Below are 275,068 nucleotides of genomic sequence, written 5' to 3'. Positions count from 1 at the left end.
GGTTGTGCCATTCATTATTTTCACATTTCAGAAGCTCAGATAAAACGGATGACTTTTGTGTGGCGCAATCTCCAGAATCCACGCCTTGGCCGGGGGGGGGAGGTGTTGAAGTGATGGGGTGGAGGTTTACGCCAGCGCTGCGCCTCTTGTAATCAAGCGAAGATTCCGTGGCCAACGTTCGCCAATGTTTTCCGGTGTCACAAGGTGCACACAAAAAAAAAAAGGAACCCTCACACCAGCGAACTGTCCCGACGTGTTTTGCCTCTTGTCGTGCTTAATTTAAAATTTTCCTCACCCGAATCCGAGCCCACGCCTCGCGGATGGAGGAGGCCGGGATTTTTGCCTCCTATCATTAGTAATTCCATGTAAAAGTTCAACATCAACATTCACCAGCCCGGCAGTTTCAGGCAGCCATTCGAACTACAAAAGCGACAGGAGGATGCCTTTTGCCTTTGTGTGCCACACCGCCCCGTCCTCCGTTATCCCCGATCCCGGATAATGAGAATCTTTTGCCTATGAACCTTTAATTCCCACCGTGCCGCATACACGACCACGGCACGAAGGACTTCTGCTCTTCTGTCTCAACATGGAGTGTGTGTGTAGTGTGTTTTGCATACATTTCAGGCGTAAAAGAGAGTGAAATCCTCCCGGGACTCGCTTGATGGATTGTGTGAATATGAATGTTTCACGTTCAAATTTCGTTCGTTTCCGAAGGGCACACACCACATATGCTTTCTACCCTGCGCGCCACACCTTCCTCCAACTCTAAGTAGCTCCTTGAACTTTGACTTTGTTGAAACATTAGTTTGTCAGAAGTTCTAGCTTGGGAGGGGAGGGCAGAAGCTAGCGGATCTATATGATTCGCATAAAATCATACACAACGATGGGAGTTTCGAGGGGAGTGTCAGGAGTGTCTATTGGGATGTGTCATAATGTGCCCCCCCCCTTGTACGTGTTCATGTCAAGAGGGGTTGTTTCTCTGGTGTGCCTGGCTTTATTCATAGCGAATGTTGTTGATCTGTAGCCATCACTTAATTAGCCAGCTCGGGTACACTCAATCTTTCTCATTAAATAACGTGTAGGAAAGCACCTGAATCTACAGTAGTTTTGACTTAGCTCTTCCGTTACTGGAAGAGCACTTGCTTTAGTTGGTTCGAGCGCAAAAGCGTACTTTTATGAATAAAATGTAGCGGAATTGCAGTATCCATCTTTTATAGTTTACAGTAATGAAGTCTGCTCTCTGAAACGTCCGTCAAGAGGTCACTTAAGGCAACCGCTGCAGATATTCTGAGAGTTTCATTCAACACTCAACCGGGTCAAAAAGTGCTCCATCACATGACACCATTTCCATCAAAGCTGATTGGCCCGGTTGATGGACCGACTCGGGAGCTCCAGGGGATATACAATAGTCCCTCGTGGTCGTAGTCGTTCTAGAGCCTGAAGTCTAGGCGCTAGGTAGCTGCTGCGAACTATACCATTAATCACATCAATCATTCGGCATCTATCAGGTGTCGATGTCGCAACGCCGGAGTCACTGGAGTTACGAGAAAGTCTGGAAGCTGGCTACGCCGTATCGTGGAGCTGCTTTAGTGAGCAAGAGTTTGCCACATCAAACCACAAAACCATCAACCGATCTCGAACCGTATTTCGGTGGATACAATAAACGATTACGTTGCGTTTTATTTTTGTAGCACTTCCACTTAGACGGCTAGCTCTAATACCCTTTCACGTTACGTTGCCCATTGACTAGCTGTACGAAGGGTACGTGTTTTTTTTGAGCTCTCAAACCACAACAATACAGAGATGTGAGGTGCTTCCGTCGAGAGCCGGTGAATGTAAGCCAGCAGCGTGTGGGAGTGTCGGTCGTGTCGCCTCTGAGTTAAAGCATGATTTATAAGCATCCCCGGGATTCCGAAGACTTTCCGCGTGGGTGCAACTATCCCACCGTCCTAAGCCATAGACGAAGAACCTGCTGCAAAATGCTCCGAGCTCGTGTGCGAGATAACGTTCGACGTGTGACGGGGGAAGTTTTGCGAAAGGTTACCTTCGGTCCAGTAGAACTTCAGGATAGCTCCTTTGCCAACCGGGCTCCTTTCACAGGACCCTCTTTGTGACCTCGTAGACAAACGGAATGCCTCGGGGTGGAGCTTGGTGCCATTTGATATCAGCCATGAGCTCTGGGAAACGTGCATGGGTGTCATGGGATCGTAAGCGACCCAACGGGAGGATGTGTGTCTCGGGTGCTTACAAGAAGGGACTAAAGTTTTTAGAGAGCAACATACCTACCACCTGCGGCTCTTTAGCTCCACCTGAGACACACTTTGAAGATAATTTGTTTACCCATTCAAGGAAACTTAAATTGGATGTTGACGACTACAGTTTCCCGGATGAAATTAATCCTATTCATTATCGCTGTACGATTTCTAATCTTTTTCAATAAGATTTCGGTCCCTCAATTTAGCAACAACCATGAAATGCCAAACTAAATCATGTGGTTGCGAATTCGCATACACACACACACACACGTGTGTTACAAACAACTTCCGACTCTTGTTGTCGGCAATCTTCCAAGACATCTAAATCCTTCCTCCAAACACATGATCACTTCCCGGCTACTGAATGATTGATGAAATTTACTTGTACTTCTCTCACACACACACACACAAACAGCCTCCATCCAACCGACGTGGAGGGATGAAGTTAAGCTTCTTTAGAACGTTGTCACCGGAAGCGAGAAGCGACCAAAACCGTGCTATAGGAAGTGGTCGATAAGGATCTCTTCACCTTTGGTGGGGGTTAAGCCTTTTTCGTAGGCACACCACCATGTTCGCTTGCTCCAGGTCGAGGTAGACAACCATCGAAAAAGCGCCCGAATCCCATGTGCCCCTCCTCCCCCCATCCCGAATGAGATTGATAATCACGCAAAGCTTTCGGAAATTGAGAAATCTATTATTCATCGCCGGAAACGGGCTCGCAATGAGTCCCCCGTGAGCCTACGGCGAAAGGCACGGCGCGACACACATGTTGTTGTTGAGTATAAGACCATGTTGGGGGCCGGCTTTTTGCCCGGACCGGTTCCAGTCCCTTTCATCTGCGCTCATCTCACCGGGGAGAGTCTCACTATTGCTCCCGACAAGTGTTGGGATTGTTTTATTCTTCTTCCTCTTGATCTTGGGCGGGCGCAACACGAGCGCAAACATGGGTTGACAAACATTTGCCTGCAAAGAGGATGTTTTCGTTTCGCTGTGTCAACAGAAAGCGGAATCCAATATCGGCTAATAAATTATTTGCCAATTTCGATGCGACCAAACTCTCAGATACGGCGGGGCATTTGCAAACGCGCTTCGTTTTTTTTTTATTTTTATTATCCTGTCTCCCTTTTGCTATCGACATCTTGTTTGGCACACAACATTTCCAAGAACTGTTTTCCCAATATTAACAGATCAAATTTGTTCGTGACCCTTATCTCTGCCGAGACACGCCGGGCAGTGGAAGCAACCTTCCCAATTCCCAATTCTTTCACTTTCTTTTCGCAGAAGGATCCCTTCCAGGATCGATCGGACAAACGTACCGAGCAAAGAAAACAACTCCTCTGTGTCTCTAAAATTAGCTCTTTTCGTGGCGTTCCCATCAACGGTTGGCTTTTCGACGGCTTGCCGTGATTTTTACTTCATAACGACCAATCTCTCGAATTTGATGCGCTTCATTACGTAAAATCAATAAAAATCATCATTAGGTCGTCGCTTGGAGGGAAAAAAAGTAAAACAACTAGAAGCTTTCTCTCTCTCTACACTAAAGTTCTTCACCTTCTAATATCGATTAAGGCTGGCGCGGCAAAAGGGTAATTTGTTGACACGCTTCCAAGTTGGGCCAGAGAAGCCAAAGAAATCGTTAGTGGTAAACCTTTTTTAATTCATTCTTCCCCACGCTTTGATTGCGTTTTATTGTTCGAATCAGTTGGTTTTCTGGAAGCAAACCAATCGAAAGGGGTAAGATCTTTAAAAATGGGATGCTAGCTTTCAGGTAAAATTCGTGGAACATTATTTCCTGAGAATTGGGCCATTTCTATACGTTTCTCAGTCGATTTGACCACTCAAATCATTCCCGATTTGTTGAATTTGGTCAATGCAGATTAAACAATAATTGTTTATACTATATTTCGTGTGTTTTAACTCGTTTAGTAATTCAGCATTACTTCAAATTATGGTTCCTTAAAGCTCCCGCAATCGGTTTAATAGCCAGCCGCTGTAAGTACTGTTGGTTACGTGTTTGTTTTTTCCCGAAACGCCCACAAATTACGAGCCAAACTCAAAACAAACAAACCGCAAGACGGTGAACGCAAAACCTAGCGTCTCATCGTCTTATTTTCTTCTATTTTCCCTCATCACGTGACTAGGTTTTGTACTGCGGATACACTTTTAACGACTAAATTAACCGCACTTTTCCTTCGTCCTTGGGAGCCAGCTCTTGCAAGGAAAACGAGTTTCCACCTTCCGTTTATGCTTCGCGTTACGAGCCAAAATAGGGCGGATTTGACGAAGGCCAATGCACGGGACAGGGTGCGGTAGGTAGACCGGGGTGGTTTTGGGTCGTAATTTAAACCGGACGATTGTGACAGTTTGTTCGTGAGCCGGTTACTCGGTCGCCGACACGTCACGTCTATTATTTTTACTTTTATCACAATTATGTATGCTAATGGGGACACTGCAGAGAAGGGGATTTTTTGTTTATGGGCGAATCAGGCGGTGATTATTTGAGCCCCCATCCCCCCTCCCATTTTATTTTCCCTTTAACACAACCGTAAAGGCGTTCCGTGAACTTTATTGCAATGGATGCAAGTAAATTGCGGTGTTTATGAAAGATTTAATCTAAATTTGTTGGTTTCATCGGAAAAAACGAGGTAGTTATACTTACCACGAATTAGGACTTCACCCGACCAACCTCAATAGTTTGGTTGTAAGAAACGTGTTACTTCTCTAAACCTCGAAAAAATGCATAAGCCGGTGTTTGAAAATATAAAAACTCTTCAAGCCATATAAAAACAAAGGAAACTGGGTGCATTTCGGGCTCGAAACACACCCGCCCTTTTTCGTTGCGTAGGTCACATTTTTCACGACACACACCGAAACACGTAAACTCACACAAGTGGCAGCCAGCGACTCGGCGCGTCTGCCTTACACAGCTCATTCAACACTGACCAGCCGCCCATCGGAGGCAACATGTTTTGGCGTCCCCAGGATCGCACGAAAGGGAGGCCCCCTTCGACGACCGGCGCATAACAACGATGTCTCAACGCATAAAAACACAAACACAAACATACAACGTTGCCGAGAGCATATCTCTCGGACGTTCGGGAGCAAAAGTCGAATGGCAAAAATAGTCGCCTGATATGCTTCCCCAGTCGAGCTCCAGCTTTATGGGAAACTGAACTCTCGGAGAGCTTGTTCTAAACACGAACAGCTGCTCGTGCTATAAAATAGCAGCCTCTCGAGAGAGCGATAGAGAGTACGTCCTTCCGCAGGACTCGAAGTTGTTGCAAGGGCTCCCGCATTTGTTTTGATTCCGAGCGTCACAAACTCCATGTCGTTGGGCACTTGAATATTTATGTCAGTCACGCAGTGGCTCTAAACCATCCGGGCAACTTAATGAACGGTTCTGCAAGGAGAAAGTTACGTCGTCGGCAATAATATTGTAGGCAAAATTATTATTTCCAGGTACTTGCAGTCATTTGAAGAAAGTCTCGTTTGAGGACATTCATGCTAGGTTGCTAATCAGATTCATTTGTTTTCGTACAATATTCTGTCGTATGCTAAAGGTGCGACTTATAGTTGAACAAACGGAATGGGGAGATGGAACCTCTTTGGTCAAAAGACCTAAAGACTCAATAGAAGATGAAAATGAATATATCTACAGCATTCTATTATTCCTCACAAGACAAAACATTCTCACCGAAAAAATGGTTAGTTTTGGAGACGGGTAGTCCCCACTATCACTCGTTAAGTGGATGGATCATTCTCTTAAGGTCCATAACGGAAACCGGCGAACTGTGAGGAAGCTTTAATATAGAAATATGGCTGAATTATACACCATTTACGCATCGCTTAATGTGCTTCTTGATTGGCTAGTCGTTTGATTTTATTGACAGTTAAAAGCGTCAGCATGGGAGTGTTATTTTAACATTAATCCCATCTAACTTAGATTCAAAACGAAATTTCCGATACTTCGTTTGCTTCCACTCACAGCAGAGATCGTTGATTAATTAGACAAAATTAAGATATCACGAGTTTCAATTCGTAAAAGCTACTTGAATATGGATTTGAATAAACGCTCCGAGCCATGATGGAGCATAACGAAAACACATGTCTGGCGTCTTCCCGTCCGGTGACCTCGAGCTCATTCGATACCGATTGGAAATGGAAACGAGGAAGTGTTCTGCCACAAACAGAGATTTCCTTTCACCAATGCTGCTCTACCCGTTGAGGGCCGATGATCATCGAAATCAACATCATTTACATACTCGGCCAGACAGTTCCGTAAGCAAAACATTCGGAATCCCCGCAGGTCTTGCAATCCCACCAGCATGTCCAAAAATACATCCGAAAACAGGCAATCATTGTGGGAAAGACACATACCGAAAACTGCGGCCAAGCAGTGACAACAGCCGAACTGCGGTATCGGAGGCCACACTGCAATCTGCACCCAAATTTACGAGATAATCTCCAGTGTGCCAGCGCCAGAGCGAGCGTGGTTTGGTGGGGATTTGCAGGAAAATTCCAAATTGTTTCCCTCGCGCACGTTTCCTGAACGATTTCCCTCCCCCGATATCTGCGTACGTGGCTCAGGGCAGGATAGTCCTATTATACGCCCGAGATGAGATATGGCCGATTTGGAGGGGATTTTCGTAAAGACCGGCGGCCGAAACGTTAACTGGTCCTGGTCCGGCAGGATGCAGGATTTATTACCTGCGGGGATGCAGGCTGATCCATCCCCGGATCGGAGGAAGAGGGTACCTATTTGTCTGGCGCTATATCGAAACGAGTCAGTTACAATAGGATGCAATTCGCAATCGACTGCACTGTTGTTGTTTGCGTATTGATAAACGATTTTCCCAAGGCAGAAACCGTTCCAAACACACGAACACAACGGCAAAAACCCCGTTTTCGCTTTCCATAGTAGAGAAAACCCGACCAACCGGCAGCCCCAAATACCGAAAAAAGGAACTCCTCGGGAGCCGGCGTATTGTAAATCGCACGATTATGACAATTTATGAATCGCCTACCCCGTACACAGAGAAAAAAACTACCCTCCAATTTCGTAGCTCAACGTCAACCAGCAAATGGTGAAAGTAATTTTCTTTATACGCCCCAAGCTATTAGTTTATGATTATTATTGGCGTTTGGTTGCGGGGGATTTTGGTGATTATTTCCGTACTCGTACACCACTTTCCAATGTTCAATGAAGTTTCAACCGCACGACACATACTGGTTCCGAACTGGTTGTGGACGCAAATAAAAAGGGCTTTTCTAACACGCAAATTACTTTTTCGGTATAAAAACAATCAGTTTTCAGTGCCAGATTTATTTAATCTTATACAACTTAAACTTGAGAACCATAACTTATCCAATTGATCGTGAAATAGTAGTTGTTTTGGTTCAGTGTACAATTTAAAAATCCACCAACTAAATCTTTTGAAAGCATTAGAACTTAAATGATGTTAATCTAATGTATGTCTATGCCTAGAAATCCTGGGTTCTAATCTCGCTTCCAGCAACGTCCCAATAATTTCGAACTACTTACCAGAGATTACAGTGTTACTCTCCTTGAAGACAACCATATATTTGTACACAAATATAGAAGACGACGCTAAGTATGTCAGACGGCCAAATTTTAGTTTGAATAAACCTCATTTCAACATGGAAGCGATCACTTCGAATCATGTCATCGTCCTCGTGAAGAGCGGCGTAATGAAGAGTTCCTACCTCAACGATCGTTTTTGCGAAAACAAAAATCTAATCAACTTTCGCTCATCACTTAACAACATTCCCCTTTTTTCCTCTTGCCACACCATTTTCCTTCCCGTGAACATTGTTCCCAGTAATGCGTGCACATGTTGCTTTCATCTTTTGCTCTTTTTCCCTCTCTCAGGCAACCCAACGTGTTGCATCATCCTCCGTCCAAGCAGCCCGCGCTCGGTAAGTTATTCATTTATGATATTTACAACACCATGTACAAAAACCGGGGAGGTAAATTCGTCTGTCACATTTTGCTAATGAAACAAGCGCGTTTTTCGGGCGAACCCCGGTAATCATCTTTAAACAGCATCCTGTCCCCCGGAATCGGGCGATGTGTTTTGCGCAACATCACAGTAGCTCCTCTGTCATCCTACCGAGCAGTAATCAATCATGGGAAAGCAACGATGCTCCTCGAGGCATCTGGCTTTCATGGTGCCGTTGTCGTACCGAACGGCGTAACTCGTCTTCCGCTGAGCGGGAAAAAACCCCATCCTTCTAAGCACTTCGAAGAACATCCCCGAGTTCCTCCAGCAAGCCGACGACGCCTCGTTCTATGACGATCGTTCCGGCGGCGGAAGGAGGCGCACTAAAAGTGTGTCGGCCCGGGCCGTGCAGTTTAGTCGAGTTTTGAAGTTTACAGTATCGTTTTATGACTTTTATAAGCCAAAAACCGGGTGGGAAGGTTGGCCCCCGCAAGGCTTCTTGATGCTTCTTCAGTTGGAATACAATTTTAATGCAATCTCCGAGAGCCTCCAAGGGGTTTGCGTGCCTTCAATCATCGGCAGTTGCTTTGGAGTGCGTTATGGAAGCGAACCCATCCGAATGGGGCTGACGTTGGGAAAATATGGTCGCAAACTTAGTCAACGAACGTGCTGAACGAGGTTACGATACGTTAAGTGCAAATTTTGTCAGCCTTGGGTAATCATCTTACAGGTATACGCAGCGCTGTAAGTAGCTCGTCTCGGAAGTGAATATAAACTAAGATGTGCTTCTTGCCAGCATCATGCACGTATGACGCTGTTCTAGCAATGTTATTCCAAATTGATATCGATTTCTAAGATGTCACCTTACGTCGGATGAAGGAATAATTGCGTTGACATATCGTTCGTTTCCTTCCCGTAGTTCCTCCGAACGATTCTATAGTTCAAAGCAAGCACGGGGATGAGAATGTCCAACTGCCAACCCGTGTGCCATTTGTATTCCTTCCGATGCTTGATGAAAGGTCCCCATCCCTGGAAGGTGCTCAATCGCGAATGATTCATCCAAATGCTCGTCATCTTCGTCGACTCTGGTCCGTTGGTCGTTTGAGCGACATTTAATTGACCGTTCGTATCAGGGCCAGAACCTGCTGTAAGCTCTGACAGATTGCAATCAGGTCGAAGCTAATGAAGGGATTGTGTTTGTAAGTTCCCCGGCGTCGGGTGGTATGGGTTGGATGACGTGGCGGAGATCATTTCCCTGAAAGACGTTGCAGCAGATGACCGATGCGGGCATTGAATCATGACAAGCGGAGCGCACTTTACGATTCAGTGATATTTCTCTTAAATATTTACTAAACATACCTTCCTCAATCAGTTCTTTACTTTTATCTGAAGTTCCGATTGATATTTGTTTTCTATATCATTTAATTTGTTAAAGTTTCCAACATTCAATCGAATTGGTTCACTCCATCTTGAAAGCCACGATACATGGGCAGCAAACAAGGGAAATATTTAATTGGCCATTCGAAAAGATATGTCCTACAATTTAAAACCCACATCCCAACATTGTTACGGTGGCAGTAACTTACTTACCGCATAGGACTGGAAGGGCTTTGAAAAGGAAAGACAAGCCACCCAGAAAGGTGAACACAAATAGAGTTGAGTCCGTGCAGCCAAACGAACGCTCATGTCGCCAAAGTACGTGGACTGCATAAGGTAATAGGGAACGACGTCGGAACTCCAGCTCGTATCACATGCTGCTGGTAGACGAAAGCATAAATATGCAGCTGCACGGAACGCACCGAAGAAGCAAGGGAAGGCTCGGGCGAACGGTAAAAAGTAATGCAAAGTTCAAACAATTCAGAAACGGGCCTCCACCCGCCGGCCAGGTGATGATTAAATTGTGCTGCTATTTTAATTGCTAATAGAACATGTATGGGCATTTGCCGCACACGGTGAATGATTAATTGGATCGTGTTTGAATTGGAAACAACGGACGCGGGCACTGCCTATTTCTTGCAGTTCTACTACTCGTTCACTTGCCGTTTCAGTTCTTTTTTGTTTTTTGTTTTGTATTTCATTTAATTTATTCACCTGGGTCGATAATTTGGTTCGCGAACGTGCATGACTAGTTCGGTTTACCAGTACCATTACCGATCCAACGGGTTGTATGCTGTTTGAACAACCTTCTCCTAATGGTTATTGAATTTTATCTGCAACAAAACTACTCGTTAAAGTCATTTGTCCATTGTTGGATGCGTGAATTCCTTTCGGGTCGATTAAACACCCACATTCTTTGCCCTACATTTATTTGCTCACTTTTGTCAGTAGAACCAGTTGGGGAATATCTTAAGGACCGTAAGGACATCGTTTTGCTTTTAAATTGGCCCAAGGAAAAAAAGGGGAAAAAACCTTCAAGAAAAGTTTGATTACTTCGGTAACGTACCGTTCAGTTGCAAAGCTTCATTTGCAAAAACACAGTCCACGTATCCGGTTGCGCCTTTTACCCCGAAATCAAAATGTGCTCCATAAAATGGAAATGCACAGTTCCGGCATCCACTTTTACCCCCTTTTTGCATGCTACATCGTGGAACTTTTTCCGTAATGAAACTTGTAACAGTCGCTAAAGAAAACTCCAAGCGGCACGAGCACAAGCTTGGTGTCTTCTTATGTGTTCTATTTGGAAGGAAAAAGAAAATAATTGCATCTGCTGCATCGTACGAAGTCCATGTAACACTGGAAGCTGTATTACTTTTTTTTCGTACTTTACATTCCATTTTCCAGAGGAAGTGCTTCACTTCCATTACCTCTCGGCAGTGAAACTGGATCCTGTTACAGTCCTGTATATTAAAAAAGGAGGTAATTTTGTGAGTAATGGTTGCAATTGTGTTTTGCAACAATGTTATTTACTCACAATTAAGTTTTTGAATTTTAAAAATAAAGCACTGTTCTATCATAGTTCTTTTTGAACTAATAACAATGTTACCACTTTAAGCATTATATTTTCAATTTATAGACTTTATATCGTGCTGAATTCGGTTCATAATGTATTACCTTAGGGTTTTTTTTTTCTTTTTTTCATGTATTTTGCCTCATGTGATGATGGTGATCGATTTAATATTTCACAAAACAACCCAAAAAGGCAAAACCCCCTGGCAAAACCGATCCGTTCCAAGGGATTTAAGTGATAGGTAGGAGTAAATCATAACCACACCAATACGCATTATCAAAGCTCCTCCCGAACAATTTCCCAGAGTATCGTGTGTGTGTGTGTATAAGTTCGAAAAGGATCCAATGGCATGCGAGTGCAAATTGCCTGGGCCAAGGGTTATGAAACGCTTTCGTTGTCCATTTCTGCTGGCCTTCCCGTAGCCTGGATGTCTAAAATTGTCTATTTCCCTCGTTGACCTCGATCCTTTCGTTGGCGCCCCGGAAAAATGGCTCATTCAACGTATCCTTTCTTTTTTTTTTCGGCAAATGTTGGGAGAGAAAAGAAAGTAGAAATGTACTGTTCTACCTCCCGGGACAAACGATCGGGGCGGACAACGATGATGAGAACGGGTGCCATCGGCTTCTTCTCGATCCCTTCCACTTCCGACGCCCGCCTTTCCCAACCACAGAGCTGCGTTGTTGACTTCTGAACTGGGCGGGAAAACAAACCAAGGCGACGTAACCCTTGTCATTCCGGAACTGTGCTGTCTTCGGAACGATTCTCGAACTCCCGGAGGTGCTTTTGCCCAGGGTGAGCTTGATGGATAGAAGAAAACATTTTACCCATCTCTCGACGACTGATACTTGCAAGGTGGTTGGTGTGGGGTGAAGAGGGGCGTCCGGGTTCGGGTTATCATTTTCCGAACGATAAAATCCATCTGGATCCATCCTGGAGGCGCTTTTCCGGCTATCGATGGCTTCCGGCTAACAAATCAAGTCACTCTTAGGTACGTCCTAAGCCGCTGGAGTCTCACCCTTCCAAAGCCACATTTGTTGCTGGTGTATAGAGAAAAGGTTGAGTAATATGGTAAAATGATAACCATAAGCCACACGAAAAGGTGAAAAAGAAGGGGAGGGGAAAAGGGACTCAATGCAAAACGATGACGATGCTGGATAGCATCTGGGATACCCCTGCATAATGCAATGCACTCCTTTTCAGGACATGGTTTTTCAATTTGATTACAAAACAGTTCCAGGTCAACGTGACAGGTTCCTGGCCTAATGTGTAGGAGAACCAAGTCCCAAGAACAGAATTCATACTATTTTTATCGTCTGCACAAAGTTGTTCTACCATATTCCTTCCATCCAGGAACCATTTGGTATTTATTTATCACAAGGACAACAACCGAAATCCGATCATTTGCAACTCCCACCGGGGGAATGGAAATATTCCGGAATTGTCCGAAATATTTTCCATCAAAACATACTGAGCTTCTGACAGCACATCACACGCAAAGACCGATGCCAGTTTGATGCCCTCCTGAAATATGCAATAAATTAAACGCACGTCCATAAATCTTTCACCCATCATTATTGACTCAAGAGGGAAAGGAAACGCCGGTGGCCACAATTTCACACGCAACGCAACCGGGAAGGGGAAATGGATGTAACGCTTTGCGCACGGTGATTTTCATTGAATAAATAAATTAATATTCAATATGATATCGCATTGCGAAATCTGTAAACACCGTGCCAGCGAAGGGGTGCGACGGTGCGAGGATTTCAGTATTTTGTTTTCGACTGGGTTCTGCTCTTCATTAGCACCAACCCACTCGAGAAACCCGATCCTGTTCCGACCTTTTATCATCAGGTTGAACTGACTGGCGGTGGGGAAACTCAAGTCCTGCCGTCAGCTGACGTTATGTTTGTTTATTTGCCTCGACGCGCAAACGGCTGATGGTGTGTGTGTGTGTGGTGTAAAAATGAATGAAAAATGAATGATTAATTGATTCCCGTCTCGTCCAGCTTCGGTTCCTCGGCCTCGTCCGTAGGCGCCTGTGGTACCACCAGGGAGCGTCGGGACACTTCCAGTATGGCCAAAACCGTTAAAATATTCATGCAAATATTTGCAACCGGGTCACCTGGATCGCTCCGGTTCCCTGGTTTGCTTACCGGGGATTTCTGTGTCCGTGTCACACCCCCAAAAACGCCTGCAGGTGACAGACGATAATTTGCCACCGGAGCAAAAGTTTGTAATTGTAGGAACCGAAACATGGCACCGAAAAACCCGTTGCCGGCCTAGAGGCGTACGGTACAACAAGGGAAAGCCCGGACCGATGTAATATGGCGTACATTATGTGTCGTACGTGCACTAAAACGGGAGGGGGGGGGTTGACCCCAGTTGGGGATGCTGTGCTTCATCCGGTACTGGATGTGTTTTCGGCCAGAAGCTGACGGTATGCAGGAGCTAAATTTTTATCCCCGGGAGCCGACGAGATTCATGGGAAAAGTTTCGCAAAAGTTGAAATCCTCGGTGCATCTGTCAAGAGCGAGAAATGCACCATATTAATTATGCTTACACGTTCGTCCTGTAACGCAGATAAATAAATTTTAAAACAACATAAATAGAGCAAAGTAAAGATAAAATGCCATTAAGAGGAATAAAGGCAGTAAAGGTTTTCAAAGTGAAATTTTTAATTTCTATTAAAACAGATAAGTCAAAGCAAGTTTAAACTTGCACTAAGCTTGTTAGTGGCTAGTTATTTCAAACAACTATATAGAAAGTAAATAGAGAAATATTTAACGTTTACTAATCATCCCATAATGTTTAAAAACACTTCCCTGTTTAGTTCTTTTAACAGCAACAGACCAAATAACTCGAGCAAACAACAAGCACCATCAAGAGAATGTCAAATTAATGTCCTGTAGCGAGTGCTTATGTGTGTTATGACGTGTCAAGGGCGTCCATTAATCAGTGCCAGTGCTCGCCACTCTTAGACGGTGGCTCGAAGAGTTTATTTAGTAGACAACCCTGTTGCCCTGGGGACATATCCAACGAAGTGACAATTATGAAGTGCAATCGTTTAACCGCATTTATCGTTCCGGGCAAGACACTCGGAGGGTTATTGAAAGTTGAGTGATTATAGCCAAAACCAAAAACTTTTTCAGCATTTTTATGATCGCATTAAGATAGGAGAAGATAATGAACAGTCTTTGGAAGTTATTTTTTGGATAATCGTGTGTTCGCCTTTGGAAAGTTGCCCTATATTTTCTTTCGGTAGAAGTTAACTTCCCTCGAGGTAACATCAACTTAATTACGTAAAAATAATAACCACACAATTGGCACTTTCCGATCAAATGAAGCAGATATTGCTAATGAACCATTAAGTATTTTGTATTGCAGTGGCTTGTTCTTGGTGCGATGTAATTATAATTTGCGCACACCAGTTCGAAAGTTCGAACAAATTACCTTCATGCTTGCATGCGTTTTAATTTCTCGTGGAAGGGAAATGAACTAACAGAAAGCCAACAAACACCCTGCGCTAAATCACATTGTCCACCCTCCGAATGTACCACGATTATATCTGGCACAAAAATAAGTGAGTGAAATGAAGCACAATTTTCCATTTTGCAGTTTTCCGAACACCGCCATGCCCTTCATTGCACTCCCCCTTCCGTCCACAATCAACAATCGAATGAAACCACTCGGTCAATTCGTTTTGACTCCATTTGCCACATCCATTTAAAAATGAGTTGTACCAAGGCGAAAAAGGATAAAATGGAAAAAAAGTGAACATTCAAAATAAAAACACGTTAAAAGCCAACCTTCACATTTCACACACTCTCCCCACAAACATGTTTTCCCCGTGTGTCACCCGACCGATGTGTGGAAACCCATCGAGGCATAATTGTTACCGAATGCAACAATAAAAACTGCGCACACGTTGTTGATCAGCTGGAAAGAGAGAGGAAAAATTGAATGCAAAAACCCGGCGTACTTAACGGTATGGCGATTAAAAATCAATGCATCGTTTGGTGCTGCTTTACGATGGATTTTCCATGTTAAATTTTCCCATTTCCCACCCGCCTCGTGCTCGTGCTCTTCTCATTTGTGACATTCAATTTCCCACCCCCATCGAACAATAAGGATGAAAAATGCCGACCGGCTAATTAACGTTATTAAAATCACACCGGCGTAAACCCCCCTTCGCGGTGTACAATTTATTGAATTGAAAATATGTCGGCAAATGTGCCGGGAGAGCTTACGCGACCATAACGAATCATATGCTCCGGTGGGCACTTTTTTCACTCCCGCCTTTTGTTCCTATCCCCTTTTCCCAGCCTATCGTTTCAAAGCCAGTGATAATCCACTGTGTATATAAAAATTCGCAAACAATAACACAAAACGACAATCCTCACTGATTCGTCAATTTCGAAAGAAACATCATCCTACTGAGAATGCTTGTGAGGCTACGAAGAAAGACAAATTCCCAGAATATCTTGTTTTATTATGACCCTGTGTAGTATCGACTTTGTAGTTTGAGAGCCAGAGCAAAAATGTACAATTCGAACCTGGAACTCCAACTCCTTCTAACGATTTTTCCCAGGAACATCTTTTACAACAAGCTTTTTCTCGTGAACTCGGGTTTCATTACCGCAATTTGTCCTTTTCTGCGATGAATCTGTCGTAGAAAAAAAAACGCTGCTACGCGACGTCTCGCTGGAAGATGGTTTCAAACATAGATAATGCTGTCGTGTCGAGATTTTTTTTTAAATAATAGTAATTTGTTTGCTTCTTCTACTACCACCCGAAGATAGCCTGTTGACTCCCGGTGCGATTCCTTTCGAGAAGCAGTGCTAAACCTCGGAATAACCTCCTTCTCAGTGGCGCAAAAAAAAGGAAGCGGAAGCCATTACCGCGAGCATAAAACCAGCAATAATATCTTCCCTCGTTAAAGGGCGTCTTGTAGGTTCACTGCGGTTTATGACTGCGGTAACGAATGAGTGTAGTTAGTTGCGAACATTTTTACAGCACACGACAAATAGTAAAAAGTTTGCTTCTTTTATTTCTCCGTTTCGTTTTTTCGGAGAATAGTGGTTCGGGCGCGTTCGCCGGCACTCGGTTGGTTTTGCAGTTGGTTTGGCGAATGGAGCGATGCTGAATGGGACATCATTTTTAAAGAATGGTGTGCAGGCAGAGAGTGTTATCCAAGTGGCATCTAAAACTGAAATGAGATTCTTTGTTACCCTTCCGCGATGCAATTCCACCGCACCGAGCTTCATTCTGCATGGGAACTGCATTCACAACATAAAAAGTTAAAATCATGTTTTTCCAATATCAAGAAAATGATGTTTATTGTAAGTCTACAATCAATATTTAGGCCTCGTTATTGCAAAAAGGCTCATCCGCAGGTAGAAAAAAATTCAATTTCTGATTCATGACAAACTCATTTGGAGTATGTGCAACATGAAAACCAAGACCCCCAAAAAAGCGAAACAACAAGTTTTCCAAGAAATCACTGCATAAATGGATGAAGAAACAACTTTATTAAGGTTTATCTTCGAGAAAATTCTTGCTTCAGCAATCTGTTTGCACAATTTGGAGATCAATTTAAGCCATTCATAGAGGAACTTTACCGTTGAAATGTGTTATTCATTAATAGGGTGACACATCTCTTTCATAATGAAGGAATAACACCTGAATCTGAAGGAAAAACAAAGTTAGGACTGTAGTCAAAATTAATTTCTGAACTTTCCTTCCAAACTATGATGATGATACATTTCAATGTTTGCCTGTTTGCTTTGGCAACTGTCTTCAAATTGTGGATTATTTTCAAGAAAACAAATTAAGAAGATTTTAAAATACTCAACGAAAAGAATTATACCGTATTTGACGACTTAAGCATTTGAATTATTTAACTCAAAATATAACATAATGAATCAGATAATAACAACGCGTGTAACTTTTTAATCCAGATTGAATGCCTGAATGCTCCATGTCATCGTTAAAAGAGAATCTTCATCATAAATTATCGAGCGGTTTTGGATCTCGTTGATGTATTCCTTTTTATTACATCTCTTCTACAATGTTGTTGCCTGTTTGCAACGAGGGATCTATTGTTTGCAGCTAAATATATCCCTCAGTATTCTGTGTATTGCCAGTAACAAAAGGCCGATGTGTTTTCGCGGGAAAACCCATGCTAATAAGATTGGAAAAGGCTTTTATTCTGAGAACGTGTAAACACGGTTCAATACCGTATGGTAGGATTTGTTGTCAATTATAAACATGTCTCTCCAACATAAGGCCATCAAAGAAAATGTTTCTTAAAGTAACTTGTTGTTCAATTCGAACTCATGATTAATTGCGGAGGGGTAAATACAATTTAAAGTAAAGTTGTAAACAACCTGTTGTTTGCCCTTAGAAGCGAGTTCTTAACGCCATTATTTTACATTTTCGGGATTAAGTCTAACACTTTTCCGCTGAAATGACTTTAGCGCGTGGTTTTCTTTGGAAATATATTTCTAAGCACAAAACCAACCGCGTTTGGCATATCACGAGTAGAGAGATTAAATTTCCCCAATACCAAATTGTGTCGGTGTTGGACGATAAGCCTCTAAACTGACCACCAACCATTGACCTGTGTGGTTTCTTCGTGGGATTTTCCAACACCCATTCTTTCCTTGCCACTGAAAGACTTTTCCTAGCCCCACCACACGATGGATCCCCGGGAAAAATGAGAACAATAAGGCCGGCTCCTTGCAATAAGCCCTTCCAATAAGTCACCTCGTACGTGGACGCCCAAATCCGATTAGTTCCGTGCGCTCGCCGGCGATGGAAGGGCCGAAGGTGATGATTATTGCTTCTTACAGTTGTCTGCAGTTGTGTTTGGCTTTCGTGACCGGCAGCAAATCATTCCCGCGCGCAGCCATTTCTGATATCAAATTAGAGGCCCTAATGCTTGTTCGACCACTTGCGTTCAACGTTCCAACTGCTAGCTTCTAGCCGGCCTATGCCGCTGGAAAGTAGATGAAAACGAAGGAAAAACGTCAGAACTAATCGATAAAAGCGGCCTCCGTTGGGTACGTTGACGATTGTGCGCTGACTTTTATTTCCTTCTTCTGGCAAAAGTTTCGCCTAAACATGCGAACGGACGTCAGTGGCAGTTTCAAGCTGTTTCTGGTTGGCGAAAAACAATGTAATAAATCCATTCGGAATTGGTTGTATGTGCAAGCCTGCCCCCGAAGAAATATCACCCAGAGGAACGAGGAAAACATTGTATGTCACTCGTTAAAGCTAGCCTCGCCCCACACCGAGTGTACACTTCTCTTCGTGTAATTAAAACTCCACCAACTGGCCCACCAATCATTTTCGAATCACTCGTTTACTACCAATTTGCCGTAATTAAGCTGGTTCGCTCGAGGAAGCCGTTTCCTTTTGCGAAACGACCGTAGTTTTGAAGCTCCCTCGCGGGGGGACTCGCCTTTACTCCGGACCGTGAAGCATCACGAAGGGAAAGGACCCGTTGAGAGGTCGAATCGAAACGAAGCAAGACATGGTCAGGGTCACGCGAACACAAATCGGCTTCTGCAGGTCGTGCACGGTCGAACACGGAAAGGTGGATCGATTCGAACTGCGACAAGTTGTTTACAAGCTTGCGGTTCGTGATGAATCGAAATTCGTCATTCGCTATACGAAGCAAGAACTTGTGCTGCCAAAAAAATTTTGTTTGTAAAGCCAAAAACAGCGCACGTGTGGGTAATTTTCGGAAATCCTATGTTCTTCGAGAAATTTCGAACATTATCTTCTAGATGTTCTATTTCGGGCTACTTTTAGTATGTTCCTTGTGTTTCTCAATGTTTCTGCGCGAGCTGTTTCCATTGAGGTGAACCTTTTTGGAGAGGCTCCATTCACAAGCTCATTGTATTTGTTGCAGTTCTCTACACGCCAATAAACAACCAACGTGAAGTAGGATGAGGGAACAGGGCCTCGGATAGAATCAATTTTACAAAATAACTTGTTTGCTTTAATAATACAGTATCTGTAACACATTCCGTGGAACGGTTCGGGCTTATCGATAGTTACAAAGAAATACGAAATACGGAACTGAACACGCCAGCAGCATCCATCCCGAAAGAATACGAAAGCTTCCCGGAAAAGATTATCTGGTACGGACAGGCCTGGCCTAAAAAAATCTTGCGTAGATCCTACATCCTTCGCCTTGGGAAGAATCTAGCTCCAGGACGGCTTAAATTCCCTGCAAAGCATATTCGTATGTTTTCTCCTTCCAGTACCGAACTGGAAATCATTCCCAGAAGTATGCACTCTCCAGGCGTGTGTAACTATTGAAACATTGTTTCGAGGCGAAACACACTCCCGACATTGTATGAAAAACGATCCCAGATTCCATTTGTTTGCCTTAGTGATGGGTAGATACGACAAAAAATCGGAACCGCTTCCGAATGACTCCACCAATATCGGAAGCGGCTCCGTAAGGTAGGTGCAATACTCCGAGCTCGGAACCGTCTGGAGCCATCCGGAACCGTCGGAGCCGTCAGCCGGAACCGTCCGGAATTGACCGGAGCCGGAGGCGTCCAGAGCCGTCCGGAGCCGTCCGGAATCGTCCGGAACCGTACAGAACCGACCGGCTCTGATTCCGGCTTAGTAAAACCCACGATTTCGTCCGGAACGTGCGGAGCCGTCTGGAATGTGCGGAGCCGTCCGGAATCGTCCGGAACCGTCCGGAGCCGCTAGTCGGCACCCGGAACCGTCCGGAACCGACCGAAGCCGGAGGCGTCCAGAGCCGTCCGGAATCGTCCTGAACCGTCCGGAACCGACCGGCTCTGATTCCGGCTTAGTAAAACCCACGATTCCGTCCGGAATCGTCCGGAGCCGTTCGGAGCCGTCCGGAGCCGTCCGGAACCGTCCGGAACCGACCGGAGCCGTCCGGTGCCGTCCGGAGATGTTCGGAGCCGTCCGTAGCCGGCTCCAGCTGCCGACTAGCGGCTCCAGACGGTTCCGGACGGTCCCAGACGAAATCGTCGGTTTTATTAAGCCGGAATCGGAGCCGGTTTAAAGATGCTCGGAAGCGGTTCCGGGCGGTGGGTGCGGTTCCGAGAACCCATCACTAGTTTGCCTGTCCTGTCAGAGGCAAACGTTTGTCTTTGATTTTCCTCCCCGTTTCACTTGCATTTGGAACCAGAAATGAACAAAAAACCACAAAATTCTACCTACTATTCTAATCTACTTTCATTTTTATAAAAAGGTGCATGCCGATAAATTGAAAAACGTTCCTTTGCGAGCATTTCTCCTTATTGACAAAACATCGACAAACATTACGCTGTTGATATAAATTTCATTTTTATGTCGCTTTGATTTACGCACAATAATCAATTCGTTCGCGAACGGGTAATTTGGAAGGGTCAAAAACAGAAAACCGCACCGTTTAGAATGCAGTAAAATGGCGTATGAATATTGCATCCAATTTGATTGGCTTTAAACTCAAAATCGTGCATCCCATCCCGTGTCGCGATCATAGATTTGCATTCCGAACGCGGGAAACAAACCTCAATCATTTAGGCCGATTTATTGCATTTGAAACGCCGGCACTATACGTGTTCGAGAGTTGGCTGCTTTGGCGCATAAAAATCACATTCGCCAATCGAAATAAATTAAATTTTATTGACCACAATTTAGCATTCAATGAGCCGGAACAGATTTGTGCTTCCTCCTCCCTCTTCTCCCCAGCTTCCACCGAAATTCGTAATTCAACCCACGCTAAACATCATAAAACATAAAACACCGAAGAAAAGGGGGAAACGGGGGTGTTGGTGCGAAACTGAACATGAAAACAAAAACTCCCGAAAGGACATCCATCCATCAACCGGGTACCGACGAGACCATCAAATTGAATCCTGATTGCGTCAGCAGGTGGCCAACGCGGAATGCATAAGAACCCATTCGATTCGATTTTTGGTGTGCCCGCACACGTACACGTACGACGCACAAAGTCGGGGAACATTTTCTCTTCGATCTGCATAATCGTGTTTAAAATTCTTCATCAAACGTATTGCCTTTTCCGCCCCGCGAAAGCCACACATTCTTCGAGTTCCATTCCTCCGTCGAGGCGTCGAGGAACATGAATCAAATAAAATCACCACACCCATTATGTTTATGGCCCCCGTCAGTCAGTCAGTCGGTCGATGTCGGCGATACACATACAGTCGTCTCGGAGCTATCAAAACCAGATTTATGTCGCCATTATGATTTCCACATTCCTTGGCGCTACTGGGAGAAGGCGAGAAGCGGAGAAAGATTAAAGCTGCAAAGGAGCGTGGAAAGAAACTGAACAACTCCAAGACAGTTGCGCCAGACGAATAAAATATGAAAAGCGGCAGAAGGCAAAGCAGATGGTGGAAAAACGAATAAAGTAAGATGAAACATTGATCCAGCGGGATGAAATTAGGCACCCATTCTCGGTCCTGGTGTTAACCGTAAGCCTTCCAAAGCACTAATGATTCGAATTTATTGCCGGATTGTTGCTTAAAGACACTTGAAAATCGCGTCGCGTGCGCCCCGCGTTCGTTCGCAATCATTTTCCAACTCCCCTGGGGAATGAATTTTCACAAACGAGCGAACCGAAAACCAAACGTCCTGAGACTGGGCGTTTCGACATTTCCTCGCCACACACCTATACGAGCTTGTCGCAATTCGTCCGCTTTACATTTTCTCCCTCCCCCCCGGGGCGGCGTTTGTGCCGTCTTTTTCCTAACGCTTGGCCGCCGTTGACTGCATTTCCGCTTTTGAAGATGGAGGCCTCCGACGTGGTTTTGCAAACGCATCTCAAGACAATGGAAATTTATGTGCAGCCTCGTGCAGGGCATATGTAAATAGTGTTGGGTAGGGCCCGCTTTACATATCCGTACCGGGTTTCCCACTCGTTTGTTCGGCTGCCCCTTCCCGGAAAATCCTTTCGCAAAGCTTCGAAGAACGAGCCGGGAAGGGTGGAACGTTTGCCCTTTTCCCGAAGAGAAAATCCGTAAATTTTGTGTCACACAAAAAGGGCTTTACGAAATCTAATCATCCCGGGGAGGACCTCGGGCGGGCGGGCGGGCGGGCAGGCCGGGCAAAGAAAGGAGTATTCACCCCGTGCACGAGTAAATCGCCCGGAAAACTGGTTTTAGCTAAGTAAATCCAGCATGGGCTTGGCACGCCGAAGGAAAACGTACCACGTTCCCCCATCGTATCATCGTTTCTCAACCTCAAGATACTTCCGTGTTTAGGTTCTTCGCAACCTCCGTCCAGGACGTGGGTTTTCCCAAAGGGAGTGTCATAAGAATGTCATCGAAACGGTGGGAGCCCAGAAAATCTGGAGGAATTGTTGGATTTTTCATAAGCACACAGGAATGCTAATAGCGACGAATTTCGATGCTAATTTTCCGGGAAACACGATTGATGGTAATCGAGTTGGGATAAACGGCATTATTCGAAATGTTTATCCGATAAACGATGTTGATACCAGAAAAGGAGTAATTTATTGCAATTAGTAGAACTATTTCGTCTCCCAAAACGTTTTAGTTAAGCAGAAAAAAGGTTGATAATTGTTGTGATAAATTCCATTCAAACATTACCCATAGACATGTTTCCGTCGTCCGCTAAATATGATTGAATCGTTTTTTCTCCTAAACAGTTTAATTTTGGTTGAACCCATAGCACGGAAGAACAATCTGTTATGTTCACAGCCTTGCGCTGGAACTGAGCAGCATGTTGCATCATGTTCCACAAGCCCAACGTATGATCGATTAAGTCGAAACTACCGATTTATGCGAACAGCAAAAAGAAACTCTCTGATGTTCATTACTCCGAACGAAACACGATTCACCCATCATCGGTCATCTTCACTCACCTTTGCTGCGGAATGGGGCAAATGAGGGAAAATAAGGCTTGGAATTATGTTTCGATTTTTTTTGCATCCCTTTCAAGCTACTTTCCTTTTATTTCCTTCGCATCCCGCGGTCAAAAACAGACCAGACAATTAAAAAAGAATTAGGAAATCCCCCAAAGGACATACCGTACCGCGTATGTTCGTTTGGTTTGCTTGTTTACTTTGCGATTTTCGGTTTTTGGACGATGTGGAAATGTGGTTGGGAATACCGTTTAGCCCCCTGTCAGCGGCATGACCAACGAGATCTTATCAATCAAGCGAACGGTTCTCGTGGGCCGAGCACTGCTGACATGCCGGGGAATTATGACGAAAAACGTCGTGTGGGGTCCTGGTTTGGAGATGTTCATTCATTCATTCCATGCTTACCATCGAACGTCGAATGATGGATTACGATTCCTCGACTTTCGGTTTGCGAAAGCGTTGGGTGAGGTTTTGGCGGATCTTTATTTTTCGGCAGGTAAACGAACTAATTACCTCATAAAGATGTAAGTAGCCTCTCGTCAGGTGTATTTTTCATCGTCTTCAGCATGTATTTTCAACATTATAAACCTGTGTCAATGTTTACAAAAACCTTACAGATGAATGTTTCTTCATTAAAATGTTTGCTCAATGTTGCAAGTTTGATACTTAAAATACTTACAAAAAATACCGACATTCAAATGGTGAAACACCATTTCGTTATTCTTACAATTTCAAGATTTAAATCTATTTCAATTGGGAGAAAATCTAATCTCGGATGATGCCAAATACCTAGAAAATGGAACGCGATGAAAAGCATAATTGGATTTCCATTATTTTGCCAATCTACTCGATACCGTTCAAATGCACCTGATTGGGTTGGAAGCAATGTTGTGCCAGTGACCTACGAAATAAAATGAAAATCTCTATGCATAATTTAAGTACAGCGTAGGTTTCGTTCCATTCAACGAACGAGAACTTCAACGAAAGCTTAATGCTCGCCTGGGTCATTGTTCCGCATGTCCTTTCCTAAGAAGTTATTCTTATGCCTCATGGCAATCCCCGTTGAAACATTAAAAATATCTCATGATCCAAAATTATTTGCTTCCGAAGTATAATGAAATAAGGCGAGAGCCTTCCGCGAAGTCAGGTAGTACTTCCAATATTTCTTTCCGTTGAAAGAATCTCGGTTTGGCTTCCGACCGCCCTTCTTTGATGCAGTTTGGACTATTGTTGTGCTGTAAGCAAGGACACACGTTTCAAGGGAGAATTTTCCATAACATCGTGTACGTTCTATTGTGTAATTTTCTTCCCCTAAAACACTCCGGACATAACTGAGTCCTTTATTTAGTAAACGTCTTAAGGGAAGAAAACCACCGCATGAACTTGTGTTTGACGGTCCGGTAACGATGATCCGATGATTTCGGCCACCGCCGCTAGTCCTTCATTGTGGCAAACGATGCAACTGACATCGCAATCTCCATCTCCCGTCGGAAAGCTCGCGAAGCTCGACGTCTCAAAACCAGTGCACTTCCGGCCATAGACTAACAAAACCAGATTTTCGTTCCCTCCGATGGTTGTTACTCAGGATGCACTTACACACACATACCCACCTACGTGTGAATCTAGTGATCCGAATGCAATGTTTCCCCGGAGGCATTACAACAGCACGACGGAAAAGCGCCACGACCGCAGCGCTTGAAGAAAGCTGTGCTTTGTTATTTGTTCGGCACGGAGGTTCCTTGGCTTCCGGGAGGACGTTCGTACTCGGCAGGGCTGCGAAAAGATGGTTTCCGCGGAAGTAGTTTCAAGGAGGTGGTGCTGCACGAGGGAAGCGCAACGTCCATGTAGCCGCCAGGGAGGGAAGCGTGCAGCCGCAAAGGCTTGCTGAGATTGAGCAAATGTTGGTTCGGGCGGGGAGAAAGCAGAAGCGCATAGATTTGCACCGAGAACCAGACCGAGCTTAGCATTCCCTTCGGAGCTTACTTTGGGGCACCGGATGTTGAATCCACAGTCTCCGCCCATGATGGAGAAGCAATTTTCAGTGAACATGGAGCAGAGTTTGAGCAAAGTATTCCATCGCCGTCGGTGAACCAGCTTTGAAGTTCTGTTCCAATGTTTTCCACTTGACTTTCCTGGTCTTTTTTTTTTCATTTTTGACCGTTAGTATTTTGATCAAATTTCCTTAAAATTAATCCTGTACTACAATTGGCAGGGAAAAATTTCCAATAACTTTCCCCAGTAACTCTGTTGCTCTCTGAACCAGACACACACACAGGGTCTACCATGGCTTAGCATTATGTTCCTCGATTGCTCCACTCATTGCCGATCGCTTATGATTTACAAACTTTCCCTTGCATCCTTGCGCAAAGTGGGTAAAAGCAAAGTTCACCTTCCCGGGCATTTATTCCATCGGGAAAAAATACACCGATCCAAGCAAAAAAGGAGGGAACTGGGGGAAAAACCAACGCTGCAATGATAGAAAGCCACTCGAAACAAGTGAAACAATTGCAGCAGTTTAAACAAGCTCTTTTCCAGCCCATTCCCGTTGTGATTTGAGCCGGGAAGGAAATCGGAAAAGCGGCGAGGGTTGAGATAAAAAAAAAGCAGTGCTCCCAGCGATAGTTCCCATGAAAGCGCCACTCCGGGAGGAGAAAAAAAAATCGTTCTACTAGACACTGGGCCGTGCAAAACTTTTCCAATTTTCACCGTTCTGCGTTTCGAACGGTTGCTTCTTTCATTCGCCAGCCAACCGTCAAGTGTGTACAAAGGAAGCGAGGAAAAAGGACTCCCTCGGGTAGGTCCATTCACTTCCTTCCTTCCTTTCTTTTGTAGCGAAATTTTCTATCGCCCTTTAAACTGTTCACTTAAACTGCTAACCTCTCCCCCCTTCCAGTTCCGTGCGGTTTGGAGCTCCCGATACTCGGAAGGTCTCCGCTGGCAGTTTGCGAAACCTTCTCTTCCTTACTAGCGGGCGGTATAATCGGGTGGGTGGAAAAGAAAATTTTCCCTACACTCCACGTCTAAATAGTGTTACATTATTTCCACCTCGGTGCGACACACGTTGCAATGATGGGGAAAATTTTAAATTAATCTCATCTTTTCCATTCCCGAAAAAGCAAATATTCATTTTGTGCGCCATCAGCAGTTGCGGTGATATTTAAAATAAGTTTTTCTGTGGTGTGGGGTATTGTAAACGGCCAACATCACGAAATTCAAGTAAATCTCATATAAAATAATATGAGAAATATTATAATAGCATAGAAAGGATACATTCGTAAAATACTCAAACAAATGAAACGGTATGTTAAAAAACTATAATGTCTTAGCTAAAGAGTAAAAACAAAGCAATTAACGTAAACTAGTTGATAATAATCATAAGAGAACAAAATAAATTGTTTACCGTTAAAATTCCCTTTTCAAGACATTAAAGCACATGTTGCAAATCTTTGAAAACGTATTTCATTCATATTCTCTTGTGCTTTCGTCATCCAACAAGTTCCCTCCACGAACCATCTGACGCACGGTAGCCGAAAAGACTAAACATACTTCAAAAGCAACCTACAATATCAACCTAATTTTCGTCCCATTCATTCCCCCTTAACGTCCTCTCCCTTCCCCTTAGCATAAGGGAGCGGGATCCGCTTTCGGATGGTCTGCCTGACAGTAAATGGAGCTCACACACACACACACACACACCCACCCACCCAAAAGTTGAATTGGGCCTCCCTGAAAGTATGACCTTAAATTTCATTTTCCCAACCGAACCGAAGGTGAAACTTTAAGACATTTCAATGTGCCAAGAACGCGTTTCCCATTCATCTTCTACGGGCTGCGGGTGTGATGTTGTTTCGCCGCAAGAAAAAGCGCCCGTGGGAATGGGTTCGGAGCAAATTAATTTTTCAAAAGTATTCGCCTCATTAAACTTGAGCTTGCGGTCGCTTGGAACACGCCAAGTTCTCCGGTAGCCAGTCCGGGATCCTCAAGGACAACTTTCTGCCGCGCGAACCGGGTAGAGAACGGTTGCTGAAATTCCTGTGCAAGTTATGCCGAGGAAAAGAAAAACTAAAGATGCAAACGGGCCGAAAGGAACATGAAATGGAAAACGATCTAAATAGGAGAAACTACAGCAGTTCAGTCATTGCACCACCTGTCTCCAGCTTATCAGTAACAGTCGGAACCAGCAAGCGACATTCTTATACCTGACATTTAAGCTTTTCAAAGTTTGTTTCATCTGAACTGAGATTCAAATATAATTTTCCAGCCATCTCTAAAAGAAGTCACTTCATGGACTGAAAATAAATTAACAAATTTCAACAGACATAAAATCTGCTCATGAAAAACATGCAAAAGAAGGCCTGTCCGGCTTCCAATGCAGTAAAGCACAAACAGTTTTCGCATTCCAATAAACCTATCTAAAAATAAACTGACCGGAATCGGTTTGATTTGCTCGTTCGGCTGGAAAAATATTTACATCATTCAAACAAAAACAACACACAACGTTTGGTGCCTCCGAAAAGACGGAAACTCCTACACTGGCGTTTTCCAGTCTTGATAAAAAAGCACACACTACTAGACAACGAAGTGGCGTGAGTATTTTCGGTACGTGTAGAGAGCTGAGCTGTTGGGCGAAATTGATTAAAATCGTCCTGCCAGTGTCTGTTAAGCGGAGCAGCGTCTCTGTTGTATCCCGGATGCTGGAGCATCTCCAATCCGGCCATGGACTACCATCCGGTGCATCGTAAGTCGACCAACACAAACATTTTGTTCGCACATACGCCAGCCAGCCGGGGGCTTACACGAGCTACCAGGCTAAAATTGGGATCCCAAGGCGAAGCTTGTGTCATTCTCCACTGACGAAGGCGTCATTCCGGCGAGTAACGGCGAGTTTCATGTACGGAGATTATTATTGGATCTGCCGAGAATGGCACGTGCGATTATGGCTTTGATTGCTTCCGGGTTGCAACATATTGTTTTGGCATCACCCGTTGTATCCCATTACATGTTGTATTAAGCAACACTCGGTGCATTCGCCGCACGCATTTGAGAGGGATATTCAAATTATTCCATCGGTTGCACGGAATACTGATTGGGCTTCCCAAAATTGCCGAACAGAAGCTGATACGCACTGATATTGAAAACCATAAATTATTCTACGTCCAACGGTGGTTTTAAAACAGTGGTAGTTTAAACTTGTGACACTTTGAATGAATGAAGACAGGACGCTTAATCACTGTGCGTTTGTTGCTGTTTTTCTAGAATTAACGCCAACCCTCGTTATCTCCAACAACATGCTCTCAGCTCTTGTTATACCGGCACGTGTTGGTGTGTTTGCTATGCGCCGGCCTTTCGTACGACAACAGAACGCCAATTACACATTCATTGGTTCATTCTAAACCCATCGCCATTTTCGACGACACCATCGAGGCGACGTTTGTGTTGCTCTATTGCATTAACATAATTATGATAAATGAAAATGTTATTACTTACAATCCACCGGCTCCCCAAAGTTTCCACACCTCGGCCACTTCGGCCTCAAAGTTTCCACACCTTCCGCAGCCTAGCTTACGTCGCGTTCTCTCGATTCTAAAAACCCATAGCTAAGCTTGTCCATTCTCGGCAACTTCCTCCCACTCCCGCTCCTTGGCAATGCCAAGATGCGGATTTAATGTGGCTTTATCTTAATAGAATGAAATCCTTCTCCGGCGACAACCAAACGGCCATTGTAGGAGAGCTTTCCCTCGGTGCTGCCGAGTTCGGTTGGTTTGCTTCACCTTCGCCATTTCGTTTGCCTCATCGGTGGAAAAGAAAAGACCGCCCATTTTGGAATCAAAAAAAAAAAAGTGTAAAATACCAAGCCAAACACAGAACCGGGCGGACGAAGAAGCGGTGGACGAATTTCCCCGAAGGTTCCACTCCATTGTGGAAAATAAGTAAAGCAAAGAAAAACATAAACTTTCATTTCACTTTTTTCGCCCGGAGGTTCGTAGCAAAGTTGTAGCCCGAGTTGTCAGCACCTTCTCCCGAGGTCCGTTGTCGAAGGATTTTTGTTAAAGGGAACCGGTGGTGGTGAGTTCACGCAAAAAGGACTATGGTTTCCGTGGGGTTGAAGGAATTTTAAAGCGCTGGGATTTTTACCTTGAACATACTTGTACGTCATTCTGGATGAAGGAAGAAGGTTGGAATTTGAGAGTCGATTATGATTTATTTTACTGGCAAAAATATAAAATCATTACATTTGAAAAGTGAAATCAAGGAACGGTTTTTAATCAAACTAAAGCGTGATGAAATATAAATTTACACTCTCTTTTAACAAAATAAACCACCACTTTTTATTTGACACGTTAAAATCGACCTTCCACAAAAGTATCACAATCTTTAAAATCGCAATAAACGAAACAAGCACAGAAAGTAACCGTTTACTTTTTTTATTTCTTCAAAACAACTTTCGGTAAGCCTTTCTCCGAAGGTTCCAAGCGGAAAAACGAAAAAAAAAGAAGATAATCACCTCGGCCGCGCCATCATGTGGCTTAAATTATGAGCCCGCTGATAATTATATTAAGATAAGCGCGGCTGCGAAACACTTTGTGGTGAGCTTTTACTCACGGAAAGCCACCATCACCACGACCAAAGACCACGACGGTGTGGTCGAAAATGGTCCAAAAGTTGAAAAATTACCTGCCAGCCCGAGTGATCACATTTCTCATCCGCTAATCTACCGTTCGGCAAATAAATAAATTCTGGCAAACACCGCCGGCACCGAATTTCAACTCTTTCACGAAGAAATTCGTGCAAAAGATCAACTATTGGTTTTCATGGAGTGCTGTTTATCACACTGTTTATCTGTGTTGCGCGAAGTTTGAAAGTAAATAAGGCCTGAGGAATGTTGTTCATTCAAGTGGTTTAGTCTAGAAGTATCCATGGAACTGAATAAAATAATAAGTAATTAAATTTACTTTCCTCGTTGTTCTTGTTGTGGTATTTATGCAAAATACCAGTTCCTTATTATCGCTGCATTATAAATATACTTTCATTCACTTAGCAAAAACAACCTAGAAGAAGAGTGCACAAAGTGATGGTTCAGTAAATAATCCATAAGGTGGATGGCAAACAAAACACAAAACTTACTGCCAACTCCCTTTTTTATCCCGAGCTTGAAACAGACAGGATACCAACATAAATTCTTAACACGTTCTCATATCCACCATTTCCCTGTTCCGACGGGTTTCAACGGGGCCAGGAAAGTATGCTTTCAGTGAAGGAAATTGTCGCCTGACGTAGCTTATTGCATTCCTGCTTCGCGGCCGACGGAAAGAAATCGACAAAAAAAAAACAGCTGACAACTGGGAACTGGCGTACGAATGTTTTTTGCAAAACCGACCCTAAGTGGGTCGAGGCGGAAGACTTGCGGCGATGGTATGCATTTTTGCAGCCACCGAGCAATGATTATTGTAAGGACGAAACCTCCGGGATGCCCGAGTAAATCGTACGGAAACGAAACAAGCTGCGAACAAGATACTTATGGGCAGGAGAAAAGCAACTGGAATTAAACATACACGTTGCGTTCTTTACAACGTCTTTATTGGAAATATCGGATGGAACATTTTTCTTAGATTTTATTCATTTGTCAAACTATTTGTTCGAAAGTGCGATAAGAAAATGTGTCTATTGATATGACCACAACTGTTTGTTGTTCTAACACAGCAGCAGTACAGCTGACGTGCCTGGAATGCATCTCTCCATGACAAACATAGGAATGTTTCGCGCGAGAAAATTGAATATACATGAATACTGCACGATGCTCTTTGCTCCCGCATGAGCAATTAACATTCAAATTGAAAGCAAAGCCCGACGATTCCCTTTTGTGTATGGTTTTCTTCTATCGATCTAGTTCTTGCACTCGTGCTAATGGTGGCAGAAATCACTGCTTGCATTTTAGTCAAAATATATGATTTTTCTTTATTTGGATACAAACATCCTTCAGTTTTTTCACAATTGCGAATTGGGCATGCGATTTGAATATACGCGCAGAGCAGATCGTTGTTTAATAATTCAAACTATCGTTCCAACTATCTCGGCATTGTTAATTAAAACATAAAATACCCGAACAATGTTTTTCGGCAATGCAACATTTTGCATGCGCGCAAATAAAATGTGAAGATAAATAAATGAAGTAAGCACCAGACAAATGATACCGTTTCCAAAGCGCAAATAAAACCGTCCTAGCACACAACACAACCGATACTAAACAAATTCATGAACAAAACTGGGAATGCAAAAACAAAAAAGGAAATTTCCTCCCGTTGTACATGACGATTGTTTCCTTTGGATCATAAATAAAATTAAAATAAGGCAAGAGGAAAAATACAACCAACGCACGTAAAATAGAGCACGCGGGACTGCAAATAAATAAACATGGTTCATTTATTGCCTTGGGAACAAATAAATATCTCATCACATTTCGTTCGGATCGCGCACGCCATGCACTCAAACATGTATGCATCAACATGATCATTGCGATTGCTTGGCGCTGCGGGGAAAAGTGGGTGCTCTCAAAACAAAACAGAAAAACATAAAAAAGGATAACTTCATAAAGAGTATGCTTGTTTGTAGCGCTCGTACATAATGTGATTCATGAAAATCATGCATTTCGGCAAATAAAGAAAGGGTTTTATTCTTCATTTTCCTGTTTTTTTGGGAACGAATATAAAGGCAAACGTTTTTGCAATATGTGTATTAGATATTAATCAACGAGATTACAAAAAGAAAAATATGTAGTTTTTAAAGATTAAATCTAAAACAGTGTTACCATCTCGAATTCGATCATTTCAGAAGTGAACATTAATTCCCAGTTATTTGCAGCTAGCCACTTTTGCTTGCCATCTAACAAACTACGATAGTGAGCTATTTTTAATGAAATCTGCTCTACAAAGGCTTTGCCTTTAGCAACCGTGATTTTTTCCACACTCCCATCATCCCGACACACACGTTCGACCCTCGGCTCGATGGTGTCGTTAAACGATGGCCCCTGTCGGTGGTTGGAAAACCCCGTCACTTGCAGTGTGCACCCGGGAGAACGCAAGCAGGACCCGAAGCTAACACAGTTTTGCTCGTTAACGCCCCGCCGATGATGCCCGGTCGTTGCAGTTTTCCTTTCCGGAAGCGCAAGGATGTGAGTTGAACCCGTTACAACGTTTGTGTGCACTTACGTTGTCGTACAACGTGTTGCCTGTTTCCTTAAATCGAATTACAACTTTCACCACGCCCCATTTCGAGGAGTGGAGGTGCTTCGTTCATAGCTACTTGTTGTTAAAGTGATGTCTGGTTTTCTTTTTTCACTTCATCAGGTTAAAGTCTGAGACAAACAAACAAACGAGAAACGAATCTGAGAGCTAGTTTTAAAATGGTTAGCTACGGGAAGGGTAATCTACCGACTTGATATTTTTGTCTGTTCCTTACCTTTGTCTACTCACCACAGAGATTTAGAACATCACTTCACCGATTGCTATTTCCGAAACATTGTTTTACTTCTCGCAACCAATGGTCTTTCTTTCAATCTTGCAAAGCTAACTCTTGTGCAAGAAAACGTGCTAACATCACATGCAAGCCAACAAAAAAGAACATTCGCAACGTGATTCTTCTGCTATTTCGAACAAACTTTAACTTTACTAAACCAAATTTTACCAAACTAAGCAATCCTTGACTCACTTGTATTTCTTTTTCATTGTTTATTACAACTCTCCAAACATCCCAATCAATCAGATGGGCCAAAAAGTAGCCTGAGGAGCGAGAACGCACCGGACCACCAGCATCGACACGATTCCGCGAAGATAAATGATGTTTCCGAGCCCCCTTCCCCACCTTCCCAACCACCCAGCAGCCAGGACATGCAATTAAAATATCGACCAACATCGTCGAGCGAGCGAGCGCACGGCACGAGGCGGCATTCCGGTAGGAAAATAAACAACACATAAAATTTTATGGATTTTTGATGAAATTAATTAAATTTCAATTAGTTACTTGATCCTTTGCCGTAGGGTGCCACCGTGGTGGAGGAAGGAAGGCTGGAAGGAAGTTGCAGTCGAGTTGGATTGCAGTGTTTGTGCGTGGCAATGTTCTTGGAAAAGTTCTTTTCTTCGGAGGAAAGTTTGCGGGACCGGAGATGTTCAGCCTGCCAACCTCCTCCGATTGGCAAAGCGAGCGTTTTCCTCCGGGCAAGAGGAGGAGGAGGAGGAGGTGGAGAAGATAAAAGCACGGCCGAGTGGAAACCACTCGCGTTTGCCAAATGGCACTCCGAAGGGCCATCGTAAACTGGCTGAGGTAAAATGAAACGAGGCGAAAATATGTGTTTGAGCAACAGCGTCGTGTTCGGCGTCATTAAAAGGCGAAGCTTTCCAACCCCCCCGCCCCATTGGAGGTGTTTCCGTGTGGTCGCACACGTTTTCGGAAAAGCCCGTATGCCAAACCCGGAAGCAGATCTTTCGCTGCATTCGAAACAGAAAACCCCCGCAAGAACGGAGGGGGGACGTTAGCATCACTTCGCGCAAGAAAGAATTCAAAGTTTGCTCACTTCAAATCGCAGTGATGCCGAAGCGACTACGACTTCTTCTTCGATAACTTCTATCCTCACTCCAACCAAAAGGGGGAGGAAGCAAAGGCATTCGTAGACGACACAAGATGACACGGGGCGAAACAGAAGCCAGCTAAAGCCGTTTCCCGCAGATCGGACGGATTATTTCACGTCGAGTGCAGCAGCAGCAGCGAGTCGAGCGAGCAGACAGAATTTTTCATCACAGAAAACTATTTCGGCTTGCAAAATTAATGGCGCATCAGGACGCCGCAGCGCCTCCAGGAGTCACCGCTTCAGGGCTTGCCCACAACGCCACGGGACCGGCGCTCTTCGCAATTTGCCCGTCCCGTCCGACCGATTTAAAGTCACAGTTGGTGCACTTTGTTTGCATCTTTAGCGAAACACTAAAATGCAAATTTGTCACTCGGCCGAGGCTGGTTCCTCGATGCGATGGACACCTTCCAAGCAGACACGGGATATGGCAATTTCTGGAACGAAATTAGTGTGACTTGTAGCGCAAAATATGAATAAGGAATCACCGACTGGGAAGAAGGGCTCTTTAATCGGGGTTCTTGTTTGTTTTGTACTCTGAACTTTTATCCATCACACTTTGAGTGAGCTCTCAGTTGGCGAAACGTGGCATTGAATGGCACAACTTTTCATATGAGACTGCTTTATATTTTTACTCCGGACCCTCCCTGAAATTAAAGCACAGAATTAAGTAGGAAAGGATCTCGCTTTCTACAGAAACCATCCTCGTTTGCATTGCGCCGTTTTGTATGAAACATTATGCACCACGCAGCGTACCCTCCTCCATTTCCATTCGCTCAATCAAGCGCTTTCTAATTGCACAGTTGTATGCTAATATTCCCAGCATCATTCACCGAACGACCATCTGGAGCATCCTACTTTTCTCGGTGTGCATACACTTTTTGCCAGCAAAAACCGGAAACAAATACAAACTGAGCAAATGGATTCCCGAGAAAGGATTGAGTGGTTCTTCCCGTGTACTGTTAACTTTTTCCATGTAAACGGTGCCATTGGAAATAATTTGCATCATTTGACGTTGGTTGTTCAACAGACTGTTTCAATTCGAGTCGAAACTAAAGTGTGGAATTCCGTTTACGAACCCGTTACATCGCCACTGAAAGCACGAGCATAAATAAAACATTATTGAATTACATCCAGCAACCTGCGATTTCCACAATTCATAAACGCTCGACCCGAAAAAAAGGTGCCGCAATTGGAACCGTTTTAAAATAATTGTAATCCGCGTCGCATTAAAAAAAATCCCATGAAACTAATTCGAAAGTTATTGCGTTCGCACTTCGCACATCGTCTTGTTAAGCCAGATTCCATTCGGCGCTCAGCGTTTCGGTTCGCGTCGTCCCGCGAGTCCTCCTCGGGCTCCTCCGGTGGAATCATTAAATCCAATTAATAAACCAACTTTACCATCGTTACCCTGCTGTCCCTCGGTCCCCCGCAAATCCTCGATCCGAGGGAACGGGACTGACTATTCATTGTTAATATCGCTGCAGGTCCTTCGGGGGGATGCGGCTTGCTTGGCGCCCGCCCCGGGCCTCGGTCCCGGATCCCGGACAACCTGTTTCCGTGGGACGATAAAAATTAATTTAATTATCATTTCATTGCTCCGTGCCTCGCTCCGGAACCTTCCACCCGGTACGCGGACGCAAACTCGTTTCGAAAAGATATTAATACGCTACAAGATCTCGTTCGATGAGGCCACGGCTGCGATGCCATTTTCCCGATCGTTACACTTAATTAAGAGGCTTACCGTGGAGCAAGAACTGCGAGTGCCGTTGCTTTGGGGTTCTGGGGAACTGCAACGGACGTCATCTGCCAACTGGCGTTGGACCGGAAACGCAAACAAGATGAGGCGATCCTTGACACTGAACATGTATTCTTTATTGCTAGTTACTATTTAATCATAGGTACGATCGATTAAGACATCAAGGAAAATCAAGCCTCAAAGGAACATAGCTCATTAATAATTAAAATTAAACAGATACTCAACAATTTAAGTTTAATTATGGTTCATATTTTACGTTTAACTACAGATGAAAGACGAGAAAGTTAATAAGGAAACTCTTTTTAATAACAAGAAAATTTATCCATATCAGAGATAAACGCTTCCTCCTACTAAATCCCAAAGAGGGATGCGCCGATGCTAAAGTGTGATAATTACACAGCTAGTGTTTTAAATATCAACCACAGATCAACCACCCTCGGAGCCGACGCCACGATACGATCAAACGAACCCGTACCACAACATCTGCAAACTGATTTCACAAATTTGGAACGTCCCTCTTTTGCACATAACATGCCCGCGGTTCGCCGCAGGAAAAGAGGTTTAATAACAGGTTTTCCTGACCAGTCCCGGATGCACTGCGATGCACATACACACCGAATCTGCGAACATGATGGATTATGCAAATCGGTTATGTCATATCGAGATCGCCTACCATCACGATCCGCATTCGGTCCTCCTCTGTGCGAGATTCTTTCCGTTCCCTATCGCGAACAAGATTCATCTGAAAGCTGCTTTCCCAAAAGAATCTTCATCCGGATCGACCGAGAAAAAAAAGGATCGAAAAATGCATGTCAAAAACCAGAACCCTCGAGCCAATCTCGGGAACGAAATTTTGCTGCTGTACACAAGTCACTATCGCGATGTCATATCTTAGGCGGCAAGTGGCCGGGAGAGCCTTTTGAAGGGATCTCAGGACCCGGCTCGGGTTTGCCGTCAGCCATTCCGTTGGCACCGGCACCGAAATGGCACAAAACCGTGCCACGCCTCGTTTCTCGCTCTGCGGAGAGGATGTTGAAAAACCGAGTCGGATTTGTGTTGCTTCATTCTTTGGTGGAATCCGCATGCGATATTAAAGTTTGCGCTGTCGCTGATGATTTGCTTGTTTTCTCCCAAACTTCACGCCTTTGTAATTCACTTGAACACTTGCCAAAAATATCATAAAAGTACTCGGACATCGTTCGGTTCCTAAAGACTGTTTGCTGTACCGAAGTGAAGCTCAACGCAATGGAGCTCGAGATCTCGCCAACTGGCCTCCGTTGGATAGACATCTGTAAAGTTATCCTGCGCTGTAAAAACTCGAGGGCGCGAAGTGACAGAAACATACGTTCCAAACTCTAACTCACACCTTGCCCTACGCCAAGGCAACGGAATGCAAAAGGAACGCCTTTTCCGGAATATAAAATTAAGTTTTTGGTTGCTTAATATCGCTTACGATGAAGAGATGCGAGGCACTTTTTGGGCGAACCGAACCGACTCTCATCCTTCCGTTTTCCCCCCACCATCCGCCGGTTATTTTTGCTCCCCATTTAGCCTACAAATTCCAGCCCAGTTCTTCCAGCCCAGAACAGTTGCTCAACATGTCGTTTTCACTTGTCCTGCTTCTTGCGAACTTTCCGCCCCGCGAGCTGATGCTGCTCGTGACACTTGCTAATTTCTTTTGCGTTTCACTTTCTACCTGCACGCGGGAAAGCGTCCCGGTCGTGGGGAAAATAAAAATTACTTCTCAGAACGAACGAACAACAAAAGAGCACCATTTTACATTGCAATGCCCGGGCGCATAAGGGAAGCACGCTGTACACGTTCGTGTACCGATAAATAACTCAGCACGAAGGCGAACATGTTCAAGTTTCAATTTCAGCATTGTTTTTTTCCAAACAGTTTTGCTTCCCCTTTGAGAGGATGTCTCAGGACGACGGGGATTGTACACTTGCTTGCTGGAGATAAATTTATTTATAATCCTCTAATGGAGTTTGACGAACTTTTCGTGTAACGTAATTTCGTTCCTCCCATTTAAAATTGCTCCATTAAAATTGTTTTTGTATTACTTTTTACGTGTTTTCTTTTACTTATTTTTATTCATTTTGGTCAATTGATTCATTTCAATAATGTATCCTTTTTTAAAAAAAAACCCAGATAAATGAAGAATAATCGATAACGATCCAACCCGAGAGGATAAACACTGCATAATCAGTGCAAATGGACGATGACGATGGCTTGTGCAATTTCCTTCCCATCCATTATGCTTCACCGAATTATCATAATCCACAAACTGATGAACTGCGCTTCCCACTATCGATACGTTACGTGGTAGATTTGGTTTTTTCCTCTCGTAAATTCTTCGTTCATTCTGAACGAGCTGAGGTCAGCTTCGGGACAGCTAAAACTCAATTAGCCTAATTGAAAATGCTCCCCAACCTGGGGAGCACACCATCAATGGATTCCATTTTTTTTTTCGGGAAAACTACCCATCAACCGGAGGAACCTCGCCTGGAATATGGGAAAATGGATAGAAAAGTGCCTTTTTTGCGAGAAAAATTCGAGACGCGGAAAAAGTTTCCGGCATGAATAATAATAACAACCAGGCGGGGTGAAAAAACGCCATCGCTGCATCGACGATGCACTCTAGGCTGAGCCTGCGAAGTGTGTTAGCGTATTCAATTTGACCATCTCGGTGGCCCTCTTTTCCTTCCCCTCTCCCTTCCCGATGACAAGCGGGAAATTTGTGATTGAAATTATGAAAAATTCACCAAACGCGCGCACACCTCCGGCAGACTTTCGGGCGGAACACGCCTTTCCATTGCGACATCATCTGGTCGGCCACTCGGCCAGGGCAGAATGTGTTTGTCTTGCTAGTCTAATAATAAATGCTAACAACGGCACGTAATCATTCTTTTTGGCGCGATAACGATCGACCATTCCTCGTCCGGCTGCTGCCGGAAGGGACACAACTCTCGAGGAAAAGCGCTGGCCTTGCCTTGCCCGAGCTTTTAAACGCTGCTGTGAAGGTGCATTCCTGTCTTTTAGCATGTCCTCCCACTTTGTATGCAGATGGCAAAGTGGAAGTGGAAAAATAACACTCACTTATGAAGAATGCAACCACTGCGCCGGGAAAAACCATTCGCCTGAGGTCGCCGTGGTCGGTCGCTTGGCTGGCGGTGTGCAACCGGAAGTGATATGCTCTCGCGGGCTGTTGGGGATCGGGGAGGATTTTTCCCGGGAAACTCTTTCTTTTCCCCCCCCCCCCCCTCCCCCCCCCCATATTGCTCCAGGAAGAGACCGACAAACCGAAACACATCCGCACAAGCGGCAAAAGGCAAAGTGAAAATTTTCTATTCCGAGTACTCAGAGCAAACTGTCTTTCCCCCTTCGGAAAACGGGGATCCCTCCACCCTTTCACCCCAAAACCTAAGCTTCATCCCGGTTCCGGAACCGGCGGTGACCAGAATAGATGATGAGGCGTTCTTTTTCTTTGGTTGGCGGAAAGCTGGCGGGAAAACTCGTGGTCTTTGCTCTCTGTCAAAGTTGCACCGTGCATCGAGCATCATCCTGCATGCGCCCGGGTTTTTGGAGAAAGAGCAACATTCGCGCTCGATTTTGTACACTTTGATGTGGTGGCGAATCTCGGCATGGCGTCAGCAAGTTCGTTTATTATTTATTTATTCCCCTGCCTGGAGCATTTCTGCGGCACAAAAAAGACACGTTAGACAATCGCCACCATTCCGGATGTCGACAAAAGGATTATGTTTAAAAATATCCTACCAACTTTAGTTGTGAAAATTTTAACTCCATCGGGGTTTAACGTAAAGTGCATTTAAAATCCTGTCTGATTTTAATTTCTAAACCACCATTGAACAAACAACCATACTTGATTGTCCACCATGACACACAATGTGACGTTTTCGAAACAATGCGTTCCGTTCCTAAGGTCCTCCCGTCATATCGGAAATAATCTTGTTACGTTGGCCGGACGCAACATTCCTACGCTAACACCAACGGTTCCGTGTACATCGGTGAAGGTTGGATGTCCTATTGGATGTTCCCTGTTAGGACACACCTCGATGCACGCGATTGAAGAAGAAGTAACCAACGCACGCCAACGGGGATTATCTGATCGTTTCGGTAAATATTGCACACTTGCCACAAAGTCGTCCATCCGTCGCTCTCTGTCCCCTCAGGGGAAAGGAAGAGGGGGGGAGGGGAGAGTTTTGTTCGCCCTCCGGAAACCGAAACTATCCGTTTAAGTTAGCGAAAGGCCTGTGGAACGTCAACAATCGAGCTCGGATGCAGCTGTAACTGATTCTAAGTTCGTACGGAGTTGAACCAGGGAGTTCGGGGGGGTTACAAAAACCACGAGTCACGAAATCAGCAGCAAGGGTCGACGGAGTACCGGCGATTTCTTCCGCACTCCGGATGCCCGCCTAACATGGTCCACGGCCAACGGGTAACATTGGAGGGAAAGCCTTCTGGGAAAGGTTTCAAAAGTACGGCTCTAGCATTGACCACCAACGCATTGTGCGTTAGTTACGTGTATTCACCGGTCAAAGCAGTCCAGAATTGTCCAGAATTCGTATCCTCAGCAACCAATGACGTTAAAATGGTTCAGAATTTAAATTGAAATGAAGTTTTTAATAAGTAGATGTGCCGCATCAGCAAAACCAAGTTTGAAAAGATTGAGATATCCCATAGTGAACCCAGCATGGACCTGGTTGGACGCTCCAGAATGCGTCAGGCGTTCCGCAAACAGTGGTCATCGACAATCGTGTCCTACGAGTTATCCGTCGCCTCCGTCGTCGCAACTGACAGATGTGTGCTTTTGAGCCCCTTCACGGGCTTGAGGGGGAAATCGGTAGGAACGCGGTGATTGATGGAACCGTGCCCTGGCGCACCACTGTTCGATTCGCTACACGCACACGTGCCGAGGCTTCTATCCCGACCCGTGAAACATCGAACAACTGAGCACCGACTCTCTCGGGACTGACTCGTTGGACGGAACTGCTGAGGGCTCGCGCGTGCTAACAAATGATGCCTACGTGGCAACGGAGCAACAGTGTCGACTGGAAATTGTCCAATTTTACACGAACAACCCTCCCGCCAGCTCCGGCGTCGTCCTGGATCAGCTTCCTGTACGCTTTCACAAGAGGCGCTTACACAAGAGGCGTGGTACTTTTATCATGGCACCACAACATGGCACAGTACAACATCATGAGGTCTGGAAGGTCCCCCGGACTGGGGCCTCGGCTCGGACAACAACAGGCCTATAAAACCCGCAAACACCAACTACTAAACCAATCAACCAGACTGGACCATCGAACCCCTTCCCTCTCCTTACTTGAACCTACCCTTGCGTCGGCACGAGAAGCAATGGTCGACGGATTTGATTTAATTTTTAATTTGCACCTTGACCAAGGCTCTGATTGTTTTTCCCGCCAGATCGATTCCGTTGACGCCTGGGAAAAACGCTGGGGGTTCTGGTTCATCGGGTGTGAGTGTGTGTGTGTGTGGGTATGTGTCGGTTTCGATGCGCTGCATTTTGCAAGTGGAAACATAACACCTTCCGGTTCCTGGATGATTCCGTTCGAGTGCACAGCAAAGATAAGCTCTGGGCTGGAAATTGTGGTTGTGTAGGAAATGTACCACCATTGGATTGTATCAGTGATGTGGTTTGATGCACTGGAAACACTTCACTTTTCCGGCACCCTAGCGAGGGAAGCAAGGATTAATGGTTTTTGAAGCTGCCAAGCGTAGTGCCTGTCACACTAACACTCTTTCGATGAGGTTGACCTGACAGGTTAAGAATTGATGACGAACCCGTCTGAACCCGTCCGGGATGCGTCTTACATTCAGACTGGATACTCTATATTAAACACTAAAACCAAATGCTTCAAAGTCTTCTACTAAAACGAAACCCTTCTGAGTGAAAATTATCTTCCCTTTTCCTCACAATAGATAAATCCAAAAGCGAGTGAAATTGTGCGTGTAATCGACGTGTTTATCGTTTGCTCAATGGAGGTGTGGGAAAACGTTGCATACCTCAGATGCTGTGAAAATGGTAATGTAAAATTAAATCATCACTTCACGCCCCTTGGCTCGTACGCATTTCTTTTCAAAAGCATTTCCAAGGCGGTGGCAAATGAATGAAAATTCTCTCAATAACGTTTCCATTCAGTTGATTTTCCGCCAAATGGAATACAAAACGAAAATGAAAGCACTCCAGTTGGGGTAAGTAGATCACGAAAATAGAAACAGATGTCGTCGTCAAGCGGATTAGTACAGAGCATATATTCTTAATGTTAAAACCATAGGAACATGAGCAAAGGAAGTATTGGATAAGTTACATATCTTTGGAATTATTTATCTCCGAATTTTGGAATGCTTATCATCGCATCTATGAAGTGAATAAGAAATCAGAGGCTTACTTTGAATTTATTTAAAAAATATTGAAATTTAAAGTTTAAAAAATGTTGAAGTAAAACATTAAAGCTCGATAAAATATTCGCTTGATGTCAATAAGCATATGTCTCATACCGTAGTTCTAGCCCTGTTACATTATGCAATGCTCCTCTTTCCTTTACATAGATTGTGATTAACCTAAACCTCGCAAGCCAACGCAATTGTGCGCTATAAAATGCTACCGCTTCAAGCCATCGCAGAGGAAAAATGTGATATGTCGTTAAGCTCCACTGGGTGTCTTCCAAACGGTGCCACAAACGCCGACGTTTTGCGCGCGGCAAACCGAGAAACGATCATCAATTCGATAGCATTAATGCAACAAGACCGAGCATGCCGAAGTCGTAAAAAATATTATTTATTTCCACACAAAAGGGCGCCCAGTAGGCCGCGTGACGGGGAAACTTGAAAACCGCGTGCGTGAGTGTGACTTTGCCCTCCTCCAGAGCGAAACACGGAAAGGACGAGCCAAAGTGCTGCCGAACGCATATCCTGCGCTCAACAGTGGGCGTAAAAGAAACCCTCGCGATATGCGAAGGAAACAAGGGCTCGCTTGTAAAAAAAATGGCTCCTCGACTTCCATCCGTCGAGCGGAAGCAACAAATCAGCGAAATGAATCACCCTCTTCACTTCGCATTTCATCAAACTCCCTCGCCTTAACCTCTATATAGGATCCCGATGAAGCATGGGACGAACGACAGCGTGTGTGAGCCACTAGTGCTCTTCCGCCCACTTCCTGCCTCGCCAAATGTAACAAGTTCCTACTGGAACGATCCTTCCGGGGAATTGAGGACCTCCGCGGGAAAAAAAGGCCCCCCCGTAAGCGTGCCACAATAAATAAAACTTTTTACATTTATGGCAATTGATTAGTCAAACCCGCGCGCGCAGGAAGGATGTATGGTCGTTAAATTGTCCTCAATTAATGTTAAACAACGCATTACCGGGAGGCCTGAAAATGGGCCGTAAACACAACTTAAACTGGTTTTATTGGTGGTGGATTTTGCCTTGTTTTTTAATGCAATTATCACTCGGGAACGAGATTGATTTATGTACCGCAATCCACATGCAGTTGTTAAACCCACAGCGTGAACACATCAAAATAAATAATTCGTTTATCTACCAAGAACGATGATTTGATGTTATTCAGTAAAAACGATGGAAGAAAACATGCTTCAGCTAATTTTAAATCCTCGCGATATGTTTTATGTTTCAACATAACAAGTCATATCACGTCTTTGATGTAAAGCTCTATCGGACAAAAACTTCAAATGAATACTTCACCCGCAAATAACAGTCTAAATCCCTGAACTAATTATAGAATGCGTAACGAAACGGCGAAAGCAAAGCTGCGTACAACGAAAATCATTCCTTTTATGCTTTTTTTTTGTGCCATTGGAAAATGGGGAAAAAATGAGAAAGCTGGCAGGCATGCGAGCCTTCCACGAACTAGACGCATCGAACCGGAACCGGAAACTTTCCGAGGCCCCAGTGACCCCGAATGCCCCCGGAGACGGCAAAGGATACGTCGCGCTGGGATTGATCGCCTGGCCGGGAAACCCTTTTTCGCGTGGCTTTTCGTCAATTTTTTCCAACACTCAAGCGCACGTTATTTGATGAAAGAACCCGGAGAGACGGCTTTCGCACAGTGTTTTGGTCATTTTTTTTCCATGCGAGAGAAAGACGAACCGGTCGAAAGGTGGACCCACTTTTCGCGGGTGTTTTAAAATGCATCGCGTGGCTTACGTTAGGTCATTATTAACTTATCACTTTGTCCTCCAGCGTTGCCATGGGCGTACCCCTAATTAACTTCAGGAGGCCTACGAAGAGAATCCAGTTTTTTTTTTTCTTCTAAAAAGAAACAAGCTTCCCTTTGCGAGTAATTAGGGCTCATTTTAGAACCACGTTTGCAACGTATTATTAAACGATCTTCAAACTTTTTGTTTATGTGTTGCAGGAAAAACAACAGGAAAGCTGATGGAATGGGTAGAAGATCGTTAAAACGTGCGTTTTAAAACGTCTAGTTGAATGATACAGTGATTGGACTACTCCCTCAAAAATATACAATTGGCAGAAAGTACTCTAACAAACATTTCCATCGTTCGATTTGTATAATGAGATTTCAAAAATCGAAATCGTCAGCATTTTGTTGTCCAACTTTCCAAACTTAAAGCACATAATGCGCAGAAACCTTTCACCAAACATCTCATTTATTCGACCCCCCCCCCCCCCTCCCCTCTCCCCTTCCTGGTACCCATAAAACCAGTCGTACTCCATCCGGTATCAGCATAGTTTCCGGTCAACAACCGTTTCCAAAGCCTTATCTTACGACAATTTCCCAGGCAATCAGTTTTAATCATCATAATAATCGTCACCCGAGCCCCCGCGCTTCCCACGCACCGAACGGCCGATTGCAAATTTGGAAATCATTTTCCGTGGAAAGCCCCCGGAGGGGGGGGGTGTTTGTGATAAATTTCAATAACGAAAATCAACTTTAAAACCATTTTCACAGATTGTTAGTTATGTCCCCACTCTTTTTGGCTCGCTCCCCCATTTCCGAAACCGGTGTCCTCGGGTGTCGTTTTTCCAGATTTATCCGTGCTCCATTGTTTCTCCTTGGGCGACGGACCTGCTCAGAACTGCTCCTGGTAGAACGGAGCGATAACGGCAGAGGGGCTGCCGTGGTAAAGGGGGCGCCTATTTCCGGGCGTCTCTGGTGGGCGTCGAATTTGCCGCAAAATAACTTTTCATTGCCTTATAATTTAGTCGTTTTTCCTGGCGAGATCGTTGTCGAAAGTATATTAAAAGCGTATTGCTTTTCTTTCGTCCCCTTCGGAAACAAGCGGCGATATTGTTATGGTTGCGCTAAGAGCGAAGCCGAGGGCTAGAATTATCTGCCGTTTTGGGAGTACATAAATTGATGTGTGGTTGGAAAACCAACCGAAAATGATTGTTCAAGAAACCACATCACGAAGGAACCGCCCAGAATTCATTATCCAACTCAAATTCACCTTCTTCAAATGTGCGAAATCTTTAACTGTAAAGTAATAAACTTCAGCTGTGCCAGAGAATGGTTTGAAAGCAGTTGAATTCGATCGAACGTTCCCGAAATCGGTGAAGATTCACGAACCGGTCACGGAGCGACATAATAGTCAAAGCAAATTCCGCTTCAAGTTATCCATTTCCCATTACCAAACCCATCAAACATCGTTTCGCAGGACGTGTTCGTCTCGCTATCAGACATCATGTTGCATGAGGCAAAAAGGCCATGTTCTAGAGCTACCCAGAAACACACCCGGAACACACACCGCCGAACGGAACATGACCCTCGATGCAAACCTCCCGAGACATTATGGTGTCTGCCGTGCCGTGCGCAATTCGAATGTCGTAAAATTTTACAACGTATGCTCCCGTGAGGTTTCGATGATAACCTGATTATGACGGGATCCAGACCTATGTCGCCATCGTCCTGATCCCCGAGACGGTTCGCTTCGGGTGAGAAGGCTAGAAGGGGAAAAAAATCCCCTAACACGATACTTAACCTATTAGAGCCAACGGGAGCCATAAAGACGTGCTGCTGGTGCATCGACGCCTAAGGTTAAACTGCATTTTGCCCGCCATGGGACTAGGCGTGACGTGGAAAAAAGGGAAACTTTTATGGACCCAGCTATTCAAAGTAGATAACGGTAGTCCGAAAGGCGAACTTTAGAGAGCCCTTAGGGTGCGGCTTGCGTGCCGCAATCCAGCCAGAACCGGCTTGCAAATACGATAACTACATGACGATATCCCGATACTACCACTCTCTGCTCGATGTATCTTCTGTTCCTGACGATCCAGAAGTGGTACACTTAAAAAATCGCCTTTACGAGCAAAAATGTAACACGGCTACTGGAGGTACATCTATTGATTTTTGGCAAAGGCGCGCGGAACTCGCAAAACTCTAAGACCATCGGCAAGTGGAGGCACCTACAAGCTCCCAAAAAGATGGAAAGTTGGAAGGAAGAAGTGATCCAATGAAGTTTAAAACTGCGACCGCCCCAGCAATCCGTGCTCGGTAGACTTTTTTAACGTGCCACGTGAATTGTCTGGGCGTGTAGTAAAAAACTTCGGCTGGTTTTTTGGCCGACTCCAAACGGTCCGCCAGTAGCAGCATTCCCGTCACGTAACGGTGATCGATTTTTATTGACCCAGGTATTATTTTACAAGCTTCTCTTTCTCCCGAGATTCGGGCCTAGCGAATAAAACAACATAAACGAAGGAAACATTTTGGGTGTGGAAAGATGCTTTTTATTACCCTTTAAATGTCAGTACTTAATGGCTGCTCGGTGATGGTGTTGTCGTTGTTTCTAAGCCCCGCTTCCCCACCCCCCTTCGAAATGTCACGCATGCCCGCAAAACACGGGGCCCAGATCTAGATTGTTTGAGTTATGGGAAAAGTTTGCCACCGAATAATGGATTTCGAATCAGGTTGTGCAACAGGTAGCTGGCAACCTTACCTCAGACGTTACCGGGCGTTGGCAAAGTTTTCCATAGATATCTTGAAAGATTTCTGATGAGGATTCGTTCTCGGAAAATGTTCCTCATCTTCTGATTGGGTCTACTGCTAAGTAACTTTTTGACAGATAGTGCCTGCATCTTCATCTGGGTGTAACCAATTGGAGGGGTTTTATCTGACAGACTCCTACGTTACCGAACTTGATGCACAAGAGTTAGCGTTACCCTTGACGACCGAACTGCCGCAAATAATATCAAACGATGTGTGAAACATTCAGAAAAATAGCGATTAAAACTTACCCTAAGCTAAACACTCAACCGACAGGCAGTTTCTCTGAGTAACTCCACTAAACTCCAGCTGAACACTAGAAATAGAACTTCCCACGCGAGTGTGCTTCACCAGAACCGTTGGCGGGTAGGGTCCTTTCCGTAGGATATCTTTTGTAGCCGGCTCAAGTTACCCAGTCCCAGCACGGTGCTGCGTCAAACTCCAACGAAGAATTCACCGAACAATGTTGCGAGACATTCTCACCTGCGATGGGAAGGAATTAGCCGGTTGGAATCGCACGCCCAGTTTAGCATGCAAAGTCCATCCGCCAGGCGGCGTTTGATCATGGTCAACAACAACAACAACAAACCGTGTACGAGACACAAACTGCCCGCGGCATGCCAGAAGACCCGACGCCAGGAAGAACTTTGTGCTCGACGTGGCGACCGGCCGGGAATGTTTGGAATCAAGGGTTGTGCCGTAAGAAGCCGATACGTACACCTCAAGCCGTAGAGGGGGAGATGTTGCCCAAGGGGGGTTGGTTCGAGACTACTTGTGAGACGATAACCATTGTTGGGCTAAGTTTCTGTAGTTTATCTTCCGAAACGAGACTCCACTTGAACAGGAAGCCTACCACCGACACCTTCCTTGCTGGCTAATTGGATGTGGCTTGGCTTTGTTGAGGTAAATATCTCCTTTCTCTCTTTCTCTCTATCTTTGTTTTCTTCTGTTACTTTACAGACTGCTAAGACCAAAAGGTAGTAGGCTTCCCTATGTACTACAGCGTTTGAAAGTTACGAGTGTTCCAATGGTAAATAGACACGTGGCACGCAAAAAAGTTTACGTCCTTTACGCTTTATCTTTATGATGCTAATTTATTGTAACGCAAAATGTGTTGTTAGACCTACTCTTCGAGAAGTTCTTTTTAATTTTCATGTTTTCCTGAAAACACTTTCAACGCCAACGGTACACTTATAATTGCACTCGCGGCGGAGGAGCTTATCAAAACTATGAATCGGCCAACTAACTCGCTTTTCCATCCAACAGGCTGCTCCTACTCCCCTCCCTAGGGTTTCGTAATTCCAGCGAAGTAATCAATCTTCTGAAAGCTTACGGCTTAACTGAATTTACTCGACCACAGTAACGAGCTGTGCATTTTGCGAAACCCTTTTGGTTCCCAAGTTGCCAACAATGGAGCCAAGCTTTGAGCCAGAAAAAGTGCCATTTTTCTGCATGTAATTTAGTTATTGCTTGCGCCTTAAAAAGTGCTTGCACCGGTTCCAACCCCAAGCATATTAAAACATTTCGTCCTTGCCAGCCCGGTCGGCTGTTACATTAGCTGGCTTTGGGAGAGCGAAAAACGCTCTGCGAGGGAAAATGATCATAAAAATTCATCCTATCGGGTACCGTAGACCGTCGTAGTTCGGGTGTTTGGGTCATTCGGCAACACTTTCGGTCCGACGAAACGTGGCAAAAATGGTCCATGATTTATTGCGCCAGATGTCCGCGAATACTTGCATCCCCTCTCCACCGAAAGAGGGCTATCCAGACTATCAGCTGGCGAGTCATGAATTATGTGCCCGTCCCTAGGCAGACACGAGGGACGAAATACTTTTTACCGACTTCATGTAATCCTGACCTAGCCGAACGTAGCTGCGGAAAAACGATCGATCCTTTCGCCCCGAGCAGAAAGGATCGTTTAGCCTAATTTAAAACATACTTGCTACTTATTATCTCCACATGCGCATCCGCGCGATTCCTGAAAGGTCAACAAGTGCCGCGTATCGCGCCCGAGTCGGAAGTGCATTGCGTTAGGTCATTATAATTATTGCCACTCCAACCCGAAGGGTCCTCGAGAACCAACGGAGTCCTTTAAGCACCGGAGTCCGGATCGATATTTAACGACCAAACCGACCGGGCGTAATGGCACTAATTTATTAGAATCCGCCTGACCGCAGCGCTGGATCCTCGCCGCTGGAGCAAAAAGGATTAGATTGCATTTGCCCGGAACATCCCGGGACCCAAGGTGTAGGGAGTTGGGGGTACAGTGAGGGGTCGTGGTGTAAGCAAACATTTGCCGCATTCATGCACACGGATGATTGATTTTTATTGGCCATGTTTCGTGTTTGCTTCACGCAAATACCACCCTAAGCATCGGTCGCGGTGCAACAAATTGGAGGCACACATATGCCGATGCAGTTTAAGGTTCAGTGGAAATTCCACGCCAGAACGATCGCTGATGGAATGCATTGGCCGTGCTGCGGCTAGGCAGGGAGGTAGTAAATAATACATTTAAAGCAGCGACCTTTGGCAGGAATATCGACTTGTTGATTTTCATGAAATTAATTTCACTGATGCACTAGGTATTATACTTTTTTTGGGTATTGAATATGCGAAGATTAAAGCAAAATGTAAATGCTAGCCACTTTCCTTCACTATGCTCAGTGTTTTAAACAATAGATTACTTTGTAATAACTCACTTCAATTAAAATCAAACATACTATAATATTATCAAACAAAATCAGATTCTGGAAACCCTTAAAACACGATAGAAGATCAAAACAATTGCTTCGAAAAACTGGTGAAAACAAAAGATGGACTAATGAAACATTTCACGTTGCCATGGTATTTTGAGTCTAGAGTTTGGTTTGTTGTTGTTGTTGAGCCTTAGGCAGCGCTCTGTGAACAGTCCAACAAACACGACAAACACGACATTGTTCGAAGGGTGCTCTGCGACTTGTCGTGAAGAACTGTCACTCTCCCAGCAGCAAGGTAGCAGAATAAACAAGGTATATACTGTTTCTCCGTGGGATACAGCCCTGCACGACAAAATCAAACTGTTTTGTTCTGTGTCGTGTTTGTCTGACATGTTCGATGCAGGTTGACAGAGCACCTCCATATGATTGCATGGATTTGATCGTTTTTTTTTTGTCGTGTTTGTCGTGTTTGTCTTGTTCGATAGCTCACAGAGCGCTGCCTTACAAGTATTAGACAATTAGCTAATATGGTTTGATACTTCACTTCAGTGCAACTCAAAACCACTAGAATGTAATCAAATTCAATAATGAACAACTATAACAAAACGAATAATCAATAAGCAATACATTAGATGCTCTCGTTATTTCCAGACGAATGCTATCTTGTGGGTTGGTGTTTGGAGCTGTCTAGCAAATGATTTAAAGTTCCTCTGATGAAACATTTCATTAGTGGTTTGAGGTTCAAAAGGTGGTTTAATAGTTAGCTTAAAGTGAATGTCGCTTTCGTTCAAAAGGGCCTCAAGAGTAAGTTTTTTACAGCTAGTAAATGTCCAATTTCATTCCGCTCAGAACAAGGATAGGAGAATTGTCATTGCAATGTAGAAAAGGACGATTCCCCCGTGGTTTGGGACCTTTGGAGAAATGACTTTAATTTGAGGTTTTAGTCACCAACCTTGCTCGGTTTTTGTTCCGCCACTACCATCACAACCGCAAATGGCCTGTGAACCTGTAAATGTGTCCCTAGCATGCGACATTATGCGATTTCTTTCACCATATTGTTCGCCGACTACACTTTCCTTCACTTTTTTTTGTCCTTCCTTCTTTCACTTTATCACCACAATTGAAACTATCACACTCTCGAGCGAGCCTTCGGAAGTAACTTTTCCAAAGCCTCAACGCCCCACCGTTCAAGTGCACTCCTTCTGCCCACCAACCCTCCTTCTCAGTATGGAAAAACGTGCCGGTTTTCTTGATTCTGCCGTTTTTTGCTTCGCCCAACACAAACCGTACGAGCGTACGAGGAATGAGAAATTGTGCGAGACTAAATGATTTATGTGCGGGTGACCGGATAAGACCCGTCCCGCAAAAGGAAGTGGCCGGACTAACAAGCGTGCCCCCCGCCAAAGGCGGCCCAAAGAATGTGCGGGGCATAATGAATCCTTTACGGGCGACGAGCCACGGAAGAAAAGAAAAGCGTACCGGCAGAAAGAAAGCCCCCTGCTTGATTTGAAGGTCCTTGACGAGACACAAAGGTCAAGAAAAGAAGGCAAAAGGAAAGCAAACCTAACGACTCGCTCCTGGTCCGGGGCCCGACACTTGGGCACGCGAGAAAACCTCGGCAACTTTCCCGCACCACCACGGAAGTCGGTGCGTGACCGCGAAAATGATCGCACATTAAGCTACGACCTACGACCGACGCCGGCGGGAGGCCCGATGCGTGGCGAAAGATTGTAGTTAATGTAGCTACGAACGGCTGCATATTTAACGGTACGGTCCGTTAAGCTCTGGACGGGAGAAAATGTACACCTTTTGGGGAGCCGGCGCTATCAATCTCCGCTAAGTATCAGTGGGTTTCCTTTTTTCTCTTGATTTGGAAAACACATTTTAATTGAAGTTCTGCTTTTTTCCGTTCCAGCTTTCGGTAAGGACACAAAAGCCAAAAGAAAAATCACGTCAAACGGACCTTCAAACAGGACAGCGCAATGAAAATGGCCCCTTTTTCAAAAACCGAGGCTGCCATTAAATGAAGCTAAATGAAGACGGATGAAATAATTTACCCTTTCCAAACGGTGGTTTAGAGCTGCGACGTAAATGGGCGAGTTGAAACAAATTCCATTAGCGCAAAATCTGGCACACAATGAAAGTGTGAATTAAACGATTTAAGGAGCGCCGAACGTGAACATCGTTACAACCACTTTTACGGGGGACGCACGTGGTTGCGAAAGGATGGATCGTGTCACTCCGGAAGATGCCGTCACTTCAGAGCGTTACACTCATTTGCATTAATCGTAACCACGACAACCGCAGACAAATACTTCCATCGCACGCCGCAGGAAATTCAATTATTGCCTATCCATAAAGCGTGCGCTTGCTCGCTTTTCCCGCGTTTCCAGCATCTCACAAAAGTGCACCTATTACCTTATGGAAAAGCGTCGTTAGGGTCTCGTTAATGTCGTTAGATTTATATTATTCCAGCCTTGAAGGTGCTCGAAGTCGCAACCCCCCGGCCGGAAGCTGTAAATATTTGGATTTTTCTCTTCCACCTAGAAATTGTAATTTACTGTAAGTTACGGTGCGACGGGTACCAATCGCCAACCGCACGGTGGGTCGCTCATTTACATTCATCACCATGATTTATCAAGGACTCGGAAACGGCCGCGTCGATAGTGTAGTGTCCGGACCGAACGCGATAATGAACTTATCCACGGTTGCAGAGAACCGAAAATTGTGTCTCTCAAATCGCGCAAATTGGCGAGGGATTGGCGAAAAGAGGCCGGAAGGGGGGATGGAGAGGTGTGGCAATTGTTTTGTGCTTCCCATTTTCCCACCTCGTCTGCTCGTGAAGAAGCTGCCTGGATGGACGTGGAGTTTTTCGTAGGCGTTGCCTAATTATACCTAGCACTGAGATGAATGTAGCAAAACGAATTAATTGCAATTTGTATTCATCATTCGATTCGCGCCGGCGAACATCTAACTACTCGTCGGTCCTATCCGGTGGATTTGAGCATCCTCCAACAAGAGTATTTCCCTGAACAAGATTTTAAAGCACAAGGGCTTCCGTATTCAACAGAGAGCGTTGAAAATCTTCATAGGATGGTGCTAATCTGATAAGACGATAACACCGGATACCCGGAGTGTCAAATCGTTCCGCAATGTCTTATCAAAGTTCTGAATCCGGTCATCAGCAGCAACATTTTCTCGAGCCCTTGGAACAAATTTGAAAAGCTGTTAAGCTGCCCATATTTCTTGCCAATCGAAAAACAAAAAGATGATGATCCAGGCTAAACTATTCCAGTCGAGTCGAAACTTCCACTTGCCACTTTATGGCCCTTGACATGACATACCCGCTATCTTGCCAGTGCTGATGTGTCGCTGGCTTGTTGTGAACCGCTCACATAATGCCCAAAAACTGTGCGGAAATAAGCTGAGGGTGGATAAATGTCGACCAAATATCGAACGCCTCGAACGTCTACGTCCGTTTTCATTCCACAAATACTTTCCTCATAGCACGAAAGGGAGACGGGACAGAGAGTGGGTGGAAAGTGTGATGGAAGTTTGAAAGTGTTTTAATTGTCAGCTAAGTCCGTATCATCCCTTCCCGGATAGCCTCAAAATCAGCTTTCACCCGAGATCCGAGCCGGTAATTCCGGGAGGGTCTTATAATCGGTGGGATCGCTCGGTTGGTAGGGACGACCGGAGTATAAAAAGGGACAAATAGGTTGATAGTCCGAAAACTACAACCACTTCAACTTACAGACCTTCCCTACCCTTCCACATCAGGCTTCCCTCTCGCTGGCCCAAGCATCCGAAGCACAGATTGTTCAAGCCTTCCGAAATTCAATTTTCCGATCGAACAACGATGATAAGGATAAACTTTTGCCCGTCGTTCAGCGTGTGTCTTTCGGGAAAAAAAACTTTCTATTACTGCCCACAACCTCTCCGACCTCGCTCTTCGATGGCCGCCTATCTAGACAATGGTGTCTAATATGATGGTGGCCCTCTCCCCCGCCAGACCTCAAACCGGGACCGGGAAAAGTTTTCATCCGGCAAACACGTGACGATGTGTGGCCGTGTGTGGAAGTTGGGAAAACACCCTACGCCCAACACGTTCGCACGATGCGCACCATGAACGCCAAGGAATGCCAGCCGAAATGTGTGTTGTGCTGTGGAATAAAAATTAAATTTTAGGCCCGCTTTTATTCGCACCATCAAACTCGAGTCAGAAAGGGCTCTGATTAACCTCTCCGTGGAAGATTTATTCTTTGGTTGGGACGCTGAAAGTTCTGCCATCACCTCCTGCACGTTTCCTCATCAGTGAGATCAATGACCATTCTGTAGCAATAGAATCCCTCCGACCTGAGAAGGACCACGAAAATCCACATTTAATGTGTTTCTGGGAAGAATCTGTTGACAAACATAGCTTGTTTTGGCGAGCTTTTTGATAATCCTCCAACGCCAACTGCAGATGGAATTCTTCGGAAAAGAGCGCAAATGAATCGTAATCTTCCCAGGAAGGCTCCTTGCGATTTCAAAACCTGACTTTTTTAAATTGTGGCAATCGCATCTTTGTCCTATGGATTGTTTATTTGTTTATTCGATTTCCCCTTATGGGTGTCCACGTTTTATACTAAAAAGTATCATCATAAAGATGGTCCCAACAACACGCATAGCAATCCAATTTAGTTTTGCATCCGCTATCCACAAAACGCAAACAAACATCTCGTTCCTGAGGGCCGAGCATGAGATCAGATTGAAATTTAAAAACGCAAAGCTCATGCCGTTCGATTTGAGACACACACAAAAAAATCCGAACAAAAATCCTTCGAAATTCAAATCTAATCCTAGGCCAATCGCCTCGTAATGGCATGCGAAAGACTACCTCTACCGAGGGCCCATGGATATACGAAACTATATTTCTACACAGAACAACGGAGCTAGATTTCATTTGCATTTTTTAGCCCTCCGCAACTATCATTTGGCAAAACAAGCATGGTCCATTTTCTTATCACTTCCAATGGAAAACATATCTTTGCTGAAAAGGGCACTGATATAAAGAAATAGATGAAGGAGGTTTTTTTTTCAAATGGTCGCTGTAATGTTGGATCTCGCAAAATATGCTGAAATAGCAAGTTGATTGGGACACCAAAATATCCAAAAAGAAGATTTTAAATTTACAATTTAAATTAAAGATATGCTGTTTTAGCTTAGTTGGAAAAGCTTTTAATTTTGCCTGGATGTGTTCTACGCGATGACAGACGGTATGAAACTCTTTTCAATCCGAGCTAAAACAATGGCCAGACTTTTGGTGGACCGAAGAAAGATCTTAATGCTACAACATATGCTCTAAACGCTTGCCAAGAAATGAATAACAAAGGGTACTTCTACTGGCAACTGCGCTAAGCATTATCATAATTTGGCTAGCCGAAAGGATGATGACAAAGCTTGACGTGAGTTTGTTTTTCCTAATGCAATCCCAACGTTGCACTAGAAGACATTCGTAGGGAAAATCTCATCGAAGAAGCTTTGTGGTTTAGAACAGATTAAGTATAACTTGTTTCATCTTTTTCCGTCACATGATCAGATCTTTCCTTTATCCGATAACCTTTGCAAAGTATACACCCCCACTTTTCCATATCTCCAGTATAATTGATTCCGTTTTTGTTTCAATTTCGCCTTCAATTATGAATGCGATTAGATTATTCTATGGATCATACCGAGCAGGTTTCATGGAAAAACTTAAAAAGAAAAACCAAACGGTCGAATCCGGCACCGACAAATAGCATATGATTCCGCCAATATTTGCACACAGGGTTACTGAATAGAGGATTTTCAATTTTGCAATGCGCGTTTTGTGTGGCTGTCAGCAAGTTAAGCGAGCTCTACGAAACGAAAACTTCCAATTCCCGTATAGTTGCACCCAATTGCAATCCTGCAATCACTGCAAATGCAGGATGAAGTGAAAATTCTATGCAAACAAAAAAAAATGCATCCATTTAATCCCCAACACAGTTTCTATGACTTATGGCCGTACTGATTGGACCTCTCGGCATTTCCCTTGAATGGGACGGAGTTGCAATCTGTGCATAGTTTTAAAACAATGGAAGAACATTTATATGATTCTATGTTGTAAATAAAATTAGTTTTATTCAAAGAATTCGTTACGGAACACCACTTCAATATTGTTCAAAAACTATTTTCAAAATCAACCTTTTTCCATTTTATTCAGTCTGTAGTTTTATCGAAACCCATCCTTTTCTAGTGCATCACCTTTTACTTCATGTTGACCTTCAACATTCCCTGCCGTTTGAACTGAAGCGTTCCGCTTCTTTTGACAGTGTTCATCTTCACCTGGATTGACTTCGCGTTTCAAACGCATTGCCAATAAATCTCGCTTTCCAGCAGCCATATCGGCATCCTCCTTTAATTGTTGCTCCCCTTTGCCGTCCGCTGGCACCTCGACGGGCAAAGGTGGTAGTGGTTTTTCTACCTTTTCTTGATGTTGAACTTTGGTCTCGGGAAGAGAAGCCGTTGGTTTGTTCATTTCTTTAGCACCTTCTTCGGCCTTGGTGTCTATTTTCAAAGTATCTACGAGATCGTGTGATGCTTGTTTGTTGACGGAATCTGTCTTATCCTGATCGTTCGCAGGGTTTCCTCCCATAATCTGTGCTTTGTTTTCTAGCCTGTTCGGGTCAGCTATATCTTTATTCTGTTCGATGGGCAATTCACCACCTCCAGCACCCTCCAAACCACGATCCACATCGTTTGATAGGATCGCCGGTTGGTCGTGATACACCGTTGAGTTGGTATCATTGTTCGAATCTGCTAGCTTTGGAACAGTTTTATTACCTCCTGTCTTGAGCAGCTTTACGATCGGATCATCTAGGACAACCTTTGGGTCTTTAATTGTTTTAACCTCTCCCACAGGCGGTAGTTGCTGCTTCTCTTCTTTTGTTGCGGCTGGCTCTTCTTCGCGGGAAGGTTTTGCGGCGCTCTGTTCGGCTATTTTCTCAGCAATTTCATCCAGCTTCTTCAGTACCAGCTGTTCCGTTTCCTTATTTTTCTTTACCAGCTCTTCCTTGATGTTTTCCACCTCGGCCTCTAGCACCTTTTTCGCGTTCTTAAGCTCCTTGATTTCCTTAGCTATGTTTTCCTTCTCTTCGACGGCGATTTCGTGTTCCTCCTTCAGTATCGCTTCATTATTGATGGCCACCCGAGGTTCCTCGTGTGCTTCCTTAACGATTTTAGTATCCGCGTTTGACGCTTCCGATACCACATCAACGCGTGGAACGTTAGGGAGAACTTTCTCCACCACAACTGGCTTACCCACTGGCGGTTCAGGCGTGGGGACATCTATCTTTGGCATGACTTTTTCTGTGATCGCCTCTACTGGCAACACGGGAGGTGCCGGCGGTGGTGGCTTGAAATCTTCAACAGCTTTCAGCACTTGTTCCTCTGGATTGACCGCTTTCTTATCGAAATCGGTCGGTGCAATCGTTGCTTCATACTTTCGCTCTGGCGCACGATCGATCGCTTGTAGGTTAGCGTACGTTCCCAGCACCATAATAATGAAACCAAACGCTATCATTACCTGGGCCAGTTGCCTTTCGGTGATGTTAGTTTTACAAACCGTCATGTAGCAGGCGGCCGGAATGATTATACAGATGGCCACTCCGATCGTCGAACCAACCAAACCGATGACCACTTCAATCGACGGAATCAGTAGACCGAATATGAGTGCAACCACAACGATTGCGATCGTAAGTGGGCGGAACTTGGACTCGGGTATGTACATGTGCGCATCGGATGCCCTTTTGTACAGTAACGAGTACAAACTGACGCGGCAAGGAAATATCGCCAGTGGAAAACTGAACGCTACCGAGAGAACGAACCCCATCTTGATGATGTCGCTGGCGAAAGACGGCGAAAAGTCGACCAGAATGTTGCCCGAAAACCGATGCCCGTTGAAGGCGACATAACCGAAGAAACCTATTGCGACGTAGATCACCGTACAAATGTTTGTCGATTGTCTGATGACGCGGCTCATTTTATCGAGCGATGTCGTTGGCATTGTGGCGTACACCTCGAAGATTTGCCTAAAAAAGATATCGGAATTACAGTTTGAAATGGATTATCATATTACTATCAGTACTCACATCTGACAGGAAAGTGCCATCGTGAATATCGGCAAACATTGCAGAATGCCACTCCATTTCCAGAGGTCTAGTCGCTCGAACCAGCCGCTCTGTTCAAACTTTACGCTCGATTCCGAAATTACCTTCAGCACCAGACAAAGATAGAACCCAAGCGACGCAGTACACACTGAAGCTAGGCTGTCCACATTGCGTAACATTCCGAGAGGAATGATGCAGACAATTGTCACGACAATCATCACCCATGTCCGGAGCGTGCTGCTCTCGTTCATCGCCAGGATCTTGGCCGTAATCGGTGGTCCAAGGTCACCGACCACCACAAAGTAAGCGATGCATGTTCCCAACAGGTAGCCAACGACACATAGCTCTACCAGTAGCTTTCCACCGGACCCGAACGCATGAAACGCTAACAGGAAAAGCACATTTCAAGCAATCTTGGACGTTTGCAGATAAGATTAGCTTTTGCTGGGACTTACCGATTTGTTCAAAGTTTTTCCTCCTAGAAATTATGGCCGATTTCACCATGTAGCTGCATACCAACCGTGTAACATAGCTGCTAAGCAGTAGAAGCACCACCGAAAGTACAATCCCACACTGAAAAGAAGCATTTCAAAATGAAATTCTACTGTGCCTTAAAAATTCACCTAGTGTACCTTTTGGAAGCAAAACGGCATGGACAGGATACCCACGCCGATTATGCTGTTTGTTAATGTCACCGTTTGCACAGAGTTCGTTTCCATTACATTCTCCGTAAACTATTTCGTATCATTCTGGGGAGGAAACCTGAGTTGTTTATTATATTATTGCAATATACACAATGCACTGTTTCAGTGCGTACGCGGCATTTTAATGGATCCAACGTTGTTTTGATTATTCCAGAAACGTCAACATTATTTTACCAAGATCGCTACAGCTGCCGTAGCTGGATTCCGCACAAGGTGACTAGGGGCACCTGGAACAGTTCAAAACCTAAATCGGTGAATTATATCATAATTACTTTTATCAGAAGGAAAACAAAGCTTTCTATTCATAGGAAATAATTGGTTAATGTTTAAAGCAGTGAAAGCCTTTTTTTCTTTGCTGTATGTTTGCTAGTGTCCCCAAACATTTGTTCTAATCGCGATCCGAAGTACTAAAGTAGTACTAGAATTCCAATTGGATTTCTGCAATCGTAACGGTTTTGCTCGTTCGCCATTCAATGACGCCATTCAGTGCGGGAGTGTCTTTGGCGAACAACGCTAGGAATTGAAAGTGTTCTTGGTTAAATTAACTGCAAACAAAATGCGCATCGTTGGTGTAAGTATATGCTTATTCAATCAATTAGTATAACAATAGTAAAAACAATGAAGAATACTTATTCTATGTTGTAGATTACTCTTACCCCAAGCAACAATATGGGGCCTACAACCATACTGCTGCGTCCCCCGGTAACTGTGCTGAAATCTACTTACTGGCACATTCTCCCGTGGTTCTTTAGCCAAAGCTTGCCACAAAGCGATGGACCCACTCCGGGAAGCCCCCTGGCAGTACGGATCCAAACGCATACCGATCCGATTCAACACTTACGGAGCCGGAAGCACCCCGCGTTCGATGGCAAAGGTTTAACCCTCGAACGACGCCACCAGGAACCGGATATGATCATAGTCGATCATAAGATCGAGCTCACGATAACCGATTTCCAAATGCACTGCCCCGGATTCTACGGAACAGTGAAACAACTTAACCTAAACTTACTGTTGTCGGAGCGCCACTTTAGTGCAAACATTGCTGATCCGGAAAAGCTTTGGCGTATCATGTACGAGTGCTTTTGTTGTGAATCTTTCAACGATCGGCAAGTGAATGATGATAATTTGAAGAGAACGTTGTTCAAACAATTCTTTTCAACTCGTGCCTATGAGTGTCGCCACAAACTGAAAGAGTTGGAAGAACAGCTGGTTTCTACGTGCACCCGGAAGGTTTTGGAAGGAATCATCGAATCTATGGTTCATGATGTTCGTCGCATGCAGGTTAAGCGCTATGAGGAGAATATAAAATGTTACAGGCAACAGCTTCGAATGGTAGACACTGCAAAACGGGATCAAATTGCCATCAAAACGACAATCGAGTCGGAAATCGATTTTGAATCGAGTGAAGAATGTGCACAGCTGACCATTAGCGATTCGAAAAATGATCTCGAAAGCATGTTGCATATTTCTGAAATCGAGTTGAACGAATCAAACCATATGCTAGAGCAATGCCAACAGTATGAAGCATTTCTAAAAAATCTCCTGACTGCGATTCATACTATCGAAGGATTAGTTAACAAGCTTACCTCAGCTCCTAATTGTGCATTCGACCTGGAGAAGGCACGGTGTGCTATCGAAAACAACAGATCGTTGCAAGTGCTGACTACCGTACCCGATATGGAAAGTAGAACACGCTACATAAGGTAATAATGTAATTTGTCGCGTAGTTGTTTAATGTTGAAATAATGTAATCGTCTTGTTTGTTATTTTTCGTTTTAAGTGATCTTAAACAACAGCATCAAGCTTTATCGTCCCGTGTTCCTACGGCGCATCGTGAAATCGAAGTTAGAAAGGAAGAAATGGCTTTGAAAATTTCTCAAATGCAACAGATGAGAGATCATATTAGTACATATGAAGGCAGTACTTCCACAACTAACCGCGGATTGAACTTGGAACGAATACTGTGCCAACTAGAGAAAAGCATAAACCGCATTTCTAATCAAACAATAGAAATAGTCAAGTTCGAGAAACAAATTCTGGATAAAGAGAAACTCGCCTGGTCGGAGTACATGCACATATCATCGATACCTTACGATGAGCTTGTTTCTATTGCAGCAGCTAAGTGTGCTTTAGAAAAACTGCGACCCGAAGTACAGGATGATTTCGAAGGATTTATATTTGAGCGTGCATTGGAGGTAAATGGTCCGATGGCATGGATAGAAGGCTTCTCATGTATAGCCATCTTTAAATCTATTGATGCGGCGAAAAGTGTGCAACAAGTTATGCTGCGAGAGCACAATGTCGATTTCTTCCGTTATAATGTCCTGGAACGAGTAACACGTTCGGTAATATTGCACAAGCTTGGCGAAGGTGTGCCGAGCCAAAGAACAGGATTAATACAAGGGAACGCAAACATGAGCTACGAAGAGCTCGCTTCAAAAGTGAACGTAGTTGTGAACCATCTTCAGCGCCATTTTCAATTGAAGTGCAATTTAAAATTAGTGCGTGAATCGAACAAACGACACGAATTGGATTTGAAGAACCTGCTTGATGACCTGCATCGTTTGCTGATCGAAAAAGAAGTCAACGTTCTTAGGTAAGTATGCTTAGTTAGTAAGAACTATGAGTTACTCAAAAAGATATGCTTCCTACTGCATTTAAAACATCCCGCAATTAAGTAAGTAGGATACCAAAAAGAATAGTTCTCCCCGACGGGGAATCGAACCCCGGTCTCCCGCGTGACAGGCGGGGATACTGACCACTATACTATCGAGGACTTGCATGTTCCGGGCATTTCCTCTGTAATTGAACACAACGAACTAAAGCTAGGTGACGAAAAGCATCAAATTATAAATTAGTGAATATTTTAGCTTGATGCTGAACAAATTATAACTTAAATTGTGGAAGATATCTAGTGAACATAGGTTTAAAGTTGTGTCACACTTAATAAAATCCCTTAATGAGGCGGGTTAGCAAGTCCTCGATAGTATAGTGGTCAGTATCCCCGCCTGTCACGCGGGAGACCGGGGTTCGATTCCCCGTCGGGGAGAAACAGTTTTTTTCGAAATTTTCTTGGATAAGAAACGATCAGTTTTGTTTACAAACCAGTCATATTCTAATCATGTAATACTGTCAAATCGTGTTAGACAAACAAGCTTTCCGTGATATGCATTGATAAAAGAACCTTGTTTTTTTTTAAATTTTACTGTTTCACATTCTTTTATGCTGGGTTGTTTTTAAATTCTTTTGTGAACCTAAAGCAAATGAGATGGTTAACACTCATCAGATGTTGCTTTGGTTTTGTGTGTTGCAATGTGATGTAGATACATTCAATTTAAAAGTGCCTGTAACGATCGGGTTGAACAAGTCCTCGATAGTATAGTGGTCAGTATCCCCGCCTGTCACGCGGGAGACCGGGGTTCGATTCCCCGTCGGGGAGAAAATACTTTTTTATTTTTCTATCTTTTTCTTTTTAGTGTATTGCTAAATGGTCAATACCAAGACCTACCGAAGCTGATAAAAAACATGTACGATGCTACGAACAAACACCAACAACTAAAAGCTCGGGAGGAATCTCTAAAAAACTTTATTGAGGAGTTGGAAACTGACAATACCCCATGGGAACATCTAACGCAAGAGCTGCAATTGTCAGATAAACTTGAAAACGCAATCAAACAACAACAAGTAACACGGAAAAGATACTTCGACGATTTAAAGAAACTAACCGACAGGTGCGATGCCTTTCAAATGGATCTTGATCGTAATGCTGAGCTTCGCTGGATGAATACTTCATCATCCGGCATATACGAGAAGCTCGTCGCACATTGGACCACATGCGCTGATACCCTTCAACGCAGCATTCGAAAGATTCAGACGAGCGAATCGGTTTCGATGAAGTCCATCGAAATGGAACAAAGATTAGATGCTAGCGAGAAGGTTATCCGATCGCTGAGCATTAAAGAAAACAATCTCAGTGAAAAGTTAAAAGCATCCCAGCAAGCACTTGCAGAGTTCCTTGAGGAATATCCACCGAGACCAATGCAGACACGCTTCACTGGTTCAACACAGGCGTCTCACGTCAGCAGCGTTCTTTTGGCCAAAATATCACAAACTCAAAAAAAATTGCAACCCATACCACCGGCGCACAAACCGGAGGAAATTGTGCGCTTGAAGAACAAAATCAAGATTCTAAAGGCGCTGGATAAGCTGCAGTCGTCGTTCAGGGAACTTTACTTGAACAACATTTTACTTCTGTCCATCGATAAAGTGAACATGAGGAAACTGCAGCAACTGTGTAAGCTGGTGGCGACCGCTTCCGATGATTTGACCGAGCTTGGAGGAACCGTGAAGGTATTCTTCAACTATATTTACAATGAAAATGAGACCAGCGAATATGACAGAAGGATGTCACTACGTCAGGTAAGCCAATTTTCTTTCTATCAATTTTGTACATTCTATCATTTTCGGTAAGTTGTTGAATTAGATCAGATCGATCTTTATTCATCTCTTATCAGTTCTTTATTATCAGTTTGACTATCTGTCCTTGTTCTAATTGTGTTAAATTATGTGCTTTACTGAACTCTCTGAACAACTGCCGGAATGGAAAGAACGACGGCAATGGTTGGTTGCGGTAAATGCAACGACTATTTTGTTCCGAACTTCTGCTAAACCATATCTTGCTTACAAACTAAAAAGCACACGGAAGCTCTTCCATGGGAAGAAAGAGCGGTTGTGCGGGAGGGGGACCACCGAATAGGTGAAGAGGATGGAAATCAGTCCGTTTTTACAGCTCGTCCTTCTCGTCCAAATCGACGTCGGACAGATCGTACTCTTCCTCCTCGGGTAGCTGTCCGTCCTTGCCGTCCCATGCTTCGACGCTGTGAATCTTTGGCAGCTCGGCACCCTTCACCGGAGCCGTGTGACCCCGACCGAACGAGAGATCCCGCAGGAACTCGTTGATGCCGTCCTCCGAGAAGGAACCGCGCAGCAGCGAGTACTTCATCTTCTTCAAGTTGACGACCGCCATGGCCGGATAACCGAAGCCACCGATATCGAGCGTGGACTCGAGCTCCAGCTGGGCGCCTCCCTCCGTCCACAGCCAGCCCCACTGCTTTTTCTTGTACTTATCTCCCATCGTGGTCAGGATACGCAGATACCGATTGCGACACTCGGCATTGCAGTCGAGAATGTGTGGCAGTACGGACACGACGCAAAGTGGTTTGTTTTCGCACGTATCTCGTGCCACCTTCTCCGAGGTGAGCTGAACGACTTCCGGTGTCGGTATGTTGTCGCTGTACTTCTCCAGCGCCCAGTTGACAATGTCCGACGAGGTACGACCACCATCATAGTCTTCGGCCGAGTTACGATCCTTCGGTCCGCCCGGGAAGTACTTGATCGTCGGATAGCCCTGCACGCCGAACTGGGACGCCTTAACCTGGTGTACGGTTGCATCGAGTGCGCCCAACTTCACCTTGCCCTTGAGCTCCTTGGCCGCCTTGGCCCAGTGCGGTGCAAGGTTTTTGCAGTGGCCACACCATGGCGCGAAGAACTCCACCAGCCACGTGTCCTCGCTCTGAAGCACCAGCTTGTCGAAGTTGGCATCGGTCAGCTCGATTACTTCGTCCGACGAACCGTTGCTGCCACTGTCGCTTCCGCCGCTGCTACTGCTGCCGCTTCCACCACCGCCGAGAATGTTCTTGATCTTCTTCTTTGCCTCACTCAGTGCCGCCTCAGCAATGTCCTTCGCCGTGCGCTGTCCATTGTAGTCGACCGGCGAGCGTTTGTTGGCACCGAAAATCTTCAGCGTCGGATAACCACGTACTCCGTGCTGGCCGCAGAGACTCTGCTCCTCCTCGCAGTTGATTCCGCCGACCTTAATCACTCCCTTCAAAGCCGTGGCGGCCTTGCGATATTCGGGCACCAGATTGCGACAGTGTCCGCAGAACGGGGCGTAGAACTCGACCACCCAAACTTCGTCACTCTTCAATACGGTCTTATCGAAGTTTGCCGCCGTCAATGCCACGACATCATCCGACGACGAATAGAGTGCCAGGGAACCGCTGACACAGAGCAGAAAAATGCCTGCAACCGCTCGGAGAATCATTTTTGCACCGATTTATTGGCCTCACTGATCACCACGTCGGCGATTGCTTCAAGCTGTCCGTTAAACTGGCCTGCTGTGACTAAATAGTAGCGAGCTAATGCACCGATCTTTTCTCTGGGTAGAATGGAGTATTATTGCTCCTACCATAAACAACAAACGCCGCGAGGAAACCGCTACTTCTGATTTGGTCGTCGCTGATTGGTCTGAAACATTTTCATGCCCGATTGACACATCATTCCTCGAGTCTCGAGCTGATGAAATACCAAAATATCTTTATTTGGGAATCTTGGAACATCTCCGTTTTGTGCACCTTGGCAAACATGGTCAAGCAAACATTCAAACGTACACCAAAAATTAACGTAGTTGCATGATTTTGCATTTAGTTCAAGTTCTTTTATTTGAATTTGGCAGAGTATAACGGCGTACTTTTTATTCTAACTTAACTTATTATAAATTCACAAGACTAACTTCTCATAATTTCTGTTTAAGTTTTTGTTTGCAAGGATTGTTCCATCTCGCGCATCGCTGCCCAGAAAATATCGTTCGCCGTATTCTCTCCGTCGTATTCTACGGGAGAATATTTATCACCGCCAAATATCAGCACAGTCGGATAGTGGTCTATGCGGACAGTCTGTTCACACAACTTCCGCTCCGCCTGACTCTCCTCGCAGTTGATCACACCGACGTTAATGACCCCTTTAAGGGCGGTGGCAACCCGTTGATATTCAGGCGCAAGGTCCCGGCTGTGTCTGCACCACGTAGCGTAAAATTGAACCACCCATACCTTATCGCTGTCCAGCACTGAAGTCTCAAAGTTGGCCGCAGTTAACTTGGCAACATCATCGGATGGCGAGTAAAATGCAGATGAACTTTTCAAGACAACGAACCAAACTCCAATAATTGCCCAAAACATCATCACTGCGATATTTTCGATGGCGAAATCAAATGCAGCAAAGGAGATAAATCTTCCAGCTACCGGATACTAGTAATTGAAATTCTTATGGCCGATCGCTTTTATACCATCTTCCAAAGAAGGTGAAAGAGAAATGGTATTTACCGAAGCGCGATCAAATATTGCGTTTATTTGCTTAGAATACACATTGACCACTGTATGGATGTTTTCGCGAAGAAATCTGGATTTGGTGTTGATGGATATTCTTGAATCAACCAATTTTTTTGACGCAAGAAGAAGATGTTCTTGGAAGGTTGGTTAACACGTGCATGCATTGAAATTGTCATTCATTTTTACTTACGTAACTTTGTGTTAATTGATTAGGTTAACATAGATTTCTTGAATGGGATTTTCCATAGAAGTATGAAAAGTTTTTTAATCTTGTCCTTTAATCATTTCTTCGACAGACAACATCATTTGAATTCAGCAAAATTACCGCAGTCAACTTTACCATCCTGGACAGTAATGGGATTGAGCTAGACACAGTCGACGAGGACCAGCGGCAGCTAGCTTTCCTCCTGATATTTATAAGCTTCTTGTACGTTGACGGCTGCAAACTTTTCGTAATAGATAGCTCATTTCAGGTATGTTTCGAATACCCAAATATAAAGCAATGGTTGTGGCTTCATTTTGACGACTTGACTATTTCCATTTACAGGACATCTTTACCAATGGACTACAAAGCATGATACACTTGTTCAAAACCCACTTCCCGAATATGCAGTTCGTCATACTAGCAAACAACGCGTAGTGAGTACAACGTTTGTGAATTTCTATTTCTTACTCTGTTTTATTCGCGTTCCCCTCTGTTTATCATTTATTTCTTATAACTAAATATGTTAATCGCAGAATTTTAATCCTAGAACAAAGAAGAATTGTTGTACTCCCAGAACAAACTTTTAATAAAACTACACATCGCGCTTCTTGCGATAGAGCGAAGGTTTGTCGAACACTTGTTTCATGCCGCCGGCCCGTTCCGTGAGGAACATGGTACTGTTCGGCGTGTCGGCTACCCACGGTGAGTCGAACTTGGTCGTGTCCTGATCGACCAGATGCGTGTACTTGGTGCGTCCGCATCGACCAAAGTTTTTCACCTGCATCACCTTCGGCAGGATCGTCTTGTCGAAGTGGTCCTCGAGCGTCGGTGCCGAGAAGTCCTGCTTGTAGACGGAGTCCTCCTGGTCTAGGTAGAACGCACCACGATGGTAGTACTTCTGCAGGAACTTGTACTTGCCCTTCACGTTTTTGTTGGTTACAAGCTTCGGATTGTTGCGCAGCTCCTGACGCCGTTCTTCTTCCGTAAGATTTCGCAGGCGTTCGATTTCTTGTTTCTCTTTTTCCAATCTGCAAGAAGAAAGGTAAAAAAGATGCATTGAATAAAAGTTCCCAGCGCTCCCGAATCAAATACTCACTGTTCCTTTTCCTCACGATCGCGTTTGATGCGTTTCAATTCTCGTAACTTCCATGCTTCGTATTCCACCTCATCGTTCTCGTCGTCCGTGTTGACGTCGTTGAGCGACGGTTCGTTTTCAACCTTGGTCTTCTCGAGATCCTTCTTGATACTGTCCTCCACCAAACGAAGCGTCTGCTTTCGACGCTCCTTGGCCATCTTTTTGGACTCATACTCTAGCTGTTTCTGTCGGTTTGCTTCGCGTTCTTTTTCGATGATAGTGGTGCGGTCCTTCTTTCGAACAAATAGTGGCTTCAGGCGGGGTTCGTTCTCCTCATCGCTTTCAGTTTCCTCCTCGTACTCCGAGCTTTCCGATTCCTCCGAGTCCGACAGTCCTTCTTCTTCCTGTTTCTGCAGCAGTTCCTCCTCTTCGCGCTGCTTCTGTTGAAGCATCTTCGCCTTGAGCATATTACGTCTGCGTTCAATCTCCGTATCACTGAGCTCGGCCTCGGATTCCGACTCGGAGCCCAACGAAATGCGTCTCCGCCGGGAGGTGACGTTGGCGCTATCTGCGCCCAGATCCCCATCGCTATCCATCCTACGCCCATCGTCGCTCCTACGGCTCTCGCCTTCGCTTTCGGACTCGACGAGTTCCGGTTCATGTATAACGCGATGGCGTTCACGGCGCTCGTATTCCAGATCTTCTTGATTCTCTACGCGAACTGCCTGCAAACGGCGAATACGCGGATCGTCTACATCCTCCGGAAGTTCGTTGTCATCGCTGTAAAGAGATGCGTGATGTATAAAAACTAATCGCACTACCAACAACGTCATCTACTCACGACTCCTCCCGTTGCTGCTGTTCTTCGTTGGCCCGGCGGTTCTCCATGAAATCATCATCTTCCGATTCTTCATCACTGCTTGCATACTGTGCATACTCTGGACGCTTACCGGATACGTATCGGTGCACCTTTACTTTCTGCATAGAAATTTCACCTGAAAGCAGAACCAGAATGATTGCATGATGCTTCGTAGATTTTCACGGGAATATAGTTCGATGCCCAATTACCTTTAGTGTTTTTAACTGGAATTGCACCAGCGGTACTTTGAATACCGTATTGCGTTGTTGGAGGACTCATTTTGATGTTTTTCAAGAAAATACGAGCACTAAAATGAGGGAAAACTGCGCTAGTTTCACTTTTCGATCGCTTTTCGCGACGGACTCGCTTCACAACATAAACAAACACCAAACTGTCAATCGGATGTTGAAATTTGCGCCAAGGTTACTTTAACGAAGGGTAAAACTTCATCTGAGGTAAATCTATCCGAGCTGTGTGGTATTCGCAAACGAAAGATGAAATTAAAATTCGATTTAATTTGTAAGTCACATTTATTTCTATTCAGTTTTATGCGTTACGATTTAGTTCGACGTGCAAATAGTATTCATTCAATGAAATTTTGTTTTCGTTCACACATCATCGCTGTCTTTTGCACTAAAATAAAATGGTTTTCCAAACCACTCCTCGTGCTCTTCAATGAACTCGGCAAAGATGTCCAAAAACTTCAGCAATAGTTTGAGCTTCTCGTCCGACATTGTGGTGGCGGAAAGAAATTCCGGTAGCTTCACTATCAACCGAGCCAGATGAATCGCCCCGTAAATCATCGACGGTTCGGCCGGGGCGTTCGAAGGCAAGATACGCCACCGGAACACTTCATCCAACACTTCTTTGGCTTCCCGCGATATGGTAACATTCTGTGGCAAAACGGTGCGCAGAATGTTCAAGCTGGACCCGAACGGCGACAGATTACCGCCGGATTCCGGGGCCACCGACTGTTGGCTCTGCCCGGACTGGGAACCCTGCTGCTGTAGGGCAGCGAAATCGAGCACGAACTCGTTCTCTTCGTTCTTGTGTGATCGCAATCGTCGCCGGCGACGCTCTTCGGCGGAGGCGGCTACGGACGATTGTTCCGAATGTTCACCGACCACTGGAAGATCCGTCGGTGGCGACTCCAGACGGACAGCCAACATATCCAGCGATAGATTCTGCGACGCAATGTAGGTAAACTGCGATAAATTTTCTTCGGCGAGAACAATTTCCGCCTGGGCCTTCTCCTGAGGGTACAGCAGGTAATCCTTCAGCGTGAAGTCGAAATACACACGCAGCCCATCTGCCACCTCCTTGCAAAGTTCCACGTTCGTACGAATTTGTTCGTAGTCCCGCAGCTTTTGCTCACTTCGCAATGCGGAGCTGTTCCGTCGGCGAGACTTCATTTGTTCCTGATGACCACACTCGAACAGCTGGCGGATTGTATAGTATCGCACAAAATCTTCCAAGATTGTCACGACCGGCAACTTGGCCGGTAGCTCTACCCACATATTCTCCACAAAAATTAAATGTTGGTCCAAATCCAGGTGCTTGCGGAACTTGGTGCCAGCTTGCAGATACACTTTTTCCTCTTCCTGTGTACTTTCTACGGAGCTGCTGTAATACTCGTCCATATCTGGAAACAAACATTGAGCGATTGTTAACTGAATACCGGGACGGGTAAAGAAGCTTCCCCTTACCGTCCATATTATAGTCATTGTCATCCCTTCCGAAGCCTCCGTTGCTACAGGAGCTGCCTTCTTCCGACGATCCATGATGCGTTTTTGCGTTCGTGAGGCTTTCGATACGATCGGTTAAACTTTTGGCTCGTTGTTTTTTCCTTTCCTTTCGATACAGGTACGCACCCCTAAATGATAAATTTTGGGTTTAAAACGCTAATGTCGTTTAACTCCTACCCCTGGCTGGTCAATCACTCACTGATATAGTTGCGACTTTTCCGCCAAATCTTTTTGCAGCTGCCGATTTTCTTCGGTATCCTTTAGAATGAAATCTTCACTGACCTTCCGGTCCCAGGAGGAATTCCAGCCCTGGAAGTGAATCAGATACTCCACGATGCGGCGTCCGCGCTTATCTTTACCCTCCGAAACCTCCAGCACCTGCAAAACCATAAAACTCAGCTTGTTTACTTCACTTCATCGAGATTGTGGACGAATCCTAATGTTCTGCGCCTGCGAAACTACCTTCGAATCGTAGAGAACTTTTGCTTTGGTTGGATCCGGTTCGTAGCACAACACCTTTTCACCATCGCAAAATTTGTACTTTGTATTGTGACCGCGTGTTGACACCATGCTCTGTGAATCAATTTTGAGGCCGTTGTAAGTGAAACACTCCAGCTAAGATGAGCAATGAAATGCTTTAACACAGTCGTTGATATTTAATTTCCAAAGCTGAACAGGGAAATTCTATACTGCGTACGCCGTGCAGTGAGTTTTGTCGGTAAACAAACGGCGGCCTTGATCGGCGAGCTGTCAAAACACTGCTGTCCATTTGTTTTGCCGAAGCCGGTAGTGCAGTTCCAGGTCGGTAGTGCATCAGAGCGGATGTTAGCAGTGCATAAGTTTCCTGAAAGGGTTAGCGGAAAAGTAAGGTTACGGCACGACCGCGTGGTGACGCCGAGCTGGAGCTCAGGTCAGACAAATCCTAGCTGCCGCACATCTCGTGCCGTTTGAGACAATCAAGCGGACCACGAGTTCTTGTGTCCTGACAACGGAAGGAATTATCCCTCCCGTGGACGGCGGGTGGACATATGGCTATTATAGCCGGTCCTAAAGGACGAGCCCCTTCATAGGAGTTCGGACAGAGTTGGTACGCCTCTGATTACGTGTAAGGGAACAAATTGTTCGACTTAGCGTAGGAGGATATACCCCGACTCGCATATCGAAAGAAGAAGAAGAAGCCGGTAGTGGACTATGGGCACATTCTTCTGTAAGTCTGGCCATTTATATTATTTTTCATTTGAGTAAAAACTAATCAACGATCATTTAAAAATTGAATTCGGAAAATGTCTTTTTTTTTCATAAAAATTCCATGTGTTTCAACCACACCACCACACTTACCTAGTTTTTCTTTCCATGCTGGTTCCAAAACAACCCCATCCAAATATTGTACAAAATGTTTTTCGCTTTTTATTTTCTCCACAATCATACCTATTCGAGTAATAACATCGAGCTTTATGAACAATCAAGAAAATGAAAATTTTTACGAATTAATACGAAAAGTACTGGGCTGTTAAAGACATTGCTAGGGCAGGAAAAAAACACTCACAACAACTTGTTCAAGCTCATGCTAGTTTCTCTCCCTGGTAAACGTTTCTTGCTGTTGTGCCGTATTGTCTTCTTGTCCTACGTAATTCTTTTACGCGAAGAATAGAATTAGTAAATGGGTTAGTAGATCTTATGCTGCAGGTTTTATGTTTTTTTTTTATTTGTTTTGTAAATATTGTTGTCGTTTATCGCTCGTTTTGTCTTTATTTCCGACACTCACTTTTTTCCGTATTCCCAATTTGTTGGCTTTATTTGAAGCAATCTGGATGCTTCGTGATTGCAAATGCGTATTCAAAAGTGTAAATCCAGCAGCTGGCTTAAGTAATTTTTTACAATAATAATGAAATTTTGATTATAATTTTTGAAATTTCCTCACCAAAACTATTCGATAATTATAGAAAATACCTGATGACCAAAAAGGCAAAGATAGAAATGGTTCAAAATGAAAGCAGCTTTTTAACTGTTCTTTTCCATGTTGTTTTACAGTACACACCGCCATGTTGTTCGTGTAAATTTGTTCGATTTACAAATTTGATTCCTGCAAACGACTTTTCGTGTTAATTATCAGAGGATACATCGTTCGATGGTTGGGTAACCATCGATTAATTATACGCGGGTGAAGGCCAGTGTTACGAATTGTGGCCATTGTTTTTTTTTTAACTTTCACTATACGTCCACTATTCTACGCTACCCTAGCTACTTATCTAACGGTCTATCAATTTTCGAATTCTATCAACGACGTTCGATCGCGCGGGCGGATCACATTCTTTGTGCCATCCGCGGGTCTGTAGTCTATTGTCATTCCATCCAGCATCATCGATGCCCACACACACGTCTGCGGGGGGGAAGAAGGGATGTTTTACGAAGAAAAATGGCTGCTGGGTAACATGCTGAACATTAAACATGGCTTTAGCGAGCTCTAACCATCGGGAGGCGCTCGTTGTAACATTGCAGTTCGTAATATAGTGTAAATAAATAACACGCCATCTTATAACATGCATAACACACACACACGCAAACATACAACCACACACATCTACACATACAAAAAGGCCTACTTCTAGTCGAAAAACGTAACATGTTCGCAAATATATACGTACGTTCCGCAGTAAACACTAGGATAATACTTGTTCTCCTCATCCCCGAACACACCAACCATTTCCGTTCGTTCCATGCACTAAAAATTCTTTTTCTATAACTGTTCATCATACCTACTGCCCCTGGCCTGGCACGTCAACCCATCGGAACCGTAGTTGGTGTAAAACATAATCGAAAAATACTAATTCAACGCCCGTTTCGACTTATTCGCTAGAAAGGGATTCCTTCTTCGTCCGCGTATCTACAGTATAAGCGTATCGTAAATATGTCAAAGGAGGGTTTCGAAGAAGGAAGAAGGGAAGGGGTCCATTAGAAATCCTGGCAAATTGGACTAAGAGTAGATACAGGTAAAACACGCTAGAAAATAGAAGAAAAGAAATTGCGAGCAGTTTGCAAACGCAATCAAAGCTGGACGGCATGTTTCAGAGTGGGAGTAGTTGGGAGTACCATGGAAAGGATAATGGGGAAAAACGGTTCTACTGTTCCATCGGGGTGCTTCCCGAGGTGCTCATTTACTTTCCCTTCACTTTGGTGGCACTGGAGGTAGTCGGTCGCATGAAGCCTCCGGTACGGCGAGCCGCTGCTACTGCTGCGGCTGCCGCCGACGACGCGGCCGATGACTGCTGCCCGACGAGCGCTGACGAGCGTGCCGAAACCGGCGTAGGACTAGCGCCTCCACCAGTGCCCGATCCAGCCAGACTTCCACTGCTGGTGGACTTGCTGCCCGAAGGGAGCCTTCCGCTGGATGGCGCAAGTGAGTGATGATTTTCCTTAAAGCTAGCACTGGCCCCGAGGGATGATTTTGTGGGTGGCTTCCGGGCGACGGCCGTCGGACCGATGCTGGATCCACTCGAGCTGCTACGGCTTGCCGGTGCCCCTCGGTGTCCGATATTGCTCGCCGTGGCCGTGCCCAGGGGACGCTTGGAGGGCGAACTGTTCGCCGAGAGGGTGGTCGTGTGAAGCGCGGACCCAGAGTTAGAGAGCGGTGAAGATTTGGCAGGGGTGCGTAGGGGAGGAGGAACCTTGCGGACGGTATTGGTTGAGACGGCACTGCTCAGCGACGAACGGGACGAGCGAAGGCTCGTACGGGAATTGCTTCGCTCCACGTCCTGCGATAGGCCCGGAGCTGCAAGACGATGGTTTCCAAGCGATCCCAATGAACCTCCCTCGCCGGAAGGGGCCGTACGCCTCATGGACGTCGTCCGACGAGGCAAGAGATTCTTACTACCGGGACTGGAGGTGGTAACCGAGGTGGCCGGTGAGGAAGGTGCCGCCCGAAGCGACCGACTTCGCTCAAGGCTGCTGGCCGGCTGTTGCCCATTTTTCACCATCAACAGACTGGCCATACTCGGGCTGGATCGATGGCCACCGGAAGTTGCGAGCTTGTTGCGCTGAAGACTTCCTCCCGTCGGTACAACGTCCACACTCGTTGCAAGTGACTTTCCACTCGCTGACGTCACTGTAGGCCGTTTACTCTTCGTGTCCGATCCGTAGTCATTGCACGAAGACACACTATCCTTACCCTGGGACGGAGTGTCCGATACAAGGCTTTGCGTTTCCTCGAAACCTTCGTCGTTGAGTTCGTGCGTTGGTGGAGCACCCTTGGCGTTTAGCAGACCATGCTCCTTGGTCGGACTCCATGTTCGTTCCGGTGTAGGAGACTTTAGGCTGCGAATGGCCTCACGCACGTCTTCCTGACTGATGCGGCTTATGGTACGTCCCACTTTGCTTGCTCGGTTCAACACCGCTTCGGCGTGCGTTCTTGGTGAGTCTCGGCCGTGGGTAGCCGAAGGGCTCGATGTCACTGTCGTCGGTGAAGGCGTCGAGGTGGACGAAGATTTCAGTTTATCCTGCCACCGTTTCAACCGTTGTTCCTGTTCCTTGGCACTATCCTTGGTAGTACCGATAGTGGTCGCTCTGGTTCCAGAAACCTGCCCAGTTCTGGTAGTGGTTCCCGAGGGAACCAACAGAGGACTTTGGGCAGCACTGTCCGGGAGTGACTCGGGGGACGGTGAAGCCGTCGTTGTGGTAGCCGTTGTGGTTGTTTCGTTGCCACTACCCGCACCAGCACCCAGGTCAATGGGTCGCTTGAAACGACGCGTTCGACGTGCCGAGGAGAACCGATCGAACTGGCCATCTCCAAGCACCTCGGCACCGAGGGTTTCCGTCGCCGAAGAACCCTTCCCGGAGTCACCGGCCAGCACCAGCGAGTCCTTGGAATCACCGACAGAAGATTCCCCACCGCGGCTGCTCTGATGATGAAGCCGACGGCAAGACGAACCTCCGCTGGATGCGGTAGCGCCACCACCGTTACTCGCTCCGACGTTGACATTCCGCCTGATCGAGGGAGGCGTTTCGATGTTGTCGGAATCGATCTCAATCTTATTGTTTGTCGACTCGTCGTACACGTGATGTGCTCGGCGAGCTCTACGGGGAGGTGGTGCCACGGCCGACGAGGGTGGTGACGTACTGCTACCCGCGTCTCCTGCCCCGACGATCATCTCCGATCCACCCGACGTGGTGCTGGCCGTGCTGGACGATATCGTGGACGGTGTTGCCACGGTATTGCCCTCATTCGGAGGTCGAATGTATATCGATTGCTTTTCGTTGCCGAGCTGCCGGATGTAGATCGATTGCTTGTTGCTTTCATCCACTCCACCGGTGACGTCGTTCGTCGTTTTACCACCGGTTGGCGATGTCGCGGTGCTGTCGGGTAGCGGAGGATTATCCGAACCGCGTCGGATATAGATTTGCAGACGATCCGACGGCGGTCGCTCGCCGAGCGCTTGGATAATGTTCTTTCGCTTGTCCTCCTCCAGGATCGACTGGAGATTGGAGCTGGGATTAGCGCCCTCACGTGATCGTTGCCGGCGATACCGCTGGCCAGCCGCCAACGCGGCCGAGTCTTCACTTTCCGTACTGCTCACGGTGTTGAGCAGAGATTTGCGCCACGTCGACTTATCCGCATCGGAAGAGACCGCACCTGAGGAAAGGTAGAGTTTGCGTTAAAAGAAAACCCAAAGTGCCTCGCGCTATATAAAATGCCCTACCTGTCAAGGCCTCTATCGTGCCAACGACATCCGTCTGCTCGACCGACGTTGCCGGGCGCCAGTTCGGATAGACTCGTTTGTACGTCATCTGCCCACCGAACAGCTGCTGATCCGGGGGCGACGGTGATCCACCACCGCCGTCCGCCGTTGCCACCTGCTGCGAACCGGGCGTGATGATTTTCGGTACATTGGCCGGCTCGGGAGAGGTCACCGTCGGGGGTTTCTCCTCCGGCAGTGGGTCCAGCTTGCTGCCCCGATCGCTCTCGTTGTCCGTTTCGTACGATCGACGGTTGGCGGTGACGCGCTTCAGCTTCTTCTTGTAGTCATCGTTCTGCCGCTCGTCCTGCTCGTTCGCCTGCAGCCAGGACTCGATCTTCTGCCGCCATTCCCTGGAAATTCTGGATCGGTAAGAGAGAGAGCCGCGACCGTGCACGCAACAACCGGCCGGAGAGAGGGTTGCGGTGCAGCAAACGGGCATGGTGTAAAGCGTCATTTGCGTACGTAAGCGAATGATGGTGATGATGCCGATATCGGGTGAGGTGGTCATGAGGCTTAACATTTAAAAGATTGTGCTCCGAAAGGGGTGATAAGAAGGATAAGAATTTCATATCGTCGACAATGTTTGAAATGGAATGTTAAAAGGATAGCGGACAAAAGCAGCAGGCACCACAATAGGAAAGAATAGAGAGGGAGTGAGATAGAGTCGTACCTCGGTTTGTGTTCTTCCACCGCGAGCGGCTTCGATTCGGTCAGTGGTGACGGTGAGCTGGGTCGTTCGCGGTCCGCACCGAACTGGACGTTCAGCAGATCCGGACGCTTCTTGCTGCCACTGCCCGAGCGGGCCCGACGTGCCCAGGATCGATCGAGACTACCATAGGCTGCCGACTTCCGCTCCCGGTTGCTACTCTCGTGCCCGGATGAGCGCAAGAAGTCCATGAGATTACCTTCGTCCTCCTCCGACAGCACGCGACTACGGCGCCTCCGGAGGCTGCCGTTGGGCGTAATATCCGGGGAGGCACATTCATCGCGCATCAACAGTGCGTCGCCATTGCTGTTGAACGATCCGAGCCGTCGGCGGGACATGGCCGGACTGTAACGTAGATCGTACTGTGACGCATCCAGCAGTAGACTTCCTTCCGAATCGGACACTGGTGTTCCGGGTTGGTTAGCTGGAGCGGATGGATAAAAACACACACATATACACAATTAATTACTCTCCTCAGATCAGGTAAAGATCCTCTTACATTGCCTCCTGCGAAGAGTTTCTTCTCGCTGCTTTCGACGTATTAATGCTTGCTCTTCCTGCACCCGTCGCTTCTCGTTGTCCTTGACGGCGTGCTGGAACTTCTCGCTAAAGTTGTGGAATATCTTGAAGCACTCCTCCATCTTGAACGTGCCCACGTCCTCGCAGAAGAACTCCGAGAGCTGAATCCTCATCGCTTCCAACTGCTTCAACGCACGCTGCATCATCACGACATCCTGTTCTGCCGCCTAAAGGACATACAAGAAATGCAAATAAGATAATCTACGGCTAGCTTATTCATCGAGGGTTAACTTACACTGAGGAACTCTTCCATCTGGAACTTGATATCCTCTTCCGTTTTTGGAAGTTCGATTTGTTTCTTAATTTTCTTTATTCGATTATCGATAGCGGTTATCTCGTTACTAATCTGCTCCACAGTCGTCCTGCGCATGGGTAAAGGCAAGGGGTCAGATCCGGTCTATCAAACATCCCCCCCAATCGTGTCTACTTACTTGGTTGCATTCTCCAGCATAGTCAGTTGACACGGGAACTCCAGCAGGGCTGTGTTCTTTTTCTCCGCCTGCAGAGCCACAAAGTGGATCAGGTTCATACCCGGTTTGTTTGCTCGGATATCGGTAAGCTTCTGCAGTGAGGACAGTTTCACACCGGCCGCATTCCCAGCGTACCCTCCCGAGTTGAGGAAGTTCCCTGCCACAACCACCATGTACAGGACTTCCTGAAGGGCTTTATTGTTCATCAGATCTACGAAAGAGGAATTATTTTAATGTCGAATAGGTCGAAGTTAAGGTGAGGAGTAGCTTACCTTCACCAGCGAACAGCATGGCGTTAATGTTAGGCTCCAAGTACATCAGGTTTGCCTTAAATTCTTCCTTCAGTAACATACTTTCGATTCTTAGTTTATAGCTAAAATCAAAACAAAATAGGGTAACAGTTAAATTGTGTACTATTCTGACAGACCAGAAATATGTGGGCACTTACTTAGGCACTTGTACCAGCTGGAGGAGAAACTTTTCCGCATTTCCCAATCGGTTATTGTCGCCATCGAACGCCCGAAGCATCTCCAGCTCGTCCACCTCCGGTAGGAGCTTCAGCAGACCACGCAACTTCTCCGCCCCAATGTCTTCGTGTTCCCCGTTTCGGATCAGCTGAATGATGTCCTCGTTCGACGTCCGGAATTGCTTGAGGAAGATGTTAACGTTCAAGCTGCGCTTCCCATCCAGCAGCGTAATCTCGTTCTCCTTGCGTGACTTGCGCGAGTCGGGAGTGTCCGTTCCGTTGCTACCATCGGCGGAAGTCGACCGGTTGCCCAACTTCGGCGAACCCTGCGTTTGGGTCTGCAGGCAGAACAAGCCTTCCATCTCGTCCCAGTTCAGGTCGGCCATCGGACTGTCCTGATGCGAGTCGGCCACGATGGACCAGATGTTCTGCTTGCCAAGCACCTTCTGGGGTGGAATCTTGTTCCAGTTGATGGTCTTCATTTTCGCACGCGGTACTGGCGTCTCCTGTTGCGGTAGTGGTTTGATGATCTCAACCGGTTCGTCGGGAGTCTTCGAGCGGGCCAACGAACCTCCGCCGGCTGCCTTAACCGAGAGCAGGTTTGGACCGCCAGGGGGGGCCGGCGGTGCCGGCGGAGGTGGACCACCGGCCATGGGAGGCGGAGGAGGTGGTGGCACCCGACCACCTCCCGCAAGCGGTGGCGGTGGTGGTGGCGGCGGAGCTCCAGCGCCGGGTGGTGGTGGTGGCGGAGGCGCCCCCGACAGTGGTGGGGGTGGTGGTGGCGGGGAGAAGGTGGTGCTCGGTGAGGGCTGCAGCGAGCTGCCGATCGAGGGACGTCGTGCCGGACCGCCGCTCAGGTCCCCTCGACAGTGTGGGCAGGTGAAGAACTTCTGTACGCTCGGAGCCCGCAGAAGCCGTGCGGACGCTTCCTTGTCCTCTAGCAATGTAGCACGATGCACAAGCGTTTCGGCCGTGTCCCAGACGATGTCACTGATTTGCTCCTTCGGGTCGATCTGAAGCAGGTGCTGGAGGATGCTTAGAAATGGCGTTGCTTGCGGTGTGCCGGCAACCTGTGCAAACAAACAACAAAATGGACCCATTCAGAAAAGAGAATCACTTCTTAGAACACGCTAAGAAAAGATTGTTTTATTCAGGCAGTATTTGGATTCTATAGTTCCACCATCAATAGTTGACCTTGCTTTCCTTTTGGTGCAAGAAAAGAAGAATCCCATGAGCAAATGGTGCCTACACTAAAGCTAAAGGCGTATACATCTCCAGCGCCTACTAATGAATGTAAAGCCCTGCATGTTAATCTTACTGCAATCTCAGTCGCCGCAGCAGTGCGTTTCAGTTGCATTCAACCTTCCCAGGGAAGGGAAACAGCAGTCGAAAGGGATGTGTTGCACGTTGTTGGCTTATGTAAAATTCATCAAAATCTTCTTTAACTTTTGCTACCGTGCATGATTTCGGGAACCTACCTGTGCTAGAATGGCGTTGAAGACATCAAGATGCGAATTTAGATCGATCCCATCGGGAACCTGGAGGCTCTGGGCTACATCGCATTCCTGCTGCTCGTCGAACACTTCGATCTGGGAGGCGATGTCCGGAACGTTGCTGGCGGTGCGCCTAACCGGAGAGAGTTGTAACAGTAAGTTAGTTAACCATACATCGCTATGGTGTCAAGAGGATTAAAAGTTTTGTTTTCTGTTTCCGAAGGCAACCAAAAAAAGTCCACTCTAGGAAGCGGGATTCCGATGTTCGAAACGAAATACGAAATGGAAGGCCACGGCGGCACGGAGCCACCGTGCGTCCACAGTGGGGTAGGGAAGGAACACATCTACATTTACCACAAATCACGCAATTTTAGTTCTCAACTGTTCGCCAGCCGTATACCGAGGGTGGAGAGCTTCCGACGGCACAGCTCACTTAGCTCCTGTACGATGTTCATAGTGTTATTTTTAGGTTTTTCGTTTTACGCGAACGATGTTTAGTAGGCTCTGGAATGGTTCTAGTTCAATGTACGAAACCGGATACTTTTTACAGATTTTAAAGCGTTGAGCATTAAAGGTCCGCGGGAAGGAGCAACGTAAGTTTTATCACCGAACACGTATTGAGCTACCAAACTGTCATCATAGGTACGATGTCCTTTCGCTTCCCTTACTAAGCACACTGTAATCCTGCCACTTTCCTTCCCTTGTAGTTGCAGATTCGATTTCTTTTTTCGGATTGCGATGGACCAAAATAGTCTACGAGTAGAAAACGACCGAAGGGGATGAGAAAAAGGATGCAGGTCGGACGGAACACGCTTTCGATTATTGGTCCTGGATGGGTTTGCAGCAAGGAATTTCGGGGTCACGTACGGTGGACGGTGGATGTAGTGCTGATTGCCACACACTGTGGTGCCGCAGTCCTTACGGTGACGCTAGGAGCAAACTACTACTACACGCTAGGGCCACCCGACTGGTGCTGCACACCGACGAACCACAATACTATTGTGGATTGGGAGAGTCGCACCGAGGGAGACCGAAGCATTCCAGGACTCTGGGAAGCGGAAACGCCGCAGCATTCTACAGCACTGTATGCGATGCTTTAATGGGCAGTGGATCTCTTTCTGCCCAACGGAAGGGTTCCGTACATTGTACCGAACTATTCGTGGCCGGACGTTGTCGGTGGAGTAATTTTTCATGTACGCGATATTGCATGTCGTAGGTAATTTATACACACGAAATGTATATTTACTGCCGTTTGTTATACTTTTAGGAGGTTACTTCAAACGCATATCCGCGTTTGGGACCAAAATGCGACAGGCGATTAAAACTACGGCATTATTTTTCACACGCGAAAAACATCTGATTACCGATGCGAGCATAAGCGATTGGTGTTTGGTTGAAGTGAGATAAATGCGTACTGCATCGAACATGCCGGTCGCGATGGAAGTCGCGGTAAACGCGATGGAGCACTCGGAGAAAGCCTTAAACCGTGGCTCTCGGCTAGATGATGGCTCTATGTATAACCGCCACAACACACGCGTTCGCTCGAGCACGTGTTGCCGGCGCATGCGGAATCAGCATGGCTCCATCGGCCACATTTCTCTGCTCTGCTGAAATCCCCCCTTTTTTGCTCATACTGCAGATGGAGACTCTCCCAACGTGCTTTGCAAATCATGCTCTTTCTCTTCCTTCGAATTTGTTTGAACGACCTTCACGAGAGGAATCTTCATCGCATCTTGAAAGTCTCGCGATTCAATTTGACAGTTCACGTGTTCGCGTATCTCCAACCAGCTCCAACCTTCCACAAACACCGGCACTTCAGCTTTACCGGCACCCTTTTGATGAGAATCAGTCTGAGGTGGGTGGTTTTTATCACCCCCTTTGGGCCAGTAATGATTCACTGCATATTGACCAACGGTCGATTGTGTCAGTTTGATTTGAACCCCACGTGGCCTAGGGACGTTTGCAACACGCGTTTTACAAGAAAGCATCAATTCTTTGTCGTCTCGTTTTTATTTCTCTTTACACTCTTCAAATCAAATTTCTTCCAACAGTCAAACCACGCCACGCGAAGATGGTGGGCCATTTTGTTGAAGTGTGTTGTGACGATAATTGATCGACCCTACCACCACTATTTGTTTGCATCTTCTTTTACTCCACAACAAACCTTGACCTCCCTCCCTCTCCGCCAAGTTGTGAACTCCTTCCTTTTCTTTTTGATGTCAAGATCGTTCCCTCCATCCAAAGGGGGAAGCTCCAAGTTTCCGCGCCCTTTCGGGGACAAGAAGGCAAGGGAAGGATGAAGCAGAGAGTATTGTTTACAGATTCGAATTCGATAAAAAAGAAATCAATGCAACGCTTCGCTCCTCCACCATCTTATCAGAGCTCGCGCTTTTACAAACGTGACGGGCCAATGGACGGGATTCATATGGCGTCGTTTGGCCTGACCATGATGATGGCAGTTGAGTACCACTGTGTGGTGCCAGAATCCACCGCGAGGTTGTCGGTGTACGGTGATTAGGGGCTTTTATTATTTTTGGGAGGTCTTCTTATCTATCGTACATGCTCCCCGAACGGCGTAGATATGGTGAACAACGGCGCCATCTCGTAGGCCATGTTGAGGTAAGAGCAAAACACAAAAAAAACCAACTGCAGGTTCATACGTCAAGGTAAAAATGAGCACACGACGTTTGTTACATTTGATTGATTATCTCGGTCACCTCGAAAGGACATCAAATGCGCGGAATGTCGTACAAAAATTAAATGCTTTCCATTGGTCTCACTTAACTGCAATGCAAATAGGAGCAAAACCCCAACGTCTATTTGTCACGAATTCACTTCAAAGCTGTAATCACTTTTGCTCGGTGCGTCACTGATTCATTTCCCGTTAGAAAAGTAAAACAATTAATCACTCACGCACCTTCTTATCAAGGACGCTCCGCGGAAGTCCGAACGTGCAACTCCTACACAGAGCGCGGTACTATGTGTTTGTACACTCTACACTTATTGTTGTAAATTGTGATAAAGTCATTCAACGTATTTGACATCACTCCGGGGATCCGCACTTTTCGAGTTCGATTGCTAAATGCACCTTGTTTATCGTCTTCCAAACGGATCTAGTTGTAAATCGGAGGTGGGTGGTTTTAGGACTCACTTTACTACTTCTTCGCCGCAGGACCAAAATATAGGGGACAATAAACCACCCACCGTCCAATTCCGAGCAGGAAGGAACCCCCCATCACAAAGACCCATCGCGGTGTGTCTCCCTAGGCAGCTGGCGATAGCCGTAGCGTTCGCATTGGGGGTTTATAGCTGTCAATATAATCCGATTATCTCGTTGATCTACCTTTACGGTGCTCTCGAACCCGATCGGCTTTCGGCGGCCGTTCGTTTTGTGTATCGAAAAACAATTGGCTCACGTCCGCGACGCGCAGTTTCCGTCGGAGATTGTCAGCACATCAAACGAATATTGGTTCTTATCGTGCTCGGAACGAGGTAGTAAATTGAGGTTCTGCAAAGTGCTTTTGTTCAAACCGCGACACACAACACATTACACTCCCGGTTCCTTTTGGCTTCTGAACTATCGGGCACCGTCGCACGTACGCATTTCGGTTCGAACATCATCATCATCTTCATCGGAGAGCGACGTCCATTTCCATAATCCTTGATGCATCTCGCGATCGCGAAGGGCAATACTCACCTTAAATTATTTAATACTGGTATGAGGTTTAATCCTGCGAGAAAAAATGGTGGCAAAAAAGAATACGTTAGCTCATTCACGTACACAAGTTATATGACAGGCACGAAGTAAATAAAGATTTCCAAGTGTCCTCAATCGATCCGGTGGATTAAGATAGCCCGCGGTACTGCTTGAGATCAGGCGTGTTGAATTGAGTTGCTCAAGAGCTCTATTTCCACTGAATCTTGAATGCATTGCTCCTCCTCGGCTTACCTTCAACTAATTCCTCGTCCTCTAGTTCCTCTTCCAGGGACGAAAGTTCTTGTTTATCTCCATAGTACACAGCGCTGACATCTGGCGTGGTGGCAGTGGTGCAAAAGTCCACCGGTGTACCAAACGATATGGACGCTGCCTGCTGAGGCAGCTGCTGTTGCAACATCACGGCCATCATTTAACCAGGCGCGCAAAACATAACGCGTCCACGTCAAACCCCGTCAAACGATGTGGACACACTGGGGTCCCTCAACTACCAGGCCAACTGATGTTTCACGGCAAAACGAATCTTATCTAATTATTCCCTGGAGTTGATTAAAGTACGATAAGAAGAATTGACTACATCGTGTGTTGATGTGTCCCCACGACTCGCTCCCAAGAGCTCCCAGCAAGTAGCATAGCGAACTATCCTAAATGGTTTCCAACCGTGTTCTCAAGTGCGTTGTCCCGGTTAGGGAACGAACGCGAAGGATTATACCATTACGGCATTTTTTCTGCATTATCAGTGACACACCTTGCCGGTTGCGGTGGGGGAGGATTAACCTGCTTTATTCGCATTCGCAATGTTTTCATCCGATCGGGAAAGGTAGTAAAAGACCGCACCTAGCCTCTCGCATCGAAACTCATCATCGATTTTGTAGATAGTGTGTGCACCTTACCATATCTGCGTTATCAGTTCTATCAGGCTCTTGCGGGCACACCGTTTCTGTATGCGCGGAGTACGTCTGTCTCGCCCTGTTCCATTCGGTGACGACAATACGTCCTCGGCAAGGTCGTACCTACCGAGTAGGTACTATCCCGCTCACGAGACACTTTACCCAACGCGGTCCGACTTTTGGACTCTGCGGAGGCTACCCGGAGTTGGGGAACATTGTCTCGCTAATGATTCTTATCTGGTTGGGCCGATAAAAACGGCCAGTCTGTTTACCCAAAATAATGGACAAAACTGTTCGCAATCAGCGGTTTCTTCTAACCGGTGATTCATTAAGATATCCGGCAAGCGGTCTATTCGATCCGACCTCAAGTTGATGTCCGTAAAAGCTAAACCGTCCATGTGCCATTGGCCCGTAGATTTATATCAATAAGATCTGTAAATGATCGCCTGGACGGGGTTTCCGCGGTCATGCATTACCAACTGTCCAAACAACGTTTACGCCGATCGGGGTGCCTAACAACTCAAATGGACCTGAAATGGGCTGTTCGGCTGCAATAGATCAGTTTGGGTCCCTGGTCCGGTCGAAATCGATATCGGTAGATCGGTTGATTTTTATACGCCAAGGGTAGGAGGATAATCGGCCGGTATATGGAGTTGTCAGACATTCCAAGAATTCGTAGCACCGTTTTTGGAGGCAAGTTCGTGTAACATGTTAATTACACTGCAACCTGGTTTCGCAAGATTTCCAACGAAACGGGTCCACGGTGGCAAATGCTCGGTAATTCCACGTATATTGGAAGGATTTAATCGTGTGCTACCTGCCTGTCCAGACCGGAGTTGGCTAGCATTCCCCGATCGTCGGGCGTTCGGTGAGCCAGTATAATCCTTAAGTGACAAGCACAAATTTATCTTACTCCATTATTTGCCACCTTAACCTGCCACGGATCGCTCGGTTGGGCTTCAGTTGGGTCGGTGGCTTTTTGACAATTCGTAGAACCCTCGAATGGAGCGCCCTGGCGGTGGCATACACGACGATGCATAAGTCATGTATCAGTGTCAAGCCATGCCAATTGGTCTGGCTGTTTTATTGTAAGCCTGTAGAGTAACTGACGATCGCCGCACCAGTTTGTTTTGGGAACCGGTACCACGTTCTAACAAAAGTTCCAAATGCAGGAGAGCAAGCTCATAGGCCTCGGCGAGAGAACCAGTCCGGTGGTTGTGTTAACAACCTCCAGCGTCCTGATAGAAACCGATCTCCAGGCCTCCTCCGTCCAACTGCTATCGCTTGTCTGTCCACCTGCCATCGATACGGTGGATATCGGGGTGTACGCGCGCCGCTGCTACGTGGCTATGGGATTAGGATCAATTTATCACAATTCTCGACTGGGGCAAAATTTTAGTCCGACACGATAGCGATGTTTACGAGCCCTCCGTTGCCGAGGAATTTAAAAGCCGCTAACGTGCTCAGGTGCCATTCTACTTGTGTTTAGCGTCGTTTGCCTTTCGAAGCCGGCACATGATTTATACGACGATAGGGTGTATGGGGACGGAATATATTACGTTTGCAATGAGTCGATTTAAAGAGAGTTTCTTTTTTTTAATTTACCAACTAATCTAAGGAGTTGTCTCAAAAAGCTATTCTTTTAAGGACTTTAGAATCATATATAGTGGGTTCTATATTTATTGAAATGTTTCCCAGTTGGAAATCAAGATTGAACTTGTTTGCAAGCTGGCGTTTTCCTCTTTACATATACTGATGCACAGCTTGCTTGATTTATAATATTTTACATAGCCTACTTATTGCGATATTGTTATGTGCACTACACCTACGTTGTTTTTCAATAAAACATATTATACTTGGCTAGTATTCAATGGATTGATAGCGATCGATACACGATCACAATTCATTTTACAATCAACTCAAACTAGGCCCGGCAATGCAAATTATGAAGTTGATGCACGTATCAGAGCCCATCATGCCCCCCATCTCCTATCAATGTACTCTTCTTATACTTCGGCACGTACATTTTATAAAAAAAGACCGTTTTCGCCAAAGGAATGGTTGTGTGTTATGTAAAACAAAATACTTCACACGAAATAACTTTTCACATGTCCTTTATCCAGATTCTTCCACTTAGGAGTAATAAATCATATTCTTTCCAAAAACGTGCGCAACCTTCCTAAACGGATTTGGTATGATGCGAAAAAAGATGATCACCGATGTGCCGACCGAACGCCATTCTTCCACATATACCCATGGGACGTGTTTGGCATGCGGAGGTTCGCACGCCGAAGGGATCTCCCCGAAAATTGGCGGTTCTGTTACTTTTTTTTCCTGGCCATAAATCTTCTTCATCGGCCAGTGTGTGTGTGTGTGCGTGTGTGATATACTCACCGATAAACTCGTTGCGCATTCGTATCCGATCCTTGAGCGAACCGGCCGAAATGATGACGCAGTTGACGAACGCCAGCAGCGCTATTTGGTACTCGACCGTGGTCGCCTTGTCCAGCTCGGACACGACCAGGTGCAGTCGATATCGTTCGTTTTTGATGGTCTGCACAAAACAAAAAGGGACAAACAACAATGGATTAAGTAAGAGGATAATTCGACGCAAGTGACATTTTGCAAACGTTAACTTTTTGGCGGGAGGTTAAGGAAGGTTAAGAGGTTTTTAATGCGCTTACCTTGTAGTGCTCGAGGGTTTCGATGGCACGCTTGTACCCGTTGGCACTGAAGGCGCAGAGCGTCGACAGGAGCTCGAAGATTTGCTTCTTAACCGTGACATTGTTGGTGTCGAGCGCCAGCCCCAGCTTGTTCACGTAGTCGTTGTTCTCGATGATGTACTCGAGACCGATTCGGGCGTCCATCTTGGCGTCCAGTGGCAGCTATACTCGCGGCGCTCTCGGGATTCTGCGAATGAGTAACGATTGCCCGCCCACGTGGAGCGGGCAGAAGACAGAGGGTGGCGTTAATTATTTTCTAGTTCAATCACGCTTCCCTCTCGGGCTGGTGTTTGGTAGGTTGCTGCCGTCATGACAACACGCATCGGATCGAAGTGCGAGTTGGTGGGCCAATAAATTAGGACCCAGTTAGGGCTCGAAGGGCAACGAAATAGAACCAACACACAGCGGATGACCGCACACGATAGCGTGTCGCGTTCTATCGACATTGCGTGATCTTGCGAGCCCACGCTCACACAAACGGCAGCAACACAAAACGGCGGCAGGGCAGCATAAATAGCCTCAAGTGTGCCGACGACGCCGGCCACGGATGACAAGCGAAGCTGATCACACTAGGGCGAGTCGTAAGTCAATGGACCATGCATAAATCATCGTAAAACATTGTCCTGTTGTCGTTGGGCCCTTTATGAGGTTCTCTTTCTTCTATCTCTCTTTTTGTCCCATGTCTAAGAAGGAATTCCTCCCCGATGTTTATGTTTTTTCAACATCTATAAGAATTTTATATCTGTTTAAAGAATTTATATAGGAAATTGTAAGTTATACAAAATTTAAAATTTATTTCGCCACAAACACAATCTCTTGTTTGTCTTACACACGCATTACCCATCCCAGGTGTACCGTTTTGTATAGCAATTATGGTATTACGCTAATCTCCAACCATTACCATGCAGCTTCGTTGCTTCAGAAATTGTCACGTAGCCAAGAGCGAACGTGCTAGAGAAATACGATATTATCAACCGATAAACCTCCGGCCCAAGCTTTCTTTATCTGCTTTTTTAAGTCTTCTAAATCTGTCACAATCCCTTAATCGGTACAGGAAGGATTTTTACTGTACTTTCTTGCACAAGAGAATCGATTCACTGCGGCTTTTGTAGGATTTGTACACACCTACCAGTTATAGGGAGACGAATCTTTCATTTTGCTTTCCTTCATCAATGAAATAAAACAGCTTGCGAAATAGCAGCGTAAACACATTCCAATAACGACCTCCGAGGGTAGATTCTTTCCATATCGACATGAGAAAAGCGCGATAACAAACACATCCGACGTCCGCGTTGTAACAAAACCATCAACGACGGCCACACGCCGGAATGATCTGTGATTGTATCCAATTAGTGAAGTGTAATGGCCCAAAGTCTTGCCCGCAGACTGCCAGACGTCAGCGCCATCGAGGGTGGCGTACCCCACTCTCTTTGGGAGAGGTAACGTAAGGAGAACGATCGCGTTTGGAGCTGTCTCCCTATTGCGCTCCGTGGTGTGTCAACATTCCGTCACTGGACACCGGATGTTGCCGGCAGCGGCGGCGGTTCTCGCTAACAAGTGTCAAAAGATGGTAGATCGAATCCAATTTCACTCGCAACTTCGGGTAAGACCCGGAGTTGTTTCAGCCACCACCAGCATCGCAACAACAAAACCGTCTAGACTGTTGCCCGCTCTGGTTTGCTTCTTCATAATTAAATTGACACCAGGAAGTTGGTTGCCTAAGTAGAGCCAGATGGTGGTCGGTGCCAGTGACGATGTGATGCTTGATTGTCTTGACTGGATCCCCACGACGTCACGGGAGGGAATCACCATGACAATGTGTCACTTGATTGCCATCGGCTGCTGGGATCTTCAAAGATCAAACCATAGGGGGACTTCTCCAAATTGAATCAGACCATTCAAATTCGAATACCCCCAGCAAATATATTTCAATTTCATTTGTTTTTTATGCAGAAAACGCGTAAAACAAAGGCACTTTGATAATCTTAAAAATGCATTACCATTAAATCGAGATCAATGAAGTCTGAACAACTGAACCATACAGACTTCTTCACATGGAATGTCCACCTCTCCCCGAAGCTGTAACAAAAGACATTACGACCATCGCTGTTATGACACAATGCCTAATCGGAGAACCACCCCCCGCCTCAACATGGAAGCTAATTGTTCTCTTCTCCTCCCAGTGTAAGTTAAAGGTCGCACATCTTCTAGCGGTCCGCTGCTTGCTTGGTGGGTTGGTAAGGTTGATCTTCAAGCTTGCGTACACCTACATGCATGTGGACACCAACGGTGCGCACAAAAAGAATATCTGCCAACAATGTGAACATGCTACAGATGGATTAGCCCTAGGCGCCCTCCTCAACGTGTGCATTTTCCGCCGTCTTTTAAGTTGAGTCAAGTTCCACGCTGACGGCGTACGAGGGGGCATCCTCTGCGCTGACGCGTAGGTGTCAAAGCGAATCGTTTAACAAAATAAACACATTACTCACTCTCCACCTTTTTTCTTTCGTAGCTGCATTGGACGAACGCTTCGGGGGCAACCTAACGAGAACCACCAGCATGAGGTGAGGAGTTTTCTATGGCTCCCAGCACTCTACTTCCCGCGGGTACCTGGTGGCGGAAACTGCCAGACCGTGGACGATCGTATGCATCTGTTTACCATCGCCTTTCGTCACTGATGTATGCAAAAACCAATGCATATTCTGTGGCACACACAAACACGATGCACGAGTTCTCGGACCGACGCGAGTCCGATCGACGGATCGACTTCAAGCCGCTCCGCTCCGAATTGCACAATCGGATCGGCCTCTCAGGTTCAGGTCGTAGGCGGGTCCCACAATCGAGCGTCGAAAGCGCTTGAACAAGAATAATAAGAATGGTACCCTTGCGGCAGCAGCTGGATGCAATAAACGGAGTCATCGCACGTGGCAGCACATCGTTTGCGCGCATTCAAGACGAAACAACTACAAACGCGCAGGGAAAAACCTGGAGGAGGACACACGACCGCAAGCGATTAATACAATTTCATGGTTAAATTTCGTAACATCGCGAGCTAGGGCAAGCGGCAACGGCTACCATTTAAAAGAAAAAAAAAAGCATGTCCTCCTTCTTCTTAGAAGTGGGCTGACGCTAAGCTTCGCGAGAATGGAGATCATGACTTGGGGAAACGAGATTCAAATTTATTCATTATCTCCGTGGCCCATCAACCGACGCTCGGGACTTGCTTCACTTCGTCTGGAATAATGGATTCGCCGCCCGGACGGACGGCCCAGAATGGCGAAAACCTGATACAACACTGATAGGGGCAACCCCTCGGCAATCGATACCTGTCGTCGCCTTTGTTGCGGCCATCTCCGGCTCAATCCCTTGAGAACCGTTTCGAGCCGTTCTTTTCAAATCGAATCCGGCCGAGTCCGGACCCGAAACCGTAGGACGTGATTGATTTATTCCCATCGATCGATCGCGGCATGGCATCGATTGTCGTCGCTACTTTGTTCGTCGGTGCCGTAGGAACTAAAAGGAAGTTGGCTAGCTTTCGCTAGGGAAGCGAAACATGTGTCTGTCCTGTCTAGGGGGGACCCATTTCTAAGTCCCTCGCGAAAAAGGCAATTCCTGATCGTCAACCTGAAGCACGTTTCCGACAACACAATGTACAGGTTTCCCGAAACGGAATCCCTTTGACAGTGGATTTAAAGACACAAACGCACCGTGATTCTGTTAGACCGCGTTCGATTGGAACTGGAATTAGAAATGTTAAAACAAGTTTGCTTTTTGATGAGAATGTAGGAAAAGGTATACGAACACGCAAACACACATGCAAGAATCAACTCTCTTACATCATCTTCACCGTTTCACGCAGAGCTATCACTAACCTCAACCTTGAGCGATCACCATCCACGCTTCCAGGCAACCTTGAATGAAGGCGAAGATCACCGAACAACTCCTTCACGTTACGTGATGCCAAAGGTGAAAGGTGTAATTTCACGGCGTTGTGTACCGTAAACCCTATTCGGGACCCAAGGCTCCCCTTACCCAAACCCTGCCACGAAGGAGATAATAACGAACGGCGGAGGGGTTGAGTCATAAACGCCAAACGTTTGTCAAATCACTCCCATTACCTTTTGTGCTGTTTGTGCGGCTAGCAGCGGCAGCAGGTCTCCCTTTACGACGACAGGTCGTAAAAGGCTGATCCGGCCAGTGCACGCGGGCCGGAGCTAATAGGTGCGGTTTAATTGGTAGGTTACCGCTATGGCGCAGTCCCAGGTCCTACCACCTTCGCTATCCGCACGTTCCGCGGTAGGGTTTCCATTGTACCCAACCTGCCTTCCTGCCTTCCCTCTGTTCGGGAAGATGAGCGTTTCTAGCTCGTAGCCATCAATGAACCGGTGGACCCCGGTGCCTGCCATCGTTTAGCACCGCTTAGTGGTAAGGTGGTATTGCTAAAGCTCGAAAACGAAACCCTCGAGGACGGCGTGGGCCACCAGGGGCTTGGGGAGCTGGAGCTCCATCCACCAAGAACTAAGATTTGTCGCGAGAGATCGCTTGCGTTGCATGCTCCCGAAGCGCGTAATTCAACTGACAGTCAAGGTCAAGACGTTCCGGGGGGACGCCATTGTCAACGGAACGGTGCCGAGTTTCGCGGAACGCCGTGTGGTGCGTGGATGGAAGGGAAGTTGGACACCGCACACACCGCAGGAGCTGCGAGGCAAAATCATGTCACTTCGATTACGGTAATAAATTCGTGATCATTTCATTAATGAAAAGTTCCGTGATGCCGTGCGGTTGGGGGCGGGAAGGAGCGGTGTTCAACACGCGTGCGGACTTAACTATGTTTTCGACATCTTCCGCTACCCCCTCTCGTCCCGGACGACGGGTCTTGGAAGGAAGAACGTGTAGCCGCAAAACCACCGGAAGATGGGACGGCTGTCCGATCGATCGAAACCGACCGGCCCGTTTTGCGGTCGATCGGCGATTTCCGATGGACTTGGTAATTCAACACCGGACTGCCACCTGCAGAGCATGTGCCGCGCGGTCGGCTTTGCCCCCGGGGATGCTGGGGCTGAGAGTAATGGTCGCCCGGCGAGTTCCGTAGTCGACTGCCGCGTGGGCCGATGTTGCCGAGAGAGGGTCGTAGGTGCTGCACAATTGCCATTGTTTGTATTTCCTGCCCTCACGGTTGATCGCTTTATCGGTGCCATTTGTCACACCGGGGTAGATAATTTGTCGATTTCGAATCGCAATAAGCTCACCATAATGCGCCATAATCCGATCGCGCCCTTATAAGGCGTAAACGGAGCGTCACGAGCCACAGTCAGGACAATGCCGGGGGGCTACAGAGGAAGGCGAGTACGAAAAATTACACCAATCTTTCTTCCCACCATACAATATAAGTAGGTAATATCGAACTTCCTGAGCTTCGTAATATTGCTTCACTTTCTACGGTTGGGTGCAAGAATGTTTCCTTCGAAATGGAACTTCTTGAACGATCGCGCACACGAGGTACATATTTCCAGTCAATCATCCGACACCGCGTATTGGACGTCGACGATACTCCAAGGTTCGATGTAATTCGATACATTTTACTTCAATTTCTTTCCATTAACGCAGTGTGAGGAAAGTCGCCGCCCGTCCCCCGGGTTGTGGAAGGCTAACCTCGAAGGAGGTTCTCGGGGATCGCGATGGAATTATGAGCCCCTACGCAGACCGATGTCATCGAGGTGGTGGACCTCCCGTGGAAGTGCTGATGGACAACTTGGGTGGACTGTGCCAATGGTCGGATTAAAATGGACGACTCATGCACTCTTTGTGCACTCTTCTACTACTTTAAATCAATTGATCCATAAAGTTAAAGATTAATAACATAACATTAAAGTCAAAGGGAGTAGCTGATTGATGCATTTTTCGCTTGCGCCGTGGATAGAAGATCGTACGATGGTTCACCCAAAAATATCTGTTGGATATAAGGATTTCAACTCAACGTTGTGTAATGCCATTCTACACCATCTAAAATGAACCTTAATACTTCAGGTCTGAGGGCTGTTCACAAGCAATACATATCCTATGGTGGACCACCCAGTGATTACTTTCAGTGCACCGGCCATTGGACAAGCAACTTATCAGGCTTTACCAGAAACAAGATGGACTTGTTACAGGTCCCTGGGACCTAACGCAACGAGCGCTTGTTTTCCGCCGGAGACTACCATTACACGGCCAAAGTCTCCAATGATAACGGGGTTGTCGGCTTTTTTATTTTATTTGCATCTCGTTTGATGCATGCCGCCAGGCCAACCAGCCGCGCTAACCCTTGGCTGGTGCATAATTTGACCCAATGACCACCCTCCCCACCCGTACCTTCTGTTATAGTAGACATAGGAATAAGTAATTCACGATTACTATGGCAACGATAATACTATATATAAGCAGTGCATCTGCTAATAAAGATCATTCGGTTAAGGAACCATTCTGCAATAGGTTATGGGCCCAGAAGAGTAAAAGCAAAAGTCGAAAATGAGTACTGGAAGTTCCGTTGAACAAAACGCTACGGAGGGAAGAGGAGCAGGATTGCCGACGGCTGGCGTAGGACGGCTCAACGGAATCAATCTTCCCATGGTAGAAAGGTTACGTGGACGTGAAAATTACTCAACATGGGCGTTTGCAATGCGGATGATCTTGATCCGCGAAGGAACTTGGAGTGCCGTGGAACCTGATGAAGGCGAAGTAGTGGACAAAGAGACAAAATTGCGTGCATTGGCAACAATCTGTCTGAGTCTGGAGAGTTACAACTACAGTCTGGTTCAGGACGCAACGGATGCAGCTTCAGCATGGAAGAAATTGGCCGCAGCATTTCAAGACACCGGATTGACCAGGAAGATCGGCTTGCTTCGGAAGTTGACGAACATAAGGTTAACCTCTAGCATGAGCGTAGAAGAGTATGTTAACGAGCTGATGTCGACTAGCCACAAGCTTGCTGCGATCGGATTTCAAGTAGACGATTCCTGGATGGTAGCATTGCTTTTAATGGGATTACCGGATCATTACGAACCAATGATCATGGGGCTGGAAGCATCAGGAGCGAAACTTACGTCGGATGCGGTAAAGGCAAAAATTCTGCAGGACGTGAAGTGTGATAGGAATCTTGATGGCAGCATGAATAACGAAGCATTGTACATAAGAAGAGAGTATAAACCAAAGGCGCAGTATAAGAAAAGGAGCGAAAAGACGTGCTATAATTGTAAAAAACCTGGACATTTTGCAGCCAAGTGTCCAATGTCTGGAGAAAAAGGAAAATCAAGTTCACTATGGAGTTCGTTTGCTAGTGGCGATGCAAACAGTGAATCTTGGTATTTTGATTCCGGAGCAACTTGTCACATGGCAAAACCGAATCAACATTTTAGTGATGAGACAACGTTGCAGCAAGCGATATGGACAGCGAATAATGGCAGCATGATGGCTATAGCACGAGGTACAGTAAAATTAGAAGAGAATAACGCTAACGTATATGAAGTTCTGAAGGTACCTAATTTGGTTACGAATCTATTGTCTGTGAGTGCAATATGTAAAAAAGGGCACACTGTGATTTTTACAGCAGACAAATGTAAAGTTATAGATACAAATGGAGAAGTTATTGTATCTGGGAAACAGGAAAAAGGGCTTTATAGATTGCTACAACCGAAACAGACCGGAACACCGCATGCTACAGGACAAAGCAAAGAAACTCAGCCAGTTTTGAGACGAAGTAGTCGCCAGCGTAATTGTCCAAATAGATACAATGAGTTTGTAAGTTACAACACCATTTCAAACCATCCACCGGAAGAAGATATTCCGCAGAGTTACGATGAAGCTATGAGGAGACCTGATCGTGAAAAATGGATCGAGGCAATGAAGCAGGAGATGGTATCCCTGAATGAGAACCAGACGTGGATGATCACCGATTTACCAAAGGGTCGAAAAACCATTCGAAACAAGTGGGTTTTCTCCATCAAGCGAGGATCTGATGGAAATGTGGACCGGTACAAGGCGAGACTAGTTGTTAAAGGATGTTCGCAGAAACCGGGAATCGACTATGAAGAAGTGTATGCTCCTGTAGTGCGATATTCAACTGTCCGATACCTGATGGCACTTGCTACGAAGTTTGATATGGATGTGGACCAGATGGATGTGGTTACCGCATTTTTGCATGGAGAACTAGGTGATGAGCAAATTTTCATGGAGCAACCCGAGGGGTTTGCAATTCCAAATGGAAAAGTATGTAAACTGAAGAAAGCGTTATACGGTTTGAAGCAATCGAGCCGGGTATGGAATGCAAAGTTGAATGAAGTACTGCTAGAATTTGGCCTACAACGATCGAAAGTTGATACTTGTTTATATTGGAAGATGAATGAAGATAAAATGCTGTTCGTAACAATATATGTTGACGATCTGTTAATTTTCACGAATGATAATCCTTTGAAGAAAAGACTAAAACAATTTCTAATGCAGAAATTCAAAATGAAGGATTTAGGCACAGCATCACATTGTCTTGGCATTCGAATCAAGAGAGATCGAAGTGCAGGAATATTATCACTAGATCAACAGTTATATATCGAAGAGATTGTTAGGCGATTTAGAATGGTCGACGCAAAACCTGCAACAACTCCCATGAATCCTGATCTTAAATTGGAAAAGTCAATGTCACCAAAGAATGACGCTGAAGTTGAGGAAATGAGAAGTGTACCGTTTAAAGAAGCAATTGGATGTTTATCCTTTGTAGCGCAAATAACTCGACCTGATATTGCCTTTGCTGTGAATACTGTTAGCCAATTTTCTTCAAATCCCGGAAGACAACATTGGGAGGCTGTGAAGAATATAATAAGATATCTGAAAGGTACAGCGAGCAGGAAATTGCAGTACAGAAAGGATGAAAGCGGAGAATTGGCAGGATATACCGATGCTGATTGGGGAGGAGATCCTGACAGTCGCAGATCAATGAGTGGATACGTGTTTATGTTGCAAGGTGCAGCAATAGCATGGGGCGTAAAGAAGCAACCAACAGTAGCTCTTTCATCTTGCGAAGCAGAATACATGGCTCTCTCTCGAAGCATTCAAGAGGCAATATGGTGGAAAAACCTTTGTTCGGAATTCAGCGATGTAGGAACAGTTCTGATTTATTGCGACAATCAGTCTGCAATCATCATCGCTAAAAACGGATCGTATAACCCTCGGACGAAGCATATAAGCATACGCTACCATTTTGTGAATGAAAGCTTAGAAAATCAAGTGGTGAAACTCGAATATGTATCGAGTAAATTACAACTGGCCGATGGATTCACTAAGCCTTTGCAACGGATGAACCAGGCTAGGTTTTGTAATAGTATAGGAATCGTGAATTAGGGAGGAGTGTTATAGTAGACATAGGAATAAGTAATTCACGATTACTATGGCAACGATAATACTATATATAAGCAGTGCATCTGCTAATAAAGATCATTCGGTTAAGGAACCATTCTGCAATACCTTCCACCACTCTATGAAATGTGGTGAAAAGTTTTCCAATGGAATACCGTACCGGCAACGAAATCCCCTCGCTTGTACTGACCTATAGCCCATTGAAATCGGTAGAACAAGCTGACCCGTGTCTCCTCGACAAGCCCTCCCATGCCGGCCGACTCGTGATTAAAATCAAGTGCGTAATACCGGTGCAATCTAAATGTAGGATAAGTGGTTCTATTAACGCGTAACAAGCGTACTTACGGAAGTTTGCTCCTTGGGCACTTTACCATTCACTCTGCCTCTGTCTCTCTCTCTCTCTCTCTCTCTCTCTCTCTCTCTCTCTCTCTCTTCGTATCCCCCCGTATCGAGGTTGTACAACCCGGTAAGCCGGTAGGCACGATTACAACGCGCGAAACGCTTTAATCAACTGTTTGGCTTTCAATTAGCTGCGTAGTACAAACAACAACAAAATAGTCATGGGTTTTTTTTTCCCTCTTACCACTTCGTCCGCTTTCTTGGAAGGAGGATCTGTTCAGTGAGTGCAACTGTTTAAATACACTTACGCAAACGGTACGCAACGAACGAGTAGTCGCCGGTGAGGAATCGATGCGAACCCGTCCCGTTGAGTGGCATTGCATATTTAGGCCAACATGCAGAAATCGGAGGCTAATGAGGGTCCCGAGAAGTAGTAGTACCACACTACTTCATCGGTTACTTTGTATATCCACAACATATAAATATCTACGTATACGTTGTACGTCCATCAAAACATTCTTTAAATTCTTATCAACAACCACTCCTACAGCGCCAAATGCTTGATTAATTTCAACCCAATCTTGCGCCCTAAAAGCATAACTGGATTCTTGATCGTACATTCCGATTACACCGAATTCCATCTCACGTGACTTGCGTTCGCTTCTGCAGGCAAAAGATCACTAAATGAATAGATCGTGTCGGTTGGCATGCAAATTCTGACAACTGATTCCCTCACTTTCAGCCATCGACGACACACGAGCGATCGAATCCAAAACATTGCGATGCAGACCCACTTAGTCGATCTAAGCCGGAGTGAGTTGGTGATTTGTCTTGCTGATACTCCGAAAAAAAGTGAATCACAACCGTGTGTTGGAGTGGTGTCGGGGCGTTGGAATTTTTGCTCGAAGCGCCACATTCTATCTACCGAAGTGCAAAGGTATGGGAACGTGTCCCAACGCTACACGCATAGATGGCAAGGTTGTACTCTCCCAGTCGGTACTGGTCCTCCGGTGGTTCGGGCAACAGCAGCAATTACAGTTCGATTAACTGCATGGGACATTCCACTTCGCCCCGATAGGACGAGGGTAGTAGCAGGTAAAGGGCGTAGTTCAGGCTGGTATGCCTCGAGGCGAGGGGTATTTTTCCAACAACTTTGCCAACGAACACGTAAGCGTACGAAAGGCTCAGATATTCACAGAACAAATAATAGTTGGCCAGTTATCCGAACCTCGTGAACTATTGCACTGTAAATGGCATGTAAGAATTCTCCCCACAGATAACAGGGGGTGGGAAAAGGAATGCACCAAAAAGGTACGCCCCAAGTCACAAAGCACCTTTCAGGAAAGATGATTTATCGATGGTAACCAAACCAAAATGTTCGTGGCCCTAAGTCCTCTATCCTCTTAGAAAATAAACCGGGTCACACAGCATCTGAAACCGGCAAACGGTGGCATTTGGACCATGTGGGTATGCAAATCCCTTTTGTATCTACACACAACTTCCAGTGGCTAGCCACCGTTACGAAAGATGCGTTCCATGCAGGACCGCGAATGCTTGCACCCGGGGTCTGTCACATAAGCACGTTTTGCGATTGTTTTACGTTGCCCAAGGGGGATCGCTCTGAACACACTCTTCTGTGGCTGTTGTGCGCTATGCTTCCGGCAGGCGGTATTGTAGAAGTCGGTCAAACAAACAAACACCCTTTCCTGGGGCACGAGATGCAAATCGATCACTTTCACCGGTCACGCCAGTTGTGCGCATTCTGTGGTACCCTCAAGAAAGGAGGAGAAGCGAGCCATAGGCTCGGTTGGAGAGACCCTCATTAAAGGTGAGACTTTGAGCTGCTCAAGTGTTGAGGTTACGTGCGCAACCTCCTCCCCCCGCTTGGAGTGTTCAAGAGTGTGACGTTCGTGGCACAATAGTAGATCGGGTCGAGAATTTGACAACTACTGATTATTTGCGCACAGCTCGAAGCATCATTAACCGTTTGTTTGAATGTGGTGCATAATGCATAACGTGTGGCCTAATCATGTAGATCGAATGGAACCGAGGACGAGATGGACGCGAGTGCATTGTTAAATCGAATGCTGTGCGCATACCGAATGGCTCAAGTGAACGTGACATAATAACGTGCAGTTAAGCAAACCATTAGGAGTTGGCAGGAGTTGGAATGTTTAGTGTGTGTTTCGAAAATCAGGTAGGCCAACGGGGCCTTACGAGTGGAATGTAGTACTCTAGACATAAGTAAGACAGAGGACATTGTTGTCTATCAGCAATGCATTCCCGTTGTGCGTTCGATATCATTCCACTAATTGCTATATCTCATCTCCGATTGCTGGACGCATCGCTCGAAGATCACTTACGCCTCATAATACTCTCGTCTCAACCTCCCCCATCTCGGTTCACTTTCGTACGCCTGCGCCAGACCGTGCCTTGCCATCATCAGGGACATCGGGGCATCGTGATTCCTGAACCACACCGACTCGTTGGAAGCAGACGAGCAACGAATGCCTCCCGCGCAATAATAAACTTATAATGGAAGAAAAAAAAACCTACTGACACACACACACACACATACAGTCACACTCTGGAATGGCTTCTGATGACCTTCATCTGCATCGCTCAATCGCTGCAGTAAATGGCTGTAATGTTGTAATCTGAACCGCCTTCAGATTCAGCGCCCCCTCCACGAGCACGGGGGTTGACGCTTTCTGGCCTCGACGGTCGGTCTTAGGCTGAACGACAGCCAGGCGCCGCCGTGGATCGGCCGCTTCCAATGGGATGAGGGGGTGATCAAAAAGTAAGCTATACCACCTTCCATCGGATCGCGATAAATAATCCCCTGACGACACCATTCAAATGGTCATCAGCGCGCATTAACCTATAAACATGAAGATGAAAAAACAGGCGACCAGCATAACTTCAACACACAACTACTACCCAGCCAAATGTCACCGGCGACACCGATAGCGAGGAGAAAGGAGGTGACATGAAGCATCTCTATAATCCACCCTAGACCTCCTCCTCCACGCCTAGAGGTGTGAAAAGTCTTCTGCCGCTGGTTCGGTGCGAACGAAAGGAAAAGTGTCCATGTCCGCAGTGGGAATGATGGTCATCTCCGATCAAACGAGCTTCTCCGTCGGTGTCGACGATGGTGGCTCAACCACAAGATATGTGGAATAGATTAACGATTAAGATAAGTGGTAGCGCGCGAGTTAAGCATCAGGCTGCGTCAGGCCCGAACCGTTGGCGCGCCCTCGTCTTGGACACGGCTCGAGGGCCACTAACCACATTGGATGCCCGGAGGGACCGAACATGACTCCCCGAACCTACCGAATGGGAGCATGCGCCGCAGTGTGGTGGTGGTCATCGCATCACCCCGAGAGGACTCCTAACAACGCCCACGAGAATGACGCGACGAACATTTCAATTCCGCCCCGAGGAAGAGACGGAATGTCGCCATCAGTCGGCGTGCGAGCCTCACCAAGGTTTTGGGCCTAGTTCTAACGAACCTAACGCTGGCGTTCACGTTAATTGAATTGATCAGCACCATTCATATCTTCTATCGCTTGTCTTTGACTTGTCGGCCTACGGTTTGCCCAAAATGTTTGAATCTTTTGTTTTGGACAAGGTTTAGCTGAGATATGCACAGTTCAACAACTTTGGTAAATGATTCTGAAACTCCCCTCTTGTAGAGCAAATATTGCTGAATATATATTTGGCAACGATTAGGTAACACCTGTCCAATTATTGAAAATAAATATTTGATCTATCTCGCGTCAAAAGATTGACACATACTCCATCTTCGACTGTATAATTAAGCTGATGGCCCTTATTTGGATATCCGCCGGGCCGGAGGCATGAAGTTCTTTGACAGTTCCTGACACTGTTTCGTGGCGGTTTTGGGCGGCCAGTCGTAGGATCTAAATTTTTCGCAACTCTAGCGAACCCGCTGTGTGTTCGCTTAATTTGGTATGAGGAAACGCATGGCTACACAGCCTCCTAGATCACTGAGTGAGTGAGTCGTGCAAACCAGGGGAGAGTTCATTGGCGGTCGACGAATCAGTAGCGTCCGGTACGGGTGCCTGTTGGCTATTGCGACTCCAAAAAACTCGAGCCCCTCGGTTCCAGGCTGTCTCTCAGCGGCTCGGAACCCCGGCCCCGTCACGAAGCCGATGTGGGCAGCGATACTGGTTCGCGGGATTTCACCTGTCAAACTTGCGAGGCCACGCAACGTAGCCATCTACAAATTGGTAGCGGCAGCGTAGAAGGCGTCGCCATGCGACGGGGAGTCTCCCACAACCTCCAGCACTCGCCGGGCCCAGCGTGCCTGGTGGCCAGGCCGGCCTTCCACCGCACGTTCGCATACAGCACGACCTTTTCAAGATTTCGCACTCGGATAGAGGCCGCGCTCGATTAATCGAACAATTGTTGTCGTGCCCGTGTCGTTTATTTGCCCGTAGTTGATTGTCTTCGGGTGCGACTCCTTTCGCATCGTTATGCAAAAGCCCTACGGCCAATATCTCGCCCCCTTCCTTGGCGTGTGAAGCGACCCCATTTTCGCGCTCGCTAATGTGCACCCGGTTCAGATGGTCGATCGATGCGGATAGATCACTTCCCGTTTGGATGATGGCTAGCAAACGTCCACGGCACGCGTAAACTCCAGCAACAATGCAACACACGCGTTGTTGGAGAAAGTTTGGTCGAGTGGCCACGTGTGTGTGTGGGCTGGGTCGCAGACTTTGTCCCAATCCGCACTTTTCAAAACCCTGGTGACAAACGTAAAACAAAGTCCTCAAAGGTAGCAGCACCACATTCCACCGGTGTTGTTTCATTCGGAGCGCGCTCGCCTTTTCGATTGCACACGGGCGTCGACGTCCTTCAGAAGGAGGGAGGTTCGCTGCCGCCTGCATAGCTTGATTTATTTGCCAGTGCGTAGGTTTTTGGAGGAAGAAAAACTTTATGTTACGCTTCGCGACACAACGCCCCAACCGAAACCGGCCAACGGGAAGAAACTTGCAGTCTCTAACCCCGGATTTGGGATGCCTCCGTGTCCGTGGCATGCATTTGTTTTTTAGTTTGAGATGATTATTACATCGATAAGCAAATGGAAAAGCGAAACTCAAATACCACACATGTTGGGACCGCCTTTCGCGGAGGTATCGTCGCCCGTGGCGGTTTGTACAAGCTAAGATACCAAAGAATATTCCCGTGTCTTGAGGAAACAAGAGAGAGAGAGAAACTTTCGATTTTGACCAATAAATGTGTTCTCAATCGAACAGAAAGCTGTAAAACCGAAGTGATACATAAATTAGTGACTGTTCCACATAGGTGTTTCCATTAGGACAATATTTTTTAACAGTTTTATTGTTAATTTATTGGTTTGCAATCTAGAGAAGCATATTGATTTCGTTCTTTTTGTGTCTTGTGGTTGTGTTCATCGATTTTTTAAATTTGATGTAAGGTTTTAGTCACTCGTTTACCATTTTAATATTTCTTTTGTGTAATATATTTTTTTTTCAATTTTATTTAAAAATTCATTTGAACACACTCATTGATGTGGCAGTTAACCACACTTGGAACGTCGAAAGGGTTATCGAAATTGCATAATAAACCTTAAACTGTTCTCTTACGAAATACTTCGGTTATCAACTGTGCGTGATTCATGTATTGTACATCTTTCAACGCTCCCCTTTGTCATGCATAAAAGTGGTGTTCGTCGATACTTGGAACTGGTACTGCAGCCAGTCATTCCGCGACGAGGCCCCATTCCACGAGTTAAAAAATGACGTCACTAAAACATGCAAACATCCTGCCGCGAATCGGCGATGCCTTTCTAAGGGCGGTTTCATAGTTCCCCCGAACACCTTGTCGGCATTGCGAGGAATCTCCCGACCGTAAACCACGCCAAAACCTTCCGTGATGGATGACCAAATCGAGCACATGGTGGCGCCGGATCGTGAATCATCGACGACGTTTAACGCTGGTGACTTGCGAAAGCCGTCACTTGGCCATCTTTACGAAAATGTGTGTGTGTGTTTCTGTGCATAGGGACATAAAACACCTCCAAAGAGGCGATAAAGCACGAAGGCGGAGTGCAATAGCACTTATCAATGCCGTCGCACGCCTAAAGTAAACTATCCAGAAGCTTAAGAAGGCCACCTCCACCTCCAAACTGGCATCGACAGCCATTGGGACGGCGCTAGGAGCAATCGCTACTACTTTGCATACAAACGGGTCTCTGGAGCGCCCCCAAACTCGCGAAACCGTTGGCTCAAAGTCAATGGGGGGGCCGCACTTGAACCGTTCAAACTCCAAAACGCGAAACTACGTGACACCGCGCAAGGCCGTTCATTAGCACCACTCACGCATATGTACACGGCAATACGTATTGGCAGAAAAATTCAACAGAATCGTAGGGTGAGATCCTCCTCCACAATCCGTAAATGCGTGCGATGCGCTTCAAGAAGGTCTTTCTCTCACTTCTCTCCACGAGAAGTGCTTCCAGCTTGGGCTCATTAATATCCGCTTTGGGGCGAGCGGTGGTGCCCGAGACCCTGTCATACCAGCGATTGCCATATTTGTGGAAATGCCATGCGCGCGTCACTCCACACTCGACCGCTTGTTAGTCGGAATGAAAGACCAACTCCACAACCTCACTTAACCGAGGCCTCATCGGAGTTTCCGCGTGAACTCCACACCACCGAACGGAGACGGAGTAGAAAGCAGCAATGGCGACCAGCTGTTTGCCAGCTTTGCGATCTTGACCGTGCCCAAGACCTTGACCTACCCGGGGCGCCTCGGTGAAGCGAAGAGTCTTGCGAATATAGACTATCACCCCGTGCATTGTTGTCTTCTAAGCAAATCGGGTTTGGGGATCTACTGGAAAGTAGGTTTCTAGACCAAGCCAAAGTCTGAGCTAAGAACCTGAGGTCTGGTGAGGCTCGATCGAAGTTCTCATGGCTCCATACTTCCTGCTCGTCGTGACAAGCCTGCACGCTTCGTCAGTACCCAAAAACCGCCCGCTCAATGTCGACTATCCGGAGGGTTCATTACGCTTATTAATAATACGCCGTGCTGGCCTAATCCGGATTTCATTTGGGAGGCTGCAATATGGATGGAGAGCGCAACGAGTAGCAATTAGACTTTACCGGATTGCCTGCTACCGACAGGAGCCTGGGAAGGAGAAGATCCCTTTTAAGGAGCCAGCTTATGACTTCGGCCTTGCGAGTAGTCATCGGTCACCTCGCTTGTTACTCCCTACCTTGTCCCTCGGCTATGAAGGGGCTTTGTGCTGTTTTATGATGATAATCTTTCATGCGATGGTTTGTTCTGTCTTCTCAAAAGTTTCCGATATAACCTTTTTGTGAGTCAACTGTGAGCCGGCGACCCCCACGAGAAGCCGGCAAAGACCATAACCAAGCTTTGGCGCTGATATGGAGCCCGCGATATAGGCCGTGACTCTTACCGCGCGATGTTCTCCACGACTGACATATAGCGAGCCGAGACAAAAATCGACGTGCTCGATCTCAACGTCCCTGCTGTGTGGACGTGTTTAGTGGGCACAGCACAACCCTCCGCCCCCTCCTCTCGGTCGGTCACAACCTGTTCGCAACGTTCGGCCTTTACGCGCAAAACAACATCGCCGATCGACAACAAAAAAAAACAAAACCCCCGTCGATCAGTTTCGCGCGAAAGTTCCAGTGTGCGTGTATGTGTTGCTCCACGTGGGATCGATTTTCGCGCACTTTCACCAGGAGTGGGCCGGTTCCGGCGATGGGAAGCGGTTGTTCACCACGCCGATGTTGGGTGGCACCGAAATCCGGACGGCTTTGGACTTCCGGTAGCCATTTTATCGAGCGAGATTGAAACAGGTGCATCGACGACCCTGCCACAGATAGCATATGCCGATTCTCAGCTGTTCGCAGCCCGCAGTCTTCACCTCCACCCCTCACAGGCCTCACCTTCTTTGTGGTATGGAAAAGGCTTGCGTTGTCGGATGTGTTTGTCTGTAGCTATTTTCAGTGATGTTGAGATAGAAACTGAGTAGACTTGGACGCGTGTGTGCGAGAATCAAAGTAGGCGTTTCGGATGGTTGTGGAGCACAAATCGGCAAACGATCGCAGGAGCCAGATAACCATGGCATTGGAAAACGACACATGTTAGTATGCGTGTACACGTAGGGATGTTTGCTTCACCTTCATCCCTGCACGCGTTCCTAGAAGACGCAACAACTTCATTTCTGCGATCGGGGATTAGCCCGGGTGGCGTTCGAACTGGCAACTGACCAAGTGTGAATATCTCGCATTTTTTAATTCCAGCATGCCACCCTCAAGTTCACCGACACACATACACACACACACATACACCGTTGTGCCATACTTGGGCAGCCTGAAACACAAAACGGTCAGTCAGTCACGGCCTTGCCGCAATTTGTTCGTCAGATGATGACAGATAAATGACCCGCGCGGGAAATGGTGACGGAAGTCGTCGCAATCCGATGGGGGGATTCCAATGCAATGCGCACTCCACTCCGCCCGCCCGCCAACCGTCGGCGCCACCCTCAATGTTCCTAATGATGTGTGATGTCCGCAAGCGTTCGATGATCGATCGGAAGTTGGCAATAGGGGTGGGTCAGGGAACATTTAAATGAAGCGGTTTACTTTAGCGGTATGAAACGGTGAGTCAAAGCTATTTGCTGGCATTCCATTGCTATACATGGTATGGTTTAATACGTCGCATAGTTAATGGGTTACATCCCGCACTTTAGCGAGCGAGCTTCCTGTGTAAAATCGATTATTTTTTTCAAAGACTTTTACAAAGACACAGATTAGTTATTCGTATAATCTTACCGGGTTTTACTCTTATCTTTTGCACATAATTCGTTTTCAAAAAATTATAGAGTGTTGTCAACAGCATCCGTGCATATATCGTGTTGCAACGAGCACTCACTCATGGCATCCGTTATCGAATCGACAGCGTTATCCTTCCCTTGACATTCCACAGACCACCTTCATCACTCCAAGTAACGCCGGTGGAAGGTTGGAGGATTTCAAGAATTAACGAATATAAAAATCGACTGTCATGATGCCTTAAAAAGAATCCTATCGTGCCGGAACCAACGAGCGCCCGGATCGTTAGCGCCTTCGCCGGGGGTTTCGCTAATTGGAAACGGATAAATTATTGCCCATCGTTCAAGCGACAAAACATAACCCTCTGGTTCGGGTGGGCCTCACGGTGGCGAAGAAAATGGCAAGAAACTTGACCCTTGGGCCCCGCGAAGAATGTTCCCCGCATTCCGCAACACCACGTGCAATATTAATAAACATATTTCAATGTGCAGCAGAATTAAATTATCAAGGATGCTACTGCAGGAGAGGATGTGGGGAGGGGGGAGGGGGAAATCGGATATTCATCTCTTCACACTGCATAATTTATGAGCATCCCTGCCGACCCCTCCCGCCCGGTCTGTCGACGACGGGTACGGGTTTGGTTGTATCATATTTCATAAGACGGCAGAAGGACGAATCCTGTCCTGTCGCGCGGAATTCGCACCAGCTGTGATGAAGATTGGCGCGCCGTCATCTTCGTCCGGTGGTGGCTGTCATTGCCATTTTTGCCGCCCCCCATTGCTCACTCCAACCGGTGCCAATGACGGTGGCCATCGCATGATCGCATTGGAGTTCACGCTCCGAAGCACGTATGCGGGAAGATCTCAAGATTTTCCCCAGGAGAAATTGCTGCCGAGTTTGTGCCAGCTCATAAATCGACACATGATCTTTGCGTGGGCTTTCGACATGCAGTTCGGGGTCGAATTCTTCGATGCTGTCGGTTGCAGTTTGCTGCTGAAAAGCAGGGGACCATTCCTTCCAAGCAGATTTATTCGGAAAAGGAAAAGCATGGTGTGGTATGAATTAATTGTTTGCAAAGAGTATCTCCCAATTATTACGTAAATTTTTCATCTCTTTTTGGGTATCTCAACCAAATTAATTGAAGGATTCTTCGATAAAGATTACATTTGTCGTCGTAAAAGAAGGTAAATCCCTCTGCCATTACTCAACCGATAAGCGATCGGCACTCTTTAGACCTCATCATGTCCTTCCCCAAATGAAGTTTTTCGTTTTGTATATTGTTACTGTTGGCGTTCTCCCCCCTTCGGCTTAATGCTTGTTTTGTATGTTGATTTTTTCCTGCTGATTCACCTTTTGGCCACAGATACACACATACACACACACACACATTACAAATCCAGTTGGTCCAGTGACCGCGAAATGTTTGGAAGAGCGGAAAAACAGGAAACAACAATCAGCGGCCTCATGTGAGGAAGGGAGGGAGAAGGGTAAAGGTAATGGAGCCCTCTCCCTTTTTTTCCCCCCCGTCCATGGCCCTGGTTGTGCTTGTGGGTACAAGGATTCGTGCCTCGTCCGTTGTCATCGGTCGAGGCGCTCCAAGCGCTAAAAATCTTGAATTTTCCCTAAAAGGAATGATTTTTTCTCGTCCTCCTCGGCGCCACCACCACCACCGCGGTGTGTTCGTGTTCGGCGCGAACTTGGACTTGGTGGAACGTGGTGTTGTCCTTCCTCGTGTCTCTCTCCTCGACGGGAAAAAAAAAACAGGCTGACCGGAGCGTGAGTGCGCGTGCGCGCGCGCGCAGTGTTTGCGATTAACGCCGGAAGACGCAGGGATCGCTCCTTCGCGGGAGCTTTTCTTCTGTTTTTAGCCCGGTTGAAGGTTGAAGACACGGTGCGCCCGGCAGCACCGGGTCAGCGTTGTTTATTTGTCGCCGGGCCGGATTTATGATTCGTACGTACACGGCGAATCTAGAAGCATGAGAGAGTGGCTGATCGTCGTTATTATCGACACCGCACGACGATGATGATTAGTTACTCCGGTAAGCCGTGGCCGGGGTGACCGAATTTGGGCTAGCCGTGTTGTGAAACCAAACGATCGTAAACTGACCTCATGGTACCCGACCGGAAACAGAGAGAAAGAGAGGGAGGCACATATGAGCTACCGGCGGTCGGCGGCTTATGATTTAGCCAAGGTCGGTTTGTGATGGAATTACGGAAGAGTTCCACGACGCATTACGGGTACGTCGATATGGTCAACGCAGAAGATGATGATAGGCTTCATACACAGATAAGCCACAAACTGCCCAATGTAGAACCATTTTAGGAATGCGGTTGCTTTTGGGACATCCACTTTTGTGGCAATCGGACATGTAATTTAACCAACGTAATAGATGTAAACAACTCCATAAAAAGCAAGAAACAACAATTTCCGGAACCTTAATCAACAAACAGATTATTAAAATGTATGTCTTACCGGATAATAAAGTAAAAAAGATTTGATATCTAAATCCGTCAAGTACATCTTCCCTGTAAGATTACAATACGACAGATTAAGATAGTACCGCCCTCCCCACACATCTCTCCCACATCATCTTGTGATCTACGCAAACACACAATTAATAGCCCAGCTTCTTAACCTATCGATCGTAACGACTGCCAATTGGTTCCGATCGGGATAATGATACAGTAATGGACCCAGCGAGCCATTACCCTTAACCGGCGCACCAAAAGGGAGGCACGGAAACCTTCAACCACTTCGATCTTCGCTCCCTTTATGTATGCATTCGGTGGTGGGGGGAGGGGGAGGGTAAAAAGACGGGGCGTGAAATCGTGAGTGGAAAAAGAACAACAATTATGGTTCCATTCAATTGTATGCTCGCGTGTCCCGTGTTTCCCATCCCTCGGTGTCGTTTCGTGGGCGCCTCCCAAGCGCGTTTGTGCATCACTGACATTCAATGCACCGGTGAACATACACACACACATGCACCTGTCGTTCAAGTGCACTTCTTGCGATGGCGCTTCGATTCCAATTTGAAAGGAAGGTACACCTAAAATTCCTCTTAAATTGATTCGTGAATCTGAGGAACGAAAAATATTAGGAGCGGTCGAAATCATTAAAGAACTTGTCATTTAAATTAATTTGATAATGACTTTTATAAAAAGATTAGCAAAACTTAAATAAAATAAAACGAAGATAGATTTTTATGAAGCCAAATAAAATGAAACTTTCCATAAAGTTCAAAGCTTATATAACTTAAGTAATTTTGACGTATCGAATGCATTTAATGCCGTGACAAAATTGTGAACGATACCGCATCTTGCATTGGCCAATCTCTCACTTCGCCTCGCCCCTGTCTTCGGTGCAGTTCGCGTGAAGATAGCCACACCATTGTCCATTGCATCACAGGCGCAACTGCACCACCGACCGCTTGGAAGGTCCACCGGCGCTTTGACAAAATTGCATTGCGTTCGATCGCGATGCAAAAGCTAAAATCGTGCATAACTTATTCGAATGTCGCTTTTCGATCGAGCAAAATGCCGCCTTCGAGTCGAATGCTTGGGAAGCGAAAACAATAAAACAACCAAAAACAAACAAGTAAACCCCGAAAGAGACAATCGGTTCGGGGCAGAGCGTATGTAAATGTCTTAATTTATTCGGGTCGCGTAATTTATGCACATGTGTGCACACGCGTTATTGTAGCGCCTCCTTGGCCTGGCGCCACACACAGGCGAGCAGAATTCCTCCATCGGGACGAAGGAGTGCAGCATAACCTTTTCCGTTTTGCCTCCTCGACAGAGCCCACAGTGCACCGCTCCGGCATCCGGGGGGTGGTTGGTGGTGGCAACTCCTCCGAAAAGGCGTGACCGATTTGCTCTCTGCACCAGGTCCCTGGGGCGGCCCGGAGACGGAAAGGTCAGCCCGCGAAGGACGCACCGAAATGATGAATGAGTTTTATTGGGTGTGAAAAGGTTTTGTTTTTCCGCTGTGGTTTAGTGAGATGCAGAAGCGAAAAACCACGCAGATGAAGTCCGGGATTGAGAAATGTTTCCCACATTAATTCCCGGATAGACAGTGGAGTCATTAATTTCAATTGCTTCACACCTTACATGAAGGATGATTTAATGCATTAAAGCGTCGTAAGCATATTGTGCCAAGAGAACACCCAAAAGAAGTTCAACGAATTCATGATTTAATTGCTCTAAATCTCTAGAGTTGACGCATGCCTCAAGGAGATCCACCTATCAACCTATCCAACCCATATACATCTCTTCTCTTTTGTTTTGTTATTTTCCGTATCATGTTAAGCCTAAACGAACAAGTTAGCGAAACATCAAACAAATTAATTAGGTTGTGAGAATGTGCGTAACTTCCCCCCCACGCAGCAGCCCATGGCGGCATCGCCTACTCCATCCTCCGTTGCGCTACAAATTCATTCATCCATTTTATTCGGGGTCTTCGTGACCCCAAGCAAACCATTAAGGCCGGTACGACCCGAATGTCGACTAATCAACGCATCGACTGGCAGTCTAGTGACCAACGAGGGGGGGGGGAAGAAAGACGCGGTGTCCTGGGTTACCAACCCACCGATCCGGTTAACCTCACTTTTCCTCACGGCCTACTCACGATAACGCAGTAGTGGATTAATATACTTTTTTGCGTCTTGCATTGGAACTATGAATGAAGAGTTTTTCGCAAAACCGGAACGGGTTCGAAAATGAAGACGATGGCGGCGACGGAGAACCAGCATATGTATACGTGGCAGTGTGCGGGTTCGCCAAATAAGTGTCCGCAATTTCGATTAACGAAGAAAAAAAAAAGGAAGGTCTTTAAAGCCCTCTCATCGTGGTAATATTGAATGAAGCTGGAGCAGATCGGCGACGGGCGGCAACGCCTGCTACACCTAGAAACTAACGCCTCTAACGTGCTGAAGGAAACACAGAAATAAGTGGAAGAAACATAACCTCCTCGCTGCTGCTGGTGCGTATCGCATGGTGCGTTGGCGTACTCGTTGGAACCGAACCCGGGCCGCCAGCGACCCGGGCTACCAACTTACTGCCAACTCATGCGTCCATTCGGACCACGGAATGACATCATTTATGGGTCTGGTCTGGCGTGAGACTGGTTTCGGCCGGAAATGGCATAGGGGTGAAATGGGTATAGTCCCCGCTTTCGCACTCTCACTCCATCTGGGAGTTCGTTAAGAACTGATTGAGCTGCTTGGGTACGTGTTTTCGAGGTCCAAGAGTCCAAGAGGACCTACTACCGCATTTTTTTTACCGACTCTCAACACGTATGAAGTTTGACACTCGCCGCTATGACAACCTGTAGCGTTGAACTAGTGTCCTATATGGACATCGGAATGGGTGGCACTTAGCACGCCTGTACACTGCCCAACTACAACTACAACTCCTTCTTTCTTCGCTACTTTCCGAATTTTGATTTGCCGTAATCGAGTGAAATCCATGGGGCAAAAACCGATGTCGCCACTTGATTTGGTTTGGGTTTGAAAATTGGCAATACCGTCGACACCATCGATTGCGCAACACGATCGGCCAACGCTCGACCAACATGGTCCCCCCCGCCGTAGCGGGTTGGACACGTAACGAGGCCATGGTTTATGCAAACCATCCATCATCGAGCCGCCCGGGAGCGGAGATGACTTGAGTTCGTCAAACTCGGGCGCGGAGCGTTTAATTAACGAAGCCGGCAAACGCCTCCAACATCGACCGGATTGAACAAATCTGGTGACACTTGTCCTAGAATGGTAGCCGAAGGAAATTTGCTTTCCAAATAATGGACAACGCCGATGAAATCCTTGGATATCTTATGTACAGACACATTTCTCTTCACCGACAGCTTTATTTGGTCGTTATGGAAGACTTGTTTCTTCTTTGTTGATATATTCTGAGCGTGGTTTTTGTCTGTCGACGATTGTGTTTTACGAATCCAGAAGAATATACGAAGAAAATAGGGTGTTAATTACCGACAACACAACCCTCCAAATCCAATCCCATGGTATCGATTTCAATCGCACCGCACGGAAACCTGATCCTCGCTTTTTTTCGAAGATCTGAAAGATCTCTTCAATATCTCCTGAGGCCTGCTGAGATGCTTTCGTTAGAATACACCGCTTACCGTTTTGCTTAGCATTGAGGTTGCGCACCTGCTGACCAAAAGGCCTCATAAATTAATTCTTTGCCCGCGTACCGTAAGTCCACATGAAAGCTTGTCATTACCGGCTTCCCTCGGTCCAAAGGTGCGGCGGTGAGCATGTTGTCGACGGCGGGCCGATTGGGTGCAAATCGTCGAAATTAGCAGGTTCACGCTATAGCTCACGGTGCGCCTTATGCAAATATGTACGCAGCAAATGAGGCTTTCGCTTTAGGCGACGAAAAAAACAACACCCGCACGCCAATCTCACGCGCAACAAACAAATCATTTGGGAAAAAACGGAAAACTCACGCGTGTGTCCCCGTCTTGGAGTTTAAGCCCCGGGGGGGATCCCCGTTGTACAACGACGCCTCAGTAAGTGCGGTTTAATAAATCAGGTTTCACTCCGTACGCAAACGTGCAAATTATCGATCTACAGCCGGCAGCACTTTGGAACCGATTTGCTTGAATCAAAGATGACTAGATTCATGGCAACCTCCAGTTCCAAGTACCATAAAGTGCAAGTGATCGCAATCGGTCATACACCACCATCGATTTTCCGCCTGGTACTCTATACTTCGCACGAAACTCAACTCGGAAGATGGAGCTGCGAGGCGCGGGCCGAATGCAGAGTCAGTATTCGAACCGAAGGTAAAAACCGAAGGTGGATGTTTGCCCTTGTCCTCCATGATGATCACACATAAATACACATCACAGGCAGAAGGGGAGCGATCCAGCGGGAGGATCGGGGTAGCGGCCGGTAAACGATCCTGTATGCCAGACGGAGATGGGAGCCTGAGAGCTCGTGCGAGCAGGCGAGATAAACCATACGAGAAAGCAACACCGCGCAGCTCGAGCTGATCGACAAGAAGGGCACACGGTCGGGGCTTCGGACTCGGACTCGATCAACTCGAGCTAAGTCCTTTTAAGGAAAGCAAACGACCGTGGCGCCAACGCCGGATCGAACCGGACCGCATGAGGGTGACCAGTGATCCGGGCTGCATAGTTCCGGTCGGCTTGCCGGAGCCAGCTTGGGCAGACAATTTTTCGACAAAGTCAATACGGCATCAGTCGGCGCCCCTGCTTGCACGCCATTACAGGTTTGAGCCGAGCCGTTTCGGAACGGTTTTGTTCTTGTCTTTTTGTTCCCGTCTACCGGTTGTAATTCTCCACTCGACAAATGTCTGTAATGAGGTGGTGGTAAGGTGATCCCCGTGGCCACCGCACTCTTCAGTTTTGGAGTGGAGGATCCTCCGGCCGTCAAGGGGAACAAATGCGCCAAATTTATCAGAATTTTGAAGGTAAACATGCTAATGGACATTGTCTTGAGCGGAATGTCGGCGCCGTTCAGGTTTGCGGGCGACGACTTGCCTTGCAAATTCCTGGCATCTATTCACAGTCTAAAAATTCCATCCGAGGTGTGGCATCCGCCTTCGTTCACCTCAAGAGTGTTCTAAAGTTCGTTAGCCAGCCTTTTGTCGGTCTCTTCCGGGACCTTCATACAGCGCCATCGAAGAATCTCGACTCGTACCAAAATAAACCAATCAATAGACCATGTGTGTGGGTGTGTGTGTTTGTGTTTGTTGTGAGTACTCATCAATTAACTTCACAAGCCACTTCATCGGGAGTAGTACAGAGAACATGTGGTCCATTTAGTTGGGTTAACACCATTTCCCTGCCCATCCTTCACGCAGCGATAAGAATGTGTTCCAGTAAATTCTTCCGCCTTCCAGTGGCGTTACGTAAGCGAGTTTGGCCAATCTTGCTAGCGCTCGCGAAACAAACCAGAACCTAATGGGCAGTTCGTCTGGACATTGTCTCAACTGAAATCGACAACTGGCCATTTCGCCATTTCGAACCCGTTGTGGTACACACACACAGTGCGTTGAAGGTAATCTTCTGCTGCGGAAGAACTCCCGCTGCCAAGCCGTAGTGTACACGCTTGGACGATTAATCAGCCAATTTCTCACAAGGCCACACTGCGTCGGTGATGCACTCGCACTTCGTGAGCTGGTAAAGGACGTTTTCTGCAGGGGAATCTTTTCGGCGAGAACTGGCAAAGGACTTCTCCAATTAAGGCCAGTGGGATTGGATTGGAATGGCATACTTTCGAAGTAATAAACTATGGCCTGTTGACCTAAACTTTTGTACACAGAAACAATTCAACCAACCAAATTTTTAAATACCAATTAAATATCTGCAACAAACCCACGATTAAGTGTACGCTTTCGAAGTTGGACGAGCTGAACATTTTAAAGAACGACATCCACATCATTTAAAACCTCATCAGCAAAATCGATACGACAAAGTTCGTGAAGGGTACACCAAGAAATAATTGCCAATCGATCCAGCTTAAGTGCTTCTAGGAGCATCATGTTTTTATGCCAAGCACCAGCACCTTTACCCACTGTTCGAATATGCACGCTAACTGTTACTTAATAGCCACCCGGCGTAACGATTTGCGATTTATTTATTGGCGTAAATTTATCCTCCTCAGTCGAATGGGTCGGGTTTTTTTTGCCAAGTGGCTGAAAATTGACCCCGATGAGTCGGGCAAGAAACTGGCCGACCAAGGAGGCAGGAGACGTTGTGTGCACTCGTTTAATCCTATTTATGAGCAATTTGCTGAGCACTTTTTCACCCCCGTGCCCGAGGGGTTTGAAGGAGATGAGTGTTGCACGTCGGCCATGCGATGATTTATGGAATCCCTTTCCTTTGCGATCGGTAAACGATTCGAAAGCGGTTCGAATAGACGCCGAGCAGATGACGCTAGGGAAACCCCTAGAAGGGGCCCAGTTTTTTGCCTTACTTGATGAATGACGGAAATAGGAGTCATATTCTGCCAGCGAGCTCTTTGCCCAGCGTTTTGTGATCTTATCGAACGTTCTGGCCTCATGTGGTGACGCTGGTAGAACCTGTCTCCGTTCTGTCGCAAAATAACCCGCTATGGTAAGTCTACCATGAATTACCATTAATCAATTAGGTTAAGTACGTAAGGAATTATGAGTTCCATTTGGTTCTACGTTTTACAACCAATTTAGTTCTTATCCAAGGATCAGAGCCAGAGCCAGGAGAAACAGATCCAATGCCCGAGTTTCTGCACAGGAGCCAAACCAGCGATGATGATGCTGATGATGATAATGGCACTTGCGTTCGTGATCGTAATCGGCAAAAGAAATCACAACAGCAGCGAAATACGAGCAAAAAAGTGTCGATGAAGTGTGGCCTCTGGGGGGACTTTGAGGGCGCAAGATTATCGGACCCTGGAAATGGCGGCAATTTGCACCAGCGCTACACTTGACACGACGATTGACACGAAAATGATCCAAAGGGCAACCGGAGGGTGCACAGCAATCACTCGCTCCCAGAAACCGTGATGAAGGATCGTCCGGTTTTTGTTATTGTTGCCGGTGTTGTTATTACTGTTATTATCACTATCAATGAGCATAAGCTTTTTGCACGGCGAACAAAGGGGAGGTATCATAAAATGTCATTTTTATACGTTCACGGTTGTTTTTACGAGTGAAGGTATCCGATTCCTGCCCGTTTTTTTAACCATTTATACGCACAGGAAATCCGCACTCGATCGACGACAAGCTGACAAGCAAAAGCCTGACGGAAAAGGGTTCCGGTGGCGAATTAATGACAGCCTTTTGATTCCGAGTGGAAAGGCATTTTTCGTTTGTTGCTGGGCTACCTTTGTTGTTGCTAGTGAAGGCTTTTTTAATGTGAAAAAAACGATATATTACAGTCTGCTTGAACAAATTTCAAAGTACTTAACAGAACTGATCACACATTTACGGATTCAAGAAGAGTACGGCTTTTGAGAACATCCGATACTAAACTGGTTATACTAAACCCTCAACGTGAACGTAAAATGGCATCCTCAACCTTCAGTCGCTCGATGTAATCAGCAAAGCACCCGAGAGGAAGCAGGTCCCCTCATTACATAATGGCCATATATCCTCAACCCCTTGTCAGAAGCTTCTACGGCCGCGAAGGCCTGACTCATGCGAACCGAGCGCGAGACAAGAATAGTAGTAATATGCACATGCGGCGCGACCTTTGGGGCTAGTGCCAAATTTGGGCATGGTTTTTTCGTTCTCGTCTTGAGACGAGCGAACACCCGCGAATGAGTTTTACTACATCGTAGAGAAAAGTTACAAGGAGGCGCACCGTAACTCTCGTTGCGTTGGTAATATTTTATGTCATGGCTTATAAGGGATATACGCGCCGAGGAGAAGGCGCCGTGCTGGGAGTTTCTACCTCTCGAGACCCTAAGGGACGAGGGAGGGGGAGTGTTGGGAGGGGGGATGCTGGAAATACTAGCCTGTGAGGGTCTCTCCCTCACCCCGTGCCACACACTTGCACTTTTCTTACTGATTCTCCCCACGCTTCCGAAAGGAGGTTATAATTATCTTGGGCCACTTTATCGTGGCGGCTCCTGGCGAAGGCTACGGCCGTTTTGCTGACTCGCTGGCGCCATCCAGGTGGAGTCTCCCATCCGACCCTCCGCAGTGGGGCCCCCCTCCACCACATGGTTGGTAATGTTTTTGCATTTCAAGACATACATCAAGCGCCATCTGTAAGCTCTGGCCGAATGCGCTAAACATATGCGCACACAGTGAGCGTTAAATAACCGGCTCCACACGGCGGCGGCGGCCACCCTCCAAAACGACCTGAAATGGCCCTCCCGAGAACCAAAAAAAATGAAGAAATCCACTGTCAAAACAAACAAACAAAACGCGGAAGGTAATCGACTCGAGGTGGTAGCTGCCGATCGAGGGTCGAGGATGAGGCGGATGGCGACCCAACCGCAATGTTGAAGGAGGTAGAAGTTCGAGGTTATGGTGAAATTTTTCGCGACATCGTAGCCAACGGGGACCAAAAAAAAAACAGTAGAAATAGCGACGCTCCAGCAGACACTTACTGGCGCTATATGCAGCCGACCTTGAAGGTCGACCGGCGGCGGGACGCGTAATCAGTCGCGCGACATTGGCAAGGGATCGGCGGGATCCGGCGCGTGAAAGGTTGACAATCACGAATTCGATGTATGTAAATTGGGCTCCCCTTCCATGCGGTTACGGGGATGGCGTTGTCGATGGTGTAGTTGAGCAACAAAAAAAATCGAAAGAAGACAAAATTACTCAAAGCACAATGGATTGCTGCAGCTTTGGCGAGAGGGTACGTTTATCAGTCCTCGACCGAGAATTCGGTCCAACGGCTAAATCCCAAACGGTGCTGGATCACCTTGAGTAGCAGCGAATATTGCAAAGATCGGTGGAGAACTCCTCTACATAGCCATTGACCCACATAGGGAAACAATTATGATCGTTTAAGAAGATGGTTACGTTCCTCCGGAATAGCTTCTATATCATCTTCTTTGGAATAATCATGAGTGTCGGTAGAGGTCTCAGATTTGTGGACATTCTAGACTCAACGATCTCTACGAAAATCTTCGGAAAACCCTCACCTACACACTCATTCTAGCAATCTATCGAACCGATCTAACGATTTGCATAAACCCCTCCGGAAATATCCCGAATATCAGCCGAAAGGCGATAGAATCTACATTTTCGGGTCGTGCCATTATCTAGTCATCAAAATTTAAATTTATCACTTCTATAAACCGGTAAAAATCCCCCTGGACGCCGTTTTTCTTTGCTTTTGAACCGGTCGTAAAATCAACCAAATCATTGAACACACATTTGCAGCCATTAAACCAACCAACGTAAACGCTCGCCTTTCGAGGAGAGGCTGCCGATCGTTACCAATCGGTTGTTCGGTAAAAACTAGCGTTAAAAATTGATTTCGCGACGTTCATTTGGTTGCTCGTAATTTGATTTTAAATCGTTTATCCCGCCCCACACTAAAGTGGAAGTCCACTTTTCGATGGGAATTCACGTTTGATGACTCACAGAATGATGCCACCTCCGCGCTCTCTGAGGCTCGAATCGAAAAATCTCCGATCGTAATGGCAGATTTCGACAAATCGGCAACTTTTTATTCGTCTCCTTCGAAGTGCTCAAATCACTTGGACAGGAACTCGGTGTTGCAAAATAACGTGCTCTTCTACATAGAACCGGAACAATCAGCCATGGGATCGGCCGCGGAGGTTTCAGTCTCCATGTCAAAAACCGACGGGAAGACAGGATCCCCATGGGCTAGGTATTTCGTTGAAACCGGCGATGACGACTATGACAAAGATGTATTGGAAGTGTGTGTGTGTGTGAGTGTCCGAATATGGTTGGAGAATGAACAAAAAAAATCCACCCAAAACCACTTCTCCGAACGACCCACGCGACTAACGCGTCCAAGTAGTCGTTGTGTCGAGAAAGTCGTCAAAATTTAAACCTAACGAACGTTGGTTGGCAAAAGAACTAAAAGTTGGAAACAAAAAGCGCATGGTCGCAACATTCTCTCCCAAATGATGATGCCAACGCTTGCGGTGTGGTTTCTTCGGAGGGGAGATTAACGATATTTCGTTAAGCTTGAATGTTCGAACGGCTCTTGCTTCTTCGGCTCGCAGATCCTTTCGACACAGGCTTCGGAAGGTGCAAGCAATGAATCACCGGAACTGCCGAAAATTCCTCTCCTACCTCAAGTGACACTCGGTCGAGCGTTCGCAAAGGTGTCTAAACGAGCTGCCAAGAACTCGAAATATTCCTCACGGAAAAGAAACTAAAAAGACACACACTGAACGTGCGGGATGCGTTGGCGATGGATCGACCAGAACCGACCATTGTTGTCGCACCGTCGCAAAATCCGGACGGGTGGGCGAAGATGGAAGATTTTCATTCACTGTCCGGTTCTTTTATGTCTTGCGCCGCGCACCTTTCCGCTCGCATTGGCAAGTTGCTTAATCTGCTGCCGGGTTTGCTGTTGGCAAGTTCGCAACCCAAAATGACAGGTTTCTCAACGACGCTCCACCGTTGCACAAGGAAAGGGGTCGTTGAATCGTGGCAACATTATGATCGATTCCGCCCGATCGATGGCCACCAGTCGTTGGGTTTAAACAAGACGTTGGCCGCCCTGCGAGCCGGCAGAATAGCGGAACACTTAATATGGCCGCTTCGTTCGGGCCGCGGTCGTGTAATACCAGCATGCTAATGGCAAAACGGCACCGCAATGCAACGATTGTGCCAAAGATTATCGTCATTAAGTGTAGGTTTTGCGAAAGCCGCCGACCAGGAGGAATGGGTGGAATGGGTTGCCTCGGGAGTGAATTCAGAACCCTGAGAATGTTCTCCGAGCCCGTAGGGCTTAACTGTGTGTTACATTGTAGCAAAAGAGCTGCTAAAAAATATGACAAAACGTATTCTAACGTGTTGTCAAAACTGCGTTAAAAACATGTTCACTTAACACTCAGAGCGACACGTGCTAAATCAAATGTCAATTTGTCGTGTTCAATTGTGGTGTAAAAGTGGAAATATTTTTTGAATTGACCATAAAACTGCAGCTTATTGGAAGCTGAGTAAGTTATCACCGTCACCATCGCATCCGGAGTTAAGTTATAATGTGTCGCGGTTACTGCCGTACCGAAGCCATACTGCGTGGCGATTTGCGGAACGCGTGGAATTATTCCATTAGCCGATCTGTTCTGAAATATTGCAAAACCTACTCAACATCGATCCATTGCTTGGTGGATGTGTTAAGTGATTTCCGCGAAGGAATTCCATTTGTTTCAGGTATGAATATTAATCCACCACCGCGGTGGCTCCTGGTGAGCGGAATTCCTGGCAGGTGGCTAGGATGGGAATACTGAAGGCTTCTAAAAGTGAGGATCGGGAGAACCCTCTAGTTATGGGGTTAAGCTCCCGTTGGTCTTTTTTGCTTCTCGTCTGGCAGCAGCTCGCGAGGTGCATTATTTATGAATCGAGCCATCGATACGCCGTCAATGTGGCGCGCGCGAGCTTACAAACTCTTGAGCCACACGCGAGAGATCTTCGAAGAAATCCCCGTCGTGGCTGCGCAACAACCTACCGGTGGCGCTGGTCTCCGCCGTTGAGCGCTCGTAAATTCTCACGCCTTTTTTTCCGCTTCACCTCGCGGATCAGTTTCACGGTATGTCTTTACAGCTCATGTATGTGTGTGTGTGTGTGCGCTCTATAATTTGTTAGGTCGCCAAGAAGCCTCTCAACAGCGGGGTGAGCTCAAAGCGGCACTGCGCCAAGGCAGTCGTCTCTACCGCCCGCCGGGCACGTGTAACCATAAGATGCGAATGTTTATGGTTCGCTATCGTGAGAGCATATGCTTCCATAGGCGCTTGCCTATTCGCCAGGGAGGCGGAATGTGACCCAACCCGATCTCGGGGCTGGATCCTCCAACTCCTGCGGTGTCGATCCAGGGATCTGGAATAGAGCAAAACACCCGGCGGCACCGATAAATCATCTACAATTAGCCGCGGCGTCCACACGAACAGGCGGGCAGACCTTTCCGACACAGACCACGACACGCTCGTTTTGCTAATTTGATGAACTTCATCATCATCATCATCTTTGTCTATTTGCATGCGGCGTTTAGGTTAGTTGCTTCCCTCCCCTAGTCCGAGTTCGCTCCGTTCTCCCGCTGGAGCCGGATCTTTACGGCGGTTCCCGAAAAGGTAACCGATTAGCGGAGAATTGATCTACGATGGAGGACCACCACCGTCGACCACAAGAAGCACACATATTCCTCGGGTAAGTGGTTCCAAAACTGCCGCATATCGTCGCAAAAGAGGTACGGTTCTTCTTTTTCTCCTTTTTCCACTTCCAACAATATTTCGCCTAAGCAAACAACGCCCATCACACTTTAGCATAATAACAACAACCCATCGGGGAAGCCTCGCTAAGGTCTCGAGAACGAAGATCTCATAAATCCTCCATTGAGCATCCGAGCGGAGCCCGAAGAGGGGGGGGGGCGGTGGATCTGTGGCGGGTGGCAAAGGTGCACAAGACTTGCGGTTAGTGGTGTGATGAAAAATGAACCATCGCCAGCAAACTCCTGCGGTCGGCCCGAAGTGTATAAAGGACCACCAAATGGACAGTGCTTCAATTGATCGCTTCAGTCCGTTTACGATCGGATGATTTCTCACCACTCCAACCAGCGCAGTCCCGGTCACTAATCCCGAGCTTCCCAGGAGCCTCCCACGCAGACACACTTGCACACTCCAACGCTTGCAGAACATAATCGAAACCCTTTCGAAGGGAAGAAGAAACAACATATCTTAAAAGTTATTTCTTGGGAAAACGTACGAACGAATGATACAACAGATGGACGGACACATCACCGATGGCTGGATTTACCAAAAACTCCATAAGACGGTGATGCACCCATTGTCCATTCTCCCGTTGCAAGAAGAGGGTATTGTTGATATCGATTACCATATTCAAAACATACCTTCGTCGCGTTTGAAATTGTCTATGCACCCAATTTGTTGGCTCTTGTGAGGTTTTGGTAGATCAAAAGGCTAAATCTAGAGAAACAGTTTCAACACGCTCGCGGTCCGAAGAAAGATATCCAAAACGGTATAAGGGCCACAACTTAGTAAAAAATTGTTCATTAAGGATAATGAAAATGACATCCTCCCGCGTTCATCGACCAATTAGATACAACTCCTCGGCTGGTTTGACATGGATTTAAACGCAAACGTCCTATCAATCATGGTTATCATCCATTGTGGACAGACATTTCTCTTCTTGCCGCTAAACGGTGCATTAAGTAATAGTGACAGCCAAAACAACGTCGGCACAACCTCCAAATTATGGGAGGCGTTGACCCCAATCAACAAAGTTCAACGTTCAGTTCCATTGCTTTGTTGCTCCCAAATCCTCTACGGATTTTGGGAATGTATTGTATTTGGTGAACAACAAACGGCTGCTCACTACTTCTGTGCGCAACTCAATTATAATTTAAATGAGACTGTTGCTACCAACTCCAAGCACGCTGATCCGAAGGGGTCCGAGGAAAAGTATACTTATTCCAATCGGTATAATGCCCTCTTTAGCTCGGCGTTTAATGCTAATTTAAGGTCACAACGAGTGATGACTTAATAACTTCAAGGAAGCACCTGTAATCCCAGCTGTGGCGAGACACTCCCTCGATCGTACTGTCTTTTAGTTAAGGTAGTACAGGCTTCTTGATACGTCTGCGTGCCGTCGACACAGAACCGGGACCCACGTAAACGGAAGTGCACCCAAATTCGTCCTCCGAGGGGCCTCGTAGCCACACAGTACGTGACAAGATTTACATACAACTCCCGTATCCCCTTACCATCGCTTACCTTCAATGGTTAATTCCGTGCATTAAGCCCGGGCTGTCGGGGGGTGTCCCGTGGCCGCCGTATCCGTCGAACCGAGATGCCGTTGCTTTGAGGGCCGCCACCTATTGACAGACTTCCGTTGTGTCGGTGGGTTGTGTTTCCGAAAACAGATCCACCGATGGGTCGCGTACGAGTTGGTAGAGAAAAAAAGGTAACTTCCGATAATCGACACTCGCGAACACACAACACACACTCTTCCGTTACACTCCACTTGGGTCACGATCGACACCTTTCTTCCCGCAGCTCACCAGGAAGCTCTTCTTCCTTTTTTTTTGGTGAGTTGAAACAGCGGGAGCCACAACTGCGGACTATGTCTTGGCTGTGAAGGCCGGTTTCCGAACCGACACCAGCGCTCTTTCTTCTAACATCCTAAATCACACTTCTTGCAGACGAAAACAACCACGTCTTACCGGCAAAGGAGTGAAAATCAATCAGCGCCGCAAATCAAACTGAGGACGGGGAATACCAATAAGCTCCATAAACGACCTTAACATTCGATGGCACTTCTTAAGGTCGATATTTAGCGTTCTGCCTCGCAATCTTTCGTTCCTCGCTTCGCTTTGTTATATTCTCTCTGTACACTTTTTTTCGGATTTACCTTTTTTCCTGATCACAGCAGCCCCGAAAACTTGAACACTTCTGGAGCCCCAAGCTCCGTATATGGCCGCGAAGTAATTATTAATTAAACAGAGACAAATAACAATTAAGTTAAACAAACAACCAACAGCTTTACCGTCGCCAGTCGCCACAACCTGTCACTATCTGCCACGAAAGAACCTGCCTGCTTCGATCGCGAAATGTTTCCCGATCGAAAGATGTTTGACCGATCGAAGGCGGATGGAAAGATCGCTCGCCTGCTCGGACCGGACTGTTCGTTCTTGACGTTTTTTTTTACCTTCTGTCTACCGCGAGACACAATTTTATTTTTGCAGCAGTGATTCGTCGGGAAGGATCGTCAATTTGAACGGACGACGAAGGAACAGGTCAAGTATTTCATCCAAATGGGCCTCCAGTGTCGGTCCTTTGCTGGAAAGAGAAGAAAGATACGGAAACTATTATTAGTTTGACGTCTAATCAACACCTCCGGAGCGATCGGATAGGTGGCCAACGATTATGTCCAAGACGGCATCTTTAATGTTCTTCATTTCCTTTGCAAAAATGCCAGTGGATGGTCCGCCGTCGCTCTCAACGTTTGAAAATTCGTTTTTAATAAAACAGATTGGTGGTTCGGTTGGAGCTTCAGCTCACCGCTGCGTAACCCTGTCATTTTGGGGGAAATATTTGTATTCTCTTACAAAATCAATAACGTCTCAGTGGGGAACTAACATGGTCATTAGGCAAACATGGGACTAATTAGTCGCGACTGGCTGAAATGGCACCGTTAGCTCTCACAATGCTGGATCTTTGATTGGATATTTCTACAGAGACCAGAACCCTACTTAGGAACTAAGGGTAAAGATAAGTCTTACAAAACGCCCTTCAAAGTTGTCTACTCTATGCAATACTAAAACTAAATAACATTACAAGACAATGGGATTCTGTTCGCCCCAATTCTTGCCAGAACTCGACGCCATACAATCCCACAAAGATAAGGCCGTTCCAAAACCAGCCACGGGTAGAGCCTCGTATCTCCGATGTATCGTGAGGGTTGAAATTATTGGTAGTCCACTATGCCGTGCACCATCCGGTGTTAACTCCACAGCTCAATTCAAATGGTCATCGATTTAATTGGCTTGTCGTAAAATTTTTAAACCGAACGACGACAGTGCAACGACGGCGGCCGCCTAAAGTCAGCTCAGACACCAATGAACGGAGGTACAACGGAGGCCGCAATTCTAGTCGGATGTCGATGACATCGGATCGCTGACTTGGCGGCTGGCCACCCCGCGCTCGATATGGTATTATTATCACGTAGTAAAAGTGCTCTTTTACGACAAAACCCCCCGACAAACCCATTTGGCGCCAGTGTGAAGTCCGCGGTCTAGTCTTCAGTGTGGCTCCTGGTCAAGCGGCGCAGGTTCTACGCCAGCAGGAAGGAAGAGGAGGCACACAACAGCCGATTTTATTACCACGTTATCTGCCGTCAACACATGCGAGCGCCAAAAACGACGATCGTGTGTTGGCTTCGAGCATCGTCTGCTCTGGCCCTAGTCCTTTTACGAGAGGGCCGGCCTGTTCTATGTTCATTCGCTAGAATTCTGATGTTTTATAGCTTAATTCTTCGGCTCATACTCTATCCAGATGTTGCCGCTTAGAACTTCCCTTCGAACCCAGCGTCCCACGACGGACTGATAAGCTGGTGGATTTTAGGGACTCGTGGTGGAACCTCTTGATTTTATGATCGACGCTTTCAACACCATTTCGCCCGGTGTGTGGGGCCCAAGTGTTTAGCTAATGTGGTGTCAATTCGATCGTTCATTAACGAAAACCTACCAAACAAGGGAATCTCCCTTGGGGAAATGTCGCTCTAACTGTTTCCACCATTTTGACCCTCCGCGTAGTGCTGGCCGGGATGTTAACTAAGAACTTTTGATTCCTGCGAGATTAATGAATGAACACTACCATCCGAAAATCCTGTTTTTATTACACCCCGAAAAACCGGATCGTACGTCGTCAATGACCCAAATTCTGTTTGCAGGATGTTGTAGCGTTTAATTGGACTACATGCAACCTCCCTCGGGGATCTCTTGGGGATCATTGGGGATTTTCTTTTGTTTCTCTTATTATGATTCGGAAACTTTTACCATCCGGTCACTTCTGTGAAATCCGGAATTTAGGTCCAATAATTTTGGCTCTCGCTAAATGACAAGTGACATTGAACATGGCTCTAAAAAATTTAAACCATTGCAAGTCGTTAATCTGCTACGGCTGGCCATTACATCAATGAAAATGCCGACGTTTGCGTGGGTTGATTTAAAAATGTTTTTTAAACTTTCCAAAATCGTACCATGAAAAGTGTGGCAGAAGTATGTTGATCGATTTTTTAAACTTGTCTTAAGCCCATTGCGATTGTACAAGTGTTATCCAAAGGCAAATCAGTTACTACAGAATCAATAAAGTGTTTAAGTTTCTGCTTCGGTAATTTATTTCTCTTTCATGAAATTCATGTAATTTGAGAAACGAAATAGCCACAAGAAACCACAAGCCAACCAAACCAATTATTTATATGATCTTGATGTTTCAATATTATCCGTGATCTGAAACTGTTTCCATCCCGCTGCAAATGTGGTTAAGGCTGTGCAAGTTGATACTGCTAAAACGGTTCTACCGCAATGCATTTGATCGTTGCTGTATCGGCACAACCACAGGTTACATCTTTTTCCATTCGTGTCGATTTCCGAATGGAGACGCAAATTGTTATTTAAACACAGCTATGATTTCTCGGAATATCGTGGCTTCGGTTGATACACGCCAAAAAAGAACCTCCTTAATCCTAATGCTTCGAAGCACGAAAACAACAGAAACGCAAGAAAAGGTCCACAACCCGAATCAAAGTAGTCGATTTGCACACAAAAATGCATTCAACGGGAGAGAGCGAATGCGATCGCGAAGCAGTAAATATCAATTAATTATCCTCAAATGATGATTGCATGACTGCACCGAAAGTAAATCGATCGTAATAATTTGCAAAACACGCTGAACATGCCATCGTAAATGGAAGGCATACGATTGGTGTTTGAAATGGCAGCCCTACAATATGGAGCTGTCCTCTTTGAGAGAGTAATGGAGTTTTTTAAAAATAGCTTTAGTCGAGTTTTGCATTTGAATGTTCAAACAATCAATATTTATTTATAATTCAATGCATTATAATGCATTATAATTTTTCTACTAATTGTATCATTAACGCAGTTGTTGCACAAACTTCCATATTACGGCATGATCGCGCTAAAGCTGTTCTCGCACGGAAAAATGTCCACCTTCGTGGGCGGATCAGTTGGAGAGTTAGTTGGTTGGTAGTTCGATTATTTGTTTGTATTTTTAAACAACATGCTTGTATGTTTGTGTAAGGAATAGATAAAATTATTTTAAAAGAGTTTCTGGCTTCTCGAACCTAATTCCTTTACGAAGATAGCATAATCCTCATTTTATCACTCCGTACCTAGCGAGCATACGTACTCATACAAAAATAAAGGAACGAATGCGGACTAAGATAACACCTTGGCAAACTAACGCACACACATCGCCACCCTTGAAAACTGTCTGGCTCCAAAAGAGTGGCTTTGAAAGTGGACACAATTCTCTGCCTTGGTGGCTGCACTGAAATCGGTTCTTTCCAAAACCCGGCCCAGCAGCAGCAAACACGTCCGAGGTAAGCAGGCAAAAGGTAAAAATAAACCAACTAACCAACCACCAAACCGAACCAATCGGCGACGAAGTCATAAAAATTCAAATCTTGAACCGAATGGGATATCGGTACGAGAATTCGCGGGACGTGGGACGAAAACGCAAAACCACCAACCCACCAGGTACGAGAGAGCAGCAATCGGCAGGTGGTGGAGCAGGTTGGACAGTGGACACACATTAACGAGAAGGAAAACCCAACCATGCAGAATCTGGATGATCTCCCCCGCTTCGTTTGGCACTCGCCCTCGAAACCCAGCGTTACCCAATTCAAATGTAGACCTTTGGTTTGAGGTTTCTTTAACACTCCTTTTTACACTTTTTCGTGAAAAAAGCATGCGACAAGAAATTAAGCTGTACTCCACTTCGAATAACTTGTCCGTCAAGGGCATTTTTTTGGAGCAGAACTATCATAAAAAGATAAAGTTCTAGATTACTTCTTGCATTGCCACGCTTGTTGAATTAGTTGTTTCACTTACTTTTTCTTAGTTTCACTTTTTCACATACGATAGTTTTGACACTCCTCACACGTTCTATCAATTAACACGATACACTCTTCTCTTATAGAGATCGCTAATCCTGTCACATTCGATTCTTGTGAAGTAGCTTGACTACTTTATCAATAGGATTTTTGCAAGCGCACCTTCCGATCGTCACATGGCAACGCACCGAGCAGGGGACACACGTTTAAAGGACACACGTTTTTAGAACTGTCATTTTTGCTCCCCTTCACCGTAGTCGATTAAATCTTTCGTTTTGGGAAGAAAGATAATCCCCAGTTTGACCATTCGACTATCCGCCACTCATTGTGAATCTCGCACAAGATGCGATCGACACAGAATTCGTAGTCGTTTCGTTCGTTGCTTGATGATGATTATGATGGTGCTGCTGCTGTTGCAGCTGGTTCTGATGTGGGATGTGGTTCTGCCCGCGGACTCGTTTGTTAATCCGTTCGCGCCGACGGTTCGCAGTGAACTGATGCCAACCGCCAAACCGCGACAGCGAAACAACGCAGACTCGCAAGCGAACGTACGCTCGCGCTCATCTCACTGTGAGACAGCGGTCTCCGTCTCATCGATCTTCGGCTCACGATCGCGGCTCTCACTCCGAGGAGTTTGCTGTTTGGGGCTTTGGCAAAAAAAACTGTTTATCGCGTCCTGTGGCTCACCTGCAAAGAGGTTTTATCTCACGATCAGGCCACAGAAAAAATGGCTTGCGCGGAAAAGTGTGCTCTTGCCGATGGAGCCGCCCCGGCGTGAAGATCACCGATCACTGGTTACGGTTTCCATCTGTTATCAGCAAGGCAAACGCTTGCCTTCCACTTTCTCACACATGTGCTACATCTTGTCTCTGATGCTGAACATCTCCTGCAAAGCGATGAGTAATAGGACAGGATGTTGTAAAAACGATTCGAAGAATGTTGTCCTCTATGCATTTTTCATATCACCAGCTAACTTAGCTGAACACGGTAAAAGTCATCAAAATGTCGTACAAATCTTAGAACATGTGACAAACAATACATCAACCTCTTCTGTACGCTGGTGTAGTCAAGGCCTCGATCATGGCATGTGTTTACGTATTTAAATCCCAAAAATCCGGAAACGAAAAAATCTTCGCTCCACCTTCGATAAGCGAAAACGATAACAGGCAAAGCACTAAACCGAGCTTGATTCCATTGCCACTTCTCTGCACGTCATAGATGGCGCCCAATATCAGAGCTATTCGATCAAAACAGCAGTTTAAAACACGATTATTAGTCATCCCTCTCCTCCCACACCGAGAGGTTGGATATGTGCGCCCGGCTCACAGACACCTTTTAAGCGGTGGAGACCACTTCTTGGACTGTGGAACCCTCCGTAAGGTTTCAGATTTGTGCTGCGATTTCTTGACGAATCGTTCGCGCCATCTCGTGATCCAGCGCCATGCACTTCAATGACGTCAAACGGTGCCGATTGCGATATTTCATAGGTATAATAAGATATTGACACCAAAAAATAAAAAAATCCATTCCACAACGCTACCACCGTCGGTGGCGCTTATCAACCTTTTTTACGGACGCAAGTCACAGTGCCAAAAAGCCGCGCAAGGCGAAGGCATAAGGCCAAGCCCTAAAACATGTGTGGCGTCATCAGCGAAGCGGCTTTCAGTCTGCCGCGCTCCTATCGATGGAACGTGAATCTTTAAATCCCACCCCTTCGGAAAGGAGAGCAAAACACCATGCCAGAGAACCCCGCGGAGCAGCACGAGGCCAAGCAAAAAAACGCATGTAATCGAGCGGCTGTGCGGTGCGATCGCCGATATTTAATTAACCGATTATCAGTCCCTACGTTTGATGGGCGAGATGCGTCCGTTTTTTGTGTCGATGCGCACCACACCAAGCTACAGCTCCAAAGACGCCAAGGAAAGAGTGGAGCCTCGTGTGCTACCGATTCCATGCGTTGGGTCGATTCCACTTGCGAACTCTTCCGGAAGATGACAACATGGTGTGACCGTACAGCCATTCTAATCGAAGGGCGCAAAGTGCAACAAATGCGTGGAAGCGATAGAGAGATAGCGAATGCGAACTAATCACACTACAAGACCCTGGACGGAGGAGTGTCTACTACTAAGAGGCCGCACGTAGTTTGCGTTAGCAAATTGATTGCTTAATCATTTAATTTAATTTCACTCGCTTTAGCTGATTTGCAGCGTGATTTATTATTCTGGTCAATGTTGATGGCTTGATAATGGCTGTTGTTCACTGGACAACTAATGCATTGTTAGTGCAAAGACGTAGAATCAAATACACGACTTATGGTTAACTAGGGTTTACTAAACGATGGATGGAATCTGTCTTCGATTGCTTATCCGTATTATAACACATGTGCAATTGAGTAGAAATAATAATTAAGTTATTTAATAAAAATTACCCTTAAACCGTTGGCCTGCTCCTCACATCAACCTGATCGCCCCTTCCGCCAAGGAAAAACACACTCTAATTGAACATTCCTTAAGCAAACTCTGTTAGCTAATGCCAACAATTAATATTCCACATTCCTTCCCCTCCCCTCCCCCTCCCCGTGCTCGCAGTAATGATGGACATTTTTTCTAATTAAAACCGAACTATCGCCCACAATGCGCTCTCGAAACCGTTGGCCGTTGAGTGGAGATTACTTACATTTTTTTTTTTTACCTTCCCTTGCGGCCATGTAGATTAAGTCGCGAAATTACGCTCGATGAATGGGTCAACGGCACGAACCAATCCGTGTTTTTTTTTTCCACTTATCAATCGCTCGCCTTTTCGCCTGGACATCCAAGCCTTCGACATAAATAATGCGCTTAACGAAGCATTTCGTAATTTCTGTTGGTAAATAATATCTCGAGGGACGTTGCGCGAAGATCGCGCGTATCACCTCGTGTCCTCGACGTCTGATAGGGATTGCTTACCCTATGGCAGGAAGACCCCGAGGTTGATATCTCGGAAGGTATAAACTTCCTCTCTGTGACAGATGGTCCCAGATCGGGCGCTCCCTTGGTCGAGGGAAACAGGGAGGGTTTCGGAAATAGGGTAGCACGGGGCAACGATGGGCGGTGACGGCGATGATGACGATGTAACCCACGATCGGAGGCACCAACTCCGAACGAGCGACCTTCGCCACTACAAACTCGGCCTGTTCCAGTTGGCGTATATGGCGAATGAATGAATTAAATGTGTGCATATAATGTTGTGAGGGCTATATAAACTCTGCGGGGTTTTCATTTTTTTTTTTTTTGCTGTCTGTGTCTCCGTTCCCTACCCTGCGTTATTTCTCTCCGTCCGTCTGTGATTGGAAAAATATTTTGCGACTCCCATCGATCGATCAACGCATTGCAATTGTGGCGCATGTGGTGCTTGTGTATGTTTCTGCGGCTGCAAATCGATGCATTTAAGCAATTGCATCCCTTGGATGGATGCTGCACAGGGAGCAAGTGGTGTGCGGAGACGGGTGGATTTGTGACACTTTTTTTTTAAAGGACCCCCGATGCTTCGCAGAATACGATTCCATAGGATAGTCTGTTGCCAACACCTAAAAGGAGTCGCGCCCAAGTGTGGGAAAGCACTATGGGAAAAAGTATGACTAGTTAGGTAGTAGTATTTTCTGCCAGAGGTGAAATGCAATACGTTTATTTTGTGTTACGAAATTGGGTTTATCATCCTAGTAGCGAGAGAATCTAATGCGGCCACCAGAAAGCTGATCATAGATAATTCCAGTAAAAATAAATCTCACTTTGTTCAAGGATTCTTGAAAAATAGAAGCTAAAATGAGAAAATCCTTTGAATAGCGCCTTGTTCGTGGTATAAATGCGTGGTCCATCTTGTATCCATCGTTTATGGTCATCACGAAGCGAAGCCTCATCTAGAGTGTACTCAAGGTACTTAGCTTTACTCTTTGGCCAAAACAGCCAAAGGCGACTGATGTGTGTAAGCTTCGAATTAAAATTTATATTGCGGTGTGCCCGACTTAAAAAAAGTCACCAATTCCACCTCGAGGACCACAGGCAATGGCCAACCGGGTCAATGGTGCCCGAGAGAAGGGCTCCATATCCGCGCGGGAAGTTATTTATAGCCATTGCCGGCTGTATACGGTGGAAGGATCTCTTTCGATGCTCACTGTCGCCAGCATCGGTCACTTCCGTCCGAAGCCTACTGGGTCATTGCAAGCACATACATTAGCGATGACTCAGACTCCAGTTAGGATTAAGATCGCCATTCAGCAACATGATAGAGACACCTTACGTTGCGTCCGATGCGAGATAGATTTGGCAGATGGCAACGAGATAAAATCTGATCGATAATCGACACGAAATGCCCTTGCCATCAACCACGATCTCTGTGACAGTAAATACTCTTTTACGCTAATGCATCGCTTGACCAGAGTCGACTAATCGAGCCCGGAGTTCGTGTTATTCCTTTTCTGGAGCGTTATGATGGCATCGCCACCTCATTTTTATGATGCATTTGTCGAGTTTTTTTATGAACAACGGTCATGACCTTTGTAGCTGATCCGGAGGATGCAAAAAGCTTCTTGATCGAAGCAATTTATAAGATCTCTCCAGCAGCAAGGCACATTTGCAGCTGCGGAGGGCTAGTGTTAACTAAGGCTAGTACGAAGGCAAAATATTTTTCACTTAAGAACTTCCTATACCTACCTCCCCCCAAACTCTGGCGTACTTCAGGCGGATATATTACGCAAACACCACGGTACAGGTGATTGCGTCCGTAGCATATTTTTCTCAGTCAAAGCCGCGATATGCAAACCAAGTAGTACAACATGCAAATGTACAGTGTCTACTACCGCTGCTCGTGAGATGAAGACGAGCCCCGAACCTCTTAAACCACGGCTGGCAAAGGAGGGGCAAATGTGGCAAACAACAGACCACCACTCTCCTTTCCCTCCCTCTAAAGCTGGCGATTATTTTTAGCCGCACTGTGAAGAGGAGAGGTACATGGTACACTGTGCGGTTGGTTGGTGTTGTAGTTGATCGTGACCGATCGATCATCATGCACATGCGCACAAATGGAACGGCGTTGAGGTCGTTTGTCAATGAGGCTGCTGGAAGCCCTCCCGCCAGCCGATAATTCACATAAATTTGTACAAATGGTTATGGTGGTTATTATTTCGCTTTAGCGAGCGCGGGTTAAGGGTTCTAGCCGTTCGAATTTTTCGGGTCCCATTATAGTGCGCTCGTTGGGATCGTGATGCTAGCAAAATTACATCAATGCTAGGTTTTTGTACACCATGTGACTTTTTTTTACAGATTTTTGCATTAGAAATAGCACTTGCTAATTCCTGAATTCCTTCTTTACTTCTAGATGATCATGAGTATGAAATGTTTTGCTTCAAATCTTGGTACAGAATGGTATTTAGAAACCTAACAATTCAATGCCAATGATATATCAATTATGTCGTTGATCATGTTCCTCCATATATCCATCTGAAGAAGTTGGACAGTCACTTCCACGCCTTTTTATCATACCTCTTCTTCTGGTGCCATTACGTTTATCATGTTCAGACACTTGTTGGCTTACTTCCATCATGAGCACTGGGTATGAAGATTCATTAATGCATGATAGCAGGCTGTGGTTTCGGACTTCCAGGTATGCGCATAACCAACGCACCTGGGTCAACCCCCACCAACGGCACCGCCAGCTATGACTGCATAATAATTTCGATGTCAACTGTCAAGAGCAGTTTCCCTCCCGACTTGCGGTTTGGACATCAACACATCCCCACCACCCCTATCGCCTCACCATCCCATATTGACCTTCCCAACACTGCTGTTGATTTTCGTTCGCAGCTACCGTTCATCCACGCCCCGGAGGGACAACCAGTGCCTGATTAATAACACGATGGGTTTGGTTGAATGGGAAACCCGTCTGCTACGGGTTTCCTCCTCCCAGCAGCAGTGCACAAAGTGCATCGATGATGACGTGCACACTGGTGATGACCAGCCAGCGACAGCGTTTGGTGGCGATTTGAATACGAAATTCCAAATTCCTGCCGATCACCGAACCGAATCGGCTGTGGGTGCGGTCAATCCGCGGGAAACGATTTTTATCGATGATCATTTGTCGATTTTAATCGGCAACCGTTTCCTTATACGAAGCCGCCAACCATCCACCGGAGGCGACGGCTTAGGACTTGGGGGTGAACGTTAAACTGTCCTCCCCCGAACCGCATGGAACTCCCGGTGGTCGTAAATGTGTAATGCGGTTAATGTACAACTGGTTGGTTATGATTTTTTTGTAGGTTGAGGACCACCGGCACAGTGGCATGCCAACCTGTAAAAGACAGCGATGATCCAATCCGATGGTTTCTTATATGGATCGTGTGGTTTGAAACCACCGTTGCCTGCACTCAGCTGTTTACGGATAACAGTTGATGTAGGTTTTTAGATAGGTCTGTATAGGAAGAACCCGTTGATTACAAACAGAACACCTTCTGACTGACGTAATGTGAATAGAAACATGCTTGAAGTTTTGTTCCAATATCTACCAAATCTTAGTGAGTCAACAATCGTTTCATGAACCATGCATAAGTGTATTTACTATTAATTGCTGAAATGTAATAACGGTGCTCTACACATCGATTGCCTACCCGCAATCAGATACTCTTCAAGCTTTCCTTTAACCACGATCGCTTCATTTACGAATGACTCGAGTTATGATACATCAGCATAGCGCTTGGTTCGTCCGGAATGCTGATTTGGAACTGGAGCAACACTACCAAGTAGGTAACCATTGTCGCCAGCAGCTTCAAAAACGAGAGAGAAACAGAGAGGAGAAAAATATTGTAAATATAGCCAAAGTCTACATGAACGGTGCTTACCGATTTGAAAAGGGTTCGATTGACGTCGAAAAATCCACCCAAATTGATGCTGGACGGGTTCATCTCGGTCGCCCGCAGGAACATATTGATCTCCGTTTGCGCATCCGTGTTCATCCAGCTCAGCTCGACCATGAGCAGCTTCTTCTGAAAGTTGGTACGCACGTTGAACGATGCATAGTGCGCTTCGTCGCAGATGTAGAACAGCAGCCCGACACTACAGAACGCTGTCACGGCCAGCCCGATATCCTTCACGCCGAACCCGTCCGATATCTGTGACATCAGCCCGTAGATCGACAGCGTGATGATGAAGAACAAGTATAGGCAGATGAAGGTAAAGGTGTAGCAGGTGGAGAAACCGGTGTCTCGGGCCAGCTTGCTCAATCGCAGCCACAGCGAGCGATACTCGGACACCTTAGCCGCCGGACCAACGTGTCGGAGCGCACGCTGAAAGTCTTCCGCCAGTATCTTCGCCGTAGCACTGAGCGTCTCGCAGGTCAGATACCAATAGCCACCCATCATGTAGGTGATCGTATCGAGCACGCAGTACGGGATGACCTGGAGCAGCTGAAAGTGGACCATCGTTACGTGCGTGATCGCGACCGAGAGCGAACACAGGATGGGCAGAAGAACCGCCACCAGCAGTGCCTTGGTACGGAGGCGCAGCTCTAGGGCCCGACCGGACGTCTTACGGTACGCGACCTCGAAGTCAACCCACCCGTTCACGACCGAGGCAACCTTACGCGTTTCGTACCACATCAGCGGAATGATCAGGATCGGCAGGATGTTCACGATGAACAGATACGCAATGACCGACTCTTCGAAGCGTCCCTCGAGCGTACGCACGATCTCGATCCGGTTGAGGGCGATGAACACGATGTAGATGGTTAGCAGTAGGAAAAATGCCACACAGTACGCCATCGCTGGTGAGGCAAGGATAAACTCCGTCTCTCCGTCCCGACGGCGCGTGTAGGGAAAAACGCCCAACGCGCGGAGTAACAGGTAGATCGGTTTTGAGCTTTCGTATACCATGTTCTGGAAAGGAAGGCAAACACCTTCAATTCTTATTCTAGCAACTAGAGTCCGCAAGCGAGTTGTACTTACAGAAGGAGACACATTGGGTTGTTCAACGAACGCCTCTTTCGGCGTAAGCGGGGGAAATCCAACCCGGTTGTTGAACCCATTCGCATTCAACCGGTGCGGCCGTCCGGATACATGGACCGTCGCGTTATCCTCCGGCAATGGTTTGACGTCGAGAAACACATTTCGGTTACGTTTCGGTTCACGGATCGAACCCTCAAAACGCAATGTATCGGCATTAAAATAAAGACTCATTTTGAAACCAGATAACCGACAAGTATTATCGCACTAACATTCACTCTAGCTTCAGTTCCTGTTACCAGTAGGTTAACTTCCGTACGTAGAAAACTTCTTACATGGAGGGTTGCCAAAGGACTTCTGAGTGCATCCACTCATTCTTTCCTACTGGCTTAGAAATTCCACTGAAGGTTAATGAAGAATCGATAAGAACAAGCCAAAACTCTTCAATGGTTAAATTATTCATCAAGGTATGACAAACACAAAAACCTCCCATTACGACACCACTCCTCGTCCTTCACGTTAGTTAGTAACGTCTTTAATGATTGCCTTCGGTTCTTTTCTCTCTGAGGGCTAGGAATGGATAGTCCTGCCTTTATTCACCACTTTATACTTCTTTTTCTTCCAATTTTCGTTGAATAACACCGCTTTTCAATTTCGTTACAGACTGTAAAGCAGAGTTTTTATTATCGGTAATTTCCTCTTATGTGTTATGTTTCGCATACAATGTATTGTAATCTTACAACGGCACAACAAAAAAAACGAAAAAAATATCCCATTTTTTACGCAGTTGGTTTAATATAAAAGGAAATTTATTTAATCAATAATTACTCATGATTGTAACCTAGCGGAACAGCAACATGCTCACACGTATTATGTGCATGCGTGCACAACGTGCTGAACGCTGGACAGTGACTAATGCTGAGAGATGCTGGGCGTGAACTAGTTCGTTATTTCATAAATAATATGGTAATGGAGAAAAAAAAACCATATATTCTTGGACTGTTTGAAGGGAAATGTTCATAAAACCCCAACATGAAAAGCGATAAAAATTGGAAAATGATATTCGTTATCAATTACCGTAAAAATCAATAGAAAACTTCATTGAAACGTGAGCCGACACAATTTTGCATAGTTATCCCCTTTTGGAATAAATTTCATTTCGCGAATACTAGCATTAATTTCATTATTCTCCTGGGGTGTTCTAATAAGTGAGGTTTTTTGGTAGTGCATGACCGCCTGCACGACTTACTAATTGCACATCATGTTTTGAGGTTCATTTTTTAACTTCCTCTTCCGTGGCAGCATCTTCCGTAGTTTCGCTCGTGCCCTTTGCTTCCACGTAAATGGGTTCCTCCTCGGTGGTCGCTCCCCCAGAGCCACTTCCCGATGTGGCAGCGGCCGCAGTCTTGGCATCAGGCACCCACAAACCCGAATCCACGCACCGCTGCAAATGACGACGCGCTTCTTCCGGGGGCAACTTGGCCATCGCTTCCTGCAGCATTCCGATGTCCCGCACTTCGAAGCACTTCTGTAGCTCTTCGGGCAGCGATTCGAACACCTCAACCGGATCCAACCCGCCCGGACCGAGTCTCGCTTGACGCTCCTCTTCCTCCTGCTCCTTGAGGAGTTTCTCTAGCTTTTCCTGCGCCCGCTTGCGGATACGCTCCTTGAACGCTTCGATCTCGTTGAGAAACTGCTTCTTGTATTCGGCTTCGGCCTCTTGGATGCGTTGGAAGAATGATGCCACGCAGGCTCGCGGGTCCACGTCCAGCTGCTTCGAAATGTCCAGGATGTACTGCATGCAGATGCACTGATGGGCAACATGGGCCATCAGTTCGTGCTTTTCCTGCATCTCCAGCTCAATGCACCAGATAACCAGATAGTTGGCCGTATCCTCACACACAAGTACATGGTTGTCCTGCAGGTACTTCTTCGAATCGTCGTACTTCTGCATCATGCCGTACTGTTTCAACTGCTTTTCGTACTTTTTGATGAAATCGCGCAAATTCAACTCCTTCTGCTCGTCACTCAGTTCATTCGACTTCTTGTTAATCGCACTCTTGTTGATCACGGTTTTGGCAAATCCGGGCTTGCTGATGGTATCCACGTTCCACGGTTGCATCTTTTCCTTTTTGCGCAGATCTTCCTCTTCCTGCCGTAGGCGCTCTTGTTCCCTTTCCATGTCCTCGATGGCCTTCTTCAGTTCGTTCAGGTTGCCGTCGTTCCGTTGCAGTTTGCCCTTTGTTTCCTGCAGCTTCTGGGAAAGGGATTTCTTCGTGTTTTCCAATGATGATTTGCGCTTCTCTTGCTCTTCCATCCGCTCGACGCGAGCCTGATGCCGCCAACGGAAAAGCGACGGTGTATCGATGTTGGGATGCGTGTCATCTTCATCATCTGAAATCTGCAGATAATTCATAGTATTTAGTAAACAATCATGTTTACTACCGTAAGCTTCGTAGCTTACCTCAATATCTTTCCATCTGCTGTAATCCACCATGTTTACGCCGGTTTTGTTAGATTCGCTTAGGAACGAAGAGTGTTTTCTTTCGACTGTGGATTAAAACGCGAACCACGAATCTCAGTAGCGCTAACGCACGCTGATCTGGGAATGATACACTTTTCGAGAATTTTATCGTTTTACTTTGAAGATAAAGTTCCTTCTAGAATGTTGTGTCGGTCGGTCAAATTTTGACGTTTCATCTAGAGGTGCAATACTTTACCTAGGTTCGGTCAGTTCTTGCAAAAGGAATAATCTATCTGATTCAAAGTTTTTATAGCAATTTATAGCATAACACCACAGAAAGTAACAGTATTTTTTTTAAATTATTCATGAAAAAACCGGATACGTTATTGCAATTGTACAAATAAAGCAAACGATTACTCCATTCTTGCAATAGATAGATAACAGTGAAAATGATTTAGAAAAAATGCAGTGGCTACAAGAGAATTCACCAAAGTAACGAAAGATGATTTGTATGGCAACCGTCTTGTCGTTTAAATGATCACGTTGGTGGGAATAAATTAGATTAAAATCATGGTTCAAGAATAATTGAATGTTTATTTGCTCTTTGAAACATTTACTCAACTATACACTAATTGTCACTTATACTAAAAGCTCAATACCATTTGGTATTGGCCAACTAGATATTTTGTAATGACTTGCGCGCACAACTTTGTACACTAGCACTAAATCGTTTTATCGTCCGTTGAATGTTTCAATTCCTAACAAAGCTAACCATCGCTGCACCTACAGTCTGTTTTCTAAACCTTTCTGTTCGTAGAATAATCGTAAAACTTCTTCCCCATACATTTCAATTGTTGCACGAGGCAATTATGACTATTTAGTTTTAACATCAGTTGATTATGAACTAACATACGTTGAAGAAATAATGGCCGTAACGACCGTCATCCTGTAATGTATTTTATTTTATTCAACCTTTTGTTTCTATCTGAAATCGTTTCATGGAGGCGCATGGTGTTTCGTATAATTTACATGTTTTCTTTTGCTTGCTTGCTTTATATTATATATGAACCCTGTTGGAGTTTTTTTTATGAATTAATTTCGTGTCATCGGTTGGAGTTTTGGAGGACAATTTCTGCATTCCTTTGAATACAGTTTAAGATCTTGTGACTCGGTTCTTGTTAGGGCTGAGTTCGTGTAACTTACGAGAGGCTTCTTGATTTAAATATACTCATAGAACATAATCCAGTACGTGACGTTGAGCAGGGTAAATAGAAACGGGAAAAAGACTCGCGAAAAACGATCGATGTTGATCGCGCGCTTCAGGCGCATCTGTGCCGGAGTCAGCTTCGGTATGGCCGAGGCCGGCTTGCAAGGTGGAGGTGGAATTGTCTGTATATGCGGCACGGGGGACAGCAGTAGTGTGCTCTCCTGCCGCTGGAACGTGGTAATCGGAACGTCATGTGGATGCTCGTGTGACTTGCTGTTGCGTTTTCCGTTTTTGGCGTTGAAGTCGAAAAATTTGTCTATCTTCGGCGGATGGGGCTTCGGCGGAGTGGGCGGATCCGAGTCACCCAGCACGATATTGACCAGACAGTACTCCATCAGTGCCATAAACACAAACACCGTGCAGACGGACATGAACGCGTCCACCGCCTTCAGGTAGGAGACCGGTGGCAATGAGGCCTGTGACTTGGCATGCTGTGTACTGAGTGTCAGCAAGGATGTTACTCCCAATGTAACCCGGGCCGGGGCAGCTTCCGGTTTGATCCAGAACGATACCCACTGTAGGAATATAAGAAAATTGAATTTCACCCGCAACCTACCCGCAAAGTCCCAAACTTACCGACATTATGACGATCAAGCAGGTGGGAATGTATGTATGGAACAAGTAGTAACCAAGGCGTCGCTTCAGGACAAACACCACTTCCAGGCAGGTAAAGTTTCCGGTCGAATATACCTGCGTACAGTCGGCTGTGTAGTTCTTCACCAATGCGAGCTGTGGCAGCTCAATGTGCTCATCAACTACCAAAGGTACCTCTTCGTCCCACTGAAACACCATGTCGTCCGTCGTGTGAGACACTGTGAAAAGGTCCCCGAACCAACAACATCGAAATGAGAATCAATCTACTTCCAAATGCAAAAGGTAACTTACAACTCTCCATCTGGAGCTTACACTCCTGCGTATCGTGTGGATAGATCAGGAAGTTCATCGCACAGGATAGCTTAAGCGTCAGCTTCACCATGTACAGGATCGTTTTGTCTTTGTACAGCCACATGTAGTGGTTCGGGATGGTCATCGTCTGGAAGGTGACCGATTTGGCGTTCTTGAAGAACGAATCCGGTCGCCACATGTTCTTCAGCCAGTCCACCTCCAGCAGCCGGTACTCGGACGTCATGTTCTCCGGCAGCCGCAACCGGTGGTCCTTCCAGGTCTGGGCGAAGAAGATGTCCGCCGCATACGTCATCGAGTTCTCGTCGATCGAATCGAGCCCCATCACCGTCACGTGGAAGGCGACGCTCGTTGGCTGACCATCTTTTTTCGGCGGACGCATCTTGTCGTAGAGCTTCGGATCCTCCGGCAGAATATCGTTGAAGGTAAGACTGGTCCTGAGGGATGGGATATGGGATAATTAGGAAAAACGTTTTCAATTCCCTTTTTTTGTTTTTCGTATGCCTACAGTTATGCAATGCGCATTACATGTGAGTTTAAGACTTTAAGTCAACCATCAATGTGGTTATTGTAATATATCTAGGAAAATCCATAAAATTTAAAGAAATCGTCTCTGTTAACTGTGATTGGTGGGATAGGGTTGCAACGAACGAAAACCTCATCGATCTCACAAATATGTTCAGTCGCAACATTTGCATATCTTTAGGCGTAATATGCCTGCCTAGTTTTAGTTACAGAATTATCCATATATCCTTACTTTTGTAGCAGGATTAATACCGATCGATCGCACAAAAATATCGAGACAAAAGAAATCAACCCACTTCGTGAATGTTATCCCCAATCGATTATTACTTTGGCTCCCATCGAAGCTCCAGAGCTGGTTGTCTAACAGATTACTTTTAACAAAAGCCCCTTGCTCTACTTACTGATACTCTCCATTGATCTGCCGGATACACTGCGCCACTATCACAAGCAGTCCACTTATCGCATACTGCATCAGCATGTCCTTATCTACATGGGGAACGAGAGAAAAAGTAAAAAAATAACTTTCGTCAGGAGTATAAAATTAAAAACCATGTAAATCAAGCTCACACACAAACATATGTGGCAAAGGAGTCAACAATGATCAATCGGTTCGTGGCGAGATAAAGCGCGCCGTATGATTTTACCCAGTCGATTGTCACACAACTCGCGGGGGGTGTGTGTGTGTGTGTGTGTGTGTTCTGATAATCCTTCTGCATCACATGGCGGCATCGCATAGGAAGATCAACATCGGGTTCCGGTATCATCCTAGCTCCCGTGCGGAAACAATTGCTCCCGGCAAACAATGAACTTGCAAACGGGCGAACGAACAAGCATAATCGGATGAGAGACCGGTCGTGAAAGGACGGGTGACAGAACAAACGATTAACGTCATAACTAGCGATGCTAACCGAACGCCCCACAGCCATCCGTCTCTTGCGTTGGATCCTGGGATTGTATGTATGTGTGTGTGTGACTGTATTAAGCCCGAATGCTTCCTGTCGACCCGCAACACGGGACAGGATAGGACAGGAAGGTGGCTACGTAGTGAAACCGCTGAAGATGCCACTTGACGAGAGCCACTTCTCTGTATCCTCACGAGGTACTCTTGTCCCGCGAGTTTCGAAAGAATTGGATAAGAAGGGCCAGCCAAGAGGAGGACCGAGGAAGGAGTCGAAGCGATCCGCAAAGGCAGAAGAAAACAAGCGTGGTCGGTTGAGACCACGAATCATAATGAATTATGCACAGCTTCTTGCAGGCAGGGGTGACTTAAACATCCACTCCAACACTGCCGGGAGTTCCCCTCTGCTACACCGGGTGTGGGAAACCCAAAGTCCGAAAGACAATGTACTATACAGCCTGGCAACATAGAAGAACGACCGAACGAACGAACGCTGTTGACATCAGGAGCAAGCGGAAGCGGAACAAGACCAGTGCATGTCAGCAATTTTGTGCCACCAGGGGAAGAGGAGGAGGCCGCATGGTTCAGGCAACACACATCGAGCCCACCAAGAAGAATACCCCCAATGGGATGGCCAATAATCTGGATGGTGGCACTGGAATGAGGGGGCAGCAGGAAGGGGAGGCTCAGTTTCCTTCACGACCTCGAGTTGTCTACGAGCTATAAAGCGGGACGATGGGAAAAAAAAACTACCCGCGATGAGTGCGGAACACAATGCACCGTAATCACCCGTGTTCAATGCACACTTACTGAACACACCCACAGACACACACACACACACACACACATACACGTACAACGGTGTGTCTTTTTTGTTTTTAACCGACAAGAGCACGTGCACGCGGTCCCGGAAACGGACGGAATACACGCGCTCGAGCCTCTTGCTCTCCCGTTAAGGGTCTTTAAATCGTCCTTAGGACGTGCGCTAGAGTGTGTGCGCTGCCTATTTTTATAATTACTCCACACCGCGGACTGAATTTTACTATTTTCCTGCTCAGCATTTTTACCAGCGGGAAAAGGTTGTCGTGAAAAATGGCGTGTCTCAATTGGCTCGCTTTTTTTGGTGCATGTGTTCGAAAATTAACACAATTGCTTACCGCATCTATGATGAAAAAGTGTTCTTTTGCGGATTAGTTTTAAGATACGCATGTGGTTTTCTTATTTTGTTAACTTGACGGCCACATTAAAGACAATCATGTGTTTGGCGTTCAAAGCTCTTCGTAAAAACAAATCAAACAAAAGAAATACGTCAGTTTTGTTTACAGTTATCTCAAGAAGTTCTTTGTTAAAAACTGTTGCTAACGCAAAATAACCGTTGTTTCAGAAAGAATATAAGAAAAGAAATAAAATCAAAAATAAAAAGTTATCATCCCCTCACATTTATTAAACATAGATTGAGGATTCTGCAGGTTTAGGTTCAGAAAAATGGATGCAATCAAGTTCAAAAAAATCGTCTTCTAGGAGTGAATCCAATTGAGGTTAGTTAAAAACATTACTTTATTTTTACAATTTTAATTAAGATATCATCTACCAATTAAAGCTCTAGAAATATAGAACTGAATGACCACTTAACCGGAAAGTACCCAGTAAAAACCTACTATGGGAATCTAATCTAGTTCTACGTCTTTCGATAATTGTTTCATATAAGATAATATTCCATATTGTATCACACTTATCTTTTTAAAGGTTAAATAAAATTAATTAATCCTATCTAGCTTATGAATTCACAATTTTTATAAGCAACAAATTGCAGCTTCAGAAAACTCACAGGTAAGGCGTTTCGAGGTGAAACAGAGCAGTTAAACAGTTATCCGTTTGAATATCCTTTTGGGTTGGCCGAAGAGGGAGTCAGGATGGAGCACTGTTGGTGGACAGGCAGGACACAGGCAGGTCTGGAAAGCGTCCGTTTATTGCATTAGATTTTTGAAAAACACGTTTCAGATACTTTTTGCCTGGCGGGACTCATTTTCTGCGTGTTCCACTGCACATTTCTTGCCCACTCGGAGATCAATATTGGAACGATCTCCGTCCGTTTGACCTTTGTGCATTCGAGTGTCGTGTTTTATGAACTTTTTCCAGCTTCTGCTTTAAACTTTTCTTCTGATTTTCAAAACACAACCACAGAAACCATAATCCATAACCACCAAAATTTGGATGCACTCTTTTGAAAGTTTTGTGTTCGGGAAAGATCAGTCATGAGCGGGATTAAAATTTGAACTGAAACATTTTTCGTTCCCGCACCCTCTTAAATAGATTTCGCAGCGACCAGCAGTGATGTCGGGTTGGCCACAATTCCACCTTCCCCCTGGCTCTTTCTACACACTCTCTACCATTACTTCTCTCTTACTCGTTGTTAGCATGCCTTCTTCTCTCTTTGTTTCTTAAGTGTCCTTGATCTCCCATCAACTGCTGGCCATCATCGGCAGCCACCACCGCAGCACCATCGTCCTTATGTGTACTATTTGTCCTAGTCCACGCCATCATTAGTATCCTTTCCTTCCTTTCGGCCGCTTCTTCGTTCTTTTCTCTGCTCCTCACATTGTGTGTGGTTGCTATTCGTGGCCAATGCGGAAAAGATTCACGAACAATACCACCAGGAACCGGCCCCGGCAGGGAGGCACCGGTTGGGAGGTAGGATCGGGCTGCGTGTTGAATGCTGCGACCATAGTAGCATCGGTTGAATTTGTGTATTGATACGGAATGCACCAGCGTATTTCAGCGTGACTCACAAAAAAAGTCATGGGACCTTAATGATGTCCCAATAAACAACCTGGAAGCTGCGGGAGCCCTTTAAGAAGCTACAAAAGGTGTGAGGGCGCAATAATCAACCGAACAAGGAGCTCCTCGTCCTCATCCTTCCCTCGGTGTGGCGATTGAGCTGAAGTGCACAAATGTCTGCAATACGGAAGAACGATCAACAACAAGAGGGTGAATGGAAAGCGTGAAGGATGGGGATGGAAATAAGCACCGAAATAGTCCTTATGGTACGCCATGGTTGCGGTTATTACGAGAAGGTTATCCTTGTACCCATTTTATTTCCGTAGTATGCTGGTAGTAGGTGCAAAAAAGGTCAAACCTCTTACAAAACTCAAGCGCAAGGTTATCCTGGACTGATCCGCTTGTTGAATCATCTAAATATGCACATCGAAAAGGATTACAAAATAGGTTTAAAAGCACTGTTAGTTATTTATTGGATGTTGGGATGGTGTTCTAAACAATCTGAGTTCGTTATAATCCCTTTTTTATTGGTGCACGTTGCCACGTTGTCTTCCGTCCGTTAGCTGCCCTCCCTGGGTCAGCGAAACCATCGAATATATACGCTTGATTTTGGAGAGTTTCCAGACATCTCATTAAAAAATGCACGAGGATCAAACGACAAACAAAGGAGTAGATGGGCGATGAAATCCTTTTCCACAACCTTCGAAGTCGGCCAGACATGGGGCCCTCTCTATATGCGACAGTGTGGCTTTTGTGGTACCTTCAAGTGGTTCTTAAGGAAGCGCCCCAAACAACAGGGCAGGTATACTGCGCTATCAATAACCGAACGATGCTATTTCTTGATCAACTCTTCATCGTTCATTGATTTTTCCCACCCGTAGTAGGCCCGTTCTCGCTAAAAATAGAAAATGTCCGGTGTAATTAGTCACGTGCTCGGGGTTTGTGCTATTTGTACACAGTATTCCGTGCTTTGTGGAATAAAAAAGGACGCCATATTTATCCTCTTTCAATGTAATCAGTTGCAAAGAAGTAGAATTTATAAGACAAAATTAGTAAAATCGAAAATTTGTCTTATACAGACCCGTGCATTGCTGTTCGCACGACTTATGGACTCATTAATAAATGTTGAATGGAACTTTTATCCGGCCTCCTATTTCGTATGTTAACGATGGGAATTTATTTATGTGGAGCGTGATTAGGTCATTTTTAATGCTCGTGGTTGCACTAATTAGCGAATATTTAAATAGCGCTGCGATTCGTCAGCCCTGCTTATAAACCAACTTTTCTTACCACATGAGGGTATTGTGCAACCGTTTGCTAAGCTGATACTTATTCTCAAAAATGGAACAAACCGCTGAGTTGGTCCGTTTTGAATCGTTCATTCGCGTGCCGGAAATATTCTTTACCCTTATCGGTGTCGCACGCTACGGTGAACCAAAAGGAACTGTTCAAGCTCATCTCAAGAGAGTCCTGTTTTGGAGTTCGTACGCGAACACGTTCTTCTGTCTGATCATCGAGCACATCTACTTCGTAAAGGCGGCCGGAAACTTTACCAACTTCCTGCAACTGACCGCCCTGGCACCGTGCATGGGCTTCACAGCTCTCTCGTTCGTAAAGATCATGACGATCAAGCTGCACGAGGCTAAGCTGGTCGATATCCTTCGTCGCCTGGAAGAGATGTTCCCCAAGACGGCCGCCCTCCAAACACGCTACGGGGTGTTCCAGTACAATCGGGAGTCGCAGGTCGTGATGAAATCGTTCTCCGTCCTTTACATGATACTGATCTGGATATTTAACCTGCTGCCGCTGGTTTCCATGGTCGTCGGGTACTACACGGATGGTAGCTGGCAGAAGCAACTACCGTACTTCATGTGGTACTGGTACGATTGGCACCAGTCCGGGTACTTCGAGCTGACCTTTCTGCACCAGAACTGGGGTGGCTTCGATTCGGCCGTGTTTAACCTTTCCACCGATCTCATGTTTTGTGCCATCATCCTACTGCTTTGCCTCCAGTTTGACATCGTGGCGTATCGGTTGAAGCACGCCCTTCCGGATGACCACGAAGAGCTGAACGGATGTGTTCGTATCCATCAGAGTGTGATTGAGTTGAGCAACGAACTCGAGAGCATCTTCTCGCCATCACTACTGGTTAACTTTCTCGGCAGCTCGGTTATAATCTGTTTGGTCGGATTCCAGGCTACGGCGGGGATCTCCGCTGCAGATCTTTTTAAATTCGTGCTTTTTTTAGTCTCCTCGCTGGTTCAGGTATTCCTGTTGTGTTACTATGGTAACAAACTGATCGTTGCGGTATGTAGTCAAGCTAAAGTGAAGAGGAATTCAGAGATTTCAGAGCTTTTCCCCTTTGCAGAGTGATCAAATACCATACAGTGCCTTCGAAGGACATTGGATTGGTGCCTCGCAGTCTTACCAACGGTCACTTCTCTTCGTAATGATGCGTTCAACAAAACTGCAAAAGCTAACTGCATTGAAATTCTCGATCGTGTCTTTGGCCAGTTACTCCAAGGTAAGATAGACCGGCCGATAACAAGCTTCGCTTGGTGGTAAAAAAAAATTTAGAAACCTGAATATTTGTTTTCCAGATTTTAAGCAGCTCCTTCTCCTACTTCACCTTGCTGAAAGCTATGTACGAACCAAACGAGAAGAACATTAAGGACATGTAGGCGGTTGTTCTGAAAGAAAGTAAACAATCTAATAGTCCGAAATAGAAGATAAAATATAACTCCTTTCCCATCCCAAAGATGATTCATCCTTGTCCACTATGGTTTACATCTTCCCCTACACCCGGTGCCAGTAATAACAAAATACGTGGTTCTGATTTAAAGATACAATCTTTAAATTTTATTATCCGTTACTCTGGCGCACTTTCAGCAGTGGGATGTATTATTATAAAGTAATAAAAGAGCTTCATGCGTCCTCAGCTCTCTGCCCGCCCAACTCAACTGGTGTTGTTGTTGTGGTTGTTGTTGGTAAGTTCCGACAAGGACCTGCAGTTCCACACTTTGTTTACACGCACAACTCCTAGATGGATTTTGGTGAGGGTGTCACCGCGGTGTGTGCTCACAGCAGCTTAGAACAACATACGATGCGGGTACTGGTTGGAGCGCAGGGAGAAGAGCGACTTCAGGTAGCGGCGAACAATCGGCCCTTCCTTGTGGTTCTTGACGGCATTCAGGACCACCTTATCGACGGCCTTCTGATCTTCCTTGCGCTGCTCCGACGCCACGTACTTGAACTCCTTCTTGGCGAAGATATCGCGCTCTCCGCGCGGTTCCTTCTTCGGCAGCACACGTCTGAAGTAGCGATCGTTGATGTGCTTCGGCATGCGCAGCTTCTTCAGGTTCAGTCGGGTCTTGGTGGCGATGACGTAGTTCTGGTTAATGCGACGCATTGGGCAACCGTTCAGCTCGAACGGTCCGGTCACCAACAACAGACCGGTCTTGAGGACCTTCAGCAGCACCACTCGCTTGCCCTTATGACGTCCGGCCACCAGGATCAGTACCCTGCCCCGCACGAGCGAATCGCGGGTGTAGCGCTTGTGGTTGCGGAACAACTGCTTGGAGGGGCGTTTCCTAGCGACGCGCTTCGTCGGCAGGTTCGCCTTGTTCTTGCGTACCAGCACCTTGTGCTCCTTACCGTCCTTAGCGATCTTCACAATGTAGACGGCTCGCTTGCGAGTCTTCGGCGGCTTCTCACTCTTCTTCATCGGCTTCGTCTTCACATTCTTCAGCTGGTACAATTTGGTGCGCTGGGCGAGTTTACCCTTCGAATAACGACGCACTCCATCAGCCAGCAGGCTGTTCGTGAACTTACGGCCCTTCTTGGGCTTTTTGGCCGTCTTGGGCGCCTTGGCCGTCTTGGCCGGGGCAGCGGCCTTCGTTTCCGTAGGGGCCATGCTGAAACACGTGTAAATAAGAGAAACGCACTCCGCGAAAAGAACCTTTGAGGTTAGTGTTTTGACAACCGACCACCGACACCGCTGGGGGCGCTAGTGTCGGCGCTGCTACGCAAACGATGTCAAAATGACAGGCATAGAAACGCATATCCGACCGGAATGACGTATCGAGGGGTGTATTTTCACAACTTAACGAAAATATTTGCTAATCTTTCTGCTTCGGAAGGGCATAATTCAAACGAATATGGCGTAAAATCTCCCTTATTTAATTTAGAGAATAAATTTAACAAAAAATTTAATGCCTTTTCATCAATTGAATCATTCGACTAGAATATAAAACGCAGTCTCAATTTTGACACAGTGCGTTTCATCTGTGCGTTTTTCGTATGTCAATCACTTTCGTGACAACTATCCACCATTGTTTCCCCCCTCCGACGTCTTTTCTTCCCTCTTCACCCCCTTTGCCCTATCGTCCGGCATACGCTACTGCTCCGATCTGACATCTTTCTTTTCTGCTGGTACCACGTTTTACACAAGTTGTGGTTCGGACAAAATGTACAACTCCGTGTCGAAGAAACGCCGGGTAATTGAGAATTTTATCGTTTGAAGTCACTTTCAGTCGATTGGGAAAGCGTTGGTGCAGTGAGAGATGTGGAAATTTGGTTGATCGGTGTTTTTCCCGCTCGGAAATCTGAGCATAAAAGTAGCAACATTGGGCATGGTCTCGCTGTGTCGTGTCGTGAAGCTTGTGAAGTTCATCGACGATGGTCGATCGGGATAGGGACGGGAAGGTCTTTAATGTTTAAAAAACGTTATTCGTCCCATTGTGCCATTGCAACTATCGTCATCGAAATGTGTTTGAACAGTGAAGTGCTACTTCCGTTCCCTGAAATAGTTGTGTTGTGTTTTGATCAGCCATAACCTCTCTCTCGCTGCCAGTGCCATCGAATTCCGACCAGCAGGAAGCCGACTGACGGCGCCAACCACCATCCACCATTCAAACCGAATTGCGGGTTGGAATGGATTAAACACACCACCAGATCTAATGAAGGTTTTCTTCTGCTCTCTTTCTCGTTTTATGCAAACAGTTCGTTGCCAATGGCATGTTCCGTGCTGAACTGAACGAGTTCCTGACTCGTGAGCTGGCTGAGGATGGATACTCCGGTGTGGAGGTCCGTGTTACCCCAACCCGCACGGAAATCATCATCATGGCCACCCGCACCCAAAACGTGCTGGGTGAGAAGGGTCGTCGCATCCGTGAGCTGACGGCTGTCGTCCAGAAGCGGTAAGTTAACGATTCCTTCCTGCGACCGTGGAACGTACGACTGATGAATTGATTGTTTTTTTTTACAGTTTCGAATTCGCTCCCGGTACCGTTGAGCTGTACGCCGAGAAGGTGGCCACCCGTGGTCTGTGCGCCATCGCCCAGGCTGAATCGCTGCGCTACAAACTGATCGGTGGTCTGGCTGTGCGCCGTGCCTGCTACGGTGTGCTGCGATTCATCATGGAGTCCGGTGCCAAGGGTTGCGAGGTCGTCGTGTCGGGCAAGCTGCGCGGTCAGCGTGCCAAGTCGATGAAGTTCGTCGACGGTCTTATGATCCATTCCGGAGACCCGGTGAACGACTACGTCGACTCGGCCACCCGTCACGTCCTGCTGCGCCAGGGAGTGCTCGGTATCAAGGTGAAGATCATGCTTCCGTGGGATCCGAATGGCAAGATTGGACCGAAGAAGCCCCTGCCCGACAACGTGTCCGTGGTGGAGCCGAAGGAGGAGATCATGTACTCGATGCCGCGCAGCGAACCCAAGTTCAAGGTTGCCGAGCTCAACGAAGTCCCCGCGGAGGTGGTGGCCGAGGCGTGAGTGAGTGCTGCTGTGCAAACATTCGGAGCGCGTGAAGAGGAGCAGTGTCGTTAAGAGAAAGGCTGGTGCGTCAGCTTTGCGTTTATTTCCTTTTATTCCTCGTACGATGGGAAAGAGGGAGGACTAAGATTGAAGTATGAAAATACATTAAGCAGACGGATCGGAAAGACCAACAGAGAACCGTTTGGAGAGTACACAATTGTTCTGTTTATTGTTCTATCTTGTATTCCTTCCTAAACATTCAACCAGGGAATTACACACAAACACGCATTCTGCTAGAATATGCACCATATTCATTTTGTCGAGATCTGGCCGCGTCGCTTCACTTCGCTCCAATCGACGGACCGAAAAAATGGGCTGGCGATGATTTGCTTGAAATCGTACCGTCGTTCCACCTCCGGCTGAAGCAGTTCCTCCAGCAGCTCCTTCGCGTCGTCGGAAAGATCGATCCCTTCGGGGTACTGCACCTCGTGGTAGCTGAAAACACCCGACGGATGGCAGGATACGAACTTACGCTTCGTCAGCATCTCGAACATGATCACGCCGACCGACCAAAAGTCCGACTTCGGCTCGAGTGGACGCTCCGGGGCCACGTATAGCTCCCGAACGGCGGTATGCTTCGGTGCAATCGCGCTGATGCCGGCTTGGCTGAAGTAGGATTCACCCCTGCGATGGAAATATGTCAGTATCAACTGCCCCTCGGGTCCGAGCAGAAGATTATCCATCGTAAGATCCCTGCGCGGAAGGAAGATAAGTTAGCGAATGGCACATGTTCGGCGATAAGATGGCACGTTTCCAACTTACCCACACACAATTCCATTGAAGTGTAAACTATCAACAGCGATAACAAGTTCGCTGATCCAACGACGAACGCTTCCTTCCGGCAGCAGATCGGGGGTGTTTCCGGCATCTCCACCACCATTCGCCTCGCTAATACTTACAACGCCTACTAAACCTAATTGACTAGAATGAGATTTTGCTTGTTCTTTGCTATGAATACTATTCGACATTTCAGACCGGTTAGAATGTAAGCCATCTGCCATCGGGGCAGGATCCGGGATTGATGGTGGATCGAGTAAGACGCTTTTGACTTTGGCATTCGGTTCCGATTCCTCGAGCGTTTGCGTGACGGCTTTTAGCAGTTGCTGGCTGCAAGAGACCAACTCTCGAACGTCCATATCCTTCGAAAGGGCGTCGAACGAGGGTATAACAATCTCCTGCTCGTCTTCTTGTTGTAGGACGTCGGGATGCGCTTCGACAGCCATCTCATCCATATCATCCGGACCGTGCAGGGATGAAGCATTATCCGTTTTTAACATTACTGATTCATCATGTTCGCCACTGTATTCGTTCACGAGTTCCAGGAAGCCCGAATCACATCCGGAAGAATTCAGATCCTTCATCACACTCTGCTCCCCTGCGGTTGGTGCTTTATCGCTTTCAAACTTTACTGGAGGGCCTTCTGCGGTTAGAGAGTTTTCCCTACGTTCGTCTTCGGTGGTCAGCTTCGCCAACTCTTCCGGTGTTGGGCAGTAGCTCTCCTGCTTGCGATACGTGCGGATAAAGTCCCAAAGCTTTCCTGCACAAACCAGCCTCAGCAGAAGGAAAATGCTTCCATCCGTCGAATGGAAGTAAGCGACCAGCGGCACCATGTAAGGCACATCCTGCGGGAATACGGCCGCACTAGAAAGCCACGTTCCACCGGTGGCAGGCGGTGGTCGGCGGATGCTTTTCATTATGTAAAACTTTTTGTCCGTGACGTCCTGCACCTGCATTACCGTTCCGATCACCTTTACCACCTTGTACCGCGAAAGGTAGTTGAGTGGCCGCTCGAGAAGCTGTATCGGGGAGCTCGGATCTTCGTAGGAAATCGGGCCTAGATCTTGAACGGCGGAACCACCACCGGCGCCGGTCTGTTGCAAGTGCAGTTCGTAAATTTCTTCCGCCTTCGACACGTACTTGCAGCTTTTCTCCTTAGCGATCTTCCTACGCGTCACGTTGGCATCGTCTTTCGCGCCGCTTAGCAACCGGTCGATGCCTGCTTTGTAGTGTTCGAATGCGAGTTGATATTCACCGTTCGCTTCCGCTTCGACTGCCTTGCTGAAAACCATCGCTGCCGCGACGAGATAATCCATAGTCTCCTCGGGAGGCATCTTCTCCAGCTGTTGGCCAACGGTTAACTTTTCCTCAGATTGCAGCGACCCAGTTTCGGAGAGCAACGAGCTAACCATCGAACCGTTCATCGGGGAAGCCATAATCGGTCCATCTGTCTCGACATTCTCTTCCTCTTCCTCACCACCACTCGTACTAGAAGTTGCCGTGGTTTCACCATCGCGACTCGGGTCGATTAGGCTCAGCTCATCCCGTACCCGGATGCCTAACGTTTGTCTTATTGTCTCGATATTGCCAACGTCGCTGTTATCGCTCGTGCCGTTTTCCTTCACCGACAGTAAGCCGCCATCTAGGCTTTCCGTATCTCCTTCGTCAGGAGAGATGCCGCGAGCAAAGAAGCTGACGAATGCATGCGACAGATAGAGGACTGGCTCCTGGCCGGCGCACTCCAGCAACTGTAAGATATATCGCTTCCGTTCCTCAATGACGGCGGGATCGAACCGCTTGAAGTACGATTGTTCCACCAGTGACGGTATCGTCCCGGGTAGGTGGCGTTCTCGATGGCGCCTAGCCAGCTCTTTGTAGAGCCTTTTAACCATACTGAAACGCTTCCATAAGGTAACGCGCGTTAGGGCTTCGGGCGCGGAACGAGGAAATACCTATAGGTAAAAGAAAAAGAGTTGAAAACGATAAAATCTAGCTGCTTCTAGGTCGATTTTCTTTTTAAATAAAAACAAAAGCATACGACGGACGGGCTTCCACTTACAATCGAAGTGATGCGATAGATTGTGAAGCCCTTGTACTTGCGCGTTTCACTGCCCACCGAAAAACTGTGCACCCATGTTTCCGCTTTTCTCCGGCCCACTAACATCGCACGTTACTGACAGAAGATTACATTACATTACAAAAATTAAAAGAAACCGCCGATTATGGTCACTGGCTTATTTGTGGAATGTATCAGGTCTTGGTTTGCTAAATGCAAAATCACAGGGCACCACCAACCACCATCGACAAGAAATTGTGAATTGCAGGAACGTAAAAAAACACACGAATTGTCACAACACAAACAATCCAAAGTTTACCAGCATCTGACAGGTTTCTGTCAGTTAAACGATTTAAAACGAGTCGCAGTGATCGGTGGAAACGGTTGAAACGATATTTTCATCATTTCACAATTCAAGTTGATTTAAACCCCTCGTAATAATAATTTGCAACGATTTGTGTGTGTTTGATGAAGTAATTTATTTTTTTCAGCCATCATGAATCTAACCCAATTCCTCTGGTTGTACTGTTGATGTTTCCCAGGACCAATTTATTAAAATGTACACAACCAATTCCTAAAGACACCTATCCATTGGTGAAAGCGTTATATTAAAAGTTTTACACCTTGATATTCGAAAGAAAAACATGTTTCCTAGGCATGGAACATAGCAACAGAATACGATCATATTTTGAGCATCAAGAAGAGTTCAAATTGGAGGTATTTTACAATTTGCATCCTGTAACTGCGTTCTGGAATGTGAGATATTCGAAGGTTAGTATGGAACTGTAGTTTTCTAATCGCTCGTTAATGGACTCAATCTTTCCCGTTGTCGTAAGGTCATAGCGATACACGTTATCTCTGGAAAGAAAACGCAAAACAGATTGGTGATTTGAGAAACTTACAGTACAGCGCCAGGAAACATCAAAGGTCCACTTACATTTTTCTTTTTCTTATCGCATCCAACATGACTAGAGAGTGCAGAGCAAGACTGATGCTGTCCAGCGAGAGGCAGTACGGATGAACGTTTCGTTCCTGGCGGAGTAACAGCTGTTCCACGCACTCCTGCACTTTTGCCAGGTATTCTTTTTCGGTAAACTGCTGACGGCTGCGAAAATGTTGAAGCAACACGTTCGTTACTTGTAGGTAGGTACACAGGAATGGCCCCATTGCACTCAGGTAGACATTGGCCAGCTGGTCGTCGGATGTTGGTTGACCGATTCGTAACGCATCGCTACCAGCGACAGTTTCTAGTAGCCCTTGTCGAAGTAAATGCTCCAGCGAAGTATCAAAATCGACCTGTGCGCGCCGAGCATATAGCACAAACTCGAGGGAGAACAGTTCCCTCAGCTCTCCGACAGCCGCAAAAAGGGAGTTTCGATCGAGGGCTGCGTTGGATGCTAGAGAAAAGCGTTTCGCGGCCAATAGCACCATAGCCGGAACGGCCAACCAATGCAGACAAGGGTTGCAGTACAGCTGAAGAGAGAAGATGGGTACAGCGAGTTTCATGACTCCCTCGGACAGATTGTGTCCTTTGAGTTTTCGCTTGTCAACTCTGCTGAAATCGTGGTACGTTTTCGCAATGACGAGAACTCTTTCGGCGGTCAGCTGAAGTATATTCCGATGCACGGCAAGTGCCTCAAGGATCAGGTGTTCTACATTCTCGGCACCCTCGAGCTCGGTAATAGCACCCAGATTTTTCAGTATGCGCCCCAACAAGGTAACACCTTGCACTAGCTGGTCCATTGCAACCGCTTGCCCGTGGTACTTTCGGTAGTTGTAATAATGCGCGATCAGATGGAACGCGGTCAGCACCATACGATGCTGCTGCAGGTGGACGACATCGTTCGCTAGGTCTTGTATTGCTTCCCGCTCTTCCTTGGCGAGCACTTGAGTAAACGAAGGAGCCACTGTATGTTGGGCACGGTTCAACCCGTCCCCAAAATAGTGCTTCGCAGAAATTGGATCACCAAACTCGAGATAGATTGAGCCAAAGTTTTCCCTCACTATACTGAGAGCTTTCAGCATGCCGCGGGTCGTTTCCTTTGGCTTTGGCACACCGAGCAACTCGTACACGAACAGCTGCTCCTCCACCGGCCGGTCGTAAGAGACGCTAACGGGGACGATTAGCAGATCGGGCACTTCACCCATAAACAGTGGTTCCAGTGCCATCGAGAGCAAGCCAATCTTGGGCGTGAGGGCTTTGTTGCTGCGGCTTCTCGTTCCCTCGAGAAAGAACTCCAACCCTCGATCGTACGCCACGATCAGCTGACGCATGTACTCGCGAAAGATGTACCAATACTGCCGGTCGTTCCCGTATGTGCGACGCATGTAGAACGCCCCGGTGTTCCGCAACGCACTGCCCATTCCGGCCATCGAGTAGAAATCCATACCGGCCGCGATGCCCGGAATTGCGATGTTGTAGCAAAACAGGACGTACGACATGAGGATAAAATCGCCGTAGCTCCGATGACTTGGCAGGTAGAGAACCGTCTGTCGTCCATAGCGTGACCGTAGCTGTTCCAACTTGACCTCGTTCACGTACAACCCGGTATAGATACGGGCAAATATGGCATTCAGTATAGTGCCGAGCGTCCGAATGACGGGGAGACTTTCATCCAGTCCAATCTCATCCAGAAGCTCAGCGATGGTTTTCGCAAGTTGTATCTTTTTCGCAGGATCCTTCGATGATTGCTAATAACAACGAAAACAAGTACGATTAACGCATGGACCAAATTTCTGCACAGCTGTACAACTACCTCATCGATCAGCATTTGAATGCGGCCACTTGCAAGCACAAGCTTTTTCAGCTTCTCCGGCGAAATGGGACTATCCTTCGGGAATGGAACGGTCGGTGCGTATCGCTTGGTCATATCGCGATGTTCGCGATATTTGGGACCCAGTATGTTGCGATACTCCGAAAGTGTCCCCGGCGAAAGGTTGATTGTCCATGCCTCTGCCTTATCACGACAGAGTGTCGAACGATTGTCCTTGGCCATTGCTAGAAAACGAAACAATGATGGTTCATGCTTGTATAATAGATAGCTACTGAAACGAAAAACGTGTTAATAGGATAAAATCCCACGTGGTCCCTCCACAAACTGGTTTGATATCAGATAAAAAGCAGTAGGAAAAAAAGTAAACACAGTGATTTCGAGCGCATAAGATAAGAATATTTGTCAATCAAAAGTTATCACCCAAGCACGAAGGATTAAATGGACTTTGTGGTAACTTCTTGAAGGCGCGGTCGATGCCCGATTACCTCACAGCTGTGTGGGGGGGTTTAAGCAATAATTAAGCAATGTCTGTATCGCGCCAACCGGTACCAGACTAATCATCGCAAGAAACCTTTCCCGACCATAATAGTGGGAATACCAAATTAAGTTAATTATCGCAGGATAGATTATTTTTTGTGAAACAGTATTCAATCATAATTAACCCTATACTTTACCTAAAGGGGGTAGTATTCCGGCTTTAAACAGCGTGCCTCAAATGCAGTTGCATGGATAACTCGAACGTTTATCGATCGTTTTTTATCTTCATTCACTCATGCATTCCTTGACTGATTGTGAATCTTTCTTTTTGCATGTAATCGGCACGAAATACACACTTTAGAGCTCGACGCTAAATTGCTTCTTCCACAAAGTTCCAATCAGCCTCGTTGAATCTCGGTCCAATTTGCGCTCGTCAAGCCAGCGTACGGTAGAGGAATGCACAACGCGTTTGCAGATTTCGTACCGTCGTGTATCCACTGCTCCTAAATGCTGCTGGTTTCTTGTTACGTACTCCACCGTCATCGTATCGTCACCCAGCAGTGCGCATATCGGATGATGTTAGTTCACTTCTCGCCAAACCGCCTCGACGCGCCCTCTCCCACTTGCCACTTTTCGTTTTCCTTCGTGGCCTCGAACATGCGTAACCGGGCCTCGTCGTGCGTTGTTTCTGTTGCCGCTCTAGACGATGCCTAGATTCAGCAACACCAACATTCACTGCGACCCACTTGATTTGGCGTTTGACAACACCACCTCTCCGCCTTCGATATTTTCAGCTCGTTCTGGTAAGAAGCGCGTTTCGCAACGGCTAAATTTGCTGCGAGCCGATTAGTGCTCCCTTTAGGTCTGCGAGCTCGGACGACTTGGGCAACTGTTTTTGCTAATGAAAGTTTCTGCGCCGACCGGTTCCATCCATCTCCACACTTTCGATACCAGCCCTCCCACCACCCGCTACTACGATGTGCATTCCGCACAAGCGCGATATGTACACAAAAACAAACCTGAGAATACTTTGACAGTCTGACGCGGATAGGAAAACAAGAGCACTACGTTCGTTAAAAACACTTTCGTTAAAAAATTTAAATAAATTTATTTCGCCAAGGATGATTTCGGAAGAGACACAAAAGTAAATGCTACATCGTCGTTTGCCAATGAGATTACATTATTTATTTATTATCCTCCACTTGACAGAAACAGTACAGAATTGTTTGTTTGAGTAACGAGTATTTTTTTGAATTGTTTTTGGTATATTCCGTTTGCTGTAGTATTGATCTTCCCATTTTGTGAGCTGATAATAGCGCCTTCGAGGCGCTGGCTCACCCCCATCTGCTTTTCACCGGTTTTTCGTTTGATCAATTTTAATTTTGTTCATGGTAAGGTTACAGGAGGTTACATGCGGGGGTTACGTATATCCTGTCTATTGAGGATTATTTTCACTTTGTTGCATCAATATGACTCCCCGCTGGTTGCTCATGGATTATCAATAACGGCACGATCGCGTACCAACTTCCCCGCGTACTACTCAGTCATTCAATCTTGTTCCGTTTCTTTCTTGTTATTTTAATACCCTCTTTGTTCGTATTGTATTATTGGTTGCTTCAAAAATCTTGTACAAGAATATACGCGCACATTTTTAGTATATGTGTTTGGATATATGTATATGCATATAATATATATTTTTACTATTATTAGGGTGTCGTGTATGATTCAAGTTTTGTGGGTGCATAATTAGCTTACCGTATAATAATTTTCTAAACATTCAGAATTGGATACGCGAGCCTAAAAACATCCGTTTGATGCACTTGACTTTCGCCTGATTACTCTAATTTATCGCAAAGCATGGAGTATAAGCAAAATATAACCTTTTGTTTTCAACAAAGCAGTGGAATCATTTTGTTTCATTCTTTTCTTAAATATAAGCAGCTTAAATAAAACTATAAATAACAGGATAAGCGGCAATTTTCAATCACATTGGGTTTTTTGTTTTTAATTAGTCGTGTAATGTTCCTTTTGTTACCCTTTTCTGACTAGAAAAATGTTGAATTACTAAGGCAAAAACTATTATTTCAATGAAACACGAGAAAATTATGTTACCAACTTCCTAATTCCAATTCAGAAAACCGAGAGGCCTCCTTGCCCTTTATCAGTGCTTAATAATTTGATGATCTTGATGCCTGTTGTCATTTGTAGTTTTACTATATTTTTCAATATTTAATTTCATTTTCGTTGAGATATTTTAATATTATTATCATTGGGTTGTTTCAAATTACTTATATGTTTTGTAACATAGGTATTTTAAAATATGGTTCAATATACTATTGACTGTTTTCAATATTATTGGTAACATTGCATTTTGGCCGATGATGTTCATTGTTAACTTAACAGATTAATCAAATAATTCCATATTAGGTTAGAATATGATGATCAAAAATACACAAAAACACGATGTAAGAATGAGAGATTGAGGGTAAGGAACAGGTGAAAAAGATCAATTGATTTTGCCTATCCCTAATTTTTCATTTCAGATTTGGTTGTGCTCCATTAATTTCATTTACCATATGCATTATGTGTTATATATCGATATAATGGGATACACAAACAACACTCGTATGTATGTACTCACTACATATCATATTGGGGAGGAGTATTTAATCACATTTTGAGTATAGTGTTTGTCTTTATTAGCTCAGCTACGGTGGTACATGAGTGTGATAAGCACAAAGCATGAAGCCAAATGGTGAGATATCAAGGCGCATAGTAAGTTTTTTCATTTAAAGTAGTTCCTTTGAGAGGTGAGAATAGGAAATCATTTATGTATGTATATCCAATTATAAATTGAAAGCGACGTATTTTCACATTATTAATTGAGAAGATTAATCTTGTGTCCTGGCTTCGTCTTCATGCCCTACTGATCGGCGATTAGTAACAAAGTTGTCCCTCACACAGATATTTGAGTCAAACTACTCTCTAGGCCGAAACTTCATCAAATCTTTTAGGTAGACGGAAATTCAAGCAAATTCAACTGTGGAAAGGTGGTGGAAAGTAAAATTCATTTGAATAGTTTTTTTCTAAATCGCAAAACGAGGGCCGGCCTAGTTTTGCTCTTGCACATAGAAATATGGTACGCCAAAGAGCGCGAACTATGATTGTAACGGTATAAATGTAAGCAGATAGCTTATTTCCTTGGTATAAAGCATTCATAGCAAGTACATTGAATGAAAATATAGGAGGCGAGATTTTTGGTTTAAGTTCTAAAAAAAACAGCTATTCATTTTTCTTAATCAATTGAAAACAATAATAGAGCCACATAATAGCTCTATGCCGTCTTGGATGGCACGCTTATCATACAACTGCTTGACGCCGTTCGATAAAACTAATAATACTTTTCCCTTTTCCGAAAGTGTCGTGTGGTTCATCTGTGCGCAATCGTAAGCGATATCATGTTCAAGCAAACTCAACGAAATGGTGGTAGAACCATGATGGATCGATAAGGATTACCAGTTAAAACTATTTACTCGCCTTCGGTACTCGACGATAGCGTTGCGCTTATTGTGGGTAACCAAGCGCAGCGGAAAGCAATGGCTCCCATGATCGATTAATTTCCAGGAACAATTTCGAACAATGGTCGTAAACTGCGTCATCGCTGGTAATGATGGATGCTGGGAAAGCTTCACGCTGCAACAGAGAGAAAGAAGGAGAATAGAGCCATGTTGATTCGAAAGTGTTGTTTGTGGTCCAAAGCCCAGATATTTACCTTTTTGGTGTGCCAAATGGATTCAAGCATTGATAAGAACCGTTCCTGTTCGGCGCTGGTCGAAAAGAAGACGACCAAATCGTCGGAGTTTTCTCGCACCTCTTGGCATTCAAATTCCTTTAAAGGAAACAACAAATAGTCAGCAGAAGTTTGTTTTTCCATTTAAAAACCATCCTTACCAGAATGCACCACCAGTTAGACGAAACGGCAGGTATTTTGACGGCAGACATTTCATCGATACTCGCACAGGTCAGCACCTCGACACCCGAGTTTTTCCCATAGAAGCTACTCATGTTCGTGTAGCTCTTTTCCTCCGAGCCACCATTCAGGTAGTCCATCAGCGAGGGCGGTCCACTGGTCAAGACGGCCGAGCGAGTGTAACTTTTCGCAGGAGACATATTTTGGAGCTGGCCCGGTCCTAGACTGCTTCTCGTTGGGGTGCTCGTAGTGGACGAATTCGAACGACGATCCACACTGGACAGCTGTGCCATATTCGTGCGGGTTGGTGTGCTGCAATTCGAACGGATGGAGCTTATCTGCAAGATGTAAAAATAAACATAGGTTTATAACGGTGGTTGATATATTCTAACCGGTAGTATTGTACATACCTCACTACAATTATCCTGCACACCAACACCCGTAGTGCTTGATACATTGCTTATTTTCCGGTGAATATTTGGATTGATATTTTCTTTCGAAGGAGACGCTGTCGCGGTAAGTTGTAGCTGCAGCGATGCAGCAGATACCGTCGGAGGGGCGCTAATCTCACCAACCAGACTGGAGCTGGCCGTGTTTCGCCGTAACGGGGCACTGAAGTCTTCCCGCAGCGTCAGCAGATGGTTTGACGTCATGATCAGCGTACAGCCGAGTGTACGACGACGTTCTTGCATTTCAAACAGCTGAAAGAGAACGAGTAACGAACGTTATTACTTCATGAAGGGCACTAGTTGAGCGGAGGGTTGCGAAAAGAGGAAATAAAGAAAGAAAAGAAATCAAACCTTTGCTGTCACCTTCTCCATGCCACTCACCCCGCTAGCCGCCTGTACCAGCGCCTGAAGCCAGTCGGAGGCGACGTACTCGTCGGGGGCCGCCAGCTGAAGTGCTCCGGTACGCAGCAGCAGCTCGAAGCAGTACGGTCGACCGGAGTTGACCGAGCGCCGAGCCCCCTGGCATTCGGCCAGTGCTACGGCCCACGTGGGCAACTTTTGTGATGCATCTCCGAACAGGTAAAGCACGCCAGCCCTGTTGAAGGAAGGAAGGTCGAATGTAAATCGCTTTTTCCTGAGAATCGTGCTATTTATACTACTCACTTAAGTAGGAAATATCCCGCTGACCAATTATCCACAAAACCAGCATGGGACATCCGGCGGTGCATCAGCGGGCCCTTGATGTGTGGCCCAAGTGGAGCCTCCTCGCCACCGAGCGTTCCTGCCGGTACGTTAACCACCGCGTAGTACTTCCACGTATCGTCCCTACTGACGCTCGAGTGATCCCGCACGAACGCTTGGAGCGGTGCCAAGTGATCCAACGTTAGCTGTCCTACGGCCGGGAGAACGGATCCCCCGCGCCTTGCGCACAGCTCCAGACTCGACACGAGTCCTTCCGCCGGGTACGGGCCACCCGCCAGCAGTACCTGCTGCATGTCGCGTGCCGAATTACTCAGCAGCACCGTGTTTCCGTATGGGCCGACCAAAATCACGTCCAGCTCGGCGTACGGGAGCACAAACTTATTGCACAGCCGGTTCCTCACCTGATCCGTCACGTAGAGTGTGCGGTCGGTGAGAAACACCAGCACCGGCGTCATGTAACCCTCCCGGCTGTATCCGTTGAAGAGTTTAAATACCTTCATCAACACCTCGCTGTCGTTGCGATAGATGGGCAACCGGCGACCACCAGCAGAGAACAGTTCCACCGGGAGTTCGCCGACTCCAATGCCGCCACCATCAAACTTCACCCCACCAAGCGAAAGCGACGAACAACCCTCACCCGATTGGGCGTACGTGTCATTCAGCTGCACCCGATCGAGCGAACAGTCCGACGAGGACATTTCGATTTCCATCGCAATCTCCGCGTTCAGATCTTCGATAAGCTCGCGATTCACCGACCGCACGCCGCGCGGACATAGGTTCTCGAACAGCTTGCGGTCTCCGTTTACCTTTGACTGGAAGAACGGATTCTGCTTGATCGTCGCCTCGAGGATCTTCTTCTGCGTGACGTTGCGCAGGAAACGATTGATCAGCGAACTCTTCGAGGCGGTCGACGTCGAGCTGGTGGTGGACGACGTCATTGGATTATGCCGCTGCCGGTGATGGTGATACTGCCGGTGAGCCACTCCTGATGCCGTCTTGGTGACCGATGATTCGGTGTCCTCCAAAAAGTCCTCCGACGTCCGAGACATTACCGGTGTAATAACAGTGCTAGATGCACACGATGACACTGCCGGTGGGTAGTCCAGGATCACCAGATCATCTTCGGGGACACCTAGTCGGCAGCTCGATTGCGGTACTGGGGAGGTGACCCCTTCAACCGGTGGAGCTGTAGCCGTTACGGTTAGAATATCTTCAAACTCCTCCGCCAGCTGCGGATCAAGATGGCGACCCGAAGGAGCCGCCGATATACCGAGATTGAACAAATCCGGAGTCATTCGAGCCACCGGTCGAGGTGCGTCCACCACCCGCACCATGGTCGTGGTGAGAGACTTTTTCCGCAACGGAGACGAAAGGTGCCGATTGGACTGTTGCTTTGTGCTAGCACTTTGTGCACGTGGGGAACTCGGTTGCGACTTGCCCACAGTGTCCCCGCCTTTGTGCGATACGCTCGATTGCTCGGAGTTTTCGCTTCCACAAGACGAAATCATGCTGTTTTCCATTGCGTTGCTGTTGCCACCGTTTTTGGTCGGAGACTGAGGCGATGGTAAGATGCCTTCCTTTTCCTCCACCACCTCCGAGTCTCCACGGGATACTGCTGCTCCACCCTCACCGTCACCTCTGCTGCGAGGTGTCGGGGTGGGAGTTGATGCAGCCGAAGAACTGATGACGTTGATTTTTTGGAAAATATTCGATAGCTTCTTTTTTATTTGCGTTTTGCCGATGAACGAACCGGTCGTTGTTTCGCCAACGGGCAGTTCCTTCTCTTCCTCCTGGGGTGATTTGTTTTCTTCGTCCTCAAAACAGTACGACACACCAGTATGCTCAAACACCGTGCTTTCCCCGTTTATGATAAATTTATTGCGATAAGCTCCCCCGGCGGCGCTCCCGGTGGAACTTGCCAGCGTTAGTGGTTGCGGTGGAGGAATCGGTGGTTGCACAAGCGTATCGACAGGAAACACTCCTTCCTGTTGCACATTCGGATCAGCTTCATGTTCCGGTTGTTCCGGCTCATCCTCGACACTATTCTTCCGACTCGGTGCGTACAAATCGTCGTCATTTTTTCGCCGCAACTGCTCATCCACATTGTGCACGTACTTTTTCTGCTGCCCGGTGTTTGATCTTCCGCCGGCGCGACTGTTAAACCCACCATCGAGACTCTTCGATAGGAAGGACTTGGGTTTCTGCACTACAGTGAAATCATCCTCCAAACTGTCGTCGTGCGTTTCGGGAATGCACTCGCGCACCGAGGACAAATCTTCCGAACCCTCGGGAACGCCCCGCTCGGGAAGCGCAATGCCGAAGATGTCCTTTAGCGAACCAAAGATCATTCGACTGTTGTCGATGACCGACAGCCGGCGGTGCTGCTGGTGGACGTTGAATTTTTTCACCTTCCGGTTGAGATCGTACTCCGGCACGACCACGTTCGTGTAGATGTTGTTCCGCTTCGTCTTTTTCAAGCAGCTACTTTTCGGCTTCTTCTCCTTGCTCCATACCGATTTGACAAACTGTTGTTCTCCTCCCCCCGCACTTTCCATCGGGGACATGACATTTCCATTGAATTCGTCCAGATGCTCGATGCTGGGCTCGCTGTAGTAACAGTTATCCGAGATGACATTGTTGTTCGTCGGCTTGCCCCGATGGTCCCGCGATCCGACATGCGACCCAATGCACTCGCAACTGTTCGACTTTGCTTGCGCATAGTTCGTCCGCTCGTTCGTGGTGCCCTCGCCCGAATCCAGACTGGAGTTGGAATCGGAGCAATTGCATTTGTAAAAATTTCCTGACCCCTTGTGACTGCCGCCAGCACCGGGACTTCGTTCCGGTGGGCCATACTCAAAGATGCCCGAATTATCATACTTGACATAGTTCCGCTCGTCCTCGATGTTTTCGAAAACGTCCGTCTTACCGTAGTCGAGCACATCCGAGCAGGCGTTTCGGTAAACGTACTGCCGCCCTTCGCACGCTTCCTCGTCGCCGTAATCCGTAACCCCCCTTCCACCGTTGTCATCTTCCGTGCACCACGAGTACCGCCCCGCTTGGTGACCCATCTTCTTACCAACCGCACTGCCGCCACCCGATTTGTACGTAATGAAACCGTGCTCGATGTGTATGTTGTCGGTTTTCGTGTTCTTCAGTATGTCTTCGTGAAAGGATACCCGCTTCTTGGGCGTTTTGCTCGTCGGTGTCTTTTTAATGCGCCGCCGGTACACAATGTTTTCGCTGTCGAACGTGGAACAGGTGCTCGTGATCAGCTCTTCCGGTGGTCCCTGGCTGGCGGTCATTGTGGGGTCGATTTCAACACCCTCGCCAATCTCCTGGTCGACGGCCAGTTTTGCTTCGCTTGTTTCGTCCTCGTAGTGTGCCCGCGAATGGAGGTCAATTTCGGCTAATCTCTCCGTTATCGCACCCGCAGCATCGTCGTCTTCCTCTCCTCCGTCCACAGCTTCAACCTCCATCTCTGCCATCGAACGGTTGTTGTTGTTATTGTTGTTGCCCTCATCTGTGACGAAACTGGCCTTTTGAGCGAAACCGGGCAACGGTGGAGGTGGCGGTGGTGAAATTTGACCAACATCAAACTCGAACCCTCCGGCGCTGGATATCATCGATTCGTTTAAGCCACTCGACTCCGAATCGAGAAGCTGCACCCCGGAATCGCTCGGTGTCGTATCGTCGAGGATACTGGCCACACTCGAGCTCATCTTCTGTGTGGCCAACTCCCGACCTGACCCATCCCCTAGCGTGTCCGTTGATGTCGTGACGATACCCGAAGCAACAACGGCCCCTGGCTGCTTGCCCTTTTCCAATCCACAACCAATTGCACCATGATTATTGTTGTTATTGTTGTTGTGGTTGTGTAAAAATTCTTGACCCTCGGCTCGTTGAATCGTGGCAACATCCATCGTTGGCTTGCAGTCTTGCACGGCAATATGGTGCAGCGAAATAACTATTCACTTCCGCAAACCTTGCCAAAGGATGTCACATGAAACGCAAAAATCGATCGATTCGCACTGCTACTGCCAACTATGGAACACTATGGCTCTTTGTGATGTGCTCCCTTTTCGAACTTTTCTGCACGACGACATTACGAATGTGATAGCAGCTAGCCAAACGCGAAACTAAGGCTTATGTTCACTGTATTCGTCACCATTACGAGATTAGGAAAACTTCTCTTCACTGGCGACAACTCAACAAACACGGCTGTGTTTCGTTGAGGAAAACCCTCGCACGAAACACAAAAATCAATGCACTTCCCGAACGTCTTTCGCAGACCACGGTTTGTATAAATATCATGCACTTTGGCCCTTTAAAAGATTTGACGTTTATATTGACATTTCCTTTTGAATGAAGTGCGTTTGAAATTTTCTTGCGTCGATTTCAACCTATTTTGGTCAGTAACACTATAAATTACCTGGTTAAAATTAACAATCACTCTTTAAAGAATCCATACAGTCACAAAGTTTCATGCTGTTCACTGCTTTTAAGTCCTCTTACATCTAAAACGTTTTTCACGATGATTTTGAAATTTACATTGACTTATATTGTTGCCTATTTTCTCCATAGTCTTTAGATCCCAACAAATGATGATTCAATGAAAGCTTGTATTATAACTTCTATAAATAATATTTATTGTATAGGATTAAATCCAGAGGATGTCCTGTAATGTTTTCAGGCTGCATACAGCAGTCGACGGCGTCGGTTCGAATCCCAACCGAGACCGGACCCTCCCCTGTACGAGAGGACTGACTATCCACGTACAACAAGGAAACAAGTCTCGTAAGCCCTTAACGGGACAGGCATGACCAACAAGGTCGTTACGCCAAGAAGAAGAAGAAGACAGCAGCATTTCTTGGCCAATAGTATGTCATCATGCTAGGAAATTCAGACGCAATTGTACAATCATAGGTTTGCTAGGTAATTCATTGATGGGTTACTTTATTTCAAAATTCAAATGTTCAATTTGATGTCTACTAGTAGGAGGCAACATCTTGTTTATCGTCTCTTTACCTAGGGGTTTGCTAGCAGGGTAACCACCTGGGTAGTACCTAGTCAGAACGTGTAATTGTTAAAATTTCTTGCTGCTTTCCATGCAGTAAGACTGATGATCGTAGATATCTATAATTTGCTGATCTTATAACCTCCCGCAGGGTCGACCTAAGAGTTCATACATATTGTTTCCCGTGTAGCTCAACTCTTCGATTTCTCATCCTATCTAATGAAGCAGAGTAGTTCCTCTGAAGTTGCAAGTGAGCTTTTACCATCCTCTGATTCCAGTGTTTTATTTAAACCACCCGTTTACTACAACTTTCCTATCCTACTGCTTTTTCCAGGTTTTAAATATTTTCTTCCGAAATAGGGTGTATAAGAGGATAATTTGTTAACCCTTGTCCCTCTCTCTCTCTTTCTTTATTAGACTCTTACGAATAATGGTCTGAGTTTATCAAATGGTGCATATCAAATGATTTTATCAATCATATCAATCGTTTCATTTCTACGCATCATACAATAAAGTTAGTTCATCGAGTATCCGCACAGCATCTGTATCTTGGTATCTGTGCGGATACTTTATAATTAAATGAATGTCAGCAAACTGAGAAACACATTATCTGATACATGAATTGAACATGGTTTAATGTTAAAACGTGTAATTAGCTATATATGACAGCTTTACCACCTATTGCCGCTGGTTGGGATTCAACTGCAGTAAAAAGGAAAAGGAAGATATTACTAGCAATAGTGCTCGTATATACCCATAGGACGCTATAAATGAATTCATACAGAATCCAACAATCTAAAAGGAACTTATATAGTAGTGTATGAGATAGGAAAATGTCAAAATGGTTCCTTTTTCTACGCAAGCTAGTCCAGCCACGTACTATCCTAACGTGTACCTGGTTTCAGTAAGAGGTGTTGGGTGAAAAACGTGTTTCCTTTTTTTGTAATCTACTGACTAACAACACATCGAATAATTGGATAAGTTTATTCATAGTTCTAGTAATTTTTCTTTGCATCTTTCAACGCATCGGTCTCGTTTCGCCTGAGTAAATCCCAATATAATGACCTTATTTAATTTCCTTGCTACCCCGTCTAGGACAAAACAATTTTACTTGTTTTAATGCTCAAATACTATCCGTTGCTTGTTTTAGGTGCATAGCTTGAATTTATGGGAAGCGGCTATCATCACAGGGACAGCGTTAAGATTTTGAGGTCGCCTCGATTAGGATACACCTTGGGTTTCCGCTCTCTTCTTGCTCATAAAATGTATCGTAACGGTGAATGTAACATTGAACGGTGTTGTTATCTGTTCGTAAAAGGGTTATTATAAATATCACACCACAATTAGCCCCCATGGTAGGAATACTTTCACACTCGTCTCCATCGCGATTGATTATTTAGCACATACCTTTACACCATAGCGAAATCCTTTTTCGTTTGGTTTGGTTCTTCTACTTCGATGATTCCGTTTCCATGGCGGTTGCTGCATTGGCGTTATTAGCACCAGCTGATGTTGCACCCGTAGCAGAGCTTGATGCGGAATCTTCCTTCTTAACCATCTTACCACCATCGGCTAAAAATTCCCCAAGATTTAGTGTTATGATTGCCTTCGGGTAACAAAAAACTACTATCAGATGTTTACCTTCATTTTCGTTGCCTTCCGTTCCGGAGCGTCGGCGCTTGCGGTTGAAACGCCAGTTACGGTTACCGGCAAACTTTGGCGGTGGCAACGGATCAATACCGAGCACCTTGTAGATTTGCCGGAACGCAATGTAGCGCAAGAACATTTGGGCCGAAACCGTGATGTCCTCGCGCTGCTGCTTGGTCATACCGGCCAGCGCATCCTCCGTTTCCTTTTCGCACGGATCCAGCAGCCCTGGACCGTTGATAAGGATAGCGGACGAGATGGCTTCCATGACGCGGCGCAAACACTCACCCGGCGTTAGTGCGTCTCCAGCGGACGAGATAATCTTCTCGATCAGCAGCTCCATCGCCTGGAATGGTCGAAATAATATCGGTTAAAACTAAACCGAATCCAAAGGTAACAATGGTAAAAAGGCAAACCTACCCACTGGCTCATGTGGCCCCAGATAGGTATCCGTTGGCACAGGTCACGCATAATGCGCATAATCATCACGCAAGATTGTAGTCCCGTTGCTCTAGCCTAGATACAGCACGAAACAATCCCGGACAAAAGCAGGAAAAAAAAATTAAATTTACACATCATTCCATGAACTTGCTCGCTTGTGTTATTCTGACACTCGGACCGGATGCCAATGGGCACCCCAAGGGAGAAAACAAAAAAAAAAATGGTTTCAAAATTCAAGAGTGTCGGAAAACGAGCAAAAATAAACAACTATAACATAATTATTAAATGCTGGCTAATTACGATCGCTTTCCGTTTCAATGCTAATGAGGAAAAAAAATGATAATTTTTGCATCTACATTTTATTTACCGTTCGCATTAACGGCAGCAGTCGTAGCCGGGTACCACAAAAACACTACACCGGGGGTTACATATCTCTACACACTTGCAAATGCCAAAGAAATTATGTTGTTACCGCGCGTTTTGTACTCCGATGGCGCCTCGATTTTGAAAAGCGATACAAGCAGAGTTTAAATAATTCCTATCACAATAAATAATAAATCTGCCGTGAAGAGAAAACCCTGCCAAATTATTCTCTGCCTCACCATTAAAAAAGCGCCCATCGATCACAAGTTTTGCGAGAAATGAAAATATAGAAATGCAGATTTGGCCTAGCTAGACGGAATACTGGAGAATAATTTACATGCCATTTGCGGGTGTGTTTACAAAATTAATAATGATTACAACATAACGGCAAAGGCCATATCATAATTATGTGTATGGCTTTAGCTTCTCTATTTGTATTGATTGTCCCCTTTGTGGGCCTTTGTTTTCCCATGTTATCTAATTTTCAATCGCAATGCTATCGACTACCGGTGCTTTAGTTTTAGCTAGGATCTTATGCTATGTTTTCATTATTGCCTTTCATGTTTTACGATCATTCTTCATCAGGAATACACTCTTGAGATAATTCTTTCCAAATGCCAGAAAAAGCTCGACTTAATTTTGTAAAATATCGCTTACTGAGAAAAACAAAATAGCTGCTCTTGATTAAAAAAATGTGTGATTAATTTAGGGCATGTTTTGGCAACGTGAAAAGTAATGTCCACTGATTAATCTGACATTCTAAATATTGTGAAATTAATGAATGCAATTAATGATGCATTAATGCGCTAGGCATCTACGCTTGTTGATACGTTTTACCGAACTACCTGATTAGATCGCGAATGCTACGAATAATGTTCGATTGCTTCAACAAGGCCACACTACACACACACACGCTAATTTGGGACAAACTAAAACAAAAACCATCGTTCGAGTATCGGGCACGTGGGAGGGAGATTCGCGCGTACACCGGTTGAGACGTTATACGATAACAAATCAATAGAAAAAATATATGTTTATATATTCATATAGAGTAGGTATATGCATGTAATAATAGATATTAAAAAGAAAAGAGGAATTTGGAAAAAAATTACACAAACCTGGAACCATTTAGCATGACGAAGAGCGGCTAGCGCCTGCAGACAGGGCTCGCGTGGCAGCAGATCTTCGGTACATTGCACAGCCTGTTCCGCTGAGGATGCATTTACTTCATTTTCGTTCGTTTTTGTTATTTTTTTTCGAACATTGAACAATTTTTGTTTGTTCAATTTGTTTGCAATATTGTAAACATGCCGAAGGCAGGAACATTTGACCGACGTTGTTTCGGGTTGGTTGGGTTGGTCGATAAGTTTGTGTTATTTTTATCCCATTCGAAATCCCCGCGAGGTACGGGTGTTTTTTGTTGGTTTTTGTTTTGTTTTTTGTTCAAGCACATGTTGAGGAATGTGTTGGTTTGTTTGTTGATAAAACGATATCCAAATGCAAAACGTGGATGGGTGCGTTTGCAATTAGGATCGTTATCGGTTTCGTTCCATTGTATTTCATGATTGCGTTCAACCAAATACAATAAGCACGTAGTAGAGGTTTTGGTTTCGGTATAACATATAAAATGAAGAAAAGAGAAAAGATATAGTTTAGACAGGGTGTTTGACCATGGTTTATCTTTTTGTTTATAGGCTCGAGAGTCTAATTTTTCGGGAAGAGTTGTTTCGGTGGGAAAAGTATTATAATGAAGTGGATTAGTACTCGATATATCTCTCTTTACACTCGTTTCATTTCAGGAACAAAATTGCACACACTCTACTTCATCACAACAATATGATACGCGGAGATTTTTTTTCCGAGAGGAATTTATTCAAGATAAGAATAAAGTCAGGCTGCTGTACTTGCGCAACATACAGAAAGGAGCACAAAGTAGAGTAGCAAGTAAACTTTATCTCTATTTCTCACTTTTTCCGCTCAGTAAGGTTCATCAGACTGTAGGGAATGGTCAAAAATCCTGTTTAGTAATGTGGTGTTGTTTGTTACTCTTCTTCAGCTTTTCTTTATTTTGGTGTTAATTTCCCCCTTCAAATCGTTTGGTTAAAATCAAGTTACAATGTAAAGGATTATGGGAAGCTTCCGGACGACGATGAACCAACACGACACTCGCTTGGGATAGAGTTACATGCTTTTGTCCGTTTGCTTCGACTCGACGTAAGGTCAGCCTTGCAGCATGTCGTGCCTGTTCATGCAATCGTTTCGATTAAAACAAGCCTAAGACCTCTTGTAGGCAACATTTTTTAAATCAGCATTCGTAGATCAGCCCCTTGGGTCATACAAATATATATTGAGACATATGAGCCTCCTGATTCCTTTTCCTCTAACTGTCTTGATGATAGACGATGCTCAACAACTTGTTTTTTACATAACCAAATCTGAAAAGTTTCGAATCTGCGCAAGCGAAACTCAATACCTGATGAAACCACGGGGTAGGTTGTTTGGTCACGAAAGACATAATTTGCCTAGCTAATCCGAAAAGCATCCGTGTAATAGGTGAGCCACGACAAATCAAATCGAAAGGAGTTGTATAAAAACGAGTTGTAACTCGTTTTTCGTAACATTCACATTGCGCCCGGACACGTGAATTGTTTGTTTTTTGTTCACCTTTCTCTTCTCCGCCCAGCCCATGAGGATGATTCAATCGCCACAAAAAGTATGCAAGTGTGCTGTACATTACCAACCACCAACCATTTTCCAATACCAGTCCTTGGAGAAGAAAACAGAATGGGACGGGAGGAAAGGAAGGGAGTTTGGTTTTTCTATAACCTATCCTGATAAGGTCTATTAATGCTCGATAATAATGTAACTCTACTAACGTAATTTCATTGCTATCGAGCATCGAATGATAAACAGATAGACTATAAAATAGCATACTTCTCCGCAAAGTGAGAAGCATTGAGATATAAGGACAGGGCGTGTTATGAGACTTTTTGATAGATGAGCCTCCCAGATGAAAATTTTATTTTTCTTTGTAGGATAGCTGGATACAGATAGAGTGGATATAAGTTAACTTGACTAGTCGAAGAGGAACAAAGTAAATTATATTTTCCAATAGTAACGAAACAGTCTCATATGAAAATTATTCAATGAGTGTTGAACTTGGTTTTACATTGGCCATGCATATTTTTGCATACGAATGCCATGCAATTAGGACAGAAATTGAATAATATGTGCTTTCAGAAGTGGAAATGAAATTATGAAACTATGTAAATATTATCGACTTTTCAAAAGTATGTGCAGAATTATTGATATATTTTATCGTATAAACACGTAATCATTTTTCGGAAAATGAGGAGTGCTTGTGAGATAGTACACGGCTAGAGTAATCCTCTGCATATAATTCAATGAGTTACTGGAGATCTTGAAAATCAGTAAATATCGTATTACTTAATTGAAAGTTACAGTTATGCTTTGATATGAGAAGGGACAATCGGTGATGGTTTAGTGTTGGTGGTCAGCCAAGGTCCAGAGTAAGAGGTAGAGGAGACAGGATAAGGAAGAGCAGGATACATACACGTGGTAAGGAATGAAGGCATTCTCTTGGCCCCAAAGGCGATTCTTCGATTTTTGGTAAACAAAAAAAACTGGAAATGCGGACTTACCTTCGCGCAGCAATGGAGAAGTGAGTGATATCTTTACCGTCATCGTGCCGTCGGTAACCAGCACGGCACCCTCGACCGGAGCCATTGTCACAGTGTAACGGTGATCTTCGGCAATTTTCTTCAGCTGAATCGGTAGTTCAGTAGCTACGCGCTTCAGCAACGACGTTGTCGGTTTTTCTTCACACAGCATTACCAGCTGCACGACATCATCTCCGTGGAGAAGAAGGCCTACAACATGATAGAATATGGATTAATTGAGCACCGCGTTGGATTAACAAAATGTTTACATACCTTTAGCCAGTAGACCAACGCGCATAACACCCTTGAGCAAACGGTACGTCGGTCCTTCAGCTTCTTTGTGAAAGGAAATCATCTGATTGGCCTGGCCGGACTTTCCACCGGCTGCACCGGAGGGTGTTGTTGATGGTTGCTGCGATTGAATCGATTGCTCCTTCGACTGCTCGTTTCCTGCCTCTTGTTTCTTAACCCCTTCGGACGACGTACCACCGCCGTCAGCAACACCAGCTGCTAAAACGGCAGGTTCTGCGACCATTGAACTACCACCACCGCTAGTCATTACATCAGAAACCAGTTTCAGGGCACGTTCCGTGTGCGACACAATGCGCTGGATGGTTTGCAGTTCCTCCTCCTTGGGGTAGATTTCGGCATGACGTGCGACTACATGTCGATCGTCCGACGACTCCGGGCGCCGACCCGGCAGCATCCCGAAGAACGGATGTCGCCCGAACGTACGCATACCGTGATCGTCCTCCATCTCGGCATCCGCCATGCGACGCCGGTTCCAAAACTCCTCCTGCATCGCCTGACGGTGAGCTCGAGCTTCGGCAATTTTCTTCTGCTTCACCGTAGGCTTGATGTCGACCACCAGGTCCGGTTGAACCTTCTTCTTATACTGCAAACGATGACGACGACCTTTCATGTGCATTTCCTTCGCGTTTGGATCGTTGAATTTACACTCGCATAGCTTGCAGCTGAAGCTTACCAGCTTTCCTTCCTCGTCTTTGATTTCTTCAATGAACTCACTACCAACGGGGCGAACGGATTCCTCCAGCGATTCACCTCCCCCTGCACTACCTACACCACCGCCACCACCACCTACGGCAGATCCTTCACCCGCTTGCTCGCCTCCTACGGCACCGCCTTCCTTCTTCTCATCGGCATTCGGCGTTGGATCACAGGCCGGGATCGGTTTGCCCAGTTTGGTGTGCAGCTTCACCACCTTCTGGTGTTTGGCACCGCGGACATGGGCGGCGTAGGCATCGTTTCCAGTGCACGTCACACCGCATAGCTCACAGTGGAGGCTGTTCGGGGGACGAGCCGGCGCCGTGCCACCCGGTTCCGCTGCCTGCTTCATGAGCAGTTCCCGCTTTTTATGTTTTTGTCCCTCGAGATGCTCGCGGTAGGTTTGCGGGCCGGCACAGCTGATCTTGCATACATCACAGTAATGTATGAACATTGGCTTTGGCGCCGCTTTGCGTGCCTTCGAGTGGAATGCTCCGTGGCCTCCAGACATCATCTTGGAGTTTTTATATCCTTGCCAAGACGCACCGCCGGCAGCTACTCCAGGACCCGCACCACCACCCGTCATGACGGCACCGCCGGGCACCGGTGCACCCGCCAATACCGCCTGCTGACCGGGCACATTCGAGGGAGCTTTGTTGTTGTGCGGTTGTTGCTGCTGCTGGGCAACGTACATGGTTGCCGCACTGTACAAGGCTGCGTCGTAGTTTGAGTAGGTGTTCGAGTTATTTGGAGCTACCGGCCCGGCAATGGCTGCCGACTTGGGGGTCGAGTGCACAGTGGTGACGGTCTGCGAGTAGCCCGTTGATAGCGCCGGCACGTACGACTGCGTTTGTGCGGGAGCCGCGTGCTGCTGTGGTTGCTGTTGCTGAGCGGGTTGATACTGTGTGGCCGGTTTGGCCGGTTGTAGTGTGGTGCGTATTGCTTCGTTCGGGAAAGCGGCAGAATGCGGCGTCTGGAACGTAGGAATCACTTTTGGTGCACTGCCACTGGCGTCGTACGCGGTCGGGGCAGTATAAGCGGCCGTTGCTCCCGGTGCCTGCTGGTAGTACGTTTTCGATGTATCGTACGTCTGCGTCGTGCGCCCGTAACCGTAGTCGTAGGTTGCTGCTGTTGCCGTAGCTACGGGAAAAAGGAAAAGAAATCGGATAAAGTCATCAGCCTACTGGGGTCGATGGAAAAAATAACATCACTTACTTGCGTACGTTCCCGGAGCGGAAGCGGTTTGATAGGGCTGATCGTAGCCTGCCGGACGAGCCGTCCCGTACGAAGCGGCAGCTGGTGCCGGTGCCGGTGCTACTGCGTATCCCGTTTGTGTCGTCGAATAGGCTGTTCCGGTAGCGGTTGTCCTGTGGCAAATATTCACCCCAAGAAGCAAGGCAAAAGTTGAGGAAATGTGCTGTGTGTGAGTGTGTCATATCATGAGTAAACACAGGCCAAAGCACTAAAATCAATTGGTTGTCCTCGTTGAGAGAACAATTCAAAGAGTGTGAACAATATAACAGTGAGCGAAGAAACTTTTGCACTACCAGCGGATTCAAATGAAACTTCAAACATTTTCAAAGAGAGCGAGCAGCTTGATGCCGGGTGTTTCACGATAGAAGCGAGATTGGGAAGAAGATTCCAGTTGGAAACAAGAACCAATTTCTTTCGGATCGAGCAATTTCACCAAATGCGGTTTACATTTTGGTGCGGGCGAAAACATTTCTTCTTGCAGGCACCACAAAAATCATGTTAACTTTTAACAAGTTCACTTGCGGAACATCCAATACTTGTCCCATGAGGCCACTTGGATGATTTCCCGGCAACCATCGATTTTCCGACCGCACATAGCACACTTGATTATTCTCTCTTCCCAAATTGGTAATTTTCTCTGTCACGCTCTTTCATCAGTTTTTCCGGTTATTAACTGATACCACCGACTTTCTTGGGTCTTTTTTTCTTAAAACTAATCATTTACCTTTCGCTGTCTGGAAAACGGTAGCGATTAGTTGATACTAATTTGTATGATGATTTCCTTTGCCGCAAGGAAATGCGCTAGACGAATGTGCGAACGACATTTCTGGAAACCGATGAACGATATCTGCCGCGGGTTATTTGCTCGTTCGTTGCTTAATTATGCAACGCTTAAAAACTTCATTTGACACACTCACAGTACCATAGAACATGAACGTTCAGCTTTTTTTTCAATCGCATACTTCTCTTTGGAAGGTTCTGCCTCGATAGACTATTTCCATCCCATCTCACCGACCAGACATGGCGTTCGACGAGGAGACCCTTTTTTCTATCGTTGTTTCCATTTGGAAAATTTTGCATGGCTAGTGAAGCAAATTCTTTGCACCTGCTGACACATTTATCATCACAGCAACCATGGTCAGAACTCTTTGCATGCAACTAAGATTTGAAAGAAAGAAACCTACAGACGACGGAAGAATTTCACCATACGCTTTTCCTCATGCACACACTTCTCAGAAATAGACAACGCCGGCTGCCCGATTGTACTACCATTTCAATGCCCCCCGCAGACCGTCCACACTCCCGTTGTAGTGACAGAAAAGTTGTAGTTTTTTAATGCTGTTTTTTGCCAGGCTGCACTTACCCGTACTGCGTCGCTCCGTGGGGAAACCCAAAATAGTTGTTAGTGGCCATAATCTGCGGACAGCAACGAACTATTGATGATACTAATGCACGGTACGCGAGAACGAAGATTTGCTCTGCAGCAAGCGATTTTTTCCGAGACTCGCCACAGACGTCAAAGAGGGTTCCGTTTGGGTCTGTGCCAAAGCATGTATAACACTGAGTTAGGTTGAGGAATATAGAGAATTTTGACACCAAACATGCAATTTTAATGGAATCCCGAAATTTGACGCTATGAAATCAATGAACTAAGAAGATTAGTGGTAGTATTACACTGAATGGGTTGTGCCACTGCTTCTAATAAGAATAACAGTTTTTGGTTTAATTTGTTTCACTGAGATACGTTTATTTTGTAGTTAATTAATACATGTCTTTACCTTGGTTTATAGAATATCGATTTCAAAATAGTTCCACAATAATCAAGAGAGAGAGAGAGAGAGATAGACGTGAAGTTTGAATTTGTAATCCCTGTTTTTCAAACAATTTTACAACTGGCTTACACATAACTTTTAGTTCTGTAAAGTTTAGCAACGAAGAAACACATTGCACACTTTTCTACCGCCGTGAGGGTTAACATATGTTTTTTGACCTTGTAATGCAACGAATGGTCATAATAAACATATTGTTTGTACAGTTGACCTATGACGGCAGGGAGAATATTTGAACTTGACCTCAATAGTAAATATTTGTTTACTATTTCACTGTATGTATTGTAATGCTATCATTAGAAATAGAAATATTAAAAGCTAAAAAATTTTTGAGTGATATCTTAGATTAAATAAATACTCAAACGCGTAGTTTAGTGAGCTACTTTGTACCAAATAAATTACACTTTATTCCCTTTTGAATTCGGCTCATTCTTGTTTAAGGACTATGGCGGATCTTTATAAGACTGATTCATAGCAGATGTGTCCACGTATCCTAATAAGGGAGTATTTGCTGCTGTTCACTTTCCATTATGCTACCATTGTGTGTCGGAGGATACCGAAAACTTTGGTTCTCATGATTGATCGACTTGGAAAATGCTTTTTACAAGAACCGAATCGATAGACGTTGTAGGGCAAAACCCGGCAGGTACCAGTGGCTTTTTAGTTCTTCTTTACGAAATCTTCTCCCTTCTGGATGTTCTTCTTCAACTCCGGGATGGCCTTCTTTAGCAGTTCCTGCTCGAAAGCGTTCAGTTTAGGTAGACCCAGGTTCTTCTCCAGACCGTTCTTTCCCAGCAACAGCGGCGTTGCGAAGTACTTGGCCTCGGTAACATCCGATCGAACGTAGGCGCACTCAATAACATTTTGTTCGCCATTCATTGCGCGGGCCAGAGCCAGTGCGAAACGAGCACCGGCGTATGCCATGGAGAGCGTGGCCGATCCAGCACCAGCCTTCGCCTTCACGACCTCCGTACCGGCTTCCTGGATGCGCTCGGTTAGTGCGGTGATCTTGTCCTGAGGGAAGTTCACCGCTGGCTTCGTCTGAGACAGCACCGGGATAATAGTGACACCCGAATGTCCACCGATGACGGGAACGGCCATCTTCTGGGGATCAACTCCAGCCGCCTCACCGATAAACGTGTTGGCGCGTACGATGTCGAGCGTCGACACGCCAAACACACGGCGCGGGTCCAGCACTCCGGCCTTCTGCAGGGTGTCGCAGGCAATCGGAACGGTAGAGTTGACCGGATTCGAGATGATACCGATGAGCGCCTTCGGGCATGCCTTGGCACAGCCAGCCGCCAAGTCGCGAACGATCGAAGCGTTCGTGTTGAACAGATCATCACGGGTCATGCCAGGCTTACGGGGAACTCCAGCGGGAATGATGACGATGTCAGCACCCTTCAGAGCCTTCTCCAAGTTTTCCGGCCCATTGTAACCAGTCACCTTCGATTGTGTTTCGATGTGCGACAGATCGGCGGCCACTCCGGGAGTGTGCACGATATCGTACAGCGACAGTTCCGTTACAAGCGGGCTGTTCTTCAACAGCAACGATAACGGTTGACCGATACCTCCGGAAGCACCACATACGGCCACCTTGACATTGTTCTGAAAGGCAGAAAAAAAAATGTTCAAAAAAGCTTATTCACCTTGAAACACTCTTATCTCTTATCAGTTCGTGATTTTGAAAGTCGGAAAAATGAATAGTTCCGAGTAAAATTCGATCCAAATAAACGCACATCATTACGTAAACTTTTGCTATCCTTTGCGTTAAAACACAGGCGAATGTTCGTCCCAATAGGAACTATTCGCGCACACTCACATGATGCACACACTTTTCGCTACCTTGAGAAGGTCGTGATTATGTGAAGAGCCCGAAGGTCACCTTTTCAGTATTCCTAAAGTTTTCTTTACTTCTGTTGGGCAAGATGTTTGAATAAATCCACAACTAACCTGGCTCGAGGTGGAGAAGTTCTTGGCTCCCTGGCTAGCAGCGACTTTCACGGCACGGGCAAACATCTTTTCGGTCTATTGCTGCAGAAGCGGATCTATGCTGTTCTGGCGCTCGGAAGTTACTGGATCATTGGTGTGCGAAATCGAACCACTCGATGTGACGTCACGTCATGCAAGGTTGCTAGAATGAAGCGGAGCGCTTCCGAAGGAATTGCTTCGCTTCGATAACCTTGCCCACCTGCCAGTGTTTGACATGTACACACCTCCACTTCAGGCACCTCGGGCAGCTGTAAGAACTGCCATCTTTTCATTTGGAACGCAAAAAGAACAACACGCAAAGTACTTTCCTATCTCAGCAAATTACGGATTCCTATTGCTCTATCCAGTATATCCCATCGTTTTATCGGTGTAGTCTTTCGCCATATCGGTAAATCTGTGAAATAGTTCTTCCGTTACCTGATAAGGTGCCCGCAGTTTCGCAGATCGTCCAAGGACTCGCGGACGCAAAACGCGTTGACCGAGTGATTGGGGTGGCGCTTGCTGTGTTTGGGGATTGCGTTCGTTTTGTATCTGATTATCATCGGTGTGAATGCCTTCCTGTTGCAGGTAATTGCGTTGAATGTTTTGACTGAGTGTACGTTCAGCAACTCTAATCGACGGACAACTGATTAGCAGCGAATAAAGTGAAAAAGTGAGCTGTGGTGGACCCTGCCAAGATCACACTCAATCGATCTTTGGATACAACGTGTGGGTGTTGGAGCTAAAATCTACGCAAAACAAATTAGAAACTATCGACCATTGCACAAACTCAAAAATGACGTACAAGCAGCGAAATGTGGCGATGATGGGGTATCGTTCGGTTGGTAAGTGTTTTCTTGATTTACTACGGACCATATAGCTTAAGGGAAATGATAATGTGTAGTATTTTAATATTCGAAAATAACTTCACCAGTTCTGCTATCTATGATCCTATATCCACGAACAAAACAATCAGAAAAATCAATTACGTTCAACTATCTGGCCCTGTAGAGCATTACGATCTCGAACACCGTGCATCTGCAATACTATCCCCCGTGACTATGCAATGTAATATGGACTGTTTGCTCTCTCGATGCCGATTAAGTGTCGCCAGCATAATGAAAACTAGTGCGTCATCAAGGCCGTGTTTAGTTTATCAATGAAAATAGTATTTGGTCTAGTTACCTACATTCGGCATCCTTACGGCGATGAGTCATCCGTTGGGCGTGATGGATCCGACTTTTGCAATACACTTTATTCGATTACCTGATTGTCGAAATTGTTAATCTTTTCTCGTTTTTTTGTAGGAAAATCTTCGCTAAGCATACAGTTTGTCGAGGGCCAATTTGTTGATTCATATGATCCAACCATCGAAAACAGTAAGTTTAATCATGATGATCGTTGTTAGCATTGCTCAAATTTGTGGTTCTAAAATTTATTTTTTTTTAGCATTCACTAAAAAGACCCGTATTCACTCGATGGACTACGAGATCCGATTAGTGGACACGGCCGGGCAAGATGAGTACAGCATTTTTCCCGCCCAGTATAGCATGGATTTCCATGGATATGTCCTAGTTTACTCCATCACCAGCCAGCGCTCGTTCGAGGTGATAAAGATCCTCTATGAGAAACTGCTTGACATGATGGGAAAAGCATAGTATGTACACGCAAAAAAAATCCTCATAGAACCGTCACCTTCAACATGTGTTCCATATCCTTTTTCTTCGCACTAGTGTACCGGTCGTTCTAGTTGGCAATAAAACGGATCTGCACCAGGAACGTGCCGTACCGACGGAGGAAGGCAAAAAACTAGCCGATTCATGGAAAGCACATTTTCTGGAAACATCAGCCAAGCAGAATGAAGTATGCTTTGTAAAACAGTTTGATCTCAAATCTCAGCGGCAAGCTAATCCACGATTTCTTTTCTATACTTTTCCCTGTTACAGTCCGTGGCGGATATTTTCTCACTACTTCTCTCACAGATCGAAAAAGACAATGGAAACACGAGCGAAAAGAATAGCTGCACAATTTCGTGAACGGTGAAATTCATGCTGTCGACCAGCACCAACTGGTAATGCTGGTCTAGTGCCGCCACAACGATCGTGGCCTAGGGATTATCAAAGGATTGACCCAGTTTATGATTCATAGCATGAGAGAGATAGAGAGAAAGATAGAAACAAAAACTAACCGCTGTAAGTAAGTTGGGAGGAGTAGTAGTGAATTTTGCCCTCTTCCTACAATCGGTGTAAACCGGTCGCTCAATTCAATTCGGCGAGTAGTGAGGAGTTTTCCGTTCTGATTGATGTTTCATTCAATTTTCAAAGCACCGAAATACACACAGACAAACGTACACAAGTACATTTTTGCCGATCACAATTTGCACACCCGATCACAACGCCATTTCAATCACCCCATTCATCTTCTGAGCCCTTTCGAGAAGAGGATGCACTAGAGCGCATATGACAAGGAGTGTTCAGTGGTGGTTCACAATCTTACAAAAATTACACCCTTGTCCTTGCAATTGCCTTCGAGTATTCAATCCAGAAAACAACAGCAATAGGATGGAACGTAATATTAATAAATAGAAAAGTAGAATTTAAGCGTCAGCAAGCAAATTAAAAAAAAACTATTAAGAAGATCGCTGGCAACATGATGATCTTCCCATTGATAACCAGCTGATCACGTGGTGTAGTAATTGGTACGGGCGGAGCTGATAAGAAAAGATAACATAAAAGACAGTTTTGCGCAATATGCAAAACTATTATCAGCATGTTTTAAACTAACAACAAAATGTACGCATAAATCCGCTAAAGCATCTGCGACTTTGTATGAAAAAAAGTGCATAAAGGGGTTAAGAATGGCTGTCGAGTGGCTCGGTGACTGGTAACTTTAAATTTTATTTTGTGGAATGTCGTGGGATTTTTTTTAGTAATTTGTGTTCAAAGAACAGCGAAAGGAAGATTGTTATTTTTAATTTTAAACTTGTTGCTACCCTTCCGGTCGACATTTCCTTTCAAGTATGATGAGTATGAAAGTAGCACAACTAGAAACTGGAATGATCGCATTAAACCCAAAACCATAATTTGGACACATACTTACTGAAAGCCGCAAGTGCTTTCTAATTAATGAACAAATAAACCTTGTTGCGATACGTGGTCGCGATTGTTTGAGTACGTTCCGTATTTTTAAGCACACTATGCCTCAAAGTTTCAAATAATGTTTCAAATTCCCTGCAGGGAATCGAACGGAATTGAAATGCGCAGCATGCTGATCTTCTTACACAAAGCCAAACGATCAGATGTTGATTTGTATTATTTTCAAAGTGGAGATTTATTCTATTGCTTGCTTGCGCCAACGATCACAGATACGATCAGATTCACTTGCTTGTTTGTGTGAAGACTGCTTAATTTGGATAAATCTTACATATTGCATGCATGTGGCCCATGCAAAAGGCTGGGAAGTCTAATCGACTGATGAATGGAAAACGAATACGGGCGTTTGAGAGTTTGTAGATAAGGTAGGGGAAAGGGAAAAGTAAACCACCTCAAAATGATCGGTACGGGATGCAACATGGATAAATGATTTAAATATTGGAAAAACAAAATCTTTTGACCTTTTACTTGTTCGCGAAGAACACATGGGTTTCAGAACTAATCTGTACGAGTAAACTTTTAGTTTGTTCCTAAATATTACGTGTTTCTTTTTTTACCAAGTTAAACTACCGTTTGCCGTTTTATTTACCGTGCTGCTGCATGTAGGGAACTACAGTTTCAACTAAGCTATTCCTAAATCCGTGCTTCAACTTCTTATTTCATCAGTGCTTCCATATTTGGTGCACTACAGAGAACCTTGAAGAAATAGAAAAAATAACTATTTGTTTGTTCGTTTATGATAATACCACCTGCAAAAGTTACCGATAATTTTCTTTAACAAAGCTAGAAAATGTATACCCATAAGGAAGCGAGTAAATGGCCCTTCTGTTTTCATAGTTTAAAATATTAAATATAATTGCAAAATTCCTCAACAGAGAGCTTTACGGCAAGTGAAGAAGCGAGGAAATAAATACAACAAAAGGTAAACGAAACTGATAATGGCCTGGGGTGTGTGAAAGTAAGTTAAATCCAACTAATAGATATGTACATCGTATATATTTTATTGACCGTAGAAAAACAACAACAAAAAACACTAAAAGAAGATATCAATACACATTCGTAAGAGAAGCGCATGAGGTGGTGAGAATTGGTTTAATCTGAAACGGAACAAAATGAAGTAATATGATATCACAGCCTGGTCATTGTTGCAGTTCAACTATTTCAACAATTTACTTATTGTTTAATGCCGATCACTAATCAATGTCGGAAAGATGAAAATCTATTTCTGAATCATCCGGTTCATCTCCATTCAGTAACCCACTGTACTGGGAACCAGTTTGTTTACCGGCACGTTGCTTGTCAGCTATTTGACCAACACCGTTGCGCAGCATGGAGTCGTACGCACTATCGTCTTCATCTTGGACACTTTGCCCTTCGTTTCGTCTCGGTTGAAACTCGAATCGTAGCAGCTTTTCCCGTGCCTGCGTGCGAATTCCCGGCTCATAAGGTGTAGAACTATTTGGTTCCGTACTGTTCAACAACGGACAATCTCCAGATGGCTCAATTTCGAAATTCAAAAGATCATCGTCATCGTCGAGCGCACAGTTTCGTGCCGCGTGTTGTTGCACCGAGGACAACATAGTTATTTTCTTTTGACTTGGCCGCTGGATTTTGTAGATAGAACGTTCAGGACTGTGTTTGTCGTCATCATTCGAATCCACAGTGTTTGGAATTGTATTCGGTATTGTGTCGGGTAAATGGTTCTGATGATCTTGCGTTTCTATTTCCCGTCCGTTCCTAGCATTTAATACATCGATCGCGATCGGTTTCGTTAGCAAAGAATAAGCTGGTCCCAAAGCTGCCGGTATTTGTGACGGCTGTCGGTTCGTGCCATTAAGCTCATTCTCAAAATCTTCATCGCCCTCGTCGTCGAATATTCTACTCGTATCTAAAAGCATACTAAAAGAGATATCCTTGTCTTGGCTGTGGCTTGATTTACCAGACGCTACTAATGTATCATTCGGTTCGGATTGACCCAGATTAAGTTTGACTCCCGATGAGCTGGTTCCGTTTCCACGATCCTCGTCGTCAAAATTGTCTCCAGCATCAAAGTCTCGCCTTAATGAGCCAAGCAAGTTCCCTAGAGCCGTTTCATCTAGAGGGGCTTTCAATGAATAATCCTCTTCAACTTCGTTCGCTGCTTGCCTTTTGCGCTTCTTTGGAATCCTTGCTCCCTCCTCCAGCTCAACACGGTCCGTGCACGACGATTCTACAAGCGGTGCTTTTCTCAACTTTTTTAAATTGGCCTTTGGTCGGAATGAGTATTTTGAGGGTGCAGGAACCGGGTCTTCTATTGAAACTACATCGTTTTGTGTAACACCTGGTCTTGATTCGCGTGGGGAGCAAAGAGTCACCGTTGGCTGAGATAAACCTTGATTTCCTGAAAGGGCTTCTGCATCTTTACGCTCATTCTTATCTGCCTGTTGAATTTTCTTCTTCGCTACCATTTCACGGTGATACCGCCGAAGTATGTTTGCATCGATTGGTCGCACCGTGACCGATTCTTGCACTAAATTGTGCAGATTTAGAATGTCCATCAATCGGTCGATTATGGTTTGATCCGGTCCGAGTGGAAGTTCTGCTTTGATGAGATCGTATTGTGTGATACCTATCTTTCCGAAGCCCCAGCTCGCTTCCATCAGTTGAATCACGGTAATGGCATCGACCGGTGTTACCTCTGAGCGGAAGAGCAGTCGGGCGTGCGCTTGCGAAAGCCGGAACAAACTGTCTAGCAGACGGACGGTAGTGCGAGCGGGATCCCGAAATGGATCGGAACGGCAAGCCTTATAGTAAGCGCCAAGGATTAAGTTTGCCTCGGTAGATACGCGCGGATGTATGTCCTTAATGGCGGCGAAGTGTAGTTGCAATTTTTCCAGCTCCCAGGTAGCGAACTGCTCCATCCCGTTCCATCCGGGGAGATCTTCCCCGAATGTTTGCTTTTCCTCATCGCGCAATGCTAGCGAAAGCAGATGGCTAGCAATATCTGCATCCCAATCGGCAGCACGAATGTCTTTCAAAATAAGCACAATATCAAACCTCGACAATAATGGACCTCCGATTCCAATGTTCGCCGCCGAAGTGCCCTCTCCGTCGGACATCGTGTAGAGATTCTTGGGGTTTGTGGCGGCAAGCACAACGCATCGTGTGCTTAGTTTGCACACCATTCCTGCCTTTGCTACGCTTATTGTCTGCTGTTCCATCGCCTCGTGGATGGAAGCTTTGTCCGTTTCACGCATTAGGTTGAATTCATCGATGCAGCAGATGCCACCATCGGCTAAGACTAACGCACCGGCCTCCAACTGCCATTCTCCTTCATCTTTGACTGCGGCAGCTGTAAGTCCTGCCGAAGAACAGCCCATTCCAGTGGTGTAAACGGCTCGGCTCGCAATCTCCGATGCAAATTTCAAAAGTTGCGACTTTGCCAGCCCAGGATCCCCGACGAGGAGTAGATGAGAGTGACCGCGGACGGTTTGCTGTTCTGCGTCTCCTGGACGTTCCGAGCACGAAGCTAGTGCAAGCGCGATGGCTAACTTCACCGGGTACATGCCACGAATTGCAGGCGCAATCGATTGAACTAGTAAATCCCTGGCAGCCAGTTCACCGATTTCTCGCAACACCTCTTGCCACTCGGCTTGCACGCACAGCAGGTGCTCGGGAAGATCCTTGGCCCAGCTTGCCTTGCTTTCCTCCTTCGTAACGCTGTTTGCTCGCATCGTAATCGTAATCTCCGTCCGCCGACCTACCGAGGGCGGTTTCCAACGATGCTCGATGCGCCCACAAACCGTTACACAATCTCCTGGTTGGCAAATGTCCACTAGATCGTCTTCAAGTGTCACGACTAACGAAGCAGGTACATTTCGCTCACTCATGATCTCCTGGATGCGTATTTCTTGGTAGTCCCGGCAATGTTCCGGCAGTGGCTGTACCGACACAGGCTGTAGCTGTCCCCGGCATCCAGTTTCGCGAGCACTCGGACAAGGTCCAGGCGGGTCAAACACATAGGACTTGCTATACTCCGCCTCGTGAAGCACCGTCCGTTTGCAACGCGTGCAGGAATATTCGCGTTTATATTCAAGAAAACGGCTTGATGTCATGCGTATTACACTGCCTTTCACCTGCAAGAATTGACCAACGTTGTCGTTGCTTGGATAGGCAGCTCGACGCAGTTCTGAAGGCGTCAATGGCATATTGACGAACCGGACGTGACAGTTTTGTTTGATCTGAAAACCTGGCTCGAGGAACAGGTTGCCCTCGATGAGGGATTTTTGGGCACGCAGCAAACACTCGTTCCATCGCGTTACCTCTACGTCGGTGTTCTGGATGATCCTTCGGTATAACTCCGACTGCTTGCGATTAAGATGGGCCAGGCTAGACAGAACGACAGGCATTATTACAATCCATTTTTCAACGGAAGCCTTCTTTTACCAACTTACTTTACATGGATGGACACGTGCAAGAGATCGTCGGGGTTGTTGAGTAGATCGGTAATCTCTTGGTCATGATACTGCTTCAAATAAGCTTCCATTTGGGTGAAATTATAAAAGGATCGTAGAAAAACGAAATAAACTTGTGCGAATAAACACTATAGATGGGAAATACACAACATAGGCAAACTATACAAAGAAAACACAGTCGCAAAAGTTCTTCAATGACCAAAACAAGAACCCAATGACAACTAAATTAAGCACTGTACGAATTTGCGCGTTCCCAATGTTTACAAACATCGAGACTGCTATCGTCGATTAATATTTTTTTAATTACGTTTGGAAAACGTGCACTGAGACAAAATTATAAATAATATGTAAGCTATCTGCGAATTGCACTGGCACATAATTAAGAGAACTGAGTAAGATTTTTAAAACTGATTGTTTTTACTTCACCATTGATGAACCCCCGGGTTTTACCGGCTGTCAAAGTTGGACGTTTGTTTTGTTTGTTAACAAACAACAGTCTCTTGTGCTGCTAGGCTTGCAGATCGAAGCAGATAAAAATACAACAATTTTCAGAACTTTCAGAAATAAAGTGCGTGGAACTAAAAATTCTTTAATGTATAGAGTGGTCTGTCTAATAGCTGTCTATAATGCCTGTTATACACAGAAGTGAACAAGGGGAGTAAAGAATATGCTTCGCATCGAAGCGTGTTGTCGTTTTCCTGGTAGCAAACATTCTTCAAATTGGGCATACATTAGATGCGATTCCTGAACCAAAAGCACAGTAGAAAGCATAAAAACAGTTAAAGATGGAGCCTGCATCATCCGGTGAATACGTGTTCTGCAACGATCGAATCAAATTTCGCCGATTGCGCTCCCAAAACATTGTTCATCGACTGCGGAATCGTGAGGCAGGCTTTCGACATCGCACATCTCAGCATGCCGTCCGAGAGCTGTATCAAAACATCTACCCGAACCTAACCATCGTCAAAGTGGAGCGGCCACCCTGTTACCTGCGCAAATTTAGCCCGGATGGAAAGTATCTCATTGCTTTTTCGTCCGATCAGGCCGCGCTGGAAATCTACGAATACCAGGGATGTTCGGCGGCCGGCGAACTGTTGAGTACCTGCGGCGAATCAAAAATGCTGGTTGAATGTTTGAACGTAAATGGCATACGGGCAAACATCTTTGATAAGTTGTTCAAACTAAAGCACGTGGTCAATTTGGAGAATCACGAAAAGCATTTGAATCGTGAATGCAGTCTTTTCACCAACGACGGTCGGTATGTTATCGTGGGAGCAGCATCCTTTATACCGGAGGAAAATAGGCCAAATTTCTACGAGCTGTACACTAACAACGAAGTTATTAAACCGACTGCCGGATGCCCACTCGAGGACTACACGCTGTACATAATCGATCTGCATTTTGGACGTATTTCACACTCCAAGGACTTTCGCGTGGATAAAATAATCCTCTCCCACAATCAGGGAGTTTATCTGTACAACAACACGTTGGCGATTCTTTCTATACACCATCAGACAATTTACATATTTTCGATAGCCGAGGGAACCTTCATAGAGGAGCGTGCCATCGGGAGATTTTGTAGCCAGGATGATCAGTATCTTTACAACAATACCTTCGCCTCGGAGCGATCAAGTGCCTTTCGGGAACCGACAATCAACAGTCTCAAGCATCGAATGCTGGTGTTTCTCTTTAAGGTGGCCAAAGAGCGGGAGGAAAGTGGGCTCGATCGTTTAGCTCTAAGAAAATTCTATCGGCGCTTCGATGATTATAAAGACATGCGCATGTGGAAGATGCAGCTCCTTGATGATGATCACCTGTTCATCAAGTACGCCCATGAAGACGTTGTAACACTGAAGGCACACGAACCAAATAGTCAACATTCGTTGTTCGTGGTCTATCACATCTGGCGCAAGCAGATACTGGGGGTATACAGCAATCAATGCCTAACTATACTAGCAATGTACGAACAGTTTTGTGACAGTTTTCGCAACTCGACCCAAAGTAACCGGACACCGTTCACCTGCTCGCCGAGTAACAACATCTACAGTAAGTTGTTGCACACAAGGTTCAAGCAGACCATCATTGGGGCACGCGGAGGCAGCGAGATGGAGGCAACAAAGCGCATTCTAGCCCAACTGCCGATCAGTGCGCAGAGCTACTCCAGCTCGCCGTACCTCGACCTAGGGCTTTTCAGCTACGACGATAAATGGGTATCGGCCATGGAGCGGCCGAAGGCGTGTGCCGAGTTCCCGATTCGATTCTATGCTCGCGATTCGGGCCGGCTTAAGTTTCGCATTTTTGCCGGTGCCGGTCAGCAGGCTAACGCTCAGGCGGGCACCCGCCGCTTGGTGGCATTCATCTTCCATCCCACGGAACCGTTCGCCATCAGTGTGCAGCGTATCAACACGGACTACATTGCGAACTTTCATTTACGCCATGTTCCTTGTGTTGAGGATCCCCGATAACGAAGTTCAAACCAGGGGGAAATTTTTTTTAACGATTTAAAAAAGCGGAGCAATGAAACAGACAATAATAAAAAATGTTTAACAGTGAACATGATTTTACATACATTTGTGTCTTTATTGAAGGAGATTGTCACATTATTAAAGATGACTGTAACATTTAATTGAATAATATCTTCAAAAACAGCTTTCAAATTACCAATGCAAAGTAACGCCCGATGTATTGCGCAACGGAGATCGTTTGTGCTGTAGTTAGAAAAAGAAACCTAATGAAGTTTAAACTTGTAGAATTGATTAGCTAACACCCGGAAAGTGCACATGCGATATAAAAAAAAACCCCGATTGGCACCGGAACGTTGACCTATGGTAAGTGGTCGGGTTAAGTGTTTCCAAGTGTTGGTGGACGATTGATTCAAAGCCTAGAATCGTTTTTTTAAATATCCACCATGCAGTTTCGCTGAACCTAAAATACGTGATCCTTTATTCTTGAGAATACGGTGGAATTACTTTCCCGCGGTGTTTTATATGCAAAGGGATTTTTCTATCACTGCTTTCTCTGCCAATGAATCAGGACACAGAGCACGCCACTCGATGGAGGTCAGTGTCAATGGGTTGCACAAGGTGTAACCGTTACCGATATACAAGCGCGTCCGGTGCTCCGGCTTCGGAATTGGTCCGACAAGGTTTGTCGGTTTGAGTTGACAACCTGGCGCGGTATGCTTGATTATCACGTGGTTTATGTAAATCTGGTCCAGCGTTTCCCGCCGGACGATTTTACATTCGTACTTGTTTCCTTCCTTTCCTCGGGACTTTACTTTCCGTGGTATTGGTGCCGGGAGTTGCATAAATTAATGGAACATAATTTAAAACAGCAGAACTTAAAATATGATGAGGAGTTGGTTTAATGGCAAACTATTTACCTTTTTTTTTTGAAAATAATATGCACGCGCATGTCCCAACGATCATGGATCGAAATGACGCAATGGTTACGTTTGTTGGTACGTCCGACGTTGTTCAAATACATCCGAATCGTAAGCTTTAACCGAAATCTACCGAAAAATTCACTCCAAAACAAACCACGGTCGACCGATGTATCGCTTGTATCGTTGTAGCGGTCACGGTGGTTAATGAAAATGTGGATGGCCATTAATCAGATGCAGAATTGCAAATAGGCTGCTCGAAAATAGCCCCTTCTGCTGAGGGTTTTCTTATCGAGGAGCTTCTGTTCGATTCCAGGTTTATGGGGAATGGGAAGCAAACGTACATACTCTTAACCCCATGTGGCACCCTCACCCCTGACGCAGAACGGATGATGGGCGACGGCGGCTGGTTGGTTACCTATAAAACATGGCCAGTGCCGTAGATCGGCCGTTCACTTGCAGCTCCATTGCCTGCCAGTTTGGATGGTTGTTGGGTGGTTGTGCTTCTTCGGTGAATTTCTTGTTTCGGTGTTCCTGGTGCTCTAGTGATTTATCGTTTATCGATCGTGCACTTCCTTTTTCGTGTTCTGGATCAAGATCATCCTATCGATCGCTGGCAGTGTGCGGTGTGGTGTGCTACGGTGCGAGTGTAGGAAGTGAACCAATTTCCGTCGTAGTTGAAATTGATGGTGAACACTGCTGGCAGTCAAAAACGAGCAAATTGAGGAAAAACATAACATTCCTACAGCCCAAATTGAATCGAACAAAAAACACTCGGTGCAAAAGAGTACCCGCCGTTATTTCTGTGTCCTGCGTGTAGTTGAATCGTAATTCCGTGCAATGGAGTCAAAGGATACCGATGCCCTTGCATTCCGGGCGAAGCCACCTTGCCCGGGCGATGAAATTGTGGTATCCGGTATTGCTGGCCGTTTCCCGAACTCCAACAGCGTCAAGGAGTACGGCCACAATCTCTTCAACAAGATTGACATGGTGGATGATCTCGAGACCCGCTGGAGACACAGCAATGTTGAGATTCCGCGCCGAATGGGCAAGGTGAACAATCTCGAGAAGTTCGATGCGACTTTCTTTGGAGTACACTTCAAGCAGGTAAGACGCTACCGAGTGTCGTGGTGGACGTTCTACGGTGTTAAACCATGTTCCATTTTCTTCCAAGGCGCACACGATGGATCCGCAGTGTCGCATTCTGGTTGAGCATGCGTATGAGGCGGCCATCGATGCCGGTGTCAATCCGAAATCTCTGCGTGGTTCCCGTACCGGTGTGTTCGTCGGAGCCTGCTTTGCCGAGTCGGAGAAAACGTGGTTCTACGAGAAAATTTCTTCCGGTGGCTTTGGAATCACGGGTTGCTCGCGTGCCATGATGGCGAATCGTATCTCGTACACGATGGGGCTGAATGGGCCTTCCTTTCTGCTCGATACGGCGTGCAGTAGCTCGATGTATGCACTCGATTGTGCGTTTAACGCCATCCGTAACGGAGAGTGCGATGCGGCCATTGTTGGGGGTTCGAATCTCCTGCTCCATCCGTACGTAACGCTACAGTTCGCTCGTCTGGGTGTCTTGGCTGCCGATGGCTACTGCCGACCGTTCGATAAGGACGCTTCGGGATACACCCGATCGGAGGCGGTTTGCGTGATGTATTTGCAGAAGGCGAAAGACGCCAAGCGTGTGTACGCCAACGTGGTCTACTCCAAGACGAATTGCGATGGGTTCAAGGAGGAAGGTATCACCTATCCGTCGGGAGTGATGCAGCGGAAACTGCTGTCGGAGTTCTATTCCGAAATTCAGGTCGATCCTTCGACAGTAGACTACGTTGAGGCACACAGCACGGGTACGGTCGTCGGGGATCCCGAGGAGTGCGCCGGATTGGACAAGATCTTTTGCAGCGGACGTAAGAAACCGCTTCCGGTTGGTTCGGTCAAGTCCAACATTGGTCACTCGGAGTCGAGTTCGGGCATCTGCTCGGTGATCAAGTGTATTCTGGCCCTGGAGAATAAGCTCATTCCACCGAATATTAATTTCAAAGAAATTCGCCGCGATATTCCATCACTTGTTGAGGGTCGCCTGCAGGTGGTTTCGGAAACTCAGCCCCTTGATGGACCTCTGATTGCCGTGAACTCGTTCGGCTTCGGTGGTGCCAACGCACATGCCCTCCTCTACGGTAACACGAAGGAAAAGGTAAACCATGGACTCCCCACGGACAATTTGCCGCGTCTGATCACCTGGTCGGGGCGTACGGAGGAAGCCATCGATGCGGTCCTCACCGATATGAGCAACCGCCACCTGGATGCGGAGTATGTCGCACTACTGCACAACGTGCAGAGCGAATCCATCCCTGGAAACGTGTTCCGTGGCTACGGATTGTACGCCAAAGACGGTACAGAGAATGCGATATGTCTTGGCCGAGACACTCAGCACTATACCGGTCTTAAGCGCCCTCTTGTTTGGGTCTTCAGTGGTATGGGCTCCCAGTGGACCGAGATGGGCACTTCGCTGCTGGAGATCCCGGTGTTCCGTCAGGCAATCGAACACTGCCACCGAGTGTTGGAACCGCGTGGCCTTAATCTGCTCGAGATCCTCACGTCGAAGAACTGCAAGTACGATAACATCCTACACTCGTTCGTCGGCATTGCCGCGGTACAGATTGGTATCGTGGACGTCCTACGATCACTCGATCTTGAGCCCGACTTTGTGATCGGTCACTCTGTCGGTGAGTTGGGTTGTGCGTATGCCGACCGTTGCTTCACCGCCGAGCAAATGATCCTGTCGGCGTACTCGCGCGGTATGGCCAGCTTGGAGACGAAGACCGTCTACGGTTCGATGGCAGCCGTTGGGCTTGGATTCCGCAAGATTCGTACGATGCTACCACCGGGAATTGAGGTCGCCTGCCACAACGGACCAGACTCGTGTACTATTTCGGGTCCGAAGGAAAACGTGGAAGCGTTCGTAGCGCAGCTGACTGAGAAGGGTATCTTCGCGAAGGAGGTACCTTGCTCGAACATTCCCTACCATAGTAAGTACATTGCCGAGATGGGACCAAGGCTGCTGGCACGGTTGAATGAGGTCATCCCTGAACCGAAAAAACGTTCACCTAAGTGGTTGAGCTCGTCCGTCCCGAAGATTCGCTGGGATCAACCGGAAAGCCAATACTCGTCGGCACACTATCACACGAACAATTTGCTCAGCTCGGTTCTGTTTGAGGAAACTTCCGCGCTTCTGCCAAACAATGCGCTGACGATCGAAATCGCTCCCCATGGGCTGCTGCAGGCCATTCTAAAGAAGTCGATGCCCAACGCTATCCACATCGGATTGACCAAGCGTGGCAACAAGGACAATGTCCAGTACATGTTCAACGCTCTTGGAAAGTAAGTTTTGAGCAGAAGATTCTTTATATCGTCGAACTAAACATTTTTCTTTACCAATTGTCTCAGATTGTACATCAACGGTTTGGACATTCCCGTGGCACGCCTCTATCCGGCGGTTGAGTTCCCCGTCTCGCGTGGTACACCGATGGTCTCGCATCTCATTCGCTGGGACCACTCAGAAGATTGGTTTGTGACCAAGTTCGAGATGCAAAAGTCCACCAAGAGTGGCGAACGGCGGGTTAAGATCAAGCTGAACGACGAGGACTACAGCTACATCGCCGGCCACGTGATCGATGGGCGTGTGCTGTTCCCGGCCACGGCCTACCTGCACCTGGCCTGGGAAACGCTAGCCATGGTGAAGGGTCCAATGTACTTCGATCTGGAGGTCGAATTTGAGGACGTAAAGTTCTTGCGTGCCACCTCGATAACGAAGGATCAGGAGATCGAGTTCACCGTTATGCTGCAACCGGGTACGGGTCGGTTCGAAATCACCGAGGGTACGGCGGCCGTCGTGACGGGGTATGTGCGCCACGTGGAGAACATTACGCTGTCGGAGATTCCAGATCCACCGGCAAACGATATGCCGGTGCTGGAAACCAGAGACTTCTACAAGGAGCTACGTCTTCGCGGGTATCACTATAGCGGTGCGTTCCGGTCGGTGCTGGAGGCCCGCTCGGACAGTGCCTGTGGAAAGATCAACTGGGAGCTTAACTGGGTCTCGTTCCTCGACTGTCTGCTGCAGTGCTGCATCATCGGAAAGGACACACGTTCCCTGATGATTCCGACGTGCATCGAAAAGATGCGTATCGATCCGAAGATGCATCTAGCTATCGCCAATACGATGGAGGAAGGAAGTCAAGTGTTTGAATTCAAAAATTCCAAGATCCTGAACACCATCCGCTGCGGTGGAATCGAAATTATTGGCCTGCAGGCAAGTACCGTGGCGCGCCGCAAGCCACCGGGCATTCCGGTGCTCGAGTCGTACCAGTTCATCTCTCATCTTCCCGCACCGACGCTTTCGAAGGCGGACGCGGTAAGGGTGTGCGTACAACTTGCACTGGAAAACATTCCCGTACCAAAGGTTAAGGTGGTGGAGGTGGACTTCAACAACAGCGTCCCGATTACGCCACTCTTTGCCGACGCACTGGGTGATCTGCCTCTTGTGACGGCTGACTTGATGTTCCTCAGCAAACAAACACTCTCGCTCGGTGGCGTCCATGTGGAGGACGGTAAGCTTTCGACGCAAACGAACTCCCTCTTCCTCATCTCGACCAATTGCCTCGGGCGACCTGAGTTTATCGAAGAATCCGTCGGTAGCCTGCACGAAAGTGGATATGTTTTGAGCCGGGAAGCGGCCAACTTAGTGGTGGACAGTATTGTCCCCCCGGCCGGTTTCCAACTGCTTGCCGTCTTCCCCGTTCCCGAGCACGAGACCTTCGTCCTACTGCAACGCATCAAGCGCAAGTTTATGGCCGTACCGTCGATCGTTCGGATTCCTCCGATTGACGATCAGTACCAGTGGATCGCGACGCTAAAGGAGGCGATCAAGTCCGGACCGGTGATTGCCGTGTCGCAGGGTAATCCCAACTCCGGTATCGTCGGACTTATTAACTGTATCCGCAAAGAGCCAGACGGTGGCATGGTAAGCTGCGTGTTTGTCGATGATCCAACGGCACCACCATTCGACTTGGACCATCCTGTCTTCAAGAGCCAGCTACGACTCGGTCTTGCCATTAATGTGTACCGTAAAGGACGTTGGGGAAGCTTCCGACATTTGCAACTGATCCAGGAGATCGAATCGAAGCCAAGGCGTAACCATTGCTATGCCAACGCTCTGGTCAAGGGTGACCTGTCCTCGATGACATGGCTTAGCGGACCATTCAATCATGGGCGACCGAAGGGTGAGCTGGTGAAGGTGGTCTACAGTGCGCTCAACTTCCGCGATGTCATGTTCGCGACCGGTAAACTGACGTCGGACTTTGCCAACCTTTCGCGTGTCGAGCAGCAGTGCGAACTAGGTTTCGAGTATTCCGGCATCAGCGAGACGGGACGCCGGGTCATGGGCATGGTTACGACAGGAGCGATGGCTACGCACGTGCAGTGTGACGACACCCTTACCTGGACCATCCCGGAGAAGTGGACCCTGGAAGAGGCCGCCACCGTACCGGTGGTGTACACAACCGTTTACTGTGCGCTATTCATTACCGCACACATTCAGAAGGGTCAGTCGATCCTTATCCACGCCGGAAGTGGTGGCATTGGCCTTGCTGCCATCCGAGTCTGCCTAGCGTACGGGCTGGACGTGTTCACCACGGTGGGTACGGACGCGAAACGTGACTTCCTGCTGCAAACCTTCCCGCAGCTGAAGGCGGACAACATTGGCAACTCGCGTGACACATCCTTCGAGCGTATGATTATGCTGCGCACAAACGGCCAAGGTGTGGATTATGTGCTGAACTCGCTTGCGGACGACAAACTACAAGCATCCGTACGTTGCCTCGGAAAGTATGGCAAGTTCCTGGAGATTGGAAAGTATGATATGGCGAACGATTCCAAGCTCGGATTGAATCGGTTCCTGCGTGCCCTCTCGTTCACGGCAGTGTTGGTCGATTTCCTCTTCACTGCACCACCGGAGGAAAAAATGGTAAGCACAACCGTCATCCTACAAGCATAATCGAAACGTGAATTAAATGCACGGTAACATTTTCCCAACAGGTGCTACACAACATGCTCGATAAGGACATGAAAAACGGTATCATTGTACCACTGAAAACGAACGTTTTCTCGGCGGGTGAAATTGAACAGGCCTTCCGTTATCTGGCCAGTGGTAAACACGTCGGAAAGGTGCTGCTCAAGATACGCGAGTCACCAAGCGATGAGGACTCACTTCCACTGAGCTACCTACCGAGGGTTTACTGCAACCCGGATCGGTCGTATGTCATCGCCGGAGGTCTGGGAGGATTTGGTCTCGAGTTAGCCGATTGGCTGGTTCTTCGCGGTTGCCGCAAGGTGGTGGTCAGTTCCAGCCGGGGTCTCTCAAAGCCATACCAACTGTACCGCATTAAGTGAGTAGAGGCACAAGCCAAAATGGTGACACTTTCTACAAACCTTCGTCTCATTTAGGATTTGGGAAACCTATGGTGTAAAGGTGGTCATCAGTACGGACGATATTACCAGCCGTGCCGGTTGTGAGGCACTGATCGGCGCTGCCAACAAACTTGGTCCCGTCGGAGGTATCTTCAACTTGGCCGTTCAGCTACGCGATGGTATCTTCGAGAACCAATCGGTGGAACGCTTCCGGGAATGTATGGCGCCGAAGGCGTACGCTACCCAATACCTCGATGAAGTGAGCCGCCGCGTTTGCCCTCAGCTGGAATTCTTCGTGATCTTCTCGAGCGTTTCTTGCGGACGTGGTAATGCCGGCCAGAGTAACTACGGTATGGCTAACTCGGTGATGGAGCGCATCATCGAACGTCGCTGGGCCGATGGACTTCCGGCGAAGGCTATCCAGTGGGGTGCCGTCGGAGAGGTAGGACTCGTAGCGGATATGCAGGAAGACAAGCTGGACATGGAAATTGGTGGCACGCTGCAGCAGCGTATTACCTCGTGCTTGCAAGAGCTGGACCCACTGCTTACTACGCCAGAACCGATCGTGGCCAGCATGGTGGTGGCGGAAAAGCGTGTCCGCACCAGTGGCAAGGAGAACATCATCGAATCGGTGATGAACATCATGAGCATCAGGGACATCAAGTCGATCTCGATGGACACGACCCTTTCGGAGTTGGGTATGGATTCACTCATGGCGGTCGAAATCAAACAAACGCTCGAACGCGAGTATGAGCTCTTCCTGACACCGCAGGATCTTCGTTCGCTCACTTTTATGAAGCTGCAGGAGTTGACCGAAGCAAAGGCGGCCGCTGATGAGAACGTGAAGCTGAAGCTTGCCAACGAGAAAACGCCAACCGGTGTTGCGATGTTGCTGCGTAACTTGGGCGACGAGTTCAACAGCCAGCATACGATCCTCCGTTTGCAGTCGGAGAACGATTCGAAGAAGTACAACGCGTGCGTTTTGTTCACGCCCGGCATTGAAGGTGTAGCTGGTAACGCATGGCACAATATTGCGGCCCAACTTTCGTTGCCCACGTTCATCACACAGCTTACGCACACAATCGACATGACCACGGTGGAAGAGATCGGTCGTTTCCTAGCACCGGAACTGATCGAGAACATCTTCAAGGGCACGGAACACTTCTACCTGGTGGGATATTCATTCGGTGCCTTTATTACGCTGGAATTGGCCCGTATCCTAGAGGAGACGGGCATGCGTGGTCAAATCCTGCTCATCGACGGTGCACCAAAGTTCCTCCGTAAGCTGGCCATCGATCAGATGACGGAAAATTATACCGACGACAGCATACAGGTGGTGCTGACCTCGGGCATCGTTAACACGATCTTCCCGGAGGAAAATACCGACGTGCTGCCACTGCTCGCCTCCTGCACCACGTTCGATCAGCGCATCGATAAGCTGCTCGAGCTGTCCAAGGACCAAAACCTCTACTCGGAGGCGTACCTGCGCATGATGCCAAAGGCCCTGTTTAACCGCATCAAGATCGCCCTGGAAACCGACATCGACAATCCGAAACCCGTGCAATCGCCCATCCTGCTAGTGCGCCCGACCGAGGTGTCGGTGGTGGACATCGAGGAGGACTACGATCTATCTCGGTACACCGAGGGTAATGTGAGCCTGAAGTTTGTCGAGGGCAACCACATCACCATGCTGGACAACCCGAAGCTGGTTCAAATCATTACCGATTCGGACCCGGTGCTGGAATCGGATCGATGCTTCCAGAAGTACCTGCAAAGCAATTCCGTGGCAGAGTAAAACCATCACTCGGCGGCTATCAGCAGTACCAAGCGAACACTAACTAACCAAGCGCGCTATCTTAAGGGACCGGGATGGATGTTGGAGGAATATTACATCGATGGTTGAAAGTGAGCTGCTTTTCTGACCAAGGGTTGTGTACGATTGTGGGGTTATACTAATTACATGTTCAACGATAGTTCAAACAATTAGTAAGAGCAAATTTAAATATATATTTGAATACAACACAGAACAAGTATGTCTTTAGTAACACTGCTGCATGTTCAATTGATTTTTTCTGGAACTGTATAACAAAACGATGTTTCACTTTGCTTTACTTCATCCTATCTATGTTTCTTCATGATCTATTTTAGACATTAATAGCTTAGAAAATATGATTTAATTATTCCATTCATTCCGATTTTAGAGTACGATTAACGAGTGTTCTGTGGGTAAATTGTAAATTGATATTCAACGGTTATTTTAAAAATCAATTTTTGTACGCAATCAAGGTTGTTTCACGTGTTAGTTGACTTGCAACAACCTTGGTCAAATATCGGGGAATTGTCAAAGTGACTGAAAGAAGAAAAATACCAAACCAAAACACATCGTGTTGTTCGTGCGCCGTTCGGTGCGGGGATTGCGAATTAGTCCATATTACATAGTTCTTTAGCATTAAACGTACAATTCAACACAGATTAGCAATATGTTGCTGTTCAATGTGTCCCGTGCATTATTTCGTGGAGCCCAGCGGCTCGACGTACACAGGAACAGAGCGGTGCACCGATGGGTTGCGCCAACGTTACGTGAGCTTCGCCGGCGACGCGAAAAAATGGGCCCTGAAGCCTTGCAGCCTCGTTCGTCTCACTCCGATTGGAACTATAGTGCGGAAATATTCGCCTTCGGAAAAAGATTGCAGGAAAACTTCGATGCAAATGTACTGCAGCAGGCATTTACCCATCAGTCATTCATCGAACAGGAAACTAACAAGCAAACGGCCGTCGGTATTGAACAACCGGTGCTGGGTGTCAGTGACAACCGGGAACTGATTACGCAGGGCGAACAGCTCGTCTCGGACTATGTAGAAGCTTTCCTGCTGACGACACTGCCCAAACTTCCACGGCAATTTGTGGCTGCCATCCGAGACAACCTAACCAGCGAATCACAACTAGCACACATTTCATCGCACCTGGGAACCAAGGACATTATTATGGCTGCAGAATTTCCCGTCGGAGAGACGCTGTTAGCTTCCACCTTGAAGGCCATTGTTGCCGCACTGCATCGATCTTCCGGTGAAGAACGTTGTTTTCTGTTTGTACGCGATTTCATCTGCAGTGTCCTAAATCAACGGAACGTCTTCGAATATCTGGACATAGACGATCCCCTTTCTATGCTTCGAGAGTACTGCAAGGAAAAGAATCTTGCCGATCCTGAACCGAGGCTCATAGGAACTCTCGGAAAGAACACTCTTCTGGCTGCGTACAATGTCGGCATTTACAGCAACCGTAAGCTGCTTGGCACGGGCTACGGTGAGAGCCAAAACGTCGCAATCGAAGAAGCGGCACGGGACTGTCTGAGAAAGCTGTTCGGGACCGAGCTTTACATGAAACCGATTGACTTTAATCTTGGACTTTCGGATTGTATCCAACATATGTCGCGTAGCAGCAGTAAAAAGAAGCTCGAAAGTCGTTAAAACAATTTATAAAAATGCCTCCGAGCAAAGTTTCTTCACCCGGTGAGAGTTTATTCAATATGTATAAAAACCGAATAAATTAGTCCATAGTTTGATAACCAACCAGTGGGAATGCATTATTCTAATAATCCTCCGCAACTCTACCTTAGTGCACTGTTAACCATTGCGCCGCCGGTATCGGAAATAAGCCTGCCGTCTTTGTCCTTTAACCGGATGCGCCCGTTTGAATAGCGTGATTCTTGACTTCCGTCCGGATAAACGAATTTAACAGTTCCGTCCGGATAGATTCTACGCTTGTGGGCTTTCGTGTGTATTTCCACCTGACCATTTGGGAGACTTATCTCTTTGTCTTCATTCTTGCGGATGATCACTGTCGTACCGTCTGGATACTTCCATTCTTCGGCAATGTCGGCGCTATTAGGATTCGTCGTACGTATCGATCCGTTCGGGAAATGTACCTCAGTCGATCCATCTTTGAATCGGTGTTCAGTTTGTCCACTGAAAATATGAAAAATACTGTTAAAGAAAACGTACACAAATAAAATCATGCAGAATGCACTCACTCAGGGAACTCCAGTATTTCCAACCCATCGAGATAGGTCGTATGCCAGGTGTTGGTTTCAGAATAGTAATATTTGGTCGTACCCTCCGCCATATTCGTCTCCTTGATATCCTTGTTGAAGTACAGCATACGAATCGTCATACCATCTGGAGAGATTTTCTTTAGATTTCCATTCGGATACCATATGTCCCGACTGCCGTCGGCATTCACTATTTCCCGCTTAAGATTTTTTACTATTTCCGAAGCCTCTGGCGTACGATCGTGTCGCGGTGGGCTTTCACGACGTACCAGTCCTTGTTTCGGCTGCGCAGGATCTTTGTCCACATTGACGACATCGAAAAGTGTCTTACGCACTGACTTTTTCGCAAAATACGAGGAAGGTTGTGGTTCCGCAACCGAGCTAGAACTTTCGCTCAATTCTTCTTCCGTGACATCATCATCGTCATCGCTATCGCTCAACACATTCACTTCTTCAGCAACCGGCAGGTGTTTGCTTTTAGGAATATTTTCATCATTTTCATCCGAGTCCATACTTGAATCGTTGCCACGTGCCGGAAGCCGCTTCGCTTGGGACTGTCTTTGTCCCGCAGTCCGCGCTGGCGGTAAATGGCTGGTCACTTTGGCTCGCACCTGTGATACTTTCCGTTCAGTGACATGCACCGGATAAGATTTTACCTTGCCTTCCATCTTTGGACCAACCTTGGCCTTCTCAGGAGACATACTATTTTTCTTCCGTCCTTGCTCTTCTGCTTCCGCACCTCCGCCGGTGGCCAGTTTAGCGATGTTTCGATTGATTTCCACCAGCATACGACTGTTATTCTGTCGCTTCAAGCGAGCATTTTCCGTTTCCAACCTTCGGTTGTCTTTTTTCGCCACCTCCAACTCTAACCGCGTCTCCTGAAGGTCCTTTTCCATATTTTTCACCTGCGCACGAAACCTTGCCAGCGACGCACTATGCTTCAGATCTCTTTCCTTTTGTTGCTTCTTAGCCTCGGACAGCTCTTCGTTGAGTCGCAAAATTTCTTCCCGGTCTTTTTTGTTCGGTTTTTGTGCCTCCTTTAAGGCCTGTTTGCGTTCGGCCTCAATTTTCATTCGCTCGTCGTGAAAGTAAACCTCCATCTTAATCCGCTCGTCGTTCATCCTCTCTTCCATCTCTTCGCGGTCCTGCTGTAGATTTTGTCGCTCAATCTCATGTTCCTGCTTAGCGCGGATAAGTTCTGCATTTTCGCGCCGATAACTATCGATCTCACGTTCCAATTCTGCGAGGCGCTCTTTGAGTAGCTCACTCTTGGCAAGGATTTCATTCCGTAGTGTATCGTCACCGTCACCAACCTTGGTGACCGTCTCTTCACCTTCCGATTGATCGTGAGGGTTGTCAGCAGTGGTACAATCCTCGTCGCCACATTCACTCGTGTCGTCGCTATCGCTTACATCATTATCCCGAGCTGCTTGTTCGAGCGATAGAGAACGATGCCCAAATTTATCATTGGGAGTGGACATTTTGCTCAGAGTTACTCCCTTTAACATGTAGGATTCGTTATCAGTAACGTCCGAAGTGTTGCCTGATACAGATTTACCATCGTCTACAAATCGTACGTGCACATGTTTATCTTCCTCACCACTTTCCTCTGAATCGTCAGTAGCATCATCTATTGGTACATCTGACGGCAACGGAGCAAGCCCACCCATTGTCTGGTAATCGTCCGGTCGTATTAACGGCTCACCTTCTGCTTGATTGCTAACCGTATCGTCATTGGCAAGCGTCTCATCGTTGGCAGTGGTATCATTTGCAGATATAAATCGTAAAATACTGCTTGAATCGGGATTAAAATTCTTACCAACGACCTTCTGCTCGAGTAGTTCGAAAAAGTTTAAATCGCGCTGTTCTTTCGATACTACGGGAACTGCGGAAGGATCGAGTCTTCGCTTCCAAGGAGCATCAGATGGGGCACCCAAATTGTGTATTTCTTTTCCATGCTCTAAGGAAGATTGTTTAGCAAAATCTATCAGATTATTGTCTTCATTAGCTTCCATCTGAATGTTAAAGTCATTGTTCACAATTGGAGGCAGAGAACCGCCTTGTCTTCTCGTACTTTTGAGCCTTTTATCCTGTACACGGTTGACGTCTAGCACAATTCCTACGTCGCTTTTATGGCGGGGTTTCTTTTCCACTATCGGTTGCAGACCGTTGTCCTTCTCCTTTGAAGTCGTCCGGGATTCTTTTGAAGCAGGCTGTGAACTGTTTGCGGTATGTTTCCCATCTATCGCTGGGCCCGATCCGTGTCTGGAACGATTCTTACGATTGTTTCGCTCTCTGTTGTGATGAGCAAATTTGTATGTAGGTAGATTGTTTAACTTAAACTTATCGGGATCAACTTTGAACCTTGCACGTAAACCTTCCCCTCGTTTCAAAAACGGACGCTTCGGAATGTTACTTTGTTTTTTCAATGCATCTTCAGGTTCTGCGGAAGGATACTCTTGATCAGAATCGAACGTTGCGGATTCGTGATTGACGGACGTTAGCTTAAACATTTCGGAGGCGACTTGCGCTTGCATGTTGGTTTCCTCGTATTCCGGTTCACTGTCGCTGCTCTCATAGGATTCCTGGTAGCTTTCCCCCTCGGTTGCATTTTGAAGACCCAATACCTCGTACATTTTTTGCTGTTCTCGTTCGAGAAGCTGTTGCTGGGCTATATGCTTCTCTAGTAGAACCCGTTGTTGTTGTTCCTGCCATTGTTTCAACTGCTCCAATCGAGCCAAAATGCTGCGTGGGGAGTCTGCCATATTGCTTGTTTATGTTTCACATTAAACGATCGTATTGTGCACTTTTATTATAATAAAACTATAAAAGATATCTTTTTCGATAGCTACTAGCTAAAAACAAGCGAATTGCACTAAAGATACACAAACAGCCGTTGCTCTTAACGAATTTAACTAGAAATGTCAGTTGCTATGGAAAACGCGGAATCGAAAAATCCGTAAACATAGTACCCGGTGAAAATGTTTTAGCAATAATCGGTAGGCAACGTCTTTAAAAAAACAAAATTTATGTTACTAATACTTACAATCTTTGATATTTGCCATTATAAACAAGTGTTCTACTTGGAAAACAATGAAAATTCACTTCTTTCATAATATAAAATGACCAAAAACCTTTCGCGGGCAATACAACTTCCATTTGTTTATTGAAAATCGCAATGACGTCTTACCGAATGCATTCGTCTACAATACTTGTTTCAGTACTTTTTAACTCAGCACAGGTTAGCAGTGCGAGTTAATGGTAACACCATGCGATATAAACAAAACATATTTCTTGCTCTATTCAACCCAGTTCAGGCAGTTCTAATTAAATAAGATTCCTTCGATGATCCAAAACCATTCCAGTGTCATGAGCCGTGTAGTTTCTCAAAATATTTACCGTCTACGAACGTCAAAGCAAAAACTACGAGAAAACATATTTTTCACGTTGTTTGCCCAACTTTTGTCGTGAAATTTATAGTTAAAAACAATCACAACAGAGTAAGCTATCGATGCACACTAGTTTTCTAGAAGATTCTGGAACATACAAGGGGTTACGGTGCGTTACACAAATACGCGAAGACGCACACCTGCCCTCTATTTGGGTACCTCACGAAGTGGTTCTTGGAGATTTCTTCTTATTCCGATGTCTACCAGCGCGTGAGGCGGATTAGACCACGGATTTGGTGTGTAGCATAAACATTAAAAAGTGTAGCCCTACCAGTTACTAACCAGTTTATTGGGTTGTAGGAATCCAAGAATTTTGCCTTCGCAAATAATGCCATCTCCCACGGGAGCGCCGTTCAACTTTGCTGAAATGCCCTGGTCGTATGGTGTAAAGCCTGGACAAGTGATGGAGTTTAACGCTGTTATTCGACCCAGTCCGATTTCTGTTCCGCATGGCCCTCCATCGCCGTCCCTGAGTGGCAGTCCGCCATCATATGGGCTTTCCGTGCCACAAAATCTCATGCCGGATTTCAGAAAAAGGAAGCCAGATCCCGATATAATACCAGTGTAAGTATCGACGGTGAATGTTTTTTTTTTTTGTATATCTAATGGTCCACCGTTTGTCTTGTAGGCCATCCAAACAATTTCTGACAGATGAAGTGATGTCGTCGCATTTGAATAATCTGCATTTGTCCGCAGAGTACACAGCACACAACATAAAGACAAATACGGGTTTATCAAGCCCTGCAGCACCGGAAGGGCTAGACGAGGATACTTTATTCGGTGACCCGGGTAGTCCGTCGAATGCTACAACCCCCGAACCGTACCACGTATGTATGTCCCCACAGGAGCTTGAGGAACGATTAAAAAAGGCGCAACGGATCGCTATTTGTGAGGAAGTTCGAAAGCTGGATAGTCGGGCCGAAATTCTACCACAGTCGTTACTAAATCGTATAGAAAAGCCATGTACTGCATTGATGATCTGGCAACCACCACAAGAACGCATTCAGACACTTTTCTCGAAAGTGTCAGAGAAAATGGAAGAAAGAGATCGAGCTGAAAGGAAATCTGTTAACAACAACAACGAAACAGTGTCCATAATGACAATGGATGAAGAACCATTACCCGATCTGCCAGATTACGATGAAGATTTGGACTTCGAAGTGGACAGTGCGATAGACGACAACCAGAAGCCAATTGCTCCTGATCCAGGGACGATGGATATTGAAATGTAGTTCTAAGTTTATGTCGTGTCGAATCTTTTTATGACTCTTGGTTTAATGAATTGGTAATATACCTGCAATTACGCAGATGCGGTAAAAATATCTTCGTAAAACCGATATACAATTGCTCGTGTTCGTGTAACAAAAATTATAATAAGGAATACATCGTACGCATATGCTTTCCGTTGGTACTCGATTAATTTGTCTTACTCTGTATTTTTGAGAAAATTAGTTAGGTTTCTTAAATATGCAATTTGCTGCTGGTCACGAGCATATTACCATGAAAAAAGAAATTAAGGAATACATGCATGAGCCATTGTACACAGTACATAAAGTAGCGGTTATAAAGTTAAAGAGTCATCAAATTTGCTATTTCAGTTTAAAATACCAACTAAGGTTCCTATGCCTATATCACTTACACATATGTTTTTCAACAAATAAGAATTTAGGACGACTCTTTGGTGCATTAAGACTTTTTATTTAAGATGTCAATTTATAAAGTTGGTCAAGGCCAAAAAGTTTTTAACAATTTTACTATTTGAGCCACTATTTCAAATTGTGACCAAGGTTTTTGGTGCCAAGCTGTCCGACCAGCTTCGTTCTAGTGATGGAAAAATCGAATCCCTTCTAGGGACTCGAACCCCCAAATCCGAATCACTTCTATCCAGCGTTACAGTATTCTCTATATTTACAAATCAATCACATTGACTCACCTCACCAGTTAGAATTGTATCAAACCAAGTTCCAAACAAGTCAAATCTGATTAAAAACCTTTAGCGAATAAAATCTGATCTGATTCCTTGAAATGTGAATCAATCTTTTGGAATCCGTCCAGGGATCGAGTCTTCAGGTCTTCCAAATCCCGATTCTGCCAACTCTAATATTTCGAGTTTCGTGTTTCAGTACGATTGACTTGGTCGAATGGTGCGGTTGTAATAGATGTCTGTTCGCGGTATCGTGCTTTTCTCTGCAATTTGGATGACGGTTCGTTGGTGAGAAAAAAAAACAGTTTTTGGAATCTGGACTTTTCGATTCTTCGTCGGTTGTCTTGTGACGGGCACGTGTTGACACAACACGTTAATTCTGAAAAGAGGTCGTTTTCTATCACTTAAGTGAAACGTAAGTATGGTGCAGTGTTTGCCGGTGTGAGTTTTCGATTTCGTTTCGATTAACACCTTCGAGGCGAACCGCAGTGGAAAATGTTCGTCACGTCTGTTGACGGTCGATCATAAACACGGTTGAGGAGCCCGGATTTTGTTCCCGGCTGCCCGAGAATCGCTTCACGTCGAGCGTACATAGGAACGACGCGTGAAGTGGACGAGCTTTAACACGAGTAGCCCAATTAGAAGCGGAAATTGAAGCTCCCTTTCTAAGTTTACAAAAAAATATAATCAAAAACAAGAAGAAATCCCCGGCTACGGATCGGCGATGTGAAGTTGTAATACTTTTTTTTTTAATTCATCGCTAGAACGATACTTGGCGTCGAATGTCCGCGGTAAGTTGCCCGGTTTCGTCGGTGGCACATATCTCCGTGGACAGTAGGAACGCAAGAGTGCAGAGTGGCGGGCGGGCACCCGGTAGAAAGAGATGCTGGAAAAAAGAGACAGAGTTTTCATTCATTTACAAGTGCATGAGGCCGTGCAACAGCGAACAGCAAGAGACGGCTGTACTACTTCACGGAAGGGGTGCGAAAAGTACGGCACGGTGTTCTAGGCAGTAAAAGAAGATGGCGAGTCATCGCTTCATCAACGCTTCCAAAGGGGAGCACGAAAGAGATAACTATCGGTGGCTAATTACGAGGGGTAGTTTCAGTTGAATAAGTTTGCCTTGGTCTTTTTCGATCGCGGCTAGTCTAGTTCGAAAAGTGACACGGAGTGGACGTGCGCGGGCGCGTCCCATCACTACGCTTGCGACGAAAAGGTGTGCAAAATTTTCCCCCTGTTGACCGAAGATTACCCACATCCGGTATCGGGTTCTTTTTTGTGTGCCACCGTGTGTGCTCGAGAATTTCATCGCGCCCAAAGGTACTACAGGTCGGGTGCAACGCGAAAAAGCATATACCCGTTGTGTGGTAAAATAATTGGCTTTTACTATCTATCGCCCCCGAAGTGAAATGACGTTGAAAAGTGCGTGAAACAGCTTCCCCAGCAGCAGCAGCAGCAGCTCGAAAACGGCAACGGCGACGGCGGAGGCGATTCGTCGGGCGCGCGCCTTCTTATGGTTGCGGTGTGAAGGGGAGGGGGATTGATGCAAGGCTGAGGGTTAGCAGGGAAGGCAAGTGATCGCGGCGGCGGCATTTTGTCGGCAGTAGTGTGCGCGTTGTCGAGGAAGGAAGGTTGAAGAAGAAAAAAAAACTAAATTCAGCTCGCGCGGCCGGTCCATCTCATCGTCGCCGCGCTCGTTCTCTCCAACCGGGGAGTCCGTTTCGCCCGTGTGTCGTCATCGGGCGTATCGCCGTCGTAAGCAGAATCGTACTCTTCTCTAGCAGGTTCCAAGGCGCGTTTGTCCGATTCGCGTGTTCAGTACGGGCGTGTGCGTGCCAGTGAAAAGGTGCGGGCTTTCCGTGTCGCGCAGCGAACAGATTTTTGCTCCACACAACCCGAGGAGCGCATCGCACAGCAGGGCCTCGACGAATACCGCCTCGCCCGGAGGAGGAGTGATGGTGCATTAAGTGCGCGGCCTTTACCAAATCCAATCAACTCGTAGGCTGCTCCACAACACAACGTCGGTTGTACTGTGGTGGGCACAATTTTTGAGCATCACAACCGCCGTCGGTCACTTGTCGCGTTATAACCAGAACACCAAAAAATTGCACCAAGCGGTGGTTTCCGCTTTTCGTGTCTCGTTTCCCGTTTCCGTTCCTGTGTGTTCGAGCAGGCTTTTAAAAAGGTTTTCCGCCGCGTCGTAGATCCTTTCTGGTGCAGTCTGGGCCAGCTCCCGTTTCCCTCCCTTCTCCCTTCACACACACACACACACACACATAGACGGCACCTATGCCGTGTTTTTCAACTACGCCATTGGAGAGGCAAGCTGAACCCTTCTTCCACACACACCGTTTTTATGTGGCAAGTGCGTCGCCGTCTCCACCGCCTGCTTTGAAAAAGGACTGAATAAAGCCGCGTGTCAAGGGTGCAGTTTATTGGAACGCGATGATATTTGATGGTTTTCTTTTTTTTCGTGACAATTTTGTCGCTGTTTCTGCTGTCACATCGTGACCAACACCCGCCCTTTTTTTTTTCTTCTACACACTCGCCGTTCGGGGGGGTAATAAAGGCGTAGCGTCGCATATGTTCTCACATGTTGTTCTCTTTGCGTATGCTCTCTAGGTCGTCGTCGTCGTGTCCTCCGGGAGTTTGAGGAAAGGGTGCACGCCACAGGGCTTGTCCACAATAAAGTGCTATCGCCACCTCCTGGAGTGTGATAATAATAACGTGGCGATGATGTGCAGTGTACCTTGCTTGCGTGTGCTGTGTTGTCTTTGAATCTCGTGGTGCGTCGTGTAAGTGACGCCGCGGAATACTGAGTGTAAGAAAAATCGCCGACCACCCGGCGGCGGCGTGGTGGCGGGAGGGGACTTAAATAAATAATTCGACGTCGTGGTTTTCTTTGTGCGCCAAGTTCCAATTCCCACTTGACACTGGCCTGGCGCAAGTAAAGTGACGTCTCGTGTAAAACGTGAGTGGGGTAAAACGAAAAGAATTGCTGAACATATACGCAACGCAACAACAACAGCTGTGAAAATAAGGTAATCGCAGGAGATAAACAAAAAACAAATTAATTACCGCGCGTTGCTGCATACACAAGGAAATAGCAACCACACGTGTGATCGTGATTCGTGGACGCCGGAAGGCCGTGCAGCAACGAGATAATCACACGCACGCAACACACACATACACAATTTCGCCATCAACATTGGCTTCCGGTGGTTGAGCAAACGACGTGCGGCGCGCGATGTCGTCCGAAAAGGTGCCGCCGATATCGCCATCCAAAAGTCGCAGGCAATTGGTAAGTACACACTGAACGGGTGGAAAAAAGAATCATCGGGCTCCATAACCGCGGCAGGGTAGATAACGTATGTGTTTGCCACGCTGCAAAACTAAGATATCCAAGAGAAAGGGGGAGCACAATTCTTCCGACGAAGGCAAACTTGGAAATATTTTTACACAAAATATCAAATTATTTCTCGCACGATTTCCTCGTGAGAGAATGGATAAAGAAACACACGAAAGAATAATAGCTAAGAATCACCACAAGAGTCAATGAGAAAAAATCCGCAAGCCGAATGCTGGTTCCAGTTAAAAAATGTGCACTGACATTTAATTGCGCACTCCGAAAATGTTGGCCAGTACACACTTTCTTCCAATTTAAAATCCATCCATCGTCGAACGGACGAGCTTCGTTTGAAGCAAAGTTTATTGATGTCATCAGCCGGGTATTCGTCAGTCAGCCGTTTCTTTGCACACGCTGTCTGCCCCATCGCGTGGTGGTCCCCGACGATGGCCGGGCAAGACTGAAGAAAACCGGACTAACGAATCGAACGTCACCACAAAGAACAACGCTTGCGAGATGACGCGCGCTTTGTCTCCGGATTCGGAAGCAGATGAGCTAATTACACGCGGGCAAGAAAAGCGCGAGAGCGACTTCTTCTCGAGGGACACGCTTGGTTGGTCGAGAGTCGCGGGTGATATTTCTTCCCGCGAAACTTCACCTGATGATGTCGGGAGGAGTTCGCGGTTTAGAACGTATTATTTTTTATTCTTGCCTTCTAGTGGTACCGCTGCTTGAAAATAGCATGGCTAGCGGTTTTCCAGCGCACACGGCGCAAGAGGAGGAACGTACCATTTAACGTGCATGAATGCAGAAAGGGATGGATTCGCGAAATAATAGAGCGCGACAGGACACATCAAGGCACGATCCAGCGGAAAAGGAGTCTTGAGCGAAAACGAGATGCGGATGTATGCGCGCGCATTAAATCAGCGTTGGCGTTGCTTTTCCCATCGGCAAACCAACTCGCGTTTTCGGCAACCTGTGTCTGCCTGCCCCAACCGCGTATGGCCATCTTGATCGTTATTGCGCTGAGGTGATTCGTCCGGAGGATCTCTCCTTCTTCAACACAAGAACATCGAAAATATCTCGTGGTCGGTACGCTGCCGATGTTTCGGAAGTGCGAGTTAGATTTGTGCTCGCTCACGTGTTCTTGCGCGGCAACTTTGCTGGGGTTACACTGTGTGTGGGTCTCGTACCCTCCTTACGTACGTCAGCCGGCCGGCTACTGTGCAAGACCATCCGGAACCGGGACGTTTCCGTCCAGCATACCAGAAAGGGTACGGCCGTGGTTCTGCTGAGTCTGAGAGCGCCATGCGAAATGATAGGTGGTCTAATGGCGGAGGGGCGGACGTTGAGAGCGATGTTGAACGTGTGGTGCACATGAATATTTCATGCATGATTTTCTTCCGCTCATTGAGTTGAGAGGACGATAGAAAAAAGCGGAAAGCGAATGGCTTTGGTTGGGTCGGCTTTGAAACGGAAAGAGAAACAAAGTGTTACTTCAAGACGTGTCGTAAACGTAGATGACCGGAAGGCGACACACCCCGGTTCCAGAGCGTTGCTTCGCTACATTCGCAAAATGGAACCAAGGAAACCACATTGTACTACTCGTTTCATAACGTCATTTAAATATTGGCGTAAATGCAGTTCTGATTCGAAGGAAATTATATACCGGAAAGCTATCCGCATCCCACAACACAAACCCGTGATACTCCCACGAGGGGGTTCTGTTTTGTCCGACAGGTGTGTTGATCCAAATTAAACGAGAAACTCATCTCCCGGCGGGAGTGTTTTCATTTATTTTTAGGTTGCACTTTTCCTCCCCCCTGGGCACAATCGATGCCAGGGGCGCGCGCGCCGTCAACTGGCATCAGGCGGTGTGGAATGTCGAAAATGTTTACAGCCAACCAACAGGATCAGTCTTTAAAATGCTCGTCAAAGTGTTCGGGTTACCGGCAATTATTGGGTCGAATCGACATTTATTTGAGATTGTTTTTTTTAGATAAAGTTTTGTAGGAAATGATTCATCAAGAAACCCACGGTCAAAAATGATGATCATGCAAGGAATCTTAAATGAAACCATTTGGTAGATAATTATGCCGTGCCTTTGACCTACTTGTGTTTCTACTCATGAGGCGTAGATAATTTCTATCAAGTGTTTCTTATCTTGCGCGATTGGCGAAATAAATGTTTGCGTAATTTTCCCAGGTCAAATTGAAAAAAAGAAGCAAACTTAAAAGAGAAGTTGATTGTGTCGGCGACTGATAGATGGCATTATTTACCAAATGTCTGCGAGAGTTTCGTTTCTAATTCAAAACACTTCCAAAGAATCGAAGAAATCAAATTTACGTTTAAGTTAAACAAAGAGCAATTGGCAAGATTCGCGAATTTTGGCGGGTACGTATCTTAATGGCCTATGCCTTGAGCAAGCCCGGCTGACGCACACAACAGTCATATTCATTCATCAAAACTCGTGAGTCAACTGTTGTGAGGGTGACTCCATTTGTTCGCTGCGTGCTAGACGAATTGTTGTCCGCGCGAGAGACCAGTCCGTGGGGTGTGGGGTTAATGATGTTTGGGATGGATTCCTTCACTGCTGTTCCATCTTCGAGGTGGCGCCAAGCATGTTTGTGATCGCTGCCCTACCACATCATCCCCGAGCGAGTTTAAAACATACACTTCTCATCGTTCCATCTATAAATTTCTCCCAAGGGTATATGCTTCTTTTTTTAGTTTGCCTCTCGCGGACAACTCGCTGAACAACACTCTCGGGGAAAAAAAGCTGATGTTTCGTTCTGCGTCCCGCTTTGTTTACCTTTCGAGACGTAAGATTTCTTCGATGGTTTTTAAGGAATGCACCTATCAAGCTCTTTTTTGGACCCGATATTTTTAGCAACCTTCAAATGAACTTTTGTGGATCGATCACGTTTGAATACTTCCAGGCTACTGTCGAAAATTTGTTGAACCACACTTTTTATTCGTTGTGATAGCATTTTGCAGCGTTTCTTCTCCGTTTGGGTTTGAGCTTCCAAAAGCGACAGCCATCACCACCAACCCGTTGTGTAAAGGACGCTTTCTTGCTTTGCGGTTAAGGATTGGTCAAATTTTCCGTCGTCGTGCGAAGGTTTTTGCCGAAAAGTTCACGGCATCCTCGGAATCTTCATTCTTTATCCTCTTTCTTTTTCCCTCTCTCTCTCTCCCTTTCGTACAAACTGATACCTGACTTGAATCACTCCATTTTTGGAGCCCACCAGCGCGCGCCGGGTAACATTTCGGAGTCCGAGAATCCGACAAAAAAAGGAACCGGTTTTCGCTTATGTTATGTACGCCAGTTTTCGTATTTCGATAGCATCCAGCATCATCATCGTCGTCGGTGTCGTCGTCGTCGTCGTCCGTCGGCTTGGCCAGGTTTTCCTGTTCCGCATTGTTGCTGCTGTTCGTATCATCCTTGCGATATTACGGGGCGGCCCGACCGCGTTGCTTCTCGACAAACTCGGCATCGCGAAAGAAACCTTTTTCTGGGGCAAAGTGATTTTTAACGGTTGGATCAGATTTTATAGCTTTTTAAATCTTACTCCAACGGTGCATACTTTAACTGCTTCCTTTTACGACAATGTTTATTAAATGTCTCGTAAAAAAAAAGGATGAGCCTATTAGCCAGTGTTTATTTTTGCAGCCGCGGGGTGTCAATAGTTTGATTTATTGTTACTCAATTTCATGTGTATATGTTTGTCTTTCTTTCTCTCAATACCACATATTACAGCCTTTTACGATGGATAGCATAAGTTGAAACGCGTTGAACGCCTTTGTTAACTCCGTTAACGCTTCTGGAAACCGGAATATGACATCTTGCAATCCTTCAGCGCGTTTGTCACCTTCATTAATGATTCTTTAAACTCGAATATGATATTTGTAAACTTCATTACAGCCATTGCCAGCCAACTTTGCCTCGAAAGCGGGTGATTTTGTCTCTAACACACGTTATTTTGAAATAGCTCATCAACTGTTGTCTCTAAAGCAACTGGTATTGAAATAGCTCATTGACAGTTGTCTCTAACGCATCTCATTTTGTCTCTAACTCATCTGACTATGCCTCTAACGCAGGCAAGGATAAAAATAAGGAAAAACCAAAGTAATTGTGGTTATGATACATTGTAAGACTCCAAGAACAATAAACATTATTATTTTGGTATACTTTAAAGCTATTCTTATGTATTTTTAAATAATTTTGCGTTTAATTTTTATACGTGCCTGCATACGCATCAACTAAGAAGCCTGCATTACGGTGTTCAACTCGGCGGCATAAACGTACTTGCTTGGATTAATGTATGTCACTTGACAGTTAAGATAGTGCGTTTATGCCACCGGGTTGAACACCACAATGCATAGTTGATACGTATGCCGGCACGTATAAAAATTAAACGCAAAATTGTTCAAAAATACATAAGAAAAGCTTTAAAGTTCTTGGAGTCTTACAATGTATCATAACCACAATTACTTTGTTTTCTCCTTATTTTTCGGCTTGAGAGGGTTGCCCGCGTTAGAGACATAGTCAGATGAGTTAGAGACAAAATGAGATGCGTTAGAGGCAACTGTCAATGAGCTATTTCAATACCAGTTGCTTTAGAGACAACAGTTGATGAGCTATTTCAATCATCGGTGGGTTAGAGCTGAACATAGGTGGCAACGGCTGTATCGCCCTGTCAGATTGGAGGCCGGTTTGTTTTGGGTTTCATAGATGCAAATTGTGTACACATACATATATAGTCAACCATTCGAAAAAGACGTTACTGTTCACATTCAAATTGTATCCACGCTGTGAATAAATTATTTTAAACGATTGAACGGTTCTATTGAATATCTGTTATGGAAATGGTATATTGTGGTATACACAAATCATAGGAGGGCCCATAGAAACGGAAATGTAAAATTTATTCTTACCAATCTAGTAAGCTTAGATGTGCTGCGGTGAAGGTAATTGCAAGTGAGAATTTCAGATTCCGTGATAAACAAGCTCAGCGAAGGAGGAACAGGATTATTTTGCCCACTGAGGAGTAGTGAATTGGCCTTTTATTTTCCATTGAAACTGGAAAAGAATGACACGTTGGAGGCACTGGTCCTGCTGGGTGCATATGTGAAAACAAGCATGGTGTCAGCTCAAGACAATGAACAGCAACTTTCACTGCAACGACGGCATTTGATGAAATCAACAAGCAACGAACAAACCTACCGCTTTCTGAATGAGCCCTCATTGTTCGAAGACGAGTCTAAGAAAGCTTTCGTCCGCTGGAGCTACCGGATGATCCCGGATGTAGAGCGGTGGATGGCCCGGAAACACGGACGGGTAAACTTCTACCTGTCCCAGGTGCTGACGGGGCACGGCTTTTTCCGCCAGTATCTCGCAGCCAAAAAGTTTACCCTATCCGGCCTGCCCTGACACCGAGGAGTTGCCGGAACACGTGCTGTTCCAGTGCCCCCGTTTCGCCGGGGTGCGCGAGCGGCTCCTGTCTGGACATGGGCTGGCAACCGTTACCGTCGACAACATGCACGAACACCTGCTCTATAGCACGGAGGCCTGGGTTCGACTGGAGGAGGCAGCAAGAATCATCTGTTCCGAGCTCCAGCGGCTCTAGACCACCGAGAGAAAGCCATCGCTGAGCGGCAGACGGCAGCGGCCAGGCGGCGAGTAACGGAACAAGCAGCGGTACGGGCAGCGGCCCAAGATCGAGCGAGAATGAGCAGGTTCGGTCGTGACCCCACGCTACGGGCTAGGATCCAGGCGGCGTAGAGCAAGGCAGCTTTTGGACAGCACCAGGCTACTCCGACGACGCCAACAGCGGGTGCCAACCGGGGTTTACGCCAGCACCATGCAACGCAACCTGGGGCTTCCCCGGCTTCATGACGTGACCCCATAGCACCAGGACGCGGCGCAAGTGGCTCTATACGACGCCGAGGGAAGCGATATGCGAGTTTGGCATAAACGTGAGCCAACACTTCTTTTCCAGTTTCAATGGAAAATAAAAGGCCAATTCACTACTCCTCAGTGGGCAAATTAATCCTGTTCCTCCTTCGCTGAGCTTGTTTATCACGGAATCTGAAATTCTCACTTGCAATTACCTTCACCGCAGCACATCTAAGCTTACTAGATTGGTAAGAATAAATTTTACATTTCCGTTTCTATGGGCCCTCCTATGATTTGTGTATACCACAATATACCATTTCCATAACAGATATTCAATAGAACCGTTCTATCGTTTAAAATAATTTATTCACAGCGTGGATACAATTTGAATGTGAACAGTAACGTCTTTTTCGAATGGTTGACTATATATGTATGTGTACACAATTTGCATCTATGAAACCCAAAACAAACCGGCCTCCAATCTGACAGGGCGATAATGAAGTTTACAAATATCATATTCGAGTTTAAAGAATCATTAATGAAGGTGACAAACGCGCTGAAGGATTGCAAGATGTCATATTCCGGTTTCCAGAAGCGTTAACGGAGTTAACAAAGGCGTTCAACGCGTTTCAACTTATGCTATCCATCGTAAAAGGCTGTATTAGTTTTACAAATTTTGCATTGATGTGTCCATCGCCTGCTGCGAAAGCTTCATTGCATTGAGGCAGCCATTTCACTTGTTGTCTCACACTCACGTTGTGTTGTGGGATGATCGTGATAAGATGGTTCGTGAGCCCAACCGCATTTCTCTCTTCCACCTCCTACCATGCCCTATGTACATACAATGTTCCGTGGGAGAAGTGCTCGATGTCTATCGATTGCCAGACGGAAACTGCCGTCAACCCTTATCGCAATTGCATGTGTCGCGTTGACTCAAGGAACACTCCGGTGGTGGATGACAGGACTTGTCTGTCAGACATAGGAGAGCTTCCGAGAGCTCTTTTTTTACCGCAGAATATTTTTTTTCATAACACATTTGATAAACATTTTCATTGTTTGAACGAAACCAACTCAGGTGAATAGCTAATGTTCTTTAGCTAGGTTGTCAGCTGTGCAAATTACCACGGTTTATGTTTTCTAACCCCAATAGACAGTGTGACACACCAAGGGAATGCGTGCGTCTTTGGAATTATGGTTACAGTGTGTCGAAATTCGGGAGTTTTAGGTACTGAAAACTGTTAAATTTCTATTGCAATTATTTAAAAAAAATGTCTGAAGGATGACGCATGCAAAGAGCAGAATTTAGTTGAACGCCACCACTCTTTCGGTAGTTAATTTCTGCTCTGTAAATTCAACCCAAACTTACCGGCCAAAATGAGAGTCATCTGCGTCCACCTCTACCACCTCCGCTACCAACGCACCCGAAAGTAGCGGGTCTTCTTGGAGCAAACTTTACACCAAACTCGGGACCAGAAACAGCTGAAGAGTTACTTTCACTTTTCACGGTCACAACCACCATACAGTCGTCGTGAGCATGATTACGTGCCCTTTGTGCTCATATTCCACCTGTGTGTCTATGTGTGACTGTCGCCGACGAGGCAGCAGGGAGAGTACAACCCGAAGGGAGCGAAGGGGTGAGAAACTTTTAGCCCTACCAACACCCGGAACCCTCCCGAGGGTGGGGTTGTAATCCAATGCTGTAATCGCGTTCCTGGCGTCTTTCGTGTTTGGGTTTCTTTCGTGTGATTTTATTTGAATAAGAAAAAAGCAAAACTTCTTCCGCAGCTTATACACATTCATTGCCTAACCATCATCTCACCATCTCGCGTTCCTTCTTTTCTCCGTTTCCTTTCCAGCGTGAACGCAAACAGCGCAAGCTTTACTCGGAAGAGTGGAATCTAGGCGACGATGACTACGAAGGTGCCCGGGGGTTCAGCGTGGCCGAGAAGCTCGAGTCGCCCCGCTTCGCCCAGTCCGGCATGGTGCGCGAGATGAAGGGTGAAAATCTGACAGTTGGGTAAGTGAACGTCGTCGTAGAATCTCCTCACGCACGTTGGTCTAGGAGGCCTTGCCTTCTCGCCCCAGCCTTGTCTCGTATTCTCCAGGTACTTAGAAACGCACATTTTTCCCGCGTCCTTCACCGATCCGCAAAACGATTATGAAGACGTTTGCGGACGAAATATTTCCGCTGTTCGAACGGCGAAAGTGTTTTGAGAGCCCCCCGTTCGTCAATTCTGATGACGCGCTGGGTTCCAGCGGTTGTAGACCGAAACGTAACCCTGAACACGTGTTTCCAGCGCCGCCGGTACCTCCTCCGTTTGCTTGGTTCTCCCTGCTTCAGTAGGTCGTGTTTCAATTCCATTTATTAAAGTTTCCTTTGGCAAGCTTGACATTCAAACCTGTTCGGTTTGTGTCTGACAACAGTTAAGCTTTTTTTTTACGTAAAGTTGTATCGGAACTCGTTTCGTTGTGGTCGCAATACGCGGTTTTGATTTGATGTTGCTGCAAGTAAAGTGCTATCGTTGAACAAACATATTACTGCTAAGGTTTCGAATCTCATCGAAATACGGATTCATTTTCTTTTATTCCTTTAATGTTATCTTTTATTCCTATAATGTTTTTGTAATAACGGATACAATCGTTATTAAAAGTAAAAATATTTCACTTTTTTATTTAAATCTTTTTATCTACAACTGTATACTATTATTATAAAGTTGCATAGGGTTGCTTCGATTTCAGAGCAAATCAGATTGTGGTTGATGATAATAGGAAAGCTTTTTCGGCAATATTGCTGATTGAAAATCGACCAAGAGGAAAACTAAAAGCACGCATGCATAGCATCGAAGAAGGCGGTGTCCTGATTTTCAACCAGTGATTGGACAGAACAGGCTAAGCGATAAGCTGCGTCCATTATTTGTCGTTGACCCGGTTAGCATCATCCGAAAGGAGGGAAAGGGTGATGGTTGTAATTAAAAGTTGATCAGCGGATAAACGGGTGAAGGATGAAAAGGAGTAAAACAGCCACGGGGCTGCGTTCTGGTTTAGGTTGGGAAGTTTTGGGTCATTTCACATGTTACGAAACTTAATTTGTCACCTTTGTCTTAGCGTTTTTGAGGGTTATCGATTCGGAGCTCTCTACGGTCTGTCGGGAAATTATCAATACTAACCCCCCCCTTTTCTTATTCCCATTTCCCGATAGATTTCTGCAACAGAATGGCTTCAATATACCGCTGCTGTTCAAGGAGAAAACCGCCCTAGGGCTGCAGGTACCGTCGGCCAACTTTACCATCGGCGACGTGCGGACGTGCGTGGGCTCCCGGCGCGTCCTGGACGTGATGGACGTGAACACGCAGAAGAACGTCGAGATGACGATGAAGGAGTGGGAGAAGTACTACGAGGACCCGGTGAAAAAGAAGCTGCTGAATGTGATCTCGCTCGAGTTTTCGCACACGCGGCTCGAAAACTACGTCCAGAGCCCGGCGATCGTGCGACAGATCGATTGGGTGGACGTGGTGTGGCCGAAGCAGCTGAAGGAGTCGCAGGTCGAGTCGACCAACCTGTTGAACGACATGATGTACCCGAAGGTGCAGAAGTACTGCCTGATGTCGGTGAAAAATTGCTACACCGATTTTCACGTCGACTTCGGTGGCACCTCCGTCTGGTATCACATTCTGCGCGGCAGCAAAGTGTTCTGGTTGATCCCGCCGACCGAGAAAAACCTACAGCTGTACGAAAAGTGGGTGCTGTCGGGCAAGCAGTCGGACGTGTTCTTCGGCGATACGGTGGAGAAGTGCGCCCGCGTCTACCTGACCGCCGGCAACACTTTCTTCATTCCGACCGGCTGGATCCACGCGGTCTACACGCCGACGGACTCGCTCGTGTTCGGCGGCAACTTCCTGCACTCGTTCGGCATCGTGAAGCAGCTGAAGATCGCGCAGGTCGAAGACAATACGAAGGTGCCGCAAAAGTTTCGCTATCCGTTCTTCACCGAGATGCTGTGGTACGTGTTGGCGAAGTACGTCTACACGTTGCTCGGACACTCGCATCTTGTGGGCGAACCGGGCCGGGAGCACGAGCTTGTCGGAAAGTCGCACGTACACCTCACGCACTACGAGCTGTTCGGGCTGAAGGACATCGTGATGTACCTGTACGATCTGCCGGCACAGAAGAAAAACGTGCCCGAGCTCATCAAGGATCCGGTGGCGTTGATCAAGGATGTGCGAACTCTCGTCGAGCGACACTGCAAGGACATTCCGGAGTTAGCAATCACCGGCGTGCCGGTGCTGCATCCAGACCTCAACGTGAGCAACAATTCGTACATCCGCGAGCATTACGAGTACTACTCGGGTGACGGTGGGGGTGGTGGTGGAGGGAATAGAACCTCCACGGATAACGAGGGCGGTGCTGGACACGATCAGGACGAGCGTGATGGAGATGAGGAGGATGAGCTACGCGAGCGAAGGCTTCATGAAGGAGGAAAGAATGGCACCGACCACACGGAAGATGGGGCACAGCATTCGCCACAACAACACCGTCAGATTATTGTGAAAAATGACGCTAGTTCCACAGGCCCTCAAGTATTCGAAGCAAGTAACGCACAAGAGCAACAGCAGCAAACACAAGAGCAGCAAAATCATTCCCCAAATAGTCACATTCAGCTCGCATCAGTGCACCGGAAGGACGGCGCTTCGAACGAAGTACGTTCGGTAATGGGGGAGCAAGATGTGCACTCCGCTCCCCGGTCACCTCCGATCGGCAGCTCGAACGGAGGAACGACGATGGGTCCACCGGCACGCCTCGGTCACCATCAGTACAATGCGGACGACGATCGGAACTTCGTTTCACCGCAGCCGACGAGCGGAAATCGACTTCCTTCCAGTGGCACCGGTGGTCGAGGGCCGTACAAGAAGCACGGCTTGGCGGCCAGCAGTGGTGGTGGTGGTGGTGGTGGGCACGGTGGACATAGTGGTGGTGATAAGCGGGACGGTGGTGGTGGTGGTGGTGGTGGCAATGGACCGCGACGGCGTCGGACACGATGCAAGAACTGTGAAGCCTGTCAGCGGTCCGATTGCGGCGAGTGTAGTTTCTGCCTCGACATGGTGAAGTTCGGGGGACCGGGTCGGGCGAAGCAAACGTGCATGATGCGCCAGTGTCTGCAGCCGATGTTACCGGTCACCGCGCAGTGCATTCACTGCAATTTGGACGGCTGGCGGCAGGCACCAATCACCGCCCCGGCGCAGGCTAAGCTGCAAGCCCAGCTACAGGAAGGCCCGTCGGCGCTAATGGAGTGTTCCGTGTGTTACGAAATTTCGCATCCAGACTGCGCCCAAAGGGCTGCCGGTGGCCCAGCGGATATACACGGCATCGTGAACGATGATCTACCAAACAGCTGGGAGTGTCCCACGTGTTGCAAGTCGGGCAAAAATACTGACTATCGGGTAAGTTCGACACTGAAAGCATAAGTAGAACTAGTTCGAAATATTAGATTAGCAATCAGGTCGCTAAACTATTAATAATCATCACTAAACACAACACAAATTTCGGCGAGGCACCGGTTAATAAAAATAAATATCCTTAATCCTATGGTTGTTCCATTTTCTATTTTAGCCACGCCATTTCCGGGCACGCCAGAAATCGTCCGACATTCGCCGAATGTCGGTCAGCAGTGACGCGTCCTCCGTACACAACGTGGACCTCGGCCGGATAGGAGGAGGAGGAGGTGGAAGCGCAGGCGTTGCTAGTGGGGGCGGCCATGGAAGTGGCGGCGAAGGAGGAGGAGATACAGTGATTTCTGGAGCGAATGTACCGGCGCCCCGAGCGCCTCGGTTCCAGGACGACATGTTGTATGCTTTTGCCGTATCCGGCAGTGCGGTGATCGTCGGCGGAAATGGTGGCAATATACTGTTTGAACGCAAACCCAAGATCAAGGACGAGGACATCTCGAGCGGCTCCGAGAACGATGCGATCGGGAAGAAAATGATGACCGGTGGGCCAACGGGGGGCACCATGATGAAAGTGGAAGTCAAAGACGAACCGCTAGACCAGAACCATCATCACCTTCAGCATCAACACCATCATCAGGCGACGAGCGTCATTAAGGACGGCCGGGAAGTGCAACAGCAGCACCAGCAGCAGCAGCAACAGCAACAGGGTACGGTTGTTGGTGGCACAGGTACCGGGGTAGTCCCGATAAAACGCAGGAAGAGCGAAGAGGGAGGTGCCATTCCAGTGAACAATCACAACAGCACGCAATCGACCACGGCAGAAGGAGGTAGTGGGGGTGGAGGTGGTGGCGGCGGTGGCGGACACGAGTCCAAGAACAATCACACCAGCAGCTCGCTGCCACGCAAAAAATCCTCCCAGCGGATGCAGTTGGCGCACCAGATCCACAGTACGTCGACAAAGCCGATGAAAAAGCCGCTCTATCCGATTCGGCCCGCCTCGACGGCACACTCGGGCGCGATGGCGCAACCGGGCAACTACGCGCTCGACGCGACTTGCATGCTGGCCGTATTCCGCTACCTGCCCCCGGAAACGCTCGTCACCTGCACGATGGTGTGCAAAACTTGGTCCAACATTGCCGTCGATCCGTCGCTTTGGCGGCGCATGAACTGCACCGAGTACAAGCTCTCACCCAACCTGCTGTCCGCGATTGTACGCCGCCAGCCGGAGCATCTGATCATGGACTGGATTGCGCTCGGTAAGCGACAGGTCACGTGGTTGATCTCGCGCATTCCCGGCCTGAAGAATCTCTCCCTGCAAGGCACGCACATTCAGGCCGTGCTGGGACTGCACACCTGCATGTGTCCACCGCTGCAGGTGCTCGACCTTAGCTTCATCGCCGGGTTGAACGATTTCGCCATCCGTGAGATCCTCTCGCCACCGAAGGACTCTCGACCCGGGCTGGCAGACTCCAAATCGCGCCTGCGTAACCTCAAGATGCTGAAGGTGGCCGGGGCAGACATTTCGGACGTTGCGCTGCGCTACATCACCCAGGGGCTGCCCAACCTGACGCACCTCGATCTGAGCTCGTGCCAGCGCATCACCGATGCGGCTATTGCACAGATCGGCACCTCGCAGGCCGCAATCATGACGTTGATCGAGCTCGATCTGAGCTGCTGCAAACTTATAACCGAGTCATCGCTTGCGCATCTGGCCACCTGTAAAGCCCTGACGCGGCTCGATCTCAGCCACGTGCCGCAGGTGTCCACGCAGGCGGTCATCAAGTTCGCCACCGAGTCCAAAAATAATCTCCAGCTGCACGGCATCAAGCTGGTGGACAAGCGGAAACCACCGCCACCGCCACCGGCTCAGCAACAGCAGGAGCAGCAAAAGAAGGATCAGCAATCGGCGTGTTAAGTAACTTCGGGCGAACAATAACGTACAAGGCTAGGCTGCACGGTAATGTATTTCCAGAGTTTATTTTCATTATTGGAAAGGTTGAGGTGTGTTCAGACTACCCTAACAAAAATCTCCCAATCTCTCGGCAATGGCAATCGGGCGCGCGCTTAATCGTAAAACAGAAACCCCACGGATGGTTGGTGGGTGGTGAGACGCGGCGCGGCGGGTGTCAACAATTCGTAAACAAACCAAAGACTAATTTTTAAGTTAACCATTTAATTTTAACCGTCGGCGGTAATAACTTTTCCAGCAGCAACTTTCTCACCCCATTCTGATTCGGTGGGAGCACAAAAGGACGAAATGAAATAAAAAAAAAACACTGCAATCCAATTCTTTAACCCATACGCTTGGGCGTAAGCATCAAACCACACACAGCACCAGCAGTAGCGAAGTCATCATCGGTACTTAGTGTCGCAGATTAGATAGATTTAGAATGTGATCGTGCGTCGTGTGCATAGGTTTAGAGCAACTAGTTCTACTTATTGTCAAGTGCTTGGTGAAGTAGTTTTGTAAATTGTATAAACATCTTCAGGAACAGAGCGCAACAGTTATGTGACGTATCACGTACATATGTCATGAAGACGACAGGGTGTATACGAAGAAGTTATCCTGAGTTATATGTTCATTCTTGAAACCTCATCATCCTCTCACTCGTTGCTTTCATAACAGTGATAAGATAATTTTTTTTATACTTGGAAGATGGTCAATGGCGAACTCAATTTTGATCATTTCTTTGTGCCGAAATGTGTTTCTTTACCATAATTTTATCCACTATCCGTTCCTTTTTAAAACGATAGTTTTAAGTCGTATCTTCCTGTATCATATCTCGTTCCGTTTCTTGTGCCGAAGTAGAATTCCACAATTTGTCCACAAACAAAATCACATGTAGACGTAATGAGGAAAGGCAATACGAAAGTATAAACCATGGCGATGGCCTATGGGAATGAGTTGAAAAGTTGGTGTGTGATAATCGATTTTGATTTCTGGAGGTCATTTGTTGTTTTTTTAAATTCATCAAATCGACCCCATGATTTGCTCCTCTTCGCTTCCTTCGTGTATAATAAAATTTGGCATTTAATTTTTTTTTTTTTTGAATAATAATTATTACAAAAACCGTTTGCTTTTAAAACGCCGCGAAAGTACTTGCAGTGAGGGGGAAAGTGTTGAACAATGTCATCGAGCATCGTCGAGGCAACTGATTCCGCTCGGTAGAGAAACGCCATAGTTCGCCTGGTTAGCTTTCCCCGTTTGTTGTTCGTGCATTCATAAACAGCACAGCAAACGATCGAATTACAAAAAAGCAGCAAAATAATATTGCATGATCAAATAAAAACAAAACCCAAATGGCATACTGCATCCCAATCCACCCCCAATCTAACGGGGAAAAAGATTGAGCGCTAGTTTAGCGTTGAGATAGATAAATGAATAAAATTAAATACTGAAATAAGGGCAAGGCGGCGATATTCGAATATAGTTGAATAGGCATAATTTCACGCAAACGTTGAAGAATACGAATACGTAGAGTAAAAGCGAAAAACACAAGCCCCGTATTACAAGAACAATTGTTGTATCGTAATTTAGTTGTAAATAAACGTAACGTCCCTTCGTGAGCAAGATAGACAAAATCCTCACCGTTGATGTTTAACAATATCGCTGCTCGAAAAAATATTGAGAAATTATCATACATTCATATCAAATATTAGTTATATTTTTCAAGAGCCAAGATTGGACTTGTTTGTTATTAGTTGGGTATTTTTGACTGGATTCATACTTACAAACATTTTGACATTAAACTGAAAAAGTACAAATATTAACTCGTAGCATTTAACTTTCTATTTTTGGCTATTTTTCTTTCAACTGCTCTTCCAGGGATTTTTATCAAACAAATAAATTGGGTAATGCGGCGTTTTGCTTACCAATCATCGTCAAATAGTGGTGAATTGCAAAACTTACAGCTTGGAATTCCAAACGGGTTAAGAAGACAATTCATAGCTTCTACACAATGTTCTAGTTGTGACCAAGGGCCTAGCGGATAATGTCGTAAAATAACCCCACTTTTAAAGGCGCTCATAAAAGGTAAACATTGTTTTAAAAATCGACTGCTTTTAAAAAACCGATTCATTTAAAAGCCGACTGCTGATTTTGGAACTACCCAAGACTGGTCCGTTCTGTTTCCTTGTCGACGCCTAATACCAAGGGACTCTATTTTACTGACTGAAAAGAATTCGATCATTGATCATCGATCATGGTTTTCGCGAGAGGAATCCGGATCGATTGTTCCAATGGGTTGAATTTTGGGAACGACGGCTTATCGTTAGAAATTTGCTCCGTCTGGTCGATGCACCATTTGAGTTGGCTTAGTTTGTTCTGAAATTTGCATTCTAACAGAAACACGACTTCCCCTGCTACTTGAACCCTTGAGTCAGAGGCTCAGCAGGTTAGAGTCCAGTGAGCGCGTAGAAGACTTAGTAAGGGAGCGTGAGGCAGATGCCGTTTGAAGGATGAGATGAAATGATCTGATTTGGAACGCGGTACCGATTGGGACTAACTCATCAGGTACAACGAGAAGACGGGCACAGTGATTGTGGTGGCTTGATCACAGGGTCGGAGGTTATGGCGAAGTGTATTGTTCACAGCTTGGGTCGACCTATGGTTTTAGACCGATTCGATATTTATATGGTATCGTATTCCGTACACGTTTACCAACACCCTGCAGAAACATGCAAATTGAGGAATCATTGTACATGCAGAGAATGCACAATATTTTATTAGTTTTATTTTGAAGATTCAAGATTTGAGTAATTTTTAATTAGGTTAGTTTTTTCACTGGATTTATGTTTACCAATATTAAATTGACAAAGTATAAATATTGAAGCCCCACGTATGAAACATTTATTCACCGTAATGCATGCATGGCTTTACAACAATTCACAAATATTTCTTAGTTCACTGTTATGAATATTATTCCGTCGATTGCGGAATTTTCACATCCGGCCCTGGATCCTTTGATTGTTTTGAGGTTCTGTAGAGGGAAGTAGTTAAATTTAAAATCATTCTTTCCAAGAAAAAATCATTTGATGGACTCGTGTGTGGACCCCAATGGACCCCCGGATTCGAATTAAATACGGTATAGATGATTGATGGTCGCTACGAACCTGATGAAATAAGTTCAGTGTCTTATTAATTACTACAATTTGAGGTTATTTTTTGCTCTTTCTTCTCATTCGCTGCAGATGTTCTAGGGAATATTTTTAAAAAACTTCTAGGCACTGTTTCTGCAAACGGTTTCCGTGCTTTTTTTCTCCCGCGAGTCGGCATCACATGCCGATACGCTTCTAGGGTTTGTTTGCTGTTTGGCAACTGCAATCTAATACTACTACACTTTTTTTTACTTCCTTTTTAGTGCCTTTTCGTTCACAGTTTTCGCGTGCATTCGATAAAATGGCATTTAATGCATGTAAAGTTTGAGGAAAATTATGCCGACTTCTTTCGACGCCAGTATGTTTAATAATATCGGCCTTAGGTGTGATGTATAAGAGTATGATGATGCATCAAACCACCATAAATTGTAGAGAAAGATGGGAACAAAAGAAAAACTAAGCAATGTCAGCAAACATCTCCTTACTATGCCCTTTTCTGAGGTAATGAACGTTTGAAATGGCTTTCAATAGCACTCCTAAACTATGGTTTTTGTGCAACATAATTGTCTCGAAGCGTAGAAGGTAACGACGTTGTGCCGAGGTGCAAGTGCGAGCGGTTAATTCAGTATCTTCATGTTTTTTCGTATCCCCTTGCTTAGCTTACTAAGTGAGTTTCCTTCCGTTCGCTCTCCCGATGGATTTTATCAAACAAATGTAGCTGGCAGTTAAGGATTAGCAACACATTTAACGTAGTTCAATAGTTGATTTCCGAAACTGCCAACTCAAACACAAACTTACATCATTTTAATATTCATGAAAACGATCGTATCGTGTGAGGGAAAATCACCGTGAAAAGGTTTTTGGATTACATGAATAGGGTTATACTACGCGAGAGTGAATACAAAAAGCGTTTGTAATATTCGAGAAGCACGAAATAAGGATGCGGTAATCCACCACCTTTTGGGTCCTTTTCGAGGGTCGGTCATTGTAACGCGGGTGGATCGCTATCAATAGTTTGGCAGTGGCGGAGCGGTCGGATTGAACGCGTACGTCGGATACCGCGGTGCATACTCTGCCCCGCCGACGAGACGCGTGTGCTCGGAGTCATTCTTGCCAGAAATGGTTGGTGCCCGGTAGGCAGTTTCTGCGAACGTCGGTGGAGCTAAAAGAAATAGAAGCAAACGAGTAAAGTATAAGAAGGTGACGGATGTTTGGCGTGCGGCGGAGGGTGTTTTGCTTACGTATATTCGGGTAGACGGCACCGTCGCCTACACTCCAACCAAGCGCTCCACCAGCACCCGCTCCACGATACGGTGGACTGGCCGGGCTGACCGGTTGCGTCGGTAGCATTGAAGGATCGGTTTCGGCAGCAGTAATCACACTTTGCACGACCGGCGGATTGTCCGTGTAGGGCGGCGGTGGCTGGAACGACTCGAGTGGCACCGTTCCGAGCACGATCGGAATGTTACCGTCGAGATCGGCGTGCAATCCGGAAACTTCCGCGACCACCTTGACGTCGTAGTCGACATCGATGATGCCGCAGTTGACCAGATTCGATGGGGGTAGTGGCGGTATCTGGATGTTCTGCTGCCAGGTCTGGCTATTGCCCGCCTGGATCGGTCCCATCGAGATCGAGGTGACGACTTCCTTCTTGCGCTTGGTTTCACGACGCGGCGTGTGCACGTGGAACGCAAGAAGTTTGCGCAAGCTGAGTGTAATCTGGTCCACACCAACGTTGCTCGCGTTATCGCACTCAACCGTCACGGGAACCGTCTGGCCGGACACGAACCCGGTTACCGGGATGTGCACGATCACGCTGAGCGGTCCGGAAGCACAGCAGAAGCAGCAGAACGTCTTCTCCAGTTCCAACTTGAACGGTTCCTTGACGCGTGGATTCAGATTCAAATCGACCGGCGAAATGACGGTGAACGCCATCTTGATGTCCTGATCGAACTTCCACGGGCGGTCTAGCGTCACCTTGACGGTGTACCGCACGAAGCCCCATTCTCCCTCGAACGACGAGGGTAGCGTCGGGGGAAGGGCGCAAGTGAACGGGTAGCTGTGCGTACCGGGCTTCAGCTCCATCTCGGCCGCGTTCTTGCCCCCCAGCAGATAGTACTGGATCTGGAAGTACTCCTCCTGGCCGGTGAGGTTTGTCGTTGACTCGTACGTCTTGCCATTCTGGTCGGTTTTCGTTTCCGTCTGGCTCCACTTGGTTTCGGCTTCACCGGTGAATTTTATCACAATACCTAGAATGAGAGAAGAGCATAGAAAGGTTCTTTTGTCAACAAGCATTGATTGATGGAACGAACATTTTATTTACGTCGTTAGAATGTCTAGGAAGATTTTAGTCGTGCTTTGGAATGTGTTGTGAATCATCTTTGCCATACATTCCGATGGCCGAAACTGGCACTTCCGCTTGCCGCTAATTGCCCAATCTGAGCAGACAAGTAACTCTTTTTATTTCATTTTTCAAGGATGATTTCGAAAGCCGTGGCCAGGGTCAACGTTCTAACTCATAAAGTCGACGTTACGTCGTAGATTAGAAAGGCGCTAATCATATGAATCTTTATAGGCCACCCATCCCTTTTTTCGTGGAAACGACAGGAACCTTTACTAGGCGTTTGTTTTATTTTGGAACCGAAAAACATTCAATCCTGGGGAATACAACCGTCGAAACAAAAGCTCTGATTTTCCGATAAAGTATTGGCCAAATATTTTCGTCGGGTAAAAGCATAGCGCTCGACTCGCGAGCTTCGAATCGTGCACAAGTAAAGAGAGAACCGGTTTTGCCACTAAAAAAAATAACTTCTTTCTTGTATTTCCAGTCTCTTAGACTACATTCTGACCGGCAAAGGCAGAGGAGATTAAATTCAACCGTCTTTTTAAGACCGTCGTTTTTCGTCCGTCAGCATGCGTTGCTTTTCCATATGGAGCATTCCTATAGGCCCCCATGTTGGCAATCCGAATCACATAGGAATTGGAATTCGCCATGGAATACCCGGCTCAATGGAAAGAGTTTCAGTTACGGGAAGAAGCAAGTACTGAGAATATAACAAGAAACCGAACGGATGCAGGCGTGTATTTTTAAACCATCCCAATCGTCACTTCGCACCATCTTCACGTAAAACGATGCGGGAAACATCCCTAACCAGACGTCTTAGTTTCCACTTACTTTCGGCGTTACTGTGGCATGCAATTATGTATTCCGTTGCGTGCAGCAGTGTGCGTTTTTTGAGAAGAACAATAGTTTTGTAGGGGAGAGTAAAAGTATATTACAGCGAAATTACATTATAAGCAGGTCAAATTCAAGATTTCAATGTCAAAAGTGTACACGCATGCATGAAGGAGCATTAGAAACGGTCGGAAATGGAAGTGGGGAGGTCCATATATAAAAATAAACATTTTCATGACTTCTGAAAAAGACGACCAGCATAGTATGCGGCACCAATACAGCTCCATCGTACGCACGGTGAGAGCATTTTTTTTTTCGGGTGCGGTGCTTATCGTTCCACCCCACATTGGAAAAAGACCTGCTTTAATGTAATTCCAGCTTTTGTTATAGCCAACAAATAGTAAGGTGAAAAGGCCAATATGTTTAATTGGCCACTCTAGATGTGCCCAAATTCTCCTGTGTAGTGAAGAAATCTTCATTGGATGAAATTGCACCGGCTCCAATGCACACAAAGAAACCATATTTTATGACTCCCCCCGCCCCAAATTCTGGTTGGCGCCGGCTTTCTTGAGGGGGACCGGGAGAAGGAGTCTTTCATGCTACTACTTCCTTTTGGCAGATCGTATTTTTGGCCAATTGCCCACTTGCTTATGTGGTACTCCTCAGTATATATTCTCCCATCGGGTCTAAAATCTGTCACACGATTTTGACAGATGATGTCATCAAGCATCCCGGATTCTGATCTATCTTCTCATCTTGAACGAACGGTTTCCGTGTGTTTTGAGTTTAGAATGAAGAACGATGCTCTCTTCCATATGTTTCCACTTGCCCCTTGGAATCCTTACCTCTTACTTTCTTCGTGGTGTCGAAAGTAAATGTAACCTTGCCATTCACCGTCTGCCCGGCGTAGTACGTGTTGTACGGATTATCAAGTTCGATAGTGCACTCTTTCAGACCCATCTTGCCTTCGCTCGGTAAATCAGCTGCTCGTGGGGACTTATCTGGCTGATTTCTTATCTTTCGATTTCGCGGTGTCTGCTATTTTCACTCACTTTACTCAAGCACCTTGTGGACACAACTAACTATCCCCGCTACCGAACACACCTAAGATTGATTGCAGTGCGTCACGTCAGCACTGCTCGTATAGATATTGGAACTCGGTACAGCCTCGAAAATGCGAATCACGGGAAGTTCGTCGTAGTCGTAATCAGACGACAATTTGGTGCTGCACTTGCCCACCGCACAACTAAACCAACTAAGGCCGACAAAAAAGAAAGGAGCCCTTATTTCGATGACACACTGGCAGCTCCTCAAGCTACGCGGAGGACGGCGGCACACTGTTCTCCCACACTGCGGCAAACAAGAACTGCCGGGTTTGCGGTGACGACTGCCTCTGGCAGAGTAGAGTTTTCCCTACAGTCTTAGCAGTCTGGCGCCATTATTGTATGCGTTTCGGATCTTTAAAGCATAACTGTCCAAGTGTGTGTGATGTTTGTGAGGCTGTATGCGTGGGGTGTTGATGTTTTGAAATAGTATTTGTTACTACCCATCAGCAAAACCCAACCCCGCGGAACGCGCTTTTTATGTTGCTCATGAAACATGTGCAGTCGAATAGAATCAACGTTTCCATTCATCGAACACTCCTTCACACTGGGCCGGTTTTTGGGAAGACCGGGAGGGACTTGTTATTGGAGGCGTACAATTGCGTTTTAACTATTAGTCGGAAACATGTTTAAAAGGATTCTATTTAAATGTTTCCCAATACCTCTGCGTAGCGTCAGTCGTTTCTTTTCATGAAATAAAATAAAAACGCCTATTAACTTTAGCCAGCAGTTTCACATATTTTGTATATTTGCAACAAATCTCAATGGCACTTGAGGTAGTTTAGCGGAGTTTTTTTCACTTCTGAGTTTGTTTGTTTTTTATAGTAAGCGCACACGATCGTTAGTTAGTTTATATGCGTGCTGATGTGTGTGGTTTTTGTTTTGTTTTAGTACTTTGCTTGGTAATTGAGCGTAAAATGGCACTGAGTGTCCACACACGGGCCTGAAGATTCTAAGCACATCGATACACAAGAGCTTCAAATGCGGGTTTTAGTGCCATATTATCCCCTTCCGACGAGCCAGCGGCCTGGTCGACTGCAACGAATTTCCGGAAGTGCAATTTCAGGTAGTTCCGTGTGGCGTGTGCGCGTGGTTTGACATATAAGCAATAGACGGCGAGGAGCTGCTTTCATCGCAGATTTTGTCTTTACATTTTTTGTTATCTTTACTGTAGTAAAAACTATATAAATTTTGAGGCGATTCACGGTTTTTGATAATGCGTGCAATTTTGTATAATACTAAGCGCAAATGGGCATGCCGAAAGCGGCCGGAGGCGATGTGATGCGAATTGATGACTTTTTGTTTCCTTTACACTTTGTACTCGTTTCATCCGTTGAGAAAAAAAAAATGTTATTAAGAATAATACAATCATTCCCATCCGGTAGGTGTAGACCTAGGCAAGCAACCGGCTACAAACAGCAACAACTAAAGGCCATCCTCCTTTATGTGACGAGCCGATGGCCAATGGTGAGCTGGTGATGCTAGTCCTCCAATAACCTTCAGTTCTCGTCCGGCAAACCGTCGACGGACCCGCCACTGGTGCGATGCACGATGTAGTGGAGCCGCACATTGCCCGACCCGTTCGATGGCTCGTCCAGTCCGCCATGCGATCGTCGAGCGGCATTACCGACGGGTATCCGTGTGCCGATTATATCGGTGTAGTGTTGCGAACCTATAAAAGTTGTGAGGAAGAGGGAAGAGGGTGAAGAGAAGATTGTAAGAATAGGCGATGATACCAATATAATCTCTTAGTACTATCTGTATCTACTGTACACAGATTAGTAACCGAAGGTTGTGTACTAGTCCCGGGCAGCAAATTGCTTCGTGTGACATGTAATGTCAATTTAATGATCATTTTGAAGGATATACAGCCTCTGCCACGAGAGTGTGATCGGGTAGCATGTCGAAATTCAGAACTACAATATTAAGAATATTTATATTCGGCTGCGTATTTCAGGATTATTCTAAGACACAACCTTCGGTAAAGCAGGAATTTTACACAAACTGCCAGGAGTATTAAATGAGATAAAATTCGATATTAAATTCATTTCAAAACTAAAAAGTTTTTAGCCCCTTATTTCCGTAAATCTAAATTGTCGCTACACCGGACAGTAGTTGATTTATAAAGCTTATTGTTTACTCTCCGACTCCGAGGACATTCATCAGTCAAGAACACAAACGATTGCAATTTGGCAACACTTAGATCCATTAAAACTTACTGAACGGATCCCACGGTGGTTTGGCAAGTGGCTTCAGCTTATCCCTCGGCACCGAAGTCTCCAGCGCGATCGTCCCGATCGTAATGGGCATCGCCAGTCTGGGACTAATGTTCGGTCCGGTGACACGTGCCTCCACCTCCAGCTCGTAGTTGATGCTAAAGATATGGGAACTATCGGTGTAGGTGGGGGGCACGGCGGGAATGAGAAGATTCTGCTGGTGTTTGACCACCTCGCCCGAGGTAACGCCAGAGCAGCGCGACTCGGCGACCACCAGCGAGTCGGTGCGCGTTTCCACCGCCGGATGTTGGCTAGTGCAGCACAGCTTCTGCACTAGCTTCACCCGGAACTCGTTGACCCTCGTCCGGCTCCGGTTGACGGCATCTATCTTCATCACAATCGTTTGACCCGGTATGTAGCCGCAGCGAGGAATCTGGGCCGATATGTATAGTGGTTCCGAGGAGCAGGGTCCACAGCAGAACACCTTCGTCAGTTCGCTCTTCGTCGGCAGGACCAGCACCGAGCCGTGCTCGTTTAGGTTCAAGTGCCGCAGCACGGTGAAGCTGGTCTGGCCAATCTGGTCGGTACGATTTTTCGACCGATGCAGCGACACCTTGGCCGTGTAGCGTATGCGCGCATGGTAGCCCTCGAACGAAGTCGGCAGGTGGGTCGGAAGTTCACAGGAGAAATGATACGTATGTGTTCCGATGGCCAGATCGCGTACGGGCCCTACTGAGGATCCGCACAGGAAGCTGATGGAGTTTAGCAGCGTTTGTTGGCCACTGTAGCTGGTGGTCTTGCGTCCCGCCTGAGCGGATGATTCCACTATTTCCGACCATTCAATCTCGGTGATCCCATCGAGTCGCAAGCTTATACCTGGGGGGAAGAACAGTGAACCATCAACATGTGTCCCCAGAGGAGCCATCCCCCTGTGCTCCATATCTCACCTATAACATTCAACACCTCCGTCAGACGGAGCTCGACCTGTCCGGCTAGAGTTTGCCCGGCAAAATATACCCCGTACGGGTTGTTGTCGAATCGGATGTGACACTCTGGGTCGGGCATGTTCTTCGGACCGGTGCAGTCGTTTTCATAGCCTCCCGAAAAGCGTTGCGTTCAGTTTAGAACTTTGTAGATATGTCGTCTATAGGCGGTAAACAAGCATCAGAAACACCGGAGAATCTATTGGAATACCTCCCCCACTATCGAATTTGAGACTTGCGAATTAAAATTCCATCACATAAAACCGCCCCCCAAGGGAAGTGAAAAGTCGTACTGCGTCTGTATCGATTTGTCGGCTTACCTATGGTGTTCTTGTTGTTTTTTTTCACCCACCGAGGAACTTTTTACCGATATACACACTCCACCTTTCGCCGATTTGATAACGAAATCCTAGATTCACTAGAGTGGACTCTAACAACCGTTCGACAGACGCACTGAATTTCCGTCCATTGCTACCGCTGCGAAACTGCTGGAACCTACGGAACGCGGATCCTTAAAACACCTGAAACATGTTGAGCGAAATACCACCGTCCTTGACGGGTTGCGTGTTTCTGCTTCTCGTTTTGCTTGCTTGCCAAAATAGGTACACTCACGGGGCACACTGCTGGCACGTAAAAACCGGGGCGGGGATGATGTTCCGAGTTTTTGACGTAAGTACCTAAATGTTGGATGTTTTCGGTGTTCCGATGGCGGTGAGCCATCCGTGTTGGTGAGATCCTTGCCCGTATTTTGCATGTATTCGGGCGAGGATAAGCGGCGCCGCGGTTTGTTTGCTCTTCGTGCACGCACTTTCCGGAGCTCATTTTCCGAGGTATCCTTTTTATTTCTTCCCGGCATCCGACAAGGACGCGGCTTCAGTGTTGCCAGAATTGTCGGGAAAGTTTCTCAACCAAAAGTGGCGGTTACTGACGCGAAGGATGGTTTCGTTTAAAATGATAGCGAACTCAGTATTTCAAATGCTTATTGTTTATTGTATTAACGACACGCAGTAAAAAGTAATAAGTTAAAAAAAATCATAAAAAATGCAGTGATCCTATCTCGAGTTAAACGGTAGAAATGTTTAGTGGAATAATGTTTCACGTGGACTCGTTGGTTTCCATCACGTTCCACCGCTGGCCGATGACTCATTGTTGAACCGATAAACCATATACTGGGGGGTGAAATTGTTACTGCCCGTGTTTTCTTCACCCTCTTCCAGAATATTGGCCGGGGTTGAGCCAACTGCTTCCTCGTACGAGGGTGGTGCTGAAATGCAAATAGGGAAACGGACGTTTCGGTTAATGCTGGCCGATGAGCGGGGCGTCTACGTCTAGTTTGGAAACGAGGAATTGGTTACTAACGCAATTGATCCGCTGGAAGGACTTGCGAAATGTTGGGTTTCATTTCGTCGTATGGAACCGGTGGAGCCGTTGGTTCGGGAACTGCTGGAACCGGGATCGCCTGTAGCCGTCCGTCTTCGCCAGAGATCCTAGGAATCGCGTGCGCTGCTAACGGAATCGTCCCCAACGTTACGGGAATGCGTATGCGAGGATTTATGTTCGGCCCCGGTATCTTCCCTTCTACCTCTACCTCGTAGCCCAAGGTCAGCACCTGACACTGAGCGCTGGTGGATGGAAGGGCCGGTATGGCGAGGAACTGGTCGAAAGTTCCCTGCTCACCTGCAGCCAACCCCGAGCAGCGAACTTCGGCCACAATTTCTGGGACCAGTTTTACGCGGCTGTACGGCGTCTGGCTGATGTAGCACACATTCTTCACCAACTTGGTGCTGAACTCGTTGACACGCTTTTTGCTCTTGTTCGAAGCTTCGATACGCACCGCTATCGTTTGGCCAGGCACGTACCCGGTGATCGGGGTTTGTGCCGATATGTACAACGGCTCGGAGGCGCACGGTCCGCAGCAGAACACCTTCTGGATCTCGAGCTTGCACGGCATGCCGAGCGTCATCGGGCTCTCGTTAAGATTCACGTGGCGTAGCACGGTAAAGCCGACCTTATACGTCGGGTCCACCTTCCAGGGTCGATGTAGCACCACCCGGACGGTGTACCGTATGTGGCCGTGCTGGCCCTCGAAGGAGGTGGGCAGATTGTGGGGCAGTGCGCAACCGAACCGGTACGTGTGCGTACCGGGCGCAATATCATACGGGTTGCCCTCCGGTGAACCCTGCAGATACGTGACGGTGTTGATGTAATCCTGCCGCCCGTGGTAGTGTACCGTTCGGCGGGACTTTCCGGTGCCGGTGTTTTCCGTCCATTTTACCTCGGCGAATCCTTTGATTTGCAAACTGACACCTGTCAAAAAAGACGGGGGTATTGGATGGTGACTCATTCCACAGAAGACCAAGGCAGCGCCTACTTTAAACGGTTAACGCCGATGACCGACCTACCTTTAACTTTAAATGTCTCCAGTACGCGCAGCTCTACGTACCCGGCCAGTGATTGACCGGGGAAGTAAACCCCGCATGGATTATTATCGAACCGTATCTGACACTCGCTCACTTCCGGCATGGCACCTGAGCTGATTGCCTATGTCCGCGGGAAATCGACACTTCCAATTGCTCTGGCGATTCCGAGCTTACTGAAACTGCCGTGTGGTGTATCGCCTTTGGGGAAGACCGAATCCTGTCGAAGGGCACTGATTATTTGGTTTATCTACAAACACGCTCCAGCACGCCGTGTGTACAATCGGCTGGTGAGCAAATAGGATCGCGTGAGCAGGACAGAATGTTAACAATTGTTCCTAGCGATTCCCGATAAGATAAAACCAGTCGGAGGTTCCAGTCCATAACCAAACCGCCGCGGGGACATTGCGTTTCCATGTTCGTTTCGGGTGCATATTTTTCATTTGTTTTCGATAGTAGTCAAGTGTAGGGTAAATAAGACTCCAATTGGTAGTTGATATGAAAAAGTGGTTCCCAATATTTGGTTATCCAATGTCTATTTTTGAAATGCAAATAAGGCAAGCCCCCCGCTTGGTATATAACCAAAATACGATAAAAACCGACCTCCAGATAAGCTTTACGGTAGTTTGGAAGACTCTTTGAGAACCACTGATTTAAAAGAAGCTGATTGATAACCAAATGTAAAAGGTCTTTCTTACAATTACCCGTTCGATGATTCATCCCTGTGTTCATAGTAACTATTGCATCAGTTTGTGGATTGGCATTGCTTGTGAAATATACCTATGATAAGAACATGAGAAAAGAGAATGACTGTTTATGAATCCTTTGGATCTATTTATTTAATTGAAAAATATTTGCGTAAGCAAAAGTACAACATAGACAGTGTTTTGTAAACAATGTTTTTGGGAGTCGGGCAAAATTCAACAAACGGAAAAAAGCGATCGTACACAAACAAACACATAGCGATTCGAAAGTCGTTATGATTTCCTTCTCCTTCCTCTTCAATGCCGTTGTAAGATAAGAAAAGAAAAGTGGACCTACATAATAAAATTAAAAAAATATTTATAGTACCGAAATTCACACGCACACCAAACGAAATTCTCCCATATCATTTTGAAACGCGGCCCATAATGCGCCCATGTGTGATTAAGATGGTTTCGATTGTTTGACCAAAAATCAATGGCCTCTGTGGTTGGTTGGTGATGCGTTCACGAAAACGAGAGTGTCTGTCTCGAGGCCATGAACCTACCGGAGGGGCCCGAAATTCTTCAAGGCGGTCCTCGCGTACCAAAGGCGGACGGAGACTTGGTACAGGCTTGGTGGATATATACGACGTTCATTCCAACGCAGAGTCGTTCCAAAAGGAATGGAAAACAAGATGAAAACTATCAATGCAAAGAATGCGTTACGGCCGTATTTGTGTCCGTCATTTCATGCGAGCCCCAGTGGCTTTTGGTTTCGAGGCGTCGGTGGATGCTTTGGTGGATTGCATTGAGGGTTCCACGGCGTCGACACCGCGCGGAACCGGGTCTCGTGCACCAATACTCTGCAGGCAGAGCAATCGCGAGTTGTGGCGGCGGCACAACTACGGCACTGTTCTCCATTTCCGACGCCCTTCTCGGCGATCTGCTTCTGCGTGATGGGACGCCGGCGACTCCACCAACACCGCCGAGCGTGGCGGTTAATCGCACACAAAAAATGACGTCACGGTCGCGCTTTCGAAACTACTATTTCACGTTCAGCATCAAAAACAAAACCCACCCCACCGTGTGAGCACACACAACTCAGTCGCTGTACCATGGTGGTGAACCGCGGATCGGTACACGGCCAGAACGGAGAGAAGCTTTAGTTAGTAGCTTAGCGGCAGGCATAGTGGCGATCTCACGGTCCGGTTGCCCGCGTCCGATCATCGTGGTTTTCCCCAGCGATCGTGAGTGAATAAGACAAAGAAAACTATCAACAGAGTGTGTGGTGTGTACGGCCTTAAGGTTTCCAGTTGATATTTTCCTCTCGCGGTTCGGAAAGTACCAGCGCGATGGGGGTCCATTGTGATATCCGTTTTACCAACAGTACGCACGGGACGTTTCTCAGCGGTCAACCGCTCACCGGCAGTGTCCAGCTGAAGCTGACCGAGGCGAAGAAGTTCAACGGTGAGCAGAAGAAAAGATCGTCTTGTTTTTATCAGCCGGCGCTCGATGATGAGAGGCTGTGATCGTCTGACGATCGTTTCATGTTTTACCCTTTTCGCGCCCGCCGCGAGATGATATCGTTTTTGGTATTTTAGTCCGTCGTGTAAACAGTGAAATCCTTTTTTTTTTAAACATAGAAATCACTCTACGTATCATCGGCCTTAGCCACGTGCAGTGGTCGGAGCAACGTGGTCAGGGCAGAAATCGCCACACTGTAACATTTTACGGCAAACGTGACCATTTGGCGTCGGTGAAGGTGCTGGTGGCAAAACAGCAAAATGGTAAGTAAAATCGCATCGTCGACATTTCTATTGCTGGTAAGCTAGTTAACGGGAAGTATGAATCAGATTAGTTGCATTACTGATTGCTAATTATTTATTGGAACATTAATGTCTGGTATTCTTAGTATATCGACACGGGTTCATTCGATAGAATTCCGAGAATTTCAGCCGCTTTAAAGCATTCTGATTATTTTACAGTAAGTAAATCTTGACCTTGAATCTGCATGAGTCTGTTATCAAATTAGCAAAGCGTAAATAGGAAGCAACATCAGCCAGGGTCACAAATAAAAAGGGAAAATAATGAATAAGTGGTGTAGATTTCTATTCGTTCGCCGTTCAAAATAATCACCGAGTTTGCTTCACACACAGGATCTCCAACGGAGCTTCCGGCCGGTGAACACATCTACGAATTTGCCCTCGATCTGCCTCCACATCTGCCGACCTCGTTCGAGGGCTCGCTCGGACACTGCCGCTATACCGCTCAGGTAGTAATGGATCGACCTTGGAAGTTTAATCTTACGTACAAAGTGGGTTTTACCGTGGTCCATCCGGTTGATCTGAACACGGCCTCGCCGTCCATACGGATGCCGGCGCGTATAGAAGATGCGCGGGTGTTCTGCTGCGGTTGGTGGCGTACGAAACCGTTATTCGTGCGCGTCACCGTCCCGTACACCGGGTTCGTTCCCGGTCAGGCTATTCCGCTTCGAATAGAATTGAACAACCAGTCGGACCGTGTGGTTGAGGGAGTTAACATGAAGCTGCTGCAGGAGATAACCTACACGGTGGAACATCCGAGAACGAAAACGCGAAAGGAAAAGCATACGCTGGTGAAACATATCGGTGATGGTGTGGCCGGGGAGCAGCAGAAGACTTACGATCAGCGGCTAGTAGTGCCCACCGTGGCTCCTTCATGTACTGGCAGTGATCTCATAAGCGTATCCTACCGCTTGCACCTGACCGTTCGAGTATCCGGCTGTGGTTCGGATCCAGTGCTCGATATTCCACTCATCATTGGCACGACACCGTTGATACTTCAGCAACCAGCAACGGTGGCCCTGCCGGCCACGGTTCCGTCAACCAGCACAATAGGTTTCAACTTTGGTGGAACTTTGAGCCAACTCCCAACGGCACCTCCTCCAGTAGCGGCTGGTGGAGGGCATTCTTTGACACGCGAAAACACACTACCTCCAGAATATCTTCGTAAGTTAGCGACCGGTCAGCGCTACGTACATCCAATTTCATTTCCACTCCTCGATTTCCACTCTAGCTCCACCAACGTACGAAGAAGCTATGAATGCGGCAACAGTGGTTATCACCGACGACACCGATACGAACGCCATCGGATCCAAACCGTTTGTGCCACTCTATCCGTCCTACAACTTTGCCGATGTTCAGTGGCCTCCGCTGCCTAGGATGGATCCCCCTCCAGTGCTTCTACCTCCATCATCGCCTCTTCCACCAAAGCAATGACCATGACTCGGATGGAAGAAATCACTTCAAATTGCCTTAAATGTTAAAGTTCTACATGAAATCAATGTTTTCAATGTTCGCTATGAAATCTCATCTCATAACTCTCTTCTTTATTTAAGACGCCTTTTCTTCGCGGTGAACCGTTTCTTACAATTTTAACAACAGTAGGCATTTATTGTGTTTTTGAAATTTTGCCTTTACATTTTAAGTATGACAATTTTTATACACTTGAGCTAGAAGTTCAAAAACAATTTACCAATAGTAATTGGGTACGCATGTGCTAATGCAGCACCGGTGTAAAGTGATGTTACGGGAATCAAAGATACTTAATCATTTTTGGAGAACATGAACGTGCTAACTTTTTTTTTCATTGTAGTCCGAAAAATTTCATCGGTGGGTAGGGACAGTCTTCATGTAGGGTGATGGGGTGGTTCGTGCTACTTGCAGCATCCTTCCTTTGCTCCGTTCTTGCATGGGCAGGTGCATCGAGCCTCACAGGCACATCCACTGCCGCAGCTTGCAGAGGTGCATTTGCAGTCTATAAATAGGGGAAGATAGAAAAACGTTCAGTGTACGGATACGCAGAAGTTAGATAAGATATGCTCCCATAAATCGAAAACAATTTTAGAATTGTTTTGTAGCAAAGTTAGGCTTCTTTAAATGGCGAAGTAGACTTACCAGCGACACAAGTTTTGCAGGGCATCTTGGATGGTTCTATTGGTTGCTTTGGTTGCACTCGGAATACACAGGAAGCGTTGTTAGTTTTCTACCTCGGTGGTTGTGATTGTGCTGTTTGGTTTCGAGACTCGGCCTTTTATCCCACCGTATGTCTACACTATCACTGTCACCATCCGTGTGCAACATTATCGCCTCAGGGGGAGGATTGGACACGACCCACCACTTCAAAAGGTTCGATGCGAAACGTGCGCGCCGTGGTGTTGGGTGCAAATGTGCGATCCGCGATGAGTCAATGGCGCCGTTCGTTGGCTGTTTGTGTTTGCTCGGATTGATTGGACTGCTCGGGTGGTTTCGAGTGCATTCGATGTAAACAAGAAAAGAGGATAAACTCGACCCGCTGCGTAGTTGACGCGGAATTGAAAATATAAGCCATCTTTAGACAATTAAAAATCATCATTATAAAATGAAAGCTAAGCTAAAAACTTCCACGTGGAAATGGAAATGCGCCCGGTTCAGTCGGGCGTGGGGCGCTGTTTGCTACTTTGCTGATAATTGGGAAATTTGTCGTGGCGCGTGGTTCGAGGTTGTTGGCATCAGCGATAAATGGGCTAGGGTTAGGAAGCGGTAGGTTAAACACCGGCCTGTGAGGGTAACGGTTTGCCCAGCATAACCATGGTGATTTTGAACGCTTTTGCACACGACACTTCAAACGCCGGCCATCAATTGCAACTGGTTCGCGCGGCACGGAAGTGCACGCGAGCTGGCATACAGCGGCGAGCGCTTTATGTATAGTTTCTCCGACTGGTGAAAAGTATAAAGGTAATGCAGCCGAGAGTGCAGCTCATTGAGTATCGTCGTGCCTGATGAGCATAAGCTTTCGCCGGAGACACAGCATCAGTTTCAGAGCAACGCAGCCAAAGCAAGCAGTCGTGTTTGTGCCGTCGGAATACACACCCAGAAAAAAGGAGACTAACCAGGAAAGATGCCGTGCAAGTGCTGTGGAAATGGTAGGTGTCTAAAATATTTGTCTCCACCGCTGGTTCCGCTGGAATTTATCAACGTTATATTTTGCAGATTGCAAATGTACCAGCGGTTGTGGCAACGGGCAACCCTGTGCAACGGATTGCAAATGTGCTTGCGCAAGCGGTGGATGCAAGGAAAAATCCGGAGGATGTTGTGGCAAGTGAATTGTGCTTCGAATCTTTTTAGTACCACAACAGCTGTTGCACATCATCCTCTCGAATAGGCTGCCTTCGGACAGATCCAAATAAATATTTCCATGTACCACTAAAGTACAGCCACGTGTGTTAATGGAATATCACAGGATTGCTTCACTTGGTTACAATCGATTGTTATATAAAAATGATAGTACAGCTCAAAAAAAGATAAACTACGCACTACTCTAGCGACACTGATATCGTAATGATAAAAATTAGTTCCGATGCCAATTTTATTCAATCTACAGAGAAAAGACCCTTCGATTCAAAGAAGTCTTTTTCACAATGTTCAAAGTTAGTTTATCCCGAACAAATAGAACAATTAGATAAATAAATGAAATTGTGCCAATTACGAATTTCGTGCAAACAGTTGTTGTTTTGGGCAGAGAGAAGGCTTTTCTCACTATCTGCTCTTTTCTCAAAAATCAAATTCATTGTAGCAACACCGACGGGGCAATGAGTTTACCTCCTTCAAATCATCTTGGTTTTTTCTCCTCGGGAGAAAGAGAGGGAGAGAAACGACACACAGTGACAGCAGCAAAGTGCGAGAGAAATGTCAAACTTTTGCTGGAGTCTATGTCAAAGTTATGTTGTGTTGGTCATTCCATTGGTCGGACGGTGGTTCGGTTGCGGAAAGGTGGATCAGCAGCAACATAAGCTGCCGCGGATGGCGCAGTCTAAATTCGTGTAATACGGTGCGGGACGGTCATCGTCAACTTGGTCGCGTTCGATTCAGACGATAATCGACCGGGCAGATCCAGGAAAAACGCCGGAGGCATGGTGTCGAGTAGCTGAAGACCTCATTGCCATTGTTTATTGCGGGGGCCTCTAATCGCTTCTGATCTGTGATTCGCATAGAACAAAACTTTCCCACACAAGGTGTCAGGTTGATGACCATGCTCAATTAAAAAGTGCAAAATATGTAAAAGCTCCATCGCATCACAAGCTACGGTTAGTCGGTTCCGATACCCTCGAGAGGGCGATTTACGTGACAATAGAACTTCGAACACACATCACATTCAGCGAGACTGAACGGTGGACGGGAATTGTGAATAGAAAAACTCAAGACCTCGTTGTTGGATTATAACGTGGGCGAGAACAGTTTTCATCAGCATCAAAGGGTCAGAAAAAACACCAAACTATTCGATTGGATTATCAAATGCCAAATAGGCGATAATACGAAAGTGTCACATAAGAACCCCTATGCTTGCATTTATGTTCTGCAAGCAGAGTATTCAACACCAGCAAAATACCCACTCGATTGACGAAGCGGGCCAACGTTTCGCGTTATCGTTAAGTTTGTTTATTTAACGCAAATTAATGCAAATAACCCCTGCGGCACCAGTCTCGTACGCCCCTAGGAAACGGTCATTTTTATCAGCTGGAAGGACACTACACAGCGCAACCATAGCACACTGTGGTTTGGCTGAACTAATACATATTTTCCACGTCACCGGCCGGGAGCGATTAAAGTAAGCGTGGTGTTATCACATATACCGGGTATATACCGGTTTTTTTGGTACCGTGGAGAAGGCGTCAAATGTGCCTGGTAAAACGAGGAGCTGCCCAAAAAACTGCTTGACACGCAGCCAAACGGATTGAAAGAGGATTCCTACAAATCACGACGCAAGGAAACTTTCCTGGGAAGATGATCATCCGACAACTGATGGGTTTAAACCCGTGGGCCCGCGTGCTGATACCGTTCGTGTTCGTTTGGGTGTTGTTTGTACTGATATTCTACTCGAAGCTCAACACATCCGCCTTGGCGAGCAGTAGTAATGGCCATGGAGAAGGAGACGATGCCCTAAAACGGCTGGAACAAGCCCTGCAGCAGCTGGAGCAATCGAAGCGGATCGACCACGAGCTGCGACTTATGGTTGACGATTACCTTGCCGAAGCGGGACAATCGGCGGATCGCAAGCAGCGATTCATCGATGAGCTGGGTAATAAGCTGGACCAGGAAGCCCCTGGAACGGGCGCGTTGTCTTTGGCACGTTCCCGAAGCACCCCCACGCTTGAGTATGAACGATTGCGAAGGCGAGTGCAAACCAATACCCAAGAGCTGTGGAATCTGCTACAGTCCGAGGTCACGAAGGTCCAAAAGCAAGCGCAGCGTACGGCCCCGGAGCTGGTCAAACCACTGACCAGTTTCCTGTCGCTCGCGGCAGAACACAAGCGATCGCTGCTGACCGACATCGAGCGGACGCGTGCGGCCGATGGGTACGAGGTGTGGCGTCACCGAGAGGCGGCCGACCTGAGCGATCTGGTGCAGAAGCGTCTCACACACCTGCAGAACCCCGAAAACTGTTCCACGGCCCGGAAGTTGTTGTGTCGCCTGAACAAGGGCTGCGGGTATGGCTGTCAGTTGCACCACGTCGTCTATTGCTTCATTATGGCGTACGCGACCGAGCGCACGCTCATATTGAAATCGAAGGGATGGCGTTACCACAAGGCAGGCTGGGAAGAAGTGTTCCAGCCCATCTCGGATACGTGCCTGGACTCGAACGGTGCCTCGCATGCCAGCTGGCCGGGTCAGGCAAACACGCAAGTGCTCACGCTGCCGATCATCGATTCGCTCAATCCACGGCCACCGTACTTACCGCTCGCAATACCTGCCGATCTGGCTCCGAGGTTGATGAAGCTGCACGGCGACCCCATCGTGTGGTGGATTGGACAGTTTCTGAAGTACCTACTCAAACCGACGGGCGAAACACGCCAGATGCTGGAAAACGGTATCGAGAGATTGGGATTCAAGAAACCAATCGTTGGGTAAGCTCAACAGCTCGACCCAGCAAAATGTTGGATATGGTACAATCAAGTGGTTTCATTTTATTTTCCAGAGTACACGTACGCCGAACGGATAAAGTAGGCACCGAAGCAGCGTTCCATGGGATTGAAGAGTATATGATGGCAGTGGACGATTACTACGATCAACTCGAGTTGACGGAAAAGGTAGAGAAGCGACGTGTATTTGTAGCAAGCGATGATCCGAAGGTAAGTAAATTACAACTCAAAACAACGTAGTAAAACTGATAAATATTAACCTTCGTTCGTTTGTTTGGTTTTGTAGGTTATAGAAGAAACAAAACGAAAATATCCTCACTACGAAGTAATCGGTGATCCAAACGTGGCTAAAATGGCAGCGGTATCGACGCGATATACCGATTCCTCCCTGAATGGGATCATCCTAGATATCCACCTGCTTTCTTTGAGCGACTATCTCGTGTGCACTTTCAGTTCCCAAGTATGCCGCGTGGCATACGAAATCATGCAGAGCATGTATCCGGATGCATCCGGGCGTTTCCGATCGCTCGATGACATTTACTACTATGGGGGCCAGAATTCTCACAACCGTGAAGTGGTTCTACCACACGACCCGAAGGGTCACGACGAGATTCAGCTACGACCGGGCGATCTGGTCGGCGTGGCCGGCAATCACTGGAACGGCTTCTCGAAGGGTAAGAACATCCGCACCAATCAGGTCGGCCTTTTTCCGTCGTTTAAGGTGAACGATAAGATCGAAATCGTTGACCTACCGACGTATCCGGATGTGAAATAGTCCCGGTGGAGAAACGGATAGCTACATGTGCGGGAGTTGTAACGATGAATCCTATTTGTGTGGTATGCCCGAGATTCAAGTGCGTTTGCGTTGGTGAATGCTTTTTTTGTGTGCGTATGAATGTGCGAAAGGATTGATAGCTGTTGCGGAAGCGGAAGGAGCAAGCAAGGACAAACGGGTGAGGAATGAACGTGCTGCATTAATTGTGTGATATTGAGCGCTTTGAGTTTATAGACCAATTATTTGTTTTCTTTGCCCCCTAATTATACTTTCCTTTTGTTCAACTATTGCGTAATTTTAAGCTGGACGACGGTGCAAATTCAACAAATTCGTCGTGGTACGGGAACTGTAGACCATTTTGTGGGCCTACTTTAGCTTTGATACGATGTTAACTTTTTCCAATGCAAGGGCATAAATAATTATTGCAGTCAGGCAGTATACCGGGGCATTAGATGAAGAACATTGGAACATACGTTTAGTATCGGGTAAAGCAAAAAGATAAACACACTTTTTTCACACAATATACAATTATATTTGTGCAGCGGGCTCTAGTTGTTCACTAGATAAAACAGCCAACTTTGATAAAAGCACGCCAACAGAAAACAAAAACAATTCAATTCTAGTATCGAAAGGGCCAATTCGAACAAACAAATGAACACTGAACAAGATTTTAGATTGAATAAGAAAAACGATCGAACAAACTAGAAAATTAAACAGAATAAACAAGTAACAATGCGTGCGAGACGATAAACGTCCCGGGCATGACTAATATCGAACAACAAGTGAAAACGAAACCTGATCTTGAAAACCGCCGAAAGTGAACATAAATTGTGCTAACTAAGGAGCATAAACAAGCCAACAACATTCACCTATTGAAAGTATGATAAGCAATGTCTACTTTCCAGAATAAGAAAGTAGGTTTATTTATGGTAAAATAACACGTTGTTTTTTAAATGTAAGAAAGAAAGTGGTCCTTTGCACGGTTCTACATCGGGCGCAGTTTTTCAAATCCTAACCAATCCACCGGTAATAACCGTTAATGCTTTCTTCTGAAGGTCATCGAATCGGGTCGCAGGTGCTCAGTGAGTTCTGTTGTGTCAGATAACATCTCACGGATCGCGATATTTTGTAAATAAACAAATCACTCGAGGTTGTGCAAAGTGCAGAACGCCTAGAGAAAACACTATTTTGCCTAGTAAATTGGTACGATAGGTTCAGACAAGATGCTCTCGGCCATGATAAAAGATCATCAGGCTAAACAAGCCGCCAAGAAAGAGGAACAAGGTTAGTACTTCTCGTCTACAGGACAAATAAGTCTACATCAGTATGTTTGTTTTAGAACGTCGCAGGAAGGAAGCAATTATGTCCGCGAATGAGCTCACTCAAAATCTTGTAGACCATCTCAACGTGGGGTAAGTACTGTTTTGCAGTATTAACGAAAATCATGTGCTTTGATTATCATCTCCTTCGCCAGTGTTGCCCAAGCCTATTTGAATCAGAAGCGACTGGATGCTGAAGCCAAACAACTGCACGTAGGAGCAACTAATTTCGCAAAGCAGACGTCCCAGTGGCTTGCGTTGATTGAGAATTTCAATGGTTCATTGAAAGTAAGTGTAAACAATGTTGAGTTCGTTGATTAGAAGTACCTGGTTGCATCTTGTTTGTTCCTTTGCAGGAAATCGGTGATGTAGAGAATTGGGCCAAGACAATCGAGAACGATATGAATGTCATAACAACTGCGCTAGAAATAGCTTACAAAACGAGCAGAGAAAAGTAGATTGATTCATCTCTCGATAGCTGTACATTTTAGTTTTATAAGTTTTTTTATTCTTCATTCATTTTTGCCAATGCGTTCGATTTTGTGTAAATCACATGCGTTATGTTAACAATGATTGTGCATAATGCAGTGTAGGTAGTTTTGTACTGCGTCTATTGTTCGTACAAGTGGTTGAAACACATTCCGTTTCGTTTGTTCCCGAATGTAGAAAAGCAAGTTTTTTTTGAAAGATGTAACATGACCGTCATCCTCCATTGTCAGAATATAAATTTAAGGTTAATGTGTAAAGTCTTAAAACTTGAATAATATTTGAACTTGTTACGGTTCTTTCTCCTGCACGATGAATTATCAGATAAATATCGCAAGAAGTGGCATACGTGCCTCGTATTGTGTGCATGGGAAGAAGTCGATCTTGTGATATAAATTGAAAAACATGACAGTTATGAGGTGTCAATCGGCCCTGTCACAAGAATTCGAATGTGGAAAACGTGCGTGGATTTGAGCGAGCCAACCGCCGCAAAGTGGCGGTAGAGAAAGCGAGAGAGCCGTATGCATCAACATGGGAAAGAGGTTCAAGCATATTGGTCGTATGTGAAATCATCAGACAGCAGTAGCAGCAGCATTGCTAGCTCATCACACCTTGAAGTACGAGCTGCGAACAACTTACCACAAGTCTGGGAATCCTACACCTTCCTAGGCTAGCAACAGATATCGTCAATCTGTTTCCGTTCGGTGCAAAATTGATCCCAAAACGTATGTCCGTAGTCCGCCGTCGTTCGGGGACGTAGTTGAAAAAGTGAGAACAGTGCGTTTCGTGCGCGGCGCGTGAGAACGCATCCAAATACGGGGTAAATGCGAATTAGTAAATACAGTAACGAAGGTTCGTGATCTACTCCCCAAGGGGAGGTGCTATCCCATGACGAAAGGGCAGATCTTTGAATTTCAACAAAGCAGCCAATCCAAACAGCTCACAAAAGTATTCTGAAATGTTGTGTGATGTGTTGGAAAAAGTAGTCGCTAATGCGAACGAAAACTCCATCCAAAATGGTTCGTGGTGGCAGTCCGAAAATCGGCGTAGACGGAACGGTGGCAAAGAAAGGAAAGACAAAAGTGAACGAAAAAGTGTTGTGTGCGAAAAAATTGGAGCAAAATTTACGAGTACATACGGAGCGGCGATGGATGGAGAAGTTTCGCGAGTAAACTCTTTTTGTTTTTTGCAGCACCAGCAGTAGCAATACCGTTTCCTCTTGGTTTCCGCTATGCGCTTTTGCTATGCATTTGTCAGTGGTGACCTCGAAAGACGCAAACGGATTCGAATCCTTGCGATCATTTGTTTTTGCTGTGCTGGCGGACACACAGTGTCGGAGGGAAGCAATTGCTCGGGAACTTTCGCGTTGGAATGGAGCGCTGGATACAAACATATTCCTGCCAACATAAAACAGATACATCCCACCTTGTGTGTGGCAAACATCCGAAAACATGCCGAACGAAAAGCATACGTACCAAACGATGGTCTAGCAAACGCGTGCGGGAAAGGGGGACGGCAAGATTTACCTTGCACAGCGAAAACAACAATAACACCAGCAGCATCAGATTCCAGTAGAAAACGTCATCCGTCATGTTGTCCCCGGAGCAATACACAGATACACGACAAGAAAAGGGAAACACAATAGAAAGGCAGCGAATTGTCAAATCACATTACGAATGCACCGAAGTCGGAGTAAATGTTGGCCTCGAAACCGTGAGCTTGCATTCGATAAGGAGTTTCGGATGGTCAGATGTGCCAAGGGGGTGGCATGGGAATTCCGGATGTGCTCCCCTACGACTTACATCGTAGGGTCACGTAACTATTGCTATATGAGTCATTCTCAATGAGGCGCTTTCACGAAGGAGGATCATTTTTTGTTTACAGAAACTGTCCAACTTATTTTAGCCACTCCCGCTCTTTGTTGTTATCATCCTTTTTTGTACCTTTGTAATAAATGATTTTGGTATCGAATCTGCCTGCCTCTTGATAACGAACAAAAAGGCACCAAAGCCACATTATTATCCCATCCACCCCTCTGGTTGTGATTTGAGGTTTGATAAGCAAAACTGTGCTATTTTAAATTCATACCAACTTCGAACACATGTTTTGGTGCTGGGCCAAACTGTAGTTTCGGAACTTGTTTTATCAACAATCGTACCATATTTTTGTGGTTTCATTTTTCTTACAACTATCTTTTTCCTATTCAGGCGAAATTGTGAACGAAGCTGTATTGTTACAAGCCTCTCCTCCAAATTCGTGTGTTTATTTTGTGTGCTCCGAGATATCAACGCGCGTAAGTGTGGTTTCTTCATTAAACGAAAAAAGAAAAGAATGGTGAAGACAAATGTGTCAAGTGAATTTTGATATGTCGCCGTTGATGTGAAATCGTGTGAAGGGAATACAACAGTGTCGTGCGCCAAATTGTGCTGGTCATTGGCGAGACAAGAGTTTGATAGGAATGCTTGAGCTATCTACTACTGTGTGAGTGAATAAAGGGTTAGTTGAAAAGGGAAAAAAGTTGTCCAGCATCCAACCAGTGAACTGTGTTTGGAAGGATATGATCCTCGAAAACTTCCAGCAGTGAGCAGAAGTTTGGTTTTTGCTGCACTCGCGATCGCCAAGAAGTGACGACACCGCTGACAATCGTAGGGCCGGTAGCAATCAAGTGAGTAGCGGTGCTACCATCTACCGTCACCACCGTGTCGCTCCCCGGTGGCATCCAGAACGATCCCGGTCGGATCGTACGACCAATCCCTTCCTTCCCCACCGGGCACCATCCGTCGGGGCGGAGGCCAACAGCAACCATCACGACGGCGGCAACCAGCGTTGTGCCAGCGGTGCCAGCGAGGAGCAAGGCCAAACCGGGCGGTGAGTAATCGTGACTTCTACGTTAGCGCAACCCACGGGCACGCGCCTCCACCATTCCGTTGCGTACGCATCCTTGTCTCCACGCAGCAGCTTTGTCTCCGGGTCGGATACGTTGCTTGCTTTGTCACCACCAGATGATGCCGTTTACAGACGCGCCCACATCACTCGAAGGCCACGCTGTGCACAGTGGTTCTTTCCATCACGTTTGTTTCAAACGGCTCGTTTATTCGAATAAAGCGTCGTTTTATTTTGCTTAAATAAAAAAACTATGTCTACTTCGATTTAACAATTGTATATAACTTTTCCTAGAAGTTCACAAATCAACCTTAACAGCAAGATATATGAATTGAGTTTCTAGGTGCAATGAAAAGGAAAATATTGAAAATTGGGAGAACAGGATGATAGAAATACCTAAAGTCCACTTCCCGAAACCAATGTGCACCGGCTGGCAAAGGGAAACGAAGCTCGACTAGAAGACGTTCCCACCGTTCGTCTTACCATATGATTTCAGGATACTAGATTGAAATCTTCTGAAGCAAATTCAAGTCAAAAGCCAGTTCCGGTTTCATGCGATCATTCAGAGTTCAATTCGGTTTTTGATCAATGATTTGAACTATGCAAAAATTGACATTATTGTTTACTTTAGTTCTTCATCTTGAATCTTGAGAAACATATTTCTACAAAACAGGGAAGGGTCCAATATAACATGAAGTAGCATACGTTGTAAATAACACTACAGTTTTCATTTTTGCTTTGATAAACATTTCTGCGGACATGAATCATGAAATTTTCCCCAATTTTATCATATGATTTAATATTTATGTATGAATCACATCCTTCGATATAATGTATTCCGCAACAAATTAAAATTTATGTGCGTTCAAAAAATCGGCTAATCGAAGAAAAGTGTTGATGAATGGTTTTAGCAGCGATCGAGTGAAATCACTCGGCAACTTGTTATTCGTTTTAATGTCTCTTTTTAATACATTTCCCAATCTCCGACAAAGTTTCGCACGATAGATTATGGAAGAACGACCGATCAAGCTGACGAAGGTGATCGTTTGTCGTAGCACGACTTCTTAATGCTGCTTATGAATCATCTCCGATGCCGGGGGAAGTTGTCTCGTCTAGGACAGACAGAGGCTGTCCATTCCACTGGTGTGCGCTCTGCCCCCTCCTCATTGACTCATTGACAGGGAAGCTTTATCGCGCCGCTCCGTACGCGATCGTCCATTTCCTGTAGAGTTTTTCCTACGTAGTGATAAAGAAATCTCTACATGTTCTGATGGCGCTGGGGTTTGTCTGGGTGGGTGTGGTGCTGTGCCTGTGTTGTCATCTTTTTTATGAATTGCCCGGTGTTCGTCGGCATTGAAGAAGATTGCCGTTGGTTGCGTGAAGAAATCACTTTGCGTCTGATGGAGTTCTCAGCCCGGACGCTAAAAGGTCGTTGAAACGCTATGTAAGGAAAACAGATCGTAAACCGCTTCCTAATGTGGTCTGTCCACATGATTATTATTCAATTGCGATATCTATGAGCACAAGCAGGTGTCAAAGTTACGCCGAGTTCGGAAATTTTATTTTGCGAATTTGAAGGATCATATTTAAGTAATCAAGATTAGCAACAAACGCGTCCGTATAGCCATTGAGCCATTGCCATTGAACTCCTTACTCCTTCGCAACCTTCAAGCACGCAATGGCGTTACATTTTGAAAACAAATCAACCCCGTCAGACTCAAACCAGCTTCGCTGGGGCCGCGTACACACTGCTAGGTTATCTCTTCAACCTTCAAATTCCCTTCGGTTTACGCCCTAACTCCGATATCTACGGTGAGACCTCAACGGTGCAAGTAGTTAGCAGCGCTAGAAGTTGCTTCACCACCCCTGAACATGCCTTTACGCACTTGCGCCGTTATGTGGTGGCCTCCGGGGAACGATAATCGGGCGTTGGCTTAACAGCAGCAATAGGGTTGGCAAAACGTTCATGCGTCGATCGAACATAAAGTTGGTGGTCCGTGGTTTGTGCAAGCGCTGGGGTGTAAGACAAAAGTAATTTCTTTGTCGTCCCTTCGGATGACGAACGTTTCTAACTACACCAGGCGTTCGAGCAAGGCAAAGGCGAGAGGGGAAACCACGGTGGTGACTGTAGGATTGCCGGCTTCTTATCAACCATTCGGAACACGATAAGATAAATTGCGTGACCACGGGCGAGGGGGCTCTCCGAGGGGGAAAGGTTATTCATACTCGTTGCAAATAATCATACCATGTGGAAAATGTAACCAAAAAGTTAGTAATACGTCAATGAGTTGAAAACAGCGATCATCTGGTTGGTTTTTACACTGGAAGATTGGCATATTAGGTCCACCCACTTCTTCTAGCATTTACCCATCAGTGACAATGATAACATCCTAGTAAAAGCTATAAATTATTCACGTCAATATCCATTTGCCCTGAACACTTTCCCGGCTTAAGAGACCACAGTTTTCAAGCCAACAAATCAAGCCGGCGATTGACAAATATTGATAAATAATATCGTGCTCCACTTCCTGCGATTTCCGTTGCTTATCGAAATCATCGGGGTAGGGTAAAACCAGGACCACCAGGGATATTGCAAGAAGGTTTCGGTGTGTGCTGGCTGGCCTCTCCTTATCGCCAGTATCGCCCACAAGTGCCCTTATGTCGCAACCGAACCGAACCACCCTCACCTGTTCCGCAAACACAGATAAAACCACCAAGTGATAGGGTCGCCCGTAGGTGACGAAACCTCGCGATGCCTTTTTCCATCCTTTACATTTGCCATCACTGCTCTTATCACTGCATGGTGAGAGTGTTCCACCGGTTTATTGGAGCTTTGATGAATGATTTCTTTCCCAAAATTGGTGAGCTAGGTTCGATCAACAACAAACCCTGATGGCATGCAGCGATCAGTCGCGATTACTTGATCGTGTTACATTTAAGGAGGCGCCCTTTCTCTTTCCCTTCCTTATGTGGTAAAGGGATGTGTCGCGCGTGTTGTTATTGCTATAGTTGTTGATCTCCGATGCCGGAGTTACAGCCCCCCACACACACACACACACAGTTGGCATGTCCAATCTGAGAAGGTCCCGGTGGCGCTAAATGGCAATCAACCGATCATTGATCTGTTTAGTGATAACGCTGTGTAGTGTGTTTGTGAATTCATTTTTAGCAACTGTCATTTGGGTTGTTGTACAATTTTGTACAGCAAATTTTGATTAACTTCCAAAGCGTTGTAGTTTTTTAAATGCAGTATTTACAAATGAACTGTTTCATTCGTCGTGGGCCCATTCATGCACATCTGGGTTTGATTCTCCGCTAGCTGATGCGTTTATTTGTGTCCATTAGCGTGTTCCGGCTGACTGTCTATCAAACATAATGCACCTCATTTAACATGTGCTGGTTTGCGTCGGGTTAACTGACATTAGTTCTGTCCGGAGAACTGTGCATCTCACAAGCGTATTATGCATTCTCCCATTTTACAGCATCACAGAGTTCCAGATAGAGTTCGATTCTTCAGTAGTTTAATGCAAATAAGGCCAAAGAATGGGAGACAATTTAATGTTGTGCTTTTAAAGGGTTAGTGGACCAAAGTTGCTGGTCAAATGGGTCAAACACAGGGTGGTAGCGTAGGGAAATGGGCTGAGATCATTGAAAAACATACATACTAACAGGGGAAAAAACACAGTTTCCCAGGGGGTAAGGTTTTGTTATTTTGTGTTTGCGTGCCTTCGGTTAAATGGTGTACTCAGCAGCACACCAATATCTCTGCCTTCCTTTTTTCTGATATCGCTGCTCCGAGAGGAAGGGCGTCCGAAAATGTGGAACGATCTTTTTTCGCTTCTGCTTTGCCCTCTGATGTCACGTTTCGCTTTCCGTTGATGCGAGCCGCGCAATTCGTGGCCGATCGTGGAATCGATTGGAGTGGAATAAATGAGGTAGGAAAAAAAGGTGCACAATATCAGTAGATTTCGTTTCATCTCTACCGAAATGGAATGAGAAAAAAAAGAGGTCCAATGTTGGACTATTTAGGGGAGAGGTTAATTGTTGGTCACATTTGATTTAAATACCGGGTCGATGGGTGGGGTCAAACTGTTCCGGAGAAAACAACATAGCTACCCCCTGGGACTGGGGACTCCCTGTGATCTCCAGCGAAGATCCTCAAGTCGTGCGAAAAGCATCAATGAAAAATGGCGCGAAAAGGCAAGGATCAGCGAGCTAAAATTTCGAAAACTCACATGGCCCCACGGTGTGTGGTTGGTTTGGTCGGAAGGTCGTAAAATTTATTTCTCTTTTCTCCCATCGCCGCATAGATTATGCAATTTGCATACGACACTTTCCACGGCACACGGTTTGTGGTTCCGAGGCGAGCTAAATTATGTGCATTTCTCTCGCGTTGTGTTTGTCACAAATCGTCGGTTTTGAAACGTGACCTCTTGGTGAGCACTAAGACATGAGTTGGCTGGCCAGCAGCTCGGGGGTTGGTCGTCCGTTTAGGAATTTCATCCTGCAAGAAAGTTTTAATCTAATCTGGGGTTCGCAGTGACACACAGAGCGGCGGTCTTCCTTCATCGATTCATTTAAAAAGCTGCCTCATATCGGTGGCCCTCTGCCAAACTGTCGGACCAGAAGAAGGAGGTTTCCAGTGCGCCTCTAATATATTTTTTTTTGGCAGTGACATACTGCAGGAACTTGTACGCAAACGACGTGACGGGGAAAAACGTGATGAAAAACCATAATAAAAAGTACAACACGTGTAGCGCTCATCGTGTAAGCAGGGCGTTAAATAGGGCACACACTTGTTTTGGCATTGTTTTGTTTTAAAGACAACGTTTCGACATTCGGCTTATCGTGGGGGGATGGCTTATGTGGACATGTGTTAAGTTATGAGATAGTAAACAACATTTTAATAACATATTTTATCTTGTATAACATGCGCTTTAATTGTCTTTATTTTTCATTAAATCGTTCCGCAGCTTCCTGAAAAATGCCTCCACCGCCGCCGCCTGGACCACCACCCCCTCCAGGGCCGCCGCCACCGCCGGCGCCGGTTCTGAAGCTTGGCGGTGGTGCACCGTCGGCCGACGGTCGGAACGCACTGCTCCTCTCGATCCAGAAGGGCGCCAAGCTCAAGAAGACGGTCACGGTGGACAAGAGTGCGCCAATGATCCAGGGAAAGGTAACGGATCCGTCTACCCACCCCCCACCCAGGCAGTAGTACCCTGTATGGTTATTTTCCTGTGTGTTTCTGTATCTTTTCTTCAGCTGTCGTCGGATGGAGGAGGAGGAGGTGGAACAGTTGCGGCTCGGGCAAACAATCGAGCCCCGGGGCGGCCGTTTGCCGATGACACTGGAAACACCGCGGCGGGAGGTGGTGGAGTTGGTCAGCCGAAACTGGGCGGCCTGTTCGAGGGATTGTCGTCGATGCCGAAATTGAAGCCGGTCGGGAGCAGAACGCCAGGTAAGAGAAAGAAGTGGTAGCAGTGGGAACTGCAGAACCACGCCGTCCCCCAGTCAGGAGAGGGAAAGCAATCTGAAACCATGCAATATAGATTCATCCGAATGGCAAACAGCAGTACTCAAATACGCGACTCCATCGTACGGCATGACTGATTGTTTACTTCCGGTGGAAGGGATGGAATCGTGCACGGAACGGACGGAGTTTGGTCGGAGTTTTGCGATGACAGTGGTCAGTTTCGGTGATCATCTATCTAGGGACGCGAAGCTGTACCATTTGTTTAAGAATCTCATCTAATTTGTAAACATATCTTTAAGTGTTCTTTTTTCTGGACATTATAACTAAGTTTCTTTTGTTCTAATTAATTAACTATTTTTTTCTTTAACCTTTCTAGGAAGCTCCTCCTCACCGGGAGTGCCACAGAACAAAACTCCCTCGCCGGAGGCCACCAAGGGCTCGCCGATCAACAACGGTCGCCTAGGGAATGGCGGTGGGGCCGGCGGTTCCTCCGGACCGCTCGACTTCTCCGACGAGCTCGCGCAAAAGTTAACGCTCAAAAAACAGAAACAACAGCATCAAACGGTCAGCAGCAGCAGCAATATTACGAATAATAACGGTAGCAGTTATAGCAGTAGTGTTAGTAGTAACGCCCCGGCGATGAATCCTCCTCCACCCGTGCCGAACGAAACGAACCTACGGATGAACCGGGGACCACCACCGCAACCACCAACCCATCGGGTAAGGGCACAACGTTGGCCCCGCTGCGTGTGATTCTTGACAAACTGATTCTTTATTTTTCTTTCTCCCCTTCCACAGCCTGCCGTCGGTGATAAGTCGACGTTGGTCACCAGTCAGAAAAGGTAGGCCTCCAGCCCCAGCACGACCTATAGTGCAGCAGTCCCGGGTGTAACTCAGGGGCGGGAAACCTTTATGTTTATTATGCTTTCTTCTTGCACGTGGTTTTGATTTGGTTTTTCGTTTTCCCAACATGGGTTAGACCCACAGTGTGTGAGGGTCTCCTGGATTGACAACCCAGGCCAATGATACAATGATTTCACCTTTCGTGTCATCTCTTCGGGTTTGTAAAATGTGTGATTTATTTTTGTAAATATCGACCCCGCGTGAGAAGCATCATCATCGGCGGGAGAATCTTGGCGGGAGTCTTCTGTTTACAGCCCAAAAGGCGCACGAGTACGGGGTCTTGTAAAAAAGTGAAGCGGTTGAAATCGAAACCAACGCAGATTTACGCATCGGCATCAGCAACGTTGGAGAGGAAGTTTATTTTTAGCACATGTCTTCATTTTCCCCGCGAATCACTTCATCACCGTCTTTGGGGTGAACCTTTTTGTACCGTGTTTAGGCCAGGAGGAAGCGCCGAACCGGCGAAACCTTGGCGGGAAGGGCGTGTTTATATCTGCAGTTCGCTATTTTTAACACAACTTTTCACGATTGTGAAGAGATTTCGTGCCTATATAAGGCAATTTGCACCGATGGTTCTGTTTGGCCTCGCTTTTTATATTTAAAAAAAATGAATTTCTAAATTAAGTTAAGGCGTTTTGTTGCTTGATTTGCATTTGCAAGTTTTGGTTTAATGATTCAGTTTGACTGGTTTGTGTACACACGTATAGTTTGCGGTAGAAAATTGCCTTGCTTTTCTCTATAATTTGTTTCCCTGGATTGGTTGTTTGGTTGCTAAATTTCCTAATGTTCCAAATTCAATCACCCTCCCCCCCGTTCGCCGTCATTTGTACGTTATCATAACTATCGTGCATATAAATGTATCATATACCGTTTTCCCCTTTCCATTCCCGTTTTTTACCGCTTCGTCCTCCCTTTGCTGTCGATGATGACGTTTTGCCCGTGACCCGGTGGTAAGTAGCCAAGCACCCGCCACTCCCAATCACGTGAAGCCGGCGGCCAGCAGCAAACCGTCGTCGTTGTTGTCGTCGTCGTCGTCGTCCGTGAACGGACCGTCGACGAATAGCAACTCCATCACCAGTACCACTAGTCCCACCATAAACGCGCCGGTTGCGAACCGATCTGCCCTGTTCGGCGGCACGGCGACGACGGCAACGGCACCGTCGATACCACCATCCACAACATCGAACAGCAGTAATAATGTCGTGGGTAATGGCAGCGTTCCGTCGGCGACAGCTCCGAAACCGGTACCAAACTATGGCAAACCAAATCTAGCGCCGAAGCCTCCGGGCATGCAGCTGGCGATGGCCGGAGAGGGTGGCCAGAGTGGTGGTGGTAATGCGGCGACGAGGCCGACCGTCAGCCGGCATCAGAGCATGCGAAGTCCAAGGTAGGCGTAGTCCGTCGCACAACCTCGGTGGTTACCATGGAGATTGTTGCAGGTGGTATTGTAAAGTACGGCTGAGAGAGTATGAAGCGTGTAAATGATCGCTAGGATCTAACTCGTAGGCAGTACGAACTCTAGCTTTAGCTTTTGCGGGAGTGCTTCTGTGGTGGAGTGTATGGAGATCAGTAGAGATTGGTTTCCAAAAATTACTTATCACGAGTTCTTGTTCATTTTTAGGTCACCACCGGTCTCGCAAACTGCACCAAACTTCCCCGCTAACCATTTCGGTACGATGCGCGGTCCACCTTCGTCAGCGGCCATGTTTCAGTCGACGGATTCGATCGCCCGACCGACACGAGATGCCCCCGGTACGTTGCACCAGAAGGTGCTGGTTGGTTATGTGGGTTCAGAAATATAAAATTTGCTGTTGCCTTTCTTTCCAACTTCCAAAGGCCGACCATCGGGACCACCGCCAAAGCCACCAACGATGAAACCACCACCTCCGCCCCCTGTACGCAGCGTAAGCAACACGAACCTAACGCATTTGCCGCCCTCGCTCAGCTTGGCGCCCTCGCAGGACTCTTCGGGCCCCGGCACCGGATCGCCGTCAACGGAACCGTCGACCTTCGGTTCGGTGAACAACGTGTCCTCGCTTACGCTGGCCGATGAGCTACGGGCCAAAATGTCGGCGAACCTATCGGTGGCCAGCTCGTCCTCGAACTCCATCTCCACTGGCAATCTGAGCGTGGTTGGAGCCGGTGGCACACTGACGAAGGGAGGCAGTCTAAAAGCGACGGCAGCACCGCCCCTACCGCCTCACCGAACAAGCCCAGCCCCACCACCGCCTGTTCCGACGGCGTCAGCTGCAGCAATGTTGGTGAGTACGCGTCACTACAGCTCGAGCCTAGTAGCTAGGCTTAACTGAGTATGTTAGATAGTAGATAAGAGATAAGATAAAACAGTGTGACTACCGGGGGAACGTGTAACGTTTCGCACCCTAAAACAGCGTGCTAAAGTTTGTCCCTGTTCTTTGTGCAGAATTCCAGCGGCGATGCGCCAGTTCCGCCACAACGAATTTCGTCGATCCGCAATTCCGCAGGTAGCAGTTTAGCCTCGGCAACATCGGCGCTCGTCAACAACAGCAGCAGCAGCATCATCAGTAGTCAGAGTCATCATAGTCAGAGCAGCACTACGACGACGTCGGTAGTGGTCGGCGGTGCAGGAGGCCTCCATCGCAAGGACACCTCCCTAACGTCGGTTAGCAGCAGCTCGTCGACGGCCACTAGTAACAAAATGCCCCTGCCGGAGATCGACCTCGAGTCGAAGTACGCGTTCTATTTCCACAAGGTGACGGACTTCCCGCAGCCCATACCCTTTTTGAACGTGCAGAAGGTTTATCCGAGCGAGGTGCGCCAACAGGCGCAGGCAGTCCAACAGCAGCAGCAGCAACGGCAGTAGGGGAACGACCGGGAAAATACTCCAGGGTTCGTCAAGCCGTGAGGCGATTTAATGGTAGGTTGAATTGGTATTGGTTCACAGTAACGCACCTTCCTTACGATAGTCTTTACCAAACAATTTCAGCACATCTTTTACAAAGCAAAGCCGGGGTCAAACCGAAACATTGCAAGTACGCTAAGCATCCGGGAAATAACAGTATTCTTGGGTAGACAGACGACTAGACATGGCAGTGTTGAGCTAGTAAAACTGTGATTGGAAAGCTCAGCGCGTCATCTAACGCATCGGAGATGGGTAAAATAAAGCACTTCAAAGGTGAGCAAGCAGGCAAGAGGTGGCAGGAAAGGTTTAAACATGAATTATCCACCTTAGAAAGGTGCTGATGTTAATGCAGGTTGAACATCATTGTTCATCGATTGAAAGTTATGATAAAAAAAAACAGAAAGTTGAAAAAGTCAAATCATATCAATACGAACGAAAAGTAGTGGCAGTTCAATAACAAACAAGAAATAAGTAGCAATAATACACAGACAAACACAACCATCCTCCAAACAAATTCTACTTAATATAATACATAGTTGTCGCAGTAAGCCATTCGGCAAATGAAAAAAAAAAACAAACAAACCAACTTACTGAAACCCGTTCTACTGTGGTTTGAATCGGACTAATTAAAAATGTGTGTGTGTGTATATAGGAACACAATCAATCGGAATGTTGTTGAATTTAGTTGATTTTTCGTTTCAAAATTACGCTAGGCATTTGGGGCATACAATCGATCGAGCGAATGTTAAATGCGTGTATATTGAAAGTAAAAGCATCGTTATTGAATTCGGAACCGATAGATAATTTTCGATTGTATCGACCATTTATCTCTGTCCGCTCCGCTAGCATGCAGGCAGGCAGGCAGGGCTCGCGCTGTATACCTCTTTACTTTGTAGCAGAAGAACCGAAAACGTTCTCAACTCTTTCGCGAGCCATTATCGGAAACGTAACGTATTTAGTCATCTAATTAATCGCCTTGAGTCCGTATGGGAGGGAGAAAAAATCCGAGGATTTTTATTATGTGCGTACTGTGGCAAACGGAGGAACACATCCAACGCTGGGGGAGGACTATTGGAGAGCATACATAATTGTTTTTATTTTAAGGAAATAAAGCAAATTACCAAGCAATTATTAACGAACAGATGGGGATAGCGAATGGTGGATGGTGAAAGTTTTGCTGGTGCGGACATGCGACGTTCAGTGCGCTGAAAGTGATAAAACAAAGCAAGCATGCATGCCTGGCTGTGTGGTGAATGGGTCATGATCGTAAAAAGCAAACCGGACTCCACACGGGGCAACTGCAATTATCGCATTTGAAAAGTTAGACGGGATAGACAATTTTACCATTGGGGAACAATCATTGATAAACAAGGACAAATAAGACAAAACAGTGAGTGCGCGGGGGAAAACCACATCCCGGAGTGGGACACACACACGATATATGAGAGAATAGTGAGGAGCATAATATGAAAAAATCGTTCTATTTTATTATTCGTCAAATTCGTGAGTAGAAATTTCGCGCGCCTCGCAGTTTTCCGATAGCAGTTTTAGAGCAAAGGGGGAACTGAAGCGGAATGTTCAGTTTCTACCGTTTCTATTGAAGGCACAGTTGAAGCAAGTCACGGGGATGCACAGCAATTTGAAGGCGAACTCGTTCATTCATTCGTGTCTCTTTATTCATCCCAATTTGTTATTTCAACTTGTTGTAAATATGAATTAAAAAGACAACTATTTAATGTATGGTTCATGGATACCGAACGAATAAAAAATAAAATGTAACACAGAGGAAAGCAAAACGCTGGAGCTCGAGGAGGGTTCGGTACACAGCGATGCGATTATGAACAATAACGGAGAAAATAATACAATATCATGTATCAATGAGAGAAGCCTACAGTTTCCGGGATGATGGTGCTTTATTCTTCCGAAAAGACCCCTTTTCCAATCCACCAAAGGGTTAGAGAGTTTTCCACGTTAGATTCTTTCGCCGGGATGGGAGCGTCGGTTCCTGGCTCATCCTTAACTTCTGCGTCGGCCGTTGGTGTTGTGAAGTGATATTGCCCGCTGGCGGTTGCCATGATGGAAGCATTTGGATGGAAGGAAACACCGTTCAGGCAGTCCCAGTGCACGGGGAATTGCAGTTCTTTCGGTTCCCCGGTGTCGGTATCTTCACGAAGGTTCCACGCGTGTAGTATCCCGCGGGTGTCACCACTGACCAGCCATTGGCCTTGCGGGGAAAAGTCTAACCAGATCCGCTGATTTGTGGCACAGCACCGGCGAAGTGTTCTAACCGGTGTTTTCAGGTTTCTCACGTCCCAGAAATATATTCTGGAGTCTTTTCTCGCCCCGGATACGAATATCTCCTCCGTGTCGGGAGCAAATCCGAGCCAGGTTACACCCGCATTGTGGCTGTTTTCTGGCGCATAGTTGCCAACGGGAAGTGTTTCCCCGGAGCGAACATCCAGTACCGAGATGCTTCGATTCCACGAACCGAAAACGATCGTATGCGGCATCGTAGACGCGATGGTCATGCAGGACGCGGTCGACTTAGTCCGAAATGTGCTCTTTTCTCGCCCAGGCACATTGAGGTCGAACGACTTGATTGACTTTTTGTAACCCCCGTAGATGGTCGATCCATCGAGGGGAGAAAAGGTGAGACTTAGTGCCGCTTCCACCTCGTCGTACTGATCGTAGCCTTTATAGGAGCAGCGAAGTGCGCCAGTGAATGCGTCCCAAAGTTGTATCGGTTCGTGCTGGCGACTGGCGATCCAACAGCAGGTCTCCGGCCGGGTGCTGTTCATACCCGGATACCAGGCGTAGTCGTACACGAGACCGCCTTCTGGAACATGCACCGCTGAGGAAAGTATGTCTACCGGGCGATTCTCGGATACGACGTCCTTCCCGTAGAGATCGGTAGGAAGCTCCACGATGTGCATTCCATCGTTGTTGACCGCTGCGAGAACGCACGTACCATCCGGGGACCACCGGCATCCTTGGAGGTAGTTTTGTCGGGTGGCGCGATCCCATGAACAGCGGGCCACCTCTATAAACGCGGCGTCTTTGAAAAACTCGTCCTCGGAGCGCAGATAGCAGTCGGTTTCGGATTGAAGTTCTTCAGTCTGCATCGGTTCATCCTGCTCTGTGGATGGTTGCTCCGTCTCGTCGCAATTATTATCGCTCACATCAAGACCAGCAACATCACTTTCTTCAAATTTTCCTATCGGTTCGGTCATATTTTGCCCCGCGAGGAATGTAAACAATGTGTTATTTGTTTTGATCTAGATCAGCTTTCAATGCGAATCTAATTATTTACGTGCCTGGCAACACTGCACGTTGTTGTGACAGCAGACTGCTAAAAAGCAGCAGACTGCCTTTTCTGCAGCGTTTCTCATAATTTGGCAGCGAAAGTACCGCATTTACAAAGTCAACAAAGTTTGCTGCTCCCCCGGACGGAGGTACTACTGGACTAACTAGGACGAAGGGAAAAATGTTTCACGTGTCGCGTTTTGTCCTGCGTGGCCAGGCCCAGCTGAAGTCCTGCGCTCGGTTGGCCGCTTTCCAGTCCAGCCGCCACATTAGCACCAGTCGCCCGGTAAGTCAGGTGAAACTACCGGACGGTCCGACGTAGGAAAAATCGGAAAATTACATAACTACTGACTCTTCCAACGTTCGCCATTAAGCTGTCGTTACAATATGCATTGTTTAAACGATTTACGAGGCACGGTTAGCGCTAGGAAAAATAGCTATAGTAACTATGGATATGGATAGCAGTAAAATTTTCTGCTTGCCAACGGCTGACACAGCCTTCTTATTTCCCTTCTTTGGGGCAGACGCTTTGCCGGTGGTCTGCTGTATCACTTGATAGCAGTTGCGCTGTCCTTTTGAGTGATTGAGGATACTGTATTCGTTTTCGATTTAATAATAAGTTGTTCTTATCACACACTAAATTACGTGTGGTGAGAAACGTTATGGAAGAAGGGCCTGTTGTTAAGAAAGTAAAATTGGTGAGTTAGCGAAACCACAATATCCACCCCATTTGAGGTTATAGCAACAGCAGAGTCCTGAAAAAGTACTTTGATGTTCTCACTGCATCGATAGAATAGAACAACAATGAATGCAACCACAGTTTCCGCTGCAGCAAGGCTCAACCACAACACGCGATCTCCAAAACAAAAACAATCTAGCTAACTTTGCTCCCAGCCTCCATCTGAAGACTGGTTCAACCGCGGATTTGAAGCACTAGCCCAGTTGGCCACAAAAAGAATCGGACCATCTCATACCACCACCATGAGAAGGAACGAGATTTTGTGATCGTTTACTTTGCGGTTGTTGTTCGCGATTAAATACCTCGCGGTTCAGTTCACTTCAGTCCAGTTGCTTTGGAAGAGCGACGGTGAATAGACGTGAACATTTCTTTCGTCTGTCGTTGTACTGATTGGAGTCCATACTCGTGGCATCTGTGAAGTGCTGCATTAAGAAACATCAATTTCAGACTGTTTTGTTACATTTTACCGCCAATTAACAATCTTTTTATCGTGTGCCGTTCGATAAAATCGTTCGCGGATAACCAAACATGGATAACAAGCAGAATACGTTTATTATTAATGTAAATAAGATACACCTTGTTGCTAACAAGATCTGGGGTGCAAAGTGCGACGATCATTCGACGATCGTACGATCTGTGTTGTTATGCAGCTATAAAAAACATAGACAAAGATTGATTATCCTGAATATCATCTAGAATGATCGTTCAGGATGATGTAAGATTAATTGTTGAGAATGTTGCATAAATTTGCTGAAATATTTAATTCCATAGGGAACACGTTCGAGCATGCATTCAACGAAAAATCTAGATGTTATTACCTTTGATAACAAAATCAACTAAAAAACACTGATAAGGTTCACTTCGGTGGCGTGAATAATGATACTATATGTGGAGAACGCAGTTCTGTGAGTTTAACATGTCTATATTATTTTTTTCTTCACTCTATTGTAGGCAAGCAAAGATGTTGGCCATCGCACCGAGTCGGACACTTTCGGTGAGCTGCAGGTACCGAACGATAAATACTATGGCGCCCAAACGGTCCGTTCTACGATGAACTTCCCGATCGGAGGCCCGACCGAGCGTATGCCCCAGCCCGTTATCACTGCCATGGGGATCCTAAAGAAGGCGGCCGCCCTCGTGAACAAGGAGTACGGCTTGGACCCGAAGATCGCCGATGCGATCTCTCAGGCCGCAGATGACGTTATCTCCGGCAAGCTGTACGACGACCACTTCCCGTTGGTCATCTGGCAGACCGGTTCGGGTACGCAAACGAACATGAACGTGAACGAGGTGATCAGCAACCGAGCGATTGAGCTGCTCGGTGGAACACTCGGCTCCAAGACACCCGTCCATCCGAACGACCACGTCAATAAGTCGCAATCGTCGAACGATACGTTCCCAACCGCCATTCACGTGTCGGTTGCGCGCGAGCTGACGGGAAATCTACGTCCTGCCATCCAGACGCTGCACGATGCGCTCCAGGCAAAGTCGAACGAATTCAAGGATATCATTAAGATTGGTCGCACGCACACGCAGGATGCTGTCCCGTTGACGCTAGGGCAGGAATTCAGTGGTTATGTGCAGCAGATGGCCTTCGCTCTCGATCGCATCGAGGCTGTGCTGCCACGCGTCTATATGCTGGCCATCGGAGGAACGGCCGTCGGTACCGGGCTGAACACGCGCGTCGGATTCGCCGAGAAGGTGGCGGCCAAGATTGGCGAACTTACTGGACTGCCGTTCGTATCGGCACCGAACAAATTCGAAGCGCTAGCCGCGCGCGACGCAATGGTGGAGGTTTCTGGCTGTCTGAACACGATCGCCGTGAGCTGCATGAAGATTGCGAACGACATTCGATTCCTTGGCTCTGGTCCGCGGTGCGGCCTGGGCGAGCTAAGTCTTCCCGAGAACGAACCCGGTAGCTCGATTATGCCGGGCAAAGTCAATCCGACCCAATGCGAAGCGATGACGATGGTGTGTGCTCAGGTGATGGGCAACAATGTGGCGGTTACTGTTGGTGGCTCAAATGGACACTTTGAGCTGAATGTTTTCAAGCCGTTGGTCGTCTCGAATGTGCTACGATCGATCCGACTTTTGTGTAAGTTCTTTTCCAAAGAAGATAGTTAGTCAGATAGTGTCATCCTCTGGTGGTTCCTGATTAATACAATTTCTCTTTTCATATTGTTCACAGCGGACAGCGCGCGTACGTTCACGAAGAACTGCGTGGTTGGCATCGAAGCGAATCGGGCCAACATTGACAAGATCATGAACGAATCGCTAATGTTGGTGACCGCTCTGAACCCACACATCGGCTACGATAAGGCTGCCAAGATCGCCAAAACGGCGCACAAGGAGGGAACGACCCTGAAACAGGCCGCCCTCAAGTTGGGCTACCTGACCGAGCAGCAATTTGCCGAGTGGGTACGCCCGGAGAACATGCTTGGCCCGAAGTAAAAGGAAGCTCAGGTCAGCTTCTGACGTATGGAATGGCGCAATGTTTTGGAAAATCACATCAGTTTGAATAGGAAGAAGGCGTTATTTATTTACAACACGCGAGTGTGTTCATTAGACATTGAATAAGTGATATAGAAAATTTGAGAAGAACGATTGTCTTGACGGAGTGATGTTTCTGAAAGATCGGAGATGTTTGTAAGGTAAGCGTCTTGATTTTTAAAAGGTTTTCTGGTTTAATCTCGGATTTTAATGGTTTTTGGTGGTGGGGATTTCAAATGTGAAGTACTTTTCTGGTTTCCATTCGTTCCTCAGATGTCTTTATGCGTAAACAGCTTTTGTGATAGAAATGGCAATTTTCCCATGGTTTCTTGAACTAAGAAAGTCTATTTACCTTGAGCGTGAGTCATGCAACATGTTTTATGTTGAGGATGCAATAAAAATCATGTTGCAAGCTAGGATGTTTCATGCAACACATCCTGAATCCGACTGGCGTGAACTATTTTGATTACTTTGATTTCCGGTAGATGGCGTACGCTGTTTGATTGCAAGGAGCGGTCCTTTTTGTAAGGATGTGCAGCGTGCTGACCGACCTTTGATTTTGTTCTCTTGAAACAAAATTCACCACAACTCGTGTTCGTTGATGTAAAAATGCTGAGTTTATGGTAAAATTGATATATCTCGAAAAAGGATTTGACGATGATTTTGAAACTCAACTTACATGGGAATAAGTTTGCATCGATCAAACTTTAACAGGACACCCAGTCAGTGGTTGTTCGCGGAGGAAACGATCGGAGGGGCACTTGTTCTCCCTTCATCCGTCCCAAGTGGTGGTGAAAAGTATTCGTCCCATGCATCCATGGATCCGTCCATCGCCGCACGTGTGTAAGGATGTGTTGGTGTGTATTGTCGCTTGAAAATCCCGGGCTGAACGGCTCGTTAACGCCTCGTGAGCCTTGATGCTTTGGTCGAACGCCCCAGGTTCAAGTTGACAGCGACTGGAAGGTCCTTGTGAGCACGAGCTGGTGTGCGAAAAGGACGAAGCACCGACCCTACCACGAATCTTGTGCCACGCCGATGGTGGTGGTGTACGTGAGCTCAGACGCCATCACCGGAGTCGCCGCTGAGTCGTTCGGCTGAGAAAGCAGAGGATGCTTAGAGATTGTACTTTATCTCGGCAGAGAGAACACGGGGCAAGTCACCCTCGTCCTTTTTTTCCCCGGATGTGCCGAGTATCGAGCGCCTGCGAAGGAAGCAGACACGAGCCTGCCCGATCCCTAGGAGTGCGCAAACACACATATCGAGAGCATTGACCTCGTTGTTGAGCTGCGAGCCGTGGCGGTGGTTCCCCTCGTTGCCTGCGGTTGCCGTTGGTTGCACTGTACGCTGTATTTAATCGTAGCACGAAATATTGCTTTGTTCCCGGGCACGATCCGTTCTCGGCCTGCGAGTCGGAAACAACAGGATCGTTTTCAGTCAGCCCGTTTGTTTTATGCGTGGACCAACCCATGCACGATCATAATCTCACCCTTCGGCGGCCTTCGCTGCTGCTGCCGCTGTCGTCCGCACCCTTAGGGTTAGGGTGTCCTGATGCGCTTCGAATCGCTAGGACGACAAGGACACATGACGACAGGCTGCTGGCACGGAGGACAAAAACGGATGCACATGTGTGGCCGCCCTCGAGGCCCATGGTGTGTGCAATATGCAACTTTGGTCCGGCCGGGAGGGGGTTTTCCGTCGCAAAACATCCCTCCGCATGTGCATTTGTGCAACCGTTTCAGACCGTTCGCATCCTTTTGATAGATCCCATAAACAGCGCAGCAAGTCGCCGTAGGAAATTACCACGCCAATTCGATATCACTGTGCCCTCGCCGTGTCGGATGCATCCGCGGGATTTACATCCACCTCCTCTTACCCTCCCCCCTCCCCTTGTCGTCCTGTTCCGGGCCGTGGAAAGGGGAAACAAGTAGAAGACATTTTTAATCTGCTTATGTAAGCGTAATGATTTGGCTCTTGGTCGGCTTCGGTCGTGTTTTGGTGCCCTATCGGGAGGTATTAATAATATTCCTCTTGCCTTTTTTCGAGCAATCCTGCTCATCATTATTTGCACCTCTTCCTCCCCCCAAAAATGCTCCCCGCCGTGTCATCCGTCCATCAGCCGTTCGTTTGGCTCGGGTTGTCTTTTTCCTATCACTAATGCTCGGTTTATGGTATGGATCAAAATTCATTTCCATTTCCATTCAAACACATCCATGCGTACACAAACACACACAAACATCCTGTGCACCTACCACCCCTCTGGCACGTGGTTCCGAATTTATTCTTATTTTTTTCGTTCGCGCTCTGGTACGTTGACTTTTGACGAGGAAGTCCACGCATCGGTTCGCGTTTTGAATGCAATCAACAAATCAAGATGAGCGAAAGCAACCTTTCTGTATCAGTTGCAAATAAATTTTTAATACGATCTATTGTCTAGGACTGTGTTAAGAGGGAAATAGAATGCAAACATGTGTCTTTTTGAAACGAGTAAATTGGTTTCTTAAAATTTAAATATTGCTCAACGTTTCCATGGCAGAAATGTAAAATGGAAAGATGTACTTCTAACAATCATATTTGAAGTTGCAAGGAAGATGAAGGTTTAAGGAAAAGCATGTAAAAACTAACTAGCACCTTTCTAGAAATATTTACTAGCACACATAACACTCTTTACGAAGGGTTGTAAAATCATATCCAGACTAAAAGATATTTTATTTGCTTCAGAGACAATTTTGACAACAATATCTGATACACACGGTAACATGTTTATTCATAAAACGGTTAAATCTTAACTGTCTTACAGAGCACATGAAACACGTGGAGAGTGTAGATTTAAAGATTGGTGAAATTAACCGTTCAGTCGAGCCTTTAAAACTGAGAATATTCATAAACCCGCTACGGAGAACGCACGAACACGGACTCTAAAAATGCGCGCTTGCGTTTTAATGGTTGGAATAATTAGGTAGTCGGTTCTATTTCGTTGGATTAAGTGTAAACCCTTGTTGCCAGCTGTGTGTGTCAAGTCAAGGACCTTCGGTTGGCGTGTCAGATGATTAGTGTCCCTTATCATTCGGCTGTCCGGGCGGAGAGTTTGATGTAGCGATGGAGAATTCTGGCCTCATAAACCACCAGCCTCGTGTTCGCGAACAAACGCAAATAAATTTCATGTCAAAAAAACGGAAATGCGTATATTGCGTCCATCCCTCGGCAACGTGGAAATGAAAGGAGGCCACGGGAGGCAAGGTTTGCTTAGGGAAATGGATTGAAACTTTAAACCACCAGGCCGGGTGAAAATCATCTGATGTGTCTGCCCTGCGGTGGGGCGTGGTGGGTGTCCGTGTCGATCAAAGGGACTTCCATTTTCCATGTTTGCGTCTGTGGCTGACGGGCCCCGGACGGATGGACCCGAAAGGGTCTCGGGTAGTCCTTATCGCGTTACCTACTGACTCACACAAACACGTTACGTTCAACCGTTTGCATGCTCGGTGGCCGTTAGCCGCGTTTGCCCCGGCAGACATGACCGAACGCCGTGGACACGTTCCGTGTTCCGTTTGTCCGCGGTGCTTGGTTCGGTCCCAGCAACACATTTATGGCACACTCGCGGTTGACGATCGTGAAACATGGCATCAAAATTGGTGGACGCGCGAAGAGGGAATCGGAAAATGCGGCCAAAAAAAAGGAAACAATACTAAACCTCTCTCCCCTGTAAGGACTATTATTTTCGACCAGGCGCCTTTGCTCTAGTAGTTCCCGTTTCCTTGGCAATCGACATGTTGCCGGGCTGGCTGTGTTGGTGTCGAATATGCGTGGTTGTTTGTGCCGAGAGCTTCAAACCTCGCGCCACACTGCACAACCCAACTGCAGCGCATTGTACTCGAGTACAGTGTTGTGCACACCATCTGCCGATATTCACGGCTGAGACGATGAGCGAAGACTTCAGAAGGGAATGGTTTTTATTTCATTAGCTGACAGTAGGATCGAGATGTTGTCCGTGAATATGCTCAAAATGTTGTTCGCTTCAATTGCAAAGCGCTAAACGATATCATTTTTTCATGGACAGTGTGCGAGTTAGCAATTTATGGACGCGAATGACTTAAAAAAGGTTGCTTGGATTTTAAAAATAGGGAAGATAAATAAAACCTGTTTTTATGAACGATTGTGACGGTCTCCTTAGATCGACATTGGCTAGCCTAAAAGGGGGAAAGTAAATAAATTTCGGCTTTCAGCGGTTGGCTATTTTGAAACAGTAAATCTTTTAAACCCTCGGTGGAGGCGCCAAAGGTGTGGGAACGTATCCCGGAGTCTGGCACTCCTCAGTATTACGAACGGTTGGCTACCGATCCATAGCATACCGTCTTTCGGTCCCTGTAAAACTCTTCGGAATCCCCAATACGGGATGTTGTGTTACTCAAAAAAGAAAAACAAAAAAACCTAAACTTTTCAAACTGCTAACAAATTATAAATTACCTTTACCTCGTCTACAATACTTTTGCAACGTTCTTGATTACTTTTACAATACGAAAGAATGTGAGTTCTATGCATTTCGGCCTTTTTTGTTGACTGCCATGTAAAGAAAAATTTCTAGTGTAGATAGGGAGCAAAATTACTTTTCGACATAATAAGGAAATACAAACAGAATTAAAACACCGTAAAGATTGATTTGCGCAAAACAGTGAGCAACACTGTATGGGACCAACTCGTATGCGCCCGTGCATTGATCATGTAGGAAAATCAAAATAATGTTTTCATATTACATTTTCCCGTTTTTTCTCTTTCCTTCTCCTTCCTCTCACTACCCTCCCCATGCCTTGGTGGATTGCGTTCGTACGCTTCGAGGAGGGTGTGCACGAAATCGGCGAACCTCGTCCTTCCGTCGAAGGGAGTTGCCGGCCCTGTCGCAACTCGCACCGAGGGAGGTGGAAGTCGGGGGTGAACACAACTCTGAAATGTTGATTAGGACGGCGGTCGGAGAGCACGCGCCACAGGCCCCCTCTACTCTCGCCCCCCTCCTTTCCCGCGAACCTTCGTTTGGTCGTAAAAAGGATACGCTCCGTGTTCCTTGGAATGAAAAGGGCCAACGTTGGTCGTCCCTTTCGTACGCTGGTATGTGTGTGTGTGTGTGATATGCGTTTGATTGTGGCGCTTTGGCAGGCAGTGTTTGCATTGCAAAACGGAGCGAAACGTTTCGAAGGAATCGATGCGCGGGGAGCGAGGGCACAAAAAAGACGGAATAGATTGCTATCAACGTTAGCATAATGAAATGCTACTCGTAGATTCGTGTCCTGGCGCACGATGGCTGCACTTGGCGTCCTAGCGAAGACATTTCTGCTTGCTTCAACTATTGCAGTTAATTTTCTTTCCGGCCCGTTTTGCCCACTATGATTTATGGGCCGTACGAGCCATGGGACCGCATGGCGGTTCGATTCGACGAGACTCATTTCATGCGCTGGAGGTTTCTTGAAACCAATTATTATTAGTTGCCAACAGAAACTTTCTCAAAGGGGATTTATAAATTACATCGTTTTTTCAACCACCAAATGTTCCGTTACTTAAACACTTGATTAGGTCCGCAAAATGTATTTCGTCTTGACGGATGTTTTATTCCAATGAGGGTTTAGTATTAATAGCATTTAGCAATACACTAGCTTAGTTCGTTTTAAGGAAATTCAGATTTGATTTTGATAAATTCAAAGTGAAGGACGCTCATTCCACTTGTTCAACGTCCAGGGAACTTTCTATAATGTGCGTAACCGGATGTGTCCTGCATAGGAAATGCTCCCGTATGGCACATCCTGTAATGCGTATACTAATTTCGTTTGAAAATACGAACGTAAACACCAGCATCGATCTTTTCCCTTCGCTTCCGGCGTTTCTCGGGAAAAAAAAAACAATTCCTTCTCGTTTCGTTGGGAAAAGGTTTCGCTTCGAACCGCTTCGAATTTGTGTGCACCGGAAAAGCGCATCCTGGTGTTGCATGCAGATGAGTTGGTTTCCTTTTTCGCAACACCATGGGAATCGAGCATCCCCAGCGGTTCTGTGTGGATCTTCCGCAGATAATGTTTATCGATCGAACTTCACCCTCTTTTCCCATAGGCTGGCTGTGTGTGGATTTGCGAATATTTCTTCTTCGGCAAAGAAATCCTTTGGCAGAAACCTCTTTCCATTGCAAACCACTGCACGCAGAAAAACGTGCAAGCAGAAAACCGGAAATCATTAAAAAAAACTCTCCCAATCCTTTTCGCTAGTCCTTTGCCCGAGAGTTTTTGTCTTTGTTTTCAACTTCCTTGAGTAAATGCAATTTAATGATGGTTCGGTGCGCTTGCGCTCGTTGGTGTTAGCCTTATCCCTGGGAAATGGAGCTCCTTTTCCGGGAGCTTGGCATGTGCACGTGCTATCGCATATATGCGCGTTCCTAAATGTGTATGTGTGTGTGGGTGGGTGAGCGTGCTGGCCGGGCTGAGGCAAAGCAGATTGTTAACGAGCACTCGGTACGATCCTCGGCAGGATATTCGCCCTATTCTGCATCCGGCCTATTTTGGCCTCGAGGTTTCTCTCCACAACAGAAGAAGCCCCCCCACTCGCCCACCCCATTGACACTCCCTTCGCGGACAAGGCTCACACAGGGTGCTTTGTTTGTGAAGCACTCGAATTTCACACTACCAAGTAGGCTCGAGTTCTTTCCACCACGTCCTTTCGGGTGCTTTTTACGCCACTCCTTTTAGCGAACAGTAGAACCGAAAAAAACAATAGGCCTCCGAACGCCTCCGGAGGGAAAAGCGTGCTCGAGTGCTCGAACAAGATTCTCGGAAAACAATGGACCAGTTCGGACCCTTCGGACGAAAGGTTTCCCCGCTCCTTTGCGCGAGATGAAAATTAAATGGCTCGCCAGTGGATGGAAAACTGTCCCGGCGCTTGGTTTTCACCCTTTCTGCTTTTCTTTTTTTTATGGTTACTTCGTTCTTTCGCCTTCATCACGCTGTCCGGCGGGCATTGCTTTTAATGAAACCGTGTACGGTTCGGTGGAAATGCAAATGGGGAAATCGTTGGAGTCAGCTGTAACAACAGCTACGAGTGCTAGCCGTGCTGGACATGCGGTTTTTCCTTGCCCCTTGCGCTCTTCGCGATCCTTTTTGCTCGATTGAATGCGCCTAGTTTGCATATGCACATATTTTACTCAAACTCGACACGGTGTTTCTATTATCCTTAGCTTTTTTTTATGCTGGCATCCATTTCCGACGCGTGCTGGTAAGGGTGGTTGTTTTTTCTTTTTACCAAACCAATTTACAGCTAGGAAAAGTTTTCACCAAAGCGGAACAATTTTTCGTTTTCCCCAGGAGAAAACCGCCATTTTTTATTAAGTGGTTGCGGGATTGAAACGTGAAACCGTAGTGTTCAGAACGGAACGGCTGGTTTGAATTGTGTAAATTTGAAACGAGTAGATTCGAGTAGGCGTTTGTTGACTGCGTTTCAAGACTGCAATTTTTTACCAACGCAGCAGGCTAGGTTAAGTTTTTCCTGTATCATAGCACTCTCTTGCGTTTGGATATTGGAACGAGAAGCACGCGTGTACCATTTTTTAAATAAAACACAACGTAGGAATTAGAGGAAACTAGGAGCGATAGTTTCAAGAGACAGTTTTGAACAAACACGTAGTTTTGAGCGAAGTGTTTGGAAGTTGTATAGCTTAAATTTTTCTAAATGTTATTAGCTGTTAAAGCTGTTGGTAGAGAATTTAGATATTCGGAAACCTTCAATGGCAAATAACACAACAATATAAACAAAGAAAAGGTTGAAAGTCAACGTGCTTGTTTTTTAAACATTTATTTCAAATCGAAATCGATTTGTGTCCCAAGGACGTCTCACTCTAATCTATCTAAAAGAGCCTTAAATACTGCTGTAAAAGGGTTGGAAGGATGTTTATCGTCCTTCGCACCGTTTCTGTCTATTGTTGTAGAATATGGTTCCCTCTTTTTTTAAACGCGACCGAACCAAACTTTCCCCTGCGAGCGAACAGGTTTTCCATTTTCCACAACCTCCTTCAGGACACCTAACGGGATCTGACCGAGGGTTCGTCGAACCGTGGCAGCAACCCTGGCCGACCGGATCGGAGGTTCCAATGCTCCGGTGTTTGTACACTCTCACCCTCCATCCATTCTGGCGGTGACGTTTCCGGACATGTTTCCTCCATTCTGCCATGTGAGGATCGGGAAAAACAGATGTGCTGCAACTGCCTGGCCATAGAACAGCCTTCTGATCCTCAGGCCCTTTGCTTGGCGATGGCTCTCGTTTTCTCCTCTCTCTCACACACTGCCTTTTTTCTTTCCTATGTGCGCTGTGACAGTTGTGCGCATGCGTCTGTTACTAATTAGATTTCCGCTTTTTATTGCTTTTCGGTGTTTTCCACGGGGAATCACGGACACGTCTGCTGCCTAGCCGAGCCCAGCCGCGAAAATCGTGAGATGAAAGCCATTAACTGGAACTTTTGAGGGCTTGAAATACGAGCTAGTTGGCCTCTTTAAAAAACGAAACGTCCAACGATTCTGCTAGAAAAAAAAATACAAGAGCAGCTGGCTTTTTAGATTTTCCAAGCCCCCAATCCAGCCGATGCTTGCAAGAATGCTCGTGGCAAATCCATTTAGCAAACACTGGAAAACACTAAACTCATGCCAACATTCCTTGTTTCAATATGTGCAGAGGCGGTTTTCGGGAACTATCGTTCAGGTTGAAGTGAAGCATTGAGCATAAAAAGCATTGAATTATGGAGCTGTTAGCAGCTTTCATTTCTCATTGATGAATGTAACTGATAAACAAGTGTAACAACCTTAACAACTAAAATATTCATTTTACAAATCAACAAGGATTTTTTTAACAATGAATTTGGGACGTAAATTCATGAATTTGCGTTTTTCCGGCCTTTTTACCTACTAATGAAAAGTGTAGTGTAAAGATTCCCAGGAGTCCATTTTCGGTTCAACACGCGTATATCGATTTTTCCTGCTCCACCCACGACCGCACGGGTTTTCCCTTTTTTTTCGACGTCGTCTATGCATGCACACACATACACACACAGACCCATTTCCCGGGCGACCGGATGCGCACGCGTCCTAGCCCACCATTACCCACAGCGCCATTTTGTTGATGCTTGGCATGTACTTTTTGGGCTTCAGCAAAACCGGCGGCCTCTACTGCCGGCTTTTCCTCGATGTGCCGCGCCACCCTGTCCGGGGAGGAAAACACTCTCTAACACGAAGGAAGGACGTTCGCTCGCTGTCTCGCTTGCTGGAGTGGTGGAAGATTCCTACTTTCCAGGCGGGTGGCTTTCTCTCGGTGTGAGTGTTGATATGAAAAATCCAGCGCCACACCCAGCCATGGTTTTTGTGGTTTTTCGCCAAACCGAGTTTGCTGAACCAATGCTTGTTAAGCTAGACTTGGGAAAGGATAAATACATCGGCATCGACCCGAAAAGAAATATGTAATACACACGACACTGGGTTGGATTGTTTGATTTGATTCATTTTTATTTGAACCGGAAGAAACGTTTCTTTCGCTTTCCTATGGTACAGGTTTGGTTTTTCTACTTTCCCTTCGGAACCTTGCGACGTTACGACGCAAAGTTAACAACATGTTACAAAATAACATTTAACTACCTTTCGGCCCGTCCGAGCCAGTAACATTTCAGCGCGATGGTTTTGAGCACAACTGTTCGTGCTTTTTCAGTTTACAGTTTTGTACTATCGGTGAGATATGGTTTCGTTTTGCCTTTGATGTGCTAGTACATGTGCTCTTTTGCTTTAAGCTAACGCGAACGCTTTTAAGTTGTAATCAGTCTTTCGATGTTTGGCTATAAGTCTAACCAAGATACAGGTTATGCTGGCTCCGTTCGCTTCGTATTTAGATTTGTCGCCAACCGGTCCTATTTCTATTCTCCTACGATGGCTCGGTTCTATAAAATTGTCTGTTTTGTGTTTTAAAAGAAACACGGAAATAAGAACAAGCACACATACTCAGGGTAGCGTAGCTCCTCGCGGCTCTCGACAGAACTACGCCATTTCACAGCCTTTGGAAGCGGAGTTTGGATTGGTAGCCAAAACTAATTGCCCACAAAACGAAATCGAAACTTATAAATTCATGTCCTTCGCGCACAAAGCATAAAGTCTTCGGGCTGTGCGAAATAGGAGTAAAGAACGAAGGCATAACTAATTAACCGAACGAAGAAGTAAAACTCATAAATTGATTATTTCTCACCGATCTCAAACAAAACACGGTATGTTCGGTGATGGATGTATGAAACAAAACGGATCCACATACCAGTCTTTTTTTTAACAGTGTCTGGGTGTCCTTGGTAGGAAATCTACATATTTTCTACCGTAAAAAAAACCTATTCTGGCAAAATATACTCTCCTCACCAGTCCTCCCTAACTGTTCCTCACAATGTTTAATGTCTTTGTTGCAATGGTTTCAGTTCTACTGCGTAACAAAGTTTTGCTTTTTCGCACTATGACAAAAACGAGGCTGGCTGAAAGTAAAACTGAAAAAAATTAGTCTGATTTTTTACACTGATCCTAAAAAAAATCCGATCTCACGGAAAGGAAGAAGATTATATTTAGATAAAGAATGCTAGGTAATAAATACAATAATAGTAAAGAAATGGTAGTGTAGTAACATTTGAAAGCATATCGATAAAGTGGTATGTTGTGAATGTCCATTTGAATGCAACTGAATATATCAACAGTAATGGCAACAGTCCACACACTCACAGCTAACAAAATGCCAATAATAGAAATAGAAGGATAAAATAGGTATTGCTGAGTAATTGCAAACTGAACAGTGAACTGAATAACGGACATGAAAAACGTAATAACGCACGCACACACTTAAAATGAGGTTAGTAGGAAGGTGATACACAACTGGTTAGCTCCAAAAACACGTCGAGGAGTGATTTTAGGAAGCCATTTTTTTCAACTTTGGTGTAGGGAATGTCTGGCATGCGTTCAACGCTCGAAATTAGGTGAAAAAAATAAAAAGTTTTTCAAATTGGTTGAGAAGGATGTGTAATAAATTGCAAAAACTTCATATCAAATTATGGAACAATAACAACCCATCAAGCTACAAATATACTAACACAAATTGAAATGTTTCGCTATTCTTGCAAACTGCAAAATAAACATCGACATGAAGGAGGAAATAAAATGTGCCTGCGAATCATGAAAATAGATAAATTTTGCTGATGTAAATAAGATCTCGTAAAAAGGTAGAAGAAGAAGAACAAAACATAATTATTCATATGTAAGACACAAAGTAAAGATGATAATTGTCTACGTATATAATAATTAAAACAAAAACAATTGAACATGAAGCTTGATTTTTGAGCCAACAGTGAATTTTTCACGACGGGCAATAATGCAGGAATGTGTTTGGTGACTTTTTATGTGGCGTGTGGATGTTTCTAAGTTTTTTCGGGCACTCCTCGTGTCTATGTTGTGTTGGTTGGGTTGGTAATATAATGTTTTTTTTTTGTTTTACACAACATACAACAAAAATAATATGCATATATTTATAAGAAACAACACATACACTTATGAATCACGTACATTTTCAAAGCAGAATAAAATGGAATAAAAGTAAGGAAAGTATAAAAAAGTACTTACTTACCCACAAACACAACCGAAAGAGACACAACAAATGGAACCAAATACCAAATGAAATGAGAGCGCAAATCGAAGGAACGAACGAACGAACGGACGAACGAATAACTCTGGACCGGTAAATGTAAAGGCGGAGGAAATGGATCGTCGAAGTTTCGAAATTTCCATCATTGAACCAATTCGACTATGTAAACGTAAAATTGCGAACTGTGCGATTTGATGAGTAGTTTTTTAAAAGGATATTTTTGTTTTTTGTTCTGGGAAAAAAACTCTTTCTCTTTTGTAGGAAAAAAAACCGGAA

The 275,068-nt window shown here is 46.3% G+C and overlaps 33 protein-coding genes and 3 non-coding genes across 46 annotated transcripts; 16 read left to right on the top strand and 20 right to left on the bottom strand.

Moving 5' to 3' along the window:
- Window positions 1-55,244: 55,244 nt before the first annotated feature.
- Window positions 55,245-58,121, bottom strand: LOC131271575 (putative sodium-coupled neutral amino acid transporter 10). The gene is made up of 4 exons (XM_058273051.1): window positions 57,931-58,121; window positions 57,754-57,871; window positions 57,281-57,683; window positions 55,245-57,220 (listed from the first exon to the last, which is right to left on the bottom strand). The coding sequence occupies exons 1-4, from the start codon at window positions 58,015-58,017 to the stop codon at window positions 55,363-55,365; spliced, it is 2,466 nt and encodes an 821-aa protein (XP_058129034.1). The 5' UTR covers window positions 58,018-58,121; the 3' UTR covers window positions 55,245-55,362.
- Window positions 58,122-58,671: 550 nt separating this feature from the next.
- Window positions 58,672-65,921, top strand: LOC131260340 (uncharacterized). The gene is made up of 5 exons (XM_058262039.1): window positions 58,672-59,705; window positions 59,783-60,598; window positions 61,479-62,421; window positions 65,465-65,641; window positions 65,716-65,921. The coding sequence occupies exons 1-5, from the start codon at window positions 58,672-58,674 to the stop codon at window positions 65,806-65,808; spliced, it is 3,063 nt and encodes a 1,020-aa protein (XP_058118022.1). The 3' UTR covers window positions 65,809-65,921.
- Window positions 60,707-60,778, bottom strand: Trnad-guc (transfer RNA aspartic acid (anticodon GUC)). The gene has a single exon. It is a non-coding gene; the product is annotated as a tRNA-Asp (tRNA).
- On the top strand, window positions 60,980-61,051 carry Trnad-guc (transfer RNA aspartic acid (anticodon GUC)). The gene has a single exon. It is a non-coding gene; the product is annotated as a tRNA-Asp (tRNA).
- Trnad-guc (transfer RNA aspartic acid (anticodon GUC)) lies at window positions 61,370-61,441 on the top strand. The gene has a single exon. It is a non-coding gene; the product is annotated as a tRNA-Asp (tRNA).
- LOC131272629 (protein disulfide-isomerase A6 homolog) lies at window positions 62,477-64,292 on the bottom strand. The gene has a single exon (XM_058274444.1). It carries the CDS (start codon window positions 64,103-64,105, stop codon window positions 62,786-62,788), a length of 1,320 nt encoding a protein of 439 aa, XP_058130427.1. The 5' UTR covers window positions 64,106-64,292; the 3' UTR covers window positions 62,477-62,785.
- LOC131272628 (microfibrillar-associated protein 1) lies at window positions 65,410-67,670 on the bottom strand. The gene is made up of 4 exons (XM_058274443.1): window positions 67,517-67,670; window positions 67,290-67,443; window positions 66,470-67,228; window positions 65,410-66,401 (listed from the first exon to the last, which is right to left on the bottom strand). Exons 1-4 carry the CDS (start codon window positions 67,584-67,586, stop codon window positions 65,966-65,968), a joined length of 1,419 nt encoding a protein of 472 aa, XP_058130426.1. The 5' UTR covers window positions 67,587-67,670; the 3' UTR covers window positions 65,410-65,965.
- Window positions 67,671-67,830: 160 nt separating this feature from the next.
- Window positions 67,831-69,739, bottom strand: LOC131272398 (male-specific lethal 3 homolog). Its single transcript, XM_058274117.1, has 4 exons — window positions 69,515-69,739; window positions 69,252-69,430; window positions 69,014-69,180; window positions 67,831-68,949 (listed from the first exon to the last, which is right to left on the bottom strand). The coding sequence occupies exons 1-4, from the start codon at window positions 69,620-69,622 to the stop codon at window positions 67,916-67,918; spliced, it is 1,488 nt and encodes a 495-aa protein (XP_058130100.1). The 5' UTR covers window positions 69,623-69,739; the 3' UTR covers window positions 67,831-67,915.
- Window positions 69,740-72,207: 2,468 nt separating this feature from the next.
- Window positions 72,208-85,970, bottom strand: LOC131258693 (uncharacterized). Its single transcript, XM_058260062.1, has 13 exons — window positions 85,788-85,970; window positions 85,498-85,657; window positions 82,196-82,229; window positions 78,484-78,631; window positions 76,988-78,075; window positions 76,812-76,912; window positions 76,501-76,750; window positions 76,305-76,431; window positions 75,990-76,236; window positions 75,455-75,914; window positions 74,746-75,143; window positions 73,114-74,678; window positions 72,208-73,077 (listed from the first exon to the last, which is right to left on the bottom strand). The coding sequence occupies exons 1-13, from the start codon at window positions 85,968-85,970 to the stop codon at window positions 72,208-72,210; spliced, it is 5,631 nt and encodes a 1,876-aa protein (XP_058116045.1).
- Window positions 85,971-132,359: 46,389 nt separating this feature from the next.
- On the bottom strand, window positions 132,360-141,564 carry LOC131260339 (uncharacterized). Its single transcript, XM_058262037.1, has 10 exons — window positions 141,526-141,564; window positions 139,201-139,285; window positions 138,257-138,711; window positions 137,948-138,183; window positions 137,333-137,886; window positions 136,105-136,120; window positions 134,926-136,041; window positions 133,644-133,835; window positions 132,543-133,574; window positions 132,360-132,467 (listed from the first exon to the last, which is right to left on the bottom strand). Exons 2-10 carry the CDS (start codon window positions 139,275-139,277, stop codon window positions 132,360-132,362), a joined length of 3,786 nt encoding a protein of 1,261 aa, XP_058118020.1. The 5' UTR covers window positions 139,278-139,285; window positions 141,526-141,564.
- Window positions 134,608-136,278, bottom strand: LOC131258663 (hsp90 co-chaperone Cdc37). The gene is made up of 2 exons (XM_058260022.1): window positions 136,105-136,278; window positions 134,608-136,041 (listed from the first exon to the last, which is right to left on the bottom strand). The coding sequence occupies exons 1-2, from the start codon at window positions 136,135-136,137 to the stop codon at window positions 134,914-134,916; spliced, it is 1,161 nt and encodes a 386-aa protein (XP_058116005.1). The 5' UTR covers window positions 136,138-136,278; the 3' UTR covers window positions 134,608-134,913.
- On the top strand, window positions 139,859-145,156 carry LOC131260337 (odorant receptor 85b-like). The gene is made up of 6 exons (XM_058262035.1): window positions 139,859-139,898; window positions 142,184-142,300; window positions 143,357-143,385; window positions 143,835-144,782; window positions 144,844-144,999; window positions 145,076-145,156. The coding sequence occupies exons 1-6, from the start codon at window positions 139,859-139,861 to the stop codon at window positions 145,154-145,156; spliced, it is 1,371 nt and encodes a 456-aa protein (XP_058118018.1).
- Window positions 145,157-145,305: 149 nt separating this feature from the next.
- On the bottom strand, window positions 145,306-146,452 carry LOC131260788 (uncharacterized). Its single transcript, XM_058262609.1, has one exon. The coding sequence runs from the start codon at window positions 146,386-146,388 to the stop codon at window positions 145,564-145,566; it is 825 nt and encodes a 274-aa protein (XP_058118592.1). The 5' UTR covers window positions 146,389-146,452; the 3' UTR covers window positions 145,306-145,563.
- A 397-nt stretch (window positions 146,453-146,849) lies between these two features.
- On the top strand, window positions 146,850-148,448 carry LOC131260877 (small ribosomal subunit protein uS3). The gene is made up of 3 exons (XM_058262720.1): window positions 146,850-146,971; window positions 147,477-147,673; window positions 147,742-148,448. Exons 1-3 carry the CDS (start codon window positions 146,942-146,944, stop codon window positions 148,247-148,249), a joined length of 735 nt encoding a protein of 244 aa, XP_058118703.1. The 5' UTR covers window positions 146,850-146,941; the 3' UTR covers window positions 148,250-148,448.
- A 63-nt stretch (window positions 148,449-148,511) lies between these two features.
- On the bottom strand, window positions 148,512-151,344 carry LOC131260876 (ribosomal protein S6 kinase delta-1). Its single transcript, XM_058262719.1, has 3 exons — window positions 151,128-151,344; window positions 149,054-151,020; window positions 148,512-148,984 (listed from the first exon to the last, which is right to left on the bottom strand). The coding sequence occupies exons 1-3, from the start codon at window positions 151,230-151,232 to the stop codon at window positions 148,543-148,545; spliced, it is 2,514 nt and encodes an 837-aa protein (XP_058118702.1). The 5' UTR covers window positions 151,233-151,344; the 3' UTR covers window positions 148,512-148,542.
- Window positions 151,345-151,593: 249 nt separating this feature from the next.
- On the bottom strand, window positions 151,594-155,329 carry LOC131271406 (dihydroxyacetone phosphate acyltransferase). Its single transcript, XM_058272822.1, has 4 exons — window positions 154,573-155,329; window positions 153,881-154,122; window positions 152,062-153,815; window positions 151,594-151,982 (listed from the first exon to the last, which is right to left on the bottom strand). Exons 2-4 carry the CDS (start codon window positions 154,118-154,120, stop codon window positions 151,847-151,849), a joined length of 2,130 nt encoding a protein of 709 aa, XP_058128805.1. The 5' UTR covers window positions 154,121-154,122; window positions 154,573-155,329; the 3' UTR covers window positions 151,594-151,846.
- Window positions 155,330-155,572: 243 nt separating this feature from the next.
- LOC131260817 (uncharacterized) lies at window positions 155,573-163,711 on the bottom strand. The gene is made up of 7 exons (XM_058262646.1): window positions 160,501-163,711; window positions 159,458-160,464; window positions 159,146-159,389; window positions 158,756-159,046; window positions 158,327-158,683; window positions 158,148-158,264; window positions 155,573-158,068 (listed from the first exon to the last, which is right to left on the bottom strand). Exons 1-7 carry the CDS (start codon window positions 163,414-163,416, stop codon window positions 157,940-157,942), a joined length of 5,061 nt encoding a protein of 1,686 aa, XP_058118629.1. The 5' UTR covers window positions 163,417-163,711; the 3' UTR covers window positions 155,573-157,939.
- A 709-nt stretch (window positions 163,712-164,420) lies between these two features.
- LOC131272037 (zinc finger RNA-binding protein 2) lies at window positions 164,421-174,407 on the bottom strand. 2 transcript variants are annotated; one of them, XM_058273648.1, is made up of 9 exons: window positions 174,264-174,407; window positions 172,862-173,013; window positions 170,915-172,786; window positions 170,624-170,851; window positions 168,080-168,186; window positions 166,578-166,673; window positions 166,152-166,503; window positions 165,918-166,082; window positions 164,421-165,815 (listed from the first exon to the last, which is right to left on the bottom strand). In XM_058273648.1, the coding sequence occupies exons 1-8, from the start codon at window positions 174,311-174,313 to the stop codon at window positions 165,961-165,963; spliced, it is 2,979 nt and encodes a 992-aa protein (XP_058129631.1). In that variant the 5' UTR covers window positions 174,314-174,407; the 3' UTR covers window positions 164,421-165,815; window positions 165,918-165,960. The 2 variants fall into 2 exon arrangements, with proteins under 2 accessions (XP_058129631.1, XP_058129630.1); XM_058273647.1 differs by having other exon boundaries at window positions 164,421-166,082.
- A 702-nt stretch (window positions 174,408-175,109) lies between these two features.
- LOC131260203 (malate dehydrogenase, mitochondrial) lies at window positions 175,110-176,796 on the bottom strand. Its single transcript, XM_058261881.1, has 2 exons — window positions 176,683-176,796; window positions 175,110-176,337 (listed from the first exon to the last, which is right to left on the bottom strand). The coding sequence occupies exons 1-2, from the start codon at window positions 176,746-176,748 to the stop codon at window positions 175,390-175,392; spliced, it is 1,014 nt and encodes a 337-aa protein (XP_058117864.1). The 5' UTR covers window positions 176,749-176,796; the 3' UTR covers window positions 175,110-175,389.
- A 230-nt stretch (window positions 176,797-177,026) lies between these two features.
- Window positions 177,027-179,867, top strand: LOC131260204 (GTP-binding protein Rheb homolog). Of its 3 annotated transcripts, none has more exons than XM_058261882.1 (6): window positions 177,027-177,109; window positions 177,289-177,545; window positions 178,008-178,079; window positions 178,150-178,357; window positions 178,434-178,563; window positions 178,647-179,867. In XM_058261882.1, exons 2-6 carry the CDS (start codon window positions 177,497-177,499, stop codon window positions 178,734-178,736), a joined length of 549 nt encoding a protein of 182 aa, XP_058117865.1. In that variant the 5' UTR covers window positions 177,027-177,109; window positions 177,289-177,496; the 3' UTR covers window positions 178,737-179,867. The 3 variants fall into 3 exon arrangements, with proteins under 3 accessions (XP_058117865.1, XP_058117868.1, XP_058117867.1); XM_058261885.1 differs by having other exon boundaries at window positions 177,039-177,288; window positions 177,358-177,545; XM_058261884.1 differs by having other exon boundaries at window positions 177,039-177,288; window positions 177,355-177,545.
- Window positions 179,868-180,829: 962 nt separating this feature from the next.
- On the bottom strand, window positions 180,830-184,468 carry LOC131260202 (DNA helicase MCM9-like). The gene is made up of 2 exons (XM_058261880.1): window positions 184,286-184,468; window positions 180,830-184,220 (listed from the first exon to the last, which is right to left on the bottom strand). Exons 1-2 carry the CDS (start codon window positions 184,375-184,377, stop codon window positions 181,046-181,048), a joined length of 3,267 nt encoding a protein of 1,088 aa, XP_058117863.1. The 5' UTR covers window positions 184,378-184,468; the 3' UTR covers window positions 180,830-181,045.
- A 387-nt stretch (window positions 184,469-184,855) lies between these two features.
- Window positions 184,856-186,854, top strand: LOC131272360 (DET1 homolog). The gene is made up of 2 exons (XM_058274072.1): window positions 184,856-184,874; window positions 184,950-186,854. The coding sequence occupies exon 2, from the start codon at window positions 185,092-185,094 to the stop codon at window positions 186,769-186,771; it is 1,680 nt and encodes a 559-aa protein (XP_058130055.1). The 5' UTR covers window positions 184,856-184,874; window positions 184,950-185,091; the 3' UTR covers window positions 186,772-186,854.
- A 1,674-nt stretch (window positions 186,855-188,528) lies between these two features.
- On the top strand, window positions 188,529-195,951 carry LOC131272416 (fatty acid synthase). Its single transcript, XM_058274141.1, has 5 exons — window positions 188,529-188,795; window positions 188,863-191,069; window positions 191,136-193,713; window positions 193,785-194,134; window positions 194,193-195,951. Exons 1-5 carry the CDS (start codon window positions 188,529-188,531, stop codon window positions 195,949-195,951), a joined length of 7,161 nt encoding a protein of 2,386 aa, XP_058130124.1.
- A 589-nt stretch (window positions 195,952-196,540) lies between these two features.
- On the top strand, window positions 196,541-197,721 carry LOC131260899 (large ribosomal subunit protein mL44). Its single transcript, XM_058262747.1, has one exon. The coding sequence runs from the start codon at window positions 196,637-196,639 to the stop codon at window positions 197,621-197,623; it is 987 nt and encodes a 328-aa protein (XP_058118730.1). The 5' UTR covers window positions 196,541-196,636; the 3' UTR covers window positions 197,624-197,721.
- On the bottom strand, window positions 197,615-201,090 carry LOC131260898 (centromere protein J). The gene is made up of 2 exons (XM_058262746.1): window positions 198,187-201,090; window positions 197,615-198,121 (listed from the first exon to the last, which is right to left on the bottom strand). Exons 1-2 carry the CDS (start codon window positions 200,967-200,969, stop codon window positions 197,764-197,766), a joined length of 3,141 nt encoding a protein of 1,046 aa, XP_058118729.1. The 5' UTR covers window positions 200,970-201,090; the 3' UTR covers window positions 197,615-197,763.
- Window positions 201,091-201,125: 35 nt separating this feature from the next.
- Window positions 201,126-203,132, top strand: LOC131260333 (uncharacterized). The gene is made up of 4 exons (XM_058262034.1): window positions 201,126-201,163; window positions 201,755-201,889; window positions 201,954-202,217; window positions 202,282-203,132. Exons 1-4 carry the CDS (start codon window positions 201,126-201,128, stop codon window positions 202,883-202,885), a joined length of 1,041 nt encoding a protein of 346 aa, XP_058118017.1. The 3' UTR covers window positions 202,886-203,132.
- A 667-nt stretch (window positions 203,133-203,799) lies between these two features.
- On the top strand, window positions 203,800-221,311 carry LOC131271393 (jmjC domain-containing histone demethylation protein 1). 3 transcript variants are annotated; one of them, XM_058272807.1, is made up of 5 exons: window positions 203,800-203,865; window positions 206,200-206,878; window positions 214,679-214,839; window positions 216,022-218,260; window positions 218,430-221,311. In XM_058272807.1, exons 2-5 carry the CDS (start codon window positions 206,825-206,827, stop codon window positions 220,179-220,181), a joined length of 4,206 nt encoding a protein of 1,401 aa, XP_058128790.1. In that variant the 5' UTR covers window positions 203,800-203,865; window positions 206,200-206,824; the 3' UTR covers window positions 220,182-221,311. The 3 variants fall into 3 exon arrangements, with proteins under 3 accessions (XP_058128790.1, XP_058128792.1, XP_058128791.1); XM_058272809.1 differs by having other exon boundaries at window positions 203,801-203,857; XM_058272808.1 differs by lacking the exon at window positions 203,800-203,865 and adding an exon at window positions 203,873-203,992.
- A 2,148-nt stretch (window positions 221,312-223,459) lies between these two features.
- On the bottom strand, window positions 223,460-227,872 carry LOC131266575 (arrestin domain-containing protein 17-like). The gene is made up of 3 exons (XM_058269185.1): window positions 227,384-227,872; window positions 224,605-225,612; window positions 223,460-224,525 (listed from the first exon to the last, which is right to left on the bottom strand). The coding sequence occupies exons 1-3, from the start codon at window positions 227,496-227,498 to the stop codon at window positions 224,371-224,373; spliced, it is 1,278 nt and encodes a 425-aa protein (XP_058125168.1). The 5' UTR covers window positions 227,499-227,872; the 3' UTR covers window positions 223,460-224,370.
- A 1,268-nt stretch (window positions 227,873-229,140) lies between these two features.
- LOC131260307 (arrestin domain-containing protein 3-like) lies at window positions 229,141-230,922 on the bottom strand. Its single transcript, XM_058262003.1, has 3 exons — window positions 230,805-230,922; window positions 229,861-230,733; window positions 229,141-229,313 (listed from the first exon to the last, which is right to left on the bottom strand). Exons 1-3 carry the CDS (start codon window positions 230,920-230,922, stop codon window positions 229,141-229,143), a joined length of 1,164 nt encoding a protein of 387 aa, XP_058117986.1.
- A 1,036-nt stretch (window positions 230,923-231,958) lies between these two features.
- On the bottom strand, window positions 231,959-233,363 carry LOC131260306 (arrestin domain-containing protein 3-like). The gene is made up of 3 exons (XM_058262002.1): window positions 233,243-233,363; window positions 232,200-233,147; window positions 231,959-232,104 (listed from the first exon to the last, which is right to left on the bottom strand). Exons 1-3 carry the CDS (start codon window positions 233,361-233,363, stop codon window positions 231,959-231,961), a joined length of 1,215 nt encoding a protein of 404 aa, XP_058117985.1.
- A 1,678-nt stretch (window positions 233,364-235,041) lies between these two features.
- LOC131272372 (arrestin domain-containing protein 2-like) lies at window positions 235,042-237,524 on the top strand. The gene is made up of 4 exons (XM_058274085.1): window positions 235,042-235,407; window positions 235,584-235,727; window positions 236,097-236,927; window positions 236,995-237,524. Exons 1-4 carry the CDS (start codon window positions 235,293-235,295, stop codon window positions 237,195-237,197), a joined length of 1,293 nt encoding a protein of 430 aa, XP_058130068.1. The 5' UTR covers window positions 235,042-235,292; the 3' UTR covers window positions 237,198-237,524.
- A 2,191-nt stretch (window positions 237,525-239,715) lies between these two features.
- LOC131260985 (alpha-(1,6)-fucosyltransferase) lies at window positions 239,716-242,862 on the top strand. Its single transcript, XM_058262854.1, has 3 exons — window positions 239,716-241,861; window positions 241,933-242,086; window positions 242,163-242,862. The coding sequence occupies exons 1-3, from the start codon at window positions 240,741-240,743 to the stop codon at window positions 242,649-242,651; spliced, it is 1,764 nt and encodes a 587-aa protein (XP_058118837.1). The 5' UTR covers window positions 239,716-240,740; the 3' UTR covers window positions 242,652-242,862.
- A 930-nt stretch (window positions 242,863-243,792) lies between these two features.
- LOC131258620 (biogenesis of lysosome-related organelles complex 1 subunit 1) lies at window positions 243,793-244,747 on the top strand. Its single transcript, XM_058259973.1, has 4 exons — window positions 243,793-243,935; window positions 243,991-244,063; window positions 244,126-244,258; window positions 244,327-244,747. The coding sequence occupies exons 1-4, from the start codon at window positions 243,875-243,877 to the stop codon at window positions 244,426-244,428; spliced, it is 369 nt and encodes a 122-aa protein (XP_058115956.1). The 5' UTR covers window positions 243,793-243,874; the 3' UTR covers window positions 244,429-244,747.
- Window positions 244,748-244,933: 186 nt separating this feature from the next.
- Window positions 244,934-257,234, top strand: LOC131261496 (protein enabled homolog). 4 transcript variants are annotated; one of them, XM_058263547.1, is made up of 11 exons: window positions 244,934-245,181; window positions 246,664-247,324; window positions 252,313-252,515; window positions 252,602-252,797; window positions 253,189-253,532; window positions 253,611-253,654; window positions 254,674-255,102; window positions 255,337-255,467; window positions 255,552-255,976; window positions 256,138-256,611; window positions 256,681-257,234. In XM_058263547.1, exons 3-10 carry the CDS (start codon window positions 252,324-252,326, stop codon window positions 256,555-256,557), a joined length of 2,181 nt encoding a protein of 726 aa, XP_058119530.1. In that variant the 5' UTR covers window positions 244,934-245,181; window positions 246,664-247,324; window positions 252,313-252,323; the 3' UTR covers window positions 256,558-256,611; window positions 256,681-257,234. The 4 variants fall into 4 exon arrangements, with proteins under 4 accessions (XP_058119530.1, XP_058119528.1, XP_058119529.1 ...); XM_058263545.1 differs by having other exon boundaries at window positions 244,934-245,276; XM_058263546.1 differs by having other exon boundaries at window positions 244,934-245,308.
- An 853-nt stretch (window positions 257,235-258,087) lies between these two features.
- On the bottom strand, window positions 258,088-259,826 carry LOC131261497 (telomerase Cajal body protein 1 homolog). The gene has a single exon (XM_058263549.1). It carries the CDS (start codon window positions 259,824-259,826, stop codon window positions 258,510-258,512), a length of 1,317 nt encoding a protein of 438 aa, XP_058119532.1. The 3' UTR covers window positions 258,088-258,509.
- Window positions 259,827-259,977: 151 nt separating this feature from the next.
- On the top strand, window positions 259,978-263,186 carry LOC131260954 (fumarate hydratase, mitochondrial-like). Of its 3 annotated transcripts, none has more exons than XM_058262855.1 (3): window positions 259,978-260,185; window positions 261,590-262,733; window positions 262,827-263,186. In XM_058262855.1, exons 1-3 carry the CDS (start codon window positions 260,081-260,083, stop codon window positions 263,087-263,089), a joined length of 1,512 nt encoding a protein of 503 aa, XP_058118838.1. In that variant the 5' UTR covers window positions 259,978-260,080; the 3' UTR covers window positions 263,090-263,186. The 3 variants fall into 3 exon arrangements, with proteins under 3 accessions (XP_058118838.1, XP_058118919.1, XP_058118998.1); XM_058262936.1 differs by lacking the exon at window positions 259,978-260,185 and adding an exon at window positions 260,503-260,597; XM_058263015.1 differs by lacking the exon at window positions 259,978-260,185 and adding an exon at window positions 261,089-261,199.
- The last annotated feature ends 11,882 nt before the right edge of the window (window positions 263,187-275,068 follow it).

The sequence above is a fragment of the Anopheles coustani genome, chromosome 3, assembly GCF_943734705.1.
Source record: "Anopheles coustani chromosome 3, idAnoCousDA_361_x.2, whole genome shotgun sequence".
Lineage (NCBI taxonomy): Eukaryota > Metazoa > Arthropoda > Insecta > Diptera > Culicidae > Anopheles > Anopheles coustani.
The sequence above is the reverse complement of the archived record's forward strand: the minus strand, read 5'-3'. Positions and strand labels throughout refer to the sequence as shown.

What these genes read in the sequence shown, in the direction of transcription:
- LOC131272629 (XM_058274444.1), bottom strand. Translation starts at nt 64,105, where the DNA reads ATGATTCTCCGAGCGGTTGCAGGCATTTTTCTGCTCTGTGTCAGCGGT.
- LOC131261496 (XM_058263547.1), top strand. Translation starts at nt 252,324, where the DNA reads ATGCCTCCACCGCCGCCGCCTGGACCACCACCCCCTCCAGGGCCGCCG. An exon ending in GGTCGGGAGCAGAACGCCAG is followed by an intron (nt 252,798 to 253,188) that starts GTAAGAGAAAGA and finishes TAACCTTTCTAG; the next exon opens with GAAGCTCCTCCTCACCGGGA. An exon ending in CGTCAGCTGCAGCAATGTTG is followed by an intron (nt 255,977 to 256,137) that starts GTGAGTACGCGT and finishes TTCTTTGTGCAG; the next exon opens with AATTCCAGCGGCGATGCGCC.
- LOC131260203 (XM_058261881.1), bottom strand. Translation starts at nt 176,748, where the DNA reads ATGTTTGCCCGTGCCGTGAAAGTCGCTGCTAGCCAGGGAGCCAAGAAC. An exon ending in ACTTCTCCACCTCGAGCCAG is followed by an intron (nt 176,338 to 176,682) that starts GTTAGTTGTGGA and finishes TCTGCCTTTCAG; the next exon opens with AACAATGTCAAGGTGGCCGT.
- LOC131260817 (XM_058262646.1), bottom strand. Translation starts at nt 163,416, where the DNA reads ATGGATGTTGCCACGATTCAACGAGCCGAGGGTCAAGAATTTTTACAC. An exon ending in TGCAGGATAATTGTAGTGAG is followed by an intron (nt 158,684 to 158,755) that starts GTATGTACAATA and finishes TACATCTTGCAG; the next exon opens with ATAAGCTCCATCCGTTCGAA. An exon ending in CCATTTGGCACACCAAAAAG is followed by an intron (nt 158,069 to 158,147) that starts GTAAATATCTGG and finishes TCTCTGTTGCAG; the next exon opens with CGTGAAGCTTTCCCAGCATC.
- LOC131260202 (XM_058261880.1), bottom strand. Translation starts at nt 184,377, where the DNA reads ATGGAAGCTTATTTGAAGCAGTATCATGACCAAGAGATTACCGATCTA. An exon ending in CACGTGTCCATCCATGTAAA is followed by an intron (nt 184,221 to 184,285) that starts GTAAGTTGGTAA and finishes CGTTCTGTCTAG; the next exon opens with CCTGGCCCATCTTAATCGCA.
- LOC131260985 (XM_058262854.1), top strand. Translation starts at nt 240,741, where the DNA reads ATGATCATCCGACAACTGATGGGTTTAAACCCGTGGGCCCGCGTGCTG. An exon ending in TTCAAGAAACCAATCGTTGG is followed by an intron (nt 241,862 to 241,932) that starts GTAAGCTCAACA and finishes TTTATTTTCCAG; the next exon opens with AGTACACGTACGCCGAACGG. An exon ending in TAGCAAGCGATGATCCGAAG is followed by an intron (nt 242,087 to 242,162) that starts GTAAGTAAATTA and finishes TTGGTTTTGTAG; the next exon opens with GTTATAGAAGAAACAAAACG.
- LOC131260876 (XM_058262719.1), bottom strand. Translation starts at nt 151,232, where the DNA reads ATGTTAGTGGGCCGGAGAAAAGCGGAAACATGGGTGCACAGTTTTTCG. An exon ending in TCTATCGCATCACTTCGATT is followed by an intron (nt 151,021 to 151,127) that starts GTAAGTGGAAGC and finishes TTTTACCTATAG; the next exon opens with GTATTTCCTCGTTCCGCGCC. An exon ending in TTCAATGGAATTGTGTGTGG is followed by an intron (nt 148,985 to 149,053) that starts GTAAGTTGGAAA and finishes CCTTCCGCGCAG; the next exon opens with GGATCTTACGATGGATAATC.
- LOC131271393 (XM_058272807.1), top strand. Translation starts at nt 206,825, where the DNA reads ATGTCGTCCGAAAAGGTGCCGCCGATATCGCCATCCAAAAGTCGCAGG. An exon ending in CCAAAAGTCGCAGGCAATTG is followed by an intron (nt 206,879 to 214,678) that starts GTAAGTACACAC and finishes TTTCCTTTCCAG; the next exon opens with CGTGAACGCAAACAGCGCAA. An exon ending in GCAAAAATACTGACTATCGG is followed by an intron (nt 218,261 to 218,429) that starts GTAAGTTCGACA and finishes TTTCTATTTTAG; the next exon opens with CCACGCCATTTCCGGGCACG.
- LOC131271575 (XM_058273051.1), bottom strand. Translation starts at nt 58,017, where the DNA reads ATGGAAACGAACTCTGTGCAAACGGTGACATTAACAAACAGCATAATC. An exon ending in TGCCGTTTTGCTTCCAAAAG is followed by an intron (nt 57,872 to 57,930) that starts GTACACTAGGTG and finishes GCTTCTTTTCAG; the next exon opens with TGTGGGATTGTACTTTCGGT. An exon ending in GAAAAACTTTGAACAAATCG is followed by an intron (nt 57,684 to 57,753) that starts GTAAGTCCCAGC and finishes TTTTCCTGTTAG; the next exon opens with CGTTTCATGCGTTCGGGTCC.
- LOC131258693 (XM_058260062.1), bottom strand. Translation starts at nt 85,970, where the DNA reads ATGGACGCCCGAATCGGTCTCGAGTACATCATCGAGAACAACGACTAC. An exon ending in CCAGTATTAAATAATTTAAG is followed by an intron (nt 78,632 to 82,195) that starts GTGAGTATTGCC and finishes CTCTCCGGTTAG; the next exon opens with GCGCACCGCCAGCAACGTTC. An exon ending in AGATGGAAGAGTTCCTCAGT is followed by an intron (nt 76,237 to 76,304) that starts GTAAGTTAACCC and finishes TATGTCCTTTAG; the next exon opens with GCGGCAGAACAGGATGTCGT.
- LOC131272628 (XM_058274443.1), bottom strand. Translation starts at nt 67,586, where the DNA reads ATGAGTCCTCCAACAACGCAATACGGTATTCAAAGTACCGCTGGTGCA. An exon ending in TCCAGTTAAAAACACTAAAG is followed by an intron (nt 67,444 to 67,516) that starts GTAATTGGGCAT and finishes TTCTGCTTTCAG; the next exon opens with GTGAAATTTCTATGCAGAAA. An exon ending in CAGCAGCAACGGGAGGAGTC is followed by an intron (nt 67,229 to 67,289) that starts GTGAGTAGATGA and finishes ATCTCTTTACAG; the next exon opens with CGATGACAACGAACTTCCGG.
- LOC131271406 (XM_058272822.1), bottom strand. Translation starts at nt 154,120, where the DNA reads ATGGCCAAGGACAATCGTTCGACACTCTGTCGTGATAAGGCAGAGGCA. An exon ending in TTCAAATGCTGATCGATGAG is followed by an intron (nt 153,816 to 153,880) that starts GTAGTTGTACAG and finishes CGTTGTTATTAG; the next exon opens with CAATCATCGAAGGATCCTGC. An exon ending in GCGATAAGAAAAAGAAAAAT is followed by an intron (nt 151,983 to 152,061) that starts GTAAGTGGACCT and finishes TTTTCTTTCCAG; the next exon opens with AGATAACGTGTATCGCTATG.
- LOC131260788 (XM_058262609.1), bottom strand. Translation starts at nt 146,388, where the DNA reads ATGGCCCCTACGGAAACGAAGGCCGCTGCCCCGGCCAAGACGGCCAAG.
- LOC131260340 (XM_058262039.1), top strand. Translation starts at nt 58,672, where the DNA reads ATGGGGCCTACAACCATACTGCTGCGTCCCCCGGTAACTGTGCTGAAA. An exon ending in AAAGAAGTCAACGTTCTTAG is followed by an intron (nt 60,599 to 61,478) that starts GTAAGTATGCTT and finishes TTTTCTTTTTAG; the next exon opens with TGTATTGCTAAATGGTCAAT. An exon ending in TAATAGATAGCTCATTTCAG is followed by an intron (nt 65,642 to 65,715) that starts GTATGTTTCGAA and finishes TTCCATTTACAG; the next exon opens with GACATCTTTACCAATGGACT.
- LOC131258620 (XM_058259973.1), top strand. Translation starts at nt 243,875, where the DNA reads ATGCTCTCGGCCATGATAAAAGATCATCAGGCTAAACAAGCCGCCAAG. An exon ending in CGCCAAGAAAGAGGAACAAG is followed by an intron (nt 243,936 to 243,990) that starts GTTAGTACTTCT and finishes TGTTTGTTTTAG; the next exon opens with AACGTCGCAGGAAGGAAGCA. An exon ending in GTAGACCATCTCAACGTGGG is followed by an intron (nt 244,064 to 244,125) that starts GTAAGTACTGTT and finishes CTCCTTCGCCAG; the next exon opens with TGTTGCCCAAGCCTATTTGA.
- LOC131260899 (XM_058262747.1), top strand. Translation starts at nt 196,637, where the DNA reads ATGTTGCTGTTCAATGTGTCCCGTGCATTATTTCGTGGAGCCCAGCGG.
- LOC131260954 (XM_058262855.1), top strand. Translation starts at nt 260,081, where the DNA reads ATGTTTCACGTGTCGCGTTTTGTCCTGCGTGGCCAGGCCCAGCTGAAG. An exon ending in ACATTAGCACCAGTCGCCCG is followed by an intron (nt 260,186 to 261,589) that starts GTAAGTCAGGTG and finishes ACTCTATTGTAG; the next exon opens with GCAAGCAAAGATGTTGGCCA. An exon ending in ACGATCGATCCGACTTTTGT is followed by an intron (nt 262,734 to 262,826) that starts GTAAGTTCTTTT and finishes TATTGTTCACAG; the next exon opens with CGGACAGCGCGCGTACGTTC.
- LOC131272398 (XM_058274117.1), bottom strand. Translation starts at nt 69,622, where the DNA reads ATGGTGTCAACACGCGGTCACAATACAAAGTACAAATTTTGCGATGGT. An exon ending in AAGTTCTCTACGATTCGAAG is followed by an intron (nt 69,431 to 69,514) that starts GTAGTTTCGCAG and finishes ATGGTTTTGCAG; the next exon opens with GTGCTGGAGGTTTCGGAGGG. An exon ending in CAATGACTATAATATGGACG is followed by an intron (nt 68,950 to 69,013) that starts GTAAGGGGAAGC and finishes GTTTGTTTCCAG; the next exon opens with ATATGGACGAGTATTACAGC.
- LOC131260333 (XM_058262034.1), top strand. Translation starts at nt 201,126, where the DNA reads ATGTCAGTTGCTATGGAAAACGCGGAATCGAAAAATCC. An exon ending in CGGATTAGACCACGGATTTG is followed by an intron (nt 201,890 to 201,953) that starts GTGTGTAGCATA and finishes ATTGGGTTGTAG; the next exon opens with GAATCCAAGAATTTTGCCTT. An exon ending in GATCCCGATATAATACCAGT is followed by an intron (nt 202,218 to 202,281) that starts GTAAGTATCGAC and finishes TTTGTCTTGTAG; the next exon opens with GCCATCCAAACAATTTCTGA.
- LOC131272372 (XM_058274085.1), top strand. Translation starts at nt 235,293, where the DNA reads ATGGGGGTCCATTGTGATATCCGTTTTACCAACAGTACGCACGGGACG. An exon ending in GGTGGCAAAACAGCAAAATG is followed by an intron (nt 235,728 to 236,096) that starts GTAAGTAAAATC and finishes CTTCACACACAG; the next exon opens with GATCTCCAACGGAGCTTCCG. An exon ending in ACTACCTCCAGAATATCTTC is followed by an intron (nt 236,928 to 236,994) that starts GTAAGTTAGCGA and finishes TTTCCACTCTAG; the next exon opens with CTCCACCAACGTACGAAGAA.
- LOC131260306 (XM_058262002.1), bottom strand. Translation starts at nt 233,363, where the DNA reads ATGCCGGAAGTGAGCGAGTGTCAGATACGGTTCGATAATAATCCATGC. An exon ending in GGAGACATTTAAAGTTAAAG is followed by an intron (nt 233,148 to 233,242) that starts GTAGGTCGGTCA and finishes CTTTTTTGACAG; the next exon opens with GTGTCAGTTTGCAAATCAAA. An exon ending in CCTTCCAGCGGATCAATTGC is followed by an intron (nt 232,105 to 232,199) that starts GTTAGTAACCAA and finishes TTTGCATTTCAG; the next exon opens with CACCACCCTCGTACGAGGAA.
- LOC131260307 (XM_058262003.1), bottom strand. Translation starts at nt 230,922, where the DNA reads ATGCCCGACCCAGAGTGTCACATCCGATTCGACAACAACCCGTACGGG. An exon ending in GGAGGTGTTGAATGTTATAG is followed by an intron (nt 230,734 to 230,804) that starts GTGAGATATGGA and finishes TCTTCCCCCCAG; the next exon opens with GTATAAGCTTGCGACTCGAT. An exon ending in ACCACCGTGGGATCCGTTCA is followed by an intron (nt 229,314 to 229,860) that starts GTAAGTTTTAAT and finishes CAACTTTTATAG; the next exon opens with GTTCGCAACACTACACCGAT.
- LOC131260898 (XM_058262746.1), bottom strand. Translation starts at nt 200,969, where the DNA reads ATGGCAGACTCCCCACGCAGCATTTTGGCTCGATTGGAGCAGTTGAAA. An exon ending in GAAATACTGGAGTTCCCTGA is followed by an intron (nt 198,122 to 198,186) that starts GTGAGTGCATTC and finishes TCATATTTTCAG; the next exon opens with TGGACAAACTGAACACCGAT.
- LOC131258663 (XM_058260022.1), bottom strand. Translation starts at nt 136,137, where the DNA reads ATGGTGGATTACAGCAGATGGAAAGATATTGAG. An exon ending in GCAGATGGAAAGATATTGAG is followed by an intron (nt 136,042 to 136,104) that starts GTAAGCTACGAA and finishes AATTATCTGCAG; the next exon opens with ATTTCAGATGATGAAGATGA.
- LOC131272037 (XM_058273647.1), bottom strand. Translation starts at nt 174,313, where the DNA reads ATGGCCACTAACAACTATTTTGGGTTTCCCCACGGAGCGACGCAGTAC. An exon ending in GGGGCCACATGAGCCAGTGG is followed by an intron (nt 166,504 to 166,577) that starts GTAGGTTTGCCT and finishes CGACCATTCCAG; the next exon opens with GCGATGGAGCTGCTGATCGA. An exon ending in GGAAGGCAACGAAAATGAAG is followed by an intron (nt 166,083 to 166,151) that starts GTAAACATCTGA and finishes GGGAATTTTTAG; the next exon opens with CCGATGGTGGTAAGATGGTT.
- LOC131260877 (XM_058262720.1), top strand. Translation starts at nt 146,942, where the DNA reads ATGTACAACTCCGTGTCGAAGAAACGCCGG. An exon ending in CCGTGTCGAAGAAACGCCGG is followed by an intron (nt 146,972 to 147,476) that starts GTAATTGAGAAT and finishes TTATGCAAACAG; the next exon opens with TTCGTTGCCAATGGCATGTT. An exon ending in ACGGCTGTCGTCCAGAAGCG is followed by an intron (nt 147,674 to 147,741) that starts GTAAGTTAACGA and finishes TTTTTTTTACAG; the next exon opens with TTTCGAATTCGCTCCCGGTA.
- LOC131260204 (XM_058261882.1), top strand. Translation starts at nt 177,497, where the DNA reads ATGACGTACAAGCAGCGAAATGTGGCGATGATGGGGTATCGTTCGGTT. An exon ending in GACATGATGGGAAAAGCATA is followed by an intron (nt 178,358 to 178,433) that starts GTATGTACACGC and finishes TCTTCGCACTAG; the next exon opens with TGTACCGGTCGTTCTAGTTG. An exon ending in CATCAGCCAAGCAGAATGAA is followed by an intron (nt 178,564 to 178,646) that starts GTATGCTTTGTA and finishes TCCCTGTTACAG; the next exon opens with TCCGTGGCGGATATTTTCTC.
- LOC131260337 (XM_058262035.1), top strand. Translation starts at nt 139,859, where the DNA reads ATGCCACTTGACGAGAGCCACTTCTCTGTATCCTCACGAG. An exon ending in TTCTCTGCTCCTCACATTGT is followed by an intron (nt 142,301 to 143,356) that starts GTGTGGTTGCTA and finishes TCCCACCCGTAG; the next exon opens with TAGGCCCGTTCTCGCTAAAA. An exon ending in GTAACAAACTGATCGTTGCG is followed by an intron (nt 144,783 to 144,843) that starts GTATGTAGTCAA and finishes TCCCCTTTGCAG; the next exon opens with AGTGATCAAATACCATACAG.
- LOC131272416 (XM_058274141.1), top strand. Translation starts at nt 188,529, where the DNA reads ATGGAGTCAAAGGATACCGATGCCCTTGCATTCCGGGCGAAGCCACCT. An exon ending in CACCACCGGAGGAAAAAATG is followed by an intron (nt 193,714 to 193,784) that starts GTAAGCACAACC and finishes TTTTCCCAACAG; the next exon opens with GTGCTACACAACATGCTCGA. An exon ending in TACCAACTGTACCGCATTAA is followed by an intron (nt 194,135 to 194,192) that starts GTGAGTAGAGGC and finishes CGTCTCATTTAG; the next exon opens with GATTTGGGAAACCTATGGTG.
- LOC131260339 (XM_058262037.1), bottom strand. Translation starts at nt 139,277, where the DNA reads ATGCTGATGCAGTATGCGATAAGTGGACTGCTTGTGATAGTGGCGCAG. An exon ending in CAGATCAATGGAGAGTATCA is followed by an intron (nt 138,712 to 139,200) that starts GTAAGTAGAGCA and finishes CCCATCCCTCAG; the next exon opens with GACCAGTCTTACCTTCAACG. An exon ending in AACCCAATGTGTCTCCTTCT is followed by an intron (nt 133,575 to 133,643) that starts GTAAGTACAACT and finishes CTTCCTTTCCAG; the next exon opens with AACATGGTATACGAAAGCTC.
- LOC131272360 (XM_058274072.1), top strand. Translation starts at nt 185,092, where the DNA reads ATGGAGCCTGCATCATCCGGTGAATACGTGTTCTGCAACGATCGAATC.
- LOC131261497 (XM_058263549.1), bottom strand. Translation starts at nt 259,826, where the DNA reads ATGACCGAACCGATAGGAAAATTTGAAGAAAGTGATGTTGCTGGTCTT.
- LOC131266575 (XM_058269185.1), bottom strand. Translation starts at nt 227,498, where the DNA reads ATGGGTCTGAAAGAGTGCACTATCGAACTTGATAATCCGTACAACACG. An exon ending in CACCACGAAGAAAGTAAGAG is followed by an intron (nt 225,613 to 227,383) that starts GTAAGGATTCCA and finishes CTCTCATTCTAG; the next exon opens with GTATTGTGATAAAATTCACC. An exon ending in TGCCGTCTACCCGAATATAC is followed by an intron (nt 224,526 to 224,604) that starts GTAAGCAAAACA and finishes TATTTCTTTTAG; the next exon opens with CTCCACCGACGTTCGCAGAA.